Source organism: Medicago sativa, chromosome 5 (assembly GCF_051527215.1).
Source record: "Medicago sativa cultivar Bolivia chromosome 5, Bolivia_mono, whole genome shotgun sequence".
Lineage (NCBI taxonomy): Eukaryota > Viridiplantae > Streptophyta > Magnoliopsida > Fabales > Fabaceae > Medicago > Medicago sativa.
Genome location: NC_140753.1, coordinates 5,492,856 through 5,773,595, shown reverse-complemented (window position 1 = coordinate 5,773,595; position 280,740 = coordinate 5,492,856). Strand labels below are relative to the sequence as shown.

The 280,740-nt window shown below is 33.3% G+C and overlaps 33 protein-coding genes, 1 long non-coding RNA gene and 4 pseudogenes across 121 annotated transcripts in view; 22 read left to right on the top strand and 16 right to left on the bottom strand.

Moving 5' to 3' along the window:
• LOC146919482 (putative F-box protein At2g36090) overlaps window positions 1-322 on the top strand; it is a 1,288-nt gene extending 966 nt beyond the window's left edge. The window contains exon 1 of the mRNA XM_085712907.1: window positions 1-322. This exon is cut by the window's left edge and continues 966 nt beyond it. Within this exon, the coding sequence (XP_085569033.1) occupies window positions 1-58 (58 nt within the window). The 3' untranslated portion in view covers window positions 59-322.
• A 1,584-nt stretch (window positions 323-1,906) lies between these two features.
• On the bottom strand, window positions 1,907-5,548 carry LOC146919481 (putative receptor-like protein kinase At1g11050 pseudogene; annotated as a pseudogene).
• Window positions 5,549-5,883: 335 nt separating this feature from the next.
• Window positions 5,884-7,498, bottom strand: LOC146919480 (uncharacterized). Of its 3 annotated transcripts, none has more exons than XM_085712906.1 (6): window positions 7,248-7,380; window positions 7,047-7,158; window positions 6,820-6,930; window positions 6,587-6,723; window positions 6,413-6,497; window positions 5,884-6,307 (listed from the first exon to the last, which is right to left on the bottom strand). In XM_085712906.1, the coding sequence occupies exons 3-6, from the start codon at window positions 6,900-6,902 to the stop codon at window positions 6,055-6,057; spliced, it is 558 nt and encodes a 185-aa protein (XP_085569032.1). In that variant the 5' UTR covers window positions 6,903-6,930; window positions 7,047-7,158; window positions 7,248-7,380; the 3' UTR covers window positions 5,884-6,054. The 3 variants fall into 3 exon arrangements, with proteins under 3 accessions (XP_085569032.1, XP_085569030.1, XP_085569031.1); XM_085712904.1 differs by having other exon boundaries at window positions 6,820-6,886; XM_085712905.1 differs by lacking the exons at window positions 7,047-7,158; window positions 7,248-7,380 and adding an exon at window positions 7,387-7,498 and having other exon boundaries at window positions 6,820-6,916.
• Window positions 7,499-12,651: 5,153 nt separating this feature from the next.
• Window positions 12,652-13,921, top strand: LOC146919479 (F-box protein At2g27310-like). Its single transcript, XM_085712903.1, has one exon. It carries the CDS (start codon window positions 12,756-12,758, stop codon window positions 13,647-13,649), a length of 894 nt encoding a protein of 297 aa, XP_085569029.1. The 5' UTR covers window positions 12,652-12,755; the 3' UTR covers window positions 13,650-13,921.
• On the top strand, window positions 12,652-22,238 carry LOC146919477 (uncharacterized; annotated as a pseudogene). The gene is made up of 7 exons (XR_015011510.1): window positions 12,652-13,702; window positions 19,266-19,318; window positions 19,405-19,563; window positions 20,050-20,099; window positions 20,190-20,261; window positions 20,807-20,963; window positions 21,360-22,238. The product of XR_015011510.1 is annotated as an uncharacterized LOC146919477 (transcript).
• Window positions 14,214-17,779, top strand: LOC146919478 (uncharacterized). Of its 2 annotated transcripts, XM_085712901.1 has the most exons (4): window positions 14,214-14,602; window positions 14,925-16,700; window positions 16,787-16,905; window positions 16,999-17,779. In XM_085712901.1, the coding sequence occupies exons 2-4, from the start codon at window positions 14,927-14,929 to the stop codon at window positions 17,473-17,475; spliced, it is 2,370 nt and encodes a 789-aa protein (XP_085569027.1). In that variant the 5' UTR covers window positions 14,214-14,602; window positions 14,925-14,926; the 3' UTR covers window positions 17,476-17,779. The 2 variants fall into 2 exon arrangements, with proteins under 2 accessions (XP_085569027.1, XP_085569028.1); XM_085712902.1 differs by having other exon boundaries at window positions 14,214-16,700.
• A 20-nt stretch (window positions 22,239-22,258) lies between the features above and the next one.
• On the bottom strand, window positions 22,259-24,897 carry LOC146919476 (G-type lectin S-receptor-like serine/threonine-protein kinase LECRK3). The gene has a single exon (XM_085712900.1). The coding sequence runs from the start codon at window positions 24,839-24,841 to the stop codon at window positions 22,433-22,435; it is 2,409 nt and encodes an 802-aa protein (XP_085569026.1). The 5' UTR covers window positions 24,842-24,897; the 3' UTR covers window positions 22,259-22,432.
• Window positions 24,898-27,949: 3,052 nt separating this feature from the next.
• LOC146919475 (F-box protein At2g27310-like) lies at window positions 27,950-29,237 on the top strand (annotated as a pseudogene).
• Window positions 29,238-43,914: 14,677 nt separating this feature from the next.
• LOC146919474 (F-box protein At2g27310-like) lies at window positions 43,915-47,509 on the top strand. Its single transcript, XM_085712899.1, has 2 exons — window positions 43,915-45,038; window positions 47,493-47,509. The coding sequence occupies exon 1, from the start codon at window positions 44,105-44,107 to the stop codon at window positions 45,008-45,010; it is 906 nt and encodes a 301-aa protein (XP_085569025.1). The 5' UTR covers window positions 43,915-44,104; the 3' UTR covers window positions 45,011-45,038; window positions 47,493-47,509.
• LOC146919473 (uncharacterized) lies at window positions 47,010-49,021 on the top strand (annotated as a pseudogene). Its single transcript, XR_015011071.1, has 3 exons — window positions 47,010-47,014; window positions 47,493-47,769; window positions 48,167-49,021. The product of XR_015011071.1 is annotated as an uncharacterized LOC146919473 (transcript).
• A 218-nt stretch (window positions 49,022-49,239) lies between these two features.
• Window positions 49,240-49,791, bottom strand: LOC146919472 (G-type lectin S-receptor-like serine/threonine-protein kinase RLK1). Its single transcript, XM_085711040.1, has one exon. The coding sequence runs from the start codon at window positions 49,789-49,791 to the stop codon at window positions 49,240-49,242; it is 552 nt and encodes a 183-aa protein (XP_085567166.1).
• Window positions 49,792-55,379: 5,588 nt separating this feature from the next.
• On the top strand, window positions 55,380-59,811 carry LOC146919471 (deSI-like protein At4g17486). Its single transcript, XM_085712898.1, has 5 exons — window positions 55,380-55,549; window positions 55,666-55,921; window positions 57,108-57,395; window positions 57,850-57,930; window positions 59,401-59,811. The coding sequence occupies exons 2-5, from the start codon at window positions 55,771-55,773 to the stop codon at window positions 59,547-59,549; spliced, it is 669 nt and encodes a 222-aa protein (XP_085569024.1). The 5' UTR covers window positions 55,380-55,549; window positions 55,666-55,770; the 3' UTR covers window positions 59,550-59,811.
• Window positions 59,812-59,898: 87 nt separating this feature from the next.
• On the top strand, window positions 59,899-62,291 carry LOC146919470 (RING-H2 finger protein ATL22-like). The gene is made up of 3 exons (XM_085712897.1): window positions 59,899-60,336; window positions 60,546-61,368; window positions 61,848-62,291. Exons 2-3 carry the CDS (start codon window positions 60,747-60,749, stop codon window positions 61,961-61,963), a joined length of 738 nt encoding a protein of 245 aa, XP_085569023.1. The 5' UTR covers window positions 59,899-60,336; window positions 60,546-60,746; the 3' UTR covers window positions 61,964-62,291.
• Window positions 62,292-66,737: 4,446 nt separating this feature from the next.
• LOC146919469 (uncharacterized) lies at window positions 66,738-72,273 on the top strand. The gene is made up of 12 exons (XM_085712895.1): window positions 66,738-66,899; window positions 67,005-67,089; window positions 67,549-67,600; window positions 67,689-67,709; window positions 67,808-67,861; window positions 68,786-68,836; window positions 69,440-69,502; window positions 70,509-70,574; window positions 70,752-70,790; window positions 71,021-71,143; window positions 71,229-71,321; window positions 71,751-72,273. The coding sequence occupies exons 1-12, from the start codon at window positions 66,815-66,817 to the stop codon at window positions 71,982-71,984; spliced, it is 966 nt and encodes a 321-aa protein (XP_085569021.1). The 5' UTR covers window positions 66,738-66,814; the 3' UTR covers window positions 71,985-72,273.
• A 2,476-nt stretch (window positions 72,274-74,749) lies between these two features.
• Window positions 74,750-77,030, bottom strand: LOC146919468 (homeobox-leucine zipper protein HAT4-like). Its single transcript, XM_085712896.1, has 4 exons — window positions 76,724-77,030; window positions 76,199-76,512; window positions 76,030-76,109; window positions 74,750-75,720 (listed from the first exon to the last, which is right to left on the bottom strand). The coding sequence occupies exons 1-4, from the start codon at window positions 76,887-76,889 to the stop codon at window positions 75,390-75,392; spliced, it is 891 nt and encodes a 296-aa protein (XP_085569022.1). The 5' UTR covers window positions 76,890-77,030; the 3' UTR covers window positions 74,750-75,389.
• Window positions 77,031-97,254: 20,224 nt separating this feature from the next.
• HOS1 (ubiquitin-protein ligase) lies at window positions 97,255-105,356 on the top strand. Its single transcript, XM_085712894.1, has 10 exons — window positions 97,255-97,504; window positions 99,429-99,819; window positions 100,112-100,246; window positions 100,349-100,524; window positions 101,145-101,546; window positions 101,657-101,815; window positions 102,363-102,860; window positions 103,632-103,769; window positions 103,970-104,682; window positions 104,810-105,356. Exons 1-10 carry the CDS (start codon window positions 97,403-97,405, stop codon window positions 104,976-104,978), a joined length of 2,883 nt encoding a protein of 960 aa, XP_085569020.1. The 5' UTR covers window positions 97,255-97,402; the 3' UTR covers window positions 104,979-105,356.
• Window positions 105,357-108,775: 3,419 nt separating this feature from the next.
• Window positions 108,776-111,210, top strand: LOC146919466 (large ribosomal subunit protein uL1z). The gene is made up of 5 exons (XM_085712892.1): window positions 108,776-108,818; window positions 109,010-109,229; window positions 109,946-110,111; window positions 110,352-110,557; window positions 110,964-111,210. Exons 1-5 carry the CDS (start codon window positions 108,814-108,816, stop codon window positions 111,015-111,017), a joined length of 651 nt encoding a protein of 216 aa, XP_085569018.1. The 5' UTR covers window positions 108,776-108,813; the 3' UTR covers window positions 111,018-111,210.
• Window positions 111,211-113,637: 2,427 nt separating this feature from the next.
• Window positions 113,638-120,573, top strand: LOC146919465 (peroxisomal acyl-coenzyme A oxidase 1-like). Its single transcript, XM_085712798.1, has 14 exons — window positions 113,638-113,845; window positions 115,264-115,372; window positions 115,502-115,563; window positions 115,645-115,854; window positions 116,048-116,135; window positions 116,215-116,377; window positions 117,042-117,240; window positions 117,621-117,818; window positions 118,399-118,530; window positions 118,758-118,878; window positions 118,992-119,102; window positions 119,453-119,522; window positions 119,854-120,037; window positions 120,129-120,573. The coding sequence occupies exons 1-14, from the start codon at window positions 113,708-113,710 to the stop codon at window positions 120,336-120,338; spliced, it is 1,995 nt and encodes a 664-aa protein (XP_085568924.1). The 5' UTR covers window positions 113,638-113,707; the 3' UTR covers window positions 120,339-120,573.
• A 4,090-nt stretch (window positions 120,574-124,663) lies between these two features.
• Window positions 124,664-125,365, top strand: LOC146919464 (ethylene-responsive transcription factor ERF039-like). Its single transcript, XM_085710587.1, has one exon. The coding sequence runs from the start codon at window positions 124,695-124,697 to the stop codon at window positions 125,238-125,240; it is 546 nt and encodes a 181-aa protein (XP_085566713.1). The 5' UTR covers window positions 124,664-124,694; the 3' UTR covers window positions 125,241-125,365.
• A 5,098-nt stretch (window positions 125,366-130,463) lies between these two features.
• Window positions 130,464-140,706, bottom strand: MSH4 (MUTS-like protein 4). Of its 5 annotated transcripts, none has more exons than XM_085712795.1 (24): window positions 140,519-140,706; window positions 139,078-139,281; window positions 138,921-138,956; window positions 138,708-138,820; window positions 137,878-137,923; window positions 136,911-136,957; window positions 136,562-136,669; window positions 136,419-136,494; window positions 136,074-136,146; window positions 135,841-135,986; window positions 135,609-135,694; window positions 134,984-135,123; window positions 134,736-134,875; window positions 134,592-134,642; window positions 133,976-134,039; window positions 133,314-133,457; window positions 133,165-133,232; window positions 132,991-133,049; window positions 132,377-132,533; window positions 132,238-132,290; window positions 132,072-132,170; window positions 131,637-131,751; window positions 131,448-131,570; window positions 130,464-130,812 (listed from the first exon to the last, which is right to left on the bottom strand). In XM_085712795.1, exons 1-24 carry the CDS (start codon window positions 140,582-140,584, stop codon window positions 130,648-130,650), a joined length of 2,379 nt encoding a protein of 792 aa, XP_085568921.1. In that variant the 5' UTR covers window positions 140,585-140,706; the 3' UTR covers window positions 130,464-130,647. The 5 variants fall into 5 exon arrangements, 3 of the variants coding, with proteins under 3 accessions (XP_085568921.1, XP_085568922.1, XP_085568923.1); XM_085712796.1 differs by having other exon boundaries at window positions 132,072-132,140; XM_085712797.1 differs by lacking the exon at window positions 131,448-131,570.
• Window positions 140,707-147,788: 7,082 nt separating this feature from the next.
• On the bottom strand, window positions 147,789-149,638 carry LOC146919462 (small ribosomal subunit protein eS12y-like). Its single transcript, XM_085712794.1, has 5 exons — window positions 149,579-149,638; window positions 149,456-149,500; window positions 148,337-148,631; window positions 148,091-148,156; window positions 147,789-147,999 (listed from the first exon to the last, which is right to left on the bottom strand). Exons 2-5 carry the CDS (start codon window positions 149,461-149,463, stop codon window positions 147,940-147,942), a joined length of 429 nt encoding a protein of 142 aa, XP_085568920.1. The 5' UTR covers window positions 149,464-149,500; window positions 149,579-149,638; the 3' UTR covers window positions 147,789-147,939.
• A 4,926-nt stretch (window positions 149,639-154,564) lies between these two features.
• LOC146919461 (beta-ureidopropionase-like) lies at window positions 154,565-160,472 on the bottom strand. Of its 25 annotated transcripts, none has more exons than XM_085712876.1 (14): window positions 160,078-160,396; window positions 159,559-159,589; window positions 159,364-159,483; window positions 158,733-158,945; window positions 158,549-158,618; window positions 158,069-158,188; window positions 157,780-157,855; window positions 157,257-157,407; window positions 156,855-157,040; window positions 156,294-156,521; window positions 155,986-156,196; window positions 155,317-155,509; window positions 155,145-155,233; window positions 154,565-154,958 (listed from the first exon to the last, which is right to left on the bottom strand). In XM_085712876.1, the coding sequence occupies exons 8-11, from the start codon at window positions 157,257-157,259 to the stop codon at window positions 156,179-156,181; spliced, it is 435 nt and encodes a 144-aa protein (XP_085569002.1). In that variant the 5' UTR covers window positions 157,260-157,407; window positions 157,780-157,855; window positions 158,069-158,188; window positions 158,549-158,618; window positions 158,733-158,945; window positions 159,364-159,483; window positions 159,559-159,589; window positions 160,078-160,396; the 3' UTR covers window positions 154,565-154,958; window positions 155,145-155,233; window positions 155,317-155,509; window positions 155,986-156,178. The 25 variants fall into 21 exon arrangements, 23 of the variants coding, with proteins under 23 accessions (XP_085569003.1, XP_085569006.1, XP_085569002.1 ...); XM_085712875.1 differs by having other exon boundaries at window positions 155,986-156,091; XM_085712877.1 differs by having other exon boundaries at window positions 156,838-157,040.
• A 1,177-nt stretch (window positions 160,473-161,649) lies between these two features.
• On the bottom strand, window positions 161,650-167,265 carry LOC146919460 (beta-ureidopropionase-like). 15 transcript variants are annotated; one of them, XR_015011504.1, is made up of 13 exons: window positions 166,816-167,134; window positions 166,297-166,327; window positions 166,102-166,221; window positions 165,471-165,683; window positions 165,287-165,356; window positions 164,807-164,926; window positions 164,518-164,593; window positions 163,999-164,149; window positions 163,579-163,781; window positions 163,035-163,262; window positions 162,727-162,937; window positions 162,058-162,250; window positions 161,650-161,976 (listed from the first exon to the last, which is right to left on the bottom strand). XR_015011504.1 is itself a non-coding variant. In XM_085712862.1 (13 exons), the coding sequence occupies exons 8-11, from the start codon at window positions 163,999-164,001 to the stop codon at window positions 162,920-162,922; spliced, it is 435 nt and encodes a 144-aa protein (XP_085568988.1). In that variant the 5' UTR covers window positions 164,002-164,149; window positions 164,518-164,593; window positions 164,807-164,926; window positions 165,287-165,356; window positions 165,471-165,683; window positions 166,102-166,221; window positions 166,297-166,327; window positions 166,816-167,134; the 3' UTR covers window positions 161,650-161,976; window positions 162,058-162,250; window positions 162,727-162,919. The 15 variants fall into 14 exon arrangements, 12 of the variants coding, with proteins under 12 accessions (XP_085568988.1, XP_085568987.1, XP_085568989.1 ...); XM_085712862.1 differs by having other exon boundaries at window positions 163,596-163,781; XM_085712861.1 differs by having other exon boundaries at window positions 162,727-162,832; window positions 163,596-163,781.
• A 5,941-nt stretch (window positions 167,266-173,206) lies between these two features.
• PSD1 (phosphatidylserine decarboxylase 1) lies at window positions 173,207-179,568 on the top strand. Its single transcript, XM_085712853.1, has 12 exons — window positions 173,207-173,479; window positions 173,761-173,852; window positions 174,313-174,366; window positions 174,500-174,565; window positions 175,070-175,130; window positions 175,282-175,391; window positions 175,494-175,744; window positions 176,296-176,402; window positions 177,486-177,553; window positions 178,402-178,479; window positions 178,865-178,987; window positions 179,155-179,568. The coding sequence occupies exons 1-12, from the start codon at window positions 173,329-173,331 to the stop codon at window positions 179,314-179,316; spliced, it is 1,323 nt and encodes a 440-aa protein (XP_085568979.1). The 5' UTR covers window positions 173,207-173,328; the 3' UTR covers window positions 179,317-179,568.
• LOC146919458 (uncharacterized) lies at window positions 179,464-181,595 on the bottom strand. Of its 2 annotated transcripts, XR_015011503.1 has the most exons (3): window positions 181,526-181,595; window positions 180,836-180,940; window positions 179,464-179,663 (listed from the first exon to the last, which is right to left on the bottom strand). It is a non-coding gene; the product is annotated as an uncharacterized LOC146919458 (long non-coding RNA). The 2 variants fall into 2 exon arrangements; XR_015011502.1 differs by lacking the exon at window positions 181,526-181,595 and having other exon boundaries at window positions 180,836-181,519.
• Window positions 181,596-187,197: 5,602 nt separating this feature from the next.
• LOC146919457 (auxin canalization protein (DUF828)) lies at window positions 187,198-190,439 on the top strand. Its single transcript, XM_085712810.1, has 7 exons — window positions 187,198-187,508; window positions 187,639-187,955; window positions 188,818-189,196; window positions 189,439-189,618; window positions 189,744-189,793; window positions 189,874-189,931; window positions 190,085-190,439. Exons 2-7 carry the CDS (start codon window positions 187,659-187,661, stop codon window positions 190,321-190,323), a joined length of 1,203 nt encoding a protein of 400 aa, XP_085568936.1. The 5' UTR covers window positions 187,198-187,508; window positions 187,639-187,658; the 3' UTR covers window positions 190,324-190,439.
• A 1,600-nt stretch (window positions 190,440-192,039) lies between these two features.
• LOC146919456 (formyltetrahydrofolate deformylase 1, mitochondrial-like) lies at window positions 192,040-194,170 on the bottom strand. Its single transcript, XM_085712811.1, has 8 exons — window positions 193,946-194,170; window positions 193,730-193,842; window positions 193,485-193,635; window positions 193,079-193,152; window positions 192,820-192,979; window positions 192,626-192,724; window positions 192,375-192,461; window positions 192,040-192,280 (listed from the first exon to the last, which is right to left on the bottom strand). Exons 1-8 carry the CDS (start codon window positions 194,141-194,143, stop codon window positions 192,134-192,136), a joined length of 1,029 nt encoding a protein of 342 aa, XP_085568937.1. The 5' UTR covers window positions 194,144-194,170; the 3' UTR covers window positions 192,040-192,133.
• Window positions 194,171-195,192: 1,022 nt separating this feature from the next.
• LOC146919455 (boron transporter 4-like) lies at window positions 195,193-200,750 on the bottom strand. Of its 36 annotated transcripts, none has more exons than XM_085712816.1 (16): window positions 200,611-200,750; window positions 200,457-200,498; window positions 200,187-200,245; window positions 199,941-200,002; window positions 199,766-199,847; window positions 199,337-199,410; window positions 198,950-199,148; window positions 198,678-198,792; window positions 198,512-198,561; window positions 198,148-198,294; window positions 197,852-197,889; window positions 197,449-197,618; window positions 197,130-197,303; window positions 196,927-197,022; window positions 196,447-196,563; window positions 195,193-195,806 (listed from the first exon to the last, which is right to left on the bottom strand). In XM_085712816.1, exons 11-16 carry the CDS (start codon window positions 197,859-197,861, stop codon window positions 195,657-195,659), a joined length of 717 nt encoding a protein of 238 aa, XP_085568942.1. In that variant the 5' UTR covers window positions 197,862-197,889; window positions 198,148-198,294; window positions 198,512-198,561; window positions 198,678-198,792; window positions 198,950-199,148; window positions 199,337-199,410; window positions 199,766-199,847; window positions 199,941-200,002; window positions 200,187-200,245; window positions 200,457-200,498; window positions 200,611-200,750; the 3' UTR covers window positions 195,193-195,656. The 36 variants fall into 36 exon arrangements, with proteins under 36 accessions (XP_085568942.1, XP_085568972.1, XP_085568952.1 ...); XM_085712846.1 differs by having other exon boundaries at window positions 195,193-195,656; XM_085712826.1 differs by having other exon boundaries at window positions 198,950-199,101.
• Window positions 200,642-202,443, bottom strand: LOC146919454 (beta-galactosidase 1-like). Of its 2 annotated transcripts, none has more exons than XM_085712852.1 (6): window positions 202,270-202,443; window positions 202,060-202,103; window positions 201,431-201,524; window positions 201,191-201,334; window positions 200,991-201,079; window positions 200,642-200,781 (listed from the first exon to the last, which is right to left on the bottom strand). In XM_085712852.1, exons 1-6 carry the CDS (start codon window positions 202,426-202,428, stop codon window positions 200,769-200,771), a joined length of 543 nt encoding a protein of 180 aa, XP_085568978.1. In that variant the 5' UTR covers window positions 202,429-202,443; the 3' UTR covers window positions 200,642-200,768. The 2 variants fall into 2 exon arrangements, with proteins under 2 accessions (XP_085568978.1, XP_085568977.1); XM_085712851.1 differs by having other exon boundaries at window positions 200,653-200,790.
• Window positions 202,444-203,865: 1,422 nt separating this feature from the next.
• On the bottom strand, window positions 203,866-205,482 carry LOC146919453 (F-box/LRR-repeat protein At3g58930-like). Its single transcript, XM_085712809.1, has 3 exons — window positions 204,906-205,482; window positions 204,454-204,594; window positions 203,866-204,367 (listed from the first exon to the last, which is right to left on the bottom strand). The coding sequence occupies exons 1-3, from the start codon at window positions 205,413-205,415 to the stop codon at window positions 204,095-204,097; spliced, it is 924 nt and encodes a 307-aa protein (XP_085568935.1). The 5' UTR covers window positions 205,416-205,482; the 3' UTR covers window positions 203,866-204,094.
• Window positions 205,483-209,697: 4,215 nt separating this feature from the next.
• Window positions 209,698-211,897, top strand: LOC146919452 (uncharacterized). The gene is made up of 2 exons (XM_085712807.1): window positions 209,698-209,798; window positions 210,577-211,897. The coding sequence occupies exon 2, from the start codon at window positions 210,592-210,594 to the stop codon at window positions 211,648-211,650; it is 1,059 nt and encodes a 352-aa protein (XP_085568933.1). The 5' UTR covers window positions 209,698-209,798; window positions 210,577-210,591; the 3' UTR covers window positions 211,651-211,897.
• Window positions 211,898-212,403: 506 nt separating this feature from the next.
• On the bottom strand, window positions 212,404-214,290 carry LOC146919451 (putative aquaporin TIP2-2). Its single transcript, XM_085712808.1, has 3 exons — window positions 214,066-214,290; window positions 213,285-213,532; window positions 212,404-212,964 (listed from the first exon to the last, which is right to left on the bottom strand). The coding sequence occupies exons 1-3, from the start codon at window positions 214,190-214,192 to the stop codon at window positions 212,590-212,592; spliced, it is 750 nt and encodes a 249-aa protein (XP_085568934.1). The 5' UTR covers window positions 214,193-214,290; the 3' UTR covers window positions 212,404-212,589.
• Window positions 214,291-216,364: 2,074 nt separating this feature from the next.
• On the top strand, window positions 216,365-220,075 carry LOC146919450 (uncharacterized). Its single transcript, XM_085712793.1, has 5 exons — window positions 216,365-217,518; window positions 217,596-217,746; window positions 217,858-218,660; window positions 218,794-218,988; window positions 219,075-220,075. The coding sequence occupies exons 1-5, from the start codon at window positions 216,694-216,696 to the stop codon at window positions 219,819-219,821; spliced, it is 2,721 nt and encodes a 906-aa protein (XP_085568919.1). The 5' UTR covers window positions 216,365-216,693; the 3' UTR covers window positions 219,822-220,075.
• Window positions 220,076-224,847: 4,772 nt separating this feature from the next.
• On the top strand, window positions 224,848-229,238 carry LOC146919449 (uncharacterized). 2 transcript variants are annotated; one of them, XM_085712790.1, is made up of 9 exons: window positions 224,848-225,055; window positions 225,299-225,377; window positions 225,669-225,779; window positions 226,425-226,541; window positions 226,977-227,327; window positions 227,498-227,820; window positions 228,249-228,348; window positions 228,437-228,496; window positions 228,879-229,238. In XM_085712790.1, exons 1-9 carry the CDS (start codon window positions 224,970-224,972, stop codon window positions 229,110-229,112), a joined length of 1,461 nt encoding a protein of 486 aa, XP_085568916.1. In that variant the 5' UTR covers window positions 224,848-224,969; the 3' UTR covers window positions 229,113-229,238. The 2 variants fall into 2 exon arrangements, with proteins under 2 accessions (XP_085568916.1, XP_085568917.1); XM_085712791.1 differs by having other exon boundaries at window positions 228,874-229,006.
• A 108-nt stretch (window positions 229,239-229,346) lies between these two features.
• On the top strand, window positions 229,347-231,550 carry LOC146919448 (uncharacterized). Its single transcript, XM_085711039.1, has 3 exons — window positions 229,347-230,135; window positions 230,269-230,463; window positions 230,550-231,550. The coding sequence occupies exons 1-3, from the start codon at window positions 229,347-229,349 to the stop codon at window positions 231,294-231,296; spliced, it is 1,731 nt and encodes a 576-aa protein (XP_085567165.1). The 3' UTR covers window positions 231,297-231,550.
• A 4,863-nt stretch (window positions 231,551-236,413) lies between these two features.
• Window positions 236,414-241,901, top strand: LOC146919447 (electron transporter, putative (Protein of unknown function, DUF547)). 2 transcript variants are annotated; one of them, XM_085712805.1, is made up of 11 exons: window positions 236,414-236,530; window positions 236,774-236,852; window positions 237,144-237,254; window positions 237,900-238,016; window positions 238,452-238,802; window positions 238,973-239,295; window positions 239,724-239,823; window positions 239,912-239,971; window positions 240,354-240,440; window positions 240,996-241,136; window positions 241,364-241,901. In XM_085712805.1, exons 1-11 carry the CDS (start codon window positions 236,445-236,447, stop codon window positions 241,682-241,684), a joined length of 1,776 nt encoding a protein of 591 aa, XP_085568931.1. In that variant the 5' UTR covers window positions 236,414-236,444; the 3' UTR covers window positions 241,685-241,901. The 2 variants fall into 2 exon arrangements, with proteins under 2 accessions (XP_085568931.1, XP_085568932.1); XM_085712806.1 differs by having other exon boundaries at window positions 241,347-241,901.
• A 4,030-nt stretch (window positions 241,902-245,931) lies between these two features.
• LOC146919446 (protein SWOLLEN 1-like) lies at window positions 245,932-259,199 on the top strand. Of its 2 annotated transcripts, none has more exons than XM_085712804.1 (16): window positions 245,932-246,052; window positions 246,137-246,208; window positions 247,608-249,565; window positions 249,805-250,458; window positions 251,892-252,289; window positions 252,537-253,009; window positions 253,373-253,425; window positions 253,527-253,634; window positions 253,724-255,414; window positions 255,693-255,801; window positions 256,703-256,877; window positions 257,147-257,214; window positions 257,332-257,447; window positions 257,526-258,368; window positions 258,702-258,777; window positions 258,862-259,199. In XM_085712804.1, the coding sequence occupies exons 3-16, from the start codon at window positions 247,618-247,620 to the stop codon at window positions 258,879-258,881; spliced, it is 6,732 nt and encodes a 2,243-aa protein (XP_085568930.1). In that variant the 5' UTR covers window positions 245,932-246,052; window positions 246,137-246,208; window positions 247,608-247,617; the 3' UTR covers window positions 258,882-259,199. The 2 variants fall into 2 exon arrangements, with proteins under 2 accessions (XP_085568930.1, XP_085568929.1); XM_085712803.1 differs by having other exon boundaries at window positions 246,137-246,235.
• Window positions 259,200-259,991: 792 nt separating this feature from the next.
• LOC146919445 (O-fucosyltransferase 29-like) lies at window positions 259,992-265,213 on the bottom strand. Its single transcript, XM_085712789.1, has 9 exons — window positions 264,685-265,213; window positions 264,502-264,592; window positions 263,751-263,827; window positions 263,578-263,666; window positions 263,298-263,487; window positions 262,954-263,135; window positions 262,564-262,666; window positions 261,689-262,017; window positions 259,992-260,647 (listed from the first exon to the last, which is right to left on the bottom strand). Exons 1-9 carry the CDS (start codon window positions 264,943-264,945, stop codon window positions 260,404-260,406), a joined length of 1,566 nt encoding a protein of 521 aa, XP_085568915.1. The 5' UTR covers window positions 264,946-265,213; the 3' UTR covers window positions 259,992-260,403.
• Window positions 265,214-280,740: the final 15,527 nt, after the last annotated feature.

The following is a 280,740-nucleotide window of genomic DNA, read 5'->3' as shown; positions in this document are numbered from 1 at the left end:
TGGTAACTTAATCATCTCCAATGCTATTGAAAATGGGAAGAGGAAGATCAACAAGTAGTTCCATATCAGATTCAGACTCATAAAGCCTTGCGTGGTGCCGGTGGCATGATGGTAATTAAATTAGCAGTTCTTCTTGTTCGAACTCCCTTATTATTATTAATATATTTGGACCCAGGATGTATGGATGGTAATTTATATTTGCGTAAGTTTTATTTTATATATTGATTCTAACCTAAGTCCCTAAGGATGAAGGTTTTAATTGTGAACATTGAGTTTGAGTTTGCCGTTTTATATTTAACGTGGTTTTGAGTTTGAGTTTGAATTTGAATTTGAATTAACAATTGAGTTTTCAATAGTTTTCCATTATTGACACATAATGATAAAAGCACATTCCTATATAAAAGGCGGTTACTTACAAAAACAAGAGGGTACAAGGTTTGTTTGTTTGTTTGTTTGTTTGTTTGGTGTCTATGTTTGAGGTTAGGACTTAGGAGTCTGATTCCTACTCCCAGCATAATGCTAACAATATTAATCCATAGCAAGACAGTTGAAATTAGTTTCAGCATATGAATTGTTTCATAAACTCTTTTCGTTAATTTCTCTGTAAACATATATACATTGTAACGACATGTTCAGTTCTTCATATATAAATGGATATTAGATACTTATTTGAATTGAGAAGCTCTTATGAGTTGTTAGAAACTAATCCAAAATTGGCCTAAATCCACTCTTGTATTGTTGTCCCTGTAAATGAGCCACAATGCACTTATGAATTTGACCCCTTGGATGATCCAATACAAGACTAATGTGAAGATCCTATGATTGATTACCAACAGACAAGTGCTATTTTTATACAGTTACTTTTCTATACTCACTAGTAATCATTTACACTTCCATTCATCTTGTGTATGGTTAGCCATTATCTTCATCAAAAGTCCACATGAAAATTTTCGCATTAAATAGCAAAGCTCATGAGAAAATATTTTTTTTGAAGTCAATACTTTTAGTGTGATATTGTGATAAGAACCTAATGACAAATGATGGAAATACTTCTATCAGCTACTAAAACATAAATTGTTTTGCAAACAATTCCGTTTTCTTCATTACATCTGGGTAGTGACCTGCGTTGTATTCACTGATAGTCGATCAAGCATAGCAAAGCAAGTAGAGCTTAAAGCGCAACGAGCACAAGAAGGTAATCTTGCAATGGAATTGTAGTATTTAACCACAACTTTATACCCTATAACACTAAGAATTGCATAATCGAAAAAACTACAATGCAGCTTCTCTGCTGTCAAAGATGAGATGTAGTCATAGGCACAATTGACACCAAAATTAAAATATAGGGTGATCCAGACTCCGTAATGTTTGCTATGACTATGATAGACAACAGAAACTCAGTGGCAGTCGACAGAATGCCTACTTTCAGGAAGGAACTTATTATTGATGATGATGATGATGATGATGAAGATGACATACAAGATAGAATTGGGTTCAACCAGAAGGGATAGATGCTAAAAAGGTTCGTTGAGCCAAAAAGATGATCACGAGAAACAAACCGAGTCCTTAAATACCACAGCTAATGAGATAAACAACAATGTGGCGGTTGATATATTTGGACAGACTTTCAGGACTGAAACATTTCCCTCTAAAGGCTTAGAAGCTTGTCAGAAATCAGAGATAAACAACAATGTGCTAGATCTTGAAAGCCATGGTATGATAGACAACAGAAAACCAATGGAAATTGAGACTGGATTGAATTCCAAAATGCATGGTCTCACAAGCAAGGTTCCTATTCCTATTGACAACAACTAGTGCAGCAAATGATCAGGACATGTACTCTCCTATTACAGAGAACACTTGGAATTAAGTGTTTTTAGTAAAACTGAAAAGTTCTTGATTGATGTTGTTGTATAAGTTGTACATAGATTTCAGGAAATGATTCCAAAAGGCATAAATGTTTCCTTTTCTTTTAGTTGTTCTTAGGATGATCAGGAATTTGATTCCCATGTCATGCTTCATTTTTATGTCATCTATTAATTAATTCCTTGTAGAATATAAAGAGATGATGATATATTTCAAGTTTTTATTTAGCAGAAGGGAAAGGGAAAGTGGATCAAATATGATAGAAAAGATTCATGACCAAGTGGAACGGGCCTATCTGGTAAATTAGGAATATCAATATCACCTTCTAACATCTTAATTGCCTCAGCAATAGTAGGCCTTAATGCAACCATTGCATGAGCACAAAGAATTCCAACAGGTACAAACCTTTCCATGATTTTCTCTGGCCCTTCATCTTTAACTGCTTGATCAAATATTTCATCAACTTTCCCTGATTTTGGAAGTGTCCAAGCCCGATCAGTGACCAAAACAACTGGTGAATTCATTGTATCAAGCACTTTTCTACCACTCATTATCTCAAGTATCACAATGCCAAACCTATAAACATCACTTTTCTCAGTTAGTTGTCCATATAAAGCATACTCAGGTGCTAAACAACCATATGTCCAGCTACTCTTGTTGTGAGATGAGATTGTCCTTCATTACCTTGTTTTGCCAAACCAAAATTAGCAACTTTCACTTTCATTTTCGAATCCAAAAGTATAATTGTCGCCTTAATATTGCGATGAAAAATCGGCGGTTTGATTTCATAATGCAAATAAGCTAGCCCTTTAGCCACATCAAGTATAATATTCTTCCTTTGTGGCCAAGTTAGCCTATTAGCACCATTAACTGATAATTGATAACTTAAACTTCCATTAGCCTTATCAAGAAGATTTGGATAACTGATAATTGTTACAAATCATAAACTAAAAACCTTCTCTTACGTTTTACACTATGACTTGTTGTAACACAACAACCTCTTAAAGCAAGAATATTTCTATGCTTTATTTTGTTAGTAATCTCAACTTCATAGCAAAACTCTTCATCCCCTCTAGTATCCAAATAAAAAATGACTTTCACTGCAACCAAAGTTCCATCTGAAAGTGTTCCTTTGTACACAACACCATCACCACCTTGACCTATCATATTCTTCTGTGAAAACTTGTTTGCAGCCTTATCACTAGCTCTGATATATGAAACCATTTAGCTCCTGTATTAGGCAAAACACTGTCTCTAGCACTGTTTTCAATTGACATGTGATAAATAATATTTTCCCTCCTCATCTTATCCCATTTCCTATACATAATTATGAGCACAAAAGCAAGAGCAACACCAACAAGAGCACCTAATAACCCAAAAACAAGTTTCAAATTTTTTCCATTATTTGATGACCCTTTTGTTGAAAGTGGCATACCAAGTATACAACCAGCTGTCTCAGGATGTGTAGGACCAAATTTATTCACAACACCAATAGCATATAAAATTGAGAAGTAAAAACACTTGGTTGAATTTTTTTGGATCAATAGTATTAAGCTGTGTAGTGACTTTAAAACCAGCATCAGTACGAATGCCACATCTAGTTTCAGAACTCAAATCACCATTACAAGCAGTCTAAAGGACTAATCATACCAACTTTTTGTTTCCATTCTGTGATGTTTGTGATACCTGCACAGCACAACTTGATGAGTTTGTGACAAATTGTGTTGAGTTTTGGAAACAAGTAGGAACTAATGAAGGTTCAGTTCTGAATAATTCTGAGACTTTAGCAGTGGATGTGAAACTTGTAAGATATAGCCAATGAAAATCTCATGGTTTTTCTTTTAAATATTTTATAAATTTGTAAAAATATATAGGGAATATATTTCTGATAGTAATTTTAAAGAAATATTTTAATTTAAATATAACTCGATTGTTTGTTACTTGCAGAGATTGAATATATTAGAAGCAGTAAACTTATGCTCATCAATTTAGGGACTGACATATACTACAGTCTAATCAAAAGCTCTCTAGAATCGACACTTTCGATCAATGCGTGTCCGGTGTCCGACACACGTGATTACTTTCCATTTATATAATTTTTTCAAATTATCATCGGTGTGACTTGTTAGTGTCTTGTCTGGTGTCCATGTATGTGTTGGTGCTTCATAGATCAAAATGTTGTAACTCATGAAACACAAGGTGCATGAAGGGGATTTTGGGGGGAACCCGAGTAAGTTCATAACAAAAACAAAAATGATTTTAAATGTGAAATTAAAAAATGAAAAACTTAATATCCAAATTAGTGCATATAGGAGGTGAAACAGTACTAGTAAATTTAATTTGTTTTTCTAAACAATGACTTCGGTCATAGGTTGAATTTTTTTTATATTTAACTGCTTCATGTATTGTAGATCTGTAGGCTTTAAAGAACCAAAGCTTTTATAAGGTTCATAAGCTTATTTTGATTAAAAATATTTCATAAACTACAGATGCTAATCTAAACTAGGCTCAAGAAAGAAGAATAAAATTTAAGGTTATGAGTGTTAATTAGCCATAGTACTTTTTGGTTATCAAAGTTCGGCTATCAGAATTTAATAGCTGAAAAATAGAGATTTTATTTCTGATATTTTGTTGCTTGTACTTTTCCTTACAGAATCTGGATTCTTGCAACTCATGCTCACAATTCTCTGGTTTGTAGTTTTCATGCTTCTTTTAGATTACTCCACTTAGTTGGATAAGGCTTTTCGTTGCCGTCTCTATAATTTGGCTACAGTGAAGGCTTCTTCCTAGTTCTTTGTATAATGTGAAATTATCAATTATTTCAACTAGTTAATAGTTATTGTATTGTGTACTTTTGGTCCATTAAATTCAGAGCCTCCAGATATCAGAAACTGGTTCTCAAGCTACATGTATGAGTCTTCAACATTTGATACAAGTAGTCTTGTAAGTAGTGAAGAAGTTTCTGAAGGGAATAAGTGTGTGGATGAAAGACTTGATTTTGAAGTCGTAAATAAAGATGAAGGCCGGTCCGAGAATGTGCATCCGGAAGTTCGTGTTCAACACAATATCTCTTTTGATAAAAACATGGAGGTAAAGTGAAAATTCCTGATTTCCCTTGTAAAATCTTTGTTATGGAATTAATTGATTAGTAATGCGAATTGGATAATGATCAATATTCCTGAATTTTGATTATGCATCTTAGTAATATGGCAATAAACATTTATGCTCAACTGCACCATGAAGTAGGTCATTAGTTAGTTGATGACATGAATGTATACAAGATAAGGCACTACATCATACTCTTGATTCAACCAAGTATAAGAAGACAATGAACTGCAATCATGGAAGTCCTGTTTGTAATGGAGAAGAACACTTAACAATGAATAACCATAAGGACATTTACAAGCAGGTCTCTGATTTTCCATGGAACAATAGCTATTATAGCCACAAGTTCCACTACCCATATTTCATTGGATATAGCAGTGCAGATGTTATCAGGAACATACCTCATAATAGTCCATCCTTGTTTTGCTTTAGTGTCCCTTGGATGAGAATATTGCGTCAAAACTCCATAATAATCAAGTGTTGCTCTATAATAATACAACTTAGGATCAAGAGCTAAGTCTTTCCATATTGTACCCTGAGGTTTGATTCTAGTAGTACCATTATTATTTGTTTCCATATAAACTAGTTACAAACCCGTGCTTCGCACGGGTTGAATAACGTATCTTGTAAAAAAATTGTTCCAAAGGAAAAATGATCAAATTAAGGAATATTGCACAAACATTAAAAATATTTATCAAAATATTTATGAAAGCTCTATCAAGTCTTGATTCACGAAAAGAGGATATACTTTGTTCATGAAACCAAGAAAACATGATAATAATTAAGATGAAACTAATTGGAACCAATGCAGGGTAAATGGCATAGAGATAAATTTGAACTTCATTGAGTTTCTTTCTATTTTTAAAAAGTTTCACTTATCACCTATAGAAGTTGAGATTTGATTAGATATGATTGTTGCTAATGTTTTTTATATAATTAACCTGAACTTTCTTATAATATTATTAGTGCAATTTATCTGTGCATAAGCTTCCTAACTCAACTTCTCTGGCAGCTCTATGAACATGTAAAACATTTATTTAGAAAAAGAAATTGATTAGTATCAGACGACCAAAGGACTAAAGTTTAAAATAGTAATTTTTTCCACCATGACAATGATAATTTTTTCTCAATCAAAGAAGCATATCGCCATTTCTGTCCCTCAGCAATACCATCAATTGTAGCACAAACAATAAAGGTATCACTCTCCCCAACTTCCTTCGATTCTGCAATAGACTTCTTTGGATGGAGATGCAAGAAATCTTCATCTATTGATGGTCTACCCCTCAGACCAATAAGCGGCACAATGGAGCTGCTTCCAATTGAATTAACATCCAAACTGATATTGGGGCGTAAACAAAAGCAACACATACATATTTAATTAATGTGTATCAGAATCTAAACATATATTAAAAACCACAACAATCCAAATAAAATAACTAACCCTTTCCTAAACTCAGCAGCCTCTGATATATCCGGATTGATCATAATTCGGGTAGTATTCATTACATTTTGCAGGGATGCATTCTCTACAAAAATTCAACCAATGACAAAACTGATAAGAATATTCATACATTAAAATTTCAAAATGTTTAGAAGAAATATACTAAAAACAGACCTTTGAAAATCTTCACTTTTGCGAATTGCATAACCAGCACATGCATAACCAGCACAGACACACCTTCATCAACTTTGGCCATGAGTTGTTTCAAGTGATCCACATAATCTCCAAACAGAGCAGTCTCACATTTCCCACTTGTGAAAAAAACCAAACAAAAGTTTAAACGATGGTCCCTTCTATAAACAAAATGAAGATAAATCTTGACATGCCTCGTAAAATAAGATATCAACCTGTGATCAGTTAGCTGAAGCAAAATCATCTTGGTGATCTTCCCATCCTTAATATACTCCCTTACCTCTGATATTACAGTCATTAAGCCAATGTCATCTAAACAGCAAAAACTATTAAGAAAAGAAAGAGGTAATCATAATAAAAAAAATGAACAATAACAAAGGGAAGCATAAGGAAAATAAGCAAATTAGGAAGAGATGTAGATAACTCTATGAAAACAACAAACCAATCAAATAATTGTTGTCCACAGTTTGATGGTTAACCTCAACTATATTAGTCAAAGTTAATCCAAACATGGGAAGCAAGGGACCCTCAACAACATTCACTTTGGTCCTCATCTGTAAAAACAACTTATAAGTATGGGTAGTTGTCCTGTAAGAACAACTGCTAAGAGCAACTGAAAGATATGACATCTTATACACCTGACCTTCAACCAACTTCTTATGGAAAAGGTACAACAATTGTTTTCTGACAGTCGCGTGAATCTTAACACCCTTTTTAGATGAACAGACAAAAAGGCGTTAAAACAAAATATTAAACAAAACCAGATAAATAGCAATACAAACCTTCTCATCAACAAACACCATCTCAATCGAATTGATCTGCCCTGGATGAAGAAAATTTGGCACCTCCCACAAACGAACAACACGAAGCATGAATCTCCAAGACCGATCCCATCCAGGAACAACATCAGACAACAAATTAAAGTTGCGATCAGACTCACACAGTTATATGATTGTGGACATTTTTATCCTTTTTCTAAAGTCTTGTAGAATGTCATGACGTTTAGGCATAAAAATGAACTAAAAATCAAGTTGAAAGAAAAAAGATATTAATATTTGTTGAATTTTTATGGTTGTTCACATTGTTTATCCTTTTTTCTGCCATGAGATTTCAATTCATTAACCATGGCAATATGAGAAACAATGGCAGAAAGTGAAAAAAGAGTAAACAATACAATATTTTTGCAACAACAACACACGAAAGCACGCTAGAGCAGTAGCCGCAAAACAATTATATTGTAGTGAAAGAACAATATGAAATGTATCAATCAAATTCTCTACTGAATCAATCCAAAAAGAATTATATAAGTAATGAAGCTATTCATAAACTGTGTGTAGCAGAATTTGTATCTAGCAAGAATAAATTTGTGGTAGAAGTAAAAAAAAAAATCCTGATATGAATAACATAGCTATGGCTGTGATTGCCATACGGTCATTGCAATAGGAGCTAACATTGATAAATTTTGGAATGATATGAATAAAAAATTTGTTCGAGATATTCAAATGATTAAAGAAAAAAGATACTATAAAGGTGATGTCAAAAATAACATGTACTCCTAAGTAGTGTAACTAATTTAGTGTATTTTTTTTTTCAATGTAGTAGCAATGGTTGATGACAATTCAATCAGGTAGTTGTCTTCATTCCAAATTTATGACCATATAAAATTTATAAATGAGTAAAGATATCTGAAAAATAATCACTTGCATTATCGGTCGTGCTTTGAATTTGAGTACATCCACTGTCAAGTGTTCTGCTTATGTAGCATTTTTAGGTCTGGAAAGCACAAACAATATAAGAGTATTGTTTTATCAAACTTATAAGTCAAGATTTTTAAATAGTGGTTGTGATAACAGTGGAGGTTGCAATCGTTGATGTCATAAAGAATGATGAAGCTGGTGTAGCTTCAAATCGCAGAGACATAAAAAACCATGATGTATTGTAATAATAGATTTTCTTACCATAGCCTTGACATACAAAAGCACCAGAAGTAACACACAAAAATTCTTCAATCTCTGAACTCAACGGTGCAACAACCTAACAACCCTCTTCAATCTCATTTTCCTACTGCAACAACCTAATTCAGAATATCAGAAAATTTCTACTGAACATCTATCAAAATTCATGACAACACAAAACATAAAACATGCAAAGATGCAAGTGAAAACATCATCACAACACAAATCCACAATCACGGCACAAAATGCAACCAAAGTTCAAACCGAAACCCAAAAAAAATTTGGAAAGGGAAAAACATCAACATGCAATCGAAGACACATAACAATGATTATACAAATAACAAATAAAGTTAATTTAATCATGATTCTCAATCTATGAAGCCCGGATACTCCAAAATGGTGCCGTACCCGTGTCGGATACGTATCGGATACCGATACTCCGCGGATACTTCGGATACCGTATACCAGAAGTATCGGAATTAATTATTTTAATTTACAATATATATTTTATCGGATACTTAAAAGATACTCGACGGATACACACAGATACTTATAAGATACTTCACACAGACGTATCCAAAAAAAATGAAGTGTATAAAAATGAGATTGTGTTGTGAAAATTTAAGATACGAATCACTATAATTACTTTTCAATTAACAAATTAAATATTATGATTTTGGTGGATGAAAGTAACGAGAGAGTGGAGATTTAATCAATCAACATTAAACAAACTTTGTTTTGAGTTCTTTTATTGATACATTTGTTGATATCCTAACATATGAATGAAAATAGAATATGATTTATACAAAAACTTTACATTTTTTGATATCCTAACATCTATCAAAATTCATGACAACACAAAACATAAAACATGCAAAGATGCAAGTGAAAACATCATCACAACACAAATCCACAATCACGGCACAAAATGCAACCAAAGTTCAAACCGAAACCCAAAAAAATTTCGGAAAGGGAAAAACATCAACATGCAATCGAAGACACATAACAATGATTATACAAATAACAAATAAAGTTAATTTAATCATGATTCTCAATCTATGAAGCCCGGATACTCCAAAATGGTGCCGTACCCGTGTCGGATACGTATCGGATACCGATACTCCGCGGATACTTCGGATACCGTATACCAGAAGTATCGGAATTAATTATTTTAATTTAAAATATATATTTTATCGGATACTTAAAAGATACTCGACGGATACACACAGATACTTATAAGATACTTCACACAGACGTATCCAAAAAAAAATGAAGTGTATAAAAATGAGATTGTGTTGTGAAAATTTAAGATACGAATCACTATAATTACTTTTCAATTAACAAATTAAATATTATGATTTTGGTGGATGAAAGTAACGAGAGAGTGGAAATTTAATCAATCAACATTAAACAAACTTTGTTTTGAGTTCTTTTATTGATACATTTGTTGATATCCTAACATATGAATGAAAATAGAATATGATTTATACAAAAACTTAACATTTTTTATTTTGATCATATGTATTTTTTTTGTTTTTTTGTAAATTGTAACTTTTATGATTATATAGTATGAGTAATCAATGTTTTTTTTTAAAGTATTTTACACGCATATAAATTTTAATATAAATATTTTGTTAACGTATCTTAGTCGTATCGTATCCTAAATTTTAAAAATTTCGCGTACCCGTATCGCACTACGTATCCGGGCGTCATAGTTCTCAATTAATCAAAGGAAGAGGAAGTAACCTTTGATGAAGACGAAACCGAAAATTGGAGGAAGAAAACGGTGGAGATCAGTATGTTCGACGGCGAGATCGACGGCAGAGACGGCGAGGTCGATGACAGTGAGAGCAAGATCGCGGGTGAGAGAACGCATTTTTTTTTTTTAAGATTCTATGAAAATTAATATAAAATTTTGAATATATTTATAAATTGGATAAAAAAAATATGAGGTCGCAAGAAACCAATCCTCATATTATTGAATTACCAAAATGCCCCTATGGAGGGCATAATGGTATAATCAGCTAGTATTGATTTTAATAAATAGTTAGTAGATATCTCCGGATTCATCAAAAACTAAACTTGAAGATGGAGAGTTATTAACATCAATTCTATAGTAAAAATTGTAACGAAATTGAGTAGGCCATGCAAGTGGACTTAACATGAGATTATGATCATCATCATTAAAATAAAGTTGGAACCTTCCCTGCATAAGAACTACCTATTTTACTCTCCATATAAACATAAACCACTTTATTTATTCCTTTGTTTCTCCACAAAAAAATCGCCCTTTCCAGTTTGTCACAAGACATAACGACAGAAAGTAAGTACAAGTCTCATACCAGAAAGGGTTAATAAATTGTGGAGTGCCAATTTTGTTGATAAATTGTTTTCTTTCTTCGTCCTTTTATGTTACACTTTCATTTGAGGAAAAGTTTGAGACAGAAACAAGAAAGGGTTAACTATCACCATAGATCTATGTAACTATTGGAAAAGTTCTTTTTTTTTTGGCAAGGAGTTCTATAAATTTATGTGATTATGAGTTTGGAAAAATTGTAGATTTTGGAATGATGAGTGTGAAATTTTTATTTTGGTTAGAAATCGTGCATTTGAAATTTCAGTAATTAAAAAAAAAGTGATAAAAGTGTCTAAACATGTTGAACCAGTTACAAGGTAGAGGTTTTCAAAATGAAGAATGTTAAGGACACTCTCTTTTTAACATTCACTCTCTTGTTGAATGAAATTCATATGGATACCACATAATAGACGTGCCCACATAAAATGATGAGATCTATAAATTTTCACATAATAGGAGAGTCACATAATAGGAGAGTGAGTGTTAGAGATGGTGTAGCTTAGTAGGAAAACGTGTGTCAAATAGAGATTATCAAAATGAGTGTGGATAACATTCCTCATGATGATTTGTGTTTTTGTTTTTTTTTGGGGGGGGGGGGGGGGGGGGGGGGGGGGGGGTGGGGTTTGTTTGTTAATTTTTTACTCAGTTTCGAAAATACGCCATTATAGCTTTCTAAAAAATTTTAACATTGAAAATGAATTTAAAAGATTTTTGGATTTAATTTCGTGTATTTTATACATGAGTTCATTGGAACTTGAAACAAACTAGAATTGTTTTAAATTGTTATCTAGAATCGTTTTGTGCACTGGTAAAGTTTATGATCGGTCAAAATTTTATTTTAAATTTGCTATCGGCTTTTTAAATTCTGATATGATCCATAAGTATGTCTAAAAACCTAATTTGTCTAAGGATGTTAAATAGACATTTGGCCTAATTATTAAAAGGCAAATCAATAAATATTTATTAAAATGCTAATAGGCCCGTAAAATTTTGTAGAGCACATAGATCCACTTTTTCACTTTATAAGCTTATATTGCTTGTATATCAAAAAAAAAAAAAAATTATTGCACATGTGACCTATTATTATTATTTTTTGTTAATAGGGTTGCTTACTTTGTAATTTGGAATGAAATAGGAATGTAAGAAATTAAGATGATAATACAAAAAAAAGTATGTGTGCCAGTTGTAATTGAGATAAGAGAGTAATATCAAGAGTTTTGTAACTCGTTCGAAATCCTAAATGACAAAAAATAAATAAAGATGGTATTAAAAATCTAAGGCAACTAGAAGTTTATTAATATAATGGAGTATATATATTTTTTTTAGAGAATATAATGGAGTATATATTTTGACATATATATACATGTTGATTTGATAGACTTAATATGCTTTTCTATAAGTTTTAGCATTACCTATTTTAATTAATGAACTTCTTAACAAGTCTAAGTCTAACATTTTTATTAGACTAGTTAGGTCGAGACAAGTTTTAAGTATATCAATCAATTGAGCCCGACGAGTGGCATCTGGCATGATATATTTTCACCCTGCTTTGTGGGGGTGCATATGCCTAGGACATATCCAGAGTGATGGTAAAAATTAGAAGTTGCAAAAAATTAAAGAAAATGGTAAAAAGGACAAAATTGAAATTAGAATGATATGTAAGGGTGAAAGTACATTACATATCCAAGGATATCTTGTATTGAATGATAAAACCAACCGAGATCTAGATCTGCAACAACAGGAAAGTACACAACAAGTCATGTGTTGTTGAGTACTGCCTTAGATCCAATCTTGCGTGTTTGCCGCCGCTTGAACACAACAGAAGAGGTTGAGCTCAGCCATGAATTATTTTGATAGGTTAGATGAAGACATCGTTCCATTCCACATACTTCCACGTCTGGACGGTGAAACCTTAATGGTGTTATCATGGGTCTCTCCCGAATTTCGCCACTTGATCATAAACAACGATGATCTAATGCGTACGATTTGCATCTCCACTTGGCCTTCCTTGCTTTACAAAGATGGGTACCCTTGCCAATTCATCTCCAGATTCCCCGGTAGTTACCGTTCCTTCTTCTGCCAAGCGTTCCCTCCCATTGATGAACATCATCCTCTTCCTCCTCCTCCCCCTTCTCCTCGTCCGGTAACATTTTTCATGTTCTCCATAGATGTATTTTTACAGGGACAACGAGAACCTTTTTATTCAGATCTTACAATTGAACAAGTAAGCACAACAGACTCAACCTTAGAATCGCTTTTGGGCACCAAGTTGTTCAACAGCTTGAGAAGTACTCATTTTAGAATGGATTTTTCTTCGTGCGGGGATGGAAGGAAATTCTTTCATGTAAAGATAGAGGGTTGTGAAGAATACTTGAAACAAAATATGAGGTTTAGTTTTGTGGTTGTCGAAACATTAAGAGAGTGTGCGGGGAGCTTGTTTCATCCTTCTACTTGTAAACCTGTTTCGGTGAAAAAGATGAAAATAGACGGGACCATAGGGGCTGAAGTGGTGTTTGAGACCTTCATACCTGCGCCTGTAGGGTTTTATACACAGATGGTCAAGTGTGAGGTGAAGATCACGTGCAGCTGGGAAGAAGGTGAAGAAGATAGGTTCTACGTGGACATAATTACCTTTACAATGTATGATATGAATGGAAAACAAGTAAGGTCGAGGAATGGTAACTTAATCATCTCCAATGCTATTGAAAATGGGAAGAGGAAGATCAACAAGTAGTTCCATATCAGATTCAGACTCATAAAGCCTTGCGTGGTGCCGGTGGCATGATGGTAATTAAATTAGCAGTTGTTCTTGTTCGAACTCCCTTATTATTATTATTATTATTATTATTATTATTATTATTATTATTAATATTTGGACCCACGATGTATCGATGGTAATTTATATATTGATTCTAACCTAAGTCCCTGAGAATGAAGTTTTTAATTGTGAACATTGAGTTTGAGTTTGCTGTTTTATATTTAACGTGGTTTTGAGTTTGAGTTTGAGTTTGAATTTGAATTTGAATTAACAATTGAGTTTTCCATTATTGACACATAATGATAAAAGCACATTCCTATATAAAAGGCGGTTACTTACAAAAACAAGAGGGTACAAGGTTTGTTTGTTTGTTTAGTGTCTATGTTTAAGGTTAGGACTTCGGAGTCTGATTCCTACTCCCAGCATAATGCTAACAATATTAATCCATAGCAAGACAGTTGAAATTAGTTTCAGCATATGAATTGTTTCATAAACTCTTTTCGTTAATCTCTCTGTAAACATATATACATTGTAACGACCATAGTAGTCAATAGCGGCGCTATAGCGGCGAATAGCGGCCGCGCGGTGCGGTGCGGTCCCGGTCCGCTATGCAATAAGCCATAGCGTAGCGTTATGAGATAGCGGCGCAATAGCGGCCGCAACACTGCATAGCGGTTTTGCAGTCTAGCACCGCTATTTCATTTTACGTGAAAATACAAGTTTGTCCTTGGTTTTTAAAAAAAAAACAAGGGTATTTTTGTCATTTTCGTTAAACCCTAATAACTTCAGTTTCTCTCTTCATTCTTTCATTCTTTACCGCCGCATCTTCTCATCTCAAAAACGCATCTCATCTTCTCACTGTTCATCTTCTCAAAACCGCATCAAACGGCAGATCTGTTCCTCTTCTCCTTACAGCCGCCGTTCCTCAGGTTTGCTCTCTTCTATAAATCTTCCTTTCTGTTTTGTTCATAAACATATCACAATATGTTTTGTTCTTCCTCTTTGTTTTGCCCTTCCTCTGTTTTGTTCATAAACATATCCTCTGTTTTGTTCTTCCTCTCTGTTTTCTCATGAATGATTGAAAAAAACACAAATGACTTCGGTTATCTGTGAGATCTCTATGATAAACTCTGCTCTCAGACGCAGGACACATTTAGTTCAATCTTTCTCTGTTGTTTTCCTCTACTGTTTTGTTCATCCTCTATTCTGCTCTCTGTTTCCTTATTTTTGTTGTTTTTGTGGACAACACAGTCATGGCGGCATCAGGTTCTGGTGTTCAATCAAACTCTGTGTCTGTTGACTCATGTGCTCAAAGACATAAGCGGACCGGTGATAATCTCGACATTGCTTGGCAATTTAATCACTGGAAGGATTTGAATGATAAGAAAAAGATTTACTGTGATTTCTGTGATAAGGTCAGCAATGGAGGAATTAGTAGAGCAAGAAGACACCAATTGGGAATTACGGGTGATGTAAAAGCATGTCGTAAAACACCAGCAGAGGTTAAGGCATTGTTGCAAGCTGATTTGGATGAGAAAAAAAAGAAATCAGAAGGTATTGCAGAGGTCCAAGCGCAAATAGATGATGATGTTCAAGAAGAAATTGAAGAAATAAGGAGAATTCGAACTGGAAAGAGGCCATCTGATTCCTCTTTGTCTGCTCCCAAAGCCAAGAAAGGTCCTTTGGATGTATTGTTTATGGGGGAAAAGACTACCAGTACCAGTACTAGGCAAACAAACATTAAAGATGCTGAAAAAGAAGCAAGGGCAAGAACCATACAATTTATTGCTCGATTCTTTTATACAAATGGAATTGCTTTTAATGTTGCACGGTCAAAACACTTCAAAGAAATGTTGGAAGCTGTTGGAGCTTATGGTCGTCATTTGAAACCACCAAGCTATTATGAAATTAGGGGACCACTACTTGAAATAGAGTTGGAAGAAACTAAGAAGATGTTGGTGCCTCATTTGGCCGCAAGGGTTAAATATGGATGCTCGATTATGTCCGATGGTTGGACAGACCGAAAAGGTAGAACCTTGATTAATTTTTTGGTGAATTCTACTGCTGGAACAATGTTTGTCAAAAGTATTGATGCTTCTGAAGAGTCAAAGACTGGAGAAATGGTGTATAAATTGATGAGTGATTTTGTTAATGAGATGGGTGAGCAAAATGTGGTGCAATTGATTACTGACAATGGAAGCAACTATGTTTATGCTGGCAAAAAGTTAATGCAGAACAAACCTCACATCTTTTGGACTCCATGTGCTGCACACTGCATAGACCTCATGTTGGAAGATATTGGTAAGATTCCTAGGATTAAAAAGGCTATACAAAAGGGGTGTTCTCTTGTAGGCTACATTTCTAACCACACATTTGCTTTGAGCCTAATGAGGAAGAAAACTAACAATGTTGAGTTGGTTAAACATGGAGTCACAAGGTTTGCTACCACATTTCTTACTTTGCAAAGGTTACACAAAATAAAATCCAAGCTTAGAGAGATGTTTTTATGTGAAGAATGGTTGAGTTCCAAGTGCAATAAGGAAGCTAAAGGTAGGCAGGCAGCAACATGTGCACTTCTGCCATCATTTTGGAATGATGTACTCCACACTCTTAAGTCCATGGCACCTCTTGTTGACGTGCTAAGAATGGTTGATAATGAGAAAAAACCTGCAATGGGTGAAATATATGCAGCCATGGATAACGCGAAGGAACAAATTGAAAAAAATTTCAATTTTAATGCAGGTCAGTATAAAGATGTGTTCAAAATCATTGATAAAAGATGGGAGTGCCAACTTCATCATCCATTGCATGCTACTGGTTACTACCTCAATCCTAAATACTTTTATAGCAAACCAGAAATTGAGAACGATCCCAAATTGCTGAGAGGTTTGCATAAATGCATTGAGACACTTTGTGAATGTAATGAAGTGGCAGACTTGGTTACAACTCAGTTGGGACAATTCAGGCGTGCTGGAGGATTATTTGGAGGAAAGGCAGCAGTAAGGCTACGGTCAAAACTGTCTCCAGGTAAATGGAAGTTAATTTCTTACAATTATATCACATAACTAGCAATTTTATTAAGAATTTAAGATCAAAACTGTGTATTTTTGCAGCTGAGTGGTGGATGAATTATGGAGCAGAAACTCCGGATTTGACACTAATGGCCATCAAAGTGCTGAGTTTGGTTTGTAGTGCTTCAGGATGTGAGCGCAACTGGTCTACTTTCGAGCATGTAAGCATTACACTAGCTTAAGTAACATTATTAGAGATTTAGAGTATCTTACAATCTTGGATATTAAACTAATTTTTAAATTTTACTATATAGATTCACTCCAAGAAGAGAAGTAAACTTGAGCATCAGAAGTTGCAAGAGTTGGTTTTCATTAAGTATAACCAAGCTTTGAAAGACCGATATGATTGTCTTGACAAGATTGACCCCGTGATGTTGTATGATTTTAATTATCATACTGAATGGTTAACAGGGGAGATGGGAGAGATGGGAGAGGATGGTGAACCTGTTGAAGAATTTGTTCATGAAAATGATGATCTAACTTGGGATCAAGTTGCCAATGCAAGTGGGGTTAATGAGCCTATTGTGAACACAAGGGCTAGTATTAGGGCAGAACGAGCAAAGGAACTTGCTGCAGCAGCAAGTTCAAATAGAGCATCAATTATACAAGAAGTATTTGTTGAAGATGTTGTAGGAATTGAAGAAGAAGATGATGATGATGATGATAATTGGTTGGAGGATGATCCGAATTATTATGGTGAAGAGGAGCTTTATGATGATGTTGATGAATGATGATGATCATCATTGATTCCAATGCTATGTTATGTTGGAATTATCAGTTCTTTTCTTTAGGATTTAATGTTTTGAATTTTGGTTAAGACTTTTGAATTTTGATATTATGTTGGAGACTTGAAAGCTTTCGTAATGTTTTGAATTTTGGTGGTTTGTAACTTTGAATGATTGAGTAAAACCTTTCATAAGATTTAGGTGGTTTGTTACTTTGTGTGATTTATAAATGTGTCATGAGATTTGAATGTTATATTTAATTTTATATTAGATATATGTTTGTTTATAATTTATAGTATTATTTATATAATTTGTCCAAAAAGTTATGAAATAGCGGTCATAGCGCTAGGCGCTATCCCGCTATAGCATTTTTGGGGTCGGCCGCTACGCGCCGCTATCCGCTATTAACTACTATGGTAACGACATGTTCAGTTCTTCATAAATGGATATTAGATGAGATACTTATTTGAATTGAGAAGCTCTTATGAGTTGTTAGAAACTAATCCAAAATTGGCCTAAATCCACTCTTGTATTGTTGTCCCTGAGCCACAATGCACTTATGAATTTGACCCCTTGGATGATCCAATACAAGACTAATGTGAAGATCCTATGTTTGATTACCAACAGACAAGTCCAAAGTTTGATATGAAGATTGTGCCTTCCAAGTTTACCTCTGTAAGCTCGTATGTACTAGATGATTCCTACAAACAATTAACAAAGAATCACAAACCAATCATGTCAAGGTTCTTCTACATATCCCACCCTTGCATAACTTCTCAAAAATAGTATAGCATAATGTTAGCTGCTACAAAACAAACACAACGCAAAATGCAAGAATAGAGGTTATTTTTATACAATTACTTTTCTATCCTCACTAGTAATCGTTTACATGGCCCCTTGTGTATGCTTAGCGATTATCTTCTTCATCAAAAGTCCATATGAAAAATTCACATTAAATAGCAAAGCTCAATAGAAAATAATTTTTTTGAAGGAGATTAAAAAAATGTTATAACTCATGAAACACAAGGTGCGTGAAGGAGATTTTGAGGGGAACCCGAGTAAGTTCATAACAAAAACATAAATGATTTTAAATGTGAAATTAGAAAATGAAAAACTTAATATCCAAATTACAGTACAAGTAGGAGATGAAACAGTACTAGTAAATTTTAAGGGAAGCACATAAATGTTTCAGCTATAAGTTGAAGAATTCTTATACTTAATTTGTTTTTCTAAATAATTACTTCGGTTATAGGTTGAAGAATTTTTATATTTAATTGCTTCATGTATTGTAGATCTGATTACAAAGAAAATCCATAGCTAAATTTGAATAAACTGGTTTTGTAATATTCTTGTTAGTTGAACTGAAAGTGTTTTATTTTTGAATTTATTCACGTAAAAGTGAGTAGAACAACACATTTGAGGCTGAAATTGATTTCTCTTCATGGAAGCTTTAAGTTCCAACTTCAAGTTAGAATCTATTTTGGAGGGTAAGAAGTTCTACTTGAGAACACCCAAACAGATCAAAATCAATTTTTCTAAAAGCACTTTTACCGTTCACAAAAATGAATTCTTACATGCATGTAGTATTTTTTTTTCCTCATTTGTGCTATAATTGAACAAAACAAATTGATTATGACTTGCTTAACACACTTTCTTTTGGCTATTTGTTCTGTTCAGTTTTTTTACTAGAGCTATATGAACTTATCTGTGAAGTTTCACCTTTTCTCCTAATCAATAGCTAGTTTCGTTCTCCGTTTTCTTTGGCAGTTTTATCAACCTCAGTTTATTTGTGCAAGGTTTGCGATTTCATCTTTGTGCATCACATGATCTATTCAACTTTGAGTTCTGGGTATGCAGCTGTACCTATTAACTATTAAGTCAACTTTTTAATATTCTATTATTTCTGATTGGCTATTTAACTAGTTCCATTTTTAGGTTACCGATGATTACTAAGCTGTGGACATCTCTGTAAAAACTGACATATTGAGATCAGATGTCAGAACCTTCTTAAACTGGACTTGTGGTGAATCAATTTTCTTAGGGATTGTAAATCATATGGAGTTAGTCCTGAATGTTGATATGAGTAACGCATTGGTATTGTTGAAAAAACTAAGATCTAGCCTAATAATAATACATTATATTTCCCATGTATGATGTTAGCAGTGGTATTCTTTTTTTGTTCCTGATGAATTCATAGAATGTATATCATCCCATGATTTTTAAATGGTATCTTTTTGCACTGCCATAGGGCCATGACTCTGACCTTACTATGGGATCTATTTCTCATGCCAGGATCAGATGCATAGCATGTTTATCTTATCCTTTGCATAATGTATTCTTATAGGTGTTGGGCAAAGGAGGAACATAACGTTTAGGTTTAAAGATGACCTAGCATTATTCTATCATGCCTTGAAATTTTCAACAGAATATTTGTCTCAAATGTGTTGCTTATGTTACTGAGATTGAATGATGGAATTTCCTTTTTGAATGACTACTTGGTTGGGATTTAATTTGAAGTGTATGATTTGTTTTTGCTATTTTTTATTTGCTAACATGTGTGACATATCTATATCTATGCAGAATAATGTTGTTTATGGAGTAATTCCACAATCACAGACTTTCTTCTTCTGGTTGGTTGTCTATATCTAGTTAAAGCAGTCATTGATCAATTTATATAATTTTAAGATGATTGACTTTAAGCTATTCAACAAACTATACAGTTCAAGATCTCGAAAGTGTAGACCAAAAGGCTCCGTTCAAAATGGGAAGCATGCCAATGTAAATTTCCTGAAGTAAGTATGATTAGAAACAGTTTTAGAGACAATTTAATGACATTTTTTATGGGCCTAAAAAGCACATAACATTTGCAAGATGCAACGCATTGATATTTGTCTTTTAAAGCATACTTTTAGAAGAGAATGTTTGGTCTATGATAGTGTATAGCAGGAAGAAGAAAACAAAGCGGGAAAGGCTGTTCTTTTCTGTTGCTGGATTTTTGGCAGAGAAAAAAGTTTGGGATGCAATGTGGTTGCGGTTGTGTTGGGGCTGGGGGGTACGTGTGAGCTTGGCTAGATTAACTTCATACCTTCATATAATCTATCTATTAAGATGCAAAGTGGTATACAGTATTCTCAGTGGAAACATCCCTCTTATCTCCCTTTCAAACTAGAAAGGTGCAAGTTGATGTAATTTGTTTGCTGTAGTATATAGGGGAGGGACAAATACCTACTTTTTTTTCTTCCAAGTTTGTTAATTGAGAGTAATGTCTATTCTATTCATTCTCCATAAAGTCTTAGTGAAATAGACTGAAATTCTAAAGTTATTAGTGGATATCCAGTCCAGCAAAGGGGAGAATATGTCAAGAGCATCTCGTAGTGAGAAGAATTTGCATAATGAGGGAAACAGTGGAGGTAAATAAAGATGAAGGCCGGTTCGAGAATGTGCAACCGAAAGTTTGTGTCCAACACAATAGCTCTTTTGATAAAAACATGGAGGTAAAGTGAAAATTCCTGATTTCTCTTGTAATATCTCTGTGATAGAATTAATTGATTAGTAATTTGAATTGGTTAATGATCAATGTTCCTGAATTTTGATTATGCATCTTAGTAATATGGCAATAAACATTTATGCTCAATTGCACCTTGAAGTAGGTCATTAGTTAGTTGATGACATGAATGGAAATTGTTTAGTTTGGCAAACTTCAAAGGTGAACAGTTATGCTCTCATTTGCACCTAAAAATAGATCATTCAGTTAAGTGATGACATGAATGGATACTGTTTTCTTTGCCAACGTTCAACAGAAGAAAGTTTGATTAATAGATGACACAAAATACATGAATTTGTTCCCAAGTAATTTGAGCTCACTGTTTTTCTGTGGTGGACAATGGCAGGGCGATGGTAGTGCTGGAATGAAGAAAATTTTAACTATTGAGAATACTTTAAATCCGGAAAAGATTTTGCAGCCATACATGCAACATAAGGCACTTCATCATACTCTTGATCCGACCAAGTATAAGAAGACAGTGAACTGCAATCATGGAAGTCCTGTTTGGAATGGAGAAGCATCCTTAACATCATTGGACACTGATACAAGTGCAATGAGACCTACAAAACTGGTGCAATGAGACCTACAAAACTGGTACAATAGCGTGAGGAGCAAAATCAAAAGCTGAAATCCAAGCTGAGAAGCCTGATATTAGCACAAGTTTTGCTAAAAGCTTCTTGGAAAGAAGTTCAACTTGTACAAGAAATAAAGAAAATGATGGTTTTATTACAACGACGAAGAAAATTCTTGGAAGAAACCAGGAAAGACATTATTGTAGTGTTCAACAAGTATAGGAACAGTTCCATTGGCATGTGAAAAGAATGGTGTTGCAAAGAGAAAGGCATTGACAGAAGCAACCAATTTTCAACAGTCAAATATCACGGAGATTACAGGGAAATGGCAATGCCCACAGAAACGTAAACCTGACCGTAGGCCTGCTTTGAAGCAACCTAGGCTTAAGAGATGGGTTCATAAGGTTGGAAAGATCTCTCAGTGACAAACTTGGCTCATTTCCTAAATGCTATAGCATATTGGTTGTCCATGAACGTAATAGTACTATAGCATAGGAATACAAAATTGTTGAAACTTTAGAGGTGTATTACATAGATTATCTTGTATTACTCATGCAATTTGGTTGAGAGGATTGTGGTATGGTTGTTTGTAGAATACTTTTTTATTACTGATAATTACTCAATTTTGATTAGTATCCATAAAGATTGTTGAATCTACATGGTCTCGAAGACATCAAGAAAGAACATATGAAGTTGTATTTCATTATGCAGGAAATATACAAATAAGAAATAAATTATAACAGATAATAATAATAAACATTGTATGATTGCATAAAAGTGTCGATGTTGGTATTTAGAACAAATATGAGATCGACCTTCTCGCGCGCTCGATAGTTTTGGCTGGAAGTCAAGGAGTCAAACTGAAGGAAAAAGGCGATGGTGGGTTAGGGACTTGAACCACACCTTCTAGCATTTGCATGACCATCCTCATTGTTGGCCTCATTTCAGGATGTTCTTGAATGCACCAAATTGCAATCTTTATCCACTTTTCTAACCTGTCAATGTCATCCAAGGCCTCTTGATCATTCTCTACCAAAGCATCTATTCTCCCTTCCATATAACAATCACAAGCCCAATCTGTCAAAATTGCCTTTTCTTCCTCCCCTGACTCCATCAGCACCACACTTTTTCTGCAGCAAACAATTTCCAACAACATGGCACCAAAGTTGTAAACATCCACTTTAGCCGTCACTGGAACATTCTTGAACCATTCAGGAGCCACATATCCTCGCGTTCCTCGGATCATTGTTTTTGTTCTACTTTGATCGACCAACAACAATTTAGCCAATCCGAAGTCAGAAATCTTCGCTGTGAAGTACTCATCTATGAGTATATTTTGAGGCTTTATGTCACAATGAATGATGGGAGTGTCACACTCTTCATGTAAATACACCAACCCTCTTGCAATCCCCAATGCAAATCCAACCCTTTGATTCCAAATGGGTTTGGTTTCTCCGAACAAGATATTTGCAAGACTACCATTGCTCATGAACTCATATACCAACATTCTATGCATTCCCTCATCACAATATCCAATTAACTTGACCAAGTTTCTGTGGCAGGTTTTACCAATGGCTCTCAACTCAGTCTTAAATTCCTTCTCGCGATCTTGCGCTAACCGATCCAATTTCTTAACAGCAACAACATTACAAGATGTTGCTGCTTTCAATTCACCTTTGAAAACAATTCCAAAGGAACCTCTACCTAGTTCTTCAATAAAACCCCATGTAGCTTCTTTTAACGCGTCATAACTAAACGAACATAAATTTGTTTCCAAGAGAGTTGCGCCTACGACAACCTTTTTCGGCTTCAACAATGTCACCAAAACAACCGCAGCCAAGAGTATGCTATTGAAGACAGCTGAACCAATTAGCAGACCTCGAAGAGTCGGGTTAACTCGGTTGTCTTTCTTCAAATTAGTGGAAGGACTAGTACCTATTTTACCAAGAGGAGAAACTCTTGTCTTGATAAGTACTAAATTACCGCCACTTTCTTCTCTTCCATTAGCTAGAGGTGATCTTTTCTTCCAACATTTTTGGTCTCTGAAGACAACAACAGAACACATACAATCATGCAAACAAGATTGTTGACAGTCCTGTTGAGAATAAGGCTGCATCCGTTCATAATCGGATAATGGCCAATTCACATTAGTAAGAACAGTAAACTCATATAAATCTTCTGGCTTCACATTCAACCCTTCACCATTATCATCTCCACAACCTAGTGTGAAATTGACTTGACACCCGCCAAATTGATTACTTGGATCTATCAACGAATAACCATAAGGACATTTACAAGTAGGTCTCTGATTTTCCATGGAACAATAGCTATTATAGCCACAAGTTCCACTACCCATTTCATTGAATATTGCAATGCAAATGTTATCAGGAACATACCTCATAATAGTCCATCCTTGTTTTGCTTTAGTGTCCCTTGGATGAGAATATTGTGTCAAAACTCCATAATAATCAAGTGTTGCTCTATAATAATACAACTTAGGATCAAGAGGTAAGTCTTTCCATATTGTACCCTGAGGTTTGATTCTAGTTGTACCATTATTATTTGTTTCCACATAAATATCTCCGGATTCATCAAAAACTAAACTTGAAGATGGAGAGTTATTAACATCAATTCTATAGTAAAAATTGTAACGAAATTGAGTAGGCCATGCAAGTGGACTTAACATGAGATTATGATCATCATCATTAAAATAAAGTTGGAACCTTCCACTTGTGAAATTGGTCTCTGAGAATCTTGAAGTTAAGTTTCCACCTAATTCAAGAGATTGATTAGGCAAAAGGGTATCAGTAGGAAACTTGAAACTTTCCCAAACAATAGTAGAATTCTTGTTAACAAGAACAAAGTTTCCAGTGTCATGCATGATTCCATAGGAAACAATATTGTTTGGTTGTGCTGTCCAAATGGATTCATTTTGTGGATTTGTCAAAGTGAGTCCACCTGATGTTAGCTGAACCTGTGATCCTGTTGGTGCTAGTACGAGGTTGTTGCTGTTGTTCATGTCTTTGGCGCTCCAAACAATGGTTTGATCATGTATGTTGTTGAACCATATTGCAAGCATGAAGAAGTTTGTTGTGGTATTACGGAATCCGAAAGCGAATTCACCAGAAGGTGATAGCCATGGATTGTTGTTGTTGTTAGTGGTGGAGAGTCTTGAACTTGGAGAAACGTTTCCAAAGGCTAACACAAGTTGAAGAAAAAGAATGGAAATTATGTAATAGGTAGAGGAAGAAGCCATTTTAGAGAAATGATAGTTAGATGGTTTTAGAAATTTGTGAAATGTGTTTGTTTATGTATGCTAATGAGGTAAGTCATTGACTACTTATATATGTGATGTCTCCTTGTCAAAAAAAAATTATGTGATGTCTTGTTATTATTTATTAATTTATGCAGGTGAGGAAAGTCAGTGCAACTTTCCAGATAAACCTACCCATGACTAAAATTCAAAGAGTTTGATTGATGGTGAATCTAAGAAAGCAGCAAATTGAGAATTGGAAATGTTTTTCTTAAGGGGAATAGAATTGGAAATGTTTGGTGCACATCTAAATACCTTTTTTTTTCTTTTTATGGTCGGGGTTTGAACCGGATCTTGCATATATTACATGCATTGTCAATATCAACTGAGTTAAGCTCACGAGAACTCTAAATATCTTATATATCAAGGAGATTAAGAAATAAAGATACTCATGTGATAAATATGATATATTAGTGTTGTAATGAGTGTTGAAAAAATTAGAATGTCTATGTATCATTATTGTTGTGAATCTGTAACAAAAGAAAATTATTTATGTGAATCATTCAACAATTCACTTAATCACAATTTGTGACTTTATTGTTAGACCAATTCCCTATTCTCTATTTATATATTGTTGACTTATTGCTTAGACCAAATATTTGCAAATTTATCATAAACAAATTTTCTTCCACGTTTCCTCTCAAGAGAAAATAAAAATTATTCTACGTTGCTCTAACCATAATAATGTAAAGGGAAAAAAAAGTATAATAAAAGTTATAAAACCGGAGTCATTATCATGTTTGTGTTTTAGCGTGTTTGATTATGTAGTGATAAAAATTGATCTTGAATTAATTAATTTTGAAAATTTGATTTCAAATAAATACGAGTAAAATGTGAGTAGTTTGTGTCTCAATATATTCATGTAAAAGTAAACCGAACAATAAATATGAGTGTAAAAATCACGTTATTTTCAAACAAAATTCAGAGACAAATCAAAACTTCAAATTAGTAGTAGGTGTCATATAGAGAGATGCAATGTTGGTGGATCAATGTCATGAATTTAGAGAGGTCAGGTAAGTGTAGCTCAATTGGTAACTACTAGAGACATTTTATGAAGAGGTCGGTGCTCGAAGTCGCACGTTTTCTGGGAAACTTTCCAGAAGGTCACCCATCCTAAAATTGTTCCGAGTCAAGCACGCTTAACTGTGAAGTTCTTATGGTTTGGACTACCGAAAAGAAGTGGTATAGGTAGTACCAAACAATTCCTATAAACATTCTTTCAATCTTGCAGTCTCATACCTGCACAGTCTCATAATCCCTCTCATTCCGATGTGATTCGGTTGCCTAGAAGTTGTAAGGAGCCGTATATTGTCATGCCTTGTGCACCGACGATCACTCCCTACCCTCGTCAGCCTCAGGCGTTACACAAATAAATTTCAATCAACATCACTCAAACATATTAAAATCAATTTTATATGTATTTTGCTTCTCCCTAATGTAAAGCATACACTCTATCTAGCGTTGTTTATCGTAGTGTGCATATACAAAAATTAGTAACTTAAACATTTTCTTTAGGTTTTTAGGGACCAAAAATATAGACAAATTTTATTTTATAGAATCTAAAAATGTTGACGGAAAATTTTATATGGACTAAAAATACTGACGAAATTTTTTTCAAAAACTAAAAAGTACGATTTTATTTTGTAGAGTGAAATTCTAAATATTTATAGGAATTATTTAGTTAATTAACCCAAAAAAAAACCTGTCAAGTGGCTTGCAAGCTTTTCCTCTATTCTGATTGCTTTGTCCAAGTCTCTATAGGTACTTTCGTTGTGCTTCAATTATTTATTTTTTTAACCTTCCAACCAATTGATAAAAACTTTCACTAGTGAAATACTCTCCATCTTTGTTTCTTCATCTAAGAAATTATACATTTTCATTGGTCAGAGTACCTCATATAAGAAATTCATTGGTCAGAGTACCTCATATAAGAAATAAATACTGTAGTTTTGTTTTAATTCCCGTTAAAACATTCTACAATTCTTGATCAAGAAATTATAAAGACTATATGTTATGCTAATTATAGCTGAGAAAGTCTAATATTTTTTGTTTTTTCTATATAAATTAGGGGTTAATTAAGAAAATAGTTTTTATAAATATCTAGAATTTTGTTCTTAGTTCATACAAAAAAAATGAACGCTTTAATCACCGTAAAATTTTCCATCAACATTTTTAATACCTGTTAAATTTTCCATCAACATTTTAAGTAAAAATACTAAAGAAAAATGTTATAGAAACTAAAAAGTGCTAATTTTTTTTGTATATGAAACATTTACCAAATTAAAATATCATATATCCTATAGGGATATTTTGATCAAACCATATTTTGCTTTATAAGCTTAGATCCATTTTTTGTAGAGCACATCGGTCCATTTTTTCACTTTATAAGCTTATATTGCTTGTATATCCAAAAAATATATTGCATACAACCTACTATTATTATTATTATTATTATTATTATTATTATTATTATTATTATTATTATTATTATTATTATTATTATTATTTGTTAATAGGCTTGCTTACTTTGTAATTTGGAATGAAATAGAAACGTAAGAAATTAAGATGATAATACAAAAAAGTATGTGTGCCATTTGTAATTGAGTTAAGAGAGTAATATCAAGAGTTTTGTAACTCGTTCAAAATCCTAAATGACAAAAAATAAATAAAGATGGTATTAAAAATCTAAAGCAACCAAAAGTTTATTAATATAGTAAAGTATATGTTTTAACATATATACGGGCCGACCTGATAGACTTAGTATGCTTTTTCATAAGTTGCGGTCTTACCTATTTTAATTAATGAACTTTTTAACAAGTCTAAGTCTTTTTTTAAAAAAAAAAAAAAAATCTAAGTCTAACATTTCTACTAGACAAGCTAGGTCAAGACGAGTTTTAAGTATATCAATCAATTGAGCCCGACGGGTGGCATGATTTATTTTTGCCTTGCTTTGCTTTGTGGGGGTGCATATGCCTAGGAAATGTCTAGAGTGATGTTAAAAATTAGAAGTTGCAAAAAATTAAAGAAAATGGCAAAAATGACAAAATGTCTAAGTACACAACAAGTCATGTGTTGTTGAGTACTACCTTAGATCCAATCTTATGTCTTTGGTCAAAACCTAGCGGCCGCTTGAACACAACAGAAGACCTAGTAGCAGTGGTTGAGCTCAGCCATGAATTATTTTGATAGGTTAGATGAAGACATCGTTCCATTCCACATCCTTCCACGTCTGGACGGTGAAACCTTAATCAGGTTATCATGGGTCTCTCCCGAATTTTGCCAATTGATCATAAACAACGATGATCTAATGCGTAAGATTTGCATCTCCACTTGCCTTCCTTGCTTCTCTCAGATGGGCACCCTTGCCCAAAGATCTCCAGATTCCCCCGTAGTTACCGTTCCTTCTTCTGCCAAGCGTTCCCTTCCATTGATGAACATCATCCTCTTCCTCCTCCTCCCCCTTCTCCTCGTCCGGTGACATTTTTCATGTACGCCATGGATGCATTTTTACAGGGACAACGAGAACCTTGTTATTCAGGTCTTTATATGGACCAAGTAGACACAACAGAAATGGAACAACTAGACACAAACTTAGAGTCGCTTTTGGGCACGAAGTTGTTCAACGACTTGACAAGAACTTTTTTTAAAATAAGAGTTTATTGCCTCTCGCGTAGAAGAAGGAAATTCTGTCATGTAAAGAAAGAGGGTTGTGAGGAATACTTGAAACAAAACATGAGGTTTAGTTGTGTGGTTGTCGAAATAAATAGAAAGTGTGCGGGGAGCTTGTTTCGTCCTTCTACTTGTAAACCTGTTTCGGTGAAAAAGATGCGTGCCCGGAGGGGTTGAAGTGGTGTTTGAGACCTTCATACCGGCGCCTGTAGGGTTTTATACAGAGATGGTCAAGTGTGAGGTGAAGATCATGTGCGGCTGGGAAGAAGAAGAAGAAGATAGGTTCTACATGGATACAATTAACTTTACAATGTATGATATGAATGGAAAACAAGTAAGGTCGACGGATGGTCACTTAATCATCTCCAATGCTATTGAAAATGGGGAGAGGAAGATCAACAAACAAACTTGACAAGTAGTTCCATATCAGATTCAGACTCGTAAAGCCTTGCATGATGACAGCGGCATGATGGTAATTAGCAGTTGTTCTTGTTCGAACTCCCTTATTATTATTAATAATAATAATTTGGACCCAGGATGTATGGGATCGTGATTTATATTTGTGTAGGTTTTATTTTATATATTGATTCTAACCTTAGTCCCTAAGGATGAAGGTTTTATTTTGAGTTTGCTGTTTAATATATAACGTGGTTTTGAGTTTGAGTTTGAATTTGAATTAACATTTGAGTTTTCCATTATTGACACATAAAATCCTATATAAACGGTTAAAAGGCGGTGAACAAAAACAAGAGGATATATGGTTTGTTTGGTGGCTGGGGTGGGGAAGTTAAGTGTAGTGATAAGGAGGTTAGGAGTTTGATTCCTACTCCCAGCATAATGCTAACAATTACAAACAATATTAACATTGGCTATTTCAAAAAATAAAAATAAAAATAAAAAAAATGCAATAACTGAGTATTTTAAGTTTCAGCATATGAATTGTTTCATAAACTCCTTTCATTGATATATACATTGTAAGGACTTCTTTAGTTCTTCATAAATGGTTATTAGATACTTATTTGAATTGAGAAGCTCTTATGAGTTGTTAGAAACTAATCCAAAATTGTCCTAAATCTACTCTTGTATTGTTGTGCAAAAGAAAGAATTACATGTTAACCTCGACTTTTCCGTCAAACAAAATTTAGAGACAAATCAAAACTTCATATTAGTAGTAGGTGTCACATAGAGAGGATTGAATTGCATCTGTTATCCATGTAGATGTAGTGTAACTGGTCTTTGGTTAGCTTGTATGTTGTGAGACTTCTCTACAATTCTTTATAAAATGTGAAATATTGAATTATTTCAATTTCAACTAGCTAATAGTGATTGTCACTGCTCATTAACTCATACACCAACATTATATCCATTCCTTCATCACAATATCAAATCAACTTTAGCAAGTTTTTGTGGCCGGTTTCACCGATCCAATGGCAATCTCTTAACAGCTATGACATTACAAGATGTTGCTACTTTCGATTCACCTTTGTAAACAATTCCAAATTAACCTCTAATTAGTTCTTCAATAAAACCCCGTGTAACTTCTTTTAACGCGTCATAGCTAAAACGAACATAAATTTGTTTCCAAGAGAGTTGCGCCTAGGACAACACTTCTTGACTTCAACAAAGTCACCAAAACAACCGCAACCAAGAGTATGTTATTGAAGACAATTGAACCAATAAGTAAACCTCGAAGAATCAGGTTAATTCAATAAACAAATTTTCTTCGACGTTGCTTTAACCCTAATAGTGTGAAGAAGAAGAAGAAAAAAATACGAATAAAATGCCATTGTCATGATTGTTTCAACTTTACGAGAAATACTTACGTGGTCACAATCTCAACTAAGATTCATTTAGATATACACTGGTGAAAGTACTTATCATTTAATTATTTAAAATAACATAATTTTTAAATATTTCTTTTTTGACGGAATTTTTAAAATATATATTCTTTTACTTTCTTTTTTTTTTGAAGGAATTTATTCTTTTACTTGTTTACGATTTAAGGAAAGAAAGAAAAATGTTGGAACAAAATGTGTTTAACAATGAACCTTAAAGAGTTTTGATGATAACAAGGTATTAAAAATTGTAAATTGGACTAGCTAATATTTGTTCAAGTGTACAGGACCATAATTAAAAAGTTACATCATCATTGGTTCTGAATGAGCAAATAAAGAGCAAAGGAAACAACAAAAATTGAAGCTTGGACGCTCCTGAAGGCAACTTGCTACTGAAGAGAAAAAGCGCTCCTGAAGTTTAGTCGCTTCAGAAGTAAGAATAGTGCTCCTGAAGAATAGTGCTCCTGAAGACAAGAGGTCCAGAAGTCGTATCATCAGAAGCTGTATCAACAGAAGCTACATCATCAGAAGCTGCAGAAGCTGCCTCATCAGAAACTATTTCACCAGAAGCTGAATATCAACTGGATTTGCAAAGATTCAAGAATTGAAGAATTATCACTGCAAAAGTTGTCTATTGGATTCGAAAACGCAACAAAGGATTAGTGGAATTTTGCAACGGTCATTTCAAAGGTGTTTGAAGGCATGTGCTTGCAATTTGGACGAAAGCGTTGACATTTGTACGAATTGTACAACCACGTTCTCCACTACTCTGTTTTGTGTCCACGCTACAAGACAAGAAAACAGCTCCAGAATACGGCTTCGCCTGCATAGATGTTCCTTTGGATAAGGAATGGATTTCAAATTAGTTCTTCATAGGACAACAACCAAATCAGGCAAAAGATCAAAGGTGAAAGATCAAGCTTCAACAACGACTCTTTGGTGTGCTGGCAATTTCACAACGTCTCTTTCACACCTCTATATAAAGGAGTAAAGACCTAGAGATTTGGTAATGCTGAACAACAGACTCTCAATATTTTTACAAGTGCCAAATCTCTGCTGAAATTGTTCTGCATTCACTTAGAATTTCTGTGTCTCAAAGTCATTTCTTAGAAATTCTTAAGTCCATTGAGTCTGTATCTGATTTGTATTGTGAGCACCTCTGATTGTATATCAAGTGTTCAACCTAAACAATTTTTTGTGTAATTTTGTTTAGTTAGGAAGTCTCTTGCAGTTGTGCTTGAGCAGGAAGTCTCTTGATTGTGTTCTTGAGCAAAGGAAGTCTCTAGCTTGTGTGCTTGAGCAAAGGAAGTCTCTTGCTTGTGTGCTTGAGCAATTGTAATCAGATATTACTCTTAGTGAAATCTCCTTGGAAGTGCAAGGGGGACTGGACTACTTCCGGATTGTGGAAGGAACCAGTATAATTGCTTTGTGTCGTTCTTCTTCTCTCTCTCTGTTTTATTCCGCTGCATTTAGATTCTGATTATCACTTCAGAAGCTGTCTCACTTAGCTTCTGATCAGTGTGTTCAGGTTTTAGGAGAAACGAAGAATTTTTAAAAACACAATTCAACCCCCCCCCCCCCCCCCTTCTTGTGTTTTTCTCACCTTCAATTGGTATCTAGAGCCTTGGTCTGTTGTGAAACACTTAACCGTGCAACAGTCAAAGATCTGAGAAAAACATGTCTACTCCTCCTCCTACTGGTTCTGGTGATACTAGCTATAAAAATGTCTCACATGATTATATTGATAGTAAGAAATCCAGTGTTGGGAAGATTCCAAAATTCAATGGAGATGCTGAAGAATTCTCTTGGTGGAAGACCAACTTTTACAGTTACATCATGAGCCTAGATGAAGAATTATGGGATATTCTGGAAGATGGTGTTGGTGATTTAGTCCTTGATGAAGAAGGAGCTGCTGTGGATAGAAAGAAACATACTCCAGAACTGAGGAAACTCTATAAGAAGCATCATATTATCAGAGGAGCTCTTGTCACTGCCATACCCAAAGCAGAATACATGAAGATGAGTGACAAGTCCACTGCCAAAGCTATGTTTGCTTCTCTCTGTTCAAACTACGAAGGGAGCAAAAAGGTCAAAGAAGCAAAGGCTCTCCTGCTTGTACATCAGTATGAGTTATTCAAGATGAAGGATGATGAAACTATTGAGGAGGTGTACTCAAGGTTTCAAACCTTAGTCTGTGGGCTACAGATTCTGAAGAAGAGCTATGTTGCTTCTGATCATGTAAGCAAGATACTCAGAAGCTTACCTGCCAGATGGAGACCAAAGGTGACTGCCATTGAGGAAGCTAAAGATTTAAACACTTTAAGTGTCGAAGATCTTGTTAGTTCTCTCAAAGTTCATGAGTTAAGTCTTAATGAACATGAGTCTACTAAGAAGAGTAAATCAATAGCTCTTCCATCCAAAGGCAAGTCATCAAAAGCTCTCAAAGTGGTTGAATCTGAAGAGGAAGAACAGTCAAGTTCAGATTCTGAACCAGATGCTGCTGAAATGGCCATGCTCTCAAACAGACTTCAGTATCTGGCCAAGAAGAACAGAAAGTTTCTTGCCAGAAGGGGTAACTCCAGAAGCTCAAGGAAAGAAGATCAGAAGGGATGCTTCAACTGTAAGAAGCCTGGACACTTCATTGCTGAATGCCCTGATCTTCAAAGAGAAAAGTCAAAGGACAAGTCAAAGAGGTCTACATTCAAACCAAGCAAATTCAAGAAGCAGATTAAGCAGAGTTTAATGGCAACCTGGGATGATTTGGGAAGTGAATCTGGATCTGATAAAGAGGAAGTTGATGAAGATGCAAAGGTAGCTGTTGGGTTGGTAGCAACAGCAACTTCAGAAGCTGGATCAGATTCAGACTCAGAAGATGAAAACGAGGTATATTCCAAAATTCCCAGAGATGAACTTGTTGAGTCACTTAAAGAACTCCTTACACATTTTGAAGTAAGAACCAATGAGTTGAAGGATTTAAAAGAAAAATATGTTGATTTGGTAAAACAGCAAAAATCAACTCTATTGGATCTGAAAGCTTCTGAACAAGGACTTAGGGGCTTTGACTTCATGTGTAAAACGTATGAAGATCAGCTCAGGTTCTTATGTCAGAAGCTACAAGATAAGTGTAATGAAAAATCTTTAAGTAACCATGAAATTGCTCTTGAAGATTTTATTATATCTGGCATTGACAGAAGCAGAGTGGCTTCTATGATTTATAGCATTTACAAGAACAATGGCAGAGGAATTGGTTTTCCAGAAGTGAAACTTGAGAAAACCAACCTAAAATCTTGTTGTGAATGCATCAAGGAAGGTCTGAAAACCTTCTTTGTACCAGAAGGGGCTGAGTTGGAAACTGTTGTTCAATCAGAACCTGAAGCTTCTAGTTCTAAGGCTAAGATTACTTCAAAGCCAAAGAACTCTAAGTCAAAGGCTATGATCAAATCTGATTCCAAGATTTCAAAGGTTAGGATCCTGAAAAGATCAGAACCTATTCCTCAGAGTCTGGTAAAACCAAAATCTGAGGTTCTGAAGTCTAAGTTTCAGAAGAAGACAGTTACTGCTTCTGAAGTACCAAAACCTAAGGTGATGGTTAATCAAAAGCAATCCAATTCACAGCACAAGGTACAGGAAGTGAAGAGTAAAGCCTCGAGTACTAACCTTCCAGGACCCATAGGACAATGGGTACCTAAATCTAAAAATGTCAATGATGCAGGTATGTCTAAGAGCAGTGCCAAAGCAAAGATCATGGTACCTAGACAGCGGTTGCTCAAGACACATGACAGGAGACAAGTCCATGTTCCTCAGCCTAACAATGAAAGAGAGAGGAAATGTGAAGTTTGGAGGCAACCAGTCAGGCAAGATCATAGGTACAGGAACTATTGGTAATTCCTCTACCTCAATTAATAATGTATGGTTGGTAGATGGTCTTGAACATAACCTTTTGAGCATTAGTCAATTTTGTGATAATGGTTATGATGTGCTTTTTGAAAAACCCAACTGTACAGTAATCAACAAGGAAGACAAATCCATTGTGTTCAAGGGAAAGAGAGTTGACAATGTCTATAAAATCAATTTTTCTGAACTGGCTGATCAGAAGGTAATTTGTCTACTATCAGTGAATGATAAGAAATGGATGTGGCACAGAAGGTTGGGACATGCTAACTGGAGGTTAATCTCTAAGCTTAGTAAGTTACAACTTGTGAAAGGGCTACCAGACATTGACTATCATTCAGATGCACTCTGTGGTGCATGCCAGAGAGGGAAAATAGTGAAATCATCTTTTAAAACCAAAGACATTGTTTCAACCTCAAGACCTTTAGAATTACTCCATATTAATTTATTTGGACCAATGAGTATTGCATCCTTATATGGAAGTAAATATGGATTAGTCATTGTTGATGATTACAGCAGATGGACTTGGGTGAAATTCCTGAAAAGTAGGGATCATGCATATGAGGTATTCAGTAACTTCTGCACACAAATTCAAACTGAAAAAGAGTCAAAGATTTTGAAAATCAGAAGTGATCATGGTGGAGAATTTGAAAATGAGCCATTTGAAGCTTTTTGTGAAAAACATGGAATTATCCATGAATTCTCTTCTCCTAGAACTCCACAACAAAATGGGGTTGTAGAGAGAAAGAATAGAACTTTACAAGAAATGGCCAGAACCATGATCCATGAAAACAATTTGGCTAAACTTTTTTGGGCAGAAGCAGTGAATACAGCATGTTATGTTCAAAACAGGATCTATATTAGACCTATTTTGGAGAAAATTGCATATGAACTCTTTAAAGGAAGAAAACCCAATATCTCTTACTTTCATCAATTTGGATGTACATGTTACATTCTGAACAACAAGCTCTACCTAAAGAAATTTGATGCCAAGGCCCAAAGAGGAATCTTTTTAGGTTACTCTGAAAGGTCAAAGGCATACAGAGTGTATAATTCAGAAACATTCTGTGTTGAAGAATCTATACACGTTAAATTTGATGACAAGGAGCTTGAAGATAAAACTTCAAAGCAAGATGAAAGTTTTGCAGAGATACAGGTTCCTGAAGTTACTCCAGAACCTGATCAGATAGCTGAATCTGAAGATAGTCCAGAAGCTGAACCCACATCAGAAGCGCAAGATGAAACTGCTTCTGATGAAGCACAAGATGGCTCACATCAAGCAGATCCTCCCAGAAACACATTCAAACACAAGTCTTCACATCCTGAGGAGCTAATCATTGGAAACAAAGATAGTCCAAGAAGAACAAGATCACATTTCAGACAAGTAGAGTCAATGATTGGACTAATCTCAATGATTGAACCTACAACAATTGATGAAGCACTTTCAGATGATGGATGGATCCTAGCTATGCAAGAAGAGTTGAATCAATTTCAAAGAAATGATGTGTGGGATCTGGTACCCAAACCTCAGCACAAGAACATTATTGGAACAAAATGGGTATTCAGAAACAAGCTGAATGAGCAAGGTGAAGTAACAAGAAACAAAGCCAGACTTGTTGCACAAGGGTATAGTCAACAAGAAGGCATTGATTACACTGAAATGTTTGCTCCAGTTGCAAGACTGGAAGCAATCAGGTTACTTCTTTCCTATTCAGTTAATCATGGCATAATATTATATCAAATGGATGTCAAGAGTGCATTTCTAAATGGTGTCATAGAAGAAGAAGTGTATGTCAAGCAACCTCCTGGATTTGAGGATATTAAATATCCTGACCATGTTTTTAAACTGAAGAAATCACTATATGGCTTGAAACAAGCTCCCAGAGCTTGGTATGATAGACTAAGTAATTTCTTAATCAAGAATGATTTTAAAAGAGGACAGGTTGATACAACACTCTTCAGAAGGACCCTTGGGAAAGATATTCTTGTTGTGCAAATATATGTTGATGATATAATATTTGGTTCTACTAATGCATCTCTTTGCAAGGAATTTTCTGAGTTAATGCAGGATGAATTTGAAATGAGCATGATGGGAGAGCTGAAGTTCTTCCTGGGCATTCAAATTAATCAATGCAAAGATGGAGTCTATGTTCATCAATCTAAGTATACAAAGGAGCTTCTGAAGAAGTTCAAGCTTGAAGATTGTAAAGTGATGAACACTCCAATGCACCCTACGTGCACCTTAAGCAAAGAAGTTGAAGGAGCTAAAGTTGACCAGAAGTTGTATAGAGGTATGATTGGTTCTTTGTTATACCTCATTGCATCTAGGCCAGATATTTTATTCAGTGTATGCTTGTGTGCAAGATTCCAATCAGATCCTAGAGAATCTCATATGACTGCTGTCAAGAGAATCTTCAGGTATTTGAAAGGAACAACTAATCTTGGACTCCTTTATAAGAAATCCTTAGATTATAAGCTAATTAGATTCTGTGATGCTGATTATGCTGGTGATAGGATTGAAAGAAAGTCAACCAGTGGCAATTGTCAATTTCTGGGTGATAATCTTATATCCTGGGCTAGCAAAAGACAAACAACTATTGCTATGTCTACAGCAGAAGCAGAAGACATTTCAGCTGCAAGTTGTTGTACACAACTACTTTGGATGAAACATCAGTTGGAAGATTATCAGATAGTTGCTAACAGTATTCCCATTTATTGTGATAATACTGCTGCTATTTGTTTGTCTAAAAATCCAATTTTGCATTCAAGAGCTAAGCACATTGAAATCAAACACCATTTTATCAGAGATTATGTTCAAAAAGGAATTTTAGATATACAATTCATTGATACTAAAAATCAATGGGCTGACATATTTACTAAGCCTTTAACTATTGAAAGATTTGATTTTATAAAGAAAAATTTGAACATGCACTTTGTATCTGATTAAATGCTTGCTTGCTCCTGAATAGGATTTTAGGTTCTGAAGTCAGTTCAGAAGCAGTAGTCCATCAGAAGCTCTTTATTAAGGTTCTGAGGAAAACTCGCTTCTGATAATAATGACGTCAGCATCTGAAATCCAGAACCTGGATTTGTTGCTTCTGAATAGTTGAATTAGTGGAAACGTTGGGAGTTACTTTTTAAAAGTAACTTCTGGCCCACTAACTTGGTAGTTACTTTGTGAACTTCTGACGTGGCTTGTATGTATTGGTGTATAACTAAAAGGGCAATGATGATTTAATAGCTTTGAAAGTACTTTTCACGCGCCCCCAATTTTGTCATTAATGTTATGTTTGTTTGTCTCTTTTGAATTGCAATCGTTTTACTTTTAACACTTTGTCAATTCACACACTACTCACTCACAACAAACATATTTGCTTTCAAACCTCTTGCGAAGTAAGCGCATTCTCTCAACCCTAGAACCCTAAAATCTTCATCTTCTTCAAATCTTTTTCAATCATCAAATGGCATCATCAAGTTCGCAACGAGAATGTTCAGTATCTACTTCACGGATGGTCCCTGAATATGACTACAGAGGAAGAAGCATGAAATTGGAAGAATGGGATTTACAAGTTCAGATAGAGAATCCAGTGGATTTTGATTCTATGGCTTTTCATAAGTGTTGGATCAGAAGCTACTATGAAGAGCAAGGACTCATGCATTACTTAAAAATGTTGAATGGACCAACATATGAAGCTCTGGTTAGACACTTCTGGGTAAGAGCAAAATTTTACAACAGAGCGGCATCCCTAGCTGAGGAAAGTCAGATGGTGTTAATGTATCCTGAATTAGAAGGGAAGACAAGAGAAGAAATGGGTCTTGCGCCGTTTGTTGAAGATGAAATCAGATCAAGTATCTGCGGTATTCCAGTAAGAATTACTCAATGGCAGATAGAAGCTGTTCTTAAGGTTGAAGCGTCTGGATATTACTCTGGAATTGATCTCTCAAGTGTTGCTGAACAACGCATTTGGAAAGAAAGAGCTAACTTGGTTATATACAATTCTGAGAAGGAGAAGAAATATGTTGAATTAAACATGGAAACTAAGATGCTTCTGAAGATTCAGAATGAGGATTTGTTTCCATGTGGTGATAATGAGAAACCAAATTTGGCTCAGAAGGTCTTTCTCTAGCACCTCATCAAGAAGGAAAAGGTGAACGTGCCCAAATACATGTTCAAGTACTTGGTAGAGTGTCTGAAACAGAGTCAGCTGCAGGATAAACCAAGGCCCTGGGTTCCTTATGGAAGACTCTTATCAGAGATATTCTATCAAGGAGGTGTCTTGGACAATTTAAGCAGAGCTCAAGGCTACATAGATCAGATGCTGGATACAAAGACTTGAGCATTCATAAATGCTCAAACTCTCAAGAATATGAAGCTGATCAGCAAGGTCACCAAACTTAGAACTGATCTAAGTGAATCTCATGTCTTGTCTGATCTTATGAGGGATTTTCCACCCATCTGCAAACAGGATCCTATTGAAGTACAGATGAGGTACATCAAGGAACACTATGTGGCAACCAAAGAGGTCATCAGGTTGGATGAGGTACCTGAGGAAATGTATGGTGGTACTGTGCCTCTGGCAAAAGGCAGAAGAGCTAAGAGGAAAATGACCAAAGAAGAGTATCTGAAGGTTGAAGAATCTGCTAAGAAGGCAAGACCTGCTTCTGACAAGCTTAAGATTGGTGGTTCTGCAATGCCATCAATTGAAGAGGTAGCTGAAGACAACAACTCTTGTGTAGTCCTAAGTTCTGGTATTGCTCCTGTACAACCAGCTATACCAAAGAGGAAGAGGAAGCCAGCCTTGAGGAGGACCAAGGATTTTCCTCATATCACCATGACAGCTCAAGCTGCTTCTGATTTGGAGTTAAAGGACTTACAAGGGAAGAAGGCAGAAGCTGAAAAAGTCTTGGAAATTGCTGCTGAGCTACAAGAGTCTGTAGTTTCAGAAGCCAAGCAACTGATGCTGATGACCAGTGAGTCTGCTAAAGAGGATTCTGATCCTGAACCAGAAAAGGTAATTAATATATCATCAGATTCCGCATCCTCATCATTATCAGATTCTGATGATTCTGATGATGATATACCCTTAGCTCAACTTTTTCAAAAACAAGTAAAAAGCCAGTCAACATCAACCAAAACCAACAAAAAGCCCTCTCAGTCAACTACTTATGAACCAGTTGGTCACATAATTAATGAGAAGTTGGCTGAAATGGCTGAGCAGAGAGAAAGAGTCATTGATACTATCTTTCGCCTTAACCCTCAACCCCTCAACATTCAACCGCTCAACATGATTCCTCCAGAGAATGTTGAATCTACCTCAGAAAAAGCCTCTGAAACAACTCCAGAAGCAGATGCTTCTGAAAATGTTGTTTCAGAAAACCCCCATCAACAAACACCTGAACCACATAAACCCACAACACCCCCACAATCACCATTAGCATACATTGACCCCCAACTCAACAATCAAACAAAAACTTCACCACAACAACCACCAACTGAAACTGAAACCCAACCAGAGCACATTGAACCCCAACCAACTCCCATGGATATTGACAACTCTCAAGTCAATGTCCAAGACCTAACCTCTACCGCACACATTGCTTCTGACCAGCCTTCATCTTCAACCACACAAACACACATTATCATTCCAGTTCCTAACCCTGTTCAGGACCTTACTCACAATGATTTTGATCTTGAAACCCTTGAACAACCACCCACAAACATCCTGGAATCTGGATATATTAACGCTGAGCTTCTCACAATCCTAAGTCAAATGCATAATCTGGTGGATCAAAGAAGGTCAATTGATCTCACCAGTGCATATGAAGATTCTTGGGCATCACTTCAGAACCGGGCAGCTGAGCTTATTGAAGACATAAAGGCTAAGTGCATCAGAGTCAAGCAAGCTTCAGTCAGAAGGCTTATGGAAAATCTGAATCAGAGTCTCAGAGTTAGAAATCCTACATTGCTCCTGGCAAACCAGCCCTTCTTCTTAGAAATGGACTACTTGACCAGAGAAGCAAGGTTGTGTAAGCTTCTGAAGAAACAGATGGCACAGCAGCAGCAAGAGGCTAGAGAAAGGGAACAGGCTCTTCTCCAAAGGCAACAATTTCTTGAAGAACAGTTGCAGAAGAAAATTGAAGAAATGGAGAAGGTGAAGAAACAACAACAAACCAACCCTTAGTTGCACACCTTAGTGTTATCTTTTGTTTGTTGTTTGTTTTAAATTCTTAGTCCTTGCTTCTGAAACCATCTTGTTTTATTTCTCTATGCTTCTGAATGCTTAATGGTTCTGACTGCTTAACTGCTTCTGATTTATGTATAATGCCTGGATATTCTTGTTCATATACATTGCTCTGATTGACTTAGTTATTTTCCTATTATACTCTCTTCATGGTTGAGTTTTTTTCTCAAATCTTTTTGTCTTTTATGCTTATTTTTTTTTCAATTTTTTTTGATAATGACAAAAGGGGGAGTATATGTGACAAGTATTTAAAGGCTCTGAGCCCCATTAATGGCATTTGAAATTTTTGAAAAACTTTTATCATTTTTTACCTTATTGGTATAAGTTATGAACGAAAGAAGGAGTATCAAAATTCAAGTGAAATTAATTGAACCATTCTTCTTATCTATAAGTTAATTCTTTCAATGATTCATTTTTAAAGCTCTGATAATTTTATTGTGCGAAAAATGAATTTAATTAACCTGGATAGAACTTAGGGGGAGCTTACAAACCTCACCTTAAAGACTATCAGACTCAGGGGGAGTTTGAGCTTACAAACCTCAGAACCCCAAAGTCAACTTGTTAATTAGATTAACAACAATTGATCAATTTTTAAATACTTCTGTTTGTCATCATCAAAAAGGGGGAGATTGTTGGAACAAAATGTGTTTAACAATGAACCTTAAAGAGTTTTGATGATAACAAGGTATTAAAAATTGTAAATTGGACTAGCTAATATTTGTTCAAGTGTACAGGACCATAATTAAAAAGTTACATCATCATTGGTTCTGAATGAGCAAATAAAGAGCAAAGGAAACAACAAAAATTGAAGCTTGGACGCTCCTGAAGGCAACTTGCTACTAAAGAGAAAAAGCGCTCTTAAAGTTTAGTCGCTGCTAAAGTAAGAATAGTGCTCCTGAAGAATAGTGCTCCTGAAGACAAGAGGTCCAGAAGTCGTATCATCAGAAGCTGTATCAACAGAAGCTGCATCATCAGAAGCTGCAGAAGCTGCCTCATCAGAAGCTATTTCACCAGAAGCTGAATATCAACTGGATTTGCAAAGATTCAAGAATTGAAGAATTATCACTGCAAAAGTTGTCTATTGGATTCGAAAACGCAACAAAGGATTAGTGGAATTTTGCAACGGTCATTTCAAAGGTGTTTGAAGGCATGTGCTTGCAATTTGGACGAAAGCGTTGACATTTGTACGAATTGTACAACCACGTTCTCCACTACTCTGTTTTGTGTCCACGCTACAAGACAAGAAAACAGCTCCAGAATACGGCTTCGCCTGCATAGATGTTCCTTTGGATAAGGAATGGATTTCAAATTAGTTCTTCATAGGACAACAACCAAATCAGGCAAAAGATCAAAGGTGAAAGATCAAGCTTCAACAACGACTCTTTGGTGTGCTGGCAATTTCACAACGTCTCTTTCACACCTCTATATAAAGGAGTAAAGACCTAGAGATTTGGTAATGCTGAACAACATACTCTCAATATTTTTACAAGTGTCAAATCTCTGCTGAAATTGTTGTGCATTCACTTAGAATTTCTGTGTCTCAAAGTCATTTCTTAGAAATTCTTAAGTCCATTGAGTCTGTATCTGATTTGTATTGTGAGCACCTCTGATTGTATATCAAGTGTTCAACCTAAACAATTTTCTGTGTAATTTTGTTTAGTTAGGAAGTCTCTTGCAGTTGTGCTTGAGCAGGAAGTCTCTTGATTGTGTTCTTGAGCAAAGGAAGTCTCTAGCTTGTGTGCTTGAGCAAAGGAAGTCTCTTGCTTGTGTGCTTGAGCAATTGTAATCAGATATTACTCTTAGTGAAATCTCCTTGGAAGTGCAAGGGGGACTGGACTACTTCCGGATTGTGGAAGGAACCAGTATAATTGCTTTGTGTCGTTCTTCTTCTCTCTCTCTGTTTTATTCCGCTGCATTTAGATTCTGATTATCACTTCAGAAGCTGTCTCACTTAGCTTCTGATCAGTGTGTTCAGGTTTTAGGAGAAACGAAGAATTTTTAAAAACACAATTCAACCCCCCCTTCTTGTGTTTTTCTCACCTTCAAAAAATACTTTTTATTCCTATTCTTAACAGAAGAAAAATTGAATTTTTTTACAATAATAAAACGATATTCATTCATTTAAATTGAGAGTATATCATACAATAACATTTTTAACATCGCTAAAAATGTAAAGGGTGAAACTGCGAACACACTCACTTCACCCAAGTTAATAGCATACAACGGCAAAATGCTTACAATTAATATGATAAATTATAAGTCGCGCGAAATATCATGTTTCTAAATCTGCAACTTTGATGTCCAAATCATTGATTGAATCTGTAATTGACTGAGATTGATCTTTCAAAAGAAACCAAACGAACACTGCAACACGTGAAATCAAACGCCGCACAAGACGACGAACAACACAACGCTGTAATCAGACGACGAAATCACAAAAAACACAAAATAAAAAACTTGATACATGTGAAAAATAAAACTTATTTAAGTTGAAAGAAAGCGGGAAAAGATGCATAAGGGTGATTCTAGGTCAAAAAAATGACCTAAAACCACATCTCCTCGATGAATGAAGAAGAAAGAAAACTTAGAGAGACAGTGAAGTTTCTTTCACTAAAAAACTAGAGTCTTTAGAACATTGTTTAAGCACGACCAGGTCATCTTAGTCAATCTGAATTTTTCATGCGGTTCGACTAAAAAATTGATAAAATATGCAGAGCTTAGCCAGTGACGGATCCAGTAATTTCGTCTTGAGGGGGCAAGATTTTATATAATAAATATTAATACAACATTTTTATCAAGATAAAATAATAACGACTATTTAATCTTAAAAAAATAGCGCTTATTTCTTTTTTCACCATACTCTCTTTTTTCCTTCACCAAAAAAAAACCATACTCGCTTTCCGCGTACCCTATTCGGATTATAAAATCCAAAAAATTGAGGGTTTCTAAAGGTGTTTTAACATGTTTTGGAGGATTTGGAAGGGTGTTTACGTTATTCGGATGATAAAATCCGAAATTCGTAGGGCGTGCGAGACTCTTCAACATTTACAAATTAAAATTGTTTTTTACGTGTCTTTAATTATATTTAAAAAGTATCGTAGAATTTTTTTCATTTTCAACACTATAAAAAATATGTCTCTATGTATGTGAAAAAAATTATTCAAAATTTCATCTTAGATACATTTGTACATTTGATTTTATAAAATTCATGAGAAAGTGTCCCGAGCAAATCGCGAACAGTGCTTAACCAATAAAAATACTTGTTGGCCGGAATTCATGGGGACATGGGACAATTTTTTTTTTTTTGGCATACAGGGGAATCACAATCGGGATACGCTCGTGAGAATATGTCTCGCGATAAGTATCTTTATCCTTTACAAATATTGTCTTGAATGTTAAAACCAACCAAGATCTGTACCAAAAAAAAAAAAAAACCAACCAAGATCTGCAACAACACGAAAGTACACAACAACTTCGCAGATGTGTAATGTGTTGATATGTGTTTGCGTCAAAACCTAGCCGCCGCTTGAACACAGCATAAGACCTAGTAGCAGTGGTTGAGTTCAGACATGAATTATTTTGATAGGTTAGATGAAGACATCGTTCCATTCCACATCCTTCCACGTCTGGACGGTGAAACCTTAATGGTGTTATCATGGGTCTCTCCCGAATTCCGCCACTTGATCATAAACAACGATGATCTAATGCGTACGATTTGCATCTCCACCTGGCCTTCCTTGCTTCTCTCAGATGGGATTGGTTGCCGAAAGATCTCCAGATTCCCCGGTAGGTACCGTTCTTTCTTCTGCCAGACGTTCCCTCCCATTGATGAACATCATCCTCTTCCTCCTCCCCCCCCTCCTCCTCGTCCCATGACATTTTTCATGTACACCATGGATGTATTTTTACGGGGACAACGAGAACCTTGTTATTCAGATCTTACATTTGAACAAGTAAGCACAACAGACTCAACCTTAGAATCGCTTTTGGGCACCAAGTTGTTCAACAGCTTGAGAAGTACTCATTTTAGAATGGATTTTTCTTCGTGCGGGGATGGAAGGAAATTCTTTCATGTAAAGATAGAGGGTTGTGAAGAATACTTGAAACAAAATATGAGGTTTAGTTTTGTGGTTGTCGAAACATTAAGAGAGTGTGCGGGGAGCTTGTTTCATCCTTCTACTTGTAAACCTGTTTCGGTGAAAAAGATGAAAATAGACGGGACCATAGGGGCTGAAGTGGTGTTTGAGACCTTCATACCTGCGCCTGTAGGGTTTTATACACAGATGGTCAAGTGTGAGGTGAAGATCACGTGCAGCTGGGAAGAAGGTGAAGAAGATAGGTTCTACGTGGACATAATTACCTTTACAATGTATGATATGAATGGAAAACAAGTAAGGTCTAGGAATGGTAACTTAATCATCTCCAATGCTATTGAAAATGGGGAGAGGAAGATCAACAACAATTCAGACTCATAAAGCCTTGTGTGGTGCCGGTGGCATGATGGTAATTATAATTAGCAGTTGTTCTTGTTCGAACTCCTTTATTATTAATAATAATAATAATTTGGACCAAGATGGATGGATGGTAATTTATATTTGTGTAAGTTTCATTTTATATATTGATTCTAACCTAAGTGATGATGGTTTTATTTGTGAACGTTAAGTTTTGAGTTTAAGTTTGAATTTAAATTTACAGTTGAGTTTTTCATTATTGCCACATAAAAGCACATTCCTATATAAACAACTAAAAGGCCGTTACTTACAAAAACAAGAGGATATAAGGTTTGTTTGGTGTCTACTGTCTAGGGTGGGGAAGTTAAATAAAGAGTGGAGTGATAAGGAGGTTAGGGACGGAAATATATACTTGGGTGCCTTTGGCTTTGGTATCTTTGGGTGCCTTTGGTTCATTTTAGATGAGAGAGAATGAATGGTTAAGAGAGAGATGAGAACAAAGGCACCAATGGCAAAGGCACTGAAGTGCAACCCAGCACTTAGGAGTTTGTTTCATAAACTCTTTCCGTTGATTTCTGAACATATATATATTGTAACGACATCTTCAGTTCTTCATAAATAGATATTAGATACTTATTTTGAATTGAGAAACTCTTGTGAGCTGTCAGAAACTAATCCAAAATTGGGCTAAATCCACTCTTGTATTGTCATGCAAAAAAAATAATTACTTGTTAACCTTACGTTTCCGTCAAAAGCTGCTTGTCCATGTGAATGAGCCATAATGCACTTATGAAGCTGACGGGAATAACCCTTTGGTTTGGATGATCCAATACAAGACTACTGTGAAGATCCTGTGATAACTCTGTCACTGTGTCCGGACCTAGTTGTTTGATATGAAGACGAAGATTGTGCCTTCCAAGTTTGCCTCCTGAGCTTACCTCTGTAAGCTCGTATGTACTAGATGATTCCTGCAAACAATTAACAAAGAATTACAAACCAATCATGTCAAGGTTCTTCTACATATCCCACCCTTGCATAACTTCTCAAATCTCAAAAATAGTATAGCATAATGCTAACTGCTACAAAACAAACACCACACAAAATGCAAGAGGTTATTTAATTTTTATACAATTACTTCTCTATCCTCACTAGCGATCTTTTACACTTCCATTGATCTGTGCATGGTTAGCCATTATCTTCATTAAAAGTCCATATGAAAATTTTCGTATTAAATAGCAAAGCTCAATAGAAAATAATTTTTTTGAAGTCAATACTTGATATATAGATTATAAAGGCAATATAAGTACTTGTAGTGTGATATTGTGATAAGAAGTAAGAACCTAATGGCAAATGATGAAAATACTTCTATCATCTACTAAAACCTAATTTGTTTTGCAAATGATTCTGTTTTCTTCGTTACATTTGGTTAGTGACCTGCGGTGTACAACTTGTATTCACCGATAAGTTGATAGTCGATCAAGCATAGCAAAGCGAATAGGGCTAAAAGCGCAACGAGCACAGGAAGGTAATCTTGCAATGGAATTGTAGTATTTAACCACAGCATTATACCATATAACACTAAGAATTGCATATAATCAAAAAAACTACAATGCAGCTTCTCTGTTGTCAAAGACGTAGTCATACTCTGTAATCTTTGGTATGACTATGATAGACAACAGAAACTCAGTAGCAGTCAACAGAAACTCAGTGTCAATGAAAATTTCATGGTTTTTCTTTTAAATATTTTATAAATTCTGTAAAAATATACAGGGAATATATTTCTGATAGTAATTTTAAAGAAATATTTTAATTTAAATTAAATATAACTCGATTGTTTGTTACTAGCAGAGATTGCATATATGGTATAATCAAAAGCTCTGTAGAATCGACATTTTCGATCAATGCGTGTCCGGTGTCCGACGTGATTATATTCAATTTATAGAATTTTTTCAAATTATTATCGGTATGACTTGTTAGTGTCTTGTCCGGTGTCCATGTATGTGTCGGTGCTTCATAGATCAAAATGCTGTAACTCATGAAACACAAGGTGCATGAAGGAGATTTTGGGGGGGACCCGAGTAAGTTCATAACAAACAAAAATGATTTTAAATGTGAAATTAAAAAATGAAAAACTTAATATCCAAATTACAGTGCATGTAGGAGATGAAACAGTACTAGTAAATTTTAAGGGAAGCACAAAAATGTTTCAGCTATAAGTTGAAGAATTCTTATATTTATTTTTATAGTCTTTCAATGACCCAAGCTTTTATAAGCTTCATAAGCTCATTTTGATTAAAAATATTTCATAAACTACAGAACCTAATCTAAATTAGGCTAAAGAAAGAAGAATTAAATTGAAGGTTATGAGTGTTAATTGGTCATAGTACTTTTTGGGTCATGAATGTTCGGCAATCAGAATTTAATTGTTGAAAAATAGAGATTTTATTTTTTTATTTCTGATTTTTTGTTGCTTGTAATTTTCCTTAAAGAATCTGGATTCTTGCAGCTCATGCCCACAGTTCTATGGTTTTTACTTTTCAAGCTTGAGTCCATTAAATTCAGAGCCTCCAGATATCAGAAACTGGTTGTCAAGCTACATGTATGAGTCTTCAACATTTGATACAAGTAGTCTTGTAAGTAGTGAAGAAGTTTCTGAAGGGAATAAGTGTGTGGATGAGAGACTTGACTTTGAAGTCGTAAATAAAGATCATGGTTGGTCCGAGAATGTGCAACCGAAATTTTGTGCTCAACACAATAGCAGCACTTTTGATAAAAACATGGAGGTAAAGTGAAAATTCCTGATTTCCCTTGTAAAATCTCTGTTATGGAATTAATTGATTAGTAATGTGAATTGGTTAAATGATCAATGTTCCTGAATTTTGATTATGCATCTTAGTAATATGGCAATAAACATTTATGCTCAATTGCACCTTGAAGTAGGTCATTAGTTAGTTGATGACATGAATGGATATTGTTTTCTTTGCCAAACTTCAAAGGTGAACATTTATGCTCTCATTTGCACCTAAAAATAGATCCTTCAGTTAAGGGATGACATGAATGGCTACTGTTTTCTTTGCAGAAGTTCAACGAAAGAAAGTTTTATTGATATATGAATCGAAATACATGAATGTGTTCCCAAGTAATTTGAGCTCACAGTTTTTCTGCGGTGGACAATGACAGGGTGATGGACTGAGGTTAGTGCTGGAATGAAGAAAACTTTAACTATTGACAATACTTTAAATCCAGAAAAGATTTTGCAGCCATGCATGCAAGATAAGGCACTTCATCATACTTTTGATTCAACCAAGGATAAGAAGACGGTGAACTGCAATCATGGAAGTCCTGCTTGTAATGGAGAAGCGCGCTTAACGTCAATGGACACTGAGACATGTGCAATGAGACCTCCAAAGCTGGTACACAAGCATTATACCGAAGAAGCAAAATCAAAAGCACAAATCCAAGCTGACAAGCCTGACATTAGCACTAACTTAACTAAAAGTTTCTCAGAACGAAGCTCATCTTGTACAAGAAATAAAGAAAATGATGGTTTTGTTACAACGAGGAAGAACAGTTGCATCAGAGCAAATAATGAAAATTCTTGGAAGAAACCAGAAAAGACATTATCGCAGTGTTCAACAAGTACAGGAACAGTTCCATTTCCATGTCAAAGAGAAAGGCATTGACAGAAGCAACCAATCTTCGACTGTCCAATGTCATGGAGATTACAGGGAAATGGCAATGCCCACAGAAACGTAAACTTGATAGTGGGCCTGCTTTGAAGCAACTTAGGCTTGAGCGATAAGTTCACAAGGCTGGAAATATATCACCTCATTGACAAACTTGGCTCATTTCCTAATTGCTATAGCATATTGGTTGTCCATGAACGTAATAGTACTATAGCATTAGGAAATACAAAATTGCTGAAACTTTAGAGGTGTATTACATAGATTATCTTGTATTACTCATGCGATTTGGTTGAGAGGATTGCGGTATGGTTGTTTGTAGAATAATTTTTTATTACTGATAATTACTCAATTTTGATTAGCATCCATAAAGATTGTTGAATCTGCATGGTCTTGAAGACATCAAGAAAAAAACATATATGCAGGAAATATACAAATAAGAAAGAAATCATAACAGATAATAATCATAAACATTGTATGATTGTATAAAAGTGTCGATGTTGGTATTTAGAACAAATATGAGATCGACTTTCTTGCCCCCTTGATAGTTTTGGCTGGAAGGTATGGAAGTCAAATATTAGCCGTCACAGGAATATTCTCGAACCATTCAGGAGCCACATATCGTCGCGATCCTCTGATCATGGTTTTCGTTCTACTTTGATCAGCCAACAACAACTTGGCTAATCCGAATTCAGAAATCCTCACCGTGATGTACTCATGTATGAGTATATTTTGAGGCTTTATATCACAATGAATGATTGGAGTGTCACACTCTTCATGTAAATACACCAACCCTCTGGAAAACCCCAAAGCAAATCCAACCCTTTGATTCCAAGTTGGTTTTGTTTGTCCAAACAAGATGTCTGCAAGACAACCATTGCTCATGAAATCATACACCAACATTCTATGATTTCCCTCATCACTATATCCAATCAACCTTACCAAGTTTTTGTGGCAGGTTTTACCAATGGCCCTCAACTCAGTCTTAAATTCTTTCTCCCGGTCGTGCGCTAACCGATCCAATCTCTTAATTGCTACAATACTACAAGACGCTGCTGCTTTTAATTTACCTTTGTAAACAATTCCAAAGGAACCTCTACCTAGTTCTTCAATAAAAACCATGTGTAGTTTCTTTTAACACGTGATAACTAAATTAAACCAACATAAATTTGTTTCCAGGAGAGTTGCGCCTGTGACAACCCTTTTCGGTTTCAACAAAGTCACCAAAACAACTGCCGCCAAGAGTATGCTATTGAAGACAGCAGAACCAATGAGTAAACCTTGAAGAATAGGGTTAACTTGGTCGTCTTTCTTCGAATCCATGGAAGGACTAGTACCTATTTTACCAAGAGGAGAAAGTCTTGTATTGATAAGTACTAAAGTACCACCACCATCTTCTCTTCCATTAGCAAGAGGCGATCTTTTCTTCCAACATTTTTCATCTCTGAAGACAACAGCAGGACACAAGATTGTTGAGACTCCTGTTGAGAATAAGGCTGCATCCGTTCATAATCTGATAAAGGCCAATTCATATTTGTAAGATTAATAAACTCATATGACTCTTCTGGTTTCACATTCAATCCTTACCTTCACCATTGTCACCTCCACAACCAAGTGGGAAATTCTTAGACTATGCGTTGAAAATTGCAAGTATCAAAATAATTCTTATTTCTTGGATATTAAAGATGATGTGAATGGTCAATTTGAATTTGAAAGGTCTAATCTGGGAACACCTCAAAAAATGGGAAACATTGTCGATAATTGTGATGGATGTTGACAAGGAAAATATCGTAGGACAGTATTCACTTCCACTTCCCCCCTGTGAGCTGTGTTGATGGGTCTTAATCCAGAAGCAATATTTTTAAGGATGGGAAATCACCTTTCTTGCATAGTGAATAATGATGCATTTTATAGAACATTTCAAATCTACGTTTTGGATTTTGAGTTAGGAAAATGGTCTCTTTATCATGAGATAGGACCTTTTGATTTTGCGACTGCTTGCGGCCATGAGATTCATATTCTGTGTGTGGTGTTTTGTTTCTGGATCAACCATCAAATTATCTTTCGAGCATCTCTATCAAAAAGGGGAAACAGGACATTGTTGTGGGTGATATCAAGGCATGGCTTCACACTAAGAGTGTTTTTTTTTTTTTGAAAGGATTCACACTAAGAGTGTTGTTTCAAAGTACTCCACCATAGTTGGGTTTTCTTGTAAGATATAGTATGTAGTAGTATTATTTATTCTGGTTTTTCTAACCTATTCAACATTGCATAGATTAAGGTCCAATAAATACACCACTTTAACCAACATAAATTGTCTTTTTAATTGTATTTTCTTGAAAAATGATTTTTTTTATCTCTCTCCTATTAACCAATCTATTTATTTTTTGAATAAATCTTCTATTTTCTCTCCTTAAATAAGAAAAAATTATATTTTTTATATGATTAATTCACCAAAAAATATTATGCGTTTTATTATACTGAAAATCTATTTACTATTTTGACCTTAGTAATTAATTACATCTTGTTTCTTTTCAAAAAAGTTAAGTGCTGAAAAAATAAAAATAAAATTTAATTGATATATGAGATTGCATTTGATCCCCAACGTAGATATTGAAAAAAAAATTAATTAGTTGGATAATTACTGATTTTTTATACTATAACAAATGGCACTATATCGGATCAAAACAATGGTTGGAAGCAGTGGCGTATCCAGGAGGATCCCGAGTCAGGGAGTGCGGAATTTTTTAACTTCATAAGTTATTATTAATAGTATAAAAAAGTACAAATTTAGATTAAAAAAATGTGTATCACTAAATGCAAAATGATTGTTCATTTTTGTCTTTGTCACTATTGAAGTCATCGTTTTTCTTAAATTCTTGAATAATTTTCAATGAAGAAAACTTATCAAATAAAAAGTGATAATTTGTTCACATAAATATGTGAACTATCCTCACAATCAATTTGGAGCTAGAATTTTAAGTCTCTTTTGTTCAAACAATTCTTATTTTTCTTATATCATGGCCTTCACCTGGCAACGATATAACTATTTGTCAATATTGAAGCCATAGTTCTTAAATTCTTGAATTCTTTTCAAAGAAGAAAATTTATCAAATAACAAGTGATAATTTGCTCACGTAAATATGTGAACTATCATCACAATTAATTTGGAGCTAGAATTTTAAGTCTTTTCGGTTCTAACAATACTATTTTTTTTATTTGGGCTCTAAACAATAGTAGATGACCCGATAAAGAAACTTGATAGCAAGTGATCCACAAATCTTATGCTCTAATACCATGTTTAAACTTAGGTTTAACTCATCATCTTAAAACTGACTTGTGATGTGATATTGTCTTCATCAAATTATCACTTTATAATTTTGTTGTTAGATTGAGCAAGAAGACATAGAGCGTTAAACCACGTTAAATTCGAGTGTTCTTTCGCTTCGCTGCCCAATCAAATTTAGATTTTACTTTTTATATAAAGATTGTTAACAAGTTCTTTTAGAAGTTATACCACTTGTTAAAGAACTGGTAAATATAAAAAGAGTAATGATAACTAAACACAAAACATTTGACGCAAATACAACATTATGGGCCATTTAGACATTTCAACCATAAAATAGGGGAAATTTTTATCAAATCTCCACACACCCATCTTCATCTCATTTTCTCTGCGTTCTCTCTATTCCTCCCCAGACCACAATCTCTCCCAACAACTGTCCTCGCCTACCGTAGTCATCACCACCGCATCCTCTACCATCACAACCACCATCGTCCTCGCCACCAACGAAATTTGTTCAGATATGTACGTGCGGCTGACGAAGTCATCTTCTCCCTCTCGCCGAAGACCCGTTTTCACCACCACCGCGTCATTACTGAGAGAGAGATCATGCAAGAGAGAACTCCGGTGAGATAGAGATGAAGAGTCTAGATTCGTCCTCACCACCACCCTCACATCGGACACCCGATTAGTTTTATCGATGAAGATAACGGCGATGGTCGCCGGTAATTGAGAGAGAGCATGATTGAGAGAGAAGTGGAGGTTACGGTGATGACGCTGCTGATGATGGCGGTGATCAATGAGAACAGTGGCTAAAGAGAGAACCAGCGAGAGGTGGTGTTGAACATAGAGAAAAGACTGAGAGAGAAGAAAAATAATTAAAAAAATGAAAAAAGATGTATTAAGCTACAATGTATGTGGTGTCTGTATTGTGTTTGGCTTTTTGTGTTTACTAATCATTTCTGATATAAAAATAGAGTTGTGTTATTTTAACAACCATTTTGTTGACAACTTAGGAGACAATTATAAATTACAAAGAAAAAATAGATATTGACACAAAAATCAAAACAACAGAGAGATACAGTAAAATATGATGTGAGTATGAGAGAGAAAATTGTCACAAAAGTTATCACAAAATGGTTTTACAAATATCATTTATCATAAAAATATCATATTGGAAGTTGTGTTTCAATTTGAGGAAAGTTTAAAAATTATTGTTTTCATCATAATATTTTACTTTTAAATTCTTCAACAAGTGTATTAAAGAAACATGTTAGCAAGACCCATTTTTATATATGGTAAGTCATCCGTAATCTTAGGATCTATTTTGAGGTTATAATATAGAATTTGTATTTTTATTACGGAAAATGCTACTTCTCAAGAAAAATAGCTTCAAGAATTTTTCAAGGCACAGTTGGCAAATTTTAATTGGATGATTTATTTGTCCACTTCCTATTTTTCAGCCACACCTCCTTGAATTGTGGCAAATAGTGCATTGTGATTGGCTATTCTTTATTCTTGAAAAATTCTTGATGTTATTTTTCTAGAGATATAGCATTGCTCTTTTATTACATCATTAATCTATTTTCGAAATTTGCTAGGTTCTCATAAATTTGTTCACGGTTTTATGACAAATGTACTTAACTCGTATAGTATGATAGTTTGTATTTAATTTAACTTTTGATACGATCTCTTTTGAGTAAGGATCAAACTCCAATATATGTTAAAAAGAAATAGAGAAAAAAGATTAAAATATTACTGATTAATTTCTTCTGCCTTTCATTGATCAGTGTTTCAAAGTTATACAAATGGATTTGGCTTAAGGAAACGGATTGTAAGTAAATGCATAACAGAACGAGAATCATAAGTCTTTCGGAAATGGATAGATTCTTCAATTTTACATTATCTTCTTCGAACTGAATTAAATGAGCTGATGCCTCATGTCTCTGCCTCCCTAAAGCAAATAACATCATGTTCTAATGTCGCATTGCATTCACCATTAAATTTCCAGTGAATAATTTAATTAGAGGGTCAATATAGCGAATATTTTGGAGGGGATTGGATTCTTCCTCCAGCAAAAGAAAGACAATGTCATGTGAGAATCCAGAACACCATAAAATCCAAGAGATCATTATTGAGGTCAATTATTTTCTAACCAAGCCTTTGGTGGTCCACTCAATCTCGATATAATTTTACAAATTAAACAAGGTTTCAAATTAGTTAAACTTCTTGTGGTCTTTCACTCAAATTAAGTTAGAGTATTATTTCAGGATTCTCTAATCATGGTCAAATGTATACAACTAAAATAAAATGAAAACTGAGCTAGAATCCTAATGACTCTGTAGATCAACATACAACAGCCTCTAGTTTTGTGATGTTGTAATGATGAGCATCAAATTTTGCAACCTGAAAATTAATTGCTTCCAGACGATGATGGATCCTTAAAACAAAATAGACACCATAAGAGTTTTTTTCGTTCAAGAAAAATATACATGTTTGACTCTACTTAATGGTACATATCATATCACATGTTATAGTTATATGAATTTATTAATTTTAAAATAGCATTATTCGATTTCATGAGTAAAAGTTTTTTTTTGAAGGAATGAGTAAAAGAAATGATGGCTAATTATTATTTTTTTAATAAAAAATATTTATCGATGAAATAAAAAAAAATATCGCATGACTAAACTTCATATTATTAAAGCGCTCTTCTCCTAGAAAACTGATGGTTAACAAAAAAATAGCTTTAATATAATGAATAATACATTTTTTATTAAAATTTTCTAATTCTTTAATAATTATAACATTCACATGTGTTTTGTAAAAAATTAAAAAGGAGTAAAAAAAAAACATAGCTTTAGTATAATAAATAATACATTATTTAATTAAAAATTTAATTCTTTAATAATTGCCACATTTTTTTTAAGGATTAATAGTTGCCACATGTATCAAATAGTTTATGTTAAACCTTAATTTAATCTTTCTATTTATAATTTCGTAATTTTGATCCAATTACTTTCAAAAAAAATTAAACATTTATTCAATATAAGAGATTCAATGAGTGTGTTTGATCTTTTAAAAAATAAAAACATAATACGACAACTCAGATGTACGGTCTTTAATTTGTAAAATTGTTTAAGAGACAAGACAAATTAAAGGCAAAAAGACACATCAAAAACTAAAATATTTGTCTTCATTAAACCATATATCCTACAAGTTCTTTAAAATACAAAGCAAAAATCGTATAAGACCAAAAAAATGTTCAAATACTTAAAAAAATTGTCATGTGTTATTTTGTTTTATGTTTTGATATATGTTATGCTGTAATGTGAGCGTCATTGCAATTAGATATAAAAAATGTGAGTGTTGACGTGTAATGTGTACATGGGTGGTAGATAATGATGACGGCGAAAGGACAGAACCCAAATCCAAATCTAAATCTAATTTCTAAAGTCAGTCAGTGTGATTTCAACTTACAAACTTCACACAATTCATTCATATCGATCGACAAACTCTTTTCTTTTCTGACATCAAATTCTCTCAATCTCTGTTCTGTTCTGTTCTGTTCCTCCACTCTGTCTGTCTGTCTGTCTCGTAAGTTTCTCTTCTCAGTCAGATCCATCCACCTCACCTCACTTTTCCATTTCAATTTCTATTTTTATTTTATCAATTAAACAAATCTCTTTGTGCTGTTGTTGATCATTTTGCAGATAGGAAAGTTTCTTTCTTCTTTTCTTTCTGCATAAGAATGAAACTGTGATTCATAATAATTCGAGGAGGAGGATTGTGGAAACTGTCAACTGTCAACCACCACAATGCGGTGGTTTCAGTTGAGTACAACAAGTTCCGACCGGAACACTCAGAATGCGTCTCGTGCTATGGTGTATCTCAATGTATATGATCTTACCCCAATCAATAATTATCTTTATCTCTTTGGCTTCGGTATCTTTCATTCAGGCATTGAAGGTTTGTCTCTTTCTGCTCTGTTTTCTTGTCTTTGGTTATTGTTATTCTTCGACTTTGTTATCATATGATATCGAAAAAATTAACTAGGTTGAAAGTTACAACTTAACTCACGGTCGGTTTACCTTGCTAGAGCCTAGAGTATAGGATACCATGGTGCAAGTAATATTTGATAATTCAAAAAAAGTGTAGTTTAAAACTAAGCTGTTATTATTGGTATTACTAAATGTTGAGTATGACTCGTATTCTCTGATAAGCGGGGTGACATTCAACCTTTTTTTTTTTTTTTTTTTTTTGAAGACGCCAAGTTAGCCCACCGAAATTGGCACTTGGGAGAATCGAACTTGAGACCTTGAGAGGAGCACACTCTAAGGTCCCAATACATTCAACCTTAGCGGAGCAAAGCTCTCCGCAACATTGTTTAATAGTGAACTTGTAAACTAAGCTGTAGAATAAACAAAGCTTTGTACTCTATAAATAACCCTAATTGATTGCATTATAGTTATAGAAAACTATTGCAGTCATTCTATTGTCAGAGACGTAGACACAGTCGGCTGAACTGGTCATAGAATATGCAGTCAATGGTTCAGTTATTTTTTCAATAACTTAATGAACTGTTGTGACTCTGCCCTAATGTTCTCTCCCTATTCTGCTGCTGTTTTTACCCTTCTTTTTCTTGTTTTATTCCTCTTTGTTAAAGAAATTATAGTGTGCATTGCAGTTTCACTAACTTGTCTATTGTGGGGATTACTTATGTTCGTAATATCCTTCAATGCCAAATTCATTATTTGTGGGGTTACTGATACAATTATAGATGTTTTGACAATGGAGCTTGCATATTCTGAGTATGAATGCATGTGCCATCTTCGTTCATGTTTGCCTGGTAGTAAAGGCTTACCACGTGTATGTATATAGCTGCTGTTATAGTTTAATTGTGCACCTTCTTTTTTTTCCCTATCCGTGTTCTGTTATCACAGTTTAGAGGCTACTTATAGAGTTGCAGTTAATATAAAATATCTGGTTGCAGTGACTGAATCTTGTTACAACTTAGAAGTTTTATTTTAAATATGACGAATGCACGGGAAAGAATTATTTCCCTTGAACAGGGAGTTCGGATGTACTTTTATGCTATTTTACTGAAAGTAAAAACATCTTGCAGTAACTTATTGCCTTTTCTTTTCATGGACAGTACATGGTATGGAATATGGCTTTGGAGCACACGAATACCCAACTAGTGGTGTGTTTGAGGTGGAACCTAAAAATTGCCCTGGCTTCATCTTCAGACGATCGGTATTGTTAGGCAGCACTGATATGTCTCTCACAGAATTCCGTTCTTTCATGGAGCGTATCTCTGCAAAATATCATGGAGACACTTACCATCTAATTGCCAAAAATTGCAACCATTTTACGAATGAAGTTTGCCAACAACTAACTGGAAATCCTATTCCTGGATGGGTAAACCGACTTGCTCGTGTAGGTGAGAATCATTCTGATAACTAGTTCTTGTTGCATAAATCATAATTTGATATTTTTGATGAACATGTGTCATCTACATTAGTATGCCGCCTACCATTCTTCTCTAGTTTTTGGTTTCATAAGAGGCAGCCCTACTTGCGTCAACTATTGGGCTGCAGTAAATATTGAAATAGATTTAACAAAAGTTTGATGGGATTAGTGATGCAAAAATGCTTACAGTTGAACTTCATTTTGTGAACCGGGCGATTGCACATTCTTCTCTAGTTTTTGGTTTCATACGAGGCAGCCCTACTTGCGTCAACTATTGGGCTGCGTTAAATATTGAAATAGATTTAACAAGAGTTTGATGGGATTAGTGATGCAAAAATGCTTACAGTTGAACTTCATTTTGTGAACCGGGCGATTGCACATACTAGTTTTGTTATCATCTGATCATGTGTTGTGTGACTTTTTAGGTTCTTTTTGCAATTGTCTACTGCCAGAAAGCATCCAGGTTGCTGCAGTTAGACATGTTCCCGAACGTCTTTCGTTTGCTGGTAAGATACAGACACTAGAATATTTGCCAATTTGTTCACAATCTTGTATGTTTCCTTTTGGATTATTTTTATTGGCTATCCAAGAAAAACAATATCTAATATGAATGGCCTCATAGAATATGATAAACCTGTTAGGTTTTTTATATACAAAAATACCATATATACTATTACTAACGAAGAAAGTTAAAAAAAAATGCACTCTGTTGCAAACAGCTTTATCTCTATTGGATAAAGCAGTTCAAATTTCCAAAGATAATTCAAATTTCCAAGCATAGTAAATTGCTATGTTCTTGGAATTATTATTTTGATTATTGAGAAGCTCTCATTCATTGAAAGAAGGTGATGGAGATTTTCATTAAGGTATTAAAAATGTGCGAAGTAATGAATGTTCACTTAGTCACTTGTAAAAAGCCACTCTACCACTTTGTGAATAGTGGAAGCATCCCAAATCCAATTGAGTTGAGCAAGTGTGGGCAATCACTTGCAGTGAAACTGTCTTGTAATGTGCTATAATCAGACTTGTAGGGTGATACACAACATGATGGGTTATCAAGTTAAAATATAGGCAAGAGATTTTGCTAAGCTTTTCAATGGATGTAGGGAAGAGATTTCGAATCACATATGTAAATTCTTGTGTGCTCTATCACTTTCTTTCCTGTGTGTTTTATTGTGTGTTTCCCATATTTATTCCTTGGCAGGTGCAATTTTTCTACAACAATTTAATCCCTTGTTAAAATATAGACATGCACATCTGATACCAATTTCAAAGATCCTTGATTAATTGTTGAACCATCTGTTTTGAACTGTTGCAATGTCTCAAAAAGAGCTGCGTAATTCATTGTAAAATTAAATCATGCCTTTCTTTCTAGCTATTTAGATATGGAAATGATTAATGTCGTAAAGCTAATTTTGTTATCAACTCACCAATATGTGACAGAAAAAAACCTGTTACTCTCCTCTCCATCCCCAATCATCTCTTGTTCTTTTTTTTTCTTCTCTTGCTTTATGAGTACTCTCCCTCTCTTTTACAGTGAGATACAATAATCGGTTTAGTGATTTTGAAGACATTTCAAAGTGGTTGCACATTTATTTTTCTTTCGAATGGTAAAGTTTTAGAAATCATATTTTGTAGTCTTGCTATTTGGCTGCATCAACTTAGCATTTACATTTTTGCTGCCATTTTTGTGTGGTAATAGTAGAATCACCACTCTCAGAGTTTTGGATGCTTACTGCTTACTAGCTTTGGAGTGGGAGTGTTGGCTTAGGGCACAATACTGAAATTAGTGGAGATCCGGGCATACAGTTGGTCACTTTGTAATATTTTTTGTTATTGATAACATTTTAGAAAGAAAAGAAATATAACACACCATTCATGATATTTGTGAGAATTTCTTTTGTGATATATATAGCATACTCATTTAGATATTAACAAAACCATGAGAGGAAAGATCTAAGTTTCTGTCTTTGCAGATGATGATGATGGATCAGATTCTGATGGCCTTTCTCTGTCTGTTGAGAGTGAAGAGGAGGAGCCCAATCACCGTCTGCTAAATACATCAAATGGTGATGTTGCCTTTTTAAAGGAAAAACCAGTTCGGCTGGCACGAGAGCACCTATAATTTTATTGGTCTGTCATTTGTTTCTCGTTCTTTCATTGTTCTCTTTGCTTCTACCGCATCTATAGTCTTTGATTGGAGTGTAACAAGTTTCTTAGCTAGATTATTTAAGACTCAAAATGCATGCTTTGTAGTTCGTAGAACAAAGAGGACAATCTGCTGTATAATATGTATATGCCCTGCCCTGTACATGTAAAAGTACAAATTAAAATGTTCAGGTATAATGTTATATAATAAATCTTGGAGTATTAACCATTGCTACCAAGTACCTAGTGCCAACAATGCTTTTAAGTCACGTACAATGTGACTACAATCTTATTAATTATTCTTCCATTTGCACTTTGGTCTTTAGCATCAAGTTGAAGTGTCACGCAAAGGTGGATGCTCTAGTTTGCTTTTGTACTGGCAAGTGACAACTTTTGTAAAGATAAACTCTTGATAGAAGAAATGGAACATCTGTGTCCGTGAGAGACTTCCTCAAATTCTTACCATATTTTTCTTTCCATTCTAATTTCTATACGTTTTCTTTATTTATTTTTATTCATGTTATTATTATTAGGATGTACGGTGGCCATGTTTTGTCTAATTAAATATTTTCTTTTCATTTCCTATCTACTGGGGGAACAAAATTTCAACCAAGTTATTCTAAAATATACAACTGAAAATCCGAGGAAGTTGCCAAGGAGGACTGACTATTCCAAGTCAAGCAAATAAGCCAGATATATTAATTACATTACGACAGTGGAAGGAAGACGACTTGGTACTTGGTAGCAAGTTCCCTACTCCAAAGGTATACAGGAGTCAATGGAAAAATTTAAATTTCCACATGAAAAATAATATAAAAAAAAAAAAAAAACCTTAACTGAGTTTATAACGAGTGACATTCTTCATCTTAAAAGTCGATTTTACAAGAAATATAATAGTCATCAACATTGAAGTTTAGACACTTGTCATAACATGTGATCAAATATAAATAGTTTTATTTTTGCTCCTTTACAGAATTGGTCATTTTGCCACCAAACTTCACAAAGTCTACTTGACCCTGAGCTTTTTGAAGCCAACAAGAAACCAAGAAGTCCTTTTTAATTCTTTATGCAAAGTACATATATTCTAGACGGCTGAATTTTCTTTTACTTCTTATTCATTCTTGGTATAACATCTTCAAAAAAATAGCACCTCATAACATCTTCTCCATTCCCAATGATGAATTCACTCTTCTTTCTCACCCTCTTCTTGGTTTTCATCTTCCAAACCTCTGTTAACTGCAACGGTATTGCTGGTCCTGACATTCACTATCCATTTCACATAAAGGGTCAACAGCAACAACAACAAGAGTATGATGATACCACTCTTTCTGGTTTTGAGCTTCTTCGCAAAGACAACATCACCACCATTCATTTTCCATCATATGGTGATTTGATAGTCAAGTCCATTTCCTATGACACCAAAAAGATTGATCTTCTTGATCCAAAAAACTGTGTCCACAGAGTCTTTCTCAACCTTAACCTCACCTTTACACCGTTCCAATACTATTACGTTCTTAAAAACTTCACATACCTCAATTGCTCCACAAGACTTTCACAAACAAAATTCATTGAAGTTCCATGTTTAAGTGATTCAAGTTATCATGTTTACACAGTTGACCCTGAAGTTCCTATGCCTAGTTCATGTAAAAAAGTCAAAACCATTGCTATTCCTTTCAAATATAGCCCTTATATTTCAGACAACAGTCTTGGTCTTAGATTAACATGGGACTTGCGTGAATCTGAAGAAAGCAAAGAATGGAACAAGACTAGAGATTCTCACACAGCACGCAATACAGGTAAATTTAACTCCATCTCTTTCTTTAATTACAAAAATAAAGTTCATGGGAGCATAATTCTTTAATTACCTTTAAATGAGCATAATTTCCTTATACTAGGTTGGGTAGTTTATAGTCTTTTGACATTACAATTTCTTTAAATTAATAATAGTATGTCTTTCGTGTATAGTACATATATATATTGGGAAGGAATCTTTTGAATTGAAAACTATTCTTTATAGATCATTACGAAGTATATACTAGGTTGGGTAGTTTGGATTTTTGAGTCTTGACATAACAGTTTCATAATAGTACATTATCTTTCGTGTAGGATTGATTCGGAAACTATTCTTTATTGATCATTACGTAATGTCATGTCTTTTATTTATAAGAAAATATTGTTAAATATAAAGAAAATTATTAACAAAGCTTGGTAAAGAAAATTGTAAGAACTATAGTTTGTTACAAATTTTGTTAACAATAATTCAACACATGTGCAGTTCTTGGTCTCAGCATCTGTATTTTCGTGGTGGCACTGGCAACACTTGTAGGCATAAAGGTTCATTTATCAAGGAGGAAAGAAGGACAATTGTTGCATAGCGTGGCAGATTTCTAAGGACATAGTAAAGGACATCAAAACATAGAAGTGTTTTCAAATGCAAAGTTCTTCATTATCAAATTTGGTATTTTACAATTTTTGTATAGTATATGTTGTAGGATATATGACGTGTAACGACCCTCAACGCTTCAAGCGATGTTAGAGGATCTAAGAATGATTAGTAAAAAGTAGTTGAATGTACTTAAAATGAACTAGTTTTTTTTTTACGATATTTCATATATTTGCAGATACGTGATAGTATATGCAATTATAATCCATATATTTTCTTTGTGTGACATCAAAACGAAAGTCACGACTACATCAATCTAAGGTGTTTCTTTTAAAATACGAACACTATTTGAGGATGATTTTAGTGCGTATTTCATTTGTGATTTCCCTCGAAGACTGAAATAATGGTTCCTTGCCTTTTTTGAACTTTTTTTTTAATAAGTTACCTTTTTTAAACCTAATATAGTGCTGAAAATTGATCTTAATAATATCAATTTTTTATTTTAGTTAAAATTGATTTTAAGGTTAAATGATTTATGTTTTGGTGTGTTTACTTAAAAAAGAATTGAATAAACTTCAAAGTTAAATTTCACGTCTTGAGGCCAACCAAAAGTTGGAAGTTCGAATCAATCTCTTAGAAGAAAAAAAATCAATTCCAAAAATGAATCCAAAATTAAATTTAAATCTTCATATTCACTTTAAATTCTCTTAAAAGTAAATCCAACAAAACAGAAACTAGGAAATAGGAATAGTGAGAAATTTCTTCTCTCTTCTACAAGTGTATTTTCAAAACTGTTTTTGTCATTTAATTCAGTTGTTTACTTCCACTTTAGTCTATGTGTCACATCATTTACTTTGTTAGTTCAAAATATTTGTCACCTCATCAGTTGATATTAACGGATGTTTTTAACGTCGGAGACTAAATTGATAACGAAAATACACATCCATGGACTATTTTGTATTTAATCATGCATCGGGAACTTTTGTGACAACAATATATAATGACAGAGATCAAACTGATCATTTACCCATTTTCTTTAGCCAAAAGCTTAATTCCAAAGTTATCCCAAGTTTAACACCAATATAACAGTAGTACTATATCAATTAATTAAAATAGTTTATTAAATTCTAGCAAGATTGAGGAATATGGTTTGTGCAAAGTCAATCAACAACAACAATTAGCTAAGGTGTTGATTCATTTTTTTTCCTTCAAAAAATCAATTGACTAGGTGTATAAAAGGATATTTATATATATTTTCCTCGAGTTTTTTTCTTTACAACGTGACGTAAGAATATTGTTTTTCCTAAATTTATTTTATTATTTTACATTGGTGAGCATGTATACAGATAAGTTATATAATTGGTTGTGTGCATATATGAACTTATATGAATGGATAAAACTAATCCTAAAGTTATTTGTTAACTTATTTATATTTTTTGTTTTTAGTTTTCGGATGGTGGCCCAATTTGGAGGGACCATTTTGAAAAGATTGATTTACAAGCATATAAATTACATTGTTTACTCATTTGTCTATTCATTTCATCTTCTTCTAATCACGGGCAATGAGTTGAATACTGACGACTATTTGGAATCAACGATGAATGGAAAGATTGAATCCAACGATGGAAATTTCCAACGATGAGATGTTGCTACATTTGTCCAATTTCATTTATCAATACTATACACTATAGTTGCTCTCTACTATGTGTACTGAATTTTTAACTTAAGTTTTTTTGTTAATTTTTTGTCCTGATTTAATTTCAGTGTCACTGCCGTTATAATATGCATGTAATCACTGTAATTTTTCGTTACGGCCATAGGTTGTGAGATGATTGAGTTGTGAGTTGTTATGATTAAGAAACCGACGAGATGGTCCCCACACAAGTACTAGACTACTTAACTTAGGCACTGGAAACTTGTTATATATAGAGTTAGAGACCTCTCATCAGACATCAAAATTAATAACTTTTACCCCAAAGGCATGGCTATGATCACTAACATGAAAAATTTGTTAGTATCTCAAAAATCAACATAAGGAAGAGGGTCAAGATAAAAAAAAAAAAATTAATTGAGGGCGATGAGGTTTAAGATGTTGATAAAATTAGTAGGGAATATTTAACCCATTAATATTTTATAGATCTTTCAAACAATACTACAATTTACTTCTATGGAGTATGGATTACAAACTAGTAAATTATCCATTCAAAAAAAGTTAATAAATTATTATTAAGAAAGTCAAATACTTCATTTTTTAATGTAGTACTCCTCCTTCCGTTTTTCTTTAACTATCGTTTTAGAATAGTAACAAGAAATTAAAGAAGCGGATTTTTGAAGTTTTTCTCCATATTATACTCTCATTTTAATCCACTTATAAATTTCTATTTTTCGAAACATATTTTATCTTTCCAATAAATTTGATAATTTAGTATCTTTTTAGGGTGACAAACAATTAATATACACTCTCCAACAAACTTTTTGTTATACACTTTATCTCTCCCATAACAAACATTTTTTTTTCATCAAGATTGTTCTTCTTTTTAGGGTGACAAAGTTTTTTTTTAAAAAAAAACACTTTGTTAAAAAAATTAACAAACTTGAATTTATCAAATGCATATGATTAATTAGTTTTATTAAAAAGGAGTATAAATAATTGAGAAAGAGTATCTTTGACAAATTATACCTTAAAAGATCGAAATGACGAACGAAAAATCAAACACCGGTTAAATAAAAACAAAAGGGGTATTTAATACTCAATTTCATCAAAATTTATTTTGTAAATACTTTAAAAAATACCTCAAAAACATTTGTTATCATTTCTCATTTCGAGTCTTATCTCATTCATGAGATATACTTGCTTGGTCACAAACGCAAATAAATATTATTTGGGTGTACACACAAAACCAAAAGAAAAATAAAAGAGAATAAAATTGAATAATGTCAATTGATGTGATTAAATAATTGTTCTTAAATTTTTTTTCATTTCTTGTGTGGGTGCCTAAATAATATTAATTTGTGGTTGTATCCATGAAAGATTTTCCCCTCTCAAATAGTGACAATTGGTAAAGGATTTTTGCTCTTCTCCCAACAAAAAACGCTCACTCTCATACAAACGAACCAAAATACCAACACGTGACTTTAAGTCACGTACGTTACATTGGTACATCCCACGTGAGTTAACTCGTGTAGGTTATAAGGTTATAATCCAGTGTGGGTTAACTCATGTGGGTTATAACCCTAGCGTGAGTTAACTCATATAGATTATAACCCAACGTGAGTTAACTCAGATGAGGTTATACTTCAACTTACCGAACGTAAATTAACTCATGTGGAGGTATTTTGGTTAGTTTGTATGGAAGTGAGTGTTTTTTATGGGAGAAGAGCCCTTTCCATCTTAACTTGTTTGTTCTTCATTTATGAATCACCCATACCATTAACATTAACATCCATCTTGTTCGTGTCCCTTTACTCCAAACAGTCCAGCTGTCCACGTATCATTTGGTCTTCATCTATTTATTTATGAACCATATCTACCATCATTAATTATCTATCTATTAGTAGTACTATCCAAAGCCAAAGCAAAATTAGTCAAGTGTACACACCTAAAAAAGAAGGATCATTTTAACGAGTGTCCCGAGGCAAAAAAATATACTCCCTCCGGTCATTATTATAAGTAAATTTTGACTTTTTAGGTTCATTCAATAAATGATGTACGTGATCTATATTGTAGACCACATACATCATTTATTGAATGAATCTAAAAAGTAGAAATTTGCTTATAATAGTGACCAGAGGGAGTAGTAATATTTGTATTAAATACTTAAATAATGATCTAAAAGGGGTAATATTTGCATTTAAAGTTGTGTAATCAATGCATTAAATGTTTCCTCTATTGACTTCAAATTTCCTCTTTTAGGTTTTTTAATTGGGGTACTGGTTAGCATTACCCTAAAAAGAAATACGTAATATGTTATTTTAAAAAAAAATCTTTCATATTATTTTTTAATTTATGTGCGTCAAAAATAAATTTTATTTAAACTTGTGATCAAAGAAATGTATAACCGTTGTCACAATATCCGTTGACATATTTTATATATTCCCTAAAAAAATGACTATTTTATATAGATTAAAAAATATAATAAAAATTAATGATTTTATTAAATGAATTATTAATATATTTTATCATCATAAATGTAAATTGTAATATAAAAAGTTGAAAGTGATGTATAACATATTAATTAGTATATGATACAATTAAAATATTAATAAGTACATTGAAAATTAAAAGTGACACTTTCTTTAGACAAATACTATACATTTACAAATGTGGTAGGAGTAAGTATATTGTGAGTCAATTATAAAATTGATTGTGTTATTTGAATATAAAATTACCTACTCTTCTAATAAATAAATAAAAGAAAAAAGTACCTACTCTTGGTCATTAATATAAATGTGATTAAGAAAATTATTTAAGTACAGTTAATTTACGTGATAATTCAGAATGTTGTTTTGATTGATTGTATGTACAAAGTTGTTTTGGACTATCGATCTATCACCATTAAACTCTTTTTTAAATTTCGTGTAAAACATAAATTAAATTTATTAAAGTATATTCTAGTAAGTTGATATTTACTGGAAAAACTCAGAGCTAACTACTAGCATTAAATGTTTTTTAATTAAAGGAATGATATGGAGTACCAGTATTTTAATACTAGCCATAAATAGTTTATTTTATTTTTTTTGAGAGAACTAGCCATAAATAGTTGAAAAACAGTTAATTTCTTTCTCTCTTTCTTTGTTTGTTGTGTTGTCTTCCGTGGCAGCAACAAACAAAGTAGTAGCAGTTTCGTTTGTTGTTACAGATGACGATGATGCTTCTCTTCATCTTCATCTTCATCTTCTTCGTCTTCCCCATCTCACACTCAATTCCCTTCATTGTCCTTCACGGTATTTTTACTTCATTCTTTTCTTTATACTGATAATTCAGTAGCATACCATCATATTCATAATTATTCATGTATGTATCAAAATGATTCTTGATATGGGTTGCAGGAATTGGAGATCAGTGTTCTAACCGTGGAGTCAAATCATTCACACAAGAATTGATCACTTACTCTGGTGTTAAGGGATTCTGCGTGTATGCTTACTTAACTTAAATTTCATCGTCATTTATGATTTATCAACTAATTTTGTTGTGTTTTGTTTAATACTGGATTCATTTCTATTGTTTTTCATGGTATTTGTTAACGATTTATACTTGAATTGTGACCACTGTAATTTAGGGCATGTTTTGATGTTTTCATATATATTTGAGATTTTTAAAAAAAAATTATTTAATTTATATACATCGTTAATGTAAATATTTTTTACACTATCAATTGATCATAATCGTTAGATCATTGAAAGTGTTTGACTTTAACAGTAACTAGTTCTAAAAGTCACAAATATGAGTGGTTGTGACTAGTCAACAATGCAAAACTTTTGACACGAACTTGTATGAAAATTAATCTCTTTTAATAGCTCCCTTAATTTAGAAAAGAATAATAAGTTATACCCTTAGTTTTTGTGACTAATGAAGTTTCCCAATTTTCTACAGTGAAGTCGGAAATGGATCATGGGATTCATGGTTTATGCCTTTGAGAGAACAGGTAATGGGGCAGAAGGATTTGATGTTTTTAAGGTATTGCCTAACGATAATATTGACTAATGGTAATTTGTTGTCTTGTATGTCTGCAGACAGATGTTGTTTGCCAGAAGGTGATAAAGAAATTCCTGTTGCATTATTGTGGTAACATTTCTTTTCTTGATGTGCTTTTGAATTTAATCTTTTTACTCGTTTTTTCCACCATATACAGGTGAAGAAAATGAAAGAGTTGAAGGGAGGATACAACATTGTTGGCCTCTCCCAGGTAAAACATAAGAATTCAGATTATTTTTTTCCTTTCTGTTGAGTGTCAATGGATGCATGCTAATCATTTCTCTATTAGAAAGAAGTTGACTTTTACAAAGGTTTTAAATCATTCTTAGATAGCGACAACAGAGTAGGTGAAAGTAAAATTATGTCCATATGTGGGTAAAGGGTTTTAAGTTTTTTCGAATTTCAGACTCATCTTTCAGCTTCATCAATGATCTCATCCTTCTGGTGAATACTAAGTTACTACTAGTATTCCTTCTCTGCCTCTTAAAGGCTGCAATCCTTCAATCCCTTGTAGTTGTTACATTACATGCTTGATCAATGTTCTCAATGGAGGATGGCCAAACTTTGGCCATATAAACTGGGACTGTGATCTATCGCCCCTCTATGACACGTTGCGCTTCATAAATTGGCTATGGTGGCTAGTACAAAATCCATGATGTTGTGACTGCTATGTAACAAAATTGTCCTTGTTATAAGTCTATCTTGTTCTCTACTTGTTTTAGGCTCAAGCTCTTTGAGAAGATATTGTTCATTGCCATTTGTTAAGATTTGTGAAATCCACGCCCCTTTGACAAAATATTTGGTGAAGATTACATCTTCACTTTTGTAAATTCCATATCATTCATGTAGTTACTTATTTTACTGAAAACGGAGACCGATATAATATTGGGGCAGCTGACCTACCAACACTTTAATGGCTGTGCACCCGGCCGTGCATTTGTTAAGAACGCCCGTGCATGATATATGCATGGTTTGGCGCCAATTTTGAAGCGGTTCATGTCTGTGCATAACTCTTTCTTTTCTTTTCCTTTTTCATTCATTGCAAGGAATGTTAAACTAATTTTTTGCATAATTCATCTCACAAATGCTTCTTTTTATAGTTTTGTTGTTCATTCTTGAATTTTTTCTCCTGCAGGGAAATTTAATTGGTCGAGGTGTGGTCGAGTTTTGTGAAGGAGGACCTCCCGTAAGAATCTATAATTTTACTAGTGCAATTTTTTCTATAATAGTTCAACTTATTCTGTTGTCTATTTTTCTACATATTACGTAACGTGGTGAACAATGTTGAAGACTAATGTTTTCCATGAAATATTAATGAGAACTCTTGTGTCTATAATGGATAATTAGAGGAGTTGATTATGATAAATCCATAGTTTCATATTCATGTGCACACATTTTCCATTAATCAGTCATTGACTTTCTCATCAACTGTTGAGATTCCACACTTTCCCCTCTAAAACGAACTCACTTCGAAGGAACCGAATTCTAAATTGTTGTCTTTGTTTCACCTTTCTAGTTTATTATGTTTTACAACAATGGGGTGTAGAATAGCATTTTGTTTTTTAACTATCTAGTTGTCTTTCATTTTTTCTCAGTATACTGTGAGAAATGGGAATGCTATTCATGTGCTTTGGATAAATGTTGATTTAGATCCTTCTTGTTCTGCTTATCCTTCTTTCTTCTGTGTATTCATTTTTCTCTTTTCAATGTTCCGTGCATTTTTGCCTCTCTAGATCCTTACCCTTGTCAACTTATTCATGAGATATTCTTTCTTATTATTGTTGGACAGGTTAAGAACTTCATATCTTTAGCAGGCCCTCATGCTGGTACTGCTTCAGTTCCCCTGTGTGGTGTGAGTATCATTGTTACTTTCTAGCATGATGCCTTTATTATTTCTGAATGATGCTATTGATTTTGGAAATACGGCATTCAATAGTAACAATTTACTTAGTGTTGGCACCATGACATTCTTTAATTGAATTAGTCACCACTTTGATTATTTAATAAGACGGTCTGAACAGATATATAGAACTTAATGCTAATGATACCACTGGAATCTGATGCTAAACTTGGGTTACTGCAGTGGGATAGTATAACAGCAGAGATAACTTCATATAAGGATGAATTTGAACTCTCAAGAAATAAAAGAAAATAAGACCCTGGCAATTAGAGAGGCCTAGTTCTTTCCCTCTGTCTTCCAGCACTCTGTTGTTGCCATGTTTGCAACTAAGCATTAAACGAGGTCACTCGTCCAACCTTTCCGTGACATCCTAATCCCCTATTATACCCCCTTCTTTTCTTTGAAGTAGACCTCAGACATCCTTATTCATCTTATAGCACCGACAGTGGAATATTCATCGTAGCTTAATTAATTTTGGCCTTGACGGTATAGAGAGTAGTAGGAGGTAGTCGAAGGGAATTTTTTTATTTTTTTTAAGCCTAACATGACGTTTTATTTTTCAGTTGAAAATTGAAATAGAGGAGACTGAAAATCAAGCATATTTTCTTTCCTTAAATTTCTATATATACCGTGGAATAGAGTGAAATCATTTTGTAAATTTTTATTGTTATCTTACTGTAAGAGTGTTATAAGATAAAATAATAAAATCATATAGGTTCCTCTCCTTTTCTCCTTTTAGGTGCACTCCTACCTCATGCAGAGTGCTTTGATTCACTATTTAGGTAATGCAACGTGTTATGGTTATTTGCAAAATATTGCAGCATGCAATGTAATGTGGTGTCCCTGAAAAATATTTGTCATATAACCAGTGTCCGCATTTAGACAGATAAGAAGAATGTGCATCAAAATTTTATTCTGCCGAGTTCTTCCATTGTTAAATGATTTTTTGTTTCTACAGACAGGTATCTTTTGCGTCCTTGCAGACAATCTCATCAAGGGAGAGGTGTACAGTACCTATATTCAAGTATTTATCTCTATCTTTTATTTATTTTCTCTTTTGTCTGATCTGTAATTTTCTTGTTTTCTTTTCTTGTATAAGATATTTGCTTTGTTCAGAATTTATTATCGCATTACTCCGTCGCTCATTAGTTTCTGCCCGCACCTTACAGTCTCTAACATACCTCAATTCAAAAAATTGTAGGAACACTTGGCTCCTAGCGGATATCTTAAATTGCCAAATGTGAGTATCAATATTTGCTTACAAATTCAAAAGTAATTGATTAGCAAGTCATAACTGATGACTTGTTTCTCTAACAAAAGTATAAATTTAGTAATAAAATGTCAATGCTGAGCATGTTTTTTCTCAACTATTCAGTTACATAATAGTCCATACCTGTTTATTTTATCATAGTAGTTTGTTTGCATAAAATTTGTTCGGAACCTTCTGATTAAACCTAATTTTGATTTCAGGCCATACCTAAATATTTGGAGAGCTGTAGGTTCCTCCCTAAGCTTAATAATGAAAAACCCGGTCAGAGGAATTCCACTTACAAGGAAAGATTCAGTAGCTTAGAGAATTTGGTACTTATCATGGTAAGCCCTCGATCTAAAGGTATATTTCAAGCTGACTTCATGATAAAAATTTGTTTATTTGTCGTCTTATATTATACTGCAACAGTTTGAGCAGGACACAGTTTTAATACCGAAAGAAACATCCTGGTTTGGTTATTATCCAGATGGCTTCTTCAAGCCAGTTCTACCACCACAAGAGGTATCGTTTTTTATTCGACCTGTCTTGATATTTTCTGTGATACTTGGTGCCATAATTGGGAATTCGTATCCCATTTATTAAATGATATATTGGTAGAGCTGCTTCCATAAGCTTATATTACCTATTTAAATGGCATCGGCATTTCAACATAAAAAAAAAATTGTAGGTTTCATTTTTTTTTTCTTGAAATGGCCATTTTAGAAAGAGATGTCTGAAACACTTATTTGAAATTCCTGGCATTATTAGGCTAGTTGTTATTTGATAGCTTCACGTCACTGCACTGTGACATAGATCAAGCAAACTACAGATTCGGCCTCAAGTGAAAAAAACAACCAATAGTTCTACAAAGCATTAAATTTCAAGTTGTGCAAGATTTCTTGTAGTAGGCCAATTGTATTTTTCCATAACTCCCCCTAATCTGCTTTGCAGACAAAACTCTACACTGAAGACTGGATTGGCTTAAGAACTTTAGACAAAGCTGGTCGTGTCCATTTCATTAGTGTTCCTGGAAAGCATCTAGGGATATCCGAGGCGGATATGAAGAAACATGTAGTGCCATATTTGAACGGAAAAACATCAAGAAATGATAGCACCACTAAGGCTAACTTTCGGAGGATGCGAGGAGGTAATCAGAGATTTATTCAGATCAACAAGATGGAGTAATTTTACACAATGGAGGAAGAATCATCAAAGTAGCTCCAGCCACGACATTAATATATATAGATTGATCACTGTCACCTATGTAGTGTATACTACGCAAGGCTTTCAATGGTGAAATTATTGTCAATATTAATGAAGATAAGTCTACATAAATAGAAGTCATGTTATATTTAGTTGATAAACAATGATCTAATATATTGTGGGGGAACAAGTGTTTGGAATAATCAAAATTACTTGATATATATAAGACTGTGATTCATATTGCTATTAGTTTAAGCATCATTTTTCTTCATCCTCTCTTTTTATTTCTCTCATCTATATCCTTTCACACCTCATCTGGAAATATAAGACAATTTTTATCCTTTATTTTTGTGGAAATTTTAGCCTTTGTATATATTATGGAAGTATTAAAAAGTTGTGGCTTGTCAGTCCTTTCAAAAGTAATTATGATTAAATGTATAAAGACCGTCCTGAATACTCTGAGTATTTTATTAAAATTAAGAAAATGATATTCCAAAAATTGTTTGAATATTATTCTTTTTGCATTGGTAGTTAATTACAGTTCGAACGCTTTTTAAATTAGTTAACCAATTTAAAAAATGATTTAATTGATTTATAAAGTGTTGAAGGATAATTAACTTCTGTTTAACAATAAACAGTAGTAAACTACCGTGTTTCCATAAACATAACACAATTGACAAATACAATGCATATTTATATGTAGGGGGTCAGTGTTTGAACCCCGAACACCCCACTTATTCATTTAAAAAATGAATTTCTGCCCTCATGTTACATGACCAAATAAATAAATAAAACGCAGTTAACTACCGTAACACTTTTTTAAAATACATGTAAACAATTGTTGATTGATTTTTAATATTTTATAAATATTTGGTCGTAAGACTTATCAGCATACTCCATTTCATTTTAAATTATTTCAGCACACTGACAAAAGAATTTGCAAATGCTGAAATGCAATTTCTCATCAGTAGATAACAACTTATATCAAATAATCATGGTTGCAAAAACTCGAAGCTTCAAAGGTAAGAGACTTGAGAGCGATAAAACCTTTTTTTAAGGCTCTAATTTATAATATGATTGGGATTTAGGAGTGGGTATCTATCTAGTCTACTGTGTATTAGTCCTAGGATAAAAAAAAAAGGGCTCAATATTTTTTTATATACTCATAAAAAAAAATTCTTTTGGCTCAATAATAACTAAAGAAAAAATTGAATCTTTAAACCCTAAACTTTAATTTCCAAACATATCATTCGCAAAGCTTCACTTTTCTTGCGTCAAAAGCAAAAGTGAAGCTTAACTAAAGCTTCACTTTTCTCACGTCCGTTGGTTGCCGGAATATACTACAAAAATTATCAGAATACTCCATCCGTTTCAAAATGAGTGTCACTTTAGTTAAAAAAAATTGTTTCAAAATGAATGTCACTTTACATTTCCAATACAACTTTAATTTTTTTCTTCCAACTTTATCCTCTTCAACTTTTCTCTCACGCAATTTGCAATGCAACTTTAAATTTGTCTTTTTCTTATAAAGTAAGGACAGTTTAGTAAAAGTGTTATGTCTCATGATTATTTCATTCCATTCCTTAATCTGTGTGCAATTGGCTAAATCGACACTCATTTTGAAACGGAAGGAGTAGAATTTAAGACAAATATAGTCTAAATTTAGCTCTTGATAAACTTGAAAAAACAACGTATAGTCCTTGACAGGTATTGTAATATCCTATTTGGTCAAAGTCACCCCAAATGAGACTTTACCCATAATAGGGAATCAACATCGCAAATCAAAGAAGATTAGACGATGAACACAATACATAAACAAACATTGTCTATTAAAAATGAGAAATGATATTTTGACAACCACTTTTTGACAACTTTTGGACAACTTTCTCTCTCATACTCACATAATGTTGTTATCCTCTCTCTTCCTTTTCCTCTCTCCATTGTTTTTGACCAATAAGAAGTGACAAAAACAAGGTTGTCAACAAAGCTGTCATCAAATGATGTCAAAATATCATTACTCGTTAAAAATTGGTGCGTGCGTGTTTGCATTGTTAAAAAAATATACTTTATTGATTGGGACAACAAAATTGTAAGGAGGGATAACCTCTTTTCTATGAGTAGAAGAACTTAAAGCACTCATATTTTGTAAGTCACGTTACGATTGGAGAGTAATGGAGAAGTTTGTGACCTCAAACCACTTTTCTTTCCTCCTTATTGATTAGGACAACAAAAATAAGCATAATAGAGAATAAGGTCCTTGAATAAATTTAACCAAAAAAAGTCCTTCAATGAAAAATAATGTTCTTTGCAGAAGAAGATACTAATATCGAATGATTCAAAGTAGGTATGTGGACTAAATTGTCCTTTGACAATTATTGAAAGGATCATATGGTTGTTATGGTCAATGAATCACATACATAATTCATGGAGAAATAAGATTCCCTTCCCTTCTTCTAGTTCTATAATTGGAAGGCTAAATCAATGGGGACCCATAAGGCCCCTAAATTCTTGAACTAATGTTTGGTCATTTGGGACAAACTCCTTTATTAATGTTCAATTTTCCATTTTCTTCCACCAAAAAATTCTCACCCAACCAACCCATAATTAGTCCCAGCAATTGCCGTATCTTCAAAGTCATAAAAGGATGAATCTTTTGAACACTTAACGTAACCATACATTTCCAAATTCCAATCCTAAAGCAATTAAGCCAAAATATAAATTTGACTTTTACGTTCATAAACAAAATCTGCTAACATATGAAACTATATTTAAATTAAGGGAAATGTTAACTTGTGCCCTCAAGGGCACATGTTAAGGAACTCAATATAGAAATATACCTATTAAAAGTCGTGCAGTCAACTTCTTAAAAGTTAAAATGTTATGTTTTCCAATACAAAGTTGCTCTTTTTGGGTTCCTTAACATGTGCCCTTAGGGCACAAGTTAACGTGACCCTTAAATTAATTAGATCACTTTACATAGGTGGCATTTAACATGGGACACTTGAAAATCTTCCCACCATGGGAAAGTTGTTTTTAACCATCAGATTAAATGAAGTACATAGTTTTATCATAGACACTCAACACACTATCTCTCACCATTCTTCTCTTTCCTCCATCATATGTACTTCATTTAATCTTATGGTTAATCATGAGAACTAGAAAGAAAGAAAGAAATAAGTATTAAAAAAAACTAAAATTTCTAACTAAACCAAAAGAAGACAATGGGGTCAAATAAACTAAAACAAAAAACATTAGAGACCCACAAAATCATTTCTTCTAACAACCATATCTTAAACAGTGCTTTGAACACAAAATTCATGGAACGCTGTTACAACCATTTTGTTTCATTTGTTTCATTAAAATTGTGTTTTTGTTCATCCGTACAAGTTAAGATCTAGGACGGAGTGTATCAAAGGTCCTATGTTGGATAGGAGCAGCTGTGGCCCATGGTCCCACAGGAAATGGACGTGGGTGATTTGGAGCCATAGGATGACGACGCGTGGCAGCATCAACGGCAGATGATGGAACAGCAACACGCTCACAAGAGGGGCACATGGTAAGAGTTGTTGGTGGTGTCATTTGCATGTAGAATTGTGGGGAAAGTTTCAATGCTCTTAACTCTTGCACTTCCTTTTGTAACCGTCTATTTTCATCCGTTAGATTCTCACAACATCTTTTCAAAAACTCACAGTCTACTTCTGTTTGCTTCAACTTAGTCCTGAAATCACAATTTAACAAACCAACATAAATAAATAAATATTGATAAATCCTTCACAAAAAAAATATTGATAAATGACACTTGTGTTTTTAAAAATCAATTTAAGTTAATGGATCTTAGTCAAATCCAACGTGATACCAAACATGAAAACATGCATCTCGTATGTGTGCGATGAATTTGTCGAAATCACAGTGAATATCATCAGATCATAGTGATTTTGACAAATCAACTGTGATACCAGACATGCACCGGATATCTTTTGAGTTTTAAATATTGCCAACTAAATAAAGACTAGTCAAATGAACAAACCTTGCTCTACGATTTTGAAACCAAACTTCAACTTGTCTAGCACGAAGTCCCAATTGTTTTGCAAGTGCCAATTTTTGTTTCTACAAACAAAACAAATCAAAAAAAAGTTAATCACCTAAAAAAAAAAATATAATTTAAAAGAGCTTAATTACACTTAATTAATACTTACGGGGTTAAGAGTGTTGTGTTCTTTGAAACTCTCTTCGAGAATAATTGATTGGTCTTTGGTGAGTCTAAGTTTTTTCCTTGAAGTTTCAGCGTCTTCTTCATCACTGATTCCTCTTGAACAATCTCTTTCCATGTCAAGATCTTCACCTGTAACTTCTCTTTCGCTTCTTTTACCACTCACACTTGAAACGGTGCTGTTTGGTGATGAAACTCCTGCTTCTTCTTCACAATCAGCACCAGAAGGTAACCGATTCACATCGATTCCTCGGAGAAGTAAAGGCCGTTCTTCGATTCTGCATGTCTCCGAATCCCGATCTGCATGTAAAATAAGATCGTTCATTAAATTGAAGAAATTAAAATGATTCTTTTCATTTCATATGAAGAAATTAAAATAAGATAGATTAGAGAGTAAAGGAAGGAAATTATATAGGAAACTTCTCTATATGAAAATGATTGTTAATTAAGGTTGAGATTATTATTCCAAAGTTGTAATTGGACCAGATCTAGAGAATGGAAGGATACACACCTGAAGAAGTAAAAACATCATTCCAAGAAGGTTTTTGAGGATTGAAAGTAGAAGGAGAAGAGGAATGAGTTGAAGAAGACATAAGATTAAGGTATTGAGGATTTGGTGGATTTTGAGGGAAGCTCAAACTTAGGCTCAAACCAAAATCTTCCTTTTCAATACTCATTTTTTCTGATCCTTGTTCTTGTAATACAAGAAAGAAAACTAAAGTGCTTTGTTTTTTGAAGGAGGTTGGGGGAGAGGAAGAGTGAAAGAGAACAAGCTTTTCAATTGAGAGAGAGAGAGATTATGGATGGATGATTATAATGAAGTGGGGAGGCAGGGTTGTGGGGAATATATAGAAAGGAGAGAAAATGGGGGGTAGTGGGGAGTGGTGAGTTCAACCATAACTTTATGTCAAGTCATCAAGTCCAATTATGAATTATCTGAATCATGGGTCTTGCCCCCCTACCCCAAATAATGCTACCCTTTGCTTTTGACCATTTTTTCTTATGTCATTCATTCTTTATCTTCTCTTTTTTCTTGGACAAAAAATGTCATTGTTTACCTTCTTTCTTAAGTTTCGAAAAATTTGAATTAGTGTATAATAATAATTCAAACCAACTTTTAACCTTGATTTGATTTTAGTTGTGAATTTAATTTTCTATTTAAAAATGTTAATTTTATAGTTTTTTAGTGAATACAATACGTTGTTATCTTTGACCATCAATAATCGTCATTATAATGCTAATATCTTTTATTGTGTTTATCTCGATTAGACGTTATCCAACGTTAACGTGTGACACACCGTATATCACTATTACTCAACATCAATTATTGTCGTTTTATGTGACCAATGTGACTCCATGACTGTGATACTTAATCTATATAAAAATATGACGTACATTTCATAAATTTATGATTTATATGATTTTACGGTATAAATTTAACAAAATTAATATAAAATTGTAAAAAAAAAAAATTTAGGGATAATAAATAAAAATTGTTTTGAAATGCAGTAAAATTAATTAATCAAGACTGTGATTGTACAGCCATAAAACATTCTCATAACGGTATAATGCTAGCAAGACCCTTTTCAAAATTATGCTTCCCACTTTTATTTTGGTGAAATTATGATTCCCATTAACAAAAGCATATTGAAACTTCCAGTAATTTACAATGAAAATTTACAAGTAAAAGATGTATCCCTAGATATTTTGACGAGTCAATCCACCCACCAACCTGAATTAAATTCTCATGTTTGGTCCATTTCATGATGTCTAATGGCAAATCGCAAGAAATATTGAGCATTTAATCCAGTGGGCCAGTTTGCACCTGAAAACTTCCCCTAATTGAGAAGCAGCTCCTACATCAACGGCTGAGGTCAAATATCAATAGTGGGGACACCATCATCACACCATGACATTTATTTTTACAATTTACAGTCATCAACTGTTGTCTAAATCAACATTGCAACTTGCTATGATTGGAATCAAACAGATAATCTTCTCATTATTTTTCCTGTCCTTCGTTTGCTCCCAATTTTTCCTAATTTTATGTGACATTTATCATTATTTTTTGGGTATGTTAACTTGTACTCCCTCCGTTTTAAAATGAGTGTCGTTTTAGGTGTTGGCACACAGATTAAGAAATGAGATGAAATAATCATTGGATATAACACTTTTACTAAACTGCCCTTTACTTTATAAGAAAAAGACAAACACAAATTTGCATTGGAAATTGTGTGAGAGAAAAGTTGGAGTATTTATTGAGGGTAAAGTTGGAAGAAAAAAATTAAAGTTGTATTGGAAATGTAAAGCGACATTCATTTTGAAACAAATTTTTTTGGCTAAAGCGGCACTCATTTTTATCTCAAGACACTAGTTAAAAAGTAAAAAATAAAAATAAAAGATACTCCGTATATTTTAACTTAAAAATAACATTTTTTCCTACTTTTAGAATGTAAAATTCACAGTCTCTGTGAGTTTGTTTCAGTTGATAGGAACAATACATTATTATATACAGATGTTGGGATTCGTATCCCGCCGCTTATTCACCTTATACTATAATAAAATGAAGGGTCATGTTAACTTGTGCCCTAAGGGCACAAGTTAAGAAACTTAAAATAGAATTAAGTAATAAATTTTATGTTGAAAATATAGCTTTTGAAACTTTCAAGACATTGAATGCACAATTTTCAAGAAAAAACTTTTACTTTTGGTTTCTTAACTTATGCCTCAAGGGTACAAGTTAACATTTCCCTAAAATGAATTATACTAATCATTATGCTATTTAAAAAAAATCACAATCTTCAATTCTTTTCATAATACAGTATTTTAACCAAGGACATTGATTGACATTTCCTTTTTGTTTCTTACCCTTCTACTGTGTGTTCCTCTATTCATTCGTGATAAATTCCATGATTTACTGCACCTACTAGTAATTGGTCAATAGTAGGAGTAGTTGTCGATGTTACGTAATGGACACTTACATTCAAAACGATAGGTCCGATCGATGATTGTAACAGCAATGCACAGGACGGATTTAATCATGATGGTCAACAGACTTTTCGAATTACTATCAAAGAAATTGAACAAGTACCAGATTAGCTATGTTCAACAAATTTGGTTAAATTAGCCAGGCGTATTTTAAATTTGAGACTCGTAAAGAATTAGTTTTAAGTTATCGTTTGGTTAACAAGATGATTAAATTGAAAACGTTTACGCTAAATAGGTACGCAGGAAATATCTAATCCAGCAAACTAGTCGTTAATTGGTATAGCCTTATAGGATGTACCAAAAACCAAAAGAAATTGATTCATTGAAGATTGGAGAGAGAGGGGACAAGTAAGCGTGGAATTCACGTGGGATGAAAGGGTGGGGAAATGAAGGTAGCGTGGAGCATAAAACTGACCCCAACTCACGTGGACCAACATGCTTACCTTCTTGCAATACACGTGCTACTACAAACCACGTGGGCCCCTCTTTCCGGACAAATTTCGTGTGTGTCATCCTGTCCCTTCACTCACCGACATCTTCCTTATCACAATCATTTGAACTCCCTCCCAAATATTCATTCTTTACTGTCTTAGTACTATTCCCTTTCGTCATCCTCCACTCCCTTTCTTCTACTGCGTACCACCCACGCTCCACAATTCATGAATCCATTAATAAGGTGGAAATAGATCCTTTCAATTGAAAAAAATTTAGAAACTAAGGTGGAGATTTTAACTTCTGATCTTCATATTATCGATGATCAAAATTAGTCGTAGACCGTAATCATTAATAATTTAAGAGATCAACAATTAAGATCTTTGCATTATGAGTGGTGTTAACTTGTGCACTTAGAGCATCCACAATGAGAGAGTCTTAAACATTTAAAACCTGGTACCTAATAGATACCTCCATTGTGGAAAAAAAAAAAGTGAGGGTCTTAAAAGATGCAAGGTCTAAATTAAGACATCATTCTTAAATGGGTCTACATCAACTTTTCATTAAAATAATAATTAAAAAGTGTATTAAAATAGACGGTGTAAATAAATAATATTGGTGGGACCCAATTAGACCTTTTGTTAAAGGGTCTCCATTGAAGTGGTTGAGTACCTATTAAGTACTATTATTAAAAAATTATTAAGAATGATAAGTCAATGTGAAACCCATTTAAGACCTCAAAGATGAGAGTCTCCATTGTGGATGCTTTTAAGACACATGTTAAGAAACTTAAAAAAAAATCTTTCTCTAAAATTTGTACATTAAATTCGTTAGAAAATTAAACATTAAATGTAATACACATATTTTACTTGACTCATTAACTTGTGTTTAAATGCACAAGTTAGCAATCCTCTTACATTATTCCCTAAAAAAGAAATCAACTGCGAGAAATGAGAATCAACACCGATAAAATTTACATAGTTTAGAATTCATGTAAATTTTAACAAATAAAAAAATGTAAAATTTATGTGTTTTAGCGTAAAGGATTTGGGTCATACCTTGCCCATTATTTCATATGGCTCATTTGTATTAATCTCACCCAATTACTCTCACGCTCTCCCTAAGGATGTTTTACAAATTTATTCAATTAAAAAATGCAAATACGAATAAATGTGAGTGGTAGTGGAAATTTATAAAATGTTGAGTTTTATTCCTACGGAAATGTTAGAAAGCATGAGAATGATCTACCAAAAAAATAAATAAAAAGAAAGCATGAGAATAACAATAGAAGAAATTGTGTCTAAATAACATTCCTATAAATATTAAATTTTTAGGAACAATTTTTTAAAACTTGAAACAAACGTGAGATTATTGTAATTTCAATTCCGCATTCTTAGGAATAACATTACAAACTTTGAAACAAACACCTCTAAGACACACATCCGTGATTTTAAATGTTCATTTTAGCATTCTTTTTTGAGAAATGATATTTTGACAACCATTTTTTGACAACTCTTGGACAACTTTCTCTCTCATACTCACATGATGTTGTTATTCTCTCTCTTCCTTTTTCTCTCTCTATTGTTTTTGACCAATAACAAGTAAGAAAAACAAGGTTGTCAACAAAGTTGTCATCAAATGGATGTCAAAATATCATTACTCTTCTTTTTTTAGCATTTGGTATTTTATTGTGGGTTATGATGGGTTTTGTATGATGGGATTTGAAGGATTATCACATCAGATCTTTAACAATCATACAATGAGAGAAACACAACACTTTAAAATATGATCCTTTCATTTATAAATTTTTCAATGTTCCCTTTTTCCTATGATGTGTGACATATTACTCATATTTGATATACAAATATTTATTCGTTGAAAATTCATGTGAGTTCTGCTATATTAGAAAAATAAGCTCCAAATAAAATGGTGAGAATCACATAATTTTTCAGTTTTTCATTAAATGAAGATTATTGTTGAGTGTTGAAAAGAGATAGTTAGGGTGATTATTCTCGGCATCAATCTTGGCTTTTTAAGTGCTAGTCCTAACTCAACCCATATACATTCATTACCCATTTTGTTTGATCCATGAATGGTGATGATTTTACTAGTGACTTGTGACTTTGTGTGATGCATTGATGGGTCATAATTTTTTAATGGTTGCTAATGGGGTTAGAGTTTGGTGTGAATCCATGTGGTAAAGTCATAGCCGGGGACAATGTAGACGACATTTGAAACATCGCCACGTCTAGAGGAGAGTGATCTTGATAGAGACAAGCATGGGCAAAGAGGAGTGGCGGAAAAGTATAAGATGTATAAAGATCAAGAGCATTTCGTCAAAAAAAAAAATAAAGATCAAGAGCATTTTCTGCTCTACTCCCCCGTTTCAAAATATACATAAAATTCACTAGTTAGGTTCATTCATTTAATGATGTATGTGGTTCATAATATAGATCACATACATCATTAAATGAATCAACCTAAAAAGTAAATTTTGCTTATATTTTGAAACGAAGGGAGTATATTTTCTTTTTAGATATTTTTCCCTTATTATATTTTTTATGAAAAATAAATGTTCTATTTATGTTTGTTGCCGTGTATAAGATTTCTACCGTTGTTTAACTGTATCAATTAAACTTCTAAACATTAAGTTAAGGGGAAATTGCACTAACCTCCCTTCAAGTTTCATTGAATATCACAAACACCCCCTCTAGTTTTAAACTCAACACTCACCTCCCTTCGGGGTTAACACAATTAGTAACGTTAAATATTTCCAGGTTATGTGATTTTCCCTCTAGGATTAATGATGAGAATTAGGGATTGAAAAATCAAGAAACTCCCAAATTGATTTGCAGAGAAGAGCGAAGAAACCACTCGGTGCCAATTTCCAACCTTATTCCCTCAACTTCCATTTTTAATGAACTTAGCATATTTAACTCATCGATATAGCAAGTTTCCAATGTTAAACTCTGTTATGGATACAAATTTGATTTGAGGCTTTTTGTCACATCAATTTTTATCACTCCCACCGCATGCTTCTTTCCAAAATTCCAATTGTTTCGGTGATATTAATACTTATATGTTAGGCTTTAGATAAGCATCAAATCAATTAATTAAGTAATGAAACCATGGAAAACACCTCGTCATAATGAAATGGTAGAAAATATTTGATTTGTTATACCAAATAAAGAAATTGCAGGAAAGGAGTAACATATTTTTATATCACATATATGCTAAGTTAAAAACTAATCTAATAAATACTTAATATATATGTTATTTTATTTGTGTATGATAGAATCGACCATAAATATTCTTGTGATCTTAACTCAGTCAATAAGAACATCACATAATATAGAGACCAATGTTTAAATTGTAGACATATTACTTATTCATTCTTTTTTTTTTACAGAATCACTTATTCATTCTTAAAAATTAGCAAATTTATAACTAATAGATTACTTGACAAAAAATAATTGACCATAAATAAGATGAAAATAAAGCTCTAAAAATATTCTAATAGTAAAACTTATCAATCCAATAGTGAAAATATATTTATAAAAAAAATGCTAAAGAATGTTCTTGATATTGGATAAGAGAACAAGAATAAAAAAATTATTGTGTTGAAAAGTGGCAAAAAAAATTGTAAAAAGTTTAAAAAATTGTTTTTACAATATAAAATTATTAATTTTGGTTACCTAACAAATGTTCTACTATAATGCTAAATTTTCGTACGGTGCAAAAAAATCCATCTCATTTGTGTAGCACACAACTTACGATAAATAAGATGAATGGGACGTCGTGTCATGAGGCACCCAATAATTGGAACATGGTTAAACGACAACCAAAATATGGACCCAAATTATATTTCTTCCTAGGGTCCGTACATCATGTGACTCACACGTGAACTCTGGACCCTGATGTTCATTCATTGGCTTTGTTGTTTTGAGATAATACAGATATATGACCAAACTGCCCCTGCAAAGGATGGTTCATAATTATGTAGAGACTTCAATGATTGGATGTGAACAATTGGTGCTACCTTTCTTTCATGTGTAGGACCACAACGCACACTTACTCACGCGCATGCACACACACCCAATTTGATTAGACTTCACACCTCTCTTAGTCATGTCTTTGTTTCTAAGAAAGAATCTCATTTCAATTTTATTTGTCATTAGCTAGCTACCATATGCGTATGTATATACTCCCTCTGGTCAATATTATAAGCAAAAATTCACTTTTTAGATTCATTCAATAAATGATGTATTTAGTCTATATGTAGACCACATGCATCATTTATTAAATAAACCTAAAAAGTCAATTTTTGCTTATAATAGTGACAGGAGGAAGTATATACTTACTTCCCTCACATCCATCAGCCATAAATTATTGAGTACTCTAGCATTGTTGTACAAGTTTGTCTCTTTAATTAGAGGTGAACCCTACTTATTTAAGCTATAATTTGACAAATAGAGCATTGGGATTATGAACTAATTTATTCTCTCCGTTTCAAAATATAAGCAAAATTCACTTTTTAGGTTCATTTATTTAATGATGTATGTGGTCCATGTTTGCCTCTTTAATTAGAGGTGAACCCTACTTATTTAAGCTATAATTTGACAAATAGAGCATTGGGATTATGAACTAATTTACTGCCTCCGTTTCAAAATATAATTAAAATTCACTTTTTAGGTTCATTCATTTAATGATGTAAGTGGATGGACCACTTATATCATTAAATGAATGAACCTAAAAAATGAATTTTGCTTATATTTTGAAACGGAGGGAGTATTTGATATTCTTTCATGTCCTTTTTATAAGAGACAAATTAGTAAACTGAAGTTGATGTATTTGATTCATAATGTAGACAAAATGCATCAATTTTTGTTGATCGATTTGTTTTTTATAAAAATGGGAAGGAGTAGTATTTACGCATCCAAGATTGAAGCTCTATCTAAAGTCCTTAAAGAGTGTCTTTAGGACACTCATTAACATTTCTTTTGTTTTAGTTGCATGCTCCATCTTTATGTCTACCTTAATTTGACTCGCAAACAACAAATTTCATCAATTATAACTATGAGTTAGGATACGATTCAAAAATTAACCTGTTCAAGTTTTATACTCAAAATAAAAACATGCTCAAAAATTAAGATTTAAGCCCTTTTGCTCATTTGTACCTCCATTCCTTGTCTCCACATTTATTACAAGTTCAAGTAGGAATACTATATTACTACTATATGTATGTATCTTCTACTACTAGTACTAACTAGTATTCGTCCTATCATAATGAGAGGGGGAGATAAAGAAAAAGAAGGTTAGGAGAGACAAAATGGAAACTATTCAAACATTATTAATAGGGTTAAATATGTTTTTGGTCCCTACGTTTTGCACGATTTTGAGAATAGTCCTTACATTTCAATAAATGTTTTTAAAATCCCTACATTTTTCCCCCGTTAGCATAAATAGTCCCTGTTGTCAAATTTCTAACGTGATGTCGATGTTGGCGGTTCAATCTCGCCGAAAAACGGCGGAGAACTTCACCACGATCTTTCTCCACAGCGTCGTAGATGCGGATCGCCGATGTTCGTCACGCTTCCGGTGAAATATGTTGGTTTAGAGGGGAAGATTTGGAGGCCGAAGGCGATGATGTTATTTTTGAAAGCGCTTGTTGATGCGGGTGTGGAAGGTGTTGTGGTGGAGATTTGGTGGGGTGGAGTTGAACTTGTTACGATGGCTTGCGTTTCATCAACATGGCACTGATGGCAGGGACCAATTGCACTAATGGAGGAAAAATATAGGGATTTCAAAAACATTTATTGAAATGTAGGGACTATTCTCAAAATCGCGCAAAATGTAGGGACCAAAAACATATTTAACCCTTATTACCAATAGCATAATTTGTCAAAGAAAGATGTATGTTGACATTAGGCCAACCAAATCACGATAGCTAGGTAGTGTCAACTTACGTTGTCATAAATGTTGATCTTGAAGGACCAATAATTTGTGACTGTTCATCTCATAAAAATATCGCAATCTAGTCAGCATCTTTCACCAATTAAGGTTTTCACAAAGTATGAGTAATTATTAACGTTATATTCGTTGTCAAAGTTGATCACGCTTCAACAATTAATGGATTATTACATCAACCATTTCGCTGTTCCCCTCTTGTCAAAAAAGATCTCTCTGTTCCCCCTAAAATCATTAGCCTGATTATGGGGTGGAACTATGGGCATAGACAAAACTCACACCCACTAGCATATGTTTGAACCAAACGGGAAGCACTTGGGTGACATAATGTCACCGTGACATTAAATCTGGGTCACACAACACACATTGCCACACAACATCTGGGCCACACACACATACAACACATTTGGGCCACACAACACAACACCTTTGTGTGGCCCAGATTTAATGTCACGGTGACATTATGTCACCCAAGCATTTTCCGAACCAAACATAGAAAAAAAACGCAACAAATTTAATTGGTTTGGATTGAATCTTTGAATTCATCGAGCCATTGATTTAGTTCTTACAATAATACTCAAACTATTGTACACCCTAGACATGCCATCAATAATTTAATTGATAAAAGTTTTGTTTGATACACAACTCAACTAAATGTGTGTAGCATATGTGCTTATTATACAATATAAGCTATTTCTATATATAACAAAAGATAAATGAGTCAAACTATGTAGGTTTTATTTAAATTATAAATTGTTTTCATAGATTATATGTTGGAGAGCTTTTGGAGCTAAGGTTAACACAATTTATAAATATCTATAAGTTGTTTCTATAAGCTCTTCCAAACATATATTTATAAGTGCTTATACCAATAAATAAGTTCAAAATAAATCAATTCAAACATATGCCTAAAATCATTTTTTATAGGGATATGTCTAAAATCTCTTGTTTATTAGTAGGAGGTTAGCGTGAATCCCTGATTATTACTCCCTCCGATCACTATTATAAGCAAATTTTGACTTTTTAGGTTCATTCAATAAATGATGTATGTGGTCTATATTGTAGACTACATACATCATTTATTGAATGAATCTAAAAAGTAGAAATTTGCTTATAATAGTGACCAGAGGGAGTATTAATATCTTAAAGTGAGACCAAAAGACACCACCCCTTTATTTTATGTACTTATAATGCTTCATTAGTGATTGGTCTAAGAACAAAAACCGTTGTTATTATACTACCTCCGTCCCAATTTAATTGACACAATTTTGTTTTTCACATATATTAAGAAAAATGTATAAATAAAGGGGAAAGTGGAATATATTGTATTGGGAATGATAAAAGTAGTATTATTTAGTGTTATATTGTATTGGAAATGATGAAAGTTGTATTGAAAATTGAAATGGGTCAGTTATTTTGGGACACTTTTTTTTAGAAAATGGGTCAGTTATTCTGGAACGGAGGGAGCAGTATTGTTTGCATGCATGGTTTGCAGAAGTGTTCTCTTTCCCACATGGATCCTACTTGGCACATCATTTTTCCATTTCCAAGTTGTGCAGAAAGACAGCGAAGCACACGTGTAGAATGTCTATCCCACGTGCATTTAGGGTCAAAGTTACTTTGTGTTTTGGGCTTGATCTGGTCAATGGTCAAACCTCACTTTCACTTAATCATGATCATCATTATATAATTGCTTTTCTCATATTGGTAATGATTTTCTTAATTTCTTCCTTCCTTTTTCTCTCATTTCTTAGCTTCCTCCCACTTTCTTTAACAGACAATGCATACTCGAATTGTGTGATTCTCCACACGTGCATGTGCAACCACCTACAAAGAATAGTTACAATCCCAACTTGTCGCAATTTTTATTTCTTAGTAATACAAAGGTTAACATTTTAAAGATCTGGCCATGTGACTAGCTGAGCTGGTAATCATGTGATAAACCGTTAAACGAATCCTTAGTTGGTTGGGTTATCATTTAAGAGAAAAGTTAACACCCTGACCATGTACTCCCTCCGGTCTCAAATATAAGAAAAGATTCATTTTTTAGGTTCATGGAGTAGTTAATGTATCTAGTCTGCATTATAAAGCAAATATATTAATTATTCAATGAACCTAAAAAAGAAATCTTTTCTTATATTTGAGACCGGAAGGAGTACTATACTTTAGTTTTATGGATTTAGTAAAGGACCGTGCTAAGGATCAAATTGAAAATAATTGATGTAATAAGTTATGGTTACTTTTAAAATAAGTTATGACTTATGACTACTCCTTTGAAAAAAAAAAAGTTATGGCTACTTTTAAATTTTTAAAACGGTAGCCTTGAAAACATACGGAACGAGACAAAGAAAATATAAAATACATTTAAAAATACGCTTAACAAAATATAAAATTTAAGTTCCTATGAACTTAATTCAGTTGATAAAAATATTATATAATATAGAAGTCGGAGTTTAAATCTCGAACATCTCATTTATTCATTTTAAAAATGTGAATTACTAACTAGGAGGCCACTTGACTAAAAAAATGTATAAAATTTAATAACAAGTGTGTCAAAAGAAAAAATAAAACAAATGTGTTAAAACTAATTAATGAGTATTCAATATACTCTGATAAATCATTAAAAAAAATATACACTGCTAAATGTTGCCGTAATTTTAATTTTAATATAGTAAATTATTTATACTAAAAACAGTGAATAATTTTTTTTTTGGTATAAAACAGTGAATAATTTATTTCTTCAATCATTAATATTTTTGCAAACGGTACAAAAAGGGTGGGAAAAAGGTATATAATTATTCATATAAATCATTATTCGATGATTCGGTTTTTGTTGCTTTGCACGTGCAGTGGATTTTGTGGCTCTTGTTTTAGTTGAGGGGTTAGAAACCCAAAGTGCTCCGGAGAATGGCCGTGCTTGATACTCCATCCGTCTCTAAATAATAGCCGTTTAAGGTTTATGTACGGTTATTAAGAAAATGATTAGTTGTGTTGATTTTGATGGTAAAATTAGTATCATTTACTAAAACACCCTTATTAATTGTAGTTAGTTGAGTAGTTAAGTTGGATGAGATTCAATAAATAAGGGTATAATAATGGAAAAAAAAAATAATGCTGCATTGGTATTCTAAAGTGACAATTATTTTGAGAAAAAGAAAAAATGGTAAAGAGACAATTATTGTGAGACGGAGGGAGTATAAGATTAATCTAAGCAACAAGGAGCAAAGGGTATACTTTGCTATATCACGTGAGAGTCTCAAATCCTTTCAAAAAAAAAAAGTGAGAGTATCAAATTCTTATTAGATATTTCTATTAAAACTAAGTAAGATAAATTGTGATTTGTATCATCATTCAGCATGTTGATGTATTAAGTGTGAGTTAGAAGTATCATATTAGATAAAAGAGACTATGTTAAATAATATGTAAGTGAGAAAACTCATATACCTAATACCTTAAGGTATGAAGTGTAGATGTGGTATTCAAACCCACTTGTGTGGTTGCAATGTGTTGATTTACCCGTGTGTTTAAAGCTTCCACGTAAGTTTCAATAGTGGCATCAGAGTCTAATCCGACTTGGTGGAGTTCGAGTGAGTAGGAGTAGTTTTTGGGTTGAATCAAAGATGTGAAAAGTCTCACACTTGAAAAAGAGAATGATGATGTGTCAAGTGTGAGATAAAAGTTTAACATTGAATGAAAATAAATGGAAGATGTTGAGTAATATAAATATTCCAAACTCACTTATTTGATTTCTCTAACTCAGTGTGTTGATTCATCCAATGTTTTAAGGCTCCCGCGAAAGTCCTAACATAGCAGTAGAAGTTTACAATCTTGGTTTTACGACAGAAACGACGGGTTGATCGTTTTTATTTTTATACCAAAAAATATTAGATCTCATTTACTATATGAAAACATTTTCCAGTTTTTATTTTCTAAAATTTATAATTTCAATTTATATTGCCAGCGAGGAGGTTCAACACTCATGTAGTGAATATGATGCGGAGAAGATGAAAAACAAACTAGGTAAATATTTTCAATAATAATGAAAATAATATTTTGACATTTTCTAAATTCTTTAAAATAATAGACTTGTTTTCAAAAATTGTAAAAGAAGATTGTGTGAAAAGTATTGTCTTGTGTTTATTGGTTGAAGTGAAAATGAAAACATGATGCATACAAGTAGAAAGACCCTTCAGTTATTTTTAAGGCATATACATATCATCTCTTATTTTATATTGACATCAAATGTTGTACTTTTGATGTGTCGAATGTGAATTATAAATCTTGAATAAAAGAGTAAAGGTTGAAATTGAAGATTCACATACCTAATGCTAAAATTTTAGAGGAAGATGCATCTGATGTTTAAACTTACCTACTTACGTTGTTACTCTTAATCCTATTTTGGAGGAGGCCAAAGTAGTTGTCCATGGTGGATATAGGTGAATTTGGGATATTGTATTTCGCTAAAGCATGTTTTGCCATTTTGGTCCTATCGGATGGTAAAGGTTATGCACAAAATATCACATGGGTGCAATGATTATATTTTATAAATTTCATGTTGTTGAGGTATCTTATTCCTTTAATTATAGCATCAACGTAGGCTCACATTAATCCAATCATTTTGCTTGTTGATTCTTCAAATGATGAAAGGTTTCTATGTAATTATATGAAGCATGAAACAATGATTATTATATTCTGTTCGAATTTCGTTTCCCATCTAAGATTTCTTTCTTTTCTTCATTGAACTCTTATTCAAATTCAACCAACCATGATTCATGGACCCCAAATACTATATGGTAGCCCCACTCGAAATTAATTATAATAGAGACTGGTGCCTTGTTGTGAGCATGAGAGGGCCATCATCTTGCTTTAAAAAATGCATAAACATGTACCATATGTGCAGGTGTGTCCCCTACTGTCCATATCTAATGAGCAATTAGAGAAGCTTTTTGTTGGTGCAAAACGTGGTCTACTTGCATTAATGTATTTAAATAGACCATAGATTGTGGCTTAATTTCTTAATTTGCTTTAGAATAGCTTTCGTTGGAGAGTAAGAGGGTTTCATACTTTTTATGGATAGCTCCCAAACCGAAGTTTCGGGTCACATGTCATTGTGATCTTTAATTTTTGGGTCAAATATGCTTTTCGTCCCTGCAATTATAGGTCATTTAAATTTTCGTCCCTGAGCTTACTAATCCTTCCATTTCGTCCCTGTAAAAGTTAATCACTTGAAATTTTGTCCCTCTCCCATTTTAATCACTGCCACGTCAGCAATTTACCAAAATGGCATGGGGAATTGACGAAAATACCCCTGACTTATTTTTTTTTTATTAAAAAAAATTTCAAAATTTTGAAAATTCTTTTTTTAAATTAAAAAAATCTGAAAAAATAATTAAAAATCATAAAAAATTTCGGAAAAAAAATGTTAAAAAACTGAAATTTTTCGGAGAAAAAATCGTAAAAAAAATTCGGGAAAAAAAATTTTGAAGGAAAAAAAAAAAAAAAGCCAGAGGTATTTTCGTCAATTCCCATGCCATTTTGGTAATTTGCTGACGTGGCAGTGATTAAAAGGGAAGAGGGACGAAATTTCAAGTGATTAACTTTTACATGGACGAAATGGGAGGATTAGTAAGCTCGGGGACGAAAATTCAAATGGTCTATAATTGCAGGGACGAAAAGCATATTTTACCCTTAATTTTTTTTTCTTCAAATAATTTAGTAGTTAAAATTCACTTTTTTTAAGGTGGATAAGTGGGGTGTCTGAAATTCGAACCCATACCTCTATATTTAACAATGCATGTCCTTATCAGCTGGGTTATGTTCACGGGAACCGATATCTCCAATTCTAATTAAATCGTAATGATTCAAAAAATTGCTTCCCAATAATGCTCATTCATTCGGACCCATTTATTTAATTTATTTTTCTAAAATTGATTACAAGAAAGTGTAAAAAACTGATAAAAATGACAATGACAATGTTAAAAAAAGGCTTAATAGCAGTTTTAGCCCCATAACTTTTTTAAAGTTGCGATTTTGGCCCCCTAAGAAAAAAAAACTACAAAACAGCCTCCTAAGTTTTGCACCTGTGGCAGTTTTGGCCCCCAAGACCAATTTTGACTCGGTCTATGCTGACGTGGCACCCTAAGTGAGGTGCCACATGTTATTATTTTTTTTTGTTTTGGGGGCCAAAATTGCTACAGTTGCAAAACTTAGGGGGTGATTTTGCAGTTTTTTTTCTTAGGGGGCGAAAACTACTATTAAGCCTAAAAAAAATAGTAATTTTTTGAATTTTTTATCAAATAAAACCAGTGTTTTCTTAATTTCAATTAGATAACATTTGTTTTAAAACTAGTTGCAGCTATACTATTGTAGAAAACATTCAAATTTTTCTAAAAGTTTCATCGATCATTTAAAAGAAATTTCTTTAATGAAGAAGTATGTAAGCCCTCTCATTATACATAAACTACACTTGAAATATTATTCCATGTAAAGACGAAACTAGTTTATTTCATTCAATAGTATTTGATGCAAACAAGAAGGTACATCATAAAAAATACGGGGTTATGATGGAATAAGGAAACTCTAGCTATATTATAAACAACCATATTTGTCTGCAACAGTTCACGAACAATGTTTTTATGGCTTTTGAACAAACAAATACGGTGTGTATTTGCGATTCCACAAATTCTTCACAAACAACGCATGCATCATCACACGGAATCCCCTTTTGCAGAAGATGAGATAACGTTAGGAGGCGTTGATGGGCTAGGCGCTAGATGAAAGATAGAACTCGCACTGGAATGTTCAGATTCCAAATATGACCCAAGTTAGTGGTTATGTTGGGCATTATTAGACTATGCTACAAGTGTAATAAAAAGCACTATAAGCATATTTATCCAAGTATAAGTTTCCTTAACCAAATATCTTCAAAATCTCTGTGCAGAGAGGAATGCTAAGTATGGCCACTGCATCTATGAATGAGAAGATGGAATGGATCACATCTGGGTCCCACGAGGATAGGTATGGGATGTGTAAGTCACGGGACATTAGATCCTCCATGTGTAGTGCGGAGTCGTTGGGGGATTAGGTGAGGTAAGGGAGAGAATCTAAGGCATGGATCATGTGTCGGTTTTAGAGCCATCGCCAATTTTTCATTTATAACCCATAGTAGTGAGAGATTGAGAGCTCCATGTGCTCCTGCAAGTACAACTTGGATAATGGTTGAGATCACCTTCCAAGAAATCCTGATGAGGAAAATATTTAGCTTTGAGGATACAGGTATATAAGGAGCTAGGATCATTGAAGAGTTTTCAACCTTGCTTACCAATCATAGATAGATTAAAGGCTTTCATGTTTTGAAAACCAAGAACAATATGTGACCTAGGAAGAGTAAGCTTATCCAACCTCGTCCACTTTATACCTTTTTTCCCACTCTTTTTCAATCCCCAGTGGAAAAATTTCATCATTCTAACAATTTCCTCGTATAGAGAAGAAGGAATCAGAAAAACTCCAATACAATAAGATGAGATAATATGTGCAATCGACTTAATAAGGATTTATTTTCCCGTCCGTGGGAGAGACCTGGAGCTCCACAATTGATACTTTTTCGATACCCTTGCCTTGAGGTAGTTGAAAATTGATTTTTTTTTTACCATGCCTAACCATTGAGGGAAAACCTAAATATTCACCAGTACCAATGCTTTCATTAACACCAAGGAGAGATGAGATGGAATCTACCACATTGTGAGAGGTAATTTTGTTTAGAGAGATACCTAACTTCCCAAAATTTATGATTTGTCTAGACGCGGCTTCAAAATTTGAGATAATTTTTTTGAGACACGGTGCTTCAGAGACAGAGGTCTTGTAGAAAAGGTCGTTGTCATCCGCAAAAATGAGGTGGCTTGTAGGAAAAATCTTGTGACAGTTACAAATACCATGTAATTTCCATTAAAGCTCATGATATTTGAATAAAGATGAGAGACCTCCATCATATTAAATGTAGGGATAATGCAAGAGATTACATCCTTGTCTGAGGTTGCGTTCGGGGGTGATAGGACCAATCCGGTCATTATTAAAAATAGCTTGGTACTCGATAAAAGCGATATGCATCATCATCTAAGAAACCCATCGATTGCAGAAACCGATTATAATTGCGACATCTTGCAAGTAACTCTAACACCAAACCGACTTGGGTTGGCATGGTGATATTGGCTTGAGACCTGGAAGTGTGCTCCTCCTCGAGGTCTTTGGTTCGATTCTCCCAATGTCAATTTAGGTGGGCTAATTTAGTTTCTTCAAAAAAAAAACTCTAGTTAACACCATCAAAAGCCTTGGATACATCAAGTTTCAAAACAACATCACCTACTCTTCCTTTGTTTCTTCAAAAAAACTCTAGTTAACACCATCAAAAGCCTTGGATACATCAAGTTTCAAAACAACATCACCTACTCTTCCTTTGTGCTTACAACACATAAAATGGAGAATTTTGAAGGCTGAAAAAGAATTGTCCATGATGGAGCGGGAGGGAACAAATGTTGCGTGCTCGAGGGAGATAGATTTCATAGTTAGAGGACAAAGCCGGTTAGCAAGAACTTTAGAAATCATTTTGTAAAGGACATTGCAAGGCAAGATAGGGTGGGGGTTTTAATGGTTTCAAGATTAGAGGACGAAGTCGATTAGCAAGAACTTTAGAAATGATTTTGTAGAGGACATTGCAAAGCATAATGGGGTGGAGGTTTTAATGGTTTCAAGATGATTTCCTTTTGGGCCAAAACTATTTCATAATATAATCATGTTAGACAAAACAAACAATATATATAATCTTAATACTAGTATCCTTCAAAAAAAAAATCTTAATACTAGTAAGTTCTAACACAAGGGTTTTCAGAAAGGCAAAATGTTTCCTACTAATAAATTTTTTTTGGTTCAGCCGTGGCTGCCCAATAACCTCATGGAGGAGGAGATGTACATGGTGTGTATGTCCAAATCCAACAATGGAAGTGACAATGATTGGAGTTCTAATTCCTCCAATTTTCCCCTTCCTCCCCGACTAACCAACTCATTGTCTTGCTAAATGGAATGAACATGAGTTATGTATGTACGTAGCCATATTTTAATATGTTATTTGCTTGCTTTATGCTTAAACAGGATGACTGAATCTTGATGATTTTTTAATTCTTTGTTTCGGTGGTATAATTTTTTTTTTGATGTTTGCGTTCGACAATTTGTTAAAGAGTTTTCCGACATGGTTTTTGTTTATTGTAATGATCATGCTTTTCTTCTTTATTTTCTCAAACCATTGTTTCATCAAATGTATTGACTTGTTACGTGTAACATGTGCTAACCCTATGTTATACTCATAGTGAGAGCACCATTTACTCTAATTGATCGTGGATATAACTTTGAGAAATTGTTAGAATAATGTATCCTGAATCTTATCTTTTCATCATCGATTTGATGTAGTTGAAATGTTTAGAATTATTTTTCTTGGCTTTGTGGAATGAATGACTAATGGGAAATTTGCTTTGCTAATTGCTTGCGGTATTAGCTGACTTCATTAAAATCAACGTGAACTTTGAATTCTGCATATAATTTTACATTTCCAGAGCATGTATTTTACAAAAAACTATTTTAAACATTTATGGTGTATATTTTATTTTCGAGAAACTCTAAAAAAAACATTTCAGTTCAAATTAAACTTTCAAAAAACTTATATTTTAGCTTTCCAAAATAAAATCGGAAAACTCTTCAAATCATTTATGGCGTGTGAATTTTCGGCATGTCATATAGGGGTGGGAACAGGCCAGGCCGTCCGACAGGGGCCTATGGCCTAGCCTATTTAAAGCCTAACTCAGCCCACCTCGTTCAAAATAAAATCGGAAAACTCTTCAAATCATTTATGGCGTGTGAATTTTCGGCATGTCATATAGGGGTGGGAACAGGCCAGGCCGTCCGACAGGGGCCTATGGCCTAGCCTATTTAAAGCCTAACTCAGCTCACCTCGTTTATTAACAAGGTCAGGCTCAAGCTTTTTATAAAGCCTATTTAATTAAATAGGTCAGGCTAAGGCATACAAAAAAGCCTATTAACCCTGTCGAGCTGGCCTATTAATCTTTTTATGTATAATATATCTTCCATTATTTATACCGTTGAAGTTTTTTTCTCATAAACTCAAGCCTTCATATGATTAGTTATTTAGTAGCACATATATTGCTATGATTAGACCTTCATAAGATTTCATTATTTAGTTGCAGATATATTCATGTGCTTTAGGCCTTCGTAAATTTTGACATATTTAGTAGTAGACTTACATGTGTTGCTAGGCTTTAATGTAAAATAGGCTTTTAAATAGGCTTTCAGGCTTCATCGGACCTTTAAATAGGCCAGGTCAGACCTCAAAAATGAGCCTATGACGGGTAATAGGCCAGACTCAGGCCTATAATTTTTGAAGTAGGCCAGACTTAGGCCTTACAAAGCCCGGCCCGGCCTAGCCTATTTCCACCCCTAATGTCATATGACGGTAAACCCATGAAAGCATTCAAATTGTTAAAAGGGTGGATGAAAAATTAAAGAGTAAAAAGTAAAATGGCAAAAGAATAAAATTGGAATTTTTTAGAATTTGTAGGGGTGAGTGAAGGTACATACGTAGGAGTATATGGCAAAAAATTTGGACTATTACTTTTTCCACCCTACTCATTTCTCGCATGTCCTATTTTTTTAAGAAAATGTCCATGTGATTTTTGGATTTTTTAATCCGAATTGAGTTTTCCCTTTGTTTTGGGGTGGAAAAATGCGTTTTTTTAGCAATTATGATTTTACAATCCGAACTAAAAAATAGGGGGCGTTCCATGATTTTTTCGGTTTATAGAAAGCGAACACCCCTAAGCACCCTTGTTGAAGGTAAAAAGAGTTCAGATTATATAATCCGAACTGTATCAGCACAAAATACGGGTTTGTTTGTAACATGAATAGTGAGTTTAAGGACCATATTAATCTTCATAACTTCCATCATTTTATTTTAGGTCATTGTTAGTTGTTCTCGGTCGAAAATATGATTTTCGGGCTACTTGATCAGAATGCTCCAAAACTGTTCTAGAAAATCAGAAGAAAAAAAAATCAAGGATCAAGACTTCCGTAGAAGGGACTTTGTCCGAGACTCCGCCTATCGAAATCCAAAATTTCGTCGTTTAGACCCATTTTTCATTTTGTTTTAATTTTTCATATTCTCAGAAAAATCCAAAAAAAATTGGCTTAGTTTTATTTGATTCTTAGACTTTTTTGGTGGTATTTTTATTTGACATGATTTATCATAATTTTTTAACTTTGTTTTTTTGTTGTTTTTAAAAGCGAAATTCGCAACTACTAAAATGAGAGAGATTTTAATCGCTGTTTATGTATACATAAGCATTATTCGGATTATATAATCCGAACACATCAAAATATGTCCGGATTATACAATCTGAAACCACATCGACATTTTTTTTGTAAAAAAACAGGGCACGTTAGAAGATAATAGTGTGTAAAAAGTAATAGTCAAATTTTTTGCATGTTATAGAAGTAGGAAATATAAGAAATTCGGGTCCAAGATCCATTACCGTTCAGCCGTTGAAACGAAAAAAAAAACAAGTGTTTCAAAAACCCTTCTACTCCAATCTGTGTAAGGTTTCCCTCTCCGAAAGCTTCCCATTATTCTCACCGAGCATCGACGGCGTTCCTCCGGTGAACTGTAACCACCACCATTCCCCAATCTCCGAGCATCTCCGTGTTCTTGAAAATCTCACGGAGTTCACTGCTTTTCTGAATAATAATGGATAGGAAGCTCAACGGAGGCACCACCGTCGCTGGCGCCGCCGTTGCTAGATCTTGTTCATCAACGCTGCAACCTAACTACAGCAGTCGATTAGTTCAGGTAATTATAGTTCAGTCTTAATTTCAATTGCTGCGTTTTTTTTTTGTCGTTGAGCTAGTTTGTAAACCCTAGCTTCCAATTCAATAACGCACTGTTTGGTTAGAAATTTTGTACAATTAGTTTTAACCTATAAATGTTATGTTAGTATTTCAGTTATTTTGAATGATGATAATTTTCTGATTATGTTTGTTGTATTAGTTTGCTGAGCTCCAATCTGTGTATTGAGCATTCAAGTTTGATTAGCTTCACAATTTTTTATTATTTACTTGGAATTACGACAATTAACGGTAGAGTTTTAACTCTCAGCTATAAGACCAACAATGTTGTATGAGACAGAGTGTTGGTCTGTAAAAAACCAACACGAAAATATAAATTAAGCTTAGCAGATATGAATATGTTGTGTTGCATGTGTGGTAAGACTAGACGAGATAGGATTAAAAATGGGAACATTAGAGTTAGAGAGAGTCGGGGTAACACGTAAAGTAGAAAAGATGGTGGAAACTAGTCTTACGTGGTTTGGATATGTAGAGAGGAGACCTGTGGATTCTGTAGTAAGGACTATGGAGAGTAGGTCAGTTGGAGGGTAATCAACTCACTAGTGACAGAGGAGGGCTTAGAAAAACTTTGAGAGAAATTGTTAAGAAAGATACAAAGATTAATGAGTTTGATAGGAATATAGTATATGATAAAACATTATGACGTCGTTCGATCCATGTAGCCCAATTCACTTAGTGGGATTAGGCTTGATTGTTGTTGTTGTATTAATGTTAAAGTATACTAGTACTTTTGTTTTTTGTTCCCATTTTTCTTTTTGGGGGGGCTGCAATGTATAGGAAATAATTTTTTTTTTAATATGTAAACAGCTCTATCTGAATGCCTTCATTCTGATTCTAACACTACTCAAATGAGCTACACCCTGGTGGGGTTTTTGAACCGTGTAGTTTATATTGCAAATGAAGATCCGTGGAGTGATGTTTGTTTTAGAGGACTGTGAGGAGTTCTTGTGCCAACGTGTACTGTAAACCTACTTAGAAATTGAATTCTTGTTCTTTATTAATTAACATATTCCTAATTTTACAAATCTCATGCTTCTTAGTAATTAACACGTCTGGGTTATCTCACGGTTTTGTGGGATGGGAATTTTTTTGGTCGGGGTAACGAGCTATAAATTGACCATTGAAACTGAGCACATGTCATTTGTGAAACCTATTGATAATCATAGTTATCAAGCAAGGATAGCAGTGCGTAGCAACTGACCTCAAAAAAGCTATAGTGGGATGGATGACTGCTATTCTGAATTTATCCATGCATGTTTAACAAACTAATGCTAGATATATAGATGCCAAACCATCAAAATAATACTCGAAATCAATAAATGAAATAACAATTAAATGCCACAGGTCTTAAGCAAGTTATATAAGTTAATACCAAAAAAACTGAAGAAAACAAACAATTTTAATCTTCTAATGCTTAAAGTCACTTAACGTTAGTTTTCAAAATATAAAAAATGGCTAGTAAAACAAGTTTTTATTTTCTGAAGCATTTAGGGGCCAATACATTTGTGATGATTTGCAATTTTGGCTGCTGTTGCGGGTGCTACTGCTGCTACAGCAGATCGCTCTGCTGTATACTTCCAGTAGTGGTCACTGGCTGCTGCAGTCCGCTATGTTGCTATGCTATAGTGTGCTATTGACAACATAGTTCATACTAATATTTATTTTATGGACAATGCATCGTTGTTTCCCATGTCAAATCCTTCATTTGGTTGTAAATGGAATTTTAGTTCAAATTCTTATTATGCCTATTTAGCTCAAGAAAAAAAAACTGTATTTTGCTGTGAATAGAGGTTAGCATTTCATATTTTTCAAATAAATAATTACTGTTTAAGAAAAGGGAAAAAATGACCTTTGACGTTTTGTTTCAGGAAACATTGGAGCACTTGGCTTCCATTGATCTCATTGAACTGTGCAAAGAAGCTAAAGTCGAGCGCTGCCGTGCCACTAGAGATTTGAGAAGCTGTGGTCGCTATGTCCACCATGTGTTGAATTCATGTGGGCATGCCTCATTATGTGAAGAATGTAGTCAACGGTGTGACATCTGTCCAATATGTAGAAACCCAATTCCAAAGAGTGGTACTAAACTGCGTCACCGACTTTATTATGAGTGTATGGAAGCTGGCCTTATTTCCAAAAGGTGTGATGAGAGATTTCAAGAAATAGAAGATGGGGAGAAACAATTAACTGCTGACGTTCAACGCCTTTATTCTTTATTTGATGTCGCACTTGAGAATAACCTGGTTTCCTTAATTTGCCACTGTATCCTTTCTGTGTCACTAATTTTTTAGCATAATTTTTTAAAATATAATAGCTATTCATTGGTAAGGTGTGTCACTAATTTTTTAGCATAATTTTTTAAAATATAATACCCATTCATTGGTAAGGGAAGTTATGTTAGAAAATTTTGTGTTCGTATTATTGTTATTGTCTGAGACCGAGAGTAACTCAGTTTGTTTTTATTCTCTGTTCCCCATGTTTTGTATTGGTTCTGTTGTCTTGTACTGTCGCCTATTATCTCTACTTTACATTTTCTTGACCAGAAATTTTACAGATATTACAGATGTATGTATGGATGAAACCGCTGTTTCCAGTGATCCTATCATAGCATTTTTGTTGGATGAAGTGGTAGTGAAGGATTGGTGCAAGAGGACATTTAAAGACATCATGACTGAACTACAGGGAATTTGTATCCTTTAACCTTTTTTAGTTGTTGGTATCTAAAGCTAATTAGCAGTATGACCTATTTTTCGAACTCATTAATATTTGTCTCCCTAACTGATTTTACTAGATAAACTTGACATATCAGGAATGAATGATAGATTAAGTTTACTTCTAAAATTTTCATTATACTTGAAGGGCATATCAAATGTGCTAGACATCTTGGAGTCATCTTTTAAGGGTACTCTTTCAGCACAACTTCATGATCTCCACCATCTTCAAGAGAGCATATTAAAGACGAAGCAGGTTTAGTTTTGCAAGACTTTGTGCTCAATGTAGAATCCTATATTTTCTATAATTCTTGAATTTGCATTGATATTTGATTTGTCATGTTTCTTGCTCGGATCATGTGCTGTAAAATCATGTTGATAAATGTGTAGATATATCTCATTTGTATGGTATTTCTAGCTAGCTATTTCCTTTATGTTGTGTTTGAAGTTTACATGATGCTATGTTTTTAATCTTGAAAAGTGTCGATGTCATGACCTTTTTTTTAGAAAATAATAGTGATGTTATGTGTTGTGTGTTAAAGGCATTTAGTGGAAGTAGATATTTATCCTTACCTTTCATTGATATTGTTAGTATACCATATTCTGGTTACCTTCTGTTGTAAATAGTGAAGTTTTACTACTATTATTATTATTAGTAATTTGTAATTGGCCCATTAGTCATTAGTCAGGCCCATTAGGTTAGAATAGCCGATATAAACACATTAGTGGTTGTACATATTTTATCTCTGAAATATAATAATCAGTTTTCACGCCTTCTATGTCTTTCTGTCTCAGAGATATGAAGTTCTTATAAGTATAAAGTAGCTCGTTGCAATCCTCATTCTGGTGATTAATTTATTTAATTGTTGTACCCAGCATATGGAGATTATTATTTGGTGTACTAGACATAAATTTTTGGAGAATGTGAGATCTCGCTTTTCCAATAGTTCATCATGGGCTTCAGTTATCCGCAAACGGAAGTCAGAAGCAATTAGACGTGCTTGGCCTGATGCAATAAATGAATCCATGGAGTCAAAGGGGCATGATGGATCTCTATTTATTGAAGATGCATTGAATAATCTTGATTTGGATGAGGTGATGATGCTTGAGATTGGAGATGGATTAGAAGTTGCAGCCTTGCAGAAAGAGGATGCATCAATTTTCAGGTCCAATACTGATCAGGTGCTGAGTTACTATCCCTTCAAAAATCTTCGAGTAGCTGCTGACTTACTCTTTTTGCACGGAAGTTCTGATGAGGTGATTGCAAAACAAGCAATTGTATCCTTTTACTACCCTTACATTTTATTGTGGGTTTGGAACTCTTGATGTTCCTGTTGGTAATGATTATTATTTTGGGCTATACTTCTTTCTTTCCTTAACTTCCGTAGTTTCTGTATTATTTGTACGATCGCCACTGGACTATTCCTGATGAAGAATGGAGAGACATACTAGAGGACTTTGCAGCTACATTTAGTATTAGCAGGCACTCATTACTTGAGTCTCTAACTTTTTACCTTCTTGATGATCACACAGATGAAGCGTTACAGGTAAGTTTGGCATAATATTATGCTTGATGAGTTTCAATGCTTGTTTACATTAGTGAAAAAAAATGATAAATCTATTTATATCAAGGTTGCTTTACTGATTTTTTTTTTTTTTTTTTTTAAACTATCATTGATGATAAGGATTATATTCATCTAGGGACTCTAGCAGTATGTATATCTATTATATATTGGAATTTTATATTTGATCCTTATATAAAGCACGAGATGGTGAGAATGTAACGGAGCTTGACTGCTTGAGTTGTACACTACATGCTTGTTTACTATTATTCTTCTCCCTTGTGATGAAAGGGAAGGTGCTATTGTTTTTTCTCAATGTAAAAGATCCTGATTGTTTGTCAAGTGTACCAATGGCAATAAATAATAGCATCTAGAAAATATAATCCTCCCTTCCCAAAGTTAAAAAGAAGCTAAAAATCTGATCTCGGAATAGTTGTGTTTGTGTAACAATTTGTCGCATATCGTAACATTAATGTATTGTGGACATGTTTATTTCCTTTTAGAGTAGTAATGTGATTTATTATTCTGTTAGGAAGCATGTCGCCTTCTTCCTGAAATATCTGGCCCAACTTCCCATCCTAAAATTGCTGAAGTACTGTTAGAAAGGGGTAGTCCTGATACAGCTCTCATGGTTTTGAGATGGTCTGGACGTGATGGTGGGCTACAGATGAATTCACTTAGGGATGCTGTCACTGCAGTGAGGGTAAGGATTGAGTGTGGGCTTCTGACTGAGGCATTTATGCATCAGAGAGTTCTCTGCACCAAAGCAAAAGAAAAGACTTTCAATAAAGGATTGTCTGGCGATACAAAAGAGAATCAAAAAGGCCAAAATAGTACTGGGGTTGAGTGGGTGGAGGTCCTGGTAACAGAGATTTGTTGCCTCTGTATTCGAAGAAACTTGGTGGATCGAATGCTAGAACTGCCGTGGAATTCTGATGAAGAAAAATATATACACAAGTGTCTTTTGGATTATGCCATTGAAGACCCCCTAAGGACAACTGGAAATCTGCTCGTTGTGTTTTATATTCAGGTAATCAACTTCAATAGCTGGTTCCACTAACAACATCGATGCTACTAATTTATTGATCTTGTCAGTCCATCGATCTTGTTGCTTTGCTTGGGGTGGTCTTTGCAGTTGTAATTTTTGCATTTTGTAAATGTAACTTTGCTCACTTCCCCATGTTTAATTGGTCCATATCATGCATGTCACTATTATACACCTATTTGGGTTTTCATATCCTTAGTAACAATTTCTTATTCATATTTCTTCAGCATCTACTATCATTAAGTCCTTGCTTGCCCATTACCTATATCCCACCCCAGAGCAAGTATAGTTCCCTCTGGTTTATCCTGCCAGATCCACTATTGGATGAGTAATTGCCTTTACCTCCTGGAATTGTCTGGAGTTTCTTCACTGAACCCATATCTTGTATAGGCTTAAAATGCAACCTGCTTCCTGAATTTTCTTGATGTGACCCTCTTCTATAATATTTTGTTTATGGCCAGTTCCTCCATATCAGTTGTGAATATGATTGAGAGCCTGTTCTTTACTTCGTTCCTGCATAGATCTCATATTTAGCTTTTAAAACCTGATCAATGGATCATATGCTGTTAGCCTTGGTATTGATGTGGTCTTTATATACCTAACTTTCATTAGCTTATAATTCTTGCCATAAATAAGCTCAAACTTTGTTTTGCTTCTTAAATGTCAAGTTAATTTAGCATAACTTTCTAACAATAATATTTAATTTTGACAATAGAAAATTTGTGGCTTATACATTTATGATTTACCTGGTTTCAGCGCTACAGATACTCTGAAGCATATCAAGTTCATATTAAACTCGAAAAGATGGAGCAAGACTTCATTTCAAAAGGTTCTATCAGTCAAGAATTTTTACCAAGATTAGAAACAGCTATTCAATGGAGATCCAATTTGGTTGTAAGTTATTTAAAATATAGTTTTTTGAAGCAAATATTTTCTGCCAGACTTATCCTTGAACCACAACAGGCATTAGTTCTTTATTTTCTGGTTTGCAGTCACGGCATATATTGTGCTCGTTCTATAAATAATTGACATGCTCATAAAACTGTCATTGTTACATTAAGCTTGCGAAATGATTTTACATTTGAATGAAACAGAAAAGAAGCTTGGAGTTGTTGCCAGAAGTTGAGCAGGAACAACTGAGAAGCGGAAACTTGAATGAGAGTGCTGCTACTTCTCAAGGGGTAGCTGAAATTCCTGATAAATCTGATGTTCATCAGGTTCAAGATTCAACGTCAACCAGTTTATTGATTCCTTCATCTGCTAATCCTTCCCTCATGCTGCATAAAGATCATACAACCGCATTGTTGGGTTCATCAACTTTAGGGACTTCGGCTAAAATCGGCACACCTTTCCCCACTACTGGTTCTGAGCTTGGTAGTTTCATTTCCCCATCACATCCTCATGAGGGGTTGTTTACCAATAATGAGAGGGTTTCAAGTCATCAAGGTAAAATTGCCAAAATTCTTAGATATGACAACACTCCAACTCCAAGGAATCATAGGATCCGTCTCACGAATGGTTCACGTCCGAAGGGATTTAGCAGATCACCAAGCAATTCCCAGGAAAATGTGCCAGACAAAGTATTGCCTGGACTTGAACGGAACCTGCTTTTTGGTCACGATCAAACTAGCAGTCCCATGTTCTCCTGGAAAGCTACAGCTAACCCTGTTGCAAGATCCACGCTCAGCTCTCCTAAAGAATTTGCAAACAACATCCCAAATATGTATAGTAGGAATCTACAATCACATAAAGATGATAATAGTTGGAATTTAGGGTCTACTAATGATCCAATGGATGTTTCTCTGAGGTAAGAATCTAGTTACCCCCTTTATTTTTTTAACCTTTTCTTTTCTTTTGTTGGATATTAGCTGTTATATACAAAATTGGTTTAATATTGTGTAGACTGAATTCTTCTTTGTACTTTATGTCTTTAGCCATACGAAGAAGAAATTAAATACTGAAGTAAACATCAATGGTGGACCAAGATGGAGATCCGATGAAACTAGTGATGAGGAAGCAGAAGGTCAAGAAAAAGCGATGGATATAGCTCATTATGCAACTCCATCCAGAACAATTAGACGAAGCAGAGTTGCCAAGAGATGAAAACACATCTTTTTTGGTAATAGGATCTGGGAGTTTCATGAGAAGAATCAGGAAGGTGCACATGCAACAGTTTTTTTTGGACGAGAGCTGTGCTTTTATGAAACTTCAAGCTTTTACTTGCACATTTACACTGGTCTCGGTATTACGACTAATATTCAACGAAGGAAATATTTAGTAAAAGGTGCAAATTTTATGCCCTTTTCCTTTGGCGTTTATCCGAGTTGTTATATTTTTTTCTCTTGGAGAAAGACTGTTTAAAATTGATTATGTTTTGAGGAAATATAATGCTGTAGTAGGGAATGTGTTGATGTATTAATATTCTCTATAGTGAAGGCGTGGAAGGTTGAATTCTCAAGCCGGCTTTTCCAAGCTTGGTAATTTTGTTTGCACTTCTTGGAGCTGAGATTTAAGGTAGCCAGCTTTATATTATGATGATGATGATCCTGAATTATCACGTTCTCAAGCGAGACCTAAACTTAAATATATTTTCGACAAATATATAGTTGTTTCGTCGAGTATAAACCATCTTACTTTCTATTGATGATTGAGATACTTTGAAGCTAGACCTAAACTTAAATCAAACTTCATGATAGAGGTGACATGGTGTGACATAAGATGCTTGAGACCTATAATTGTTTGTTCTAAGATTCGACTCTAGTATATACAGATGAAAAAACATAGTATGATGGAAGATGTAAATCTTTTAAATAAATTCTCTTTCCCGTTAAAAAAGAGCTCCTTCAATCTCTCTCAATCCTCTCTACCTATCTCTCAATATGGAGATAGGTGATGATTAAAAAAGTAAAATATAATAATAAATAAATATGTAAGAGAGACTCGAGACTATTTGAATGAGGAGTAATACTTGCTTATTTGAATGATTTTTTCATTTTGGGTCTGTTTGGTAAGGCCACCAAAAGAGCTTATAGCTTATAGCTTATAAGCTCATTTGACAAAATAAGCTCTGTTTGGTAACTTTTTTTACAATGAGCTTATAGCTTATTTCACGAATTTCAACGAGCTTATAAGCTATTTTTCAGAAGCTATTCCAAGTAGCGTTTGAGCTTATAGCTTATAGCGTCTCACTTTTAATTCCAGTTTTACCCTTATTATTTTTATTAAAACCCACATATACCCTTTATGATTTATTTATGACCACACACCTTCACTGAGTCCCGTATGATTTATTTAATTTCATTAAGCAATCGTTACATTTTTTTCTTCACAAATAATTGCATTTATGTTCCTTATAACTGAATTTTATATGAATGTATGTGGTTGCTTCCGTTTTTTTTTTTTTTTTCTGGGTACAAATCTAGTTGCTTACATTAGTATGGCTTATGAAAAATATATATTTTTTATGTCATTTTTTATGTCATTTAGTTGCTTACATTAGTATGACTTATGAAAAATATATATTTTTTGTCATTTATGAAAGAATGTTCATCTACTTTAGGTAAACTGCATAATTTATTTTTTATACGTATAAAAATAAAAAACTGAAATGAAATGATTTTTTTTTAGGAATGAAATGAAATAAACTAAAAAAAAAACTTTACTGAAAAATTAATTTAATAATATATAAAATATATCTTCAATTAAAAATTTACTTATTAAATATTTAAAACATTAATTGATATAAAGTTTTTATGAATTAAAATGTCTTTTTATGTCATTTTACATTTATCAGCTAGTTGAACCGCTAATTTTACCAAACACTCTAATTAGCTTATCAGCTATCAGCTATCAGCTAAAAGCTATCAGCTAGCTTATCAGCTAAAAGCTATCAGCTATCCGCTATTTTTACCAAACAGAGCCTTTAACTAGAGATCTTGAGTCTAATTAACTACTTAGAAAACGATGGTGGTATTCTTAAGAGAGCTTTGTCGTTTATTTGTTGTCATAGTTATAGGGATTAGTCTTTCCAATTGTTGTAGAGGATATTTAATTTACACCAAAAAGATTAAGAGAGATATTGAGGGAATTCCAACATTTTTTTAATCTATTTTATAAATAAACTGTCCTTTTCTTTTCTCTTATATTTTTCTGTTTCTAAATTTTTCCGGCTTCTATCCCTTTCACATTGCAGGAAAGATACATTTATCAATAGTAAAAGGTGTAATGGTTTGGATTCGTTTGTTTTTAAAAGCAATAATACTAAAAAAATTCGATTTAGTTTGTTCAAATTTTTAAATGCTTTTTGCGACATCCAATTTAAATCATATGTTTTGTTTTTTGGTATCCCATAAGTTTCATCCGTTGGAGGAAGTTATAGTAGTATTCAAGATGCGTACATTAAACATGGATACCTCATTTAATTAAGATTCAAATTTTGTTCCCATCATTGTGGGAGTCTAGTTCATTCTACTAGATCTAATCCATTAATAGACAATCCTTCGTGCTTAAGATAAATAAATTTACTCTATTAAACAATGTTCTAAAAAAATGAATCGAACATTGTATCAATGAAATCTGAGTTATAGTTAAATTTAACTCACCTTAAACTACTGAAACCAGGGCAAATGCTTGATTGAACCACAAAAATATTTGGACCGTAATAAAAACATATTCAAAGTTCAACAATTGAATCGTCTGAATCGATTTCTAAAACACTAATATTGTGATAACAAATGTATATGTAAAAAATATTACCAAAAGTTTATTTCTCAAAAGGGCTTAATATAACTAATATTGGAGAAAATTTTGACAAATATATTTATTTGTTGTCTGTAGAATATTAACAATCGATATTTTGTTGACGATTGAGATTTTTTTAACCATATGATTTTCGGTGTTCGACTAGAGGTAAATAAATATGGTCAAAGATTGTTCCGGTCACAAATCGAGTTTTGAAACTTTCAAAAAATTCGCTCTTAAGTGACGTTTATTAACCACTTGATTTCAATTATTTAAGTAAAATCAAATAACGTTGGTATATATCATTTACTATTATTTTTATTTTTCGAATTTATTTTTATTTTTCGAATCTTGGTCCTTTTAAAAGATCCATGTATCTCTAATAGTGATCAATCTGATCAAAAAGTCTCCGTTAAAACTAGTAGGAGTAATTCAGTAGTTAAGCCCCCTAAACATTTGACCCGACCTTTATTAGAATTTCATGACGCATGTATAAATTTCATGCTTGATTTTTTTGAAAAATATAAACAAAATAACTGCAGATAAATATTGATTTATTCCGCGAAATATTTTCTCTTAAAACATCCCACAACCAAGTTTTATTTTTCTTTTTTTAACTTTCTCATGTTTTTTTTTTATATTTTTTTTTCATTTATTATTTACTACTATTTACCAAGTTTTTGTTAAAAGATCTATTTACCAAGTTATAGACACGATTTCTCATGTTTTTTTTTATATTTTTTTATTCATCATTTACTATTTACCATGTTATCGACACAAAGTTTCAATAACCATGTAACAATGAATAATCTCAGACAACTAGCCCTATTGAACACATAAGGGCGAAAGATTCTTTCCTTTCAAATGAATTTTCTGGATGCGAAAACTCATGATTACTTGCATGTGTAAAATTTAAAAGACCCACAAAAAACCAAATGAAACGATTTTTGCTTTATTTGTGCCCTCAAAGCCACAAGAACTCAGTCATGAATACCTAATAAAACGTTGTTTTATAGGTAGGTATATTTGAGCAAATAGAGTGGCGAAAAGAGCAACTATGAAATGAAATAAACGTTATGGGCTTGAATTACAAAACAGCCCAAAACTCATATTAGTCTGTCTGTCTAGGGTTTTGTTTGTTCGCAGCTCTTCTTCCCATCGTACTAGCACACTTCGCACCTCTTCTTCTCTATCGAAGATGAGGTTATTTTTTTTTTCCCTCTCTCTTATTCTACTTGTCTTTTATCACCTTTTTTTAAGCTTCTTTAAGCTTTTTTTTTTATATATAAATTGAGTTACAAATTGTTATTTTTCATTGATAACTGAGATTTGATTTATATGGATTTTAATGTAGCAATGTTAATTATTCAACGAATTGTTGATTGATTGTGCAGTAAGCTTCAGAGTGATGCTGTGAGAGAAGCTATTACCGGAATCATGGGTGATTCCAAAGAGAAAAACCGTAAATTTGTGGAGACTATTGAACTCCAGATTGGTTTGAAAAACTATGATCCTCAAAAGGATAAACGTTTCAGCGGTTCGGTTAAGTTGCCTCACATTCCGAGACCAAAGATGAAAATTTGCATGCTTGGTGATGCCCAACATGTTGAGGAGGTAATAATCTCATGTTGCACTCAAACTGTTTGTTGGATTCACAAACACGAAACACTGACACGGAGACACCGATAATGATTTGATAAAAATGACATAATTGAATGTAATCACAAGCGTCATTGCCGAACACGTGTTTGATAGAGTGGCAAATTCCTTATATCAAAATGTCGGTGCTACCGAGGTAGTTATTGCTGAATTGAAGTGAACACGAGTTTCAAATGTGTGAATTGCCATTTATTTTTGTGCTATATTTTGGTTGATTGCTATTAATCACTTATTTTCCTGATATGAGTCAGATGACACAATGATACTGTTGTATGCGACTTAGGATTAAGCTGATAATCGCTTATGCATAAGCTATTTCTATAGCAAAAGATAAAATAAAGTTAGATTGTTTTGTATAAATTATAAGCTGTTTTCATAAGCTATCTTGGAGAACTTATGAAAATAAGCTGAAAACAGCTTATGAACAATGAAAATAAGCTGTTTTAAACAAGTTCTTCCAAACAGTGTCACAAAATTTATGCCAGTAGATAAGCTCAGATAAGCAAATTCAAACAGACCCTTAGTAACCACAATTCAACAACATACTAATGTCTTTCATTTAGTTTTGATGGTATTGATTTTGCATCCGGAGCATGGGATATTTTTTTGAATATATGTTTGTTGCTAAGTTTCTTGTGTTAATGTCTTACACTCTAATATGCATATTGTAGGCTGAGAAAATAGGATTGGAATCGATGGATGTTGAAGCTTTGAAGAAGCTAAACAAAAATAAGAAACTGGTGAAGAAATTGGCAAAGAAGTACCATGCCTTTTTAGCCTCTGAAGCTGTTATCAAACAGATTCCTCGTCTTTTGGGTCCTGGTCTCAACAAGGCAGGCATGTGTTTTCTTTTGGGCGTTTTGGAATGCTGTCTCTTTAGTTATATTTTGTCCACATATATCCTGTTTATGTTTTATGTTAGTAATACATGTATGTATTGAATCATTTTAAATTACCAACTGTTTTTGGTTCATACTCTATCCGTTGCTTCATTTTATTTAGCAACCAGGTTTATTTGAAAGTTTGCCATTTCAATTGTTGCTTGAGCTGATTTGGATATTTTGCATGGCTTTTCAGGAAAGTTCCCTACACTTGTTTCCCACCAAGAATCTCTTGAGGCTAAGGTTAACGAGACTAAGGCTATGGTCAAATTCCAGCTCAAGAAAGTGTTGTGCATGGGAGTAGCTGTTGGCAATGTTAGTATGGACGAAAAACAAATATTCCAAAATGTACAACTGAGTGTTAACTTCCTCGTGTCCTTGTTGAAAAAGAACTGGCAAAATGTAAGTATTCCACTCATAACATCGAGTAAAATCATTGCTTTGTTACCTTCTATTTTGTGGTGATGATGAATCATTGGATGATGAGCAATAATAGGCTACTATAACATCTATTTTGTTTTATAATTAAGAAGTAATAGTCCGACATTAGAGGACTGGATTTCAATATCCATCCCAAGTATATGTCTATAACATCACTGCAACTTTCGTTGTAAATGCTGTTTTAGTTTGCAGTTTTATTGAAGTTTTTGCCTCACAACCTTGTGAAGATGTCGCAGTACCTTGTTTTCAATTTTCACCATATATGTTCTTCGGTGGTGCTGCTGTCAAGTGTTTTTACTGCTGTTTTCTGCTTTAGAATAAATAATCTGGCTGCCATCGAATTAATGTAATCTATTGCTGGTTTCAGGTTAGGTGCTTGTATCTGAAGAGCTCCATGGGAAAATCTTACCGAGTCTTTTAAAGGCTTGATTTTGAATACAGCGAATTTTGGATTGTGCGTAATATTTTGTTATTGTAATATCTGGGACGAGAGTTTTCATCATCTTTCTACAATTTTGTTGGTTGAGATTTTGTTAGTATTTTGTGTTCTTGAATGTTGTTTCATTGGTTACAAACGTTGGATAATTATAGCCTTATAGGGGTCCTAATTTCAATCCTTTGTGTTTTACATCTTTTAGTTTTGAAAATATCAAAGTATGATTAATTTTTATTGAATACTAAAAACTTTAATTTTTTTGACTTAAATTGATCTGCCTTTGGCCGTCCATGCCTGCCTTGGGTCCATCACTAATGTTTGATGAAGATTGGTATTTATTGAGAATGGGGTCGGCATGGTTGGCTGAGAGTGGCTAAAACAAGAGGAAAAGTAAGTACGACGAGGACTGTGTGTTTGACTTTGGTGTGTATTATGGTAGTAAATAGTAATGACAAATACTTAATTACAGTTGGAAAAATCAAATAAGCGGGTATAATTTAGTCAAACATTAGAATTGGTCAAAAAAATATACTCCATTGGAAATATCCCTAACAAAATATTGGAAATAGAAAATTTGATTTATTCAAAATTGATTTAGAAATTAATTTCATTAAATAAGTACTAGGTTATTTTTTTTTACGGTAAAATAGGTTTCATTCAAATGCTAAATTTGTAATGATATAATCCAAAGGAAAGGATCATGAGTTTCGGCATCTCTCGTCTTCGTCTATATTTTGAGATAATACAAGTGATTATGATGGCCAAACACTTGCTCAAAAAAAATAAAAAATGATGGCCAAACACAAACCAACGATACACACAATTTAGTAGTCAATAAGCGTTAACAAACCAGAATTTTAATCTTAATTTCTACAAATGACTGGAGAAATCCACGTTCTCTAATTTCATCCAACAATGGAAAAAGACGTTTCTAAGTGTTCGTTCAAATCGGTTATGAATGGTCTATGAGATGACCAATCCAACCACCCATTGAAAAGTCATTTGTGAGGTTGAGTGGATGCAAAATTTGGCGATAGCCGTCATAAACCTCTTTTTCAGAATATAGTACCGATAAAGTGAGTCCTCTCGAACATTTAAGCAAATACATGGGGTGAAACTTGAAACAAACTAAGAGACAAGACACGAGGCAAATGGTGCTTACATATAGGGACGGATGAAGTAGTGGATAAGATGGAGGACTATCCATCAAAAAAGGTTTGTAAAGATACTTCTCTGGATGGGGTGGAATTTCGACTAGAAGCGATGATGAGATTTTGATCAAGGAAAAATTGAGACAAAATTGTTGCATCGTAGAAATGCAAGGAGGCGTCAAAAAACCACAAAGCAAGGGTCAAATGATGGATCATTGGAGGATGAGTGGGGGGTGAATAGAGATAGATGGGAAATCACTCATTCCATCTAAGCAAGCACCATGAGGAAAAAGTTAAAACACAAAGCAGGTCAATTCAATTGAACACAATTGAATTATGGTCTTGCTAAAGAGTGCTTTAAGGAGATTCTAAATTAAAACTTTTTATTAAAAAAAATTTAATACTTTAATTTCCGATGTATTGAATGTACAAACTTCCATAAAAACTTACTATCTAAAGTTCTTAAAGAGTGTCTTTAAGACACTCGTTAGCATTTTCCATTAGAATTGACACTCGTTAGAATTTAAAGTATGTATTTTATTAAATTGAATTAAAAAATTAAATAATTTTGTTGGAAGGTCAATTATATATTATCAAATTGTACAATACAAATTTCTTTTTTCTCGCTCAAGACCATTAATGTCTCTTAGAAAAATATTTTCATTTTTCTCTTCTCACTTTCCATTAGAACAAACAAAGTGAAAACTAAATAATTAAGTTTAAATGATTAATAAGTTTTATTAAAAAACGAATTGTTTGAAAAATAATTGGTGCAATATTTGTTAGAACAATTTTTAACCGGACTACATGTATCTCATGATGGAACTCCAAGTTACTGGAACCTTTTTGTCACATCTTTATCTCTTTTCACAATATTTCTCTTTTTTTGTTAGTGTTTTCACACTATTTTTTTTAGATAGTGATTCACACTATTTTTTTTCGGTGGTGACCAGGATTTGATTTCCGAACCTTGCATACATTATGCATACCAATTGACATAAGCTCACATGGACATTCACACTATTTTCTTTGTTTTTTTTTTTGTTGGTGGCTAGGGTTCAAACCTCAAACCTTACATATATTGTATTGTCCATATCAATTGAGCTAAACTCACGAGAACATTCACACTATTTCTTTATCAACATCTTTTCTATTTTCACTTTTTTTTTCCCACTAAAAAATTTCCTTAAAACAGTAGATAGAAATGAAGAAATTTCCTAAAAATCACGTGTGAAGAAATGAAGAAAGAAAAGTCAAAGAGTCAAAAGAAGAAAAAAAGTAAACATGGAACTAATTTCAATTCTAATGAAAAGTCGATACTCCACAAAGTAGTAAAGATTTTTAATTTGGACCAAAATTTGAAAACAAACACCAAACGTGGAATATGTGCTAATTAATGCCATCGTCATCACTCTCATCACTATACAAAAGGTAGTACTAGTAGAAGTAGAAGTAGAACACACACACTATCCTCCCTCATTCTTCAAACCAAAAACCAAATCACTGTTCCATTCTCATCCAACCATGGAAGGCGTTGATCATTTAGCTTTCGAAAGGAACAAAGCTGAATTCGATGTGAACGAGATGAAGATCGTTTGGGCTGGTTCTCGTCAAGAATTCGAACTTTCCGATCGGATTTCTCGTCTTGTTGCTTCCGATCCGGTGAATGAATTCCCTCTTTCTTTCTTTTTCTCTATGCTTGCAATTATCGTTGCTTATGCTTCAAAATCTAACTTTTTTTTTTTTTACTATAAAGTTGACATCATTTTCTTCCGTTTTTCTCGGATATGTCACCAATGCTATCTAGATTCTGTTTTTTTTTTTCTTTTTCTTTTTGCGAGTTATTTTCGCTTGTCTAAAGATTTATTAGATTGTCAAGAAATCGTAATCCTTTGATAATTTAAACATATTATTGACTGTGATTAAAATTAAACTAAACAAAATTGAAACCTCTCCTTAGTTAGTGTGAATCAACAATTTAGTCCTCAAATTCTAAAGTGACAAATGAAATTTAAAATATAATTTATCACATTACACCTTCTGGATTGGTTGATTTATAGCTTTTTTAAGAAAAAATAATTACTTTTTAAGAGTATTTCCTTTGTTATAACTTTTTAAAAAATCAGTATCTAAAAAAAAATCTAAATGATTGAAGCTGTTAAGAGCAACTTCTACAAAAATAGATTTTTTTTAGAGGAGAGAGAAAATATAGTTTACAAAATTGAACTAATTTTGTAACAAAAAAATCTATTTTATATAGTTGTATCCAAACAAACTAGAATTATTTTGTTTAAAAAAAATGATTTTTATTACAGTTAACAAACGCAAAATAGATTCTGATTTTTTTCATAAAATCTCTAAAATATAATCTCTAAATTATTTTATGTCAAAATCACTTTTATTTTAATCCGTAACAAACGGGCCGTTAATATTGATTTTTTTTAGAATTATGAATGTGATTAAATATTTTCAAATTCATGAGTATTTATTTCAAAATTTCATTAATTTGAGAGGTTTAGAGATTTGTTTTTTTTTAGAGGTTGATAGATTTAGAGATTAATGAGTTGGATCCTAAATGATTTAGAGATTAGTGACATAAGGCTTGATTTTTTTTTTGAGGGGATATGGCTTGATTGTTGTTATTGTATTAATTTGAGAGATAATTGACAGATTTAATAATTTAAAGGGCCAAATTGTTGATTCATTTGGATTTATTATTCATTTCATTTGATCTTACGTTAAAATGTTGCACTTTATTTTATTTATTTTTTAAATAACTTGCACAAAAGGTCTCCCCCCTCTTGAAAGGCTAGATTTTGAAAATTTTGGCAGGAGCAATGTGAAAATGATGTTACTCATATTTTATCTATAAAAAAAACCAGTTCATAGTTCATCTAGTTATGCATTCAAAGATTTCAATGCCTTGGTGATTAGTTAATGTTTTGCATGTCACTGTTCAACTTTAACATGTAATGTAGGTAGCTTTTGTTTCCCACACCTTTGCTTTTTAGTTTGGTGATAATGATGAATGTGATTTATTTAAAAATTTGTAACCTTGCTTCGTTGTTTGTCATTTCTAGGCATTCCGAAAGGATAACAGAACCTCGCTTGATAGAAAGGAGTTATTTAAGAACACTTTGAGAAAAACAGCTTATGCATGGAAAAGGATCATCGAGCTCCGTCTTAATGGTGAGTCTTTTGGCATTAGTGCTGCATGCATTTGGTTTATGTTATTTTATTACTTGGGACACAATTAGTTTCCTGTGACATTTGATATTTTTCATTCTTTAAAATTTCGTGTATTGTATTCTTTTACAGAACAAGAAGCTTCTAAACTTAGATCCTTTGTAGATGAGCCTGCTTTTACGGATCTTCATTGGGTATAATTCAAGTTTTTGTCCTGTTTCCTATACAGCTTTATCAGGCTGTGTTAAATTTTAATTATTCATATTCTTTTGCAGGGAATGTTTGTGCCTGCTATCAAAGGACAAGGAACTGATGAGCAGCAGGAAAAGTGGTTACCTCTAGCTTATAAGATGCAAATAATTGGCTGCTATGCCCAAACCGAACTTGGTCATGGATCCAATGTTCAAGGGCTAGAAACAACTGCAACGTTTGATCCAAAAACAGACGAGTTCATTATTCACAGCCCCACATTGACTTCCAGCAAAGTGAGTGAAATGGGTGATGTCTCCCAAAAGCTTTTACAGTTATTTTCTGTTTGGGATTCTATAATCTTATAATGTTATTAAGTGCATTGACAAGTGCAATCAGGGAAAACAATTGTGCTTCACTCATTCGTTCCTCAAGCTTATTTGTCTGTATTTGGATATATCATGACCTTTTATTGTTGATTTAAAACAGTGGTGGCCTGGTGGGTTGGGTAAAATATCCACACATGCTATTGTTTATGCCCGTCTTATTACTGAAGGTCAAGACCAAGGAGTGCATGGTAACTGCCAAATTTAATCATCCAAATTTCTTGTGTTAGACTCAGATGCAAATTTATTAACTATATGTGCTATTTGAAGGTTTCATTGTCCAGCTGCGGAGCTTGGATGATCACTTGCCTCTTCCAGGTATAACTGTTGGAGATATAGGAATGAAATTTGGAAATGCAGCATATAACACCATGGATAATGGAGTTCTAAGATTTGACCACGTACGAATTCCAAGGAATCAAATGTTAATGAGGTAGTTCAGTTTTAGATATTTGTCCTTTCTCTAGTCTCACCAACCTTAAAACCGGTAATCTTAGTTTGAGGTTTAATAGTATATAATTTATAGTACATAAATTATTTGTGAAAGCAAAGTTACCGCAGTCCTAACCACTAGGCAATGTATGTGGGTGAATTCACAAAATGGGAGACTGAATCAAAACCAATACATGAGTAAAAATACTTTTAGTCATTATCTTCAAGTGAATACCGGTAGGGGGAATATTTAAGGTGTTTTATCTATGAATGAATAGCATTTCTTTGGAACCTACTTCTCTTACAGCGGTAAGAAGTTAGCTACTTAGGACTAAATGCCTTGTTAATAATCAAAGATTGAAACATTGACATTATTATTTGCCACTTCTTTTTTAATGCAATTGTTAATAGGTTTGCTTTTAGATTATTTACGTGTGTACTTAGATAACTGGATAGAAACGACGGTTGAGAAAAGCAAACAGGAACAAAGGGCCGTCTTCATCCTGTGTAGAATTCATCACTCTGTTGTGATGGGTGGGGGAAAGATCTGTAACGAACAAAGCATATATTAAGATGACCTTTTCTAATCATTTTTAATATTAGTGTGCTTTTCAGTCTTTGTCAATAGAATAATGTGGCGATTACTCTGTTTTTCAATCTACCAGGGTTTCACAGGTCACCAGAGAAGGAAAATATGTACAATCCAATGTTCCAAGACAGTTAATTTATGGAACTATGGTATATGTGAGGCAGGCAATTGTAGCTGATGCATCAACTGCTTTGTCACGAGCAGTTTGTATTGCTACCAGATACAGTGCTGTTCGAAGACAGTTTGGATCTCAAAAGGGAGGGCCTGAAACACAGGTAAGTTTTAAAACCTATTGGTGCAAGTATATTGCTTGTTGGAGAATTCATAGTCATTAGAGATATGCTAATGAAGATTCTTTTCAATAAGTAAATTTGATGAAAGTGATAAAAAAAAGGTTGAACCCAAAATTACAATTAAAATATTAGCCAAATCATTTTAATTAAGTTGTTATTGGTTGTGTGAATTGAGTAGTTTTTCTTTTTACAAAAAAATAAATAAATTGTTTTTGCAATTCTTGTAGCAGGAAGGTTGATGGGATCCCTCTTCATCTTTGCATTAATTATTTGATATTGACTGGCTACAATAAAATTGAATGGTTAGAGTTGTCTTTTTAAGTTTGTGTGTGTCTTACTTTGTGCTATCTGTTTCGATTTAGGTGATTGATTACAAAACACAGCAGGCTAGACTCTTCCCATTGCTAGCTTCTGCATATGCTTTCAGATTTGTTAGTGAGTGGCTGAAATGGCTTTACACGGATGTGACTCAAAGATTACAAGCTAATGATTTTTCAACATTGCCCGAGGCCCATGCTTGCACTGCAGGGTTGAAATCCTTGACTACTTCTGCAACTGCTGTATGTTGCTACTTAATATTACTTTCTATGCTGATTGGTCTTAGCTGTTCAATTTAATTATTATTTTTTTAGCTTTTTTAGCCATCCTTTAGTGAGATTCCACAAATGTTACCGACAACAACTCTCCTCCCTTAATCTATCTCCTTATGTTGAAGCTCATTTCCTCATTTCTATAGTTCCACCTTATGCAGATCAATTTGTTATTTGAAACATATGAATATTTTGAAGACATTGATGGATGTTACTGTGCATTACTGCTAAAACTTTTTACATGAACTCTGCCGATATGAGTTTGAAATCTAAAGTAAAAATTAACACTACAGATCAGATCATGTTGCGATTTATATATTTTGCAAGATCAATCAATATAATTTGTTTATCCTTAATTTATTGTTCATTTCAACTATTTGTATGCGGGATAACTGGCTGGATGACTAACCTTCTCTTCCTTTAAATGATTAAAATGTGTTTGTTGCTGTCATGTGTTATTACCCTTTAATTGTACCATGTCACATACGTGTTCTTCACTTTGTAACTCTGAACTTTATTGAAATTCAAATAAAATAACTTCCATTCACAGGATGGAATTGAAGAATGCCGTAAACTATGTGGCGGTCATGGTTATCTTTGTAGCAGTGGTCTACCTGAGTTATTTGCAGTTTATGTTCCTGCCTGCACATATGAAGGAGACAATACTGTGCTGCTTTTACAGGTTTGTTAACTTTTAAATATCTTATATATCATTCCGTTTTCCATTGTTTAGTAATCTCTGTTAATTTGTTTATCTACTTCCATGTGGGCGCGTCTAAAAGCTTCATGTTTTATATATGCTTATTAGTGTCCTCAGCACATTTTTGTGCCTTACATTAGCTGCCTGATTTAGGATGTTTTTTAGGAATTATCTTGGGATGTTTTTGACAACTAGTAAATCTCATATAGGTGGCAAGGTATCTTGTGAAAACTATTTCTCAGTTGGGCTCTGGAAAGAAACCTGTTGGTACCACAGCTTATTTGGCTCGAGTGGAACAATTGATGCAATATCAATCTGATGTTAAAAGAGGTACGATGAAATCGTAATCTTTTTATATCTTAGGCAATGGTTTCGTTTAATATCACTAAACATGCATGCATCCTTTGATTTGTGATATTATACTTTCTTTTTATTTCTTTCAGCTGAGGATTGGTTGAAGCCTAATGTAGTGATTGAAGCATTTGAAGCTAGGGCTGCCAGGATGTCTGTCGCTGTTGCTCAAAATATTACCAAGTTCTCTAATCCCGAAGAGGGTAAATAATTTGATATATTGTTTGAATCACAAGCTTTATTGACCTGTGTGTGTTGTTCATTTATCTTGATTGACGTGTTATTGGTGACCATAGGTGTTTTGATTTTTTTAGTAAGAAATCACCCACCTGCAGTTTTACAAATAGATTGAATATGCAGCACTGTTACAAAATTGCAATTTTTTATTTTTATTTTTGTAAATTTTGTTCGTACAAAAAGTGTAAAAACTATACTACAAATACAATGACATGTTTTATACAAAAACTCTATTAAGGCGTGTTAAATTGTAATTGTCATTTGTGCAACACGGTTGGATATTATTGTTACTTGCTAATAGTTTCTCTGATGTTAGGTTTCCAAGAACTCTCGGTTGATTTAGTTGAGGCAGCAGCTGCTCATTGCCAGTTAATCGTTGTTTCCAAGTAAGTTTCTACTGAATTCACACATCAGTTGTTTTTAATTAATGTGCCGGTGATTGCTATCCTCGTGAGCTTCATGATTGCATATCTAGATTTACAGTAATACTCAATTGTCTCCCGAAAGAACAGGTCTATATTCTAGAGAAACACATAATAGTAGCCCCCTTTCCTTAATTACTTTTCATGTAGAGTCTAAATTTGATATCATAGAGAAGCACTTAACAGTAGTGCGCTTGAAGACGGTACCTTAAAGTAGTCCGAAAAAAGTACACAGTGTAGTGTAGTAGATTTGAGAACATTGAAGTTGATCATATCGTAACCTCGTGTTTTTCAGATTTATAGAGAAGTTGCAGCAGGATATTCCTGGAAAGGGAGTGAAACAGCAGTTAGAAGTTCTGTGCAGCATTTATGCTTTATTTCTTCTTCATAAGCATCTGGGCGATTTTCTTTCCACTGGCTCCATCACTGAAGAACAAGGATCACTTGCGAATGAGCAATTGAGGTCCTTGTATTCACAGGTTTGTCCTAAACAATTTCTCGTTAATAGCATTTTCTGCTTAATTTAACTGTATAATAAGAAGGCTGATGATTTTGTGTGTTGTTATTTAGGTTCGTCCTAATGCAATTTCGCTTGTTGATGCATTTAACTACACTGATCACTTGCTTGGTTCGGTTCTTGGACGATATGATGGAAATGTGTATCCTAAGTTGTATGAAGAGGCTTGGAAAGATCCTTTGAACGATTCAGTTGTTCCGGATGGCTTTAAAGAGTATGTTCAACCAATGCTTAGGCAAAAACTTCATAATGCTAGACTCTAGAGTATTTTATAATTGGGCAGGTGGTACTATTTTTATTGAAAATGGTCAATAAAGTTGCATGGAAGAATAAATAAATGTAGATGAATACATACTAGTGGAACTTTGATATAATCAGTTTATTTCCATGGATTTTTATTTTTTTCAAAAAAGTTTATTTCCATGGTTAATAAAATTCATGAGAGTAAGCAGCAATTCGGTGTATCGGGAATGGAACTAGAACATCATTATTGATTTATGTTTGCTTTTTTTTTTTTGGTGAAAATTTATTTTTGTATACTTGATCCCTCATGTTTCATCGATCTTGCTTCTTGTGACATGTACTGCATTTCTAGGCATAAGAACATCACAGGCATATGGGTTGTGATTGCCCAACATGGTGTTATTTTGAAGTTCTTTATGCAATTTATACTTGTTTTTTTTTAATATTTTACTTGGTGTCACATCCTAGGTAGATTTGTGATTTTTTTTTTGTATATTTAAGAAAAGTAAGCGAAAAATGTTTTTTTTGAAGAATAAAAAATGGTATATATATTCACACAATCAAAGACGTCTCTTTAGCACAAGATGTACCAAAGAAGACGCTCAAAGTAAGTAAGCGAAAAATGTTGTTTTAGATCAACAAAAGAAACAACTGTTTTTAATAAGATTATCTCTCAGATTTTTTTAACAGAACTAAGTAATTTCAGAAAAAATGCAAAAAGTTCAGAGGCAAGTGACGGGCACTTCAATGATTGGCTAAATTGTTTTCGTCGCATCCATAAATTGATGCTATCAAAGGACAACATTTTTACTAGTGAAAGTGTGTTATTATTATTATTATTATTATTATTATTATTATTATTATTATTATTTTTATAAAATAGTAAACGTATAAATACATACCGTAGGTAAACTATATTAGCCAATCAATTATAGTCGTATATTGGCAATATGAGTTCATTGGTAATCGGAGGAGAATCCCAAAGTGAACAAAATAACAACGCTATAGTTGATATAAACAACAAATCCATGGTTTAATTTTAAATTTCATTTTAATTATTATTTTTTAATATTCTCTATGAAGTTGAATGAGAAATAATACGAATTTAAAGAAATTATTTGACTGGTATTCATGAGTGATACACCAGTGTTCAATTCAAAAACCTTAAACAAAGGATCATAAATGTATGCCTTCAAAAGAAAAAGTATGTATGCATGGAAAAATATTTGGTTAGGAGAGAAAAAAATTGGTACAAGGAGAAAAAATCTACTTATCCAAAAACGGTTGATCTATAAAAAAATTAGTTCAATGCATAAAGTAGAGGGGAGGACTTTGGGAAAAGGAAATTTGCAAATGGAAAAAAATTTGGAGTTTGGAGAGGGGAAAACTTTGAAGATTTAATTTTCTTCATAAAGCCAAAACAAAGCCATAATGTTTGCTATGGATGATTATTAACATAATATAAAAATATTCAACGGTTAAATTCATGAAATTTAATGTATATGCGAGTTTAAATTGAAGTGGTCTAATTCACTGAGTCTCGCAAAATTATGAGAATTCCATATAAATTTGGTGGGACTCGTGAATTTTAACCAATAGATGGATGAGTGTGTTGGAAACTTGTGTTATTGGAGAAAGTGTGGTTTTAGCATTATTCAGTTTTGTTGTATTTTTAGAAAAGAATCAACTTATTCAAAGATCAATCTCATCATCAACTAACAAAAACTCTACTTGAAAGCAAAACAAAACTTTGTATAGACCGGTCCAATTTTTTTTTAAATCTTAGAAATTCAAACTAATTGAAAGCAAAATAAAACTTTGTATAGACCGATCCAATTTTTTTTTACATCTTAGAAATTCAAACTTAAAATTTAAAGAAAAGTACACTTCCAAATCTCAAACCTTTTCAACCGAGCTTCTCCACCTAGCCTAGCCCTTGGGTTAACATTATTCATATGTATATGTTTGGGTGGGGGATCACTCTATACCTATTCAATTTATTTCTTTTGGGACCAAAGCAAAAGGCAAAGGGATGCAGACAGGCACTAATCTCTCCCACAAACATCAAATTAATATGAATTGTGATACAATGACATTCCATATTTCCATTTAATTGCGATGCAAGAGTCAAACGAGGTACTATCATTTCTTTTGAAAGGGCAAAGAAATATGCTTCAAAGTAGAATCTTAAGTCCATGCTGGCAGAACAAGAGAAAGCTGAATCCAAGGCTATTGAGAAAGAAAATTCTACCCAACATATTTTGAGGCCTAAAGTGAAAATTTAGATATATCTTTTAAAATTTATAATTGTTTTATTATAAAATTATATTTTATCTTTATTGTAAATTATAAAGTTTTGTATTTTAAAATATAATTATTAAAGTGGATGTAAAATATTGCTGTGTGTGAATTTCATATTGGAGCTTTATGGATTTCTTTAATGGTCTAAGAATTTGAAATGGCTAACAAATAACTCAAATACACCATCCCATCACTAATATAAATAAAAATTAACATTTTAGATTCATTCATTACCAAATTATTTTTTGACAAACATTACCAAATTGTTGTAAATAAACTTTTTGGAAAACCTTCCATCACCAAATTCGTTGTTGAAACCTTAGACATTGTAACCTCCTCTTCAAAACTACAAAATAATCAACTCTCTGATTCCATGGTAGTTGACACCACCATTCAACCATAAATTCATCCTCATTTTAATTATGATCAAAATCAAAATCAAAATCAAGAACAATGACCTCAACCACCAACATAATCCCCTCTTTCCAACAAATATAGGGCCCCCAAATATTTTAGATGATCCTAGAAATCAACAATCAAACCTCTCAGTAAATCATCTCTACCATTGGCACAACTGATTCAGAAGAACCACGAGTTATCAAAACACCAAACTGAACCCTTAATTCAGGACCTAAGCATACCACTATTTTTAAGAGGACGAAAAACAAAATTTGATAATTTCTTTCGGACGAAAACTCATTATTATTATTATTTTAGATCAAACTTAATTAACCATGTTTAAAATTAACACATTAATCTTTGTATTTCATTTATATTTTTTTAATGTGCTTGAAATAGTCAAATAAATCAACTGTCGTGGGATGGATGAATACTAAGCACATTTATTTATATTACACCAACTGTTATCATCATTTACAGTATATTTTTTTCCCCTTTTGAAATGTATCCATTTCCTTTATAAACACGTGCAAAATTCCATGTTGCATGCATACACTCGCAGAGAAGGAATAATATCATAGACAGCTCAATTGCTAGCTGTAACTACATTATGCACCATCGATGTTTAAACCTTGAACACCTCAGTTTTTTGTATTTAAGTGTAGGAACCCCAACTATTAGACTAATTGACAAAAAAAAAAAAAAAAAAAACATGTTGCGTTCACTCACAATCAATTCCATCAAATCTCAAACCACCACTGTTTGAGTCTCTGCAGTACCCACCATATTTTTCATTTACTCCTCCCTCCCCTCTTGTCTCATGTCCTAAAAGCATGAAACAATTTTCTGACCCTATATGTTTGAAATAAATAAATAAATTATGACCCTACAGAGAATGGATAAGATTCTTTTGAGTACTACAAATTTTGACCTTAATTTTAATATTAATTAAAAAGGTTGTGATCAACTACAAATTATCTCCAATGTTAGGTTGTTCTACTCCTTCACCCGTGAGGCTGCACTCAACCTTTCAAATTAGCAATCAATTACCTACAAAACCGTGAATTCCTTCAAATAACCGGCTTAACAAGAATTTAGCAGTTAATTCCTTAATATAGATAATGCATTAAAATTCCGATGAACTTAACTTAGTTGAAAGAGATATTTTATATGCAGCGGCTGGGGTTCGAACCCGGACATCCCACATTTAACGAGTGAGCTCTAGCCACTAAACTACTTCATCAAAAAAAAAAAAGATAATGCGTTAAAATATTATTTATTTTCTTTCATTTATATATATTTTTTAATATGTATGTGAGAAATAATCAAATAAATTGATTATTATGGGACAAAAAGAGCAACATATTAAACCATATTTATTCATGAGTTATACTGACAATACTCTAAAGATATTGTTTAAAAAATTCATCGTTAAATTTGTCGTAGAAATATAAGTAAAATTATTGCAAAGTAGTACTCATATTCACCAATACAAAAGAATAATTTTTATCATTTATTTATTTTTTCGCTTTTGAATTGGACCATTTCCTTTATATATACGTGTAAAATCCCTCTGCACTCACAATCACACCTCAAACAAACCAATATTTAAACATCTATATATAGTACCCACCACATTTTTCATTCACTCCACACTACAGTCTACTACTAAAAACATGGAACAAGTTTCTGTCTCCTCCTCCTCAATTGAAGATAACAAAACCAAAAACAAAGGTGATAATGGGAAGCACCCATTGTATCGTGGAGTAAGAATGCGTAGTTGGGGAAAATGGGTTTCAGAAATTAGAGAGCCCAAGAAAAAATCAAGAATTTGGCTAGGCACTTATCCGACACCCGAGATGGCAGCTCGAGCCCATGACGTTGCGGCCCAAGCCATCAAAGGCAGCTCGGCTTACCTCAATTTCCCCGAATTAGCTCAACAACTTCCGCACCCAACCACTAATTCTCCTAAGGACATTCAAGCTGCTGCTGCTAAGGCAGCGGCTATGGGCTATCTCCACGAAGCCCAGGACCAAGCCCACGACATACAAGAAACATTAAATGACGAGGATGATACATTCTACGACCTCCCTGATCTCTTACTAGATTCAAATAAGAATTCAACCGAGTTTCATTATTCTTCCATGTCGTGGCTCGTGGCTGGAGCTGAATATCCAAACCCAAGTTTTGGGCTGGATGAGCCTTTCCCGTGGGAGCCTTAACCTTACTAATTTACTATGGTGCTGTAAATTACTACTTACTAGTATTTGTTTCAAGGTAGAGGCAAAATGTAAAGGACATGCTCATTCTAATATTTGTTACAAGAATAATGTTCAGTTAAGTGTAAGTTTAGTTATACTGTGGATAAAATTGATCTTTTATGAATTGACTTTTTAAAAATAATTTTGGTTAAAAGTAATTAAAATTTAATACTTACATACATAGTCTTTGTTTGTTTGTGAAGAGCAAACATAGTCAATGTTTGAAATCCAAGTTAATATCAATGTCGCTTCATGATGATTTTTTATTTAGGTCATGCTAACTTAGCTTAAGGAATACATAAATAATAATTATATGTATAGTAAAAAAACAACTTTTATTTTGAAAATGAGATACACAATTTTTAATACAATTTTTCTATATAATTAATATAGTAATAGTGTTCTATAGCTAGGGTCACAAAATATCATTCATTTTTTTTGTTTGTAAATCATAAATATCTTTCGAATTAACTGAGATTTATCTAAGAGATTGATATCTCTTTAACAAAGAAAAATTCATACATAGTTAAGGAGCTTAAGTGTCCACCACTTATATGGCACTAAGTTTTGATTTAATTGAAAGTTGAAACAACGACCCCACTGTGAAGCTTTGCGTGGAGGTTTGGCCGTTTGGCATCTTCCATATCTCTCTATACAGAGAGAAACATCTCATAATAATCACCCGTACATCAACTACACGCTTTTATGTTTTTTTGTCAAAATAAGCTTCACACATTTGGTAAAGAAAACTACTCATAAAATAATGGCATGGGAAAGAGTTAATAAGCTCAAATGCTCAATGCTACTAAGTTTGGTCATTATGCTTATGCAACCAAAAATCACTAGGTAGAAGTTTCATCATTATACCACAATTTCGGATTTCATATGGAATAAAGACGTCCCATTAAAGGTTTCTTTATTTGCATGGCGGTTTCTTCGTAATAAGTTGCATACTAAGCATAATCTGGTTAGAAAAGGCATCTTCCCTCAAGAATCTCAACTTTGTGTGAGTAGGTGCAGAGATATTGAAACAACTAATTATTTGTTTGTGAATTGTAATATCTTAAGTCATCTTTGGCACTTGCGGCGTATTTGGCTTGCGTTTTCTTCGGTTGATCCCTATGAAGTTTCAAATCATTTCCTTCTGTTCGGTCATTTAGCAAGTATTTCTAAAGAGCGTTGATCCTTGATGCATTTAATCAAGTTCGCTTGTGTTTCAGTTCTTTGGAATGAAAGGAACAACAAAAAATTTCCCTAAAAAAAACAAGATTTTTAAAAATAAGGAGAAGTCAATCCCTAATCTTATGGATAAAATTAAGTTGCTCTCTTTTGGCTAGATGAAGGCAAAAAGGAACAGCATGAGTTAAACTGCTTTCTTTTTCCTTTAGTTTATCATAGTTGGTGGTTGTGCCCATTTGTTTGTTAGAGCATATTGGTTAACTCCTGTATTTTTGTGGTTTTTTCGGCTCATTATGTTGTAAAATTTTGGTGTTCTCTCTAATACATCTTTTGCTAGAGAGAATGTGTGTTTGGTATTGATATATTTCGTTTTGTCATGTTAAAAAAGATGTTTTTTCAAAATTTATGAAAAAGATTGGTGTTCAATAAAGATTAACAATAGTATGATTTATATTACTCCCTCCGTCTCGTAATAGATGACTCATTTGAAAATGTACAATTTTGACCTAACTTACTTTGACAGTATTTTTCTACTAATATACAAAGATGAATAATATCATATAAGATGTCGTTAGATTCGTCTCGATGAGTATTTTCAAAATATCTAATTTTCATAATTTTTTTTAATACATTATTCAAGATATTTAAGCTCAAAGTTATACATTGACATGCGTAATAAGGTCAACTGTGTCAAGTATTATGGGACGGATGGAGTATTTAATAAATCATATATCATCATTAAATCATGACAAATGCTTGACTTTAACTACTTATAAAGTCAGATACCAACAATGGATTGATCAGAATCCTAAAAGACTTAAGCCCTTAAGCAAGTGGTAAAGGACTCTTGAACGACAATTCGTGTCAATATCAAAGTAACAACACAAATAACCGGGTTTAATTGTATAAAAAATAACCGTGTTTAATTGTAATCTTTAAATACATATAATAGTACAACCCTGTAAAAAAAATTAATATGCTTCTATGATTTGCAACAATCAATAGGAACATTGGTGCAAATATTATAGAAAATCGAAATAAATTATTAGCTTAATGGTGTGCAGGATTGTATTTTGTTTTTAGAAAATATTTTGTTTAGTTTCAAAATTAGAAAAAATGCAGCCGATTGTGAGCTCACGATTATACAATTTTTCAGTTTCTAACAATTTCTAAAGATGGTTTTTCACTACAAGAAAGCACTGAAACTCCGAGGCACAAAACTCCTTGGAAATCGTCCATATCTCCTCGAAATGTCATTTCTTGTAGTGATACTCGATGTTTGTGATTAAGGGCTCTCATTTTAACTTTTACAGATGTTTCTGTGATTTGCTGACGTCCCACTTCCATCTGAAAAACATTGAAAAAAATATATTCTATCTGATATCCACAAACATAAACTTTATTTGTAGCTTACGTTAAGAATTATAATAAATTCCTTCAAAAAAAAGAATTATAATAAAAAGAAAAAATCTATTAACAAAAAGATCAATGAATATTTCACATTTATTTGAGATATATCAAAATACTCATGTAAATATAAGTGAAACCCGATCAAAATTTCAGGGGGGTTAATAAACTTCTCGGTTAATGATGATTGTGATTGTGATATGTCAAGTATGAGTTAAAATCTCGTATTGAATGGATGAGTTGAGATTGAACAACATTTAAATAACAGAACTTGGAAACCTAATACCTTAGGGTTTTTGGTGAAGATGTGATTTGGGTGTAGATGTGATGCATAAACTCACAGATCATGTGATGCATAAACTCACTTGTGTGGTCTTAGTCCAATGTGATAATCCAACTCAATGAGACTTCCCTCATGGTCCAATAGTGCTATGAGAGTTTGGTTCGACATAATGGAGGAGCGGGAGAGATTTTTGGTGTACGATCACGAACGCGCATAATGCCTAAAATTTTAGCGGCGAGACTCTTTCTCATCATCCAACAATGACAAATCAATAGAGAGAAACAATTTTTTATTAAATTTACTTACCTATAGATCAAACTTTAGAATATCAAATTCCTTTTCCATACGAATATTTGTTTTTTTTTATTGGAGCATATAAATATGAATTAGGGTTGTGCAATGTAGATAATTGATTTTGATAGAATTGAAAACATTCATGTAAAAATGAGTTGAACTATAAATTTGTATGTGAAAATCAAATTTAGAATCAAAAACTACAAATCCTAGTTTCAAATAGAATCAATTCTCCTTAACAACAGCCAAATAGTCAAAATGAATTCTACAATCAATTCTTATCGTTCTAAGAGTTAAACCAAGCATATATGTAGAGGTAAGATAAAAAAATTAAGTCACATTTGCGTAAGCGTGTTTGTCATCAAAACTTAAAAGAAACGTGTGATAAAAAGTAGAAAAAGGGAATTTGTGATGTTAATAGTTATGGGGATGGATGATGATAATTATTAGTTTCACTTTAATAGGAAAGATTATAGAGACAGTTTAACTAAAAAAAAGTTGTGGGCACATCCTAAATTTGGCTTCATGCCGTTAAATGATGAATGATGAGTCTCTGATGACTCAAATCAAATAAAATTCTTCTTTTATTTATTAGCATTGTCATTTCGTGCCACAATCTTCTTTCAAAAAAAAAAAAAAAATTCGTCCCACAATCTAGTCGTCATAGACCAGCCACATGGCCAATTGCGAATGTTTGTCTTGTCCTTCATCTCAGATTTGACAACTTATAAGGAGAAAAGTTTTAGTCCCACCAATATCATTCATTTCTGTTCCCTACCCAAATTGATGCATGCACAACGTCATCATAAGTAAATCATGGATTTATGCGTACTCTTTCTGGAAGGAGTGTGTATTTACTTCATATAAGCAATTTAATTTGTAATTTGGAGCATACAAAAGTGTTTATTATATAACAAATGTTTACGTATTAGTTATTTATAAGGATTTGCTAGCGAGTGTGACACTCTTTAAAAATTTCATATTAAAAAATTACATCTTAAAAAATTAAATATTTTGATTTATAATGCAATGAATACACAAAATTTTATAATAACTTATCATTTAAGGTGTTTAATGAATGTTCTAAAACACTTATTAACATTTCTCTTAATTATATACCAAAAAGATTAAATTAAGTTAAATTAATTTTCTAATAGTTATAGATTGTGTTCATGAGCTATTTTGTAGAGCTTATAAAAATAAGCTGAAAACAGCTTGATGTATATTTGGAACCGCTTTTTGAAACAAATTTTCGTCTACATTCATCTATTAATGAAAACTTTCAAGTTGAATCAACATTAACATAAGACAATGTTTCATCATAATCATAAATAAAGAAACGAATATGTAACTTATTCCCTATTGTTATCTGTAACTAGATCTCTTGCGAGTTACATGAAAGGATAATAAATATTGAGCGGTGTTATTTGTCTCATGTGATGCATTGATAAATAATACTGTATGCGAGAGTATGATTCAATGAATTTCTGAAAGAATTTAAAAAAAAAATTAGATAATCAAAATTTATTCACAAATTAGTTGATAGGAAAAATAGAATGAACATTTTAAAGGAAAAATAGAATGAACATTTTAAAAAGAAAACAATAGGGAATGTTTAATAATTTTTTTGGAAGGAGATTAATAAAAAAATTATTAGTTGACTAATGAGTAATGACCATGCTTGGATTGGATATTAAGCGGGTGAGTGAATGGAACAAACTGTGATCTTTTGTTTTGTATACTTTTTTAGGGAAATTTTGTTTTGTTCATATTATTATTATTTTAGATGATTAAGAAATTGTCATTTTAAAAAATAAAAAATTGACTACCAGTTAGTTTTAGCTCTGCAGTACTAGGAGGGGAGCTAACATTTATCACTGAAGTTTTTTGTTTAACAATTCTTTTCATAATCTAAATAAGTTGAATATAGTTATCCCAAAAAATGAATAATAAGTTGAATATTGAATCACAAAAACCGCTTTAAGTTTTAGCATATTGAATTTTCAATCACTGGCTTGCAATTCTAAAAATAGATCAACTTTCCTTTATCCTGAAAAAGAACATTACACTTAAAGTCTAGTAAACTTCTTATAGTGATGCAATTGAGTACAATTTGTTCCCAAAATTATACAATCTAATGATTAATCACAAATGCATATGCTGAAAAGAATCAGCCCAAAGAAAAGATTGTCTTTTTGGCCATTTTTAAAGCTTTTGCTTGATGCAGTACTCCTTGAGATTCCGCAAAGCTTGCCGAATTGTATCCTCGTCTTGATTGGAATATTTCAGGCATAACAACCTCTGTGCAACATGATAAGCACTCTGTATAGAGTGATTCTGCAAGCAGTTGACATCCATCCTTTTCTTTTCCTAATGACAGTGAGTAATATCACATGTTAGTGTTCGTGCTTAGTGCCAGTTTATGTTTAACACTTGCTCTTTGTCCACTGCATACTTAACAAATGGATATGAAAAACAGACATGAAGCAAACAACTTTGTGAAACATCACTGTATTCAAAATAGATAGCACAATCATGGTGATGACAGATTGACAGCTTAATGAAATAAAAAAAATAAAAATAAAAAGCCAATTAACCTGTTCATATAACAGTTCGTTTGACTACAAATTTTATATGCATTCATGTATGAGTTTCCATGTAAAAATTTAAGCACATGATTCTCTGCTATTTGCACTGGAATTTCTCCAAGAGTATTTATAATTTAAGGAATCAAGCTTGATTATCTTTTCTTTCATGGAAAGTTAAAGTGTGCGTCATTTAAATTAGGGTTTTGCTAACCAGTGCCCTAAGGGCATTGGTTAAGGAATCCATTAGTGGAAATTTTGTCTTGGAAATGCAAATTTTACTTTTGTCTTAGCAATAATTACACAACTTTTTGTTGTAAAGTTACTTATTTTAGTACTTTAACCAATGCCCCAAGGGCACTCATTATTAGCATTCTCCTTTAAATTAATATCCTATTTTTGCAAGCATGATATAATCACCTTCTCTGAAATCCTTAATGTGATCATTCTGGCGGTCTCAATAACGGAAGTTGGTAATCCTGCCACTTCTGCTAAGAGAAGGCCATAATGGGGGATATGTTTCGGTCCTTCCTTAAGTTGAAACTAAGTAAAGAAGAATATTAGTTTGCAGATAGTCATCCAATGCAAGAGAAAAAACAGAGATACTACCTTGAACTCCAAATGGTTGTTTTTTAATTCGACATGAAAGTGGAGAATTTTCACGTTGGGATAGATTGTTGCTAATTCCGCTATATTCTCCATATGAGTGGCAAATATGGTATACCTGAAAGAAGATTAAAAACATGGCTCACAAGACATGATCGTCCATTATATAAACATGTTCGTTTGATGGGGAAAACTTTTGCAGTCTCCAGTTGTCTTACTATAAACGATTCAATACCAAAGCAGTGAAGGAAATTTTAGCTCCAAGTTTTCGAGTGTTTTAGTGTCTGCTATTTCTTTTCAATTTAACTTCCACTGAAATAATGGGAAATTGAAAATCTAACGGAGACCTTTGATTTATTAGTTGTAAGAATTCCATGCCATAAAGTTTGTTAAAAATGCCTATCATAATAAAAAAAAATAAAAAGAAGCAACAATTACGCTTTTAGGGACAAAAGATGCTCGCAGCAACTCCAAGCTATTGCAAACCCATCAGATGAAGAAGTAGCCCTACCAAGTTCATCCATAACAATCAGACTCCTGCATCAAATAAAGGTTTAAAGCTGCATGCATACCAAGAGTGAAGAAAATCAAAAGGTAGTGTTACCTCTCTGAAACATTCTGCATGATAAAAGCTGTCTCTTTCATCTCTGTCATGAACTACACTTCCAGATAACTTCATATATAATTATAAACATATGAACTTAATCAAATAGCTTTAAAACACAGGCATCAAGAAATTGTACCGTGCTAGAGTTTGATTCAAGATTATCAACTGCACCCATCCTTGTGAAAACACGGTCAACTACCCTCAGAGTTGAGAAGCGGGCAGGAACGTAACACCCAACTTGAGCAATGATAACTATGAGACACACTTGTTGAAGGTAAGTGCTCTTTCCGCTCCTGGGGAAAAGGAATATAAAAATAAATCTTGTGACTATATTCTTCATCTAAACAGCTAGCCACACAAAGAGTAAACTTCGCTGTAGTTTACGAATAATTCACATTTAAACTGTAAGTAACACATACTAATTTTAAAGAATGATGACGGGTTTTAAGGAACTGTTTGAAGGAAAATGCACAGGACATGCTTACATCACCTAATTAAGTCTAGTTTCAAGGTGTGTTATCGGATCTTTAAAGCGACAACCTCGTCTGAAAAAAATTGTTGTGTATCCTCTGTACTATGTTTACTTATCACTGATAAGCCCATACACACTTTCATTTTCTTACCAACAGAATTTAGTCATGACTCATGGATAGTCATTGTCTATGTCAATTAAAGTTCATCTAGAATTTCACTGCCATCAATCTCCGGTATGAACAGTTATCCTTTAATGTGAAACAGATATTTTCTTACATATTAGGGCCTGTCACAATCACCATGTTTGAGGCTTCAGACAGAAATATATTGTTGGCCTGCAACACAAAAGATTGATTTGCTCTATAAAAAAGGGCAGAAATTCTTGAACATTAAAAAATGCCACCATGTTGGGAGAAACTGCAATGTTTACTGGAGATGCTTATTACTTACAACAAAATCGCTGTGTATGCTCTCCAAGATTGGGTGTCTACCAGAATCAATTGCCATTGGCCCATTCTCTAGAAAATAAAATAAAAGATCAATAAAGAGTTTTCTCCATCGCTGTACAAGAATGTTATAGAAATTACCAATTTTCTTACCCGTAAATTCTGGTCTTGTGTATTGATCCACGGGCTTAGTCGAAATCATATGAGCAAAAGAGTTCACAATCATGTCTAACAAGCACAAGATTTCAGCTAGCAGTGTCAACGCAGAGACATTCTCACGAATCGCATCCATTAGTTCTGTAAAAAAATTCTATTACAATATACATTTATAACAGGGATTTACAATACCTGAAAATATGAGATATTGCAAATTCAAGGAAGTAAATATATAGGATTCGTATCTACAAATCAATTTGTTGATAATTAAATTTACGGTTTAATATTTATTAAAAGACAAAATCCATTTGATGAACAATTGTTGCAAGTTAAACTAGCTTAATTTAATTCTGTAAGCTTACATTAGGTAGTGCTACTGAAAATTAGTCGGATAATACTAATAAAAGATCACCATATCCCATCCTGAAGATATTTGAAAGTAAGTACCTCACAGATGTTGAATATAAAAAATACTTGGTTTAGAAGATGAAACAAGAAAAAGAAAACATGCCAAATCAAATGAAAGTTTACATTAGGTAGTGCCAAAGTCAATTATGAGTTGTGTAATTTATGCACAAATGAACGAAAAAAGAAAACATGCCAAATCAAATGAAAGTTTGTATTGGCAGGTAGCACTTGGCAGTGCATCAAGTACAAACCTTCGAGACAAACCTCTGTTCTTGTATAGCATTCTGCAGCTGCAGATTTATTCCTAGCATTCAACTGCAAGTTTTATTAAAATAAAATAAAATTGGAGTTTTTAGGAGCCCAAACTAGTGTGGTGACATATCAAATAAATGCAGCTGCATTTTATGTGTTATATTTTAAATCAGAAGCTTGGATTATGCTTACCATTTTGTGAGTTAAAAAAATTCATGGGCCAACCATATACAAAAAGATAATTTCACCAATGAAAAGCTTAAATGTTTAATCAAATTTGACACTTATAATTTATAAACTTCCTTCGGATATGAGCCATTATACATAATAAGGAATTCCCATCACTGGCAGAAGGTAGATGGAACAGAGGGATCATTTCCTTCTGTGGTATATATCCATCGAATGTCATTATTGGGAACAATGCAGTTAGCTTGACCAAGATCTTATCAAACTTTAATGCACCCACATTAAAGCCTTTGCATTAGTAGACTCTACCCAAATGCGTCCTCAAACAAGTATAATTAATGTATTTAAATAGGCGTTTTTTATCTGTATATTATTATAAGTGGAATAGAATTGCCGTGTCTATGAAATCCAAATGATCGAATTACTCACAGATGCTAGTTCCAAAGTTGAGCAATGAATGTTGTTCCCGTGTTTTACAACCTATTACAAGCAGGGAAAAGTTACTAGGTTTGGAAAAAGATAAATTTAAAAGGACTATCCTAAAAATGTAGCAACAAAAATCCAATCCCTAACCTGAATGAACTTGTTTGGAAGCTTTCCTTGAATATTCTTCTGTGGTATAACAAAATGAAATCCCTGTCTGTTTTTGAATGTAAGCTTTAAATTTGGCAACTTGAAATCCTCTCGATAATTGTTTGCAAGATTGTGGATAGCTGTGCAAAAACCCCAAATGCTTTAGGAAAGCCTCATACGAAGAGCTGCATTCAAAGAAAGATTACATTGTTGACAGGAAAGAAAACTTAGCAATCTTGTTTATAAACCTTCACTGGTTTCACAAAATGATTTTCGTGAAATGTCCAAGAGACCATCAATTCCAGCCTTAACAGCAAAGCATTGCTGAGTGCAGGCAACAAAAGGAACCCGCGCATGAAGCACATCTTCATCAATAATTTCCTCTATCCTGTAACAAAATTCCCAAAGACATGAGCTGATTGGTAATGTAAATACACAGTGATAGTGTTTTTTTTTTTTTTTATATCAATTAAAATATTGTATATTACTCACTAAATAGTTTACATTGCAGTGGGATGTGACCATTTAGAGTATCAAGCTTTCTCAATATCCAAGATTTAAAAGCAATTCATAGAATTTTTTTTTTATCCAATGGGTAAGGTAATCTATTGTGCGCTGTAAACATACAGCTTGCTAGGATGGGGCATTTCATACTAATCCGGAACTCCATCACATATCTTTGTAGCTAATTCGTAATATGCCAAACAATTATTTGTTGATTGTTGATTTAGCAATATTTTGCTCTGAATATTCTAGTCAGTCTTTTTCCCGTATTACAGCTTCAGAACAATTCTAACCAAGTAATAGTGTTTTCATCATCTTAGATGTAAGAGTTGCATGTACGCACTGGCATATAAGAAAACATTAGCATACCTTTTCTTAATAAGATCATATTTTTCATTTTCACAAACAGACTTGTAGATATTTGAAAGAAGTGAACTTTTAGCATCCTTAAGCGCCTGTTATGTTTACCAGAAGCAAAGATCTGTAACATCTTTTCATTATTTGATAACTTCAGGAATACCTAACTCTAATGAAGGGTTAGTGCCTGTGTTAGTGTGTGTGTGTGTGTGTGTGAGAGAGAGAGAGAGAGAGAGAGAGGTACCATAGAAAGTAATGGAAGGGCATCTAAAGCAGTTTTAAGGAGGATTACACTCGATACCAGCACTTGACTCTTTTTAGAACGATCAACTGACATAGCCTCAATTGTAACTTTTTTTGGCTTAAAGCAGAAGTGGCATAATACTCTATCTGAAACCATGCAGTCTGTATGTGTTACTACCGAAGATGTATAAACTTCTTAAAGACTAATTTCAGTTCAATTATGATCTTAGTTACCAGTCTCTTTTGGAAATTTACGCAAAAACTGACAGAGGGCAAAAAATAGTTGTTCATTGTTCATCAGTTCATCCTACAATGAAATATTAAAGAACATATCAAAATATATAAACAAAGGAATAATGTAAAACCTCTGTCCAGCAGTTCTCAAGCTTAAAAAAATTCAAATCAGACTACAATTAGGAGTGGAGTTTCATACTAGAGCACTGAAGTTTAAATAAGAATACACCGGGACTGAATTCAATAATAATGGCAGACTTGTAAAAAAAGGTAGCAATAGTAAACTGAAAGGTTAGCAAACAAAGAACATAAAGTTAAACATGAGAGAATTTGATTGAAACTGACTAGGCAATCAAGACGAGCATTGATTGTTTTGATGTCTTTTAGAGGCTGCAACAAATTGGCACGAAGGAGCCTGGTCCTGGAGGAAAAAATAAATGTCAATCAACTAATGCTGCGCCTGGAAACTTGTGTGAATCATTGCATACCCTCCAATAGTTTTAGTTGTCTTGAGCATGTGAAATAGACTTCTCTTTTTGTTGCTTGTTCCCAGTAGGGCAGAATGAAATGGCTCAATAATTTCCAAGTTTTGGACACTGCGTTTAAATTTGAAGCAAGAAATCTATTATCATAGACTAAACAGATGATATATGAAATGTTAAATGGACTTTATATCCAAAGTTTATTTGCTGAGAATATATCACAAAAGTAAGGTTAGGGAATCAGAGAGCTTAAATCAATACAATATTATTTTAGGGAAAGCTAATGTAGTTTGTACTAGCCCCCTCACCAGTGAAGAAGAACTTTCAGCTTAAAAAAGCAAGAAAGCAAGCTTACCTGGTTGCATCGATATTCATGTGATCAAAGGATCCATTAAAGGTGACCTGAAATTGAGAAATGCACACCAAAAATGGTGAACTCAATCTACTATACGCTAAGTGCAGATTAAAATTCATATAAAAATGACGCAGGAGATTTGTGATTAAAGATTTAAAAGTTAAAAGTATACAGAGGTTGGGCATTGTCCAATGACCACTGTCCTAAAGAACATTAATAATCCATTGAATGGCAAATAATGGATGGAACCTGGAAGTTTACAATGCAACTGGCGGGAAAACTTGCAAGTGTATTTGCACAAAGCTGAATATTTGAAGCTTTGTACTGGTACATTTGAAAGATGTGGCAACAGGGTGATGGAATATACTGCCAGTGCACATTGTTGGTATATTACCAAGCACCCTAAATATTATTGGTTTTGCATATTGAATCATGTAAAAGTAAACTTCTAACTCCCTTCTTCAACTTCATATTTATTTAGTCAAGAAAAAGAAAAAAGAAACTTTTCTAAATTGCATGTGTTTTGGACATACAAAAAGATATAGTGCATCTTGAGTTTTTCTAATATAGCCTCATAGTATGTTTGTGCCATTAATAATCTCCAATACCCAAGAAAGAGATTAATTCATTTACTATTTTAAATTTAAATTTGCATCCATGCAAATCTGTGGAGGTCTGCATGATGCGCCTGCATGCAATCCTATAATGCTACTTACAAGATTCTTACACTCATAAGATAGCAAAACTTTACAAACAGTTGCCGCACTCAAAGCTCATATAGAGCCACATATATTGTTGTGTAGAGTAGTAAGTGCATAAGTTGTTTATTGTGTATACCTTATTTTCATAAAGATATAGGGAATGCACACAATATAAGCAATATTGACTTAAAAGTTAAAATTACATCTAACTAATATTCCATAATTTTAAAAAAACATCAATGAAGGAACAACTATGCAACACATACCGACAATGAGTGATTGGTAACAACCACCCCTTTTTCTGTTTCGATCCTGGCAATCATAGTAAAAAATGAATCTCAGGCAATCGAACAGTAAGAAAAGAAGTATTAAATAATCATAAGTATATACATGTAATCACCCACCAAAAGAAAGACATGCGCACATCACATGTTTTTCTTTGTGCAGACACAAACACTTATCTCAATGATATTAAATAATTTTAGATTAATATAGAATGTTGTACAGCTTTATATAATAACTTCAAAAGAATGGAAAGGACAACATTTTAGTTAAGTGGAGATATTTGTTTATTAGTTACTGATGTAATTGGTATAATCAAAGAGATATAATCTACCGTAACAAAAAAAAAAAGAGAGAGATATAATCTACTATTCATTGCATCAGATACAGATACTGTAAAGGAGTAAATCAAAGTTCATCATTCAAGATATTCTCAACATATATTTGGGTATTGGTAACACTTTCTCCGTCTTATTTTACCTGTCCTATTTGGAATATTGGTTTGTCTCAAATTATTTGTCACTCCAAAATATCAAGAGAGTATTGACTACTTTTTTTGACAAAAAGAGTATTAACTACTTGTTTCCAATAATATCCTTATGTATTGGTATATCAATTTATTGTATATTAGTTAGTCATTCTACCAAACTTCTACTACAATAAGAATATTTTAGACTTTTAGTAAAATAAGAATATTTTAGACTTTTAGTAAAAAAACAGATTATTTAGCCTTCGAAAAGAGTGTAATTAACGATTTTTCTTAAGACATGTGCATTACCGTAGAAGGACAAATAAATTGAGACAGAGGTAGTACCACTTTAAAGTAGCGGCAGCAGCAGCCAAGCACAGATAATACTGCTTGTAATAAGTGTCCAAACCAAGTGCTGAAGGATCCTTAGCGGCTAGGTTTTTTATTAAGATAGCTCCCTGAAGCACAAATTTAGTGCATTTCTGAGGAAAAAATTTGCTATAGAATCCTAAACCTTGAAATCAATTGAAATGAAAGATAAAATGTATGTGCTAAAACCTTTGTGTCATCAAAACAACCACGGGCCAACACTACCTGCATATAAAAGAACTCGAAATGAGATGTACTTCATAGATAGACATCATGCACAGCAGTTTTGCACTCAAAAACATAACCATTAGAGGGATGTAAGGACAAAGAGACATGATCATATTACCTTCTTGACCGAACCATAAAATCTGTCAACCAATTCAGTAACTGTACTTGTAGAACTGGAGGCTGACTTGTTTGGAGGAACAATGATCACAATGGGATCATAGAAATGCAGCAATGTCTTTGTGTTTTGATATGAACTACTGGTTTCAATATATTGTGAAAGGTGCAGTGAAGCAGACCTCAAATCAAAAGCTGCTAATCCAACCTGTCAGAAAATTCAATTGATTTGATCCAAGTTAAGCACTATAAATTCATTTATTTAACTTGAACCAGTTCTTTAATACCTTAGAAGTCATAAAAAAAAAGTTATCAAACTCTAAAAATTGGACCGACTCGTTTTTTTTTTCAAGTTACGAAAATACATAACATGGGAATTTCAACTTATGTACGAATTCTTTGTTAACAATCCTTTCTAACATGTATGAACTTTCTCATCACTCGACTGAATTCCTAACAGGCAAAAGCCCCTTTGTAATGTTTATAAATCAGTGGAAGACATGTTTTCACTCTTTATGCTTACGATCTGACTTGTTAGCTATTTCAAGTTTAGGATTATATCAGTGACAAATGATACATCAATTTCTTCTTCAAAATGAATACCATGATCGGTTCAAATTCCTTCATGGCTGTTAAAGGAGTATAAGGGAGAAAACACAGGAACGAACTACACAGAACTATTAGTGGCCGATTACTACAAAATAGAAACCTAGTTATAGCAATCAGACATAACTATCAAAAGAGTAAATAACCGGAGTGCCGAATATTTGGGTAAAACATTAAATTTTGTACCATTAGTAGCAAATTTCATAGAGTTTGCTTAACAGTAGAATAATTAAAAAAACAGAATATATAGTGGTAAAAAAAAAATTGAACATCTGATCTTACTGGTAACCTAGTAGAATTAGGGAGGAAAAGTCAAACTTTGCAGCACCGACACTTCTGATGGTAGGGGTGTCCGACACGAAATGTTTGATTAGGTTTGGTTAGTTCATTTTTTTCAAAATTTTACTGGTGTCGACGTGTCAATGTTGTATTCGTGTATGTGCTTCATAGAAGTGAAATGATAACAGAATCAATAAACATAAAATGCATCTTTCACATTGTGAAGCAATCCACAAAATAATTAAATACGAGAATGAAACTACTTTCCAGCTCCAATAACGCAAACCATAGATTGAAATTTGGAAATCAAATCTAGATTTCCATTTCTAACGCATTGAAATTCCTACAACGTATGAATTGATAAGAACAATTAAAAGCACAGTTTAATCCTGGAATTCGTGTGAATTTCATTTCGATCAAAATCAACTACAAGAATCAAATTGATTTGAAAAGCAAACGATGAAGTAAATTGAAAAACAATTTAAGAGAGAAAAAGAGAACGAGATGATGATTCCTTTATTGCATGAAAACTAATTGAACTGAGAATTGAAGATCGAAACCTCTTTGGCTCTGTTTTCGATGATGCTAACAAGGAAGCTTGAACCTTCTCCACCGTCGTCTTCCATTGTTACGTTGTGTGCTTTCAATTTTCACCACATTTTGATTTTCGCGCCACCTTCTGTGATACTTATAAGAGCGTTGGTTATTTTTGACGCGAGGTTGCACTTTTCCCCGTCGTATTCGGATTTGAATCTATATTCATTTATGTTTAAATATGCTTACATAAAAAAAATAAAAAAATAAAATCTTTTTTTAATTTGTGTTTGAAACCAACATGTGGTTGATTAAAAAAAGAACTCCGCCATCAAGGTGTAAGTGGTAAGGGAATTTGGGCACCTTAAACATGTGTTTAAAGGAGATTCGAATTGTCCTCGTGAGCTTAGCTTATTTGGTTGGACAATGCATAAAAATATGTAAGGTCCGGAGTTCAAACTCCGACCACTACCAAAAGAAAAGGAGATTCGAATTTGTTGCAGTAACAAAATCTTTGCAATAACGTGTATGTGATCTTTTGATTAAGATTTGACGATCTTAAATTAAGCTACGTATTTTTAGAATTACAAAATAAATTAAATTTGTTTTTTCTTACCTGACTGATTAAGATGGAATGGCCAGTGGTGTCATGACTATCTGATTGTGAAATAGTTTTGATAGTATGGAATTCAATTTTGTTGTCAAAGGTTAGATAAGTGGCTCTTACAAATAAAGAAACTTAATTAGGAGGCTTTTTTTCACTGTTACCATTGTATTAAAAAATAAGTACAAAATTATCATCCTTTTTCAATTAAATACACTGCTACCACCTTTTTTTTATGATTGTCTGGTCTTGAGAGACGTGTTTGGCTGAAAAGTGAAAACAATGCAAATAATAGTAGCATTATAAAAAGAAGTAATGCTACTATTATTTGTCTTGTTTCCACTTTGTGTATTTAATTGGAAAATGATGATAGTTTTGTGCTTATTTTTCAATACAATGTAACAGTGAAAAAAAAACCTAGTTAAGAGAAGAGAACCTATTTTGTGTGACACTTCTCAACAAAGATTAGTTTATACATATAACATAGTTATACAAAAATTAGCTATTTTTTTATTAGTTTGGATCAAAATTACCGTTTTTAAAAAAAAAATCAATATTGATAGGGTTTTGCTAATCAGTATCCTCAGGGCAATGGTTAAGGAATTATTGGATGATAATAGTAAAGAAGATAACTTGCGCAGCGAGTTATCTAGGACAGCTTAGTTTCCAGTTTCTATACTATATAGATAGATCACCATAGCTATCCTACACTAGCACACTATGTATATATATGCTTGTAATCTCTATCATTGATGAATAAGAATCATTTTTCCTTCATTCATAATATGGTATCACGAGACTCTCTCAAGAGAGAAAAGTTTGTTACGATCCATTTCTTTTCTCTAACCGTTTCCGCCATGGAAGCTTGAAGTTCAAGCTTCTTCTTTCTCTGATTTCTCATCATTTTTCGTGTGATTCTTCTTTGTTTCACCGATTATTCTTGCTTCTTGATCTCAATTTCTTGATTGAGACTCTTTCTTCTTGATTTCTGCGTTATTCTTCAATCCTCTGTTTTGCTTCATTTCTGATTGATTCACCATGGTTCGTTCTCAACAATCCAATCAAGATACTGAATCTCCTTTCTATGTTCACCCTAGCGAAGGTCCTCATTCTGTGGTGATTTCTCCAAAGTTCAATGGTTCCAATTACCTTGCATGGAGTAGATCAATGCAACGTGCTCTTGGCGCGAAGAATAAACTTCCATTCATCAATGGATCTCTTCCTGTTCCTGATGATGACGATCTACAAAAATGCTTGGGAAAGGTGTAATCACCTAGTGCAATCTTGGCTCATAGCTTCACTCTCTGATCCAATTGCACAAACAGTTGTTTTTCACAACACTGCATTTGATGTTTGGCAAGATCTCAAGGAGAGATTTTCAAAGGTTGATCGTATTCGCATTGCAAATCTACGTTCCTCCATTAACAATCTTAAGCAAGGTTCCAAATCTGTGTTGGAATATTTCACTGAATTGAATGCATTATGGGAAGAACTTCATTCTCACCGTCCAATTCCAACTCGCACTTGTCCTCTTCAGTGCAGATGTGCTGCTATGAGAGTTAACAAAGAATATAGGATTGAAGATCAAATAATTCAGTTTTTAACTGGTCTCAATGATCAGTTTTCAGTTGTGAAAACTCAAGTGCTCCTACTTGATCATTTACCTTCACTGAACAAGGTATTTTCTCTTGTTGTTCAGGAGGAGAGTAACAATGTGTATACTCCTTCTCTTCCTTCTCTAGAAGAAGGTTCTGTACTTGTGAATGCTTCAGACACTAGAAGACCCCAAGGGCGTGGAAGGGGATCTTCCAATAAATCTTCTGGCAGATATTGCAGTTTCTGCAATAGATATAATCATACTATTGAGTATTGCTATCTGAAGCATGGTTTTCCCAACAAACCTAATTCACAAGTCCATATGAATTCTCAGCCTTCTATGAATTCTCAAGCTAATGCTTCTTCAGTTGAATCTTCTGATGCAAGCAATGTATCTGGTAGTATTGGTTTGGCTCAGGAGAAGATTGATCAACTTGTGTTGCTTCTTCAACAAGCAAATTTGGTTTCCTCAGTACCTAACCCTTCCCCTGGCCCCACTACTAACCATATAAGTGTCTCTCCCAATATCACTTCTGGTTATTCTGCTTCTTCTTCATCTGCAGGTATAACCATTGCTAATTCATGTTCTTCAGTTTCCAATTCTTTTTGGATTCTTGACTCTGGTGCAAATGAACATATATGCACTACTTTATCTTTGTTTACTTCTATACATTCCATTCCACCTGTTTATGTCAATTTACCTAATGGTTCCTTTATTGTTCTTAACCAAGCTGGTACTATTGTTTTTAGCCCTCAATTTTACTTGACCAATGTGCTTTATTCTCCCACATTCAAATTGAATCTTATGTCTGTTGCTAAAGTGTGTCAAAGTTTATCTTGTGTTTTTCATTTCTCTGATAATCAGTGTCTTATACAGGACATGAAATCTTTGAAGATGATTGGTTTAGCTAGTCAACAAGATGGACTATACAAGTTTCATGTTTCCAATTTAGCTTCTTTTGATTCAGTTTCTAGCAAAATAAATGTACCTTGTACTTCAATTTCTTCTGTTACTTGTAATTCAAGTATTTCCATTCCTGTTCAAGCCTTATGGCACTTTAGATTGGGACACTTATCCCATCAAAGATTGAATAAAATGTCATCTTTGTATCCTATTATTACCAATGATAATAAAGCTATTTGTGACATTTGTCACTTTGCTAAACAAAAACATATACCTTTCAGTACTAGTTTATCTCATGCATCTAGTAATTTTGAACTTCTTCACCTTGATATATGGGGACCCTTGTCTGTTTCTTCCATACATGGTCACAAATTTTTCTTAACCATTGTTGATGATCATAGTAGGTTTTTATGGGTTATTTTACTTAAATCAAAAGTTGAAGTAGCTCATCATGTTCAGTCCTTTATTACTATGATTCAAAATCAATTTCATGTCACTCCTAAAGTTGTTAGGTCTGACAATGGTCCTGAGTTCATGCTTTCTACTTTTTATGCATCTCATGGTATAATACATCAAAAATCTTGTGTTGAGACTCCCCAACAAAATGCTAGAGTAGAAAGAAAACATCAACATATTCTTAATGTTGGCAGGGCACTTCTTTTTCAATCCAAATTACCTTCCTCATATTGGTCCTATGTTATTTTGCATGTTGTTTTCCTTATCAATAGGATTACCACTCCTGTTCTCAAAAATCAATCACCTTTTCAAGTTTTATACAATAAACTTCCTGATGTTACTTCTTTTAAGGTGTTTGGTTGTTTGTGTCATGCTTCATCCTTGCAAGCTCATAGAACCAAGCTCCAATCCAGATCTAGAAAATCTGTCTTTCTAGGCTATCAATCAGGATACAAAGGCTTCAATCTTTTAGATATGCATACTAGAGACATATTTGTATCCAGACATGTCATCTTTCATGAACATATCTTACCTTATCCAACTACCTCAGAGTCCATTACTTCTAATTGGGAGTACTTTCCTTCTGTTTCATCATCATCCTCTTCTCCCAACACTGATGAAACTCTTGTTCATCCTCCTATTATCATTTATGACCCTCCTATTGAGCCATTAAACCCTAGCCCTCCTCCTTCTCCTCCTTTACCTGTTCCTGTTAGACATTCCTCCAGACACATTACTACTCCTTCCTATCTTCAAGACTATGTCTGCAATAGTTTTCATACTTCTACATATCCCATTTCCAATTATATTTCTCATAATAAACTGTCTAACTATCATTCTTCTTATGTTCTCTCTTTACATTCCAACCCTAAACCTAAAACCTATACTGAGGCAACCAAATTTGAATGTTGGAGACAAGCTATGCAAGCTGAGATTTCTGCTCTTGAGTCAACTGGTGAAACACATTGGATGCAGATGGATTTATAAAGTGAAACACAATGCAGATGGATCAATTGAAAGATATAAGGCTAGATTGGTAGCAAAAGGTTACAATCAGATTGAAGGCCTTGATTTCTTTGACACATATTCTCCAGTGGCCAAAATGACAACTGTCAGATTGGTTCTTGCTTTGGCATCCATAAAGCATTGGCACATACATCAGTTGGATGTGAACAATGCTTTTCTTCATGGAGATCTGTAGGAAGATGTTTATATGACTCTTCCTCCTGGTGTTTCATCCTCCAAGCCAAATCAAGTTTGTAAGCTGATGAAATCATTGTATGGTCTCAAACAGGCAAGCAGAAAATGGTATGAGAAGTTGACCTCCATTTTGCTGCAGCATCACTTCATTCAAGCTGCTTCTGACCACTCTTTATTCATCAAACAAACTGATTCATCCTTCACTCTTTTACTTGTCTATGTGGATGATATTATACTGGCTGGTGATTCATTATCAGAATTTGATCACATCAAATCTATTCTGCATGCATCCTTCAAGATTAAAAATTTAGGTTAGCTTAAATATTTTCTTGGCCTTGAAGTTGCCCATTCCCACAAGGGTATCTCTCTATGCCAAAGAAAATATTGCCTAGATTTGCTCTCTGATTCAGGTTTTATTGACTCCAAACCTGTTTCAACACCCTCATATCCTTCTATCAAGCTACATGCTGATACTTCACCTCTTTATGAAGACATTTCATCATATAGACGGCTGATTGGCAGGTTACTTTATCTTACTACTACAAGGCCTGACATTACCTTCATTACACAGCAGCTGAGTCAGTTTCTTTCTAAACCTACTCAGATTCATCATCAAGCTGCTTTAAGGGTGCTCAAGTATCTCAAAGGATGTCCTAGCAAGGGTCTTCACTTTCCCAGAAATTCATCCTTACAATTGCAAGGTTTTTCTGATGCTGATTGGGCAGGGTGTTTTGATACCAGAAGATCTATTAGTGGTCAATGTTTCTTTCTAGGCAACTCCTTAATTTCTTGGAGAACTAAGAAACAATTAATTGTTTCCAGATCCTCTTCTGAGGCTGAATACAGGGCACTTGCTTCAGCTACATGTGAACTCCAATGGCTTCTTTACTTGCTTAGAGATCTTCACATTCAATGCCCTAAGCTTCCTGTTCTTTTCTGTGACAATTAGAGTGTTATTCACATAGCTTCCAATCCTGTATTTCATGAAAGAACCAAGCATTTGGACATTGACTGCCACATTGTAAGAGAGAAGCTTCATGCAGGCATTTTGAAACTTCTGCCAGTTTCATCCAAGGAGCAACTAGCAGATTTCTTCACCAAATCCCTTTTGCCTCAACCTTTTGGTATTCTTTTGTCCAAGATGGGTTTGATAGATATCTACCAACCTCCATCTTGTGGGGGGATATTGGATGATAATAGTAAAGAAGATAGCTTGCGCAGCAAGTTATCTAGGACAGCTTAGTTTCCAGTTTCTATACTATATAGATAGATCACCATAGCTATCCTACACTAGCACACTATGTATATATATGCTTGCAATCTCTATCATTGATGAATAAGAATCATTTTTCCTTCATTCATAATAGGAATCTCGAAATAGAAATTTTGTTTTGAAAATACAAGATGTTATTTTTTATCAAACAATGATTACATAATTTTTTCATAAAAACTTACTTATTTTGGATGCTTAACCGATGCCCTTACGACACTTGTTAGTTAGCATTCTCCATATTAATATTGTTACTTTTACAAGGCCGGAGATCAAATCTGAACCTTCGAATCACTCCAATACTCAACTATCACACCTGCAAGCGAGTTTTACATCCATGGATCAAAATTACTTTTTTAGCGTCTTTTTTGAAGAAAATATTTATCCATTTATTAGCCCCGTTCTATAAATTGGTGAATTATTTTATATTGCTGTAAGAAATCTAATATTGTTTTGAGTAAACTTGAGTTTGGTAACGAAAACCAGACATACACTAATTTTTGTCAAACCACGTTTGATGAACTCAAACGAATCCTCACGAGTTGAAAGAGCGAAACAAGTTTGAATACTCTCAATCTACTCTCAAACTCGCTGTTTACTCTCTATCTTTCTCATCAATTCTCCTCTCTCCTTCACTTCTCTACTGCTTTAGCAATCTCACTTAACTACCACTTTTTAACAGAATAAAACAGCTAAATAGTTAATATAAAACATTCATAAATAAGTTCATCACACAGTTATTTTATAACTTCTACTAAGCCTTGGATGTTTACTTTTGCAATTCTAAATTCATTTTATTCAATACTCAAGTTAGGAAAGGACCACAATGGATGACAAAACTCTACTTCAAGAGGTTTAATGCTACTGGATTCCTAAAACTAAATTCAAACTCAAGACCTCTGACTAAGTTAAAAGAGACGTGGATCATCTCATCCAAACACTCTTGGGTGATTAAATTCTTTTACAAGGAGGTAAAAATTGGTTATAGGTTATTCTTGAAGGTTTACGGCGCTTGCACCACAAATATTGAGTCAAATGAGGTTCGTTCCTCAATCAAGGCTGCAGCAACAGTAGTACTCTACCATACTCGCCAATGGACTTGTTGCAATGGAGTTCCATTTCAATATATGGCACAATCGTTAACAACTAGCATACGTTTTGTACCAACTGCGTTACTCTTCTTGTTTGGAATTTGATTGGCATAAACAATTCACTCAGCAGGTCAGTCTCAATAATAATAAAGAAAATCAGAGCATGTAGTCAGAATTGAGTAAGAGCAGCAATGAGATGAATCAAGTGTTAAACCATCATAAAAACATCAAAATCCCTTAGCAGATACTTCATAAAGGCACAATCCATGACAGTCAAACAAAAACTTCAAATTGAAAAATTGACAAATCAATGCATATATTGAAGCTTAGTTAGCTTTTACATGCTGCAAAACAACATTGTAGGCTTCGTGTTCCTCCTCAAAATCCTGCAAACAAAAAAAAAAGGGAAATACTTCAATTTACATTTAGCATGAAAAAAGACAATAGGAACATTTGCATTTCAAGTATAAACCATACCCTGACAACCACACAAGAGCATCCGGTAACCTTCCTAGCTTTACCTTCTGAATCAATCTTGCACAACTACATGGAAAAGTATACCCAAAAATCAATAAAATAAATAAAATGATGCAACAAGACTGCGCGGGCATGGATAAAGAACAGTATAAGAATAAAAGTTCACAATATAAATTTGGGAATTGGGAGCAAATGGATGTGCACAAGGAATTGGATAAAACTAGGTTAAGAATCAAGGGCACTTACGCCAGCCCACTCTCCAAGGGTCTTTGCACTTGGAACTGTCAACAAGCTAACATTGTGCTCTGCGCAGAGGGCTTTCACCAATTTGACATAATCAGGTTGGTCACAATCTTCGGCTAGAACACAAAGCTGTGCAGCATGCTTCTCAATCACTTTTGCACCTTCATGAAGACCTCGTGCAAGACCACCATAAGCACGAGACTTTCTAAGGACAAGCTGTAAAGCAGTCATGATGTCCATTGGCTCGCCTGGAATTGCAGCAGCAACAACAGGCTCAACTGCAACAACCTCTTCTTCACTGCATAACAAAGATTTTTTCACTAGTGAGCAACTTATTAAAGATTTTTAAACTTGCAAGGAAAAGCTATACATGAGACACACAAGGACCAAAACATATAAATAGAAGAATGTATAGAACTTTTTACCAGGAGCATAAATCTTGAGACAAATAATTTTCACACTGAAAACGCAATGCATATGATTAATTCAGTTGTTTTCTTAATTACTTGTAGTTATTACTAAGGTGACCGGATATCAGATTCAGTTATCTAGTCAAGTTAAACTGATTCGAGTTGTTTCAGGATCAGATCTTAAACGATAAAACTACGGGCCCAGTTGGATTTATCTTATTTTTGAGCTTATTAAAAACAGCTTATGCAAATAAATAAGCTTTTATATTAATTCATAAGTTCTCACTAACAAAAATTAGATGCATAAGCTGTTTTCTCATAAACTATCTTGACAAGCTTATGAATAATACACAAAAGCTTATTCATTTGCATAAGCTAAACAAATAAGCCAATCCAAACAGGCCCTTGGCCTAATTGAACTTATCTAGTGGTAAAAAACACTTGTGAGATTGTTCAAAAAAAACTTATGAAAACAGCTTATGACATGTTCCTTAGCTGTCTTCAGCTTATTTTCATAATTTCTCCAATACAACTTATGAAAACAGCTTATGGGTTATACAAAAACAGTTTGACTTTATTTTTTCTTTTGCTGTGGAAATGAGTTATGATAAGTGGTTAAGCTATCAGATGTTTGTCCAAACAGGGCCTAAATTACAATTGCATTTGAAACTTTGAATATAGTTCATATGATAGAATAAATTAGCATACATACCCTGACATATTTCTTGGTTGATATAAAAGAGATGGAGTTTAATTCCTGCATAAAACAAAATGGAACGGGTAGATTATGAACTGAAAAACAGAAAGAGAAGCGAAACCGTGAGAGTGTACATACCAGCTGGATGCGATTTGCAGGAAGGCGGAGATAGAGGCACAGAGAGGGTTTCAATTCGATGGAAGATTAAACCCTACTTTTCCAATTAATACTAACGTTTTTTTAATTAACTAGTTACAAACCCGTGCTTCGCACGGGGTGGATTGCTTTTTTCGGATAATTTTGTTGGCAAACGCATATTTGTTAATACGCTTAAAAGTAAACTGATTCGAAATTTAGATATTACATGCATATAAATATAAAAAACCATGATCCATAACATATCAAATCTTAGATAGGTCTACCAAAAACGAAACCATTGCAAAAAAAAAATTGTTCCAAAGAAAAAATGAGCAAATGAACGAATATTGCACAAATATTATAAACCTTTATCAAAATATTAATGAAAGTTTGGTTTTCATTGGAACTATTTCACTACAATTTACTCCAGTTACAGTAGCCATTATGAGGGTGTAACATATTCGGGAAGTAGGTCAGATTGTGGCAAACATTGAATAACTTAATTATTAGTACAATATATGTCTCCCACAATCGAGTTTCTGCCACTATTGTGAGTAGGAGATGATTCAACTTCAATTTCACATCGAGGATTAGAAATTGATTCCACAATCTCTTGGTTTTGGTTGTCAAAGATTCAGCTAGCTCTTTGCGACTTTACCATCATTACTGAATAAGGTAATGTTATGACAGAAGTAAGTTCATAGGAAAACATGGTAGATGTGGTGCTGGAAGGAGAGTCGATCCTTCTTCCCTCTTCATTTTATGTTCTTAGCTTCTTGTGCATGAGTAACAGTATTGATTAAAACATAAACAATGCCTTAAACAGACCAGAATGTAAATCACTGGAATAAATTTAGTCCTATTTGTTGATTTTATCAGCACAGTCTCATTTCTTGGTCCTAATTGTTGCAACAACCAATTCTATTTATTTTTCAATGCATCATTTTACCAAATTTTTAATATCTCTGCCCTATATGTTTGTCACTTTACCAACCAAAGACACACTTCATATTTTAAGTTGTGGTATTGCTACACATATTCTTGACAAATTGATTTTGCATGATTTGTTTTCAGTTTCTTCATTTAAGTTCAAATTGATTTCTTTAAATTCATTGCTATCAACTTATAATTGTTCCATTTTTTTTTTCAGATTAGCCAAACTTGTTATAGAACTTAGACAATCTCCCTAGGGATAAATATTAGAAATTCAGCAAATGAAATGATCCATTCACAGAAAAAATTGAACACTTACAGTTTAAAACTAATTGACCTTAAGATTTATTGTTTCAGCATCCTGGGATGTGAATGTGTTGTGTGTTGATATATGCTGGTAAAATGTGAATGTGTTCTATGCTAAACATTTTGGGATGACAGAAGCTGTTGAATGTTACTTTAAAAAACTACTTCTCGACAATTTATTTCACAAGCATCTCTTTTCAACTCACGCTGGGAACCTTTTTTTTATTTTTTAATATTATATTTCAATATGTTTTTTCTTCCATTTAACTTTATTTTTTTTAACTCTTCCATTTAATTTTTTAAGGAGGTTCCATTTAATTTTATCTTTTTTTCAAAGAAATTTTATTATCTTTTTATCACTTATATATTTAATTTCAATATCGTTTAATCATCACAACCTCACAAGTATTTTTATTCACGCTGTCATTTAATGATCACATATATTTTTATTTCCTTTCTTAAACCTCGCGAACATATACACACACATTAACGTTTAGAGTAATATTTTATGTCCGTCTATCTGTTTTTTTGTTACACTAATGCATATAATTTTTTTAGTGTTGCTTGGTTGAGTGCTACCTCACCAATTTATTTTAACTATTTTCCAATTTTATATATTTTTAATTTTTTTTAACTATTTTTCAATTTTTTCTCCCAAATTCAGTTGCTTCTACACTGCCGTTGTGGGCGAGTAAGATACTGTTTGACCCGGGTTTTTTTCTTTCAATTTCTCTACATTTTTAAGGAGAAGTTAGGCCAAATACAATATCAATTAAGTACTTACTAAAAAAAGTACTTTTTTTAATGCATAAAATTGAATGGAATGAGCTTTGGCCAAAAGTTGTTGAATGTTACTTCAGAAAACTACTTCTCGATAATTTATTTCACAAGTATCTCTCTTCAATTCACGTTGGGAACCTTTTCTTTTATTTGTTAATATTAAATTTCAATATTTTTTTCTTTCATTTAATTTTTTTTTTGAACCGTTCCATTTAATTTTATTTAAGGAGGTCCCATTTAATTTTATTACCTTCTTTTCAAAGGAATTTTATTATCTTTTTATCACTTATATATTTAATTTCAATATCGTTTAATCATCACAACCTCACAAATATTTTTATTCACGCTGTCATTTAATGATACCAAATATTTTTATTTTCTTTCTTCAACCTCACACACACACACACACACACACATTAGCGTTTAGAGTAATACTTTATGTGTGTCTGTTTTTATGTTACGCTACTACGTATAATTTTTTTTGGCGTTGCATAATGCGTATGATTATTTTTATAAAATTTTGATTTTAATTAAAAGTAAAAATGTAGATGTCTTTTCTTCAAAAAAGATCTAGATGCCTAAAAAAATTATACTTATATATATATATATATATATATATATATATATATATATATATATATATATATATAGATCATATCAAATGAGAGGAGTGTTATTATGAGAGATGAGAGGACTTAATAATAACCATTGGATCTTAATTAACGGTTGTGATTTAATTTTTCTTTAAATATTTATGGTGCGCCCTGAATCAGCACAACCCTCCTTGTGTGGCTTTCTCCATTTCCCTTATCCCGTTCTCTTTCTATTGCATAAGCCATAAGTGACTGCTCTTTTTACTTCTTCTATGTATTGTTCTTCCTTGATTTTTCTCTCTATAGAAAGGATCTCTTCAACGTTCTTCTGTTCCTTTCTTTCCTCTCCCTTAATTTAGGTTCAATAGAAAGAAAACGTAATAAGATTTTGTCAAAGAAAAGAAATATTATGATAGCTTTGGGAGAGAAATTCCAATTAGTTAGAGTAATTTTGTAGAAGACTAACAAATAATCACAAGCTGATAAGAAACAGGTCACGAAAATGGCAAGGGCAACCCGGTGCACTGAAGCTCCCGCATACGCAGGGTCCGGGAAGGGGTCCCACCATTTGGTGTATTGTATGCAGCCTTACCCTGTTTTTACACAAGAGGTTGTTTCCAGGACTTGAACCTGTAACCTTACAGTCACATGACAACAACTTTACCAGTTGCGCCAAGGTTACCCCTCAAACGGGTCACGAAAATGGAAAATAGAAAAAAACATTCAATTGGGGTATGTATGATTTAGGTGGCCATAGAAATCTTCTAACAAAAGCAGTAAGCATTGCCATCGCCATCGCCAGCTAAAGGGTTCTGTACAAGTTGCATTGAGAAGCGTGTGCAGAGGAAAGATGAAGAGCTGTGTTTTTTGTTTTAATTGACTGCATAGCTATTGATGAAGTAACATGATTAGTTTAGATTCAATGGTTATTATTAAGTCCTCTCATCTCTCATAATAACCACTCCTCTCACTTGAAATGCCCTATATATATATATTGTTTTTTTTAAAACCAATTGCCTACGAATTTCCATTTTTGCCCCTAACCAATTATTTTAATTATTTTCTAATTTTTATATTTTTAATAACTTTTAATTATTTTCCAATTTTTATATTTTTAACTATTTTTCAATTTTTTCTCCCAAATTTAGTTGCTTCTACATTGCCGTTGTGGGAGATTAAGGTATCGTTTGACCCGACTGTTTCAAACTTCTCTACATTTTTAAGGAGAAGTTAGGCCAAACACAATATTAATTAAGTACTTACTAAAAAAAGTACTTTTTTTTAAGGCATAAAATTGAATGGAATGAACTTTGACCAGAAGCTGTTGAATAACGTATCTTGTAAAAAATTGTTCCAAAAGAAAAATGACCAAATTAATGGATATTGCACAAGATTTCGAAAGACTTTGTTATATACGAATGATGATGCAACTCTATTTGTTCAAGTACTATAAAAAATGGCATAAAATAAAGAGTCAAGTACACTGTGCACATGCGAAAGGGAAAACTAATAACATTAACACGCACAAGATCGATAGAGATTCTAATGCAACATTGTCTACTTTACTTTTAGATTTGATGATGAGTCCCATTTCACTTCATGTATGCTTCTACTTCCTCTAATAGCTTCATGTGTTCCATTTTCATTATCCAATGAAATTGACAATCTCTATTTTATATTTAACGTTTTTTTGCTAATTTATTTTGTGGGATCAATGATATAGCACCAAACCAAACTCTACTAATTTGAAGAAAAAAAAAACTCTTAACACAATTCACTGCATTGTACTAATTTGGTTCTCTATATTTCATTGTGATCAATTTTTCTGCTATGAAATCAACCTGATGTATCAATTCTCTAGACATGAACAATAAACTTTCAGAATAGATCAATTATATAGCGTACTAATTTGAAAGAAGTTGTAACACAATTGAAATACTCAAAAATATTGGCTCAACTGACATGGTAAATTCTATTGGTAACAGATAAAATATAGACTTGAATTTTAGTATAAGCCATCTTTCTTCAAAAGATTATGTTCAAACATGCATATGTGCAACATGATCAGACTCATTATGAGTTCAGTAAATTCATGAATGAATGCAATGTAACTGTAGATAGAAACTACGCACAATTGCCTAATTTCAGAAATATGCAGATCAATCCCCTTAAACTATTAACTCAGCAAATTCTTAGTGTCATCTTTGTCATTTGTCATCTGTAATGAGATCATTAGATAGGCGCAAAACATAGATGAAACTATGCAATTGTACTATAGGCGCAAAACATAGATGAAACTATGCAATTGTACTATGTCCCAAACCTTAATTTTCATCCAAAAATAATGTAAAGAGATGCATATTACTCATGTGACTTTATAAATGGAGTTCTCTATTTCGTTTAAGAAATGGAGAGGATTCTAATTTGCTATTATTGAATAAACAACAGGTTTGTTGCTAGTTAAAATATAATAATGTTTGAAACCTCCTAGGCCAAAATTAAAAAGGTCTTCATATAATGTTTGCCACTATTTAAGAATAATTCATTATGCAGCTAACAAATCTTCCCAAGATGTGAACTCCTGCCATTCTCCATACTTAGAGCTGAATGTTCCTCCATCAAATTGTTGTGCATACTCGGAAATAACACCGCGAGCAGTAGGATCACAAGTCTTTGCTATATCCTTAAGGGACATAGGTTGTGAGAAATTACATAAGGACATGCTAAGCTTCACTTTTGCTTTCTCTGAAAGATCCTCATTCCCCTTACTGCCATAACGTATATAATAACACTATGCATTAGAAACAATTCGCAGCAAAATTTAAAGATAAGGGTGAAAAGTGATACATGCATTGTGTAGACTGCCACTATTTGGAAGAGAAAATACAAAACATTTCAGATCCGAAATTAGCAAAATTAAAGCATGTGGGGGCTAAAATGTTCCATTATCTCACCGGGATTCAACTGGAAACTTGTCTATGAATATGGGAGAAGAATTAGGATAGTTTGAAGGAACCAGCAAGCGCAGAGGCTGAATAGGTGACTGTAAGGTGATAAAACACAATTAAGGCTAATAAAAGCTATAAAAAAAAAAAAAAATCAGTTGCAAAATCTGGGAGTCCATACCTGTAGTGAAGCATATTGAGATTTTAAAGATGGGCTGAGAGACACAGGAATGAAAGAACATTTGACAATGGTCCCATGAACCCACTCAGCAGCAGCAGCAGCTGTAGTTGAATCAACAATTACTTATGTCTACTACTGTGTCAATAATTCGGCGATTAATTTGCTGTATTTCTTCCAAAAGGGCATGATTAACCTGCCACAGTACACAAACTCTATATCAGAACCAAAGACCAAAACATCAGATCGGTTATTGAACACAAATTTAAGAGAAAATGTAGAGCTACATAGTAGTGTCATAGCAATGACAGAAGTGTATTTAAAAAATTTACAGTGGCTTAATGGGAGAGAAAAAAATAACTGTAAACTAATCAAACATGGGCATAGCATGTGTTGTTAAATTTATTTGACCAAATCAAACATATTCCAAATGCCACCAAGTTAATGACAGTAGCATATCCCTCTAATAGCTTTTATGAGTTTACTTACTCAAAACAATACACTTCAATTTGTCCCTTTTTAGAAAAGCAAATCAACATTGAAGCAAGTACTTCAAAGACGGTTTAGAGAAATATGGAATATCGGCCTACATCTATGCTAGAATAATTTATAAACATTAAGAAATACCAGATAAGAGTTTAACATGTTTTCCATCAATATAAAACAACTGACCTCTATTGGCCACATTGCTTCAGTGAGTTCACCAACAGTGGCACAAGGGTTGAAAACAATTTCGGCGCCATTCATGCCAAAAGTTTAACAGTTTAAAGGATGGTGCCTACCATAACATATATTAATGTCAATCTTTCCAAATTCTGTTTCAAATACAGGGTGACCTGTATTTCCTTCCATATAATATGCACTCTCAGTGAAGTCTCCGACTCTTGTTACATGGTTGTGCAAAATTTTGTATGTTTATTAGATAGCTGAAAGACGGTCTATTCCATTAGAAGTGGAAGTAGAAAGTTTAGAGAATTTACCTTCCTGTGTATCCCAATTATATTGCTGTGATTCCCAATCACAACGGCAGTGTTCCAAATAACCTCTCCGTGGTTCATATCCCTCTCAAGAAATGGGCTTATAATCACCATGTTATACTTCAGTGCAAAGATTTGCAAAAATTCAGTTGATTCCCCGTCAACAGGTTCTGCAAATTCACACCACTTCTTCTCTCGTGTAGAGAAACCAAATGGCATCATCCAAAATTCCTACAATCAAATTTTGAATTTTATATAAACAAACATCGAAGGTTTTACTTTCTCAAAGATAGCCTTTTCTTGGTCGATAAAGTGTTATTTGCAAAATTGTAAAACAATACTACAAAATTTTTATAAATGGTTAGTAGATAATTCCTTTTTCCCTTTCTTTGTCATGATGGAAAATTTATGCTTATTGAACAAAAACAGTTTTTAACAAATTGTGTATTCAATTGTTTGCAGGTTTTAGTGAGTATAAAGCATTAAAGGGGAACCCCCAGAATTGCCAAAAATAAGTGTGAATGGGTTATAGGATAGTAATGATTACTTATTTATGACAGACACCTTTTCTTCTTGTTGTTCCAGCAAAGAAAGACCCTCTTCAAGCTTTCCTAGGTGAAAGTAGGCTTTAAGCAGCATTGAACACCTCCATAGTTTGAAGTAGACAACTTTTGAGAGTTCTGAAATATCCATATATGTCACTTGGCAACCAGCAGCAATTGGACAATCATTCTTCTCAGCAGAACTCAGCTGATATTTGAAACAAAAGTTAACCAACTCGAATCAATTGGCATAAATTACTACACTAAAAGGCTTATGCTGACGCTTAAGTTTTTTTTTTATATTAATAGATTCAGAGAATTTGAGAGAAAATACAGAAACTGTAACTTGAAAATGAAACATGCTCTATCATACATAATATAAACTTTAACGAAATTGCAGCATAATATAAGAAGAGGCACCAACCATTAAAGAGCTTCTGCTTCATTTCAAGCAATTTTTCAGAGTGCATATTGATCATCAACGCCTCATTAATATGTTCCAATGCCCTCTCTGCATCAGAGGACGTTCTTCTTTGCAAAAGCTCAGCAGAATTATAAATAGAATCTGATACTTTCTGTCATCCAGTGAAAATACTAATCAGTTAGGAAGAGGGGGTGGACATCAACACCATAGCCAATTTATAAATTGTAAATTCAAAAACCTCTAGATTTTGTGAAGAGGAATGAAGAAGAAAATGCAAAATTAACACACATCCATCAAGCAGTAGACTGTTTTTCGCACAAGATAGCGACATACAATCTCTCTCTCTCTCTCTCTCTCTCTCTCTCTCTCTCTCTCTCATCTTTACCTATCTATATTTGTATGGCCCCACTTTGACAAAATACTTCAATTCAACACTTTCATTATTAAAATATATCCAATTTCAAATAATTTTATAAACCTAAGGCAGAGCCATGTTTGCAGATATAATATCAGAAAACCTTACAATTCAAACAACCGTGTAGAATATCAACTGAGGTTCTGTTGCGTGTGATGTTCTTCTTGAACCTCTTTGTGTTTTCCTATGAATAAAGATAGAAATCTGAATACATTGAATTCAAAGAATATGCTAGCTATTGTTCTAAGTTTCTTTTTTGAAAAAGTTATAGTTGTTGCTCATAAATTTGAAGACTTCGATTTCAATAAGTTTTCAACATATAAAACTTCAATATTTAAAATGATAATTTCTACATAAAAAAATAAAAGACATTAGGGTAGAGTAACTGAGTAAATACCTGAAGACGATGACAATGCGGATAATCTGAAACTCATGCAGACATGTAAAGGCTCTGTGAAAGTCGAAATGGTTTCCGAAATTCAATGGAAAAGTTGAATCTAACTCATATGAGTTAATTCTGGAAGAAATAAGATTGGAAAAATTGAAGCATTAACTCATATTAGAACCAAAAATTAACATACGACCACCATAAGTAACACCAGACTCAAATCATATTAGAACAACAAATTAACATACAACCCCCATAAGTAACACCAGACTCAAATCATTAGCCATTATTAGAACCAAAACCAAAACAACCACCATAAGTAACAAAGACAAGGTAAAATACAATGCTAAACATCATGAGCAAACACAATAAAAGGCATCATCTCATATTAGTCTTTCTATAAAACAGAAACTCACAACCGCCATTTAGTTCTTCAACTATTTTATCTAAAGCTCAAACTTTTCAAAACAAAAGTTAAGGAATCAGCACCTTGTAACAATAACTTCAGGTTCTGCAGGCTTCTGAGCATGTTTTCCACCCTTGTTGCAGGAACAAAGTTCTACAACAACAAAAAGAGTTCCATCAAAACAAATTTAGTGATACAATGTCTTAAGGAAACACAACCTTTAAAAATGGAACAAAGTAAACATGATAACAGCAACAACAAATGTACCTTGTTCTTCTCGGCTACTATAACGTTATGACACCTACTATGGTGATATCCACCTGCGAAAATAAATTAATGTAGCCAGGTCGTGAGCAGAACATTTGGCAGATATGAAGCAGTCAAATACTCCTTGATTGTTGTTGTGTATTCATATATTTTGTTGGTAATTCCCTCTGGTGCAGGTCCACTATTTTCCATGTTATATTTAATCCCAAAATCCTGCATAATGGAAACCAGTTGACAGTAACAATCATTTAGAGTTGGTTTTCAATGCATCAAGATCTCACTATAATATTATACAAAAATTTCTATAGCATGAATTCCTGAGACATTACCATTTATCATTGGGAGAATTTTTGAGGGACAGAAATTAATCACTTTTCATAATTGTTAAATGAGATGATTTGAATTGCTTCAGAGAAATTACTCTCAGTCTCAGCCAAGTTATATAAAACCAAGTGATTGCAATCAAATCTAAAGTTAAATCCCTTGGTTACAGGGAGAAAAGACAACAAACATAATCAAGAGATATTTTCTCAACATAATTTAAATCTAATACATATTTTAACAACAAAATCAGAGTGCCCATGGATAAAGATAAACGATTGAAAGTTTTCAGGCAATGAGTAGATCATACCCATTATCAACTTGAAGCCTTGGAGTTGTGTTTGCTGTCATCAAATAGCACCCATCTGGAGACCATTCACTTGACACAGGCCATTTAAGTTGTTTCCTTTCTACATAATCCCAAAAATACCTAGAACAGCATAATGAAAAATGCATGAATTCTTCATTAGCGTATCATAAACAAATCATAAATAACAAATGGTACCTTCTCTTGGATACAAAATGTCCACTCCAACCTATCAATCATAAACATAACCAAATCACATAACATTACCAATATCAGCAAAAACACATTATTATGAAAGGACCTTAACCAAGACAACAAAATTCCATTTTTTTTCAAGAATCTGAGAAAGACCCAAAATTCAAGCATACCCTAATTCAGAAAACAACAACAAACACAGTCAATCACCATTTTCAAATCTCAGCAACAAACCCACAAAAAATTAAAATTTCCAGAACTCATAAAAACCAATCCAAACTGCCATCAAACATTAGCAAATTACCTCTTTTTTATTCAAATTAAATTCATATCAAACATAACCCTAATAATTAAAACCAAAATTAACCCAGAAAAGAAGAAAAAAAATGCGATACACAAACCCTTAACATCAGATTGAAAGAAAAAACATAAATTCACATCTAAATTAACAAAAACTGATTCAATAAAGCATTTTTAGAGACATGCATGATCTCAGATGAACAAAAGAGGAAGAAACAATACCTCCCATGAAGATCCGTGTGTTCAACGGCAGAGACAGCGAGGACTTTTCCGATCATCTTCAATCCAATCCCACCGCCGGAGAATTCTTCTCCGGTACTCCCTCCCACCGCCGGCGACTTCTTCTCAGGTACTCCCTCCCACCGCCGGCAACTTCTTCTCCGGAACTCCCTCCCTCTCTTTCTCTCCCTCGACCCCGTCTCTCTCTCTCGTTCCCGTTTCTCTCTCTCTTTTCTCTCTCGTCCTCGACGGCGGCGACCCTTCTCCCGCTTTCCTTCTCTCGTCCCCCCTTCTTTCTCCCGTTCCCATTTCTCTCTCCCCTTTTTTTTCTTTTTCTTTTCACATATATATATAGGCAAGGGGAAGCCCATTTTGTAATTTACCAAAATACCCCTCATAAGGGCAAAATGGTAATTTCCACGGCCATTTATTTTTGATGATGAGTCCCATTTCACTTCATGTATGCTTCTACTTCCTCTAATAGCTTCATGTGTTCCATTTTCATTATCCAATGAAATTGACAATCTCTATTTTATATTTAACGTTTTTTTGCTAATTTATTTTGTGGGATCAATGATATAGCACCAAACCAAACTCTACTAATTTGAAGAAAAAAAAAACTCTTAACACAATTCACTGCATTGTACTAATTTGGTTCTCTATATTTCATTGTGATCAATTTTTCTGCTATGAAATCAACCTGATGTATCAATTCTCTAGACATGAACAATAAACTTTCAGAATAGATCAATTATATAGCGTACTAATTTGAAAGAAGTTGTAACACAATTGAAATACTCAAAAATATTGGCTCAACTGACATGGTAAATTCTATTGGTAACAGATAAAATATAGACTTGAATTTTAGTATAAGCCATCTTTCTTCAAAAGATTATGTTCAAACATGCATATGTGCAACATGATCAGACTCATTATGAGTTCAGTAAATTCATGAATGAATGCAATGTAACTGTAGATAGAAACTACGCACAATTGCCTAATTTCAGAAATATGCAGATCAATCCCCTTAAACTATTAACTCAGCAAATTCTTAGTGTCATCTTTGTCATTTGTCATCTGTAATGAGATCATTAGATAGGCGCAAAACATAGATGAAACTATGCAATTGTACTATAGGCGCAAAACATAGATGAAACTATGCAATTGTACTATGTCCCAAACCTTAATTTTCATCCAAAAATAATGTAAAGAGATGCATATTACTCATGTGACTTTATAAATGGAGTTCTCTATTTCGTTTAAGAAATGGAGAGGATTCTAATTTGCTATTATTGAATAAACAACAGGTTTGTTGCTAGTTAAAATATAATAATGTTTGAAACCTCCTAGGCCAAAATTAAAAAGGTCTTCATATAATGTTTGCCACTATTTAAGAATAATTCATTATGCAGCTAACAAATCTTCCCAAGATGTGAACTCCTGCCATTCTCCATACTTAGAGCTGAATGTTCCTCCATCAAATTGTTGTGCATACTCGGAAATAACACCGCGAGCAGTAGGATCACAAGTCTTTGCTATATCCTTAAGGGACATAGGTTGTGAGAAATTACATAAGGACATGCTAAGCTTCACTTTTGCTTTCTCTGAAAGATCCTCATTCCCCTTACTGCCATAACGTATATAATAACACTATGCATTAGAAACAATTCGCAGCAAAATTTAAAGATAAGGGTGAAAAGTGATACATGCATTGTGTAGACTGCCACTATTTGGAAGAGAAAATACAAAACATTTCAGATCCGAAATTAGCAAAATTAAAGCATGTGGGGGCTAAAATGTTCCATTATCTCACCGGGATTCAACTGGAAACTTGTCTATGAATATGGGAGAAGAATTAGGATAGTTTGAAGGAACCAGCAAGCGCAGAGGCTGAATAGGTGACTGTAAGGTGATAAAACACAATTAAGGCTAATAAAAGCTATAAAAAAAAAAAAATCAGTTGCAAAATCTGGGAGTCCATACCTGTAGTGAAGCATATTGAGATTTTAAAGATGGGCTGAGAGACACAGGAATGAAAGAACATTTGACAATGGTCCCATGAACCCACTCAGCAGCAGCAGCAGCTGTAGTTGAATCAACAATTACTTATGTCTACTACTGTGTCAATAATTCGGCGATTAATTTGCTGTATTTCTTCCAAAAGGGCATGATTAACCTGCCACAGTACACAAACTCTATATCAGAACCAAAGACCAAAACATCAGATCGGTTATTGAACACAAATTTAAGAGAAAATGTAGAGCTACATAGTAGTGTCATAGCAATGACAGAAGTGTATTTAAAAAATTTACAGTGGCTTAATGGGAGAGAAAAAAATAACTGTAAACTAATCAAACATGGGCATAGCATGTGTTGTTAAATTTATTTGACCAAATCAAACATATTCCAAATGCCACCAAGTTAATGACAGTAGCATATCCCTCTAATAGCTTTTATGAGTTTACTTACTCAAAACAATACACTTCAATTTGTCCCTTTTTAGAAAAGCAAATCAACATTGAAGCAAGTACTTCAAAGACGGTTTAGAGAAATATGGAATATCGGCCTACATCTATGCTAGAATAATTTATAAACATTAAGAAATACCAGATAAGAGTTTAACATGTTTTCCATCAATATAAAACAACTGACCTCTATTGGCCACATTGCTTCAGTGAGTTCACCAACAGTGGCACAAGGGTTGAAAACAATTTCGGCGCCATTCATGCCAAAAGTTTAACAGTTTAAAGGATGGTGCCTACCATAACATATATTAATGTCAATCTTTCCAAATTCTGTTTCAAATACAGGGTGACCTGTATTTCCTTCCATATAATATGCACTCTCAGTGAAGTCTCCGACTCTTGTTACATGGTTGTGCAAAATTTTGTATGTTTATTAGATAGCTGAAAGACGGTCTATTCCATTAGAAGTGGAAGTAGAAAGTTTAGAGAATTTACCTTCCTGTGTATCCCAATTATATTGCTGTGATTCCCAATCACAACGGCAGTGTTCCAAATAACCTCTCCGTGGTTCATATCCCTCTCAAGAAATGGGCTTATAATCACCATGTTATACTTCAGTGCAAAGATTCGCAAAAATTCAGTTGATTCCCCGTCAACAGGTTCTGCAAATTCACACCACTTCTTCTCTCGTGTAGAGAAACCAAATGGCATCATCCAAAATTCCTACAATCAAATTTTGAATTTTATATAAACAAACATCGAAGGTTTTACTTTCTCAAAGATAGCCTTTTCTTGGTCGATAAAGTGTTATTTGCAAAATTGTAAAACAATACTACAAAATTTTTATAAATAGTTAGTAGATAATTCCTTTTTCCCTTTCTTTGTCATGATGGAAAATTTATGCTTATTGAACAAAAACAGTTTTTAACAAATTGTGTATTCAATTGTTTGCAGGTTTTAGTGAGTATAAAGCATTAAAGGGGAACCCCCAGAATTGCCAAAAATAAGTGTGAATGGGTTATAGGATAGTAATGATTACTTATTTATGACAGACACCTTTTCTTCTTGTTGTTCCAGCAAAGAAAGACCCTCTTCAAGCTTTCCTAGGTGAAAGTAGGCTTTAAGCAGCATTGAACACCTCCATAGTTTGAAGTAGACAACTTTTGAGAGTTCTGAAATATCCATATATGTCACTTGGCAACCAGCAGCAATTGGACAATCATTCTTCTCAGCAGAACTCAGCTGATATTTGAAACAAAAGTTAACCAACTCGAATCAATTGGCATAAATTACTACACTAAAAGGCTTATGCTGACGCTTAAGTTTTTTTTTTTATATTAATAGATTCAGAGAATTTGAGAGAAAATACAGAAACTGTAACTTGAAAATGAAACATGCTCTATCATACATAATATAAACTTTAACGAAATTGCAGCATAATATAAGAAGAGGCACCAACCATTAAAGAGCTTCTGCTTCATTTCAAGCAATTTTTCAGAGTGCATATTGATCATCAACGCCTCATTAATATGTTCCAATGCCCTCTCTGCATCAGAGGACGTTCTTCTTTGCAAAAGCTCAGCAGAATTATAAATAGAATCTGATACTTTCTGTCATCCAGTGAAAATACTAATCAGTTAGGAAGAGGGGGTGGACATCAACACCATAGCCAATTTATAAATTGTAAATTCAAAAACCTCTAGATTTTGTGAAGAGGAATGAAGAAGAAAATGCAAAATTAACACACATCCATCAAGCAGTAGACTGTTTTTCGCACAAGATAGCGACATACAATCTCTCTCTCTCTCTCTCTCTCTCTCTCTCTCTCTCTCATCTTTACCTATCTATATTTGTATGGCCCCACTTTGACAAAATACTTCAATTCAACACTTTCATTATTAAAATATATCCAATTTCAAATAATTTTATAAACCTAAGGCAGAGCCATGTTTGCAGATATAATATCAGAAAACCTTACAATTCAAACAACCGTGTAGAATATCAACTGAGGTTCTGTTGCGTGTGATGTTCTTCTTGAACCTCTTTGTGTTTTCCTATGAATAAAGATAGAAATCTGAATACATTGAATTCAAAGAATATGCTAGCTATTGTTCTAAGTTTCTTTTTTGAAAAAGTTATAGTTGTTGCTCATAAATTTGAAGACTTCGATTTCAATAAGTTTTCAACATATAAAACTTCAATATTTAAAATGATAATTTCTACATAAAAAAATAAAAGACATTAGGGTAGAGTAACTGAGTAAATACCTGAAGACGATGACAATGCGGATAATCTGAAACTCATGCAGACATGTAAAGGCTCTGTGAAAGTCGAAATGGTTTCCGAAATTCAATGGAAAAGTTGAATCTAACTCATATGAGTTAATTCTGGAAGAAATAAGATTGGAAAAATTGAAGCATTAACTCATATTAGAACCAAAAATTAACATACGACCACCATAAGTAACACCAGACTCAAATCATATTAGAACAACAAATTAACATACAACCCCCATAAGTAACACCAGACTCAAATCATTAGCCATTATTAGAACCAAAACCAAAACAACCACCATAAGTAACAAAGACAAGGTAAAATACAATGCTAAACATCATGAGCAAACACAATAAAAGGCATCATCTCATATTAGTCTTTCTATAAAACAGAAACTCACAACCGCCATTTAGTTCTTCAACTATTTTATCTAAAGCTCAAACTTTTCAAAACAAAAGTTAAGGAATCAGCACCTTGTAACAATAACTTCAGGTTCTGCAGGCTTCTGAGCATGTTTTCCACCCTTGTTGCAGGAACAAAGTTCTACAACAACAAAAAGAGTTCCATCAAAACAAATTTAGTGATACAATGTCTTAAGGAAACACAACCTTTAAAAATGGAACAAAGTAAACATGATAACAGCAACAACAAATGTACCTTGTTCTTCTCGGCTACTATAACGTTATGACACCTACTATGGTGATATCCACCTGCGAAAATAAATTAATGTAGCCAGGTCGTGAGCAGAACATTTGGCAGATATGAAGCAGTCAAATACTCCTTGATTGTTGTTGTGTATTCATATATTTTGTTGGTAATTCCCTCTGGTGCAGGTCCACTATTTTCCATGTTATATTTAATCCCAAAATCCTGCATAATGGAAACCAGTTGACAGTAACAATCATTTAGAGTTGGTTTTCAATGCATCAAGATCTCACTATAATATTATACAAAAATTTCTATAGCATGAATTCCTGAGACATTACCATTTATCATTGGGAGAATTTTTGAGGGACAGAAATTAATCACTTTTCATAATTGTTAAATGAGATGATTTGAATTGCTTCAGAGAAATTACTCTCAGTCTCAGCCAAGTTATATAAAACCAAGTGATTGCAATCAAATCTAAAGTTAAATCCCTTGGTTACAGGGAGAAAAGACAACAAACATAATCAAGAGATATTTTCTCAACATAATTTAAATCTAATACATATTTTAACAACAAAATCAGAGTGCCCATGGATAAAGATAAACGATTGAAAGTTTTCAGGCAATGAGTAGATCATACCCATTATCAACTTGAAGCCTTGGAGTTGTGTTTGCTGTCATCAAATAGCACCCATCTGGAGACCATTCACTTGACACAGGCCATTTAAGTTGTTTCCTTTCTACATAATCCCAAAAATACCTAGAACAGCATAATGAAAAATGCATGAATTCTTCATTAGCGTATCATAAACAAATCATAAATAACAAATGGTACCTTCTCTTGGATACAAAATGTCCACTCCAACCTATCAATCATAAACATAACCAAATCACATAACATTACCAATATCAGCAAAAACACATTATTATGAAAGGACCTTAACCAAGACAACAAAATTCCATTTTTTTTCAAGAATCTGAGAAAGACCCAAAATTCAAGCATACCCTAATTCAGAAAACAACAACAAACACAGTCAATCACCATTTTCAAATCTCAGCAACAAACCCACAAAAAATTAAAATTTCCAGAACTCATAAAAACCAATCCAAACTGCCATCAAACATTAGCAAATTACCTCTTTTTTATTCAAATTAAATTCATATCAAACATAACCCTAATAATTAAAACCAAAATTAACCCAGAAAAGAAGAAAAAAAATGCGATACACAAACCCTTAACATCAGATTGAAAGAAAAAACATAAATTCACATCTAAATTAACAAAAACTGATTCAATAAAGCATTTTTAGAGACATGCATGATCTCAGATGAACAAAAGAGGAAGAAACAATACCTCCCATGAAGATCCGTGTGTTCAACGGCAGAGACAGCGAGGACTTTTCCGATCATCTTCAATCCAATCCCACCGCCGGAGAATTCTTCTCCGGTACTCCCTCCCACCGCCGGCGACTTCTTCTCAGGTACTCCCTCCCACCGCCGGCAACTTCTTCTCCGGAACTCCCTCCCTCTCTTTCTCTCCCTCGACCCCGTCTCTCTCTCTCGTTCCCGTTTCTCTCTCTCTTTTCTCTCTCGTCCTCGACGGCGGCGACCCTTCTCCCGCTTTCCTTCTCTCGTCCCCCCTTCTTTCTCCCGTTCCCATTTCTCTCTCCCCTTTTTTTTCTTTTTCTTTTCACATATATATATAGGCAAGGGGAAGCCCATTTTGTAATTTACCAAAATACCCCTCATAAGGGCAAAATGGTAATTTCCACGGCCATTTATTTTCTTATTTAGTTTAGTAGATAAAATAGTAGTTAATTTTTTATTTTGTAGGAAAGTAAATGGTAAATTTTACTATTTTCTAAAACCAATTTTACGGAACACGTCTCAAAGTAAATGGTTTTGATAATATTTTGGAGAAAAAATTATTTCATGATTTCGCAACGATAAAAATTCATGTTTTTCCTAAAAAAAAAAAAAAAAATTCTTGTTTATATTCATTCAATCTCGTGTTTCGGGTTTGCATGGTCTTATAGTTAATTTTTAAATTAAATAGGATACAAAAAAGTTGTTCAGTCTAGTCTCCGTTGTTTTCTAACAAATAAAAAGGAGTAAATAGACAATTACCCCCGAAATTGTATGTTTCGTCAATTAATCCCTTAAAATTAACTAAACTTCAATTATCCTCCTGAAATTGCACAACTTTAATCAATTTATCCCCTCCGTCAAATTATTCTATTGTTTTGCAAATACCCCCGGAAGTTTTGCACTTATGTGCAAACTTCCCCTCGAACTTAAAAATTTATATATTTTTTTATCCTTGACTCAAAGGATATTAAAGACAAACAATTTATATATTTTTTTTATATGGATTAAAAATATATTTCACTCTAAATATTCAACCTAATTTTACGATAGTTAATAGTGTTATTTAGAAAATATTCATAATTAGATATGTTTTGTTTTAAATTTACATTGAAGGATTTATATTAAAGGTTGAAAGCATAATATTCAACTTACCCATTGCATAGAGTTGCTTCAGCTCAGTTTAGAACGCCTCTCACCCACTTAGTTTCTACTAGTGAGCTTCTGTCCCGTTTTAAAATCTAGCCAAATATTTTCTCATACAACTAGTTACAAACCCGTGCTTCGCACGGGGGTTCAGTAACGTATTTGACAAAATATTATATTGGAAGGATAGATTGCGAAATGACAGATAATTATAAACCATAATACAATATTTAGAGTACTCTTGCATTACGGATTACAAAATTAAATCTTCAAAATGGCTTGATCACGAGTAACAAATGAAAACATATTTAGTCAGCGGTAGAAACACTTTTCCAGTAATAATTGATATCTATCTATAAACCAATGAAAACCCTATTACCAAAGCTACCTGATTTATATCATTTTGACTTTCAGCTTCAACATATATAAATCATTTCACATGATCTACAACAAAGGCAGATATTAACTGCAATTTAGTATCCAGTTCTTTCAGGTGAACAAACTTCTGCATCAGACAGATAGCTGAAAGCCTCTCTACCTAATTTATATCATTTTGTGTTTTAGCTTCAACGTATATAAATGTTTTCACATGATCTACAGCAAATGTCAATGGATACCCATGGATACGGATAATATGATACATGTCCTCGCCCCGTTGGATAAATATGATACCCATGCCCGCCTCGTATCCTCGTGGGTACCCACTATACTGGTACCCGTGGGTATTGAGGTATCCATGGGTACCCATGGAGTTTTGAATTTATTTATTTTTTGGTACAAATAATAACTTTTTTTGATTACCAAAAAACTTCAACTTTTAAACATCCATACATAATCCACTCAAAATTTCATAAATCATACATAATTCATAGAAAATTCATGATTCTTATATAATTTATATGTTTTATGATGTGAATGAAGTGGAAACGGTGAACTTAATAAGATGAATTAAAAAAATTTAAAATAAAAATAGGTTGTTATTGAGGATTTTTAGGTGGGCGGTAAAATTTTCTTCAATGAGGTACCAACTTTAAGTAATAAGATATGATATATAAAGATATATTAGTAATTTACTTAATTTATTATCGGGTATGGGTACCCGTGGGTATGGATACAATCCAATCCGTGTCTGTGTCCATATAATAATGGGTAGTCAAATACCCATTTATTATACCCATGGATACCCGTTTAGCTACCCGCTCCATACCCGTGACGGATTTTACCCACGGGTACCCATGGGCATGGGTATTTTTGCCACCCCTAGCAAAGGCAGATATTAACTGCAATTTAGTACCACGTATATAAATCCCTTCACATGATCTACAACAAAGGTAGATATTAACTACAATTTAGTATCCAGTCCTTTCAGGTGAACAAACTTCTGAATCAGACAGATAGTTGAATGCCTCTCTACTTGATTTATATCATTTTGCCTTTCAATTCAACGTATATAAATCATTTCACATGATCTACAACAAAGACAGATATTAACTGCAATTTAGTATCGAGTCCTTTCATGTGAATTATAGGCACTTTTCAAAAACTTATTTTAAAGGAGAGATGTTCAGATTACGGAATATTACCATTCTTCGTAAATTTGAGAATGAAGGTCGCATAATCCAAATATTTGTGATGCATGGTCTAAGGCATGGGGTTCAGTAACGTATTTTGTAAAAAAAATTGTTCCGAAGGAAAAATGAACAAATTAATGAATATTGCACAAAAATTATAAATCTTTATCAAAATATTTATGAAAGCTTTATCAAGAGCAGAAAAACATCATAAATTACATATTAGTTAAAATTATAAAAGTGAGCGCTACTGTCATAGAGTTACCAAAAAGGGATTAATACCAATATTTACATGACACAAAATGAACGAAAGAAACACATTAAACTCTTTAGCGTCTTGTGTAGGAACTTGATTATTAGTAATTTGACCGTTAAAAAATAAAAAATCTCTTTGACGTCAAAAAAGTAATATCAGCTGAGCAATATTCAGCCTCTTCACATATGCTTAGTAATATTCACTCTGGAAGATTACATTGAAAGGATAGATGGTAAAATGACGGATAATTGTGTATCATTGTAATATGTCAAAATATAAACCTTAAAAACTATGAACCATCAACTTAGTTTTAAATAGTTAAAAATAAAAAATTGTAAAATAGTTAAAAGTTTTTAATAATATAAAAATTGGAAAATAGTTAAAAAAAAATTGGTGAGGTATCACTCAACCAAGCAACACTAAAAAAATTATATGCATTAGCGTAACAAAAAAAGACAGACGGACATAAAATATTACTCTATACGTTAATGTGTGTATATATTCGCGAGGTTGAAGAAATGAGATAAAAAATATTTGGGATCATTAAATGACAACGTGAATAAAAATATTTGTGAGATTGTGATGATTAAACGATATTGAAATTAAATATATAAGTGATAAAAAGATAATAAAATTCCTTTGAAAAAAAAGGTAATAAAATTAAATGGAACCTCCTTAAAAAATTAATGGAACGGTTAAAAAAAAATAAAGTTAAATGGAAGAAAAAAAACATATTGAAATATAATATTAAAAAATAAAGAAAAGGTTCCCAGCGTGAGTTGAAAAGAGGTGCTTGTGAAATAAATTGTCGAGAAGTAGTTTTTTAGTAACATTCAACAGCTTCTGGTCAAAGCTCATTCCATTCAATTTTATGCTTTCAAAAAAAGTACTTTTTTTAGTAAGTACTTAATTGATATTGTATTCGGCCTAACTTCTCCTTAAAAATGTAGAGAAGTTTTAAAAAAGTCGGGTCAAACGATTCCTTAATCTCCTACAACGACAATGTAGAAGCAACTGAATTTGGGAGGAAAAATTGAAAAATAGCTAAAAATATAAAAATTGGAAAATAATTAAAATTTATTAAAATATAAAAATTAGAAAATAATTTAAAAAATTGATCAGGGGCAAAAATGGAAATTCATAGGCCAACCCTAAAAAAAAACTTCCAATAATTAATTTACCAAAATGCCCCTCCTAGGGGCAAAATGGTAAATTCGATGGACATTTATTTTCATATTAGTTAATTAGTTATAGAAGTGCAACTTTTTGGGTCGAAAAGGTGCAATTTTTTTTCTAATATAAAATGGTGCAATTATGCTTTCGTATTACATTAATCTAGAAAAAAGGCTCCAATGATATTAAATATCTTTACAATGTTTTGCTTTCTAAGTTGTACTTAGAAGACTTTTTAATCTAAATACAACTATTGAAATTTGAAATGCAGTTTCATTGAAAATTTTGTTAATATTATTGCGTTATAGTGACTTTATGGAATAATTGTTAATTGTTTGTCTATAATATCTTTTAAGTCAAGTATAAGAAGAAATTTTTTTTATAAATTTTCAAGTTCAAGGGGCATTTTGTACATAAGTGCAAAACTTCAGGGGGTATTTGCAAAACGTCATGTTGATTAACAGAAGAATTTAACGAAGGGGGTAAATTGATTAACGTTGTACAATTTCATGGGGGTAATTGAAGTTTTGTTAATGTCAGGGGGGGTAATTGACGAAACTTACAATTTCGGGGGTAATTGCACTCAAATAAAAAGCATTTTTTTTTTTAGAAAAAATAAAAAGCATTCTTAAAAGTTTATTTTGAAAAAGTAAACTTTATGTTTCTGACATTAGTGAGTCAACCAAGTAGTTTCGGTCTTATTAGTGTTATAAGCCCTCTCGTGTGGATATGAATTTGATGAGTTTGTTCTTAATTGGGTCTAAGCTCAAGCCATCATTGAAGTGGAACATTGCGATCAATACTACGCGGAAGTCCTAAAACCAAACCAAAGTTGACTCGATAATTCCATCTACGCAACATAATGGCAATCAAATTGTGAATAACAAATTACATTGAGAAACCCTATTGAACTTGATCCACTTGAAAAATTCTAGAATGCAACCTATAAATAAATACATTTAATCTAGGTTAAGGTGCACATTCTCTAAACCTTGAAAATCCCACGCCCTTCATCACATCACATGCCAACTTGATCGTTAGAATGTGTATGTAAATACACCACCTCCTTCATATGAGACATCAATGTCCTTAACCATGATTCCACTACTAGTCGATATAGATCCACTCAGGATCAAGGCTCATGACTCATGAGGCATACTACTTATCTTAGTGTGACAATGTTCTACTTTACCAATAACATTCAATTTTGTTGCAACGTCTTTCTTCCAATTCATTGTGAGATAATTTAAAAAATAGAGAGAGTAAAGATATCATATCACATGTTTACTTTAAGAGGGGTTTGAATTATGACCCATTAAAAATTTAAGTTATATGTTAGAGAATAATACACATGTTTTTCATCATATCACATCATATAAATATCATGTAAAGATGTATGTTAGAGAATAAAATGACAAGAAAAATCGTTCATTCATTTCGTATGGATCATTTGATTTTGGGACATAACATAAAAAGAAAATTTTCTATTAAAAGTGCTTATCACTCCATTATATAGTAAGAAGAATCATAGTTATCTCATTTTTCTACTCAGACTGTTGATTATGTTTTTCCTAATCAAAGCTTTAGAATTTTATACTATTTTGAAACATATGTATTTGGCTTAGAGGATTTTGACAAGTATCCTTCAAATTAAAAAGAGGCTCAATGACAAAAGGTATGGCAGGATCCTTTTTGCTCTTAGTTGGGATGGTCTAGATTGAAGTAAAAACAAAAATCACAAAAAGAGGGGTTTAAATTATGACCCATTAAAATTTTAAGTTTTTTAGAATCACTTTAGAATAGGACTAGGATTTTACCAATGTAATTTTGAAGTATAGATACGCTTATGAACTAATTCAATCTGTGATTTAGTATGTGCGATATGTTTAATCTAATAGAATATATATATATATATATATATATATAAGACGCATTAAAAATATATACATATCAATAATTCAATGTTTTTTTATTGCGAACAACTCAATGTTCAATTACAAAAACTAATACCATATAAAATAAGTTTTTTTTACATAAAACTTATTGTTTATTTCAAGTATCCTACTTTTTAACATGACTTTTATAATTGTATAATATGATTTTTGAGCAAGATAACAATATTATACTTCCTTAAAAAAAGACAATATTATACAATTTTCCCTCTTAAAAAAAAATTAATACAATTTCCCCTAAATATAATTTGATTTATAACTTTTTTTACAAGAAAATAAAACACCAACATTCACTTGAGCAAGGAGCGCCAGGCCGCCGCGGAACGGTAGCAACGAGCAGGTAGTAAAGCACAGCATACAGGTCAGACCCTCGCAATTCGGCGTTTTCCTCTTACTCTGCGAAAATGAAACCAAGGGTTCCGCATAGATTCCCTATACTCTCTTACCATACTCGTTTCCATAACCACACTAATAAACCCTTCACTTCCTTCATCAAAAACTTTCCAAAACCTCAACCTCCTTCTTCCATCAACGGCGCCAATGGAAACTCCAAAGGTCAGTTCACTTAACTTAACTGCTTCTCAATTTCACATGTTTGGATAATTTTTATTAAATTGATTTTGCCTCTATAATTGATTCTAATTTTAAGCTAAGGATCGTAGTTGGACTCCAAACATGATTTTTACATTTAAAACTATTGTTCAATTCACGTTTGACTAAAATCACTTTACAAAACCAGTTGATTTGAAATCATTTTTTGTCGCTACGAAACCAAACATACACTTAGTATTATCAATGTTGAGAAGCTTTGAGCTTATGAATGTGAGAATGTGCAGGGGATTCTTCTTATCTTCTACCTGGAGCAACCGTTGCTACCATACTTATGCTGGGTGCTCTCCATGCTAGACGAATGTATGATGACAAGAAGGTACACTTTCGATAACACTTCATGTATAGTGCCTTTAGGGTTAGGGTAGCCTGTTATATTGATTTTCTCCGTTTTTTTTTTTTTTGCTTAAACAAGTTTTACGTGCTATCGAGGTTTATTTTATGTGCTAATTTATCAATTTGTAGTGTTTTAGAGTGCGATTTCATCTTCTATGACGGTGATTAATCATTGCCATTAGTTCATTCATGTTTACTGTTTATTACTCATTTTTCTTACACATCAATTGTTCATGGACACTATAAAATTAAAGCACATATTAAGAAAAACATAAATGCTGTGTAGAGGCCTTCTGTTTGTGCCACACATATTGGACTGTGTTTTCAACCATGATACTGAAACTTTTTAAGGCGTTTAACTTCAGTTATTCAATTTTTTGTTCTCAATTGCAGCTTTATAATTTATAATCTTGATAAAAGAAAATTGTTTACCCTTGTGGCAGATTGAAGAGATGCGAGAAAAAGGAATTGAGGTGGAGTTCCAACCTGATGTGAAGGTATAAATTTTACTTCCCTCAAAATTATTTCTCCTCCATAACAGGGAAGAAATAGTGTGTTTTTATTTTTTTTATTTCGCGTGTTGCATCTGTACACTTATTAAGAAATGTGTGTTATGCCTTTGTCAAACAGGCTTCGTTTGTGAGTTTTCTGCCTCTGCGATCAATTTCTAGATGTTGGGGCCAGTTGACTAGCATGGTAAGAAGTCTACTCAATATTTGAATATACTTATAAATATATATATATATATATATATATATATATATATCCATTAAGCTGTTTTATTTTTTGTTTGCAATTGTGTTCCCTTGCACTTGTGTTGCTGCTGGTAATAAGAATACAGGGACAATATTGGAAGTAATGTAACTACAAGAAACCTTATCAATAAATACAAATGGACTTTTAAATATATGAAAAAAATGAAATATTATTAGAAGGAAAGGAAAGAAAGTACATGATAGGAGGAAAAGCAGGAAAGGGCTCCTAATCAGAAAAAGAAAGTACATGGAGAATTTGAGATTAAAAAATATATCATAATTTTAAGACTTCAATTATATTTTTATCATTAATATTTTTCTATTTCCTCTTTTTATCAATCCAAGTCCTACTCTATTAAGTTTGAAAATATTTACAGTTTCCGTTGTAGATAATCTTATAAATTCTACATGTAATATTCTTTATATGATTTACCTGAATTTTCAGGAAATACCAGCGTGGTTAAGGCCACATGTATACAAAGCTTGGGCTCGGGCATTCCATTCAAGTATTGTAGTTTTGCCTTTCCTTTTTATGTTAAAATTTATTCATTTCACAGTAATAAGCTCATATAGTCAATAAACTGGAAGGATTTGTTCGTGTTAACCTATGCTTTAAAATTTGTGTTAATATAATCCTAATTCCTAATGACATCTCAGATTTAGAAGAAGCTGCTTTACCTCTGGACAAGTATACATCTTTAAAGGAATTCTTTGTTCGTGCTTTGAAAGAAGGTTCCAGACCTATCGATACTGATCCACTATGTCTGGTAACTGGTAACATCTATTTGGCAATCTCAGACATCTTCATTTGTACTATCTTTAGTTTATAGTTGATACATAGCTTGCTTGACCATATTTATTTTCTGCAGGTCAGTCCTGTGGATGGTACAATCTTAAGATTTGGAGAGTTGAAAGGAGCAGGGGCAATGATTGAACAAGTTAAAGGGTTTTCATATCCGGTTTTTTCCCTTCTTGGTGCAAGCTCTCTCCTTCCAACAACAGCTCATGGCAATGTGCAAGAGGAGACTAGTGAATCAATAAAACCTACCGAGAAGAGCAAGAAATCATGGTGGAGAGTTTCATTAGCTTCTCCAAAAGTTTGGGACCCAACATCATCATGGTAATTTGTCGGTGTAGTTTTAATTTTCTTCTGCTGGCAATGACTTAATTCATCTGGTTGTGAGCAATCTGTATTCAAATAGATCTGCTTTTTAAAGAAAATCGTAAATGTTAATCATGCATCTACTGTTATTTTTTTCATGATGCTTTTGATAGAAATTTATTTGTTTTAAAGTCAGCTAGGTTTTGAACATATGAAATATGATTTTGCAAGCTTGCTGCCTGCCTGTGATAGAAACCAGCACCGATTTGACTAAACAGGATAAGGGGCCTGAGGGTGCCATAGAAGCATTATATTGAGAAAATTATCTTTTTTTTTTTTTTTTTACAATTTTAAAGTTCTTTCCTGTCATCTTTTCATGAAGCCCTATTTCTCTTTCTGTACGGTTCTTATTATTTTACAATTATAAATGAAACTTAAGAGCAGTTAAAACTACACAAGATTGTTTTTCCGCACTTTTATTGCTTGAATACTTGTATGGTTCTGAGGCGTGCATACTATGTGGTCCACTAAAACCAATATTTCTGCTGATTAAATTTTTTCCATTGCAGCCCAAAGAAAGGTCTTTTTTACTGTGTGATTTACTTAAAGCCTGGAGATTACCATCGGATACATTCCCCAGCTGACTGGAATATTCTTGTACGCAGACATTTTTCTGGTAAGCCATCTCATGCAAATCTTACCAGTGTAACAAACTAAGAATTGCACCTCATGTTAATCTGTTTCAAAAGTTTGGCTTCTTAGGTGAAGGCGCAATGACACACGAATGGTTTTATATTATATCTCTAACATGTCCCTTCATGCAAGATCCTATTGGACTGATGTGTGACGAATGCACAAGCCCACCTGCCTTATACTCAAATTTAACATTGTTTTATTAAAAAAAAAATGAGGATTGAGGACAGTTAAGATTGAACTCTAAAATATCTGATTATAAAGGCCTAATGTCATGTCATGAACCACAGTTATCAGAAAAGCTTAAGCTGTTTGGTAAAGAGTAAAGACACATGAATAGTTTTCTATTATATCTCTAACATCATGCTTAGTCTATGCCTAAAGTGTCCATAATTAACACTGGCTTCCAAACGGGTATGCAATGTCATATCTTGTGTTTTGCAAAGAAATAGGTTCAATGTTGTAATTAAGCCATGAGGCTCTTCTATCGAATAGGCTAGTTTTTCATGATGGGTTCCCAAGGGCTTGAATTATAACTGAAATCTTTTTTAGAAGTAATTTGGGCAAGAACTTTCTTTCCATCTTAATTTAGCATATATGATGGTGTCTATCTTTGTTCGTCCTTGAGTTGAAGAAAGACTAGTTCTTTACTTGGTTATAAACCCTTCTGTGCAATGTAGATTGCCAGATAACTTCTACCAGTGATTATTAGGGACATACCTTCCAAAGAAACAACAAAAAGCTTCAGAGCAAATTTTTTCCCCCTTCTTTACTTGGCTCCTTTATTTCAAACTCCCCCCCCCCCCCCCCCCCCCCCCCCCTTCCTTTTTCTCCTCCAGGGAAACTTCAATGTTTTCCTTCTATCTTATTAAAATCTGCAAATGAATACTACTTTTTCATCATGTATGTTATGAAAATAATTATTGGAACCATAAGGTAAAAACAGCGAAGTAGAACTGTAGATTTTCAAGCTTTGCATTTATTTGTTATCATGCAGCATACTAGTTGTTTTTGAAGTAGTCTATTATATTCTTATTATCTGTTTGGTTTATTGTTTTTGTTGCAGGCCATCTTTATCCTGTGAACGAACGTGCTACAAGAACAATTAGAAACCTTTATATTGAGAACGAGAGGGTAATTTATATCTCATTAGTCATTACCATAGGAAATGAGAGAATATCATATTTATCTTCTATTTGCATTCTTGTCAAGGCCTCATGTTTTTATTTGTCTATTTATGTATTTTTGCAATTTGGAAAAAAACTTGGGCCTTCTACCTTAATCCCTTTCCACTTTCATTGCTACCCATGTGAGACATGTTGATCTACAATTTTACCAAGAAAAAAAATTTCCATTAAAGAAAAGCAACCGTTATCTGAAAAATAAACAGGAATTAATTCACTTGCATATTAATGCACGCGACTCCATCTCTGAGTTTCCATATCTTTTCAATTGAATATATTTCAGTAGAAAAATTTAAATTATTACGAGTTAGTTCTGGATAGGAGTGGCACTCTGTTTAGGGTTACTTGGTTAATGGGTTATTCTTTATGAATTCATTCACTGGTATTCAAGGTGATTCTCCCAAAAAGAACAAAAGCAAAACAAAGGCATAACCTCTTAGAACTAACTCGTAATAATTTAATTTTTTTCTACATATAAACTCCTTGGGATTTTCCCTTTGTGTTATGCCTTTGATTTGCTTTTGTTTTGGGAGAATTACCTTGAATACCAGTGGATGAACTTATTCATAAAGACTAACCCATTAACCAAGAGGCGAATCCTGTTATAAAATGGTTATTCGTTCACCACAATATAATAGGATAAACAGGTCAATATAGTAAACTCTTCTTTTTAAGTTCGTCGCAGTGTTGTCTTCTTTAATTAAAACCTTAAACTTTATTTTACCCTGGACGTTGTTAACATTTACTATATTGGTTTGACTCAACATTGATTAAATTCTTTCACTAAAAAATGTACAGGTTGTCCTTGAAGGTGTATGGCAGGAAGGGTTTATGGCGCTTGCCGCAGTTGGCGCCACAAATATTGGGTCAATTGAGGTTTGTCCACTGTTCCTCAATGATGTAATTCTCTAGCATACTAAAAACCAGAGTAACATCCACTAAACCCATTTCCTAGGATATATTTAAAGGGTCAGCAACTCTGATAAATGACTAGAATAGTTGTAAGTTTTGCAAATCCTACTTTTCTTTCCCAACAAGTTAACTACATTTGATATAGCTTGTCTATATCTGCTTGCATGGATCAATAATAAGTTTATCTTTAGTGACACCACAATTGAAAAATAAAAGCCAGAAGACCCTATATTTAAAGATAACCCATTGGCTTGGATGACTTGCAAGCATCTACAGATACAAATATCCTATCATTTTTACTGGATTTTTATTGATGACTTCGGTTTAAACTCTATCGTTTTCATGGCAGCTTTTTATCGAGCCCGAACTTCAGACAAACAAGCCAATAAAGAAGTCACTAAATTCAGAGCCTCCTGAAGAACGGGTCTATGATGGTGAAGGTGTTGGTAAAATACTTAAAAAAGGGGATGAGGTTAGAAGTGTGATCTAATTTGTCTTAGAATTCTGTTTTTGATTCACTGTTAAAGAGATTGTTGAGATGCTGTTGAAATCATATCTCTATTTTTTATGGTACTCAAACTACCAGTGCGCTATCAAGTAGATTTGGCATAATGTAGTTTATTTTTTCTTGATCGCCAGTTAGGTGCTTTCAACATGGGATCAACGGTTGTGCTTGTTTTCCAAGCTCCAATTTCAAAACTGCTTCACGAAGGCGATTCATCACAAGAGTTCAACTTCAATGTCAAATGTGGTGATAGAATAAAAGTTGGTGAGGCTCTAGGGAGGTGGCATAGTTCGTGACCATGCTAATTTTGTATGCAGTTCATTACATTTGAGAATGTACTCTGCCCCAGGCTCACAAGTTTCTAACTTAAACAATTTTTTGACATTATTATAACTTGGTATTTTATATGCAAACTAGGTTACTTGACGCAATATTAATAGTGATTTTACAGATGCTCTGCGTTTTTTATACATTGACTGATAAATATTTGTGAATATCAATTTCTACTAATAACATTTTTTTCATTTTTCTTTTGGGTTGATGAAAAACAATCACTCTTCTACTAATTGCTGGTTTGCAGTTCAGTTTACCGATTTGATCTGACATCGTATTTACTTTTCCATTTTAGACACATGCTTCAAAGCTGTGCAGATAAATCATTTGTTAGGATAAGATATACTATCAGTCTTGTAACAAAAAAAAAAAAAAATACTTCATAGTCATGACAAAACAAATTCGGGGCCACTTCAAAGTATTTTAAATCTGTTGGAAAATAATAATGGAAAAATGTTTCTATAAATATTTTTGAATTATTGTGTAAAACTATTGTGACCGTGACTTGCTGAAACTAAGTTGATTCTTGGTGAAGAACAATTGATTGAAAATTAATTAGAACACGAAAAATAAATTGCTAAAACACACATGATTTGGTTACCCTGTTCATAGATGAACTCTTACATATGAGGGACAAAATTCGACTCAAATGATCCACTATGAATGGGAAAATAGCACACTTAAGAAATTATGCACAATTTATACACTTTCTCTAATTTTCTCTCCTCTCCTTCTCTATTTTACTCTCTAATTGTATAACAAATGAATTGCTTTCTCAATTCACATTCCAATGGCCTTGTATATGGTCACTATTTCAAGCACAAAACAATTAGAATTGAATAACAAACTGTAACAAAATTAACTGTCACTGTAGACTAACTTAAATAGGTTTGAGAGAACTTTCTAATATCACCAACAGAACAATCTCAAATCAAACCAGAACGTTCCAATCTATCATAATAGAGTTGAAACTTCAGAGACTTAGTTGGAAGTTGGAACAATAATCAACACAGATGATTTTCATTAAATATCAAGAAGATAATTTGGAAAATAATACAGGAACATATAACAAAACTTTATGGGACTTATAAAGTGATTGGTGAACTTAAAACAATTCTTGAAATTGATAATACATGAATAAATTTGTCTGAAAGCTTAGTGCGGTATAGGCATTAAAACACATAATGAAGAGTGCTATAAACACTCTCTTTCGGATACTCTCTAACACTCATTCTCTAAATGAGTCTAACATTTTGGAAATGGATCTCACATTGAGTCTAACATTTTGGAAATGGATCTCACATAAAATGGTGAAACTCACTTGATTTTACCCAATAAAAAAATAAGTGTTAAAGAGAATGTTAAAAAGAGAGTGTTCATAACATTTTTCATCATAAAATTTATGGTCGGATGCGAATATCTGGTAGGTATGAAGGAACTTTCAAGGGATTTACTACTAGTATTTAGGTTCAAGATGCATACCTTACATCCATCCAATTGTGTTTGAGACACTGTCACATGAATTTGTGTGCCTAACTTGCACGATAAAACCTCTCCATCCCAGCATGGACACATTCTCGTATAGTCCTACAGATGGTTCGACAACAGCCTATCATGAGTTCATCATTACTTTTCAAATGGCCCACTCAAAATTGAATGCCGGTTGTTGTCATCATAACAGTTCATTAGAAGTGACATTTGTAATTGTATAATTTTGCTACATGACATAATCAAAATAAATGAATTTTGAAGTAATTCTTATATATTATTATTTGGAAGAAAACAAAATATTTTTAAAAAAAAAGGATGAAATAACGAGGAAACATCCAAACAAGGAAAAGAAAATGCTAAAAAAACCCTATAGAAACTGACGGCAGAATCTGCCAAGAGTAGAATACAATCAAGCTGATTATCAATAAGCCAAATTATTCTCTTCATTCCTTTACATTACGTTATTCTGACCAATTAAGGTTACATCTAGTGGAAGAAGATAACAGTGAATCAATATTCAAATTTTCATTGAAAGAGATGTCAACATGTAATGCTAAGTAGAGAGGATATGTAGAAAATACGTATTTTAGATTTTTCATTAAAAAAAAAGTGGTTGAGTGTAACACAACCCCATAAAATCAGTTTGTGAGGTGAGAATTTTCTCCAATTATAAACACTTACTTATTCATGTATTTCTCAACCGATGTGGGATTTTTAATTTTTTTTTTATAAATATAAAGGTACTTTGTAGTTTATTATATATATAGATTATAGAAGCATTACATCACACACATGAAGAGTTACATTTTTATAAGAGTTGTAAATATTTCGAGCTACTGATGGGATGTGATATGTAAAAATATAATATAAAAAAGTTTACGTATCTTTTTCTTTTATGTTGGCTCTTGTGATATATATATATATATATATATATATATATATATATATGGGTTATGATAGAAGACACCTTTTGTGAAGGTGTCTTTTATCAAGTTACTCTATAAGCATTTGCGAAAAGACACCAACTTACTTTTATGAAGGTGTCTTTTAGCAAAGTTATAACTAAAAAGTGAAAATCAGGTGTGACTTGATAAAAGACACCACCAAAGGGTGGCTTGTAACATAACCCTATATATATATATATATATATATATACACACACATTATCAGGGCCGTTCTTTGGGGAGTGCAAAGAGCTCAACCAAGCCGGGCCTTCCAAAATGATGAGCCTCAAGAAAAAAATCATTTGTTCAATATCCTCCACCCCGCTCAAAAAAGAAAAATAAACATGTTTTGTGTGTCAATTTCTAAGTAAAAAAATCATGTTCTATGTTTCTATTTCTAAGTTTAAAAACACGTCATTAGTAAAAAAAATTGTTAATTTTGATTTCGGTGATTAATAATCTTTATACGAGTGTTATTTTCAATTTAAATAGAAGATTAATCTTTTATAAAAATTGTGCGTTTTTTTTATCAGGAACCTATTTTTACTCTGAGAGCCGAACCTCCGGTTTTATAAGGACGGCCCTATATATTATAAATACTTGGTTCTTGTGATATTAATATTGCGATAGGAAGGAGGTTAACTTAATGATCACGCTACATTTGACTGTCACGGACATCTAAGTTTATGACCTGAACAAAACCTTCCTTTCTTGGAAATTTTACCCTATACCCCTACATCTATACCCTCACCCCTACATTTAACATGAACTACCAATTTTACCCTTCTATATAAAGTTAAAACACCAATTTTTTTCTAACATTTCTTCGAAAATTGTCTGTTCACCCTCTCCTAAGTGCAAAGATTCTAGAAAACACATTCTAATTTCCGGAAAGCATCAAATGGAGCGTTCATTTTCGCAATTTCACATACAAATCACACAAAAGGCAGTGTTTATACATGATACGCCTGACAAGACAATATTCAGATCTGTATCAATTTACATGGTATGATGATCTGTATCAATTTTTATTTGCCTTTAATAATAGATCACATCATCAAGAAACTAAGAACGGGAAGCTTTACATGGTCGGTCAGATGATTTGTGTTAATTTTTCCTTGGCTTTTGATCCGATTCAGATCTTACAGTCTCAAAGCATCACGTTTTTTTAAGTGTCGTATTTTGTTCTTTATAAATCTGTTCATGCCTAAAATCAATTAAAAGAAGGCATCGAATCCATGGCTGGTTACAGTGTTAAGGATTTAACAATGGGTTTGATGGCATAAATTATTTAAATGATAATACAACGAATTTACAGAATCGTTCCGGTGCTTTCAGAAAATCAAAAATAAAGACCAGACATGTTGGAAGAGGGTCGGAAAGTACATAATTGTCATGTGGGGTGAACTTATCTGGATTCAGAAATGTTCAAAGGGAGGGTGAAAATTAACTGTGTTAAAAGCTGAATGATAAAAAGGGTAATATTGGACTTTTCAATAATTTGTAGGGGTGAAAGTACATTTGTAGGGGTACGGGGTAAAACATCCTCCTTTCTTGCTTACAAAAAGTTTCTTTAAAATTCAAGATTGGCCCATTATGTCTTTGACTTCTTTTATATTTGATCTGAAATTTTTGAATGTTTTATGATATAACTCTTCTTTTATTTCTTTATAAAAGAATATTTTATATTACTTAGCTTGTTTGACTAGTTAACATGTATTTTAAGGTACAACATAACCTTTTTTTTCCCTCTAAAAAAAGGTACCACTTAACCTCTTATATAAAGTATGACCGACACGATAATCTATTTTCCAAGAAGACCTTTAAATAGGTCATAAAGATTTTTTTTTTTGAGAGGGGTCATAAAAGTTCTTTGCTTTCTAAATAAAGTTATAGTTTCAAAATGATATATTGTTGGTGTTATTGAAAAGTATAAGAGTTTATATTATATTTGCAATATTGATATGTAATTGAAAAATATAAACACGATTTGTTATAATAAGTCACAAACATCTATACATATAATTTTAATCAAAATCTAAATTTCATAAAAAAAATCTATAATTTACAGGCGTTAGCACAATAAAAGAACGTATACAAGGGCACAAGTGTTCATCAACCGCTAATAGTAATAATAATAATAAAATATTTGCTTATAAAAAAATAATGCAAAAGAACTTGTGCCTTGAAGGCACAAGTTAATATTTCCCTTTATTTATATAGCTCTGATTTTGCAGACTTGAAAGATTTTTTGAGTATTAAGTGTGTGTTTAAAATGACCGTAACATTGACAAATCACAATGGTTCATCAATCCAAACATTCCATTTGTTAAATATCTTAACCGGACTTGTTTACTCCTTGCGTCTTAAAATAATTGTCTTTTAAACATCTTTTTTCTTTCTCAAAATAATTTTCACTTTAAAATATCAATGCATCATTTTTTTTCCACTTTTATACCTTTATTTATTAAATTTCATCCTACTTAACTACTCCACTAACTAAAATTAATATGAATGTTTTAGTAACAGCCGTGCTATATGTCCCGAATAATGTTTCGGAAAACTTCACGGGTGAGTATTTTCTAGTTTTATAAGCACTAGTTTTGTGGAAAACGTGTGGGCCAGAGGGGAATACATGTGGGCCAGGGTGTCGGCCAATCAAAATTATTAACGACCAATTCTTGATGGAATGTTTCGCTTCACTTAGCATTAAAATAAACACTCATTTTCTTAAAAATCGTACATAAATCTTAAACGATTAATATTATAAGATGGGGAGTAAGTGATACGTATTACCTAATGTGAACGGCTACTTGTTTCCAACCCCTAATCACAACATCTGTACGTAAGATATATAAATGGATTCGTCAATTTTAAATAAGAAAACTCAATTTAACGATAGCAACAAATCGAAGCAAATAAGTGTTGTGTTGACTTTTTTTCTTCTTTTCTTCATCTGAGAAAAAGTAGAGTTGTTTTTATTCAAATTATATTGGACTTGTGTGCAAATCTATCAAAGTTGGTACACGATTAGGCACTCTCACGTTTAGTTCTTTGTATTTGCACATATTGACTCTTACTAGCTAGTACACTTCCAAATTTCAAATCAGTATTCATTAGATTGCCTATCCAAAAAAAGTATTCATTGGATTGGACATTGGAATCTTATCCCTTTCGATATTTCAAATTAGTGATAATTCCCTTGAGAAAGAGAGAGTTCGTTGCCAATTTATTTAGCTCATTTGGCTTGATTTCGAAATCCTAACGCCAAGTACCAAACACGAGACAAAGACCACATTCTAAAAAGTTTTAAATACTTCTAATATACACTAAAATAGTCTCACAAGACGCATTTTACAAAAGACAAAATTGCGAGGGCTCATATATGATGTAAAACAGACAATAACTCATAAATACAATGTTATGGACTTGGGATCGAGACATTATCTTAGAAGTGTTATAAGCCACATGACCTTAAGTGTGGGCTATGCTTTTGGTACAATAAAATAGTCCCAAGTAATCGAGACTAATGATAACTTTTGCCGAGCAACTTTTGCATAGACACAACCCCAAATAAAATTTATTTAGGCACACACACATTTAAAAAAAATAAAAAAATTGTCGAGCTTGGTAACGCAAGCTTGTGACCTAAGTAGGGGCATTAAGATGTTGGGAGGTCTTTGATGCGTGAAAAAAAAATTAAAAAGAAAAAAAAGAAAAAATTAAGTGATGTGACTAAATTATTATTTTTTAATTTTTTTTATCATCTATGCATGTATGCTCAAATACTTTTAATTTGTCCTCGTGAGCTTAACTCAGCTGGTTGGGACAATGCATAAAATATGCAAGGTCCATGGTTCAAATCCCGACCACTACCAAAAAAGAAACTTTTAATTTGAGGTTGTGGCCAACTAAATATTTTTCATTGTTGCCTTAGAAAAAGTATGATAACTTTCTAAATCACAGGGAAAGAATAAGGACATCCCTTTCTGATTTTCTTCTTTGGCAATGAAAAACTTAGAAGTCCCCTTTCTCTATAATCCCAACTTAAATCTCATAAAGACCACTCATAGCCACATTGGAGAGTGTCATAATAATAATAATAATAATAATAATAATAATAATAATAATAATAATAATAATAATAATAATAATAATAATAATAATAATAATAATAATAATAATAATAATAATAATACCGAAAAACTATCTGAGTGCTAGATAGTTTTTTGACCTACCAACACACGTTGGCTCAGTTGGTAAGGAACGGGCCACTTCCCCTCAAAAGGTTGTGTGTTCGATTCCCACTGCCGATGTGAGAACGGTGTTGGTGGGTAATCTGTAAGTACCTCTGTAAGTGCCTTTTGGGCCCGGAGGCCTGCCCTGACCCTGGTGGTTACCGGAGCCGAACCCACCTAAACTTTATTTTACCAAAAAAAGATAGTTTTTTGACCTCATAAATTAATTTTGTCATTATTGAAAGTCTTGTGATAAATATGATACAGTATGATTTAAGAGTGTTTATAATTAAGTACTAGTAGTAAATGTTACTTACGATAAAATTAAGTTTTGTACAATATTTCAAAACTGAATCAAATTGTATGATTTTTTTTTTTATCAAATCTAGCTAATTGGATGATTTATTGGTTGAACTATGAATAACACCGTCTGCAATTTAATTATTTGAGTGGTTCCTCTTGGAGAAAAAAAAATTGAGTGGTTCAATCACAAATTTGTTTCAACTCAAACGGATTAAACAGGGTTGGCTTAAAGGTCATGTATCCCAAGCTAAGACTTTAATTTTAATAATTTTGAGTCAAAATTGATCTAAAAAAATTCAATTTAACTATAAATATATAGAGTAATATGGTAAATTAATTATAAAGTCTCATATTCTCTTTGACTGAGATTTGAACCTTTTGTTAAAGCAAAACTTTTTTTTTAATAAGCCTATCAATAAATATAGATCATTCTTTGTAAAAAAATAAAATTAATATCTATCATTCAAATATTATTGGTTTTTGTCATGAGTTGAAATTTTTGTGTGAACCAACTTGAATACGATCACAATGATCAAACTCTTTTTCAAAAATTTAACATTGTCGTATTTTCAAGGTGGAATTCAAATCTAGAACACTTGAGCAAAGCTGAAAAAAATCTTTTTTCATCTCATCGAATGTTTTTGGATTATTATAAGTAAGAATCAAAACTTATGACTAATTTTTCCAAAGATGGAGTGTTTTAGAGAATTGTGAAAAGTACCATAGGAAGATTACAAAAGCAATAGTATCTACGACGACACGACTCCACCGTCCAGACCAAACTACTGGTCCATCCAATCCAAGCACATTGATTGGATTGGCTTACACTTACACTCTTACACATACACATAGAACAATCGAAAAAAGTACTCCTACTACGTACGAAAACGCGCTAAACTAAACCAACGTTGTAACTAAAAAGGTTCACTACTACCACCGTACTTTGGTTTTCATTTCTTCATAGACAAGAACCCATACCCACTTATTCAGGATTATGTTTTTCTTAAATTCACAACCATATTACTTTGTTTTTTTCTTTCTTTCTATCCATTCAACCTTATAATATTCTTTCTTTACTATAATCTTCTTCCTTCCACCACATTCTTCTTAACACAACACTTCTGTCTCCTATATCTCACTCTCAACTGATCTTAACCTTCTCTTCATCAAAATTACAAGGTTTCTCCCTATAACTTTTTCTTTTTAGCCCTATATATATATATATATTTGTGGAGATCATCAAAGTTTATAAATCAGATGGAATTATTTTATTTTATTTTTATGAACTCATATATTTTTTGATGTACAGAATTTGTGAGTGGTTAGTAAATGATGGATCAAAAAAATGAAAGTGATATGTTTCAACATTGGAGAAAAGGATCATGGCAATGGCAAGGGTTAGAGTTTGAAGATATGAAAGAAAATGATGAACTAAACAAATTAATGTTCTCTTTGCCAGAAATTCCTGAGCCACCAACACCTCTTGAGCCTATGGAGTTCTTGTCTAGATCCTGGAGTCTTTCTGCTTCTGAGATTTCAAAGGCTCTTACTGAGAAACATAAGCAATCTTTTCTTGATAAGACTCATGAAACATTGCCGGAAGTGATTTCTGCGCCTCAATTAACGGTAAGCTTATTCATCGAGTCAATGTTGACTAGCAATACATTTCAGGCCTATTTGGATTGATTTATTTGAGTTTATCTACTCGCATAAGTATTTGTGAGGTCCGTCTGGAAGAGTATATGGGAACCGTTTATTAAACGTCCATAAGCTCTCAGGGACAACTTATAGATTATATGAAAAAGTATGTCTTTATTTTATCTTTTATTGTAGAAATAGCTTATAAACGCTTAATTAAATTGTTTATCCAAACAAATTGTGACCATGTTTGGATAAACAACTTAATTAAGCGTTTATAGCATAAGTACATTTCATATAAGTGCTTATGAATAAGCTATTTATACAACATAAGATTAAATGAAATCAGACTATTTTCATAAGCTATTCTGGAGAGCTTATAGATAATAAGTTGAAAACAGCTTGTGGAAGAGTCATAAGCTCTCCTAAATAATCTCACAAATACTTAATGCATTTTAGATCAGGACTAGTTGAACGAATTATATGAACTTAACTACAAACGTAAACCCTTAAGCTGTCTTCAACTTATTTTCATAAGCTCTCCAGGATAGTTTATAAGAACAGCTTATAGATACTATGAAAATAATTTGACTTCATTTTAAATTGTGTTATATAAATAGTTTATACATAAGCATTTATATGATAAGCATTTATGCTATAACGCTTAATTAAGTTATTTATCCAAACAGGGCAAATAGCATTAGATATTTGTTTGTTTGTTACCTAAAAATTAAGCAAAAGACTAATAAAGTTGAAACCCAGATATGGACAAATAAAGAATAACAACATGTTTGGTTGGTGTATTTTTTATGTTCTTTCAAGCTTCAAGTTCTGTGTTCATCTTTTGCAGCCTGGAAAGCTCATACCATTTACTAATTGTCGAATGGGTACTATTGGAAAATGGTTACACTTACATCAGAAGCATCATGGGAATGCAAACACTTCTGTTAAGAGGAAAGATCGAGCACGTGTAGAGAATGCGCACGTGCATTCTGCACTATCAATTGCCGGACTAGCCTCCGCGTTGGCTTCTGTGGTTGCTAGTAGTGACAATCACTCTAAATTGGATGTTGCTATGGCTTCAGCCACACAGCTCTTAGCATCTTATTGTGTTGAAATGGCAGAGTTAGCAGGTGCTGATCATGACCGTGTCGCTTCTACTGTTAAGTCTGCGGTCGATATTCAAACGCCAGGTGATCTAATGACTCTTACTGCTGCAGCTGCAACAGGTACTTACTTTTTCTTTCTATCAATGTTTTAAGAATCAAACTCAACCAGACAGTTCAACGGCTCAATGTTGAACTGTGAACTGACATTATCTATGGTTTAGCTATTTGAGTGGTTCTATTGCGATTTTTTCGTGGTTCAGTGTCTGGTTCGTTTTTAAAACATTGTTTTCTATGATTGTAAGTTGTAGGATTTGATATGGAACAATATTGATGGTTTGGTCTAATTTTTTGTTTCCTGTAAGCTTTGAGAGGAGAAGCAGCTTTGAGAGCAAGATTTCCAAAAGAAGCAAAGAAAAATGCATCAATTAGTCCCTATGATAGAGGAATTGCAGAAACACATTGTTCTCCTGCTTCTGAGTGTCAGATATTTGATGAGAACCATTCTCCATGCGAGGGAGATTTGTTGCAGGTTACGGAAAAAGGTACAAATTGTAAAAGCTCATACTTAGCTCTTTCTCAATTAAAAGGAATAAGGAATTCACATCATTGCATTCGATTTTATTTTGTATCATTATTTTTACTCTATGGTTGATATATTTCATTTCAGGTGCATTACGATGGAAACATGTGGCTGTTTACATCAACAAGAAATATCAGGTACTCTAACTCATGCCTAAAAACAAAAATTAAAGAGATGAATTTTGGAGATAAGAAATTGTATTTATCTTAATTTTCAGGTCAAAATTAAGATCAAAAGCAAGCACATTGGAGGAGCTTTCTCCAAAAAGAATAAATGTAAGCATTTTTAAACATATCTTGACTGTAACAATCATATGCACATAACTTGCTGCAACTATCTATTGCCAATATGTCATTGTAAAAATCATTTTCTTCAGAAATTTTTGTATGGTTCTTTCTTTTGAGTATAGATTGATTATTATTTTATAGGTGTGGTTTATGGAGTGTGTAATGAAGACTCTGCATGGCCATACAGAAAAGAAAGGGAAGCTTCTGAAGATCTCTATTTTGGCCTCAAAACTGCACAAGGTCTTCTAGAATTTAAGTGTGAGAGCAAACTCCACAAGCAAAAATGGGTTGATGGAATAGAATTTCTACTTGGTCGAGTCAACTCTGCTGAAACAACCGAAAAATCTATGAATTTTTTAAATATTAGTACCAGTTCTTGATTTGTTTGGATTTTGTATATGTCTCAATAGAGTAGGACATATAAAATTTTGTCAAACTATGAAACTCATAAGAACGTTATATTATACCTCTACCATACAAAATGTAATCACAAAAATGAAATAATGTTCACTACAGGAGCTGCTTATGGCTATGTTTGTTAATACGTGTTACCACAGTATCATAGATTTGAGGCAATGTCGATGTCATTTAAACACGATTTTCTGAAATATTAAAAATCACGACACGACAACAACAACAACATCAACAATCATGATTTAAAACCTTAGTAATACCTATAAGTACCAAATGTGCAGCACAAAAGTACTGAGGCATTTAACATCAACCTTTTTATTTATAGTATATTTATTTAAAAATCTAGGATTGTTGTAGTTTAGTAAATGGAATATCAACATACAATATAATAGTACATAGACATCAAATGTGCTTGCTATCCATGACATCCACAGTGACAGCTTGCTATCCATGACATCCACAGTGACACTGAGCCTCAAGACAGCTTCTAATGCTGCAATCAGAAGGACAGAGCTTTAAGCAATCATCATCAAAGGCACATGTTGAATTTGGCAAGGTTTTGGCAACAGAATGTTCAGGGCCAAAGGGACATGCACATTGGCCATTGAGGCATATACTAGGCAACTCGAGGCAGTTCTTTTCGCAAACTCCTGCATCACATCGGCTTTCACAGTCTGCATCTGTTTGACATTTAATATTATAAGTTTGTTGTGCCTGTGCTGCTACCATCCTTTTGAGTTGTACCCCTGCAAGCCAAAAGCATGTATTAGATGCAAGAATAATGAAGATTATCCATAAAGCCAACTTGGATGAAGCTTCTTTCATGTTTTTGGGAATAATTTAGTAAAATATTTGTATATTTAAATTTGCAATATAATGAGGTATGTATATTTCAATTGTGTCAATGGTAGTTTGGTGTTAGGTCGAACACACGTTAGTTGCTATCCAAAATTGTTAACATCCTTTATTCATGTTTATTATTTTTTCCATCTAAAATTTTGCTAAATGGCCAATTGGCCATTAAGAGCATATTAGGCTTACAACTTGGACATACGACATGCAAAAGAGAGCCTTGCGGTTGGGAGGGGAAACTCCACTAAAGGTGGCAAACCAGATTTTTCGACGAAAATTTATTGTTGACAAAGTTGGTATATACTTTGCACCAATAACATGGTTAATAGCAATTACAAGTTTTGCACCAGTGAATAGAACCAAAACTATTAGTTTAATGCCTTGTGTTTCTTGTTAGTTTTAGATTTGTCTTGTGTTAGTTAGTATGTTATTGTGCAGCTTAGGTTTTTTCTGTTTTTTGATTTTCTGTTTTAACTGTTTTACCTGTTTTCCTCTTTCCCTTTCCACCTTGAATCTATGGATCCCTCAAAGAGTATACAGTTTGGATAAATTAAAACCAACAATAGTGACAAATATATCTTGGTCAATCCAATTATTATACAATAACTTAGCTACTCCGAAACCACATAAACCAGACCAAAACATCACATTATTATGCAGGAAGAGCTAGATGCAACATCTACAGTTACACCTTTATAAAAAAAACTCAGCAGCATATTGATCATCTATTATATTTCCAATCAGATTATAAATACGTACTGTCTAATTTAAATGTTCTTTGCATCTGTTCTCAGGTGAAAATTTTAACAGGTTAAAAGTGTCAAGGTATATCAGAAAGTCTTATCACTAAAGTAGAATATAATGTGAGTTGTTCAATTACACATTTTGGTAAAATATTACATTATGTATAGTTTATGTTTGCCCTCAAAATACAACAGTATTCTTTTCTTCATATGGTAATACTCGAAGCTCGCAGTAAGATCTGATTGCCATTGACAGACATTGCTTCTCAATGTTCTCCGATTTCTGCACAAAGCTCTGCAAGTCATCTTTATGAGAAACTCTCTCAACCTGCAGTTGAAAAGGTTGTAGCATAATTTATGAATAAAGCAATCAATTTGACTCAAATGAGTTTAAAATATAAACATGTGTTAAATTTGTTCACCATTTGTTCAATAATAGGTCCAGCATCACGTCCTTCAGTCACAAAATGACTTGTCGCACCAATTATTTTCACACCTGCATCAAAGGCCTGCCAAGATAATCTATCATATTAAACACATTTGCACCATGTTTGGATAAACAACTTAGTTATTCCATATGTTATAAGCTGTTTTTATAAGCTATTCTAGAGAGCTTATGAAAATAACCTAAAGATAGCTTATGGCGAAGCCTCTCATCCCCCAAGAAGATTACCTGCTTAAATGGATTGCTGCCTCTAAATGATGGCAACAAGCAATGGTGAATGTTAATTATATCCTTTCCATAACTCCTTAAAAAGCTACTGGATATTATCTACACAAATAAATCAGTTGCCACAATTACTCTTAAGAAAATACTGAAATAATAGTAAACATTCAGAGAGCATGAATTCTAACAAGTTTTTTTACCTTCGTATACCTTGCTAGTACTAAAAAATCAGTGTCTTGAACCAGCTTTAAGATATCCTCTTCTCTTTTATTCTCTTTTGTTGTTTTTAAATAATGATATGGAATATTGTGCCTTTGAAGAAAACGAATCACTTCGCTTTCTGGACCTCTATCATGGTTACTGTTAAATGTGATCATGGGAGACAATGAGTAAGATTGAAAAAATATATTACATAGAAAAACATAAATCAGTTTAGCTTAGTAGTTTATGAAATTTCACCTAATTACACAAGTGATATCCACTGGAAGTCTTCCATCCTGCCATCCATGTAACGAATCAATCAGACAATGGTCCTGCAACAATATAGAGAGGGCATTACGTTTTCGAGTGCATAAAAGTCTACTTATATCATCAGTTTGAGAAATGTGTCAATGACTCAATTTGTGCCTTTATTTGTGTAATTTGTGCCTTTATACATATAAATTATAGGATCTATACTTATTGAAAAAATATATTATTATTACTACAATATCTTATTTATTGATAAATTTATCAATTGATCAATGATGAATACAAGCGACTCTATTTATAATTATGAGCTCAAATAAAATGAAGATAACATGGATAACTAACCTAACTAACTCTATTTATAGAAACATGTTAACAAACTTTTAATAATGTGTACCTGGTTTGATGCAAGAACAGCAATCTTATACTTAGGATCAAGAGCTGGCACTTTTAGAATAGATCTCACAGCATTATATGTTTTAGAGATTTTTAAGAAATCGTCTTCCATTTGCATTCGAGGCCACTTAACATGATCGAAAACAAAATCACTGTAATAACAATGAGAAAAATAAAATGAATTGAATATGTGTGTATGCTAGTTAGTTAAAAGACAAATAATGAATGAGATTAGTAAGTAGTTACGTTCTAGAGTAGAAGAGTCCTTTATTTTGAGGTACAAAAACATCCGCAGCAATAATGTTACCACCATTTGAGGCAATGCAATCTGATAGTTTTGCTACAATTCCAATTGAATCCTATCACAAAAACAAAAAAATAAAAAAAACATTTCACATGTGATATTGGATAATGAAATGATGATAATAATTCAATGGATGTGAGAATATGAATGGCACTTACAGGACATTGAAAGACATGGATACCATGAGTTAGGAAGGAACTTGAAGCAGAATTATCATTAAAAGAATTGTGACTGTAATTTCTGACAACTTTGGAACTGAAACCAGAACACAATCTTCGGATGTTGTTCATTTCATTTGGTTGTCTCAAAATTAATCTGTTTAATTTGAGTTGTGCAATTGTGTTCACACACCACATGTAATTGTTCAATTATTTGGATATACTAAAGTCCCATTAATTATTTTCCTGAACTTATATACGTGGTCTAAAACATTGGAAAGTGACTTGGCTATGCTAAATGTATGTATAATAAAGTCTATCTAAAGCAATAGAAAAACAAATACACACGTGTACACACACACAAGAAGATATGTACTGATTTCTTTATAACTAATTTAGAAGTGATAATTCAATGATTGGGATGGACCATAGCTCCATCTTTTTGGATACAATTATTTAGTACTTAGTCTATATATCTATATACTCAATAAAAATGAGAGGTTTATTATATAAAAATAAAACAAAGAAACTTTCTTTCTCTTGTTGAATTGAATGTGGTCTTATACTCAAGTACTAGGTTCCTTCACTGAGCCTATTAGGAATCATTTTTTAGAAACAACTAGTTACAAACCCGTGCTTCGCACGGGGGTTAGCTACTTTTTTGACAAAATATTATATCAGACGGATAGATTGCGAAATGACAGATAATTATAAACCATAACACAATATTTAGAGTACTCCTGCAAGTGAGTACTCTTTTTTTTAAGGGATTCACTAATTAAAAGTTTTAAGAATAAACCTATCATCCACAAAATATATACTACATAATGCAAAATAATAAAATAGAATTAACTTGAATCAATTAGTATCAAACCCTTATTTTCCGCATATGTTACAGAGCAGAGGGTTGCATATAAATAGGAATCATATCACTCAATATCAAATCCCATAATTGCAATGTATTTACAATCATAAGTTTCATGGCCATGACAAATTATTATGCTACAATTGCCAAGGGATTGATTTTATTTGCTAGAATGATACGTCACTATTAGTGAAGCATCAAGGAACATTGAATGGACAAAACATATTTGAGGTTTACTACATCAGGATCTTACCTGTCTAAGAATTTAGATTGTGCTGATAATCTGTAAGTCTTCTACTGTATTTGCACAGTTGGAAGTACATATAAATGAGCCTTCATATACATTATGCGCAATAGAAATAAATGAAAAGTATAACAGGTCTTTCAAAACACAAAACCATAATTCAATTGATTGAGAAATTTCTGTGCACAACTTATAATTCGAAAACAATCATTAACGGAAACAAAATACTATAAACTGATAATGTCATACATAAAAACACCATAAGTCTGGCAGCAGCAAAACATAACTGAAAACTTCAATGCAGCAATTAAAAGAAAAAACAAAACAAAATGAAAGGACGACGGACTTGGACATCAGCAACACAACCAAAACTCGATAATCTTTCAAGAGACTTCACTCATCGGCTTCAACCTTAACACGCACCAGCTTAGGCTCTTTTGTCACAATCAATCAAAACAATATCATCTGCTGATTTGACGCTATCAGCAGATCGCTTTCCCAAAGATTTGCTAGTTGGAGTCACAACTGAATCAACTGCGGCAACATCATCTTTGTTGGTTGAATCAACCAGCTTTGGCTCTTTTGTAGCAGATCCATCAGAACTATAGCAAATAACAATTGAAGTTTGTCAAGGCATACATACCAGTGGCATATAAAGGAGTTTTAGTGTCTTTAAATCCTCGAAAAACTCCCTGCATTGCTAATGAAAGAAGAACCGCAGGAGCACCAAGAGATCTCAATTTCAAGTACTGCTGTGCAGGATGTAGCATAGGAGAATCCCGTACAAATGATTCATATTAGCCTATAAGTCTCGTAATGTTTAAACAAAAGTAATTATAGAAGTCACACTTATTAAAGTTAAATACTCAAAGATACAGGATGTCATGAGAAAGGTTTACAGAAAAGTACCAATTACATTTACACTTGTACATAAAAAGAATTTAATCCATAGATACCATCACACCTACTGATACCAATTCTTAACAACGATGTTATACTTTCCCACAGATTATACTTTGAGCAATTCTTGTCATTTCAGTCCAATAGAAAACATATAGAAACATAGAAAATCAAATAATAACAATAAAAAATCAATGCATTCATTTGGGGGAATGTCTAATCATGCAAAACAACCTAATTTTTTATGTCATCTCACTCAATTTCACAAAATCAAATCCAAGGGCAGGTTCAGAACCATGCTCAGGAACAATTAGTAATTTAGTTATTATTCGTGTCGTGTTTGACGTCCGTGTCGGCAGGTTCAGAACCAGAATTTTATAGGACGGGGCAAAGATCAAAATATAATATGAATTAATAATAAAAAACATATATAACAATTGCCGAATATATTTATTAGCAAAAGGATGAGAGGATCAGAAGGTGTAGGCTTACATTAGGATCATTATCCATTTCTATAAACACTGCTTGCATCGTTTCATATATTCCAGAGTTGCTAGCTTTCTTCCCTATGCTTTCCTTGGCACTTTTAACCATCTTTCTCCTGATCAACTACAGTTCAAAGGAAAATGAATCACCATATCCAGGCTTTGTGTATATAAACAACTTAATCAAGAGTTTATAGCATAATCACTTATCATATAAATTTTATCTATAAAAAAAAAGATAAAAGTCAAATTATTTTCAAATACCATGTAACATGTGATCATAGGCTATCCTTGAGAGCTTATGAAAGTAAGCAGAAAACAGCTTATTTGTATGTCATAATTTGTTTTCATAATCTCTCTCAAACTGTCTCGCAAATGCTTATACCAATATATAAGCTCAAATAAGTCAATCCAAACAAACCCCTAATATCAAATTCAACCTTGCTACTCAATACAAAATTACAATTATCAATACTCATTTACACACCTGTTTCTTGAGAACAGCCAGACTCTTAGTGTGCATAGGGGATTGAGGCAGAACTCCATTTGAAGGAGGCAAACCAATTAGTCCACAAAGCAAAGTCTAAATGTTTGATTCAAAGAAAAGCATTAGTTCTGCTGGTATCATTAATGTGAGTGACAATTAAACATCTCCATACAAGATATTATATATAAAATATAAATATATACCATGAATCCTAGTAACAATATGTCATAGTGATACACCGAAGGTTTCTTGAGATTGAATTCCTTTTGTTGTGCCAGTTGGGATGCAACACTATGGTCAAAGAAGTAAAGCCCTGCTATCATTAAGGCTGGAACAAAAGCAGCAAAAATATGTTCCAGAGAAACCTTCCCCATATCCTGCAGTAGAAATTATGTCAGTAACTTCCAAAACTATGTCATGTTTGGATACATAACTTAATTAAAGTGCTTATGTGTAAGATATTTATCAAACAAAAGATATAACAAAGTCCAATGGTTTTCAATATGCTATAAGTTGTTTTACCTTGATTACTGTCCAGTGATGTAATGATGCAGATTCCCAAGCCAAAGGTGCAATGAGTCTTCTTGGAACTCCAGAAGGTACTTTATTTGCTACTACAGTAAATGATAAAGCTGTCCACACCACTACCAAGAATGGTACTCCGTAGTCTGCAATGAAACTTCTTAACCACCCTGCTCAATAAACAAACAATGTCAGTTTCCTCCATCCAACCATGCTAATGATTGGTCCGGGTTGTGTGCAGTCACAACCTCATTACTGCACACAGTTGGCCACATTTGGAAAGATACACATTACATGAAATTAATACAATGCAGAGGTCAGTAAGGACTAAAAATGATGAATCAAAAAGAACTCTTATTCATATTTGGAAGGATTTTCGGCACAACATGATTTGTGTGCGTACCTTCTTTCATCTTCTCTACGGCTTCAAGCAAAGGTTTTCTATTAATTTTCCGCAACCACAGAAAAAAATATAATCACATATCAGAATTCATACCAAAGGAACAGTTTATTCACAAACCCTTACAAAAGGGAAAGTTTGGTCCCGTAAGACTTATAAATGATTAAGATAGAATCAAGCTCAATACATCAAATTAAAAAAGGTAGATTTATATATATGGCTGCAATTGCATTAAGAGATACTTCTTCCCTTATAAATAAATGCAGTACAAATAAATTTGAATTTCTGATAGTCATTACCGTATCTGAAGAATCCTCTGACATCAACACTGAAGGTCTGCTGTTGCTGTCATCTCTCCCAAATATATATGATGATCGGACCTTGCTTGATCCATGCTTTTGAGAAGAAGGCATAAATTGATTTGAAGCTCGACCGATAAAAGATGACTGAAATATTTAAAACAAAATAACTCAGAAATAATCACATTAAACATAATTCTGTATTGCTGATAAAAACAGTTTTGTGGTTCAAGTATATACTGAAGTTGTCAGAAAAACATCTACATATATAGACCCCCTACAATTTTATTTAACAAATTTGCTGGGATAAAGGAGCACTTCATCAGGTAAAATAGCTATGTTCTAGCAGTTCAAAGTAACCTACCTTTGATGATTTAGTTATGTTTTGGCCAATGTGTGGCATATCAAATATGGCTGCAGCATACAATAATGGAACAAACCGTTAGCATTGTCATAATCTTGAAGCCTGATTGGTGTACATTGCATAGGTTTTGCCAATTTCGTGAAATACTAAAATTAATAGATCTTACATGGAGTTCTTCCTTTTATCTTGGTATCAGGAACAACATTTAATTTCTTTATGAGATTGAAAACTCCCCTGCTGCTTTCATCTTCAGCCGGTGAAAAGAATTGAGCGTTCTTCTCCTGTTACACATTACAATTTTGATATGAAAACAAAAATAATCATCATTTCATCACATGAGTACCTTAGTGCATGCAAAGATGGAAATGCAATAAACTTCTGCCAAAATCAAAGTGACAACAATACATTTACTATAGTAGCTGAGAAGCAAGAACTCACAACTCTATAAGAGAGGGACTGTTTGGCTAGCCTCTCCTCAGTTTCCTCATCAGATGATACATATGCATCATCTTTATCCATAAACATCTGCGGGATCATCTGCTTCGCCTTCTTCAGATTGATCTTCACAGCATCAGATGGAGCAGTGAAGTCTTCAACTTCATCGTCAGAATTTAACAACACTTGCTTTCATACAAAACTGAATCCAAATATTTAAAATATCTAAAACAAAACTGAAGCAAAATCAATCCAAAACTACAAACACAACACTCATTTGTACAAACTTCCACATATCTAATTTCTATCCACCTTTTACTGCATGAAAATGAAAATAGAAAATCATACATCATAGAAATTCAAGCCATGATTAAAAAACCAGGATTATACCTTTAATTTGATTGCCTCTCAAATATCATAAATAGAAATTCACGCTTTTGCTATACAGACGAGCTTGTCACTGCCTCTAGAACATAACAATGTCAATAAATTTGCAAGCTTAGTGGAACCAAATAAAACAGAAAAAACTGAAGAGGGGATTATCTAAGAACAACTGCAGCTAAAGCTAAACATTAATCCCACCCTCCACACAAAAAATCTAAAAAATTTCTACCAAAGACATATGAATTAACAATGCAGATGAAGAACAAATCTGATTTCTCAAATGCCACATTGTGTACATGCCTAGAATTTATCATGAAGTTCATCAGAATTCATAACCACATTGTATAAATGTATACTCAAAAAATCAATGGTAACTATTTCAAATTTATTTCATTAAAAATTATTTAAATTTCTTGATGACATGATTAGTGTTACCTGAATGCTATGACTTCAACAAACTCTGTTTAGTCACCTCTAACATTCAATCCAAAAAATTATGGAACCGAACCAATGTTTCCTGCAGCAAAAGTAGTAATCATATGACCAGATCAAAATCACCTTATATATAAAAAAGTAAGTGCAAGATAAAAGATATTAAAAAGAGAATTGCCTCAATAGCTTCTTCTCTATATATGCTGCTCTTGAGATAATTATCTTCTTGCAACACATCTGCTATTGCATTAGAAACCAAAGAAAACCTTATAAAACACACAAGAGAGACTCAAATTATGCAGCACAAAAATCCATAGAGCTAGTTTCATGATTAAAATGCTACTCTAAACCACTTATGCAATTACTTGAACCTTCAGGACTTCAAATACACTCAAATTTTACAGAAATTTAAATCCAAACTTACAAAAATTTAGTCACCTCTAACATTCAATCCAAAGAATTATGGAACCAAACCAATGTTTCCTGCAACAGAAGTACTAATCATATGACCATATCAAAATAACCTTATATATAAAACAATACAGTGTCACGAAAAATCATTTATTAGTGTACTATTATCATGTCGTTACATGCTATTTGGAAATACAATGTCTTAATTATGCTCTCAAATAATTATGCTCCATAAAATTATTTTTTAGGGAATATACTGATAAATCTTATTATATGGACTAACATATTACACTCTATCACCAGACTTTCTTGACATATCCTTGACCTGAAAGTTCAAATAAAAAAAATGATAAGATAGTAATAACTATATGTCATAACTCAGAAGTGTAATGAACGGGAACAATAAATGGTTATGATTGTCAAATTGTAGTCATCACCTTGCAAGCAATGGAGCAGTACTGATATGAATCAGCTCCATTTGAGTTTCTGCTGCCAAAGCCGCATGATGATGCATCATCCAATGCTGACCCACATCGTGGGAGACGATGCAGAACCCGCCGTTTGTTGCATTTGTATTGTTGCGATCAAAGAGGAATCAAATACAGACACTAAAACAACTTCATTAAAAAATTGAATTACTTAAACCCATTTATTTACTTTTATTGGCAAACATAATTCTAGTAAGAATTTGTTAGGTGTGTGGCTGCATACATAAAAGAGGAACAAAAGTAATGTATAGTCCGACTTATATTATATCTAGCTTGCATTTATCTTCTTCTTATGGAAACCTAAGAAATAAGAAGCAAGGCATCAATACCAGCCAGTCCAAGCTTCTGTCCACATCTTTGGTTTGTAATCCTTATTTGGAAAGAAATAATCACAATAGAAGCCATTGCAGGTATTAATCTGTAAAATTATTTACGTCGAAATTAGAAGCTGAAATCCTTGGAGGCATAAAAGACTATATCAAGAATAAAAATGTATTTTTAAAAAATGATACAATTCAGCTGAACTTACAACAGGATCAGGAGCATCATCTTGCTTACACATGATCCACAGAACTCTGATACCGAGTCCTATAGCCATATCTGCTGCCCGTTTCGTGTAGGATGTACCAGGAGCACCAATTTCATACTCCATAGGTCCATATTCATTTTCAATCTACACAAAATTAAAAGTTCTAGTCAATTAATAAAACATTAGATAATTTAAAGCTAAGATAGATTAAGTAGAAAGTTAGCAGCATGTTTAGTATACCTGAGACATAATTATTGGACCACCCTGAGACTCAAATAGCTTTTCTGCTTTCATCATATCAACAATCTTCTCAGTAAATTTTTGCATTTGAAACCTCAATATAAAAACAAAAACTAATTAGAAGGTACTAACCAATGAAAAGGGAAATAAAACCAAACATGAAAACCCCTAAAAATCAATCAAAGAAAAATTGATACCAAAATTATCACTATCCGTCGTCTAAGTCGGTAACGCGCAACCATTCAATCACCGGCGACGAAACCCTCTCCGATTTTCGTTTCACAATACAAATTGCATTGCAAAAAATTCCAAATCCTTGTTCAATCACCGGACCTACAAATTCATCCTAAATCCAACAAACTAATAATGAAAATTGATTTTTGTTTGTGTTAATTACAATTGGTTTCAAAAATCATAACTTCTATAAGCAACTGCATACAACAAACCTTAACACAACAATATCACCCTTCATTTAGCAACATATCTAAAATTCAAAATGCAAAAAACAAACAATATCATACATTAGAGAGATGAATGAAAATTTAATTAAAACAAATTTCATCCCAAATATTGGTATTTTTCAGATCAAAGAAGGAAAACGGGATTGGGTTTCAAAACTCTAATTTCACCTTGCTTCTTTCTCTTCCTCGGCTTCTTCTTCTTCTTCTTTGATCTGTACAGGAAAAAAAAACTTTACCATGCAATCAATTAACCAAAATGCAGAAACAAAGAAAGAAAAAACTGAAAAACAGAAAACCTAAAACTCAAATTGGGAAAGAAAAAAAAACCTGAAAAAACCAAATTGAAGAAATAAGCTTGAATTTGAGCTAACATCTTACCAGGATTAAGTTTCCAAGCTTGCATGTTGATTTGGAATGGATTTGGTTGATGAATTTGGTAGGAATTGGAAGAAAGGGGGGAGGTCGAGAGAAGTAGAGAGAGGGAGGAGAGTTCTTTCTGTTTCTCTCGTTCCCGTTTCTCTCTTTCTCTTTTCTCATATTACCCAAGTGCCCGTTGATTTTACCAAAATGCCCTTCTCTCAATTTACAGGATTACGAAAATGCCCTCAGAAGGGCAAAATGGTAAAAAGCACGGACAATTATTTTCATATTTAGTTTAGTAGATTTGTTCCTTTAAAGAAGATTTGAACAATCCAGCAAATATGAGGAATTTTTCAGTCAAGTATTGAAAGGTTAAAATTACTATATGCAACAATAGAAATTTTTTGTATAACTAAATTACTATATGAGGATTTTTTAGTCAAGCATTGAAAGGTTAAAATAAATTTTCTTTGCAATTTATTTTCATTGCTTTGATAAAAAAAAAAAAAACTATTTGCAACAATAGAAAAATTGAACACATTTGCATGGTGTACTAAAAAAAAATTTAATTAAATACAATTTGTTACACAAGAAGACACATAAAAAATTCCGTATATCACAAAAATATAAACAAGCCCAGTAAGGACTATTTCATTTATCGAAACAAGCTTCAATTTTCTTTACTTTTCCTAAATAACGTTTTTTTTAGCAACCTAAATAAAGTTAATAAATGGTAATCAATTGAAGTTATTTCCATGGTCATCCAGTATTCATATTACCAGTAAAAGAAAATCAAGCCTCATCTACCAAACGAGTGGCTTGAAATAAGTTAAGCATGTGATGCATTTAGTTAACAAGGTAAAGTTAACAAGTGTCCCTATGCACACAAGATTTAAAAAGTACTACTCCCTCCGTCTCATAATATTTGTCTCTTTACTATTTTTTTCTTATTCTCAAAATAATTGTCACTTTAAAATATGAATGCATCATTTATTATTTTTTTTCCCATTATTATACCCTTATTTATTGAATTTCATACAACTTAACTACTCCGCTTACTACAATTAATAAGGGTGTTTTAATAAATAATACTAATTTTACCATTAAAATCAACACAATCAATCATTTCCTTAATAATCATGCACAAACGACTATTATTTAGAGACGGAGGAAGTATTTTTTGAAGAAAACAAAATATTTTTTAAAAAAGATGTCTTCCTTAAAAAAGTCAAATGTTACAAATTTCAAATAAAAATTACACCCTTCGTTCCGCAATAGATGACCCATTTGAAAATGTGCAATTTTGATCTATCTTACTTTGACCTTACTTTTCTACTAATATACAAAGGTAAATAATATCATATAAAATGTCGTTGCATTGACATGCGTAATAAGGTCAATTGTGTCAAGTATTATGAGACGGAGGGAGTAACTATTAAAGATTCTAAGTACATCGGAGACATTTGTTAACATTTTCCAACAAAATTCAACAAGTTACAAGTGATAAAAGTCTAAAAGCTACCGGTGGGAGACCGAGAGTAATATTGAAGTTGAATTTGAGACTTCCAAAACAAATTAAGATCAAACCATGCATATTTTCTCTACAACACATTGACATTAAATAGTCTATGTTGCAAATAATGACCACTATCGTCGCAAATAATGACCAGATACATTAATTATGCAATGAATCTAAACAGTTTATAAATATGAGCGAGTACATTACAAATAGAGGTCGAGATGAGTTTATACCTTTCAAACTATCCCATGCTACTTTTGCATATCTAGAATATAGAATAATATTAGGAAATTAGAGATTAGTGTATACATGCCCTAACCTTCCTCAATCAAATGACAGTTTACATGTAATCGATCCCCTTGGACACAAAGCTAGTTTCATTAACATTTGGTGCTTCATATTTAAATCCTCCGAAGATGCACTAATTTTCACGGAGTGTAGTACTTTTCCATTCTTCAAAATGTACTCTGCTAACCGAAACTCCCAATTTGTGCCTTTATAACCTGTAAGCGAGCATGTTCGTAATTTAGAAGAAAGGCAGCTAGGTACAGTTTGTGGTTCGCTCAAATCATGCTCATCAATTTCAACTTTATAAGGCTGTCAAAGAACAGACAAGAAGATCAGGAAAAAAATCTACAATGGATGAAAGTAGAACTTATAAATTAATCATCATGGACATAAACCTTATGAAGGGTAAGATCTTGAAGCTTAGGGCAATGCTGGAGAAATTTGACCAAATACTTCGATTTACTCTGAAAAAGTTCCATAAATTTAAGTTCTATCTGAGTTAAGTTATGAGAAGCGTGTACTTGCTGATCGGTGTTCTGTGAGAGTATCAAAGACAAACATTAGAATTTAAACAGAAGTTTTACAATTATATTGTAACTTTAGCTAGTGAGAAGTGACTGTCATACCGGTTCAAATCGAATAAATGATGCACTACAAACCCATGAAAATGGGATTATCCAATTAAAATTACAAATGGTAGCCTGTATGATTTTTGTGCTTTTCTAGAAGGAACCATAACGAGATGTGGCGACCCATATTGTAAATCTGTTACTTTCAATTGCTCTACAACAGGACATGCCTCAATAAGTTTATCAAAATCTCCTTCGTGAAATCCAAAAAAGTAAACACTATCCAAATGGAGAATTTTGAGTAGTGGAAAATCAAATCGAGGACAAAAATACACTCTTAGTGACTTCAACTTGAGAACCACAAGGTTCCTGCAATTAAAAATAGTGGAAATTATAGGATCCAATCGGATTTGAAAATCATCATTAGTACCAGACAAGTCTAAAGTAAGATTATTAATTCCTCGTTTTACAGCTGCACAAATAAATCGATTGATATCATATGGATCACATCCTTGAACGAAACCACATTTGAGACGAAATGATCGGATGGGTAAGGAAGTGTCACGCATGAGCAGAACTGAGTAGACAAAATGTCTAAAAGCGGAGAAATTTGGAAAACCTTGGTCGTCAAAATCAAGAGTGAGAACGGAGAGCCATAGTTGGTTCCATTTCTTGGAGAGGATGCTTGTTGCAGCAGATTGTTTGGTAGGAAGAAATGAGAGGATGTGGTGTAGAACGGAATCTGGCAATGTGCTGATTATGTCCATATTAGGAGTAGGGGAGGACATTGTATATGAGATTGAGAATGAGAATCAAAGGTAGGTTGCAATGTAAAAGTGAGAATCACTGCCACAACTATATGAAAAATGTTAGAGCACGTGTTAAGGAACTTACTACCTCCGTCCCTAATTATAAGACCATTTTGAGAATTTTTTTTGTCCCTTTTTATAAGACCCCTTTGCTATTTCCAACTACATTAATTATTTCTTTACATACATGTCCCTATTTATTATACATCTTTTTCTTCAATCAGTCATAAATAACATGTTGAAAACATAAACCAACCCTCTCTCTTAAAGGATAAAATTGTAAAAACAATAGTAATTACAAACATATTTAATACAAATATCCACTATCTTAATTCCCGTTATTTTTTTCAAAAGGGCCCTATAATTAGGGACGGAGGTAGTACAATGGAAATTTTATCTAAGATATTGTGTCAATTTATTATTTTAAAGATTAAAATTTAATGTTTTGTAATAAATATTTATCATTTATTGAATCCTTAACATGTGCCCTTAGACATAAGTTAGCATGACCCATTTCTTATTTTTCCTCGTTCGTATTCTAGGATCCAAATCATGTTTTTACAAATTCGAATTCTAGTGTCCGAATGTAGTCAAAAGACATAAAACAAAATTTTTATCAAAAGACATAATATTTCTTAATAACAACATAATTAAGTACAACAATTACAATAACATAAGTAAAATAAATTAAAAACATAAATTAAACACAAACAAGATAATGGATGAGACAAACATATTTCTTCATTTGGTTCATCCATGCACACCATGATTTCTATGTCTTCGGTGAATCAAACTTGCTTGAATAGCACGAGCAGATCTCACCAAGGTAACGTCTAACTCGATTGGCCCCTTCGAACTATACTCACGAAATATTGAAAACATAGTTCTCGCATCAACATTGCTCTGAAATTTCATCGGGGTGAACTGAACTCGTCCATCTGAGTCGATCAACGGATAACGATATTCAACATTGACCATCCTCCGCGTATGTTCTCAGCTGAGATGACCACTAATTTGATCTAGTTGATCATTTAAGCCATACAATGTAAATTCAACACAGATTCTAAACACGTTGGTTTTCCTCTTGTAGACTACAACTATGTTAAAATTCATTTCGATTGGATAAGTGTTCATTGTTCTATGTTATAAAATGAAAATGAATCAAACACACTTTTATAAAAAATAAAATAAAAATTATATGTCGTGGACCACGTAAATTGTTGATGCATTGCAGACCACATAAAATATTGTCTTTTGGTTTAGATTCTATAATCTGAAATTTTAACATGCATATAAAATTCAAAATGTGCCATATCCCCAATTCTTTGGTTTTAAACATATTTGGCTTCAGTATGTTGACATGTTTATATATTGAATGTGTAAAATAATGGTTCATGTTATAGAATATGAATCCGGAATGCAAAGAAAGATTCAGTTTCTATGTTCTAACATCTGTATATGTATTCTGAGATAAGAATTTTAGAAGCATCCATGTACTCCATCGTTCCTATCAATATCATCATGAAACATATTCAAACTGGACAGGCGTCACCGCCTATCTCGGATTCAATTCCCATGACAAGATGAACTTATCCAATGACAATCTTAAATGTTATGTAATTACCATAACATTTCTTTTAATGCATGTAATTTTTTTTGTTTGAATCCATATTTGTAAATTAAAAAATTATTGTTTTTAATCCTCTAAAGTCATTTTATTGGACAACGTGAATGGGAACCGAGTTCAAAAAAAACAAACTTACATTTTTTTTTCCTTTCTTTTGTGCTAGTAATTTTAAAGTGAATGGATTGTATCTCGATCCAAAAAAAAAAAGTTATTTGCGCTCAAAGAGCATTTGAAAACATATTTATCTCCCATAAAAAATATTAAGAAGGGTTAAAGTCAAAAGAAAATTGCTTTTCTGACAATGAAAACTTCCTATTGACACAAGTAAAATACTAAAATGCCCCCATCGGCAGTTAACTACTGTTCTGCAAACCGGCGGCAGTTAACAGCCGCGGGCACTCAACGGTAGTTAAGGTACAGAGAACCAACCCAATCTTCAATTTCCTTGCATTCAATTTTTCTTCAATTTCCCTGCTACATTCACATATTCACATTCATATTCTTTCCTCTACCTTCTCTTTCTAACCATTCTCTTTCTAATATGCTACAAAAATCATCTTCTTCATCTTTACCTTATTATTCTCACTCCACCCATTGTTTGTACTTGTTCTTGTTATTGCTGTTTTTGAACATACCCATAACTTCAATTTAAAAAAAAATCCATTTTGTTGAATTGGGTATTTTTTATTGTTGTTTCTGAAACTACCCATTATAATTTTGAAAAAAAATAGATTTTTTTGAATTGGGCAATTTTTGTTGTTGCTTCTAAAAAATCATTTTTTTTTTGTATCCATGGATGCACAAGCAGATTTATCAAGCTACTATGTCATCTCCAACAAATTCATCAAATGGGTCACTCACTGGTAACTCTTTTTCATTCCATTTGAATTCAAAAAACCCTTCTCTTTCATGGCATTTACTTCATGAAAAACCAGATAAAAATGTTCATGTTAATCTCATAAGAAAATTGCTGTTGACACATTACATAATGCTGTGGCACACATGTAAAATACGTTTTTGCCCCCTCGGCAGTTAACTGCCGAGGAATTAAAAATCCGGCTGCAGTTAACTGCCGAGGAATTCCTCGGCAGTTAACTACCGAGGAAAAGCAATTTTCAAAAAAAATCTCCTTCGGCACCTTACTGCCGAGGAGTTGTTCCATACTTTTTCTCTTTCCACAAGCACATTACTCCACCTTCTGTGGTGTTTCTTTCACCTCTTCAAAACAACATGTTTTTTGTTTAACAAACACCATTTTCTTGTCAATAATTTATGGCATATGTACGATGTATTAACATACAAGCCAAAATTAATCCACGTTGTTCATATAAAAGAGAACCAGATTCCATATTTGTCTATTTATGGACTTGTTTGTCAATCTGTTGTGCCTTCATGATCAATATTCTCCAAATTGCAGTTAACTTTGATTCCTCACTATTTTTCTTTGTTTTATTTTTATATAATTTATATTGCAGAATTTTAAATTATTAAACATGATTGCTCAATTCCAAATCCAACCAACGTGATTGCAAATTGGGATCATTAACAAATTTTAGAGAATAGTTGTTGAATAATTTTTGCCTTCAATATGATGATGGAAAAAACCCATTTATCTTGTAGATGGAATAAAGAGGAGACATGAAAATGGTGTTTGTTCAACAAAAATGGTGTTTTGAAGAGGTGAAAGAAACACTACCACAGAAGGTGAAGTGATGTGCTTGTGGAAAGATAAAAAGTATGAAACAACTCCTCGGCAGTAAAGTGCCGAAGGAGATTTTTTTTTGAAAATTGCTTTTTCTCGGCAGTTAACTACCGAGGAATTCCTCGGCAGTTAGCTGCAGCCGGATTTTTAATTCCTCGGCAGTTAACTGCCGAGGGGGTAAAAACGTATTTTACATGTGTGTCACAACCTTTTCTAATGTGTCAACAGCAATTTTCATCTCATAAAACAAGAACAAGATGAAGTTGTTGATGGTGATGGTGAAGAAGAAGGTTAAACAATTGATTTCATGGGTAGACCTATTTGTTTCAAGAGGAGATTAGAGGAAGAGACACAAAGGAATTGAGAAGGAATTGAATTGAATGCTTCTGAAAATTTTGTTTGTATTGTTGTGACCTTTGATGGAAGCACTTGTAGTCATTTGACTAACAAGTATTCAGCTGTAGTTAACTACTGGGCATTTACGTATTTTACTTGTGTCAATAGAAAATATTCATTGTTTGTTTCAAGAGGAGATTAGAGGAAGAGACACAAAGGAATTGAGAAGGAATTGAATTGAATGCTTCTGAAAATTTTGTTTGTATTGTTGTGACCTTTGATGGAAGCACTTGTAGTCATTTGACTAACAAGTATTCAGCTGTAGTTAACTACTGGGCATTTACGTATTTTACTTGTGTCAATAGAAAATATTCATTGTCAAAAAAGCAAATTTCAAGTCGAAATCTTCAATGTTTATCTTTTTACCGATCAAATTTTTTTAGAGAAAAAAATACTAAATTGGTTACATCAAACTTAGAGAAATTAAAACTAAAAAATGTTGAACTAAAATTATTAGATTTAGACATTTTAAAAAAATAAACCGGACCTATTATTGTCTCTCACACTATTTGTTAGTTACACGCACCTCATTATCTGTGTCTCGCAGACACGAAACCCTAATTTCTAAATCCCAATCACTCCGCCTTTCGCCGTCCGTCGACCCGAACCCGCCGTCATCCACCGCTTCTTCCCAAAGGTATGGTCTCGTTATTTGAGTTTATCTCTTTATTTCTTCTCTTTTTAGTTTTTACAATTTCAGATTCTGTTTTCTGTCACCACTTCGTTCTTTATTTTCTTCATCGTCTGTATCTTGCAAATTAAACTATCAATTTATCATTTGTTGTTAATCACAAAGTTGCAAATGTTTCTTTTTTAATTGGTTTTAGGGTCTGTTTGGATGAACACAGCTTATATTTATCACGATAACCGCTTATGTTATGTATAAGATTTCATAAGCTATTTTTATAGCAAACGATAAAATGAAGTTAAATTGTTTTTTATGTATGCTATAAGCTAGATTGGAGAACTTATGAAAATAAGCTGAAAAAAACTTATGAAAATTGTCATAAGCTGTTTTCGTAAGTTTTCCCAAACAGTCTCACAAAGCTTATGTCATTAGATAAGCTCAAATAAGTCAATCCAAACAGTCCCTAACTCTATAACTAGTATTACTATACATATTGCTGGCAAAGGTATACACAGACAGTATTGCATGCCTCTGAATTCCTACAAAGCACTATCACAGACATTAGATATGACGTTCACTCGTCAACACCATACTGAAGAAAAAAATAAATTGATTAAATGTAATCACATGTGCTGGTGTCGATGCTACAGAGGACTGAATTCTGTGTAATTTTCAAATACTGGCGTACAAAATTTGAAAAACAGATATCTTATTTAGGATGTATCATTCTACTAAGCAGAATTTTATTTTGTTAGAAAAATGTTTTTATTCTCTCATGCTGTTATAGGGAGACTTTGGAGTGATGAAGATGAGGAAGCAAAAGGTTGTTGCAGAGGTTGTTGATGTTGGTCAAGATTTGGAGTCTGTGATTCACGAGCATGCCAGTTTTTTCGACAAATTGGTTGAACTTATTCCAGCTAAGTTTTATCTGCCAACTGATGATAACGAGAAACCGTGGTTTCAGGGTCTCAAGAAGAAACAGAAAGAAAAGGCAAAGAAAAAAACTATACAGAATATCAAGAAGTCTAAGGTGCAGCGTTTAGACCCTGAGAAGCCTGTAACCACACTTGAACTTCTCAAGAAGAGTTTGGGAAAAGAAAAAGCGAATGAAGGCGAGGAAGAAGAGGATGTGGTTAAGCCTTTTGTGTCGGAGCTGGACGGAGATGATCGGTCTGTGACCTATGAAGAGCTTCGCCAAAGGCTTCATCGCAAGCTTGAAGGTTTTCGGTCAACTCGTAACTGTGCGGATCCGGAAAAGGCGGCTAAGAAGAGGGAAGATAGAGACACCAAGAGAGGATATCATTATCAGGATAATAAACGCAAGAGGGATGATGAGACCAATGAAAGTAAGCCTGCACCTGATGAGAAGCTACAAGAGAAGGTGAAGAAGGATGCCGCGGAGGCTTCAAAGGAGCTTGTGTTTGGTCACGTTAAACTTCAGGATGAGGAAATGCTAGGTAAGAAGAGAAAAATTTCAAAGCACAAGGAACTTGAAAGGGCTAAGAAGTTGGAGGAACTGAAGAAGAATGATCCTGAGAAGGGTGAAGCTATTGCTAAGAAGGAAGCATGGAAAGCAGCAATGGACAGAGCTTCAGGAATTAAGGTCCATGACGATCCCAAATTGATAAAGAAAAGCATACATAAGGGGAAGAAGAAGCAAGAAAAAAATGCAGAGAAATGGGAAGAGAGAGTTCAATCAAGGGATCAGTTGAAGGCAGAGAAGCAAAAGAAAAGGTCAGATAATATAGCTGAGAGGATTAATGATAAGAAAATGAGGAAGATTGCAAAGAGAGAGAAAAAGCTATTGCGGCCGGGCTTTGAAGGTCACAGGGAAGGTTTTATTAATAGCAGTTCTGGCTAACACTGCTACAAAGATTATTGATTTGTACCTTTTTGCATTGTTATCGGAGGCAAAAAAACATCCATCAATTTCAACGTGTGGCTTAGTAGATTTCTTTAAATTTTACAAATTTTGTTTACTATTATTAACCCATGTTATATTTTGGCAATTTTACTTGTCCTTTTTTTTTGACTATTTCCATTTATCACTGGAATACAGGCATTTTGGTAAATGATAGTTGTTAATTACATATTGTTGGTTTGCATCATATCATCATGGCAGATTTACCAGTTCATTAATCATTAGATTATGTTATTTGTATTTCTTTTCTTCCCACATCTGCTTTTGAACTTGCTATGTGCATGTTTAGAATACATTGGATTTGATGAAATCCCTGTGACACAATGATTTTGTTGGAGCTCCATAGTGTAGTTTTGCAAAATCACTAAGGTTTACCATGATTTTGCTAAACTCACCCCGTGAATCCGGAAATACACGTTGTGGTTAACAGTTACTTCCCTAAATAACGTTCTCTGTATGTTTAATTCCACTTTGAAACCCGTAGTCTAAATGTTCCTTACTTGCCGTTAAGTTATGTTATTCCAAGGTAGGCTATTCTGTAAGCTGCATCATTTTCTCGATTTTTTTTGGTTCTGCACTTTATGTAAGCTATTATTGCATAATGCTATTTATGAAGGTTGGTTCTGCAGTTTATGGTAAGCTATTTATGAAGGTAGTGATTAGTCTGTAGTGGTGTTTGTGAATGTAACAATATTTCAGATCAAAACAAAGGGACCTTCATTCATAACTTTATAATTTACAATTTATTACAAGCAGTGGATAGATAATACAAGTTACAACTTCCTTTTTGAAAGAAAAAACAAAACCAAAAGGTTCATGACAGCAAGCAAACAGTGAACAAAGTTTAAGCTTGAAAGGACCAACAACCATGATTCAATTTTAAGGGTATGTTTCAGATGCTGGTGCTGGGGAATATGAACCAATAAAGACGTCTCCATAAATCAACCCAGCCAAGCCTCCTCCTATCAATGGTCCAACCCAATAGATCCAGTTATCAGCAAAGTTTCCACTAACCACAGCTGGGCCAAATGAGCGAGCCGGGTTCATTGAACCGCCACTGAATGGACCGGCGGCTAAGATGTTGGCACCGACAACGAACCCAATAGCAATGGGTGCAATGGTTCCAATTGAGCCCTTTTTGGGGTCAGCTGCTGTGGCATAAACAGTGTAAACCAATCCAAATGTTATGATAATCTCAAACACTAATCCAGCAATAGGGTTCAGACCAGCAGCCACTCCATGGGTTGGAACACTCTGCAAATTTATATCCAACATAATATATTAATATAAGAAAATTGAATGTATATTTATCAACTATTCAATGATTTATTAATATGTGGATTTTGTTACGATTATGAGTAAAAGAATTCGTTAATGTGTGACTTTTTTTCATCCTCTAGTTTTAAATGGAAAGGCGTCCCGATATTCAGGAGTTCAATTAAGAGATAAGACACGTTTAAACAAAAAATTGTTTCAATTGAGATTTGGCCTCGGGCTTTCCCAAAACGATTTGTCATCAACCGAAACCATTAACCACCTGAACCTAAAATTATGTAATGTACTTTTGAATATACCTTAGCGGTGACGTAATTGAGGAGGAGAGATGCAACAATAGAGCCAAGCAACTGGGCAATCCAATAGAAGAGACCAGTTAGGATGGTGATGTTGCCTCCAATGGCTAATCCAAAAGTAACAGCTGGGTTCAAATGTCCACCTGAGATGTTTGCTGCTATGGCCACACCAACAAATAGTGCAAATGCATGAGCCACAGCTACTGCCACTAAACCCGCTGGATCCAAGGCTGCATCTGATGTTAGATCATCTGCATAATGCAAAACAACCACATTTCATCATTCCTTCTACATTTGTACCAATAGTCCAATATTGTTACCAACCATCTGATGTAAGCTTATATTTTGCCAATATTGGAATTTATTGAAGTTGCTAATAACTCTTAACAAAAGTAAAATATTCCTTCAAATTTTGTCTCAAGTAAATCTTTTAAGTCTTACTAGATGTCTCCGTTATCATTTTTCAAACATTTCGTGACAAAAACACACATGTCCGAGAAGTGACATGAATGAGGTTGGTCACTTATCATATACGCGTATTCATTTTTCATCTTCTATATGTAACTCTTGTCTATTTTAAAATTAACTTAAACGATTTGAGACAAATATTATGCACGAGAAGAAGAAGTCTATGAGATTTTCGTAAATTGGACGACGAAAACCTCTAGAGCTACAAAGCTTATTCCACTTATTTCTTGAATAATTTTTATTTCAAATCATATAACTAGTCACACTTCTTTAAAAAGATAAAAAAAGAAGTTAGTTACACATGAGCACTACTTACTGTAAGCAATTGCTGATCCAACTCCAGCGAACACAAAAATCAGAGTGGCAATGAACTCTGATAGATAAGCCTTGAGGGAGGCAATGCTAAATGAGTCATCAAATGTACCAAAACCTATCTTCACCATTTTGGCAGTTTACTTGAAAACAAAGGAGTTAGCTAATTAACCAAAGACTAATTAGGTATTTTGAACTTATCTGATCAACTATTAATTGATGATGCCTTGCATAAGAATTCTTTGCCATGGTATATATATGAAGAGTCTATAATAATAAAATGTATATGATTGTGAAAGGGAGGGTTATTCTATGTTGCCCTTGCACCGTCCATGGACATATGAGTTGTTAGATAATGCTTGATTATAATGCTAGGACCTAACTAACCACCCTTACCCTTTTCTTTATTTCAAAAGTTATAGGATTCTTATATTTTATTCATTATGAGCGTAATGACAACTAATTTAACCATTAATCAATGGAAAAAGAAACTTGGGGGTGTTTAAAAAACTGTGTAGATAAACATGTAGTAAGCGAATATTATCTTAAATTAGCATTTTACACATCACAATTGTAAGTCTTGGATTGTTTCAAAAAAAAAAATGTAAGTCTTGGATAATTTATTCTCTCAAATTTATGAAATGAAATTTAGTCATTTAAATTAAAACGCGTAAATAATTTTAATTATCCACCAACATATATCTTCTTAGAAAACTTTTATTTGAAATCAATAAACGACCTTGATTTTGGTTAAAGTAAATTAAGGTAATTAAGGTAAAATGATTTATGTTTGAATATATTGGTATAAAGTGAGTTGAGTAATAAATTTGATTGTTAAAATCAATTCTAAAGTCAAAAAACTCCAATTTCTAACTTAAGATAAATTCAATTTTAAAAATAACATCAATTATATTCGAGAGCGACCAAACATATCATAACCATTTCAACATCTCTGTAATCAAATTTATATCTTATAAAGTGAAACCAACGAAACACTTAATCATTATCAAAGTAAACTCCATTATCATTAGAAAAAAATTGTGTCGTCATTTTCGAGCTAACCAAAGGAACACGATGTATTTAAATTAAAGGGTAAAATATGCTTTTCGTCCCTGTAATTAGGGGTCATTTGAATTTTCGTCCCTGAGCTTACTAATCCTCCCATCTTGTCCCTGTAATTATTAATCATTTGAGATTTCATCCTAATTACAAAATTTTGCTGAGGTGGAGGGTAATTAGTGACGTGGCATGTGTTTAATGGATTTGTGTCAGGACACGTCAGCTGTGGGGCGGGGCAATGACATTTTTGCCCTTAATGAACCTGGGCTCGCGCAAAAAGACATTTTTACCCCTCTCTTCTTCTTTTCTTCTTTCCCTCTTCTTTCAGAATCAGAAACACGAAATTGGGGGGAAATTGTTCCAGGGTTAGGGTTCAGACACAAATTGGGGAAAATTGTTGAGAAGATTACGATTGGAACTCGATTGCCTCCGAAAATTGGTGTTGGAATCTGTATTGGAACGCAAAGCTCTAAATCGTACTCGTTTGCAAAAAGGTATCGCGAAGAAGAAAACCCAGGTACGTTCGTTTTGTATAAATACGTTGTTCGTATAAAAATGTTACGTTTGTATGTTTTTTCGGTGAAATAGATGATAAAAAACATGTAAAACTGGGGGGAATAAAAAACGTTGTTCGTATAAAAATGTTGTTCGTATAAAAATGTTACATTTGTACGTTTGTGGGTTTCTATTTTCGCATGCTTAGTGTGGTGCTGAGTGTGTGTTTTTTTGTTTCAGAATGTCTATTTCCGTTTCAGTTCACTATGGTGGACGTTTTGTTAGGGATTGGTTAATCAATTACACTGGGGGGAATGTAAAACTGTTTGAAGGCTTAGATATTGAAAAATGGAGTTTTTTTGAAATATGTGGTATTGTAGAACAAGATTTGGAGGTTAAAAAGCCATATAGGTTGTGGTGGATGCCTGATGAAGATGTTGACTTTAGGATCTTAAGATTAGATGAGGATGCAAGTGAGATTAAGGATTATGCTGTTAAAAAAAACAGGGCTGCTAACATATTTGTTGAGCATGATGTAGATGAAGTAAGTCAGAGAGTAGACATTCCAAACTGTGTGATTAGTAGTGAAGTAGGTGAAAGGTCAAACTGTGTCAAGGGTAATGAATTAGGTGAAAGTTCAGAAGCCAATAGGTACATTGAGAAAGGAAAGGCACCTATGGTATGTCCTGATGTAGATAATGTGGATGAGGGTGGTTCAGGTAGTAGTGAGGAAGATGAGGCATATGATAACTACTTTGATGATGACAGTGAGAATGAGAGGGTATTATGTCTGGATGATGGGTTTGAGCCATATGATAAAAACCCTTTAGATTTTGAATACAGTGATGATTATTTGGATGGTGTTAATGGTGTTGCTGATAATTCATACAAACCAACCACTGAAAACCCTACAACTGATAAACCTTTGAAGTTAAAACCAAAGAAAAAAGCAAAGGTTGCTGAACATGAAGAGCATACTGACCATGAATGGGAGAAGGACTATGAAAGTGAAGAATTGGTATCAGATGACCCTGATGATTCTGACTCTGAGGGAGTGCCAAGATACCCTCAATTTAAGATGGGTGAACTAACAAAGGACTATAAGTTCAAACTTGGTATGGACTTTAAGTCAATTGCAGAGTTCAAGGAGGCAATTACTGAGTGGTCAGTATTAAATTTAAGACAGATAAAGTTTGTGAAACAGGACAAGGTAAGATGTAGGGCAGAGTGTAGAGAACCAAATTGCAATTATGTGATTTACTGTAGCAAAGTGGCTGACAGCCACACATTTAAAATAAAGACATTAAGTGGGGACCATACATGTGCTAAGTCTGTAAAAAAAACAATTGCTTCCTACAAGTGGGTGACAAAGGAAGTGCTTCCAAAGATAATGACAACTGGTGACATGCCTGTGAAAGATATAATGAAGGACTTGAGGAGGAAACATTCAGTGGGTGTATCTTTTCATGTAGCTTGGAAGGGAAAGAAAATGGCTAAAGAAATCATTGAAGGTGATGCTAGGAAACAATATACTCTGCTTTGGAGGTATGCTGCTGAGTTGCACAGAGTTTCATTGGGAAATACCCTGAAAATTAATGTGGAGAGAACACTCTTAACAAATCAACCAAGATTCAGCAAGTTTTACTTCTGCTTTGAAGGATGTAAAAAAGGTTTTTTGAGTGGATGTAGGCCTTTCATTGGAGTGGATGGATGTCATCTGAAAACTATGTATGGAGGAATACTTCTGGTTGCTGTTGGAAGAGATGCAAATGATCAGTATTACCCATTGGCTTTTGGAGTGGTTGAGAATGAGACCAATGATGCTTGGAGGTGGTTCTTGACATTGCTACTTGATGATATTGGCACTGACAGGAGATGGGTCTTTATATCAGACCAACAGAAGGTATTAATGATATTGATTCTAATTTTTACTTATGTTTTGGTTTCTTATGTGTACTTATGTGTTTGATATTCATCCAGGGATTGATTCCAGTTTTAGAAGAATGGTCTGACAGACTTGAACATAGATTGTGTTTGAGACATCTATATGCTAACTTTAAGAAGAAGTTTGGAGGAGGGACCCTGATTAGAGACTTGATGATGGGAGCAGCAAAGGCAACATATTTCCAAGGTATTTTCATAATTTGCTTTTCCTGGATATAGTTGAGTTTTAATAGTTGAACATAGTTGAATATAGTTGAACATAGTTGAGTTTTAATTTTTTTTCTTTTCCTGAATAAAGCATGGGAGGCAAAGATGAATGAGCTGAAGAAGGTTGATCATGCTGCATGGGAATGGCTGAGAGGTCACAACCCTAAATTATGGTGTAAGCATGCCTTCTCCTACTATCCCAAGTGTGATGTGCTCATGAATAATATATCTGAGTCTTTTAATGCAACAATCTTGTTAGCTAGGGACAAACCAATACTAACAATGGCTGAATGGGTTAGAACTTATATTATGAATAGGATAACAACCCTTAGAGAGAAACTTAGTAGATGGGAACAAAATATTATGCCTATGCCTAAGAAAAGACTAAATACTGAGATACAAAAGGCTGGTAATTGGATTGCAACTTTGGGAAATGGTGAGGAGTTTGAGGTTGAAATGATTGGTGGTGGGCATAGATTTATTGTGGACATGAAGAAAAGAACATGTACTTGTAATTTTTGGGAGCTTGTAGGTATACCTTGCAGACATGCCATTGTTGCAATGTCTAAGACAGACCAAAACCCAGAGGACTATGTTTCTGAATGGTATACTAGGAGCAAGTATGAAGCATGTTATTCATTTAATGTTAGTGCTATAAATGGTCAAGACATGTGGCCTGAAGTTCAATGTGAGGAGATTCTTCCACCTGTGTACAACAAAGGACCAGGAAGGCCTAAGAAACTAAGGAGGAGAGAGCCTGATGAGCCAGCAAAATCATGTGGGAAATTTAGCAGAAGTTTTAGTAAGTACAGGTGCACAAAATGTGGAAGCTCTGGTCACAATGCTAGAGGTTGCAAAAGTCAGACAGTGAACCCTGAAGCACAAAAGAGAAAGGTATTTTACTGTTGTTACCTAATTGATCATATTCATTGTTAGTTTATTTATAACTATATGGATTTATACGTTACCTAATTGATCATATTCATTGTTAGTTTATTTATAACTATATGGATTTATACTTTTACAGAAGAGACAACCAAAGAAACAAATGCAAAACCAACAACAAAGTGTTCAAGTCTCTCAAGACCAGTCTGCTCAACATGAAACACAAAGTGCTGAAGCAAGTCAAAGTGGAGGGACCAATCCAGTCAATCCAATTCAACCTGAAGCAAGTCAAAGTGGAGAGACTAATCAAATACAAGTTGGTAAAGTTCAAAGGAAGGTAATTTGTTTATTATATGCTACTAATTTGTTTATTATATGCTACTAATTTGCTTAGTATATGCTCATGTATCTTCACTTTGACAGAGAAAAACATCAACTGAAGGAAATCAAACACAAGCTACTGAAGGCAGTTATAGTGTTGGTACTGGATCAACAAACACTGAGGTAGGGGCAAATGAGAGTAAGAAAAGGAAGCTGGTCAAATCTGCTAAGTGGACAGGTAAATTCAAACCACCTGCACAGTCTCTTCCTTCCAGACCAGTTAAAGGTCCAGTCACAAAACCAACAGTTGCATTTATGTCAACCTACATGAAACCAAATTCATCCACAACTGTCAACCCCACTGCAGAGGTTAACACCAATGTTAACACCATTGCTCCAACCTCAAAAACTGTTGTGAAACCAAATACAGTAGTCCACACAAATGTTCAGACTGCCCCAAACACAAACATATTCATTAACCCATCTGCAACTGTCAACACAACTGTCAACAGTACACAAAACCATTGTCAAACTTATGTGAAGCCATACACCATTGTCAAAACAATTATCCAACCTGTCTTAAAGCAAAAGGGTCCACCACCCAATCCAGCAAAACCATCATCTAACAAGGTTAGGAGAAGTGGTAGGAATGTTTGGAAAAAAAATACTAACTTGAAAGGGCCTGGAAAAGCAATAGATGATCCAATTGAAGTGGAAGATGATGTTAAGGATGCTGAGACACAACCTGCTACAACAACATCTGCTGATGCTACAAAAGTTGCTGGTGATGCTAAAGATGGATCCTGTCTAGGCCTCTTGAAAAAAATTGACACAATTAAATATGTTTAATTGGTCTATCAGTGTTTTGATGCTGTCTGTTTTGGTGTAATATGTGGCTTGGACCAATTTATCTACTATATATTGGCTTTGACATTAATTATTTAGCTTAGCCATCTTTTGATGTTAATGTATGGCTTAGACCTTAATGTTTCTTCTTTTGATGACAATGTATGGCTTAGACCTTAATGTTTCTTCTTTTGATTACAATGTATGGCTTAGACCTTAATGCTTCTATTTAAATGTTATGCTTCTTTTGAAGACAATATATGGCTTTCACTATCTTTTTTTACACTTTGTTGCAATCATGGGATACACCATATTTTGATTATGTAAAAACACAAGCTTAAATACTTTGTTGCAATCACATTACAATTCATATAGATTGAAATACAACACAGTCATTGATATTAAATTACAACACTTAACAACTTAAAGCATAAATCCTAAACAAACACTACCAAATTCATGTGAATAAACACATTCATTACATAACAACCAACTACAACCCTAACTTAAACAACTAACAGAGCAATCCACATTCATCACTTTCTTGCATAAAACACACAAAAGAGGACACAACTTGCCACCATAATCCACTTCAGCCATTCCACTTTCTGTTTCTCAACTAACAACTTCTTCTTCCACTTCTCTTTCTTCAAGTCATAAATTCCTTCCATAACTTCAACACAATTACACTTATTTTGTTTAGACTCCACTTCTTCCTCAACCGGCCTCCTAGATGTCTCTGCCATCCTAGATGTCACAGCAACCATTGGCCTTGTACCCGGATCTAGCTCATCATCCCAGACCAACAAACCGCAAGTTTTTTTTTTCATCCAATTGCGACACTTCCAAAACCGACGTCCAGGATTCGCACTTGTGTTGGAAATGTAGATGACCATGGGCAACTCACAACGGCACAGTGGGAGCATTCCACGGGAAGTTTCGAAATTACCGTAATAAGATCCATACGAGTACCCTGTACTGGTGTTACCTGTTGACATTTGCAAACTGAAGCAGGACTGAGATGAGGTGAGGGATTAACAGTGAAAGCTTCGATGGAGAAGAAGAGTTGGAGGCTTCGATGGAGAAGAAGAGTTGGAGGAAGAACAGTTTTAGCTTCGATGGAGAATATGAGGGAAAGAAGAAAAGATGGAGGCAGGGACAAGAAGAAAAGATGGTGGTGGATATGGAACAGATCAGAAATTGGTGGTGGTGGAAGAAAAGAAGAGAGGAAAGAAGAGGAAAGAAGAACGAAGAGGAAAGAAGAGAGGAAAGAAGAGGAAAGAGGAGGGAAAGAAGAAAAGAAGAAGAGAGGGGCAAAAATGTCATTGCCCCGCCCCACAGCTAACGTGTCCTGACACAAATCCATTAAACACATGCCACGTCACTAATTACCCTCCACCTCAGCAAAATTTTGTAATTAGGATGAAATCTCAAATGATTAATAATTACAGGGACAAGATGGGAGGATTAGTAAGCTCAGGGACGAAAATTCAAATGACCCCTAATTACAGGGACGAAAAGCATATTTTACCCTAAATTAAATGATAATGATGATGACGACAACAACAAGGGTGGCAATAAATATGGTTATCTGGCATTTTATTTTCCACTATGACAGTGAGAGAGGTGAACAAGTCTCCTTATCATCTTCATGGTTCATAAGGTCCAATGATTGTCCATCGATTATTATATATACTCACGTTCAAAAATTGACTATTGATAATTAAGGCCAGTTCTTTTCTTTTTTTATCCTCTATGGAATGAATGGTGAGGCCAACATTAAAATAGAATGATTGTTAGGATCAATGCCACGATTATTCCATTCAAAAAATACAATGCCATGATTATTGAAACTTATCATGAGTGGTTGGACGGCTTGGTGGAATAGCTCAACTTTGCGCAGGAATTTGTATTATATATGTACATGTACTAAAAAAAAATACTTCATTTGTTTTGTTACAAGTATTAAGTAAGGGTGTTCGCAAGTGTCGAGTTTGATGAAATTTGACCAATCAATTATCTTTAGTTTGAGTTGAGTGTTAGATTCATACTTTTAAAACTAAAATCGAACCAAACCAATCTCAACATTGATTTTCGGCGTAAAGACTGATTTTTTGCCTAAGCTCCCAAAAATAGTATTTCCCTTCATATTTAATAAGTTGGGTAATAAATCATCATTTTTGGGGCCTAAAATAATCTTTTTGTAGGCTAAACATATGAGTTGTGACGAAAAATGCAACAAATGTGATAATTGAGGGACCAAAAAAATCGATTTAAAATAAGGGAGACTATTTTTGTGAATTTGATAAAATATGAAGATCAAAAGTGGAATTAAGCATTTTAGTACTTTTTATCATGTATGATGTTTGATGATATTTAATACTCTTGATGGTAAGAGAGATAGATTATATGAAAGAGAGGAGAGAAAGATAAATATGAGAAAGAAGATACGAGTAAGAGAGGGGATAGAGAGAGAGAGTGATAATACATATATGGAGAGAGGGGGGATGGAGATGGAGATGGAGAGACATGAGATGCGAGATAAAAAATCGAGTAGAAAATAAAAAGGGTATTTTGGTATTTCATGAATTTATCGAACTTTATGTCATGTCTAATCTCTTATTTTTTTAGCAAATCAAGTGCACGGATAATTGACAAATTTATTTAATTTTCAATATATATTTCATGACACTTATTAAATAGAATTGATTGAAAACATGTGTTTTTCCAATTTTATTGTACATATTTAGTAATTAGGGTTTAATACTTGATAATGACATATGATTGCATCTTTTCTAGCTTTTTAGGTAAACGATAAAAATATCAATAGGAAAGCACACAAGACCAAACAGAGTCAAGATTTTAACCCTAGAAGCATCCGAAAAATTTGCTAAGTGAGCATATAATTCACTAAGCAATTTGAATTAGAGATTTAATGTTGAAAATATAGGACACGACTCGCTAAGTGATTTGGCAATTCACTTACATACCGCTAGTGGTATCCAATCACCTCTAGAGATATCAAAGTTCATTTGTGCATGGAAAATTGCTTCATGGATGGAAAAATGTGGAGCATATTTGCTGACCCAACATATAATTCACGCTTTGTTTACGAGTTTGGAGGGAAAAAGAGAGAAGGGTTCTAGAAAAAAAAAGAATGAACAGGTGGAAGAAATAGAAGAAAATAGGAGGGGCGCTCTTGTAGAATACCTTCAACTTTAACCTCTCTAACTTGACTCATAACTTTAACCTCTCTAACTTGACTCATTTTGGCTCGCTCTCAGCGAGCTTAGTGAATTGACTTGAACTTAGAATTCACGATCTTTCATCATCCAAAGCTTCCTTTCCTTTGGTCATTTGGCTCGCTCTCAGCGAGCTTAGTGAATTGACTTGAACTTAGAATTCACGATCTTTCATCATCCAAGCTTCCTTTCCTTTGGTCATTCAAAAAATCATTCAAAAAACTTTTACAATAAAAATAAACTTTTTTCCTTTGGTCATTCAAAAAACTTTTACAATAAAAATAAACTTTATAACTTTATTATAAATAAACTTTATAACTTTATTATAATAAAAACTTTATTATAATAAACTTTATAATCTTTATAATAATACACCAATACATAATACAACAATACTAATAATCTTTATAATAATACAACAATTAAAAATAAACTTTTTTCCTTTGGTCATTCAAAAATCTTTTACAATAAAAATAAACTTTATAACTTTATTATAAATAAACTTTATAACTTTATTATAATAAAAACTTTATTATAATAAACTTTATAATCTTTATAATAATACACCAATACATAATACAACAATACTAATAATCTTTATAATCATAATACAACAATACTAATAATCTTTATAATAAATAATAATACAACAATATTTATAATAATACACCAATATTTAACAATACTAATAATTAATCTATAATCTTTATAAAGATTATAATACAACAATACATAATACAAAACAATACATAATACAACAATACTAATAATCTTTATTTTTATTACAACAATACTAATAATTAATCTTTATTTTTATTACAACAATACTATTATAAAGATTATTAGTATTGTTAAAGATTAATTATTATTATAAAGATTATAGATTAATTATTAGTATTGTTGTAATAATACAACAAAATTAATTGTTGTAATAATACAACAAAATTAATTATTAGTATTGTTGTAATAAAAAATTGTTGTAATAAAAATAAAGATTAATTATTAGTATTGTTGTAATAATACAACAATAATACAACAATATAATAAAATACAACAATAACAAAAAGAAATATCATAGAACTATCGAGGCCTACCTCATCCTTATAAAACCGGTTTGTATGGTGAGGAGTGCATCCTCTTTAAAAACTCTTCTCAAGAATCCTATCTATCCGATGTGGGACTAAATCCCACCGAATGTTGGCCGCTAACAGATACTCAACCTAACTATCTAATATTTACAATGAACTACAAAATATACATTTGATTTCCTGCACAAACAAGTAAATAAGTGTCCTAAATATACACATGAGACACGATCAAGTAAACAAGTAAAAATCTAGTATATATATGAGACATGATCAATTGAAACCGTGGTGTCGAACTTTTTATATGACACCTCTGATAATTCTTTACCAGATAATCGTATTACAAAATCAACAGTTTTATTGAAAAATATTATAATATATATCATGTCTATTACATTTGACATTAATAAAAAAATCATTTGATATGTCGATGAGTTGCATCAAATAACGGCTTATGAACTTTAAAAAATCAGGTTAATTTTAGCGGGGAACTACGAGTGAAAGATGCACAAAAACCAATAGTACCTTGGTTTGAAAATGAATGAAAGTGCCTCAGTCAGTGTGAATGAATTACTACTGAGTAGCAACATTGAATGCACTCAACTACTCATTGTTCATCGAATTCAATTGTAACTGTGACCACATCAACAGCAACAGCAACTACTTTGTCTGATCTGATCTGAGTATCGCAGTCTTTAGGTAGTAACCATTTATTTCACATTTCACTTTCTTCCTCTCTTCAGGCCCACACTCTTCCTTCCATTTACATTCATACATTTCTTTCTTTATTTTTGTTTTCATTCATTCATGTGAACTTCAACATAATGATGAATGATGCAGAAGGAAGTGCTGGATATGTTGTTAACACTGCGAGTTCTCGACACCAAACTCGACACAAACGATCTAACAGGTTTTGTGTTTAACTACAGTTTGTTTCTTTGTTTGTTTAAATTGTTGTAAATATATTGTTTATCGTGTTTTTTTAAGTGCTTGTTTGGTAGCGTACTGAGTTTGGCAAAAGCTACACTTTGTAGCTTCAACAAAATCACGTGATACCAAACATGCTAGACAAATTGAGGTTATCATTTTTGTATTGCTTCATTATAACATGACATAGCATTTGTGTTTGTGTGTGTACGCGCGTATTTTTCAGTGCTTCTGATAGGAACTCGAAATTCTCAAGAGGCGGTGGTGTTTTGCGTTCCATAGGGAAAGGCCATGATGAATTTCCGGTAAGTTCTTTCTATAATGCAGTTTTTATTTTTTAAACTATGATATTTAAGATTATAGGCTTGTTTGTTTTAGCGGTGAAAATTGTCCAAACTGGCGTTTTATGTGAAGCTAGCTTTTGAAAACCACGGCAGAAAGTGCCTCGTAACGCGGTATTTGCACTTCCACCGCTTTAACAAACACAGACTATGAAAAACAATGATTTTGTGACATGCACTGTGTTGGCCTTGATTTTTATTTTATTTTTTAATGTGAGTTGAGATGATTCATTGGTTTTGCCATGATTTGAACAGGCGTCGCCACTTTCAGCAAGGGCTTCTAGGATACAAACTCCATTGCATGACAACCACAATTGTATAAACAAGAATGCTTCTTCAAATCATAGAGCATCCTTGGAACAAGATGTAAGCTACATATATGGATTTATAGATTCCTAACTGCAATATTACCTCTGAACTATTCCATAGACCGAGATAACATAAGTTCACATTTATACTTCCAACAAACTGGCTATGAAAATCAAGTTCATCTTATATTTTCTATATTTTAAGGCATAACACAAGTTCAATTTAAAAGGGGTGAAAGCCAATGGTTGTTGGCTCTCGCAGAAAGAGTCAATCCCCCACAATGCGATGAATCACAGTTTGAATGGCCTTAACAAGGGAAAGAAATTAGTTATATCTACCTGCAACTTATTGATATCATGTGTTTCACTAAATCAATTTGGCATAGTCTTTTCACATAATAAGAAATCTGAAATTACTATATTGTGGGATCAGAGAGAAAATTTCTGAAACAGCCTATATCAATAAAGCAAACCTTAGAAGCATCTTAAGTGAAATCACCATGGAAAAAAAAGTAGAAAGTAATGGTTATAAAACCATATTCCTTGTCAATTTCGGAGATGCGTATTGTGTATCTAGGTTCTGAAACATCTGGGAAGAAAAATGTTGGGATTTAATTCTGAAAAGTATAGGTTCTTGTTTTCCTGTATGATGACCATGGCATAGTATTTTACTGATTCCCGGAGTTCCTATGTTGATATGCAGGTTGAGCAGCTACAGCTACACCTACAGAAGGAGAAATCCATGCGCATCTTGCTCGAGAGAGCAATGGGCAGAGCCTCAAGTACTTTATCACCTGGACACAGACACTTTGCTTCTCAGGTAATTTGACATTTGCTATTCAGGTAATGGCGAACGGGCCTGCACTCTTTTAACATTTGAAGATGCTAAGATATGAGTAGGCGTGTTTCAAAAAAAAAACTACGAGTAGGCGTGGTTGAGACATAAACCACTATTGGCCTTCGCCAAAATGCGTAAGCTTTCAGTTCAATTTGGTTCTTCATTGATAAACTGGACTCAACAATGAATAAGACATTCACAACTAAGCTGTTAGGAGTTAGAACCAAAGGAGCTAATTCTAATGTAAAGAATGGTAGTTTGATGATAGCCAATAATCATAGAGACTCGTTCATGAAATTTTAAATACCGATTGGCAAGGGCATGCGAATGCACAACATAATATTTTCATGAAAGCTATGGTTCCTATAAGTTCATGTTGTGTGGAAATTAATTATTTCTAATTTTTCCCTTTTTTAGACAAAAGACTTAATTACTGAAATTGAGTTGCTTGAAGAAGAGGTTACAAGCCGCGAACAGCATGTTCTTGCTATGTACAGGAATATTTTTGAACAGTGTGTTAGCCGGCCACCTTCTGAACAAAGTTCTAGTGTGGCTTCACCTGCTCATTCAAAACAAGAATCAAGGAAGCACCCAAGCATAATTTCAAGCGCTTTCTGTTCATCAAAAAACTTCCCCCTGCGACCTCTGCAAGCTCTTATTTCAAATAACGATTTGAAGAATAGAATCTTTGGGTCAAGTCATGCTCCTTCATCAAGTGGAAAAGAAAAAGTTTATTTCGGAAGGACTTTTCCCGATTCCACCACCAAGGTTGGATATATTACGTATCCCAATGTTTCTAGTTGCTTGTTTCATTTGCATTAACTCAAAATTGAAAAAACGGTTTATATATAATATTACACTACAGATGGAACTTGTATACTATAGTTGCTCTTCTGATGTTTGTTCTATCCAACATTCTCACCTTAATCCTATGTTAGGTTCACGAGAAGTTTTCTTCGATTGAGAAAGCTCCTGTATTGCGAGCTTTAAAAGACCATCTACACCAGTGCCCAAGCAGGATTTCTGAGGAGATGGTGAAGTGTATGGCAACTATGTATTGCTGGCTTCGTAGTGCAAAATCTGTCCACGCCGAAAACAGTAGGTCACCGATATTGTCAAGGTCCTCCACCAATGCCATACAGCCTCGACACAGTATTGTAGAGGATCAAGACTGTTCTTGTAAATCTGCAGTGGAAATATCTTGGTTAGCTACACGAAAACGTCATTCTTCTCATGCTTCTTACGCCATGGACAACTACAGGTTCGTTCTTTGCATATAATTTCAAAACGGTGTTAAACATATGCCTAAGTGTCGGAATTCAATTATTTTTTAGATGCATCTATAAATAAGCTAAGGTAGTAGTGTGCCTTGAGATTAATTCTCTGTTTGGAAAGTTAAAACTTAACAATTAGTAGTTCCTTGGTAATATTGGCATGATTGATTTATTGCAATTTGTACGATTCATTTCTTGATTTTTCCACTTTTATTAGACAATTCTTTTCTGGACATCTTATTATCAATACCTTTGTTCTAGCTCAAAATAGTCAGACTACCAGGACAGCTTCTTCATATTATTAAGTCTTCTGAAACTCAAATGAAGTGTGTTAAAAAGAAATATAGACATGTTTATATCTACATTCTTTTTGGACTGTCAACTTAACACATTTATATTGTATTGTTTCCTTCAGAATTCTAGTCAAACAGCTCGAAAGGGTGAATGTCAGTCAAATGGAATGTGATCGAAAAATTGCGTTCTGGATCAACGTTCATAATGCTCTTGTGATGCATGTAATATTCACACTCATATGAATCACCATGGTTTTGATTTACCAATTTTCAGCATATATAAGTTATAACTTCCTTTTCCTGCTGACAGGCATATTTAGCATATGGAATTCCCCAAAGCTCTCTAAGGAGGCTGGCCTTGTTTCACAAGGTAGTATTTCTTTATTTGATCATATGCATTATCATTAATCAGAAGCAAAATCTTTAAACCTTAGATGAAGATGTTATCTAATACATTGATTTTATTGAAACTTAAGAAGGGTTATTTACATACTTTCTCCAAAGTATTCTTGAGAAGCTTTACTGTGACAAAAAGACTAGGAGCATAACCAAGTAACTTGTTTATTCAATTATCGGATTATAAAGAAATTCCTGCATTTACAAGGAACAACAACTGAAATCTTCCTTCGTTCCAAGATAACTTTCTTTGACATGTGATGTCATAGTCTTGTACTGATTTTTCTCAATGATACGGCTTTATTTTTTAAAACATCCACTCAAAATGAATTAATGAGTACAATTGTGTAGTGCAGGCTGCTTACAACATTGGCGGTCATATTATAAGTGCAAATACCATAGAGCAAGCGATATTTTGTTTCCGAACACCTCGCCTTGGACGGGTACTCATTTGTTCTTATTGTAAAAACATGCTACCCGTAAATGTACATACATACATTTTCACACATACACACACATGTGAATTGTTGTCAGGTTTATACATGTATGAACGAAGTCTAATGGTGGAATATATTGATCGGTCTAAATAGATCAACCTCTAAATATATTTTATTGTTTTGGTCTGCTAAGCTTTACAATCACTGATACTATGTTGCCGCAGGAAGACATTAATATATTATTTGAATGTGCAGCTTGATTAAATTGGCATTGCATAGCTATGATTTAATAATCACCTATGTTCTTGTAAACATAATTGTTTAGTTTGTTTCTCCGCTTGGACTATAGAATGTAAATAATAACTCTACAAAGCATGGGAGGCAAAGATGAATGAGCTGAAGAAGGTTGATCATGCTGCATGGGAATGGCTGAGAGGTCACAACCCTAAATTATGGTGTAAGCATGCCTTCTCCTACTATCCCAAGTGTGATGTGCTCATGAATAATATATCTGAGTCTTTTAATGCAACAATCTTGTTAGCTAGGGACAAACCAATACTAACAATGGCTGAATGGGTTAGAACTTATATTATGAATAGGATAACAACCCTTAGAGAGAAACTTAGTAGATGGGAACAAAATATTATGCCTATGCCTAAGAAAAGACTAAATACTGAGATACAAAAGGCTGGTAATTGGATTGCAACTTTGGGAAATGGTGAGGAGTTTGAGGTTGAAATGATTGGTGGTGGGCATAGATTTATTGTGGACATGAAGAAAAGAACATGTACTTGTAATTTTTGGGAGCTTGTAGGTATACCTTGCAGACATGCCATTGTTGCAATGTCTAAGACAGACCAAAACCCAGAGGACTATGTTTCTGAATGGTATACTAGGAGCAAGTATGAAGCATGTTATTCATTTAATGTTAGTGCTATAAATGGTCAAGACATGTGGCCTGAAGTTCAATGTGAGGAGATTCTTCCACCTGTGTACAACAAAGGACCAGGAAGGCCTAAGAAACTAAGGAGGAGAGAGCCTGATGAGCCAGCAAAATCATGTGGGAAATTTAGCAGAAGTTTTAGTAAGTACAGGTGCACAAAATGTGGAAGCTCTGGTCACAATGCTAGAGGTTGCAAAAGTCAGACAGTGAACCCTGAAGCACAAAAGAGAAAGGTATTTTACTGTTGTTACCTAATTGATCATATTCATTGTTAGTTTATTTATAACTATATGGATTTATACGTTACCTAATTGATCATATTCATTGTTAGTTTATTTATAACTATATGGATTTATACTTTTACAGAAGAGACAACCAAAGAAACAAATGCAAAACCAACAACAAAGTGTTCAAGTCTCTCAAGACCAGTCTGCTCAACATGAAACACAAAGTGCTGAAGCAAGTCAAAGTGGAGGGACCAATCCAGTCAATCCAATTCAACCTGAAGCAAGTCAAAGTGGAGAGACTAATCAAATACAAGTTGGTAAAGTTCAAAGGAAGGTAATTTGTTTATTATATGCTACTAATTTGTTTATTATATGCTACTAATTTGCTTAGTATATGCTCATGTATCTTCACTTTGACAGAGAAAAACATCAACTGAAGGAAATCAAACACAAGCTACTGAAGGCAGTTATAGTGTTGGTACTGGATCAACAAACACTGAGGTAGGGGCAAATGAGAGTAAGAAAAGGAAGCTGGTCAAATCTGCTAAGTGGACAGGTAAATTCAAACCACCTGCACAGTCTCTTCCTTCCAGACCAGTTAAAGGTCCAGTCACAAAACCAACAGTTGCATTTATGTCAACCTACATGAAACCAAATTCATCCACAACTGTCAACCCCACTGCAGAGGTTAACACCAATGTTAACACCATTGCTCCAACCTCAAAAACTGTTGTGAAACCAAATACAGTAGTCCACACAAATGTTCAGACTGCCCCAAACACAAACATATTCATTAACCCATCTGCAACTGTCAACACAACTGTCAACAGTACACAAAACCATTGTCAAACTTATGTGAAGCCATACACCATTGTCAAAACAATTATCCAACCTGTCTTAAAGCAAAAGGGTCCACCACCCAATCCAGCAAAACCATCATCTAACAAGGTTAGGAGAAGTGGTAGGAATGTTTGGAAAAAAAATACTAACTTGAAAGGGCCTGGAAAAGCAATAGATGATCCAATTGAAGTGGAAGATGATGTTAAGGATGCTGAGACACAACCTGCTACAACAACATCTGCTGATGCTACAAAAGTTGCTGGTGATGCTAAAGATGGATCCTGTCTAGGCCTCTTGAAAAAAATTGACACAATTAAATATGTTTAATTGGTCTATCAGTGTTTTGATGCTGTCTGTTTTGGTGTAATATGTGGCTTGGACCAATTTATCTACTATATATTGGCTTTGACATTAATTATTTAGCTTAGCCATCTTTTGATGTTAATGTATGGCTTAGACCTTAATGTTTCTTCTTTTGATGACAATGTATGGCTTAGACCTTAATGTTTCTTCTTTTGATTACAATGTATGGCTTAGACCTTAATGCTTCTATTTAAATGTTATGCTTCTTTTGAAGACAATATATGGCTTTCACTATCTTTTTTTACACTTTGTTGCAATCATGGGATACACCATATTTTGATTATGTAAAAACACAAGCTTAAATACTTTGTTGCAATCACATTACAATTCATATAGATTGAAATACAACACAGTCATTGATATTAAATTACAACACTTAACAACTTAAAGCATAAATCCTAAACAAACACTACCAAATTCATGTGAATAAACACATTCATTACATAACAACCAACTACAACCCTAACTTAAACAACTAACAGAGCAATCCACATTCATCACTTTCTTGCATAAAACACACAAAAGAGGACACAACTTGCCACCATAATCCACTTCAGCCATTCCACTTTCTGTTTCTCAACTAACAACTTCTTCTTCCACTTCTCTTTCTTCAAGTCATAAATTCCTTCCATAACTTCAACACAATTACACTTATTTTGTTTAGACTCCACTTCTTCCTCAACCGGCCTCCTAGATGTCTCTGCCATCCTAGATGTCACAGCAACCATTGGCCTTGTACCCGGATCTAGCTCATCATCCCAGACCAACAAACCGCAAGTTTTTTTTTTCATCCAATTGCGACACTTCCAAAACCGACGTCCAGGATTCGCACTTGTGTTGGAAATGTAGATGACCATGGGCAACTCACAACGGCACAGTGGGAGCATTCCACGGGAAGTTTCGAAATTACCGTAATAAGATCCATACGAGTACCCTGTACTGGTGTTACCTGTTGACATTTGCAAACTGAAGCAGGACTGAGATGAGGTGAGGGATTAACAGTGAAAGCTTCGATGGAGAAGAAGAGTTGGAGGCTTCGATGGAGAAGAAGAGTTGGAGGAAGAACAGTTTTAGCTTCGATGGAGAATATGAGGGAAAGAAGAAAAGATGGAGGCAGGGACAAGAAGAAAAGATGGTGGTGGATATGGAACAGATCAGAAATTGGTGGTGGTGGAAGAAAAGAAGAGAGGAAAGAAGAGGAAAGAAGAACGAAGAGGAAAGAAGAGAGGAAAGAAGAGGAAAGAGGAGGGAAAGAAGAAAAGAAGAAGAGAGGGGCAAAAATGTCATTGCCCCGCCCCACAGCTAACGTGTCCTGACACAAATCCATTAAACACATGCCACGTCACTAATTACCCTCCACCTCAGCAAAATTTTGTAATTAGGATGAAATCTCAAATGATTAATAATTACAGGGACAAGATGGGAGGATTAGTAAGCTCAGGGACGAAAATTCAAATGACCCCTAATTACAGGGACGAAAAGCATATTTTACCCTAAATTAAATGATAATGATGATGACGACAACAACAAGGGTGGCAATAAATATGGTTATCTGGCATTTTATTTTCCACTATGACAGTGAGAGAGGTGAACAAGTCTCCTTATCATCTTCATGGTTCATAAGGTCCAATGATTGTCCATCGATTATTATATATACTCACGTTCAAAAATTGACTATTGATAATTAAGGCCAGTTCTTTTCTTTTTTTATCCTCTATGGAATGAATGGTGAGGCCAACATTAAAATAGAATGATTGTTAGGATCAATGCCACGATTATTCCATTCAAAAAATACAATGCCATGATTATTGAAACTTATCATGAGTGGTTGGACGGCTTGGTGGAATAGCTCAACTTTGCGCAGGAATTTGTATTATATATGTACATGTACTAAAAAAAAATACTTCATTTGTTTTGTTACAAGTATTAAGTAAGGGTGTTCGCAAGTGTCGAGTTTGATGAAATTTGACCAATCAATTATCTTTAGTTTGAGTTGAGTGTTAGATTCATACTTTTAAAACTAAAATCGAACCAAACCAATCTCAACATTGATTTTCGGCGTAAAGACTGATTTTTTGCCTAAGCTCCCAAAAATAGTATTTCCCTTCATATTTAATAAGTTGGGTAATAAATCATCATTTTTGGGGCCTAAAATAATCTTTTTGTAGGCTAAACATATGAGTTGTGACGAAAAATGCAACAAATGTGATAATTGAGGGACCAAAAAAATCGATTTAAAATAAGGGAGACTATTTTTGTGAATTTGATAAAATATGAAGATCAAAAGTGGAATTAAGCATTTTAGTACTTTTTATCATGTATGATGTTTGATGATATTTAATACTCTTGATGGTAAGAGAGATAGATTATATGAAAGAGAGGAGAGAAAGATAAATATGAGAAAGAAGATACGAGTAAGAGAGGGGATAGAGAGAGAGAGTGATAATACATATATGGAGAGAGGGGGGATGGAGATGGAGATGGAGAGACATGAGATGCGAGATAAAAAATCGAGTAGAAAATAAAAAGGGTATTTTGGTATTTCATGAATTTATCGAACTTTATGTCATGTCTAATCTCTTATTTTTTTAGCAAATCAAGTGCACGGATAATTGACAAATTTATTTAATTTTCAATATATATTTCATGACACTTATTAAATAGAATTGATTGAAAACATGTGTTTTTCCAATTTTATTGTACATATTTAGTAATTAGGGTTTAATACTTGATAATGACATATGATTGCATCTTTTCTAGCTTTTTAGGTAAACGATAAAAATATCAATAGGAAAGCACACAAGACCAAACAGAGTCAAGATTTTAACCCTAGAAGCATCCGAAAAATTTGCTAAGTGAGCATATAATTCACTAAGCAATTTGAATTAGAGATTTAATGTTGAAAATATAGGACACGACTCGCTAAGTGATTTGGCAATTCACTTACATACCGCTAGTGGTATCCAATCACCTCTAGAGATATCAAAGTTCATTTGTGCATGGAAAATTGCTTCATGGATGGAAAAATGTGGAGCATATTTGCTGACCCAACATATAATTCACGCTTTGTTTACGAGTTTGGAGGGAAAAAGAGAGAAGGGTTCTAGAAAAAAAAAGAATGAACAGGTGGAAGAAATAGAAGAAAATAGGAGGGGCGCTCTTGTAGAATACCTTCAACTTTAACCTCTCTAACTTGACTCATAACTTTAACCTCTCTAACTTGACTCATTTTGGCTCGCTCTCAGCGAGCTTAGTGAATTGACTTGAACTTAGAATTCACGATCTTTCATCATCCAAAGCTTCCTTTCCTTTGGTCATTTGGCTCGCTCTCAGCGAGCTTAGTGAATTGACTTGAACTTAGAATTCACGATCTTTCATCATCCAAGCTTCCTTTCCTTTGGTCATTCAAAAAATCATTCAAAAAACTTTTACAATAAAAATAAACTTTTTTCCTTTGGTCATTCAAAAAACTTTTACAATAAAAATAAACTTTATAACTTTATTATAAATAAACTTTATAACTTTATTATAATAAAAACTTTATTATAATAAACTTTATAATCTTTATAATAATACACCAATACATAATACAACAATACTAATAATCTTTATAATAATACAACAATTAAAAATAAACTTTTTTCCTTTGGTCATTCAAAAATCTTTTACAATAAAAATAAACTTTATAACTTTATTATAAATAAACTTTATAACTTTATTATAATAAAAACTTTATTATAATAAACTTTATAATCTTTATAATAATACACCAATACATAATACAACAATACTAATAATCTTTATAATCATAATACAACAATACTAATAATCTTTATAATAAATAATAATACAACAATATTTATAATAATACACCAATATTTAACAATACTAATAATTAATCTATAATCTTTATAAAGATTATAATACAACAATACATAATACAAAACAATACATAATACAACAATACTAATAATCTTTATTTTTATTACAACAATACTAATAATTAATCTTTATTTTTATTACAACAATACTATTATAAAGATTATTAGTATTGTTAAAGATTAATTATTATTATAAAGATTATAGATTAATTATTAGTATTGTTGTAATAATACAACAAAATTAATTGTTGTAATAATACAACAAAATTAATTATTAGTATTGTTGTAATAAAAAATTGTTGTAATAAAAATAAAGATTAATTATTAGTATTGTTGTAATAATACAACAATAATACAACAATATAATAAAATACAACAATAACAAAAAGAAATATCATAGAACTATCGAGGCCTACCTCATCCTTATAAAACCGGTTTGTATGGTGAGGAGTGCATCCTCTTTAAAAACTCTTCTCAAGAATCCTATCTATCCGATGTGGGACTAAATCCCACCGAATGTTGGCCGCTAACAGATACTCAACCTAACTATCTAATATTTACAATGAACTACAAAATATACATTTGATTTCCTGCACAAACAAGTAAATAAGTGTCCTAAATATACACATGAGACACGATCAAGTAAACAAGTAAAAATCTAGTATATATATGAGACATGATCAATTGAAACCGTGGTGTCGAACTTTTTATATGACACCTCTGATAATTCTTTACCAGATAATCGTATTACAAAATCAACAGTTTTATTGAAAAATATTATAATATATATCATGTCTATTACATTTGACATTAATAAAAAAATCATTTGATATGTCGATGAGTTGCATCAAATAACGGCTTATGAACTTTAAAAAATCAGGTTAATTTTAGCGGGGAACTACGAGTGAAAGATGCACAAAAACCAATAGTACCTTGGTTTGAAAATGAATGAAAGTGCCTCAGTCAGTGTGAATGAATTACTACTGAGTAGCAACATTGAATGCACTCAACTACTCATTGTTCATCGAATTCAATTGTAACTGTGACCACATCAACAGCAACAGCAACTACTTTGTCTGATCTGATCTGAGTATCGCAGTCTTTAGGTAGTAACCATTTATTTCACATTTCACTTTCTTCCTCTCTTCAGGCCCACACTCTTCCTTCCATTTACATTCATACATTTCTTTCTTTATTTTTGTTTTCATTCATTCATGTGAACTTCAACATAATGATGAATGATGCAGAAGGAAGTGCTGGATATGTTGTTAACACTGCGAGTTCTCGACACCAAACTCGACACAAACGATCTAACAGGTTTTGTGTTTAACTACAGTTTGTTTCTTTGTTTGTTTAAATTGTTGTAAATATATTGTTTATCGTGTTTTTTTAAGTGCTTGTTTGGTAGCGTACTGAGTTTGGCAAAAGCTACACTTTGTAGCTTCAACAAAATCACGTGATACCAAACATGCTAGACAAATTGAGGTTATCATTTTTGTATTGCTTCATTATAACATGACATAGCATTTGTGTTTGTGTGTGTACGCGCGTATTTTTCAGTGCTTCTGATAGGAACTCGAAATTCTCAAGAGGCGGTGGTGTTTTGCGTTCCATAGGGAAAGGCCATGATGAATTTCCGGTAAGTTCTTTCTATAATGCAGTTTTTATTTTTTAAACTATGATATTTAAGATTATAGGCTTGTTTGTTTTAGCGGTGAAAATTGTCCAAACTGGCGTTTTATGTGAAGCTAGCTTTTGAAAACCACGGCAGAAAGTGCCTCGTAACGCGGTATTTGCACTTCCACCGCTTTAACAAACACAGACTATGAAAAACAATGATTTTGTGACATGCACTGTGTTGGCCTTGATTTTTATTTTATTTTTTAATGTGAGTTGAGATGATTCATTGGTTTTGCCATGATTTGAACAGGCGTCGCCACTTTCAGCAAGGGCTTCTAGGATACAAACTCCATTGCATGACAACCACAATTGTATAAACAAGAATGCTTCTTCAAATCATAGAGCATCCTTGGAACAAGATGTAAGCTACATATATGGATTTATAGATTCCTAACTGCAATATTACCTCTGAACTATTCCATAGACCGAGATAACATAAGTTCACATTTATACTTCCAACAAACTGGCTATGAAAATCAAGTTCATCTTATATTTTCTATATTTTAAGGCATAACACAAGTTCAATTTAAAAGGGGTGAAAGCCAATGGTTGTTGGCTCTCGCAGAAAGAGTCAATCCCCCACAATGCGATGAATCACAGTTTGAATGGCCTTAACAAGGGAAAGAAATTAGTTATATCTACCTGCAACTTATTGATATCATGTGTTTCACTAAATCAATTTGGCATAGTCTTTTCACATAATAAGAAATCTGAAATTACTATATTGTGGGATCAGAGAGAAAATTTCTGAAACAGCCTATATCAATAAAGCAAACCTTAGAAGCATCTTAAGTGAAATCACCATGGAAAAAAAAGTAGAAAGTAATGGTTATAAAACCATATTCCTTGTCAATTTCGGAGATGCGTATTGTGTATCTAGGTTCTGAAACATCTGGGAAGAAAAATGTTGGGATTTAATTCTGAAAAGTATAGGTTCTTGTTTTCCTGTATGATGACCATGGCATAGTATTTTACTGATTCCCGGAGTTCCTATGTTGATATGCAGGTTGAGCAGCTACAGCTACACCTACAGAAGGAGAAATCCATGCGCATCTTGCTCGAGAGAGCAATGGGCAGAGCCTCAAGTACTTTATCACCTGGACACAGACACTTTGCTTCTCAGGTAATTTGACATTTGCTATTCAGGTAATGGCGAACGGGCCTGCACTCTTTTAACATTTGAAGATGCTAAGATATGAGTAGGCGTGTTTCAAAAAAAAAACTACGAGTAGGCGTGGTTGAGACATAAACCACTATTGGCCTTCGCCAAAATGCGTAAGCTTTCAGTTCAATTTGGTTCTTCATTGATAAACTGGACTCAACAATGAATAAGACATTCACAACTAAGCTGTTAGGAGTTAGAACCAAAGGAGCTAATTCTAATGTAAAGAATGGTAGTTTGATGATAGCCAATAATCATAGAGACTCGTTCATGAAATTTTAAATACCGATTGGCAAGGGCATGCGAATGCACAACATAATATTTTCATGAAAGCTATGGTTCCTATAAGTTCATGTTGTGTGGAAATTAATTATTTCTAATTTTTCCCTTTTTTAGACAAAAGACTTAATTACTGAAATTGAGTTGCTTGAAGAAGAGGTTACAAGCCGCGAACAGCATGTTCTTGCTATGTACAGGAATATTTTTGAACAGTGTGTTAGCCGGCCACCTTCTGAACAAAGTTCTAGTGTGGCTTCACCTGCTCATTCAAAACAAGAATCAAGGAAGCACCCAAGCATAATTTCAAGCGCTTTCTGTTCATCAAAAAACTTCCCCCTGCGACCTCTGCAAGCTCTTATTTCAAATAACGATTTGAAGAATAGAATCTTTGGGTCAAGTCATGCTCCTTCATCAAGTGGAAAAGAAAAAGTTTATTTCGGAAGGACTTTTCCCGATTCCACCACCAAGGTTGGATATATTACGTATCCCAATGTTTCTAGTTGCTTGTTTCATTTGCATTAACTCAAAATTGAAAAAACGGTTTATATATAATATTACACTACAGATGGAACTTGTATACTATAGTTGCTCTTCTGATGTTTGTTCTATCCAACATTCTCACCTTAATCCTATGTTAGGTTCACGAGAAGTTTTCTTCGATTGAGAAAGCTCCTGTATTGCGAGCTTTAAAAGACCATCTACACCAGTGCCCAAGCAGGATTTCTGAGGAGATGGTGAAGTGTATGGCAACTATGTATTGCTGGCTTCGTAGTGCAAAATCTGTCCACGCCGAAAACAGTAGGTCACCGATATTGTCAAGGTCCTCCACCAATGCCATACAGCCTCGACACAGTATTGTAGAGGATCAAGACTGTTCTTGTAAATCTGCAGTGGAAATATCTTGGTTAGCTACACGAAAACGTCATTCTTCTCATGCTTCTTACGCCATGGACAACTACAGGTTCGTTCTTTGCATATAATTTCAAAACGGTGTTAAACATATGCCTAAGTGTCGGAATTCAATTATTTTTTAGATGCATCTATAAATAAGCTAAGGTAGTAGTGTGCCTTGAGATTAATTCTCTGTTTGGAAAGTTAAAACTTAACAATTAGTAGTTCCTTGGTAATATTGGCATGATTGATTTATTGCAATTTGTACGATTCATTTCTTGATTTTTCCACTTTTATTAGACAATTCTTTTCTGGACATCTTATTATCAATACCTTTGTTCTAGCTCAAAATAGTCAGACTACCAGGACAGCTTCTTCATATTATTAAGTCTTCTGAAACTCAAATGAAGTGTGTTAAAAAGAAATATAGACATGTTTATATCTACATTCTTTTTGGACTGTCAACTTAACACATTTATATTGTATTGTTTCCTTCAGAATTCTAGTCAAACAGCTCGAAAGGGTGAATGTCAGTCAAATGGAATGTGATCGAAAAATTGCGTTCTGGATCAACGTTCATAATGCTCTTGTGATGCATGTAATATTCACACTCATATGAATCACCATGGTTTTGATTTACCAATTTTCAGCATATATAAGTTATAACTTCCTTTTCCTGCTGACAGGCATATTTAGCATATGGAATTCCCCAAAGCTCTCTAAGGAGGCTGGCCTTGTTTCACAAGGTAGTATTTCTTTATTTGATCATATGCATTATCATTAATCAGAAGCAAAATCTTTAAACCTTAGATGAAGATGTTATCTAATACATTGATTTTATTGAAACTTAAGAAGGGTTATTTACATACTTTCTCCAAAGTATTCTTGAGAAGCTTTACTGTGACAAAAAGACTAGGAGCATAACCAAGTAACTTGTTTATTCAATTATCGGATTATAAAGAAATTCCTGCATTTACAAGGAACAACAACTGAAATCTTCCTTCGTTCCAAGATAACTTTCTTTGACATGTGATGTCATAGTCTTGTACTGATTTTTCTCAATGATACGGCTTTATTTTTTAAAACATCCACTCAAAATGAATTAATGAGTACAATTGTGTAGTGCAGGCTGCTTACAACATTGGCGGTCATATTATAAGTGCAAATACCATAGAGCAAGCGATATTTTGTTTCCGAACACCTCGCCTTGGACGGGTACTCATTTGTTCTTATTGTAAAAACATGCTACCCGTAAATGTACATACATACATTTTCACACATACACACACATGTGAATTGTTGTCAGGTTTATACATGTATGAACGAAGTCTAATGGTGGAATATATTGATCGGTCTAAATAGATCAACCTCTAAATATATTTTATTGTTTTGGTCTGCTAAGCTTTACAATCACTGATACTATGTTGCCGCAGGAAGACATTAATATATTATTTGAATGTGCAGCTTGATTAAATTGGCATTGCATAGCTATGATTTAATAATCACCTATGTTCTTGTAAACATAATTGTTTAGTTTGTTTCTCCGCTTGGACTATAGAATGTAAATAATAACTCTACAAGAAAGTTTTTTTATGCGAGTGAGATATGCTTAGACTTTCATTAGGACCTTAAGTTAACTTTTGGATATTATATTGAACTTCACTTTTTCTTTAGCAGAATTTGAATAAAAAAATAATGTAATAGAGTTTGACGCTAAAATTAGATACAAGTGTTTCATCTGATAATTGTTTGCGTTTTTATCAAACGCAGTGGCTTGAAAGTGTTGTGTCTGCTGCCCTTAGGAAGAAAAGTGGTGAAGAAAGACAACTCATCAACTCAAATTTGGGTATTACTGATTCCCAACCACTTGTCTGCTTTTCCCTTTGCACCGGAGCATTGTCGGATCCTATGGTAATTTTCTCTTATTTACTTCTTTGTAGTTTGAATATGACCAGGAAATGTGAATGTTAGTTATATAGCACTTCATTCTTATTGAGTGTATATATTTATCTAGCTCAAGTTGATGCATTGATGAATCACACGGAATGATATTTACAATTTCATCGATAATACGTTTTGCTCTCTGATAACCTGAATTTAAAAAGTTGATCAATACTTTAGTTCATGCAATATTGTAGCTAAAAGTTTACTCGGCTTCGAATCTAAGAGAAGAGCTGGATGCTTCCAAGAGAGAGTTTCTACAGACAAATGTAGTTGTGAAGAAATCTAGTAAAGTCATTCTCCCTAAATTGGTGGAAAGATTTTCAAGAGAAGCATCAATCAGCATTGATGATATCCTTGGATGGATAATGGAAAATGTTGACAAAAAATTACATGACTCAATACAGAAGTGCATTGATCGTAAGTCGAGCAAAAAGTCGTCTCAGATCATAGAATGGCGGCCTTACAGTTCAAAATTCAGGTACATGTTTTCGAAGGATCTAGTAGACAAGCTATGATCTTATTGTCCCTGGAGCATAACTGGTTTGAGGAAGCTAGGAAGTTCATTATATGTGCTTAGAATTTTCGTGTACATTATAACATAACATGATCTTTGTTTTCCTTAGATAACGTTAACATAAACAATTTAAAATCATTCCTTAATATTTTGATATATGTTTAAGTGCACCTAATTAACATGTATGAATAAATTCTACTTTAACTTTGAAGCGGTAACTTGTATGCTTGTTGCATATACATAGACAATAATTTTATATCTTTACACCAAAATTAAAGTAAGGAGATGTCGATTTTCTTTGTTAAGTAGTTTATTGGTTAGAAAGTCACTTTTAAAGTGAATAAGTGGCCTTCCTCAACAAAACAAAAAAAGTGAATAAGTGGTAATATCTCTGCCAAACCAAATTAAGCATACTCGGACAGAAGATGTCAATTTCATTTAAAAAAATAAAGATCTTTACTCATGTTTAAGAACACAGCGAAATCATGTTCTAGATCAACGGTGGATTGAGAATACATGGAGGGACCTCTTATTTTTTAAGTCTAGTGAGATCCTGTAAACAATTTTTTTTTTTTTTTTTGATAAAAAGATATGTAAAATAAGAGCAAAATTACCCATGTGGCTTCTTGATTTAATTTTAAATTAGACCTTTTTTTTTTTCTTTTTCATGTTAGTCCTTTAATACTTTTAAGGTGCTAGCTAACCGGTAGAGTAAGTAAGGTGCAAAGTTCTAATCTCTTCGAATACGGTTATAAAATGATAGTTATTGTCACTTTAATCAATAAAAATTTCTCTTGCACAATTTTTTTAAATACTTAGAACTAAATTAAAATATTACTTAGAAGAATAAAAAACTAATAAATGGATAATGTTTATGCAAAACCAAAAAATTATAACCTTGGGTACCGGACAAGACTTGTGTGACATTATGTCACGGTGACATTAAATCTGGGCCACACAAAGGTGTTGGGTTGTGTGGCCCAGATGTGTTGTATGTGTTGTGTGGTCCAGATGTTGTGTGACAATGTGTATTTTGTGGTCCAGATTTAATGTCACCGTGACATAATGTCACACAAGTGCTGTCCCTTGGGTACCCAAAGGTAAAACAACACTTTGCATGTAACATAGTAAGTTACTGTTGAGCGTTACTACTGTGACTCTACTCTACTACACACTTCCGTCTTTTTATATAGCTAATCTCATATCTATTCTTTTAATCCCACCGATGTGGGACTATTTTAACTTCTTCCGTCTTTTTATATGTTGTTAATCTGTGGAACTTTTTTTCACCATTTTTTATTATTAAATGAGACAACTTTTATTTTATTATTGTTAGATGTTGGACATATTTCCTGTTTATGTTGGTATGTAGTAATTTATTGTTTAACTAAAAAAGACTTAAAATTATTATTAGAACTACTACCAGCCAACAAACTAGTGCATATAAGAGAGACAAGATCCAATAAAATTCAGCAATTAAAATTGAGAATATCCTCAAAATACTCTTTCACTTCCAAACTATTAACCATATATATTATCGAGCCAACTCATGAACCAATCGAGTCGAACTACATATAGCTCAGGTTCGGCTCATTTATTTAACGAACTTAATTTTCAACTCAAGTTCAGCTCATTTGGTTCATGAACCAAGTTCAACGAGTTAATTGTCGAGTCGAATTCCGAACCATATTCGAGTTGGTTCGGTTCATTGCCAGCCCTAGTAGGGTTAAATATGTTTTTAGTCCCTGTAAAATTGGGATCTTCTAAGTTTAGTCCTTACTTAATTTTAATAGTTATTTTAGTCCCTATAAAAAAATTATGCACTCGATATTATTTCTTACTCAATTCAAATTTGTTTAATTTATGCTTAAACTCTTAAATTTTTCAACATTTTTTTGCAAACGTGTTAAGAACATTATTAAAAGTTCCTTCACAAAAAATTATCGCAAAAAATTGATTTCTAAGTCCATATTTTTGTTACTTTTATCTTGAACTTTTGTCATTTAAAAAATTCATATTTAATTCATTTTATGTTAAAAAATTATAGATTTTAGTAAATGAACCTTCATAGTGCTCTAAACTTGTCTCAAAAAATTCGTTAAAAAATTAAAGAGTTTAAAGATAATTAAACAAAATTTGTTTTAGCATGGACTAAAATTGTAAGTAATTTTTTTGTTGTAGGAATGAAAAAAGTTATTAAAATTAAGTAAGGACTAAACTTAGAAGGTCCCAATTTTATAGGGACTAAAAACATATATTATAATAACTTTATTCCAAGGTATATGGCGGTTTTCTTAGATAATTATACATACAAGATAAAACCAAACATGGTAGTTTACATAAAGATGAGAATTTTATTCTAAGATATTTAAAAAAAAGATGTTTACTTAACATTATAACATTCTCGAAAACCATAAAAATAGGAATTATAATAGGTAACTACATATGAGTTTATTCCCGTTTTTAGGGGAACTTTATTCCCCTTTTTCTTTGGGAAATATTTTCTATTCCCAAGAACGTTTTATACGTGAAATAAAATTTAGTAAACTTATAACAAACATAGACATGCATATTTCTATCGTTTTATTCCCAAGAATCTACGAGTATAACTTGAAACAAACGCAACAATTGGTAAGGAGTCAACAACATTTGCTTTTCAAAAAATATGATCTTTTTTATTTCTTGTCTTCTTTTATCTACCGGAACATCTTTTGTCGTTTAATATAAGTTTAATTTGCAAAAATTAGTAAATATGATTGTAGTATATATTTAGAGTTTAGGAAGTAAAATTTATTATTTTAAAAAATAAAAATACTAACTAATTATTTAATGTTTTATTAATAATTGACATTTATTTTAGACTCTTGCTAGTTTCACCCCATATAATCATAGTTACACCTAAATTTATTAAAATTTTTACAATAATACCAAAATTGCCCTCTTCATCTAAATTTCTAAAAACCCTTCTTTCGAAAAACCCTTCTTTTATTATCATTCTGAACCCTCACCCCTTTTTAACCCACAAACCACCATGGATATGCAATCAATACCTACTAAAATTGTCAATTGAATCAACATCTCTTCCATTGATACGTACTCGATTAATACAAGTAAGAGAATTTCATAAATTTCTTCGAGTTTCTATTTATCGTTTGCTCTATGATTTATTCGATGTTGTTAATTTTACCATGGATGTTTATAGTTGTTGTTAATTTCACGTTTGTCTATCGACATCGATTTGTTTGATTTAAGTTTACGTAGAAGGGTAACATAATTTAAGTTTACATATAAGTCTCACGTGAATTTAGTTTACGTACATATTCTAAAAAGGAATAACATACACCTAAACTCAGTTTACTTGGTGTATGTAAACTCAGTTTACATAAACTACGTAAACTCAGTTTACATGAACTAAAAACTCAGTCTTAACTTACTTATGTAAATTCAGTTTACATAGTGTATGTAAACTCAGTTTACGTAGTGTATGTAAACTCAGTTTACTTAACTCATGTGAACTGAATTTACATACACTACGTAAACTGAGTTTACATACACTATGTAAACTGAATTTACGTATACCTAATTAATGTGCAGTGAACATGAATAAATGGTATATTAGTAACTTTGGGGTGTAACTTGGATTATTTGGGGTGTGGGTAGTATATGTCTTTATTTTATTGTAATCTCTATTTGACTTTTATAATTTTATCATTCTAGATGATTCTTTGATAAATATAAATTCATTAATGTTTATAGAATTAAATTTAAATTTTTGACTAAGAGTTAAAATTATTTTTCATAAATTAAAAAAATTGAAATAATTCTGTCAAAATGAAAAATTCCTATATTCTTGTCCTTTTTTGACAAAATTCCCTTATTCTTGTCAAAAATAAAAGAAAAGGAAATTCCCTGATTTTAATATCGAAATCTCTATCAGCGCTTGGATCACGCCATCTCCATCAAACTCGACACGTATTTGACATATTTACCCTTCATTTCTTCTTAAATAACCAATCATGTGTAAAAGGTGACGCTATATTTCCAAAAATAGCGGTTTTCTCCTATAACCCTAGATAGTTGATACTACTTTCCACTAACAAATCAACACCATCCACGTGTCACAACGTCACCCTTATAACCATTGGATCTAAACTATTTAAGAATAAAACCACTTTTTTAAAATATTTTGATTCCTATCACATCCTTTGCAAAACAACAAAATTCGTGTAAGTACTTTTTTTCTTTCTCATTCTCATTCTCATCCAAACAACAAAACTCACTTGCTAACTTCCAGTTTCACTTTCACACCCCCCCACTCTCGTCTGAACCCTAATTCCTAATTCAATCTGCAAAAACTCGAATCTCACCGGTGAGTTTCATTTCATTTTTGTTCCATTTTTTATTTGTGATGTTGAAATTACAGTCATGAATTGATTTTTTTTTTTGTTGATAGAATCGTAGATGACTGTACGATTGAGGAATTGGTGAGATCAACAGTGTGGATTTCATCGCCGAATGGAGGGAGGTAGCGTCTCTAGCCTTACTTCTTCTGGTACTGTTCATGTCTGACTCTAGGTTCTTAATTTTGTTTTTTATTTTTTTTTTGTATGATTTAGGGTTAATGATTTTTCTTATTTTCATTTCAATTTGTCATTTTTATTCGAAAAATGATCACTTTGTTCCTAAATGTTAGTATGTTAGAACATTATAAAATATTTTAGTGTATTTTATATTATACTCAGTATTAGAGTATCTCAAAGTATATCTTAGATTAGATTTATATTGTTAATTTTTATTATGATTGGTTCTAGATTTAAAATTGATTGATGTCGGCTCATGGGCCGGCCCGTCAGGCCCGACTCATTTCTAGCAGCTCAATTTTTGTCTATGCCGGTAAATAAAGATTTGTATTAAGTTGAGTGCGGTGCTCTGTTGAAACACTAGTTATTCCATTTCTCTTTGTTGTCTAGTCTACAGGTTAATTTTAAGTTTATTTTATTATAGTCGTTGTTATAACTTGGTTTTTTATCAATTTTTTGTGAAGGGGAGAATGTTGTGCATGTGTTTGTGAGATTTCTTACTTGAGTCGAAACACTCCACTTAGGTCCAGATCTTTTTTTTTATAAGAATTGCTTGATCCAATATTTATTTGAAACTTGCTGTTTGTTTTTTGGGATTAGTTGCAGATTTTTTTTAAGAGTTGTTTAGTCTAATCGTTTTTTTTTCAAACCTGACGTTTTTTTGAATGAGACGAGGCTAATGAAGAAGCCGTCAAATGTTTAGAAGCCACTGGATGTTTCTAGTACTTCTTCATCGTAGAAGCTTTCTCAGTATATACCACGGTGGCTGAGGATTAGCCCATCTGAATGATTTATGAAATCAAAATAACGAGTTTTTCAATTATCTAGGTTTATTTTTTATGATTTTTTTTTTCTTCCACATAATAGTTCCAAATGATTTGTCCGATCACTAGACAGTCAATCAATGGCTTTGTTCTCTTGTGTCCCATCCTCCAAAGTGCATCGGTTGTCGATTAGAATATTAGATAGCTATATCAGTGTCTGGTAACCACAATTGTTTTGAATATAATATATGGTTTTTCTCTTATTAAGCTATGCTAGGTAATATGTACATATTTGATGGAAGCTTTGAAAATTGGAATTGTGGGGTAGCTATTAATTGCTGAAAAACACAAGTTTTTCTCCCCTTCGTTAAATTTAGGTTATGCGTTTTCTTGCTTTGTATTTGAGTGGTAAATTGTTGTCAGACAAGCAAGACGACAATTTTTTAATTTGAATAACTTTGCTGCTTTTGTATGTGTCTCTGTGCACATGTTCCTACTCATTCATGCATGCATATAACTATATCAAGTTTGAACACTATTCTGGGTGTTTATCTTATTCTAACAAACTTATTTGCTTTAGGGATTCACCCATGGATTATGATGATAGTGATTTTGAAAGCCAGAATCTTCATTTAGCTGGTGAAGGGAACACCAAATTTCCTCCAGTATATGCTCTCCCTAAGTTTGATTTTGACGAAAGCCTTCAATCGAATTTAAGATTTGATAGTTTGGTTGAGACTGAAGTTTTTCTTGGCATTGAAAGTAACGAAGATAACCAGTGGATTGACGACACATTTTCCCGTGCGGGTAGTAACATAGAGTTCAATTCAACTGCTGCTGGATCTTGCTCTATATCAAGGTATGGCAATGTGTGGTCCGAGGCTGCTTCCTCAGAGTCTGTTGAAATGCTCTTGAAATCTGTTGGACAGGGGGAGTATATTCCTAGGCAAACTGTTATTCGGGAATCAGGTGCTTGTGATGAACTGGCCTGCTTAGCTAAGCAAATGGACTCCAATCCTAAACCCGGTGATAGAAATGAATTTAATAATAATGTTACAGATTTACAGCCACCTTTTGATACACATACAAGTTTTTCTGGATTGAAGAAGCATGTAGGAATGGAGCAGTCTCAGACTGGAATTTCCCAAAGTCATGATGGTGAATTTTCCTTCGATGGAAGTTCACGTATTCCGGAACCAAATGACATGTTCCAAAATATTGACTTACCTATGGCTGAGGGTAGTCCAACTCTCTTTACAAATGATAAAAGCAACATTACTAACCAAAGAGAAGTTGAGACTGTGGCTGATGTCTCAGATCATGGCGAAACTCACGATTCATCAGCACTTGTGGTGGAAACTAATATTACTGAATCATCTCTGCAAAACATTGACCTGCCTATGTCTGAGGGTAGTCCAACTCTCTTTACCAATGATAAAAGTAACATTAGTAACCAAAGCGAAGTTGAGACTGTGGCTGATGTCTCGGGTCATGGTGAAGCTCATGATTCATCAGCACTCGTGGCGGAAACTAATATTACTGAATCATCCATGCAAAATATGGTTGATGAGCAACAAGGATCACAACAAGCACAAACTAATAATCAAAATGTGGAATCTTCTATGATGAAGGAGGAAGCTGTTGTAGACACACAGACTCTGGATCAAAATGCAGCTAGTGTTGATGCACATCATCCGGATAAATCTCTTTTTTCAACACCCCCACAAGACTCTTTAGAAGGAGGGAGTGTAGTGAAAGGACCTGAGACCGGGTTAAGTAGTTTAGAGGATTCCATGGGAATAGGAACCGTTGCAGTTTCTGACATGCAGAAAGAAGAAAGATGCAGTGAAGACATATGTTCCCGTGATCTGTCTCAGGAAAATGCAAGTGAAAACTTAGTTAAAGATGTGGCAATGGAGGATCAGTCTGTACCAGATACTTGCATATCACCAAAGGTTTCAGTTAAAGATGATTCTTTCTCTGCCCGGCAGGTGATTGAGGATAGCATGTCCAGTCATGGAATTTGTCCCAATCTCCAGCAAACTGTGGATGTCATTGAGAACAAAACTTACAGTGCGAGCAATGTTTTTAAGGAAAATATTTCATTAAACACTGGTGGTGACCACATGGATTCAGGGATTTTATCTAGCAAGTTGGAGTCATCTATGTTTCCTGCAGAGGAAAATAGCATTTCTATTGTTAGTGAAGGAAATAATGACAACAGGGTTGGAGGTTTTTCCGGTTTCAGTTTGGTGGCTTCTTCAAGAAACTCTTCCATTGTGGGTGAATCGACTCAAACATGTGTAAACAAGGAACCTGATACGCAAAGTGACCCAGAAAAATTTGACCAAGATGTTTCTGTCAATGATGAAGAGAATACAAAGATTCTTTCTGATTCTAGCCAAATGCATTTTGATGTTGCCCAATCCCATCTTGGCGATAAGGGAGTTGTTTCATCGCCTCTTAGTGCAGGTAGCATGGAATCTGAGTTGACAACTTCCACTGTATCGATCAACGTCAAACCTGCCAATAATTCAGGTATATTATTTTATTAGATTAGATTTATCTTGTTACACCGACTCTTAAGTGTTGCACCATTATTGAACCATATTTGAAAAAATGTTAAGAACTTAACTACATTGGAAAAACCATAGTTACCATACTGATGCGCTGATTCTGGATCAAATTTACTTAATACAATTGCTTCAGAAATAAAGCTGGACCTTAGGATTGAATTTATAATCCTAATTTAAGGTTTATTTTCATCTTATTTTCAGCATCGCAAATTATTTCAGAAAATACTAGTTTGACATCCTGTGAGATAATGAATGATCCACCTCCTAGTGAAGTTGTTTCAATTCATCAAGCGACTGGTGACAACGATATTCAAAGGGTAACTACCGTTGAATCACCTTCTGCCAAGGGAAAAGAAGAAATTGAAATGACAATAACAGAGAAAGCTGGAATATCGGCTCTTGTCGGGTCTTCTGAACAGGAAACTGCTCCTTGTCCTGTTAAGGAAACAGAAAAACTTCATCCTTCTGGTACTACTGGACATTTGAAATGTGACATGACAGTAACAGAGGAAGCTGGAATATCTGCTCTTGTTGGGTCTTCTGAACAGGAAACTGCTCCGTGTCCTGTTAAGGAAGCAGAAAAACTTCATCCTTCTGGTACTACCGGACATTTGATATGTGACATAGCAAGTGACGGTACGCCTGATGTTGGGACTCATGGTGCTGCAAAAATTGGGGAACCGCAAAGAACAACAAATGAGAAGGTTACCGAGGAATGCACAAAAGATATTAGTATGCCTCCAGTTCTATGTGAATCATCAGAGAAACAGGGTGACGGTGTCATAATTTCTGTTATTAAGGATGATAAGGAGACTTTACAAGAGGTTCATGAAAAGTCGTCCTCGAAAGAATTAGGTAACCACTAATCCTGTCTTGTCCACTTTCAAGTTATGTATTTTGGTATGAGGTTGATGTGTTACTACCTGATCACGGAGAAAGCATATATAATAAATGGTGTCAACTATTCAAATTTCTCAAGTTTTGTTATGAATGATTTGATTATTAACTTGTGTATATAATCAAATTACTGTCTGTCTGATTTTTGCGTACAACTTAAAGGAACACTTCTTTTATGTATTCATTCATTAAATGTCATGTTGAAGAGATTTCCCATAATTTCTTGTTGCCATGCAAAGTAAGAATAGGTAACTCTTTTCTCATGCTATTGAAAATTCAATAATTTTTCATATGCCCAAGACCATCATGATATGCACTAAACCCCTTCATATCATGATGCTATTTACCTATGAGTTTATTAGGTTAAAGAGTATATAAACACTGAACTCTGATCTTGTTCAGAATTGGCACTGTGAACTTTAAACCCTCATTTTTAGTTCCTGAAATATGGATATTCAGCTAATCGGTCCTTCCATTCAGTTATTGTTAACCTTTTAACAGACTTGTCATGTAACACATACACGATCATAACTTCCTATTCTATGATATTTGTACTGTCCATCAAATTGCTTATTTTGATAATTATAAATAAACAACGAAATCTAAAACTAGTAGTCATATATAATAATTTAAATAAAATAACTACAATTTATTATTTATTTAACTTTTCATTTAAATATTATTTTAAATGACTACGGTTTTTAGGGTTTGATTTTATTTTATTTATTTTAATTTTTTTTAACTTCCTTTTTTTTTTAAATATTTTGTTTGACTCATTTATTAATATGTCAGTACATAATACATATTAGTATTTTTTTTTTATTCTTTGTTTATTTTTTCAAATTGCAAGTACATCCATGGTTTGATAATATTTGGACAGGACTGATTGATGAAAAAGTTACAGTTTAAGGATTAAATAGAAGATTTTAAGATAGTCATGCACCAATTTGAGTTTTCAAAAAAAAGTCATGCACCAATTTGCAAAAGGGTCAACATGTAAGGTGTTATATATTATTTTTTATTCAAAAAAAAAATTAATTAGGATAGGAAAGAAGTGTATAGTTCTGGAAGGTATGGAGACCTCTTAAAAAAAGAGAAATTCAGCAGGTTATCTCTTTGAACATGAGATTATAAAACTCCTACGAGCGGAAACCCACAAAGAGGATAGAGAAACAAACCTATTAGTTAAATGTCTATGGACTAAAAACAAGTCTATAACTGCCACATTGTAATTTGCAACCCTTACCAATGGCTATAAACAACCTTGTCATGATTTAGTTTCATCTTATGCTGAGTTATTTTGTTTGTAATGTGCGTGTCATGTTCTTTCTATCATCGTATTTATTCATTTCCATATGAATTACATGATTTAACTTTCTACTTGCTTGTAGGTGACGTTTTACTTGGGAACAAAGACTTCACATCTTCTGCTCCTTTGCCCGACTCTTGTGTTGAGCTACCTGAGACTGGAACCCTTCCTGCCAATAGTAGTTGCAGTCCCTCTAGTACATTCAGAAGCCCTTCTCAAACTGAAAAGGACGAGAGTCGAGGTATGGCTTCTGCTAATCGGAATCCCCCAGAATCTGATTTAAAAAATACTGGTGCACGTAATACAATGTCTACTGCTCAAGTTATAAAGAGGAATACTGCATCTAAAGATGAGAGAAGCTCAACTCCTGAGATAAATTTTGTAGCCGTTGATTTATTCAAAAAGGACATTGTGGATTTGGATACAGATGTTGGCAAGAGACAATCAGCCCCTGTTATCGCAACCAACAATGCATCAATAGTAAGTCTTGCTGTTTATAATCCAAGCCAATAAATTCTTATCCGTAATTCTGAATAGTATTTTATTTATTACTTATATTTCACGATTGATTTTCTTTGGGAAATTACAAGCGGTTTTATTATAAGGTTCATCATTTTGTGAAATGCTTGGATGATTTTTATTTTTTTTGTTATTTTCGTTATGAATGACAAATTATCTTATAGACTTCTTTTACATTTTTTTTTCTTCCTCTGTTTCATTATTGAAGGCTTTGGCAGAATCTCCTTCAACATCTGGGCTAGGTCCATCAAAAACAAAAACTGTAGCAAATATCTCCCATGGAAGTCCACAAATTTCAGATGGAGGAGTAGCTCATAGTGCGTCTAAAGCTACGCCTAAGCGCAAAGCTAGGCAATCATCTAATAAGGCAACTGGAAAGGAACCTGCTAGAAGAGGTGGTCGTATGAAAAATGCAAGTCCTGCGTCTGAAAAAGGCGATAAATCAACCAAAGTTTCCCTTAGCCCATCTCCCGGTTTCAAGCTGATGCAATCAAATGAGGTGCAACAGTATGGGCACATTGATTCCAATAGTGCAAAGGCATATTCTCTTGTAAATACTTCAACATCTAGCCTTCCAGATTTGAACACTTCTGCTTCTTCACCTATCTTGTTTCATCAGCCTTTCTCAGATCTGCAACAAGTACAATTACGTGCACAGATCCTTGTCTATGGAGCATTGATGTGAGTTCAAATGTTGATTTTGTTGGATGCTATTTAATCATAGTGGATACTAATGTAATGTGTGCATGTAGTTGCAAATCACCAATTCTGCATTTCTTCACCTATTTCCGATACGAGATCTCACCTAACATCGCTCTCTCGCATAATCTGATGGCTAATTAGAAAAATAGAGAATCATAGCTGATTGTATTTTTTGCCTTTTGTTATAATTGGTATGTTTAAACCTGTTATTTGTTCAGTCACAATATTATCAGAGTCCAAGGTGCATGGGAGACATTTAGATCTGCATGATGTAGCTGTTAATTTTCTAAATTTTCTGGCATGATAATCAATTGTCCTAATTATTGCTTCTACTTGTTGCAGTCAAGGCACAACACCGGATGAGGCACATATGATATCAGCTTATGGGGGGACAGGTTAATTTTATGTGTTTATTGTGAATTACTTGCATATGGCTTTTTTTTCTTTTCTTTGTTTTTTAAACAAGATATTGAGTTCCTAGACATTGTGTTGTTAGATGGTGGAAGGAACCTGTGGGAGAATGTCTGGCGTGTCTGCATGGAAAGGCAGCGTAGTCAAAAATCTCATCCTAATACCCCAGAAACACCTCTACAGTCAAGATCTGGTATTTTTTATGATTTTTTTCCACGTATTGTTTTTTTGCTGGTTTGATTATTTGACGTGATTGTTTAACTTTATAATTGATATCTGCAGCTGCTAGAACATCTGATTCGACAGTGAAGCAAAGTGTACTTCAAGGTAAAGGTATCTCTTCGCCTCTTGGTAGAGCTAGCAGCAAGGCTACTCCAACTATAGCTAACCCTCTAATACCTCTATCATCTCCTCTTTGGAGCCTACCAACTCTCTCTGCTGATTCCCTGCAATCTAGTGCTCTTGCAAGAGGTTCTGTTGTGGATTATTCCCAGGCACTTACTCCATTGCATCCTTATCAGTCTCCATCTCCGAGAAATTTTCTTGGGCATAGCACTTCTTGGATATCCCAAGCCCCTCTTCGTGGACCATGGATTGGTTCTCCAACTCCAGCGCCTGACAACAGCACCCATCTTTCTGCATCACCTTCCTCAGATACAATTAAGTTAGCTTCAGTTAAGGGATCTTTGCCTCCTTCCTCAAGCATAAAAGATGTTACTCCTGGTCCTCCTGCCTCCAGTTCAGGCTTACAAAGTACTTTTGTTGGGACTGCTTCGCAGCTTGATGCAAACAACGTGACAGTACCACCTGCTCAGCAATCTTCAGGTCCGAAGGCCAAAAAGCGGAAAAAGGAGGTGCTATCTGAGGATCATGGTCAGAAGCTTTTGCAGTCTCTGACTCCAGCTGTCGCTAGCCGTGCATCTACTTCTGTTTCTGCTGCGACCCCTGTTGGCAATGTGCCAATGTCTAGTGTTGAAAAATCAGTTGTGTCTGTATCTCCTCTAGCTGATCAACCCAAAAACGATCAGACTGTCGAGAAGAGGATTCTGTCGGATGAGTCTCTTATGAAAGTTAAGGAGGCTAGGGTACATGCAGAGGAAGCTTCTGCTCTTTCGGCTGCTGCAGTGAATCATAGCCTAGAGTTATGGAATCAGTTGGATAAGCATAAAAATTCTGGATTTATGTCGGATATTGAGGCCAAATTAGCTTCTGCAGCAGTGGCCGTCGCTGCTGCTGCAGCTGTTGCAAAGGCAGCAGCTGCCGCTGCTAATGTTGCATCGAATGCTGCATTTCAAGCAAAATTGATGGCTGATGAAGCCTTGATTTCATCTGGCTATGAAAATACCAGCCAAGGTAACAATACTTTCCTTTCTGAGGGTACTAGTAACTTAGGACAAGCTACACCTGCTTCCATTTTGAAGGGTGCTAATGGCCCCAATAGCCCTGGTTCTTTTATTGTTGCTGCAAAGGAGGCTATTAGGAGGAGAGTGGAAGCAGCTTCAGCTGCCACCAAGAGAGCTGAAAATATGGATGCTATTTTAAAGGCTGCTGAGCTTGCAGCAGAGGCTGTATCTCAAGCAGGAAAGATTGTAACTATGGGTGATCCTTTGCCATTAATTGAATTGATAGAAGCTGGCCCAGGAGGATGTTGGAAAGCATCCCGGGAGTCTTCTCGGGAAGTTGGATTATTGAAAGACATGACCAGAGATCTGGTGAACATTGACATGGTCAGCGATATTCCTGAAACTTCTCATGCAGAAAACAGAGACATTCCATCTAGTGGAATTTCAGATTCTATCATGATCAATGAAAAGAATACAAGAGGACAGCAGGCACGCACTGTTTCTGATTTAGTCAAGCCTGTTGACATGGTTCTTGGATCTGAGTCTGAAACACAGGATCCGTCTTTCACTGTTAGGAATGGATCTGAAAATCTTGAAGAAAATACCTTCAAGGAGGGCTCACTTGTAGAGGTTGTTTTCGTTGTCCTTTATTTCTTTTTCAACTTGAACCAGTGAAAGTAACCAGGTTAATGCCAATGGCTTCATTTTTCTAGTATCATCTTTGATGACGAATGATGATTACCATTAATCAAATTTCACATGTATTCTTTACAACTTTGAAAATTAATTTGTTGCTTTTAAGTTAGATTTTTGGTGAACCTCACCTAGTGAAAAAGGTTTTGTTGATTGTTGTTGCTTTTGGATTATAATTTTCATAGATAGTAAACTGAAGCTATCATATGTATCAGGTCTTCAAAGATGAGGAAGGTCATAAAGCTGCATGGTTCATGGGCAATATTTTAAGCTTGAAAGATGGTAAAGCTTATGTATGCTACACTTCGCTTGGCGCTGTTGAAGGTTAGTCAAGCTTATACGTGCTTGTACTTTGATGATTGGAAATATCTTATTGATGTGCGTGACTGCATTTCCAACTATTCATAGAAAAGCCAATGGATTGTTGATTTGGCTCGTGTCTCTGTACATTTAGGAGGATTTTTCTAAAGGAGATCAATGGAATGGAAATGTTTCAAAACTATATAAACTGACTTGCTGGTATTTGTTATGAATTTGCTTGTCATAAGTAATTATTTTATAATTGGGGCTTTAGAAATAGATTTTATGCATTTGTGAATACATCATTGAAATGTAGGTGGTTATAATATGTTCATGTTGTCTTCCATGGCCTGACTGTAAATGTTGTGATAGAACTATATAAAGTATAGTTTTGAAACTTGAACTCTTATCAACCACCGAACAATTAAAAAAAAGTTTTTAACAAATTGTTAGAAGTTTGTAAAGCAATAAAAATAACGTGTTACAAATTAGTTATCAACGACATTGGAAATTGTAGAGAAATTCAACCGAGGTTATCATTCAGAGTCATTCCCCACCATTAAATTGCTCATTCATGTTAAAACAGATTGAAGTGCAGTACATATTTACATATCAAAGGAGAGAAGTGTAGATTTTGATTTTAGAGGGGATGAGTGTATAATTCAAGGTTCTTTCGTAGGATAAAAGTGTAATTTACCCTTTCATTTACAATGAGGGCTATGAAAATAGATTTTGTTCATTTTGGATTAATAATAAGAAAAAGGTGTTTATAAAATAGATGTTTGTGTTATCTCCCATGGCCTGCTGTAAACATCTCAATGCTATTGACCTGTCGGCCCTTTTTTTAATTGGTATCTTTTTCTTTTGTGTATTCGTTAGTATTCATTCATTATGAAATTAAGAAAAGATACTGTTTCCCTTGCAGGGCCTTTAAAGGAATGGGTTTCACTTGAATGTGAAGGAGACAAACCACCCAGAATACGCACTGCTCGCCCTCTGACTAGTTTGCAACATGAAGGAACGAGAAAGAGACGCAGAGCAGCTATGGGAGATTATGCATGGTCTGTTGGGGATAGGGTTGACGCATGGATACAAGAAAGGTATCCTTTAACGGCAACTGCTTCAATACACTCTCACCTTATTACTCCCTCCATCCCTTAATATAAGCCCTCATTGCAAATTTCACATAGATTAAGAAATGCATCTAGGAAGTAACAATAAATGCATCTAGGAAATTGAAAGAGCTTATATTTAGGGACACATTTTTTTCTCAATGGATGCTTATAACTAGGGACAAAGGGAGTATTTATGTATATACAATATAATATCGTCACTATGGAGTTTCCTAACGTGATAGTTTTGTTATCAGCTGGCGGGAAGGAGTAATCACAGAAAAGAATAAGAAAGATGAAACAACTTTAACTGTCCATATTCCTGGTATGTATATTCTTTGATTTGATAAAACATTTTTTTTGTCAGGCCCAGTTTATTTTACCAAACTAAAGCAAGTTAGCACCTTATTTTGGAAATAACAAACTGATTGGTTTTTTGTAGCTAGTGGAGAAACATCGGTTCTTAGAGCTTGGAATCTCCGCCCATCCCTTATTTGGAGGGACGGGCAATGGCTTGAATTTTCCAAGGTGGGAGCAAAAGACAGTTCTACACACAAGGTACTCTGTTTCAACTTCTCATGATGTCCCAGCTGCATGCTTGTCTGTCTGTGCTAAGTTTTACAATTTTGTATACAGGGTGATACACCGCATGAAAAGCGACCAAAGCTGGGTAGTAATGCAGTAGAGGTGAAAGGGAAAGACAAGATGTCAAAAAATATTGATGCTGCAGAGTCTGCAAATCCTGATGAAATGAGATCGCTTAATTTGACTGAAAATGAGAAAGTGTTTAACATTGGTAAGAGCAGCACAAATGAAAGCAAGCAGGACCCACAGAGACAGGTGAGGTCTGGTCTTCAAAAAGAAGGGTCAAAAGTGATTTTTGGAGTTCCTAAACCTGGGAAGAAAAGGAAATTTATGGAAGTAAGCAAGCACTATGTTGCACATGGGAGCAGCAAGGTTAACGATAAAAATGATTCGGTTAAAATTGCAAATTTTTCAATGCCTCAAGGTTCAGAACTCCGAGGATGGAGAAATAGTTCCAAAAATGATTCTAAGGAGAAACTTGGAGCTGACTCCAAGCCCAAGACTAAATTTGGAAAACCACCGGGTGTTTTGGGTAGAGTGAACCCACCAAGAAACACCTCTGTATCCAACACAGAAATGAACAAAGATTCTTCAAATCATACGAAGAATGCTTCACAGAGTGAAAGTCAGGTGGAGAGAGCACCCTACTCTACAACTGATGGAGCGACACAAGTACCGATCGTATTTTCATCACAGGCAACTTCGACGAATACTCTTCCTACTAAGAGGACATTCACATCGAGAGCAAGTAAGGGAAAACTCGCACCCGCCAGTGATAAGCTGCGCAAGGGTGGTGGGGGAAAGGCTTTAAATGACAAACCCACAACATCAACATCTGAACCTGATGCCCTTGAGCCCCGGAGATCCAATCGCAGGATCCAGCCAACTTCCAGAGTATGTTATGCTTCTATAACTAATAATAGATAGTGGTTGTTCCTAATTGTGATAAATGAAATTCTTTTTTTAATCTTTTTCCTAATTGTGTGTCCATTTTTACCGTCTTTGTAAACCCATAATGAGAAATGCTAGGAACACTCTTTTTAGCACTCTTTCTAACACTCGCTCTTCTATTGGGTGAAATCTATGTTGGTCTCACCCCATTTCTAAAGTCTGGTACTCACATGGATTTCACCAAATAGAAGAGGGAGTGTTAGAGAGTGTACATAGCACTCCTCAACCATAATATACCCCGCATTTTAATCTTATGCTGTGTTTGACTTGTGGCAGCTATTAGAAGGATTGCAGAGCTCTTTGATGGTCTCAAAGATTCCTTCAGTTTCGCATAATCGTAATATTCCCAAGGGTGAGCATCCACAAGTGCTTTTGTTGTTGGTTGAGTTTAGTCTATCTTTTAGCATTCGAACTGATTGTCTGTAAATTGTAACAGGTAATAATCACCAGAGTTGACCTACTGGAAGGAGTTTGCAATGCCGTACAGTTATTAGATGACCGACACACCCAGCATAGATTTGTATATTTAATTATAATTTATAATAGGGAAAACCTAGGAATGGAAATTCTTGTTTCCTTTGTTTTAGGCAGAGACTATAGCTCAATAGATGGTTGGTCATATTGATCTAGTATTATTATTTAAATGTGATTTGATCCTTTAGTCTTGTGGCTGTGTAGGCTGTGCCGTATATGAAAGTTACCTTGTTTGTAGAGGTTGATCAAATTTATGCGTGATTCGTCGCACGCCCTCTGGCTATTTATTGACTTCCAACAGCTCCGATTCTACTTCCTCTTGTTTTTAAAATTTTGCTAGGGCCAGCATTAATTTGTGTCAGAATCGAAATGTCTAGCAAACTATTTTCAAGAGTATTAATGCTGGTTTTTTTTTTTTTTTTTTGCATCTAAGTTGGTCGACAAATTTAGCTTATTTTTAATTGAGAATTTAACGAGATTAATTTTCCTGTGTTTACAATGTAAACATTTTTTTTGTGTGCATTCAAACAAATCTAATTAGATATTTGTAGAGATGTTTCACAAACTAATATAAAAAAGTGACATTATAGTGTATTTTGATTAGATATACAAAACATTTAGTCTTGCAAATTCAATCCTAATCATTTATGTAATCTCATCAATGACCAATCATTTATGGCAAATGTTAACTTGTGCCCTCTAGGGCACATGTTAAGGAGCTCTTTATAGAAATATACGCCTCAAAAGTCGTGTAGTCAACTTCTAAAAAGTTAAAATATCATGTTTTTCAATGCAAAGTTGCTTTTTTTGAGTTCCTTAACCTATGCCCTTAGGGCACAAGTTAACATGACCCATCATTTATTTATGTAACCCAATAAATTTAATTTGTCCATTTTATATGTTAAATTTATTAAGATCTGAGTTTTGAAATGAATTTTTAGATTCAATACCTTGTGAAGAATATGGAACTCTTTAATTCAATCACAAATCATTTATGCCATCAATATATGTATTTCAATGTCCCGTAAATACCACAATACCTCACTTGTTCAGTTGTTCGCACTTAAGAGTGTGAATTTTGTTGATAAGCTCTTTTAAATAGAACAAAATAAGTCATTCAATTTTTTTGTTGGAGGTTATCTAGAACACTATCACGTTCTACAGCTATAAACTTGAATGTAATTTACACAAAGCTTATGTATTTATATTTATCTATTAACATTTGGCAACGCATTGATGTCTCTAGGGCCTAAACTAAGCCACCCATTTATCCTAAGACCCTCCTGATGATTTACAATTACAATTGGAGTGTGAAAATGGAGGCACTGTGGCATTTCATTTGTCAATTGATGTTCTGCTGTCGAAAACAAGCTAGCGGGCGAGGTGGATCCATAGCAAAAAAATTCCCCACACAATAACCTCCATCGTCCAAAGTTCCTAAATTTACCGTGTGCTGGTCCTTCTAGTTCCTTTGAACATTGATTCATCTTTTGCAGTCTGCCAGTCAGGTATCAATCTTTGTACCGAGTTTTTCATCGACATATGGTCTCTCACAAACACAAGAGCTGGGAAATTCGTGATGGTCATCTCGTCCAGGTCTCATCTCATCTGGCTCTCCCATGAATCCTCTTTGGCATGCCTTAACCTTTCTGGCGAAGGTATGCCAGTCCATCTGATGCCTTCCCGCAAAAAGTGTGCTAAGCTTCTTTGCATTTGGTCTAATTGTTCTTTTGTGACCCATATATCTCCTATTATAAACAAAGAGAAGTGTTTAAAAGAAGGCTTTTTAACCAAAAATCAAAGGTTGAGGTAAAAAAAGTAGGCAGTAAAAGTGATTGATACTAATTACAATAACCCACAGAAGCACATGTGCATGACAACTTAAAAGAACCTGAATCTATGATATACATACTTTTGCATCAAGTTTGGAATTTATTGTTTATAAAAAAGAGCCAAACCAAATTCCATATACAAGCTTTACAGAAACCCCTGTAACAAGTTATACTTTTCATAGGAATTTTTGCTTTGGCCAACGAAAAATCAAATCAACTCAGAACACTTTATTGTAAATGACAAAGTTGAAAAAGAATGGTAAATAAGGAAATTTATATATCCTCAATTATTAACTATTGGAAAAACAAATTTTCACTTTAGATTATAACGTTAATTAGGTCTAGCTTAAACTCTACAGTTTGAATATTAGGAAAGTAGTTGCCTTTATATCATACAAGATTTGTATTGAATGTTATCCAATTCCCACCTATTCTACTGTCCACAACCATGTCCAATTTTATTTCTGAACAGGGTTTTGCTACTTTTATGAAGTGAAGGTGCCTATGGTCTAAACCACATTTGGAGAATGGTCATCACTCCTTGGCAGAGGGCATTGTGGGCGAAAGCTAAAATATACAAACTTATTTAACAATTTAACACAATTTTGTATCATATACTCTGTTTCTTTCGACAACTTAGATTTTATAATTTATTCCTTTTCTGAATAGAAGAATGCCAGCGAATAAACAGAACATAAACAAGTTTTTCTAAATTCAAGCGAAACCACACAGCTAACCGCTCTCCCACCTATTTCTAATATAAATCAAAAGTCAATAATACAGCATAGTAACCACGCTTCCTAACAGAATAATCATCACTATGATTCTAGCTATTCCATTACTAGATGTGGACAATCCTTTGTTGATTGCGTTTAAATGATATTTAAAAAAACAAGAAAGCCCATTTATGTAATAAACGAACAAAAGGAGGACACCATAGTAGTTTTGTATTCTTACCTTCGACCAGCTAAAATCTTGGCCATGTTGCCATTGTTGTTAGTAACAAATACATCGCTTTCATCACAAACAATGTAGTCTACAGCGGCTAGGCGGGATGAGAATGGAAGAAAAGGTTTCAGCTCTTCATCAGCAAGCATCTCCTTTGTATAGATGTTAGGGAAAAGATCTTTGAGAGGCTGCATAGTCTCGTCCCCACCATATATTTCTCCCGATGCAACATAGAGGTATGTGTCATTTGTAAAACCAAGTGCGCGTAACATCAAACCCACTTCTTGAGGAGTAAGAGGACATTTCCCTCGCTTCCTTTCTCCATCTGGACTCAAATCCTATTTTATCACAAGGCAACAACTCAATCATTTCATATCAACATAAAGATAAATAATTAGCTTCAAATTTAAGAAGTATTGCATAGCAAAATAATTTTTAGGCTTAATAGCAGTTTTAGCCCCCTAACTTTCACAAAGTTGCGATTTTGGCCCCCTAAGAAAAAAAACCACAAAACCGCCCCCTAAGTTTTGCACCTGTGGCAGTTTTGGCCCCCAAGGCCAATTTTGACTCGGTCTACGCTGACGTGGCACCCTAAGTGAGGTGCCACGTGTTATTTTTTAAATTTTTTTGGACTTGGGGGGCCAAAACTGCTACAGTTGCAAAACTTAGGGGGCGGTTTTGTAGTTTTTTTTTTTTTCTTATGGGGCGAAAACTGCTATTAAGCCTGATTTTTACTTAGAATGCATATCAGGCTATGTTTCAAGAAACAGTGTAGGTTTAGACATTCAGAAAGTCAGCACTGTTAAGAAAGGACAAAATGCCACACTCTTGCTAGTCGAATGGTTAAGATTGTATTATTAGAAGTCAATGGATTGTAGTCTTACTGGTAATGTTGTCCACCTTTTTCTGATTTCACCAAGCTCATTTCTTTCTTTCTCTCCCCCACCAAAATAACAACCTGAAAAGGCTAGCATATCTGGTTCAAATCTGCAATAAAAGAATCATGAGAGATTGTTAATTGCAATTAAAAAGGATCCCCTGCGCATCCCAAACTCTTATTTCTAACATTGGAATGAAACAAGAAAATGTGTTATTAATGTAGTGTTGTTATTGAGTTGCACGAGAAAGTTGATTTTGAGGTCTCATTCAGTAGCACCACAAACCCAAAGTATAAGTAAACAAATACTCGCAAATATTTCACATTTATTTACATGATTAAATGACTTTAATTCAATTTCAAAACATTGTAAGGAAGTTGTGCAGAAAAGAAAAACCTCAAATGGACTGCTATGAAACGGTGAGCCATCTTCTGCATTCTCGTAACAATTGTTTGACCAAGTTCTTGAATAGGTTTTGTGAATCTCAAAGCATGGAAATTAACACGGCATCGTAGTTTTTGTAGCTCGTCATCAAGGTGATTCGCAAGTCTAAAGTCAAACTTCGTCAATTGTACAACCTGAAACATCTCCTTAATGTTAGTTGCTCAATCACCTTACCACAGCCAAATTCACAAAAACACTGCCAATTGACCAAAACCAAGTTCTTATGTTTCATCAAGACAGTTATTTGGTGAATCAAAACATCCATTAAAATAAAAATTTCAAGCAAGTGGCCACACCTGTCGTCTCAAAAGAATTGGCAAAACTTGATCAAGATAATAATCGGGTTCTGATTTCCTTGGGACACGCATTGTATATGGGGGTTTTTCCATTGATCTCATCACCTTATCAGGAACTCTTTTGACAATAGTGACGTCTTTTGCGAGATAAGAAATGAACCAATCAACATCGAAAATATTGATAAAGTCACTGTATTCAAATTTCAAACAAAAGTGTTCTCATTAAATGAACCATTAAACTTGATTCTTATATGGACTGCTTGAAAGAATCTGCAATTACCTCTCATCCTTCCAATAAGAATGATGATCCAACTCAGGTACAACCAGCGTAGCATTAAGAATTCGTGCAACAACTACAGCATCTGTTATCTGGATGAAGAATCATAATTGTCCGGTCATAATCAAAAGTCTCATTTCATGACATAGCATATCACAAAATCATGTCCTACTTACCCCAGTTCTTTGTTGATTCAATCCTCCACTGGCTGCAATAAGCAAGTAGCCATTCGACATCTGCTCACGCACAGCAGCTATATTATCCGATTATGAAAAGAAGAAAGTGAGAAATGGAAAAGTTAGTGTATGACTCAACCCATTCTTAAGAAGATCATTTATTCATGAACAAACCAAAATACAAAATGGAGCTCTTCAATCTATTCACAAGTCCACTAACACAACACACCACAAATGAAACATTCAATATGAGTACAATGCCCATTTCACTCGATACAGCAGTCTTTCAAGGACACTACTCGTTTTGCTCATACTCAAGTATACATACATATTTAGAATCAGAAGATTTAGCAGTTCTACAAATAATGTGATAGAAATAGGTTTCAATATGATTTTAATCCCTGCAATTATAGCATTTTCTTGTTTTAATCCCTGCAAGTTTGTTTTGTCTGGGTTTAGTCCCTACATATACAGAGGTTGTTGTTTTTAGTCTTTGACGTCATACGTGCCCCCCCAATAAGCTGACGTTGGAGACTAAAAACAACAGTTTTCGAATTTGCAAGGACCGAATCCAAACAAAAAAGAAAAAACTTGTAGGACTAAAACAAAAAAGCATTAAGATATGAATATAAGAGTACAATGTAATGCATTCAAAAAACTAAATATACAATCAAGCAAAACAAACCAACTATGAATATACACAGAATTATAATTAAAATTCACTAATTAAAAATTTGATTAAGAAACTTACGAGCATAATCGCGGCCTCTGTCACTGCATCCATAATAATATTTAGACAATTTAGATTTCCATATATCAATTGGTGCACGGTAATGCCCATCCTAAAAGAAATCAAAATAACTATTTTATAATTAGCATTAAATTAAACACAAATAAAATAAAATAAAAATAGAAAGATTAATAAATTAATTACCAATCTAGAGTAAAAAGTAGGGTGAACCAATCGATGAGAATACCATTCAAGATCAGAAAGCATGTGACCAGTAAGAAGCGAAATTAAACCCAAAACAAAAAGCATCAAACCACAAACCAAAGACCACGAGATCGTCATGTTGTTCTTTCGAGAACAAACATGTTGCTGCTGTTGTTGTTGTTTCTTTTTGTTGTTTGGTAACAAAGCTAGGTTCGTTGATAATACTCCTAACCTCCAAGCCTTACCTATACTCACACCCATTTCAGCTTTGTATTGGATTTAGCTTCGGTGTTAGGTTTGGGAAGGTTACATACACAAACCCAAAACCCTCATTGTTTTTTTTTTTTTTGGGTTAGTAATGTAGGAACATTGGTGAAGGTGTAAAGAAGAAAGTAATTAGTTGTTGTTGTTGTAACTGTTTTTTTCCTTTATGTTGAGGTGAGGAGTGAAGAAAGAAAGAAACAGAAGAAGAAGTGTGTTGCTGTTGGTTTGATTTGATTTGATTTGGTTTGGTTTTGTGTTGAAGAGTGAAGAGGAAACAGCAACAACAACACAATTGTCCTTTCTTACAAAGCCAATATTTATTATTATTATTAAAGTATTATATATTTATTTATATTAATGTGTGTATTTGTATTAGTACTAAGATTTTGGGATGGGATCGGATCCGAGTTCAGTGTGTAAGAAACAAAGATATAGTAATTTTCTTAATAAATAATTTTAATAGTGAGGTGGAAATGAGAAGTGAAAAAAGAAAGAAATGGAATAACGTGATGGAAATGGGAAGAATGTGATAGAAGAAGTGGATGGATACATTTACATTGCATATGATATTATGACTTTATTTATTGTGGTTGAAATGGGCTGAGAATAATTGCCGCAACGCCGGATAAAATGCTGACTTAGTACTAATAAATTTACATTTAAAGGACTAATAAATTGTTTGTAGGTTTTCAAGGGGTGAAATTGGATCATGAAAGAAAATTGCAACTTTAAGGAGGGAGAAATGTCACCCTTCCAGTATGACAACCGTCCGTTTATAGGGAACGTAATTTACATGCGTGGCCGCCTTCTAGGCTGTGCTTCATATACTTGGGTAGTGGTAGTGCTATCTATATGAAGTGATTGCTAAGTGATGCGTGCCTAAATATACTTATTCGATCATTATTATCATGTTCAAAAATTTATATTTTAGATTCACTCAATTAACGATGTAGTATATGATTTTTATTATAGATCACATATACACCCTCAGATCACTATTATAAGCAAAAATTTACATCATTTAATCAATGAATCTAAAATGTTGATTTTTACTTATAATAGTGACCGGAGGGTGTATAATTTAATGAATGAATCTAAAAATGTTAATTTTTACTTATAACAGTGATCAGATGATGTATGTATTTATACAAATATTACTAGTCAGTGGTACTTTGAGTCTATAAAAATTTGATTATATATGCAATATATTCATTTTTAGAGATAGGTTTATATTAATAACCTCATTAATAGCATGCTTTATTTCTTTTGAGAAATCAATATGGTATGACCAAATTCCCGCTTTCAAAATTAAGGTTCATTTATTATCTGGTCTTGATTTAAAATGAAATCGATTATTTTGATATATAATGTTATTGGTGAAATATTTATAAGTAAAATGATGCTTGAATTCAAAATAAGAAGGAAATGTGTGTAGGCAATTATGTTTGGTGTTATAATCACTTTTTAGATCGGTCACCTCAATATTAAATAGTTTATAGGAACTTTTTTTTTTTTTAAAGAGGTTTATAGGAACTTTTTAGCAAAGTTGAATGGAAAAAAGGATAATAATATAAATATTTTATGACTTAAAAATCAATTAACTCTTGAGATTTGCATAAGGCCTCCCATTGCAACCGTGTTTTGTTGTTTTGTTTTGTTAGAATGATGTTTATGATCTCCCGTAAGTATAACTCAGTTTTAAGAATATTATAATATGCAGAATTGAAATCAAAAAAAAAAAAGAAAAACTAGCTTGTCATGTTGGTTGTAGAAGTTTTTGGTTGCGAAACAGGGTGGGTGGACAAGGAGGAAAAGCACGTGATGTAGCTATGTCATTAAATATGTTTTAATTTGGCTTGTGTTATGTTTGCGGTTAACAATTCAATAGTGTCATTATTATGCGAAAACGAAATACAGTAAGGAACTTCACACATTAGTAGGCGTAGCTGTTTTATTTTATGGATAATTAAGTAGTTATTGTGTTGACGTGGTTCAAATTTGTTTGATAGGGGAGTGTGTGTTACACAAAGTAAAGACATTTGTAAAACGAAGAAGACTTCACAATCTCATATTGAAGCTTACGGCGGAGGAATGTACCCTCCCAACTGCAAGTCAATTTTGTTTGGATGATGATTTTCTTTATCTTCTCCTAGATTTGGATTCTAATATGAAAAAAAAAAAAAAAAAAGATACATGAAAAAAATTCTAAACCATTAAAATATAAAAGTAGATACCATTTATGAATTGTTGATCAATTAATTATTTAGAATACTAGTAATTTATAAAAATTAGAGAGATCTATTATTAATGCTAACAAGTGAAATAAAATAGATAAGATTACATTTGTGGCCTCTTAACTTGATTTTATACCATTTAATTTTACTTTTTTCGCGTCGTTTTGGTTTGTTTGTATATTGGTTTTTAAGTTTTAAATCTAAGATTTGTATGCAAACATGAGTGAAAGATCATAACTGAGAAAAAGTCAAATACATCATTTGATCTTTTAAATTTAACAAAAATACTGGTTTAGTCTTTTAAGTTTTTTAAGTTTCAAATAGATCATTTAAGTTATTAATTTAATGTGCCATTATCTTTTTAAGAACCTGTTTGAAACTTAAAATCTTAAAAAACATCAAATAGATGCAATAAATTAACAACTTAAAGGACATATTTGAAACTTAAAAAACTTAAAGGATTAACCCGGTATTTTTGTCAAACTTAAATTTTTGTCAAACTTAAAGGACCAAAAGAGGTATTATTTTTTTTGTTCAATAGTCTAGTGGCTAGATCACACTTTTTAAAGTGTGGAGAAGTGGGGAATCCGGGGTTCGAACCCCGGCCCCTGCAAATATTGTCCCTGGTAGCTACCAGCTGTGCTACACTTACGGGACCAAAAGAGGTATTTAACCTATATAAAACCATAGATTTAAAACATAAGTTCATATTTAGATGGACGAAAAGAATCAAAATGATGTGAAAAATATATAAATCTTACTTGAAATTTATTTAAGAGACCATGAGAGTAAGTCAATACAAAAAATATTATACTCCCCCGTTCCTTTTTAACCGTCAAATTTACAACAACAAAAAAATGTTCCTATTTAAGTGTCACTTTTAAAATTTAAGGTTGTAATATGTCAATTATATCCCTAATCTCTCAATTACCACAACTTATATATTAATTGCATAGTCCATTATTATCGCCTAATCCAATTCTTGTACTCCATTAGATACATTTACCGAAGCCACAAAATGCTTTCTACTAATAAATTGAAAAAACTACTTGGCTTGTTTCAATACATAGAGTTCTACGATTTTGGCTCTTTAAATATGTACACTAACCATGTTTGATGTTATTCCATGAAAAAACAAAAAAACACCCAACATCATTCCATGAAAAAGGAAATACAAAGGGAAAAAAAATCACCCAACGTTAGCTTTCAATCAAAATGGTTGAGTACCTAGGAAAAGTTACTAGATTAAATAAGGGTAGAAAAGGAAAGAGGGGGCTATTTAACCTCTGTCTTCATTGTAGAGAATTGGGCAAAAACGATATATGTAAAGGAACAGAGGGAGTAGTTAATATTAATGGTTCCGAAGATAAAGAGATAAAGTAAATTTAGTTATTCCCAAAAACTAATATCAAAGTCATTTCTTATGTATAAATTTTAGAACCATTGAAATTCTCATGATCTTTAAATTCTTGGATGGTCAACAACCACAAAAAACTAAATCATTTAGTTATATACGTATAAGATATACTCCCTCTGGTCTCAAATATAAGAAAAAATTCCTTTTTTAGATTCATTGAATAATTAATGTATCTGCTTTACAATGTAGACCAGATACATTAACTACTCAATGAACTTAAAAAAGGAATATTTTCTTATATTTGAGACCGGAGGGAGTATATCGTTTGAAAAAAAAATTAAAAAAATGTTTTTTATATCATTTTTTATTGGATTAATATATTTATCTCTGTAATATAAGCGAGTTCTGGTTTACCCTCTTTATATTTATCCCTATTATGAGAGAGTTTTGCTTTACTCTGTAAAAACAAAAAATTTAAATTTCAACACTAATATAAAGATACAAATCGTAAAAAAAAACTCGTTCCTATACATATGCAAATATGTATTAACCTTTCTTTATTTATTTAACCACACGAGCGTCGCTCCTAACAACATACTAGATCCTTCCCTTAAAAAAACATACTAGATCCTTTACTTAAAACATTAAAAGATTGGATATACCGTTCTTCTTGAGCTTTTTCTATTTTTAAACAAAAGATGGCTCGTTTGATGGGGGCACTCAATGGCTAAAGTATTCATTGATTAACAACTTAAAACCAATACAACATTGTCAAAGCAGCAATAACCAAAGAAAAAAATGTAGCGATAACTTAGTGGTGTGGGGTTCTTTTTAGGGGAAACTAAGTGGTGTGGGTTAACCTCATGAAGGCACATTTTGTGTAATTTAAGATGGGAAATAATAAATTTTGAAATAAAAGAGGCCCTTCCTCACACTTAATCCTGGCCTTTTGTTACCTACTTTTTTAGTTAGTAACACTACATTACAAGCCAATAGCTGTTTCTTTTAATGATCTTTTTTGTTGTTCTTGTTGTTGCCTCGGTGGTCATTATATCTTTGTTCCCTATTGAGTTTACTTTTGGGTTGTTTTACACTAATTAAAAAATTGTATAACAAATGAAGTTTAATAATTTTGGTTTGAATTCAAACTCAAATCAACCATTAAACTTAAATATGTAAAGCAAGTATCAATGACAACTAAATTTAAAGACAGACGCGAACAACAACAAACCTAGTAATTGAGTGCAAAATAAATACACAAGCATAATCAAAGAACAACTATAAGAGAGTAGAAAAACAACACACCAATGTTTTTTTTTTTAAGGAAAACAACACACCAATGTTTGTTTACCAACTTTGACCAAATATAACCTACATTTTCGGAAGAAAACAACTCTCCAATTCACTATGAAAATGGTGATACAAAGAGGTTGCCATAAATTAGATTGAAGAGCCCTCAAGAAACAATCCTTAATTTCTATCAACTTTTCATGCCACTCTACGCACATTGTGATCATAAAAGAAATCAAAAGAGAAAGCTTTGATCCTCACTCTAATGAGATCTTGCTGCCCAAGGTGTTTGTAAAGTATTTATCAACCCAAGAATCTCGTCCTAAGACACTCAACTCTTAGGCTATGATTTTTCCCGAAAGCTCTCTCCTTTGGCTTTTCAATATTACACAAGAAATGGTAAGAAGAAACTTAAATGGTAGAACTATATCAGAGACACCAACCTCGCGGATGCCCCCACATGACTTGTAGATAGGCCAACCCGCCTCAAGAGTGAGGTAGAAGAAAAAGCCTAAAAACACGTAAGACCACCCGCCTTACAACCATGTTGGACGCCTTGCGGGTGAGACAGTAGTCAAACCTCTTTCCAGATTTATCCATCTTTCTCTTTGATGTATGATGAAATTTTTAGTCTAATTCAAAAAATTTCCACTTCGACTTTAAATCGACGATGATGTCAACTTAACTATTAACCTCCTTACTGCTCTTTCTATTCTTGAATTGATTTTTAGAGCCTGTTTGTTATAGCTTTTTTAAGAAAAAAAAATCACTTTTTTAAAAAAAATAATCACTTTTAAGAGTTTTGCATCCGTTTGTTACAAATTTTTTAAAAAATCAGAATCTAAAAATAATTTAAAAACAGCTTCAAATGAGAAGATGTTACCGTTTGTTACGGATTAAAATAAAAGTGATTTTGATATAAAATAATTTAGAGATTATATTTTAGAGATTATATGAAAAATCAGAATCTATTTTGCGTTTGTTTACTGTAATAAAAATCACTTTTTTTAAACAAATAATCTAGTTTGTTTGGATACAACTATATAAAAGGGATTTTTTTGTTACAAAATTAGTTCAATCTTTTAAATTATATTTTCTCTCTCCTCTAAAAAAAATCTATTTTATTTTAAGCTGCTCCTAACAGCTTCTCATTTGAAGCTGTTTTTAGATTATTTTTAGATTCTGATTTTTTTAAAAATCTGTAACAAACGGATGCAAAACTCTTAAAAGTGATTATTTGTTTAAAAAAAGTGATTTTTTTCTTAAAAAAGCTATAACAAACGGGCTCTAAGAGCAGCTTCTCAAAAAATAGATTTTTTTTTTAGAGGAGGGAGAAAATATGATTTAAAAGATTGAACTAATTTTGTAACAAAAAATCCTTTTTATATAGTTGTATCCAAACAAACTAGATTATTTGTTTAAAAAAAGTGATTTTTATTACGGTAAACAAACGAAAAATAGATTCTGATTTTCACAAAATCTCTAAAATATAATCTCTAAATTATTTTATGTCAAAATCACTTTTATTTTAATCCGTAACAAACGAGATCTTAACAAAATTGATCAAGTTCAAACAATGCTTGAAAGTCACTTGTTGAACACACATGTCAGATTGTCTTTCGAAGCAACTTTTTCGTCCACGATTTCTTTTGATCCAATCATGTCTTTAACAAAGTGCAAAAAAAATTCAATGTGAGTTATCCTTTCATGATACACTTGATAATTAGAAAAATGGATGGAACTTTGGCTATCACAATGTATCTTCACGCATTCTTGAGTAATTCATTACTCGCTAATCATCTATTTAATCCACATGCCTTCCTTGACCCCTTAAACAAGGATAATGTAATCTACTTGAGTTGTAGATAATGTTATCACATATTGTTGATTTGCCTTTTTTTAGGTTGCCATGTTATCAGTAGGAAGTTTCTACCGTTGTTTATCAATGACTGGTCATCATCGAAGAACCTATGGGACACCCAGGGTGGGTTCTCCCCTCCTAACCAAAATTTTTTATACTCAAGAGTCGGGGATCAAACCCTTAATCAATTTCAAGTCTCTTACCACTTGGACTAATCCATTGTTGGTTATTGATTTGTCTTTTAATTGGTAGCTGTTCCAAATATAGTAAACAAAAATCTGATAAAGATTTTCTAGTGTCCATATTTCCTGCATAGTCCGCATCTGCATACCCCTCCAAACCATCTTCCTCTTGAGTTGTTCTTGTGTATTTTTAACTTTCTTTCAAGAACTCATTCAAGTATCTAAACACTCACTTCAAATCTTGTCAATGCACTTGATCTGAATTTGCCATAATCCATTCTTTGATCACTTATTGCAATAAGTCGATAATTCTTGCACACAACTATCTAATTACTCCTGCATATTAGACCGTATGCTAAGTATATTGTCAGTCTGATTGGAACATGGAAGATATCAAGTGCGACAAACACGACTGTAGCAGAGTTTCTAGAATTAAGTTATCAGCACCACAGAGAGAGCTCTCAAGGTAGGCTGCTCTAGTGATAATCTAAGCACCAATGATAGAGATGAGAATATGGGATCACAAAAATGAAAAAGAACTTGGAAATTTCAACAATGATCAGTATAACAATAGTAAAGAGAAACTAATTTTTTTAAGGAAAGTTATAAACTGCAACAAAAAGAGAGAATCAAAATTAAGCACAAAAAGTAGTAAAAGAGAAATTCCTACATATGGAGGAGACGAGTGATTTAATCAAATTCTTCACATTTTCCTTGACGGTAATTTCTTCCTTTATAAAAGGTTTCAAGAATATTTTATGTTAGCTTTACTCTTTTATCTATTCTTTTAATTGTTAGCTTTAACTCCATTTCTTGTACCCCAAAAAAAAAAAGCAACACATTTCCCGTTTTCTACTCAATTTGTTGATTTCATTTCGATGACTTGTCTTTTCTTTAATTGATATTATAACATAGCTCCTCTGTGTAATTCTCAAATTAAATAGATGCTACTAAATTTTTATGTCTTTTTGGCAAGTTCAACGCAACCAACAATTATCAAAATATTTTTTAACAAATTAGATTAAAGTTTTAAAAAAATTAATATACAAAATAGCACAGTTGTTAATTTAATTCTTATATTTAATAAAGAAAAACATACATTGTGATAAATTAAATGTTTAATACTTTTTGTACATTCAGTAGTCTCTTCGGTACATCTTGTGCTAAGGAGATTGCTTTGGTGTTGTTAATATAATTCATTTTTGCTTGTTAAAAAAAAACTTTGACTCAATTCTGGAAAAGGAGAAATGAATAAATATGCTTTACAGCAAAAACAAAAACTTCCATGATGAAAACATGCACAAACTACTAATATTTATTTAGGGAGTTGAAATTACAACGTGGCTTTCAACATCATTGTAGGTATGCCACACCCAAAGCTCCCATTGTGCTATTTCCACCAAATCAATCACTACACGTTGTAAAATTTAAAATAACAAGAGTAATAATATTTATTTTAGAACTGACTTTAATCTATTGAGTAATTTACCCATCTCAAATTTTGAATTTTAAAATTGTTCCATATACGTGAATAACTAATTAAGATAACTTTAGATTGAAATCGATAGAAATAAGATACCACCAGCTAAGGAGTCCATTGGGCTTAGTTGCTCAACACATGGTAGTCATGGTGACCGTGTTTTGGCAGTGAAAATTGCTCTTTTTCCAATTAAAATTGTCCATTCACACATAAACTATCGAAAATACCTCCAACATGAGTTAACTCACGTTCGATAACAACCAACGTGATTTATATACCGTTGAAAAAAGAAAAGAAAAAATTCCCACGGGACTCAAGTCCCGCTGCTTAATTCTTGAAGAATAGCATTGAAGAAGAAGCCTTTGATGCTTGCTAGAAAGCTTATTAGCAGCATGAACTTCAACATCACATTTAGCACACAAAGCAGCTTCATCAGCACAACAAATCACCGTAGCAGGAGTTTTTTCACACATATCACACTGAATTTTCATCTTAGCCTTCACAATTCCAACAACTCCTCTCTTCCAATAATGTAAACAGCTATCTTGTATAATATTCCAAACCCTTTTGGTTTTTCAAGCCAAAAATAGTCAAAAGTATTAGATGGGTGGATAAAAAGATTAGGATATAGAACAAAGGTGTTACAAGAAAAATGGAAAAAGGGTGGGTGAATATTTTGGACCATGCAAAACATAGTGAGTGTGTAAATGAGAAGATAAGGATCTTTTGAGTTACCAACGTGAGTTAACTCACGTTAACGTGAATTAACTCACGTCGAGTGTATTTTGGCCCGTTCACGTGGGAGTGAGCAATTTTGTATGGGAGAAGAGCAATTTTCTTTGGCAATTTTCTTTTTCCGCACTCCTCTCTTCTCGCACACTTTACTGTATTACAAACATATCCATGTTAAGTAATGTGAATTTGTTTTAAAAGGTTTTCAGAATATATAATCTTAAATGTACATTTTTTTTTTCATTTTGGAACTCTCCTCTAGGATGACGACTCAAATATTAGAAAAAAAAACTCAGTTAGAATTATGTAATCTGAAACCCACTTATATATAAGTTTCACAGTCCAAGTCAACAAATTTCTCAGTCCAAGTCAACATGCTCAAAAGTAGGAGAAGTGCGCGTAAAAGTAATATGTCTCATAACCCACCTCTGATTCAAGTCGACATACCACACAAAGACAAAATCTCGTTGTTCATGCAAGAATTTGTTGTAAAGGTGACAAATGTTGTAGGTGATGGTCATTGTGTATTCTGCACAAATGCAGGTATATGTGATATGACGGTTGATGATTATCATATTATCCGTCTTGAACTTTTAAAAGTGTTGACTGGTGGTAATCCTGAATGTTATCTCTGATTGATTGGGAAAAAGAATGCTTCAATGAGGACAAACACGTCTGACATGTGATGGTATTGGCCATGCTCCATAAGATAAATGAATGGTGATGTTGGATATGAGTTTCCCCATTGCACAAAGATATAAGCATATGGTGGTTCTACTGTCCATCAAAGAAGGGCAATCGGAAACCTTTTTCCCTTTATGTGGTGCACCTTCGTAGAAAAATTGAATAGTGTGTCTAGCACATGTGAATGACAACCATTTTATGATGGTATATCTAAATGATTGTTGTTTAATTCCTCCCATTTATGTATTATGGGGACACCGCTTACAACCATTTTATGATGGTATATCTAAATCATCATCCATAGATTCTAGATATGTCCATAGGATGATTGCTTATAACAAACTCAGTCGAGTGGCGGTTAATGAGATAATAGTAGGCGATGACGTGGTCACATTGAAAACCTTGATCCCGGAGAAAAGGTTGTTGGTGATAAGAAAGTTGGAGATGGAGTCAAGATTGAAGAAGATAGCATGTGGACTTGATTATTGTAGCATAGGTCTCCTTGTTGCATATTATAGTTGAAATGTTTATCATCAGGAACTAGACACATGTTATATATACAATAATTTTTTAATATAATTATATGTTTCCATTAGTGTAAACTCTTAGTCTTTGATATAACTATATATAAAGAAATTTTGTTAAATCTACAAAGACACAAAACCATTTCATGCAGATTGCTGAACTTTGAGAGTTTCAGATTATATGATCTGAAAGCCTTTAAAAAACAGTTCGGATTATAAAATCTCAACGTGAATTTTTTCAAAATTTTAGAGGACGCGCGAGAGGAGAGTAGGGTGGAAAAGAGATAACACTCTATTTTGCCCAATTTTTAGTTCCTTGTTGTTCATCCTCATATAGACCAATTTGATAGAGATTGGATAAATACAGAGTCTATATTGAGAATAAGTGGCCAAATACATGAATTAATTTATGAATGGATTTCTTGTTATTATGAACGAAGATTGTATCTATGAAATGATTGTGATTTTATTATCGTTCAATATACTTTCGTTGTTTCGTAAGTAATTTTTTTTAATCAAACGATTAGACTTAATGATTAATGACCTACACAAAAGTACAAATTATTTAGGAGAACCGAATTCAATTTTTTAGTCGCCATAACACTAATAACTAAAGCTCCGCATTACCGGAGCTCCTTACCTTGTATTGATAAATGTTATTTGTTTGATAGGGACCCATTTGATAGTACTTGGGTAACTATTGGGACTAAATTGAGAGAGTTTAATTACATTTGAACACTTAATTGGCCATGCAAACACTAATAACGATGTCAACAAACATATCTTCACATAATGACTTAAACCTGAAATGTTTTACAGATTTATTTAGAGAGGCACTTTTTGGAATATTCGTAATCTTGGAAACGAATTTGAGAGTGCCGCACCCAATAGACATAAATTATAAATACTTGTTTGATAATTCAGGTATTTGTAATTACAAAATCCTCCTTATTTGAAGGTTTACATAAATTCTTCAAATTTAAAATATTAGTCATAAACATTAGTCATAACTTTAACCTATTGGTAAAATCAAAAATATATTAGTCATAAATATTAATTTATCATTCTCAAAAAGTTACTTTTTCAAAAAATATGAAAGATTTTACTATTTTCCTCTATATTTTTAACCCTCCAAAGCTTTTAATTCATTTCTCTCCAAACTTCCAAACAAAGCCTTAATATACATGAAATGTGACAAATGGAATTTAAAAGGGCAAAGCTGAGTACAAGTTTTTTTGTTTTTACGAAAGCTGAGTACAAGTTAAAGTCAAGATTTATTTTGTTTCTTCTGTAAGTTTGACGTGTGTGTGTTTGGTTCTGCGGTGACGAAAATTGATTTTGAAAGAATTGATTTTGTAGAATTGATTTTAGTTAAAAGTGAGTTTACAATAAAGTGATTTATGTTTGGATAACTTTAAAGTAAAAGTGATTCATGTCAAAAATGTTGTTTGGATAGTTTGAATTAAAATTGATTTTGGATGTATAAATTACTAAAAAGGGCCTAATACAATTTCCATGTACTGCCATATGCTTGTGAAACATTATATCAAACATCTCCAAGGTAAGAAAATTTCCTTCAACGAACAAACACTAAAAATTGGACCGAAAACCAGTAATCTCAATTCTGGACTTAGTAGCTAGAAACATCAAAGAATTCATCAGGCAATATGTTAAACATAGACCAAAATGGTAGGAGCTTTGATTGTAGTTTTTTTTTTTTGTCTAAACTCTTCCCTCCTTCAAATAATTGTCAAAAATCTAACCACATCCTGAGGCAAAGATGTTGTTAGTTGAATTTTATAGTAACAACTTGAATTCCTGAGGCGATTGTAGTTTCCCTCATTTAACCAGATTCAACGAAATCAATAGCAATACAAACAGTTATCTTTAGCAGTTTCCTAGAGTAGATCCAAGACATAATAAAGGCCTTCAATCTCTCTCGTTGAAGTTTTGAAAGTGGTAGAAGACTTTCATGGTTGTTAATAAGGGCAGTGAAGGAATAAAAAGAATTCTGAAAAGGCAAACTGACAAAAAATAGTGAATTGATTTGGGGCTGAATGTAGAAGCTAGGATTTCTGGCTTCTTGTAGAATTGATTCTAGAAGGCAGAATCAATTATTGGAGAGGAAACCAAACATGCCGTAAAAGAGAAAAATCACGTTTAAGGGTCTAAACGTGAGTTTGGGATGCGCAGACGGGTAACCAAACAGAGGCAAGTCATGTCGTATTTTGCAAGTTGATATTTGGTTGAAAAGTTAAGGGCTCAAAGCCTCTAATTTTTTTTTTTTTTTGACGGACCAAAGCCTCTATGTTTGAATGAAGTCACAATTGGGAATATAATGTGGTCAACCTTAAAGATCAGTACAGTCAATTCGTTTCTCAGAAAGTGAATAATAAATATTAACTTTTGTTATTTTGAATGTACATCCTTTGTCTCCGGATTTGTGTTCAAAGCTTTCAGCACAATAGCAATTAGCAAGTAGCAACAATTGCTACAGGAATAAAAAGGATTAGAACAAATTAGAAATAGAAATAATATATATTATGCCCAGAAAGCAAGCACAGCCTAAGTTTATTAAAAAAAAAAAAGATAGTGTTAACTTGTGCCCTTAGGGCATATGTTAAGAAATCTAAAAGAAGAAACATTTTCTAAAATTTTGTGCATTTAAATAATTAAAAAGTTAAATATTAAATGCAATGCATACATTCTAATAAATTTTTTCTATATTTAAATCATTAACTTGCCTCTTGAGGGCACATGTTATCATTTCCCTAAAAAATATAGGACCCACAAATTACAATTGACAATGAGAGAAAATTAAAAGGTTAGTGGCATCTAGATAACCTAATGGCGTATTGAAAGCGACTGCAAGTATCACATGGACCTTAAAACCTTCTTTAATTCTTATTCTTATTATATTATATTAATTTTAATAAAAAAAGCAAAATAACGAATCACCTCTAATCTTCTAATTTGGTAATCTTCTCAACTTCTTCATCTCCGCCAATACCTAACATAAAATTGAAAATAATCCAACAAATCTAGTCTGAACTGACCAAAAAGATTAATTGAACAAGTAAGCAAAGTTCTTTCACAACAAAGATGGGATGATACTTGTAAATATTTTGACGCTAAAATCAACGAGCCAATAAGATAAAAATGGAAGATATTGAAATGAGAAATTGTGTACTTTAGAGTTGTGAAAAACAAGTGTATGAATAGTGCGAGGGATCAGAGAGGAGTTATTAGCCGTCGTAATGGACAACAACACCCAATATATATCCACTTGTTAGCCGTTGTGGTTCCATTAAGGACGAAGATTGAGCTGACAGGTTCATGAGTGGATTGAGCCTTAGGTCGAGTCCGGAACAAAGCCTTACGAGGATCTTTGGTGCTGGCGCGCTATAATCCATTTGTTCATGTGTATTTACTATTATTTCCTCCATTACAAACCTTTAATATGTTTTGCATTTTATTTTAAAATATAATAATAAGTGTTTTAGAACTATACTCTTAGAGTTTTTTATTCTCTTTGCATTTTTTTTTGTTACAAAGTATCGAGGCAAAAGGTAAAAAAGAAAAGAAGAAAATTAAGTTTCAAACTTATTTCTTAGGATGAGAGATTTCGGAGGGCAGTTTCAATGAGCAGAACATCTTGCATGTGATTCCTTTTATATTTAAAAGTGAGTAATAATTTGTAAAATAATGAATAATAAAATTAAAAGTATTTTTATATAAATATACATCAATTAAATGACTAAAAATAATACTACCTCCGTCCCTTATTATAGGACCCTTTTAGAAAAAACACGGGTTTTAAGAAAGTTGATTATTTTGTTAAATTTGTTGACAAATGACATTTTTTTCCATGTTTGCCCTTCTAATAATTGAAATCACAATTCACTATTTTCCTATATTAATTACCCACTACTACTTGAATAATGCACCAAATTAATTTATCATTGGACCCATAATTGAAAAGGAAGCGTGAATGTACCTTTGGATTGAATGTAAACTTGGAAAGGCCATGGCACAAAAAAAATGGAACATGAATAACCATTCCGTTTTTTTTTTGTCCACAAAAATTTGGAATCACTCTTTTTTTCCCAAAATTTCAAATTTGAAGCTCCAAACTTAAAAGTTTTACGAATTATTTTCAAATTTCTGGCGCCTTTTTTTTAAGAACAAGGAGCATGAAACAACAGTATATAAACATAGAGAACTAAACATATTCTTCATGAAAAATCATCGGAAGCCATGGAACCACCTCTTAACATAGATTTAAACATCCCTTTTAATCCTTGTGATCACGATTACTATAACGTGGTTTTAAACATCCCTTTTAATCCTTTTAAAACTTAACGTGGTTTTAATCCTTCAGTGCATGAATGAGAGTTATACTCTTTTGTTTTCCCACGTAAACTTATTGCTCTTTTTTTATCAAAGGAAAAAGGAATTTATTGCTTTTCAAAAAAATATGTAGAGTAAATAGGGGTAATTTTGTAAAGAAATAATTAATGCACTTGAAAATATCAAAATGGTCTTATAAAAAGGGACAATTTTTTTTTCTAAAAGGGTCCTATAATTAGGGACGGAGGTAGTATTAAGCTATGTTGTGTTGACCTTGATCATCTTGGCTATAAATTGGGCAAGAAGTAGCTTGCTTATTTTTAATTTGTTCTGGATTTTGCTCGCAATTATATATTGCGTGTTTTCAATTATTTTCTTATAAAAATGAAAGTTTATTTCCTTTCAGAAATTAAAGATTCTCTTCTTAAGTATACGGGTGTTATGTGGGCAAAATGAGATAGAGATGGAGATATAAAAATAACTAATAAGTGAATGAGTGATGAGGACATGTAACGAAAAGAAACCTCTTTCAGATGATCAAATACACCTATACTTGTTTTATTCGTCAATATGCAATTGTATCTGCATCAACTTTGATTTTTTTTTCTTCCTTTGACTAGTCGTCCTTCCATCACTTTCTTGATAATTAGCTTCTGCCATATTTGAACTAATTTTTCAGTAAAAAATAAATTGATATTTGAATTTCATAGCACGCACTATGAAATGGAAAACCCAATAGACAATTTCGTTCAACGAAGTTGTGATTCATGCCATATATGATTTGGAATTTATCAGTGATCACTAAATTCAAATATTTAGTAAATAATTGCAAATTCAACCCACTTTTTGGAGCATCTCTAATGAAAGTTGCTTATGGAGTATGGACAATGTTTTGTGTGGTCACAACCACAAATTTAAATCATTTAAACGCATATAAAAATGCATATTATGTACTAATTTCATGCGGCGTCTATTATAAACCGGCCCAAAAGTGGACCTCACTTATTTTAGTAAATAAACCTGCCCGAAAGTGTACTCCACTTATTTTAGTAAAATTTAACAAAATATTATATTCATTCTATATTTTTCGTTTTCAAC

What these genes read in the sequence shown, in the direction of transcription:
- LOC146919480 (XM_085712904.1), bottom strand. Translation starts at nt 7,158, where the DNA reads ATGAGGACCAAAGTGAATGTTGTTGAGGGTCCCTTGCTTCCCATGTTT. An exon ending in GGACAACAATTATTTGATTG is followed by an intron (nt 6,887 to 7,046) that starts GTTTGTTGTTTT and finishes CTGTAATATCAG; the next exon opens with AGGTAAGGGAGTATATTAAG. An exon ending in GCTGCTGAGTTTAGGAAAGG is followed by an intron (nt 6,308 to 6,412) that starts GTTAGTTATTTT and finishes CCCCAATATCAG; the next exon opens with TTTGGATGTTAATTCAATTG.
- LOC146919479 (XM_085712903.1), top strand. Translation starts at nt 12,756, where the DNA reads ATGAATTATTTTGATAGGTTAGATGAAGACATCGTTCCATTCCACATA.
- LOC146919478 (XM_085712901.1), top strand. Translation starts at nt 14,927, where the DNA reads ATGGCGGCATCAGGTTCTGGTGTTCAATCAAACTCTGTGTCTGTTGAC. An exon ending in ACGGTCAAAACTGTCTCCAG is followed by an intron (nt 16,701 to 16,786) that starts GTAAATGGAAGT and finishes GTATTTTTGCAG; the next exon opens with CTGAGTGGTGGATGAATTAT. An exon ending in ACTGGTCTACTTTCGAGCAT is followed by an intron (nt 16,906 to 16,998) that starts GTAAGCATTACA and finishes TTTACTATATAG; the next exon opens with ATTCACTCCAAGAAGAGAAG.
- LOC146919476 (XM_085712900.1), bottom strand. Translation starts at nt 24,841, where the DNA reads ATGGCTTCTTCCTCTACCTATTACATAATTTCCATTCTTTTTCTTCAA.
- LOC146919474 (XM_085712899.1), top strand. Translation starts at nt 44,105, where the DNA reads ATGAATTATTTTGATAGGTTAGATGAAGACATCGTTCCATTCCACATC.
- LOC146919472 (XM_085711040.1), bottom strand. Translation starts at nt 49,791, where the DNA reads ATGGTTTTTATTGAAGAACTAGGTAGAGGTTCCTTTGGAATTGTTTAC.
- LOC146919471 (XM_085712898.1), top strand. Translation starts at nt 55,771, where the DNA reads ATGCGGTGGTTTCAGTTGAGTACAACAAGTTCCGACCGGAACACTCAG. An exon ending in CTTTCATTCAGGCATTGAAG is followed by an intron (nt 55,922 to 57,107) that starts GTTTGTCTCTTT and finishes TTTCATGGACAG; the next exon opens with TACATGGTATGGAATATGGC. An exon ending in CGAACGTCTTTCGTTTGCTG is followed by an intron (nt 57,931 to 59,400) that starts GTAAGATACAGA and finishes CTGTCTTTGCAG; the next exon opens with ATGATGATGATGGATCAGAT.
- LOC146919470 (XM_085712897.1), top strand. Translation starts at nt 60,747, where the DNA reads ATGATGAATTCACTCTTCTTTCTCACCCTCTTCTTGGTTTTCATCTTC. An exon ending in TCACACAGCACGCAATACAG is followed by an intron (nt 61,369 to 61,847) that starts GTAAATTTAACT and finishes ACACATGTGCAG; the next exon opens with TTCTTGGTCTCAGCATCTGT.
- LOC146919469 (XM_085712895.1), top strand. Translation starts at nt 66,815, where the DNA reads ATGACGATGATGCTTCTCTTCATCTTCATCTTCATCTTCTTCGTCTTC. An exon ending in ACATTGTTGGCCTCTCCCAG is followed by an intron (nt 67,862 to 68,785) that starts GTAAAACATAAG and finishes TTTCTCCTGCAG; the next exon opens with GGAAATTTAATTGGTCGAGG. An exon ending in AGAATTTGGTACTTATCATG is followed by an intron (nt 71,144 to 71,228) that starts GTAAGCCCTCGA and finishes ATACTGCAACAG; the next exon opens with TTTGAGCAGGACACAGTTTT.
- LOC146919468 (XM_085712896.1), bottom strand. Translation starts at nt 76,889, where the DNA reads ATGAGTATTGAAAAGGAAGATTTTGGTTTGAGCCTAAGTTTGAGCTTC. An exon ending in TGATGTTTTTACTTCTTCAG is followed by an intron (nt 76,513 to 76,723) that starts GTGTGTATCCTT and finishes TTTTACATGCAG; the next exon opens with ATCGGGATTCGGAGACATGC. An exon ending in AACACAACACTCTTAACCCC is followed by an intron (nt 76,110 to 76,198) that starts GTAAGTATTAAT and finishes TTTTGTTTGTAG; the next exon opens with AAACAAAAATTGGCACTTGC.
- HOS1 (XM_085712894.1), top strand. Translation starts at nt 97,403, where the DNA reads ATGGATAGGAAGCTCAACGGAGGCACCACCGTCGCTGGCGCCGCCGTT. An exon ending in ACAGCAGTCGATTAGTTCAG is followed by an intron (nt 97,505 to 99,428) that starts GTAATTATAGTT and finishes GTTTTGTTTCAG; the next exon opens with GAAACATTGGAGCACTTGGC. An exon ending in AATGGAGATCCAATTTGGTT is followed by an intron (nt 103,770 to 103,969) that starts GTAAGTTATTTA and finishes TGAATGAAACAG; the next exon opens with AAAAGAAGCTTGGAGTTGTT.
- LOC146919466 (XM_085712892.1), top strand. An exon ending in ATGCCCAACATGTTGAGGAG is followed by an intron (nt 109,230 to 109,945) that starts GTAATAATCTCA and finishes TGCATATTGTAG; the next exon opens with GCTGAGAAAATAGGATTGGA. An exon ending in TGAAAAAGAACTGGCAAAAT is followed by an intron (nt 110,558 to 110,963) that starts GTAAGTATTCCA and finishes TGCTGGTTTCAG; the next exon opens with GTTAGGTGCTTGTATCTGAA.
- LOC146919465 (XM_085712798.1), top strand. Translation starts at nt 113,708, where the DNA reads ATGGAAGGCGTTGATCATTTAGCTTTCGAAAGGAACAAAGCTGAATTC. An exon ending in AGGAATCAAATGTTAATGAG is followed by an intron (nt 116,378 to 117,041) that starts GTAGTTCAGTTT and finishes TCAATCTACCAG; the next exon opens with GGTTTCACAGGTCACCAGAG. An exon ending in TGAGGTCCTTGTATTCACAG is followed by an intron (nt 120,038 to 120,128) that starts GTTTGTCCTAAA and finishes GTTGTTATTTAG; the next exon opens with GTTCGTCCTAATGCAATTTC.
- LOC146919464 (XM_085710587.1), top strand. Translation starts at nt 124,695, where the DNA reads ATGGAACAAGTTTCTGTCTCCTCCTCCTCAATTGAAGATAACAAAACC.
- MSH4 (XM_085712795.1), bottom strand. Translation starts at nt 140,584, where the DNA reads ATGGAAGACGACGGTGGAGAAGGTTCAAGCTTCCTTGTTAGCATCATC. An exon ending in TTACCAATCACTCATTGTCG is followed by an intron (nt 136,958 to 137,877) that starts GTATGTGTTGCA and finishes TCTCAATTTCAG; the next exon opens with GTCACCTTTAATGGATCCTT. An exon ending in TAAATTTCCAAAAGAGACTG is followed by an intron (nt 135,987 to 136,073) that starts GTAACTAAGATC and finishes GCATGGTTTCAG; the next exon opens with ATAGAGTATTATGCCACTTC.
- LOC146919462 (XM_085712794.1), bottom strand. An exon ending in CCCTTGGAGAGTGGGCTGGC is followed by an intron (nt 148,157 to 148,336) that starts GTAAGTGCCCTT and finishes TTTTCCATGTAG; the next exon opens with TTGTGCAAGATTGATTCAGA. An exon ending in GCTCTTGTGTGGTTGTCAGG is followed by an intron (nt 148,000 to 148,090) that starts GTATGGTTTATA and finishes TTTTGTTTGCAG; the next exon opens with GATTTTGAGGAGGAACACGA.
- LOC146919461 (XM_085712867.1), bottom strand. Translation starts at nt 160,472, where the DNA reads ATGAGGGGTATTTTGGTAAATTACAAAATGGGCTTCCCCTTGCCTATA. An exon ending in CACACGGATCTTCATGGGAG is followed by an intron (nt 159,484 to 160,077) that starts GTATTGTTTCTT and finishes ATGCTGTTCTAG; the next exon opens with GTATTTTTGGGATTATGTAG. An exon ending in AGGCTTCAAGTTGATAATGG is followed by an intron (nt 158,946 to 159,363) that starts GTATGATCTACT and finishes TCCATTATGCAG; the next exon opens with GATTTTGGGATTAAATATAA.
- LOC146919460 (XM_085712855.1), bottom strand. Translation starts at nt 167,210, where the DNA reads ATGAGGGGTATTTTGGTAAATTACAAAATGGGCTTCCCCTTGCCTATA. An exon ending in CACACGGATCTTCATGGGAG is followed by an intron (nt 166,222 to 166,815) that starts GTATTGTTTCTT and finishes ATGCTGTTCTAG; the next exon opens with GTATTTTTGGGATTATGTAG. An exon ending in AGGCTTCAAGTTGATAATGG is followed by an intron (nt 165,684 to 166,101) that starts GTATGATCTACT and finishes TCCATTATGCAG; the next exon opens with GATTTTGGGATTAAATATAA.
- PSD1 (XM_085712853.1), top strand. Translation starts at nt 173,329, where the DNA reads ATGAAACCAAGGGTTCCGCATAGATTCCCTATACTCTCTTACCATACT. An exon ending in GGGGCCAGTTGACTAGCATG is followed by an intron (nt 174,566 to 175,069) that starts GTAAGAAGTCTA and finishes CTGAATTTTCAG; the next exon opens with GAAATACCAGCGTGGTTAAG. An exon ending in TACTTAAAAAAGGGGATGAG is followed by an intron (nt 178,988 to 179,154) that starts GTTAGAAGTGTG and finishes CTTGATCGCCAG; the next exon opens with TTAGGTGCTTTCAACATGGG.
- LOC146919457 (XM_085712810.1), top strand. Translation starts at nt 187,659, where the DNA reads ATGATGGATCAAAAAAATGAAAGTGATATGTTTCAACATTGGAGAAAA. An exon ending in TTTCTGCGCCTCAATTAACG is followed by an intron (nt 187,956 to 188,817) that starts GTAAGCTTATTC and finishes CATCTTTTGCAG; the next exon opens with CCTGGAAAGCTCATACCATT. An exon ending in GTTGCAGGTTACGGAAAAAG is followed by an intron (nt 189,619 to 189,743) that starts GTACAAATTGTA and finishes ATTTCATTTCAG; the next exon opens with GTGCATTACGATGGAAACAT.
- LOC146919456 (XM_085712811.1), bottom strand. Translation starts at nt 194,143, where the DNA reads ATGTGGTGTGTGAACACAATTGCACAACTCAAATTAAACAGATTAATT. An exon ending in TACTAGCAAGGTATACGAAG is followed by an intron (nt 192,725 to 192,819) that starts GTAAAAAAACTT and finishes TTATTTGTGTAG; the next exon opens with ATAATATCCAGTAGCTTTTT. An exon ending in GCAGCAATCCATTTAAGCAG is followed by an intron (nt 192,462 to 192,625) that starts GTAATCTTCTTG and finishes TTATCTTGGCAG; the next exon opens with GCCTTTGATGCAGGTGTGAA.
- LOC146919455 (XM_085712816.1), bottom strand. An exon ending in TATTGTTACTAGGATTCATG is followed by an intron (nt 197,023 to 197,129) that starts GTATATATTTAT and finishes TCAAACATTTAG; the next exon opens with ACTTTGCTTTGTGGACTAAT. An exon ending in AAATGGATAATGATCCTAAT is followed by an intron (nt 195,807 to 196,446) that starts GTAAGCCTACAC and finishes CATCCTGCACAG; the next exon opens with CAGTACTTGAAATTGAGATC.
- LOC146919454 (XM_085712851.1), bottom strand. Translation starts at nt 202,428, where the DNA reads ATGAGAAAAGAGAAAGAGAGAAACGGGAACGAGAGAAACAGAAAGAAC. An exon ending in GAGGAAGAGAAAGAAGCAAG is followed by an intron (nt 201,525 to 202,059) that starts GTGAAATTAGAG and finishes TTTTATATTGAG; the next exon opens with GTTTCAAATGCAAAAATTTA. An exon ending in GTCCAATAATTATGTCTCAG is followed by an intron (nt 201,335 to 201,430) that starts GTATACTAAACA and finishes AATTTTGTGTAG; the next exon opens with ATTGAAAATGAATATGGACC.
- LOC146919453 (XM_085712809.1), bottom strand. Translation starts at nt 205,415, where the DNA reads ATGTCCTCCCCTACTCCTAATATGGACATAATCAGCACATTGCCAGAT. An exon ending in AAATTCTCCATTTGGATAGT is followed by an intron (nt 204,595 to 204,905) that starts GTTTACTTTTTT and finishes ATACTCTCACAG; the next exon opens with AACACCGATCAGCAAGTACA. An exon ending in AAGATCTTACCCTTCATAAG is followed by an intron (nt 204,368 to 204,453) that starts GTTTATGTCCAT and finishes GTTCTTTGACAG; the next exon opens with CCTTATAAAGTTGAAATTGA.
- LOC146919452 (XM_085712807.1), top strand. Translation starts at nt 210,592, where the DNA reads ATGAAGATGAGGAAGCAAAAGGTTGTTGCAGAGGTTGTTGATGTTGGT.
- LOC146919451 (XM_085712808.1), bottom strand. Translation starts at nt 214,192, where the DNA reads ATGGTGAAGATAGGTTTTGGTACATTTGATGACTCATTTAGCATTGCC. An exon ending in TGGATCAGCAATTGCTTACA is followed by an intron (nt 213,533 to 214,065) that starts GTAAGTAGTGCT and finishes TGCATTATGCAG; the next exon opens with ATGATCTAACATCAGATGCA. An exon ending in TCAATTACGTCACCGCTAAG is followed by an intron (nt 212,965 to 213,284) that starts GTATATTCAAAA and finishes ATAAATTTGCAG; the next exon opens with AGTGTTCCAACCCATGGAGT.
- LOC146919450 (XM_085712793.1), top strand. Translation starts at nt 216,694, where the DNA reads ATGGGTGAACTAACAAAGGACTATAAGTTCAAACTTGGTATGGACTTT. An exon ending in TTATATCAGACCAACAGAAG is followed by an intron (nt 217,519 to 217,595) that starts GTATTAATGATA and finishes ATATTCATCCAG; the next exon opens with GGATTGATTCCAGTTTTAGA. An exon ending in AAAGGCAACATATTTCCAAG is followed by an intron (nt 217,747 to 217,857) that starts GTATTTTCATAA and finishes TCCTGAATAAAG; the next exon opens with CATGGGAGGCAAAGATGAAT.
- LOC146919449 (XM_085712790.1), top strand. Translation starts at nt 224,970, where the DNA reads ATGATGAATGATGCAGAAGGAAGTGCTGGATATGTTGTTAACACTGCG. An exon ending in TACGCCATGGACAACTACAG is followed by an intron (nt 227,821 to 228,248) that starts GTTCGTTCTTTG and finishes TGTTTCCTTCAG; the next exon opens with AATTCTAGTCAAACAGCTCG. An exon ending in GGCTGGCCTTGTTTCACAAG is followed by an intron (nt 228,497 to 228,878) that starts GTAGTATTTCTT and finishes TGTGTAGTGCAG; the next exon opens with GCTGCTTACAACATTGGCGG.
- LOC146919448 (XM_085711039.1), top strand. Translation starts at nt 229,347, where the DNA reads ATGAATGAGCTGAAGAAGGTTGATCATGCTGCATGGGAATGGCTGAGA. An exon ending in CTGAAGCACAAAAGAGAAAG is followed by an intron (nt 230,136 to 230,268) that starts GTATTTTACTGT and finishes ATACTTTTACAG; the next exon opens with AAGAGACAACCAAAGAAACA. An exon ending in TTGGTAAAGTTCAAAGGAAG is followed by an intron (nt 230,464 to 230,549) that starts GTAATTTGTTTA and finishes TCACTTTGACAG; the next exon opens with AGAAAAACATCAACTGAAGG.
- LOC146919447 (XM_085712805.1), top strand. Translation starts at nt 236,445, where the DNA reads ATGATGAATGATGCAGAAGGAAGTGCTGGATATGTTGTTAACACTGCG. An exon ending in GAGCATCCTTGGAACAAGAT is followed by an intron (nt 237,255 to 237,899) that starts GTAAGCTACATA and finishes GTTGATATGCAG; the next exon opens with GTTGAGCAGCTACAGCTACA. An exon ending in ACAGACACTTTGCTTCTCAG is followed by an intron (nt 238,017 to 238,451) that starts GTAATTTGACAT and finishes TCCCTTTTTTAG; the next exon opens with ACAAAAGACTTAATTACTGA.
- LOC146919446 (XM_085712804.1), top strand. Translation starts at nt 247,618, where the DNA reads ATGGATTATGATGATAGTGATTTTGAAAGCCAGAATCTTCATTTAGCT. An exon ending in ATCAGCTTATGGGGGGACAG is followed by an intron (nt 253,426 to 253,526) that starts GTTAATTTTATG and finishes TTGTGTTGTTAG; the next exon opens with ATGGTGGAAGGAACCTGTGG. An exon ending in GGATCCAGCCAACTTCCAGA is followed by an intron (nt 258,369 to 258,701) that starts GTATGTTATGCT and finishes GACTTGTGGCAG; the next exon opens with CTATTAGAAGGATTGCAGAG.
- LOC146919445 (XM_085712789.1), bottom strand. Translation starts at nt 264,945, where the DNA reads ATGGGTGTGAGTATAGGTAAGGCTTGGAGGTTAGGAGTATTATCAACG. An exon ending in CAATTCTTTTGAGACGACAG is followed by an intron (nt 263,136 to 263,297) that starts GTGTGGCCACTT and finishes GAGATGTTTCAG; the next exon opens with GTTGTACAATTGACGAAGTT. An exon ending in TTCATAGCAGTCCATTTGAG is followed by an intron (nt 262,667 to 262,953) that starts GTTTTTCTTTTC and finishes CTTTTATTGCAG; the next exon opens with ATTTGAACCAGATATGCTAG.